The 215,801-nt window shown below is 59.2% G+C and overlaps 3 protein-coding genes and 2 long non-coding RNA genes across 12 annotated transcripts; 3 read left to right on the forward strand and 2 right to left on the reverse strand.

The window, feature by feature from the left end:
• The first annotated feature begins 23,141 nt into the window (after positions 1 to 23,141).
• DNAH17 (dynein axonemal heavy chain 17) lies at positions 23,142 to 114,533 on the forward strand. 7 transcript variants are annotated; one of them, XM_047706478.1, is made up of 81 exons: positions 23,142 to 23,242; positions 23,560 to 24,070; positions 25,072 to 25,265; positions 26,040 to 26,232; positions 26,475 to 26,574; positions 26,750 to 26,835; positions 27,033 to 27,158; positions 28,048 to 28,200; positions 28,307 to 28,393; positions 29,974 to 30,141; positions 30,425 to 30,541; positions 34,199 to 34,464; positions 34,609 to 34,804; positions 36,711 to 36,857; positions 41,591 to 41,699; positions 42,593 to 42,696; positions 43,915 to 44,055; positions 46,165 to 46,308; positions 48,735 to 48,917; positions 51,374 to 51,628; positions 52,776 to 52,945; positions 53,474 to 53,696; positions 54,957 to 55,073; positions 55,167 to 55,253; positions 56,450 to 56,602; positions 58,194 to 58,442; positions 60,308 to 60,430; positions 61,680 to 62,027; positions 62,120 to 62,211; positions 62,498 to 62,624; positions 63,299 to 63,451; positions 64,596 to 64,721; positions 64,823 to 64,930; positions 65,461 to 65,592; positions 65,870 to 66,030; positions 66,285 to 66,441; positions 67,574 to 67,678; positions 69,678 to 69,835; positions 70,251 to 70,389; positions 70,494 to 70,721; positions 71,099 to 71,236; positions 72,297 to 72,429; positions 72,532 to 72,659; positions 73,381 to 73,529; positions 76,104 to 76,386; positions 76,476 to 76,649; positions 76,890 to 77,097; positions 77,605 to 77,770; positions 79,338 to 79,440; positions 80,149 to 80,296; positions 80,676 to 80,767; positions 82,063 to 82,224; positions 82,706 to 82,870; positions 83,053 to 83,244; positions 85,837 to 86,103; positions 87,102 to 87,263; positions 88,701 to 88,934; positions 89,739 to 89,903; positions 90,899 to 90,994; positions 91,171 to 91,388; positions 93,031 to 93,238; positions 93,376 to 93,491; positions 94,920 to 95,112; positions 95,428 to 95,663; positions 96,216 to 96,338; positions 97,886 to 98,090; positions 98,519 to 98,683; positions 98,927 to 99,067; positions 99,182 to 99,352; positions 100,853 to 100,975; positions 101,435 to 101,628; positions 105,065 to 105,213; positions 105,948 to 106,075; positions 106,705 to 106,932; positions 107,903 to 108,094; positions 110,239 to 110,418; positions 110,746 to 110,928; positions 111,857 to 112,039; positions 112,235 to 112,378; positions 112,776 to 113,001; positions 114,069 to 114,533. In XM_047706478.1, the coding sequence occupies exons 2-81, from the start codon at positions 23,726 to 23,728 to the stop codon at positions 114,314 to 114,316; spliced, it is 13,389 nt and encodes a 4,462-aa protein (XP_047562434.1). In that variant the 5' UTR covers positions 23,142 to 23,242; positions 23,560 to 23,725; the 3' UTR covers positions 114,317 to 114,533. The 7 variants fall into 7 exon arrangements, with proteins under 7 accessions (XP_047562434.1, XP_047562435.1, XP_047562438.1 ...); XM_047706479.1 differs by lacking the exon at positions 46,165 to 46,308; XM_047706480.1 differs by lacking the exons at positions 23,142 to 23,242; positions 23,560 to 24,070; positions 25,072 to 25,265; ... (4 more) ...; positions 28,048 to 28,200; positions 28,307 to 28,393 and adding an exon at positions 29,326 to 29,463.
• LOC125086899 (uncharacterized) lies at positions 95,621 to 97,249 on the reverse strand. The gene is made up of 3 exons (XR_007123293.1): positions 97,140 to 97,249; positions 95,888 to 96,594; positions 95,621 to 95,791 (listed from the first exon to the last, which is right to left on the reverse strand). It is a non-coding gene; the product is annotated as an uncharacterized LOC125086899 (long non-coding RNA).
• PGS1 (phosphatidylglycerophosphate synthase 1) lies at positions 113,590 to 149,556 on the reverse strand. Of its 2 annotated transcripts, XM_047706500.1 has the most exons (10): positions 149,399 to 149,556; positions 140,431 to 140,620; positions 137,625 to 137,702; positions 135,893 to 135,992; positions 134,838 to 135,027; positions 133,768 to 133,946; positions 131,155 to 131,676; positions 122,352 to 122,500; positions 118,233 to 118,362; positions 113,590 to 114,161 (listed from the first exon to the last, which is right to left on the reverse strand). In XM_047706500.1, exons 1-9 carry the CDS (start codon positions 149,536 to 149,538, stop codon positions 118,243 to 118,245), a joined length of 1,668 nt encoding a protein of 555 aa, XP_047562456.1. In that variant the 5' UTR covers positions 149,539 to 149,556; the 3' UTR covers positions 113,590 to 114,161; positions 118,233 to 118,242. The 2 variants fall into 2 exon arrangements, with proteins under 2 accessions (XP_047562456.1, XP_047562457.1); XM_047706501.1 differs by lacking the exons at positions 118,233 to 118,362; positions 149,399 to 149,556 and having other exon boundaries at positions 140,431 to 140,563.
• A 12,055-nt stretch (positions 149,557 to 161,611) lies between these two features.
• On the forward strand, positions 161,612 to 165,020 carry SOCS3 (suppressor of cytokine signaling 3). The gene is made up of 2 exons (XM_047706518.1): positions 161,612 to 162,002; positions 162,618 to 165,020. The coding sequence occupies exon 2, from the start codon at positions 162,706 to 162,708 to the stop codon at positions 163,381 to 163,383; it is 678 nt and encodes a 225-aa protein (XP_047562474.1). The 5' UTR covers positions 161,612 to 162,002; positions 162,618 to 162,705; the 3' UTR covers positions 163,384 to 165,020.
• A 20,389-nt stretch (positions 165,021 to 185,409) lies between these two features.
• LOC125086896 (uncharacterized) lies at positions 185,410 to 190,465 on the forward strand. The gene is made up of 3 exons (XR_007123291.1): positions 185,410 to 185,873; positions 186,016 to 186,150; positions 188,228 to 190,465. It is a non-coding gene; the product is annotated as an uncharacterized LOC125086896 (long non-coding RNA).
• The last annotated feature ends 25,336 nt before the right edge of the window (positions 190,466 to 215,801 follow it).

The raw sequence follows: 215,801 nt of genomic DNA on the forward strand, positions 1-215,801 counted from the left end.
AGAACCATCACGTGTGAGCCAGCGTGGACCAGAAAGGAGATCTGTTGTACTAGGACGTAGGAGTGGAAAAGACAGCAGTGGAGTGAGCTAAGGGGCGAGTCGGAGGCAACGAGACGCGTTCACACTCAAGAGAAGTAGACCGGGAGCCTCCAGACTCCGCATTCTCGTGACCAGAGCCAGCAGGTGGGTGGGGAGGCAGGGGGCGGGGACATGCCCGTGCAGGTGCTGGGGCCAGAGCCCCTCCGGCATCAGGAGTCATGATGTGAGGACAGTGAAAGTGTGCCGGGCGGACGACCGAGTGAGGAATTAGAGGGACCAGGGTGGTAACTCGCCGGGAACGAGGGAGCACGGTGCCCCGCCACCCGCCCCATGGAAGCTCCAGGTGGGGGACACATGTGTCTGTGGACCACCATGGGCCTCCTGCCCGCCGTGGGCCTTCCTTGGCCATGCGAGCGCGGCGTGGTCGGGAGGCCGTGTCTGGAGAAGCATCATGCTAGAGCTTCAGACGCTCGGCCGGGGAAGGAACCGGCGGGGCCCCGGCGTTCGGTCTTCCTGTTTGTGGTTCCAGCTACGATCTCGTGCCCAGCGTGGATCCGTCGTGCCAGGCGTTGGCTTGTCTCGCTGATCCTTTCCGACCCCTGGCGGTCGGGGGCGGCGGGTTTCCCTGGGGCGGGGAGAGCGGACACACTCGCGCTTGCGGCTTCACTCGCTCCGTGCCGTGTCCTCTCTGTCCCTGTAGTCCGGCTCGGCGCTCGGCTCGTGCGCTGTGCGTCTTGTCTCGCGGTAGGTGTGAGCTGACGGTTCCCAGCCCGCTGTGTGCAAACGCGCTCTTCTATTTCCAGCCCCGCTCCGACGCGCCTCTGACAGGCCCGTTCCTGCTTGGCAACGAGAAAACTAAATTTAACGCAGCTTAACCTGGTAAAGAGTTCCGCGGGGTGTTTTTCTTCGTCATCGCCGGGTTTAAAGCTTCGTGTTTCTCCGGTAAACACCCGGCCCCTTCAGGTGTGAGGGCCGCAGCCTGCCTTCCGGCCCACGCTGCTTTCCAAACCGCGGCAGCCCGCGGCGGCGGGGGGGACAGCGGCAGCTCTCTGTCCCGGCACGCACCCCTGCGGCCCGTCTGGGAAGCCGGCCGGTGCGGTACCGCCCAGGGACGTCTGTGTCCGTGGCTGGCTGCAGCTGGGGGGCGGTGAGGCCTCTCGTCCGATTCTGGGGTTGCGTGGTGACATCTGGCCACATCTGGTGGTCTTCAGGTACCATCCTCCACTAGCCTCCCAGCTGGGGATCCACCCACACATGTGGACGTATGAAATGGACGCGCTGCCCAGCCCCCCTTCTCTGGGGCAACCCGTCGGCATCGGCAGAGTGGTGTAGCCCGTCTCCGGTCCCTTCTGTGGCCTCTCTGGGTCCACAGGAACCTGAGGAATCCCAGTCCCACCTCAGAGCACGGGTGTGGTGGGAGTTGTCTCGGCCAAGCCCTTCTTCACCCCAGTGTGGACATACCTGCGGGTTTGGTTTGGTTTCTCAACCAGTTTCTGGGGGGAGATGCCTCTGCCGATGCCCAGGGCTCTCCAGACTTCAGGGAGGGTGATGTCACAGCAGATGGGGGGCACTCCTTAACCACCTCTTAACCTTCTTAACCACCTTAACCATCCTCAGCGTCCCAGGGTTGCAGCTGCCCCGTCCATCTCTGTCCCCGTGTCCCGTGGCCTTCTCCCGTGTCCGTTTTCTTCCAAGCACGCTGTCTGGGTTAGGGCCCACCCTAATCCGGGAAGATCTCACCTGCACTAATCATATCGGCAGAGACCCTACTTCTAAATAAGGTCTCCCTCCGGGTTTGGGAGCCCAGGAGGGGACCCCATCTGCAGCCCAGGATTGGGGGGAAGGGGGAATCGGGATACATGCTGACGCGGTCCCTGTCTCGGGATCTGTAGGCTCCTCTGTTGACGGGCAGGCAGGCCCAGGGACAGGTGTCAGGTCTGGGGCTCACGCTCCTTAACCTGTCCTCTGGCCTGAGGCAGAAGGTCCACCACAGCCACGACTGTTTCTCAGGCCAGAACATGGTCTTATGGACCTCACTAATCCTGCTAATCCTCCCTCAGGAGAGACTTCCAGAACTTTCTCCCCGTTTGGTGCTTTCTGGTCACAGTCTGCAGTGGAAAACCAGTCAGTGTCCCCTCACCCACTTTCCAGATCCTTTTCCAGGGAAATGTTCGCAGTCTCTCCCCAGAAGGGCCCATCTTACTCTGGTGTGGAACCTGCAGGGCCCCCATGACTCTAGGGGCTCCGGCCAGTGACCGGAAGGACTGCAGTGACTCTGCACTTGTCCCTTTGGATCTCAGCTGCATCGGATGGACATGTAGAGAGTATCTCGGTTTTAAACCCAGCATTACCCTGTTAATACCAGCAAATGCTGCAGATAAACACCTTTAAACCTTTTCTTTTAAATGTTCGTATTGAGGCAAAACTCACATAGCGTGAAACTAACCATTTTATTATTTAAAAAAAATTTTTTTTAAGATTTTATTTATTCATTTGACAGAGAGAGATCACAAGTAGGTAGACAGGCAGAGAGAGAGAGGAGGAAGCAGGCTCCTGGCCAAGCAGAGAGCCCGATGCAGGACTGGATCCCAGGATGCTGGGTTCATGACCTGAGCCGAAGGCAGCGGCTTTAACCCACTGAGCCACCCAGGCGCCCCGAAACTAACCATTTTAAACTGCTCCCGGGCAATTAGAGCATTCATGCTGTTCTGCCACCAGCACCTCTTCGTGGTTCCGGAACGTTCTCATTACCCGGATGGAAAGCCTGGACCCCGCCGGCTCCGGCTTCCTGTCCTCCCCCCGCCTCTGGCCAACCACCAGCTTTCTGCCTCTACGGATTTGCCTCTTCTGGGTGTTTTATGCCAAAAATGGAGTCCTGTAACGTGCGGCCTTTTGTTTCTGGCTTCTCTCCCCCCGCATGACATTGGCGGGGTCCGTCCGTGTCCTAGCAGGTGTCCCTACTTCTTTCCTTCCCGTGGCCGAGCGCCGCCCCGGCGGAGTGCAGAGGCGCGGCTGGGGTACCCAGGCACTCACGCGCGGGCGCTGGGCAGGTCTCACCTGCGGCCGTGGGGAGACAGGCCCCCGTGAACGTGCCGGCACATCTGCTCGCTTCAGCATCTGTTTTCAGTTCACTGGGGCACGTATCTCGGCGGGGGATTTCTGGGTCTTGTGCTAATATTAGGTTTCGCTTCTTAAAGAGCCGCCAAACCATTTTCCATGGGGACCACAACCATTTTCTGCTCCCACAGCCAGTGCACGAGGGCCCCGTTTCCCGTTAACACCTGCTGTTAGCCGTCTTGATTCTGGCCCTCCCGGGGCAAGGTGGTGTCTCACTGGTGGACGGTCTGGTTCCCGCGACGCCTTCACGCTAGGGTTGGACCCGTTGTGAAAGCTGTTGATGCCACACGGTCCCCTTCCTCCCCGGTTGTGACAGAAGAGAGGTAGGTGTTTCCTGCTTCACTGTCCCCCTCCCCAAGTCACTTGGCTCCACAGTGGAGCGGGCGGAGGGTTGGGTTGGGGAGACTGGCAGGATCCGCTCTCAAGGCACAGAGTCCTTACAAAAGACCAGCCCAGGCAAACCCGACAGCAGAAATCACGAGTCCGTGGACTCAAGGTTCCCCTGATTCCTTAGCTTCAAGCGTGGCCACGTTCCAGGTGGAAAATAACCCACTTTCATCCTGAAGACCCAGCTCGTCTCTCCCCCGGAGTTTCACCAGCACTCGTGTTCTCCCGTCCCTGAAAAAGACTCGCACACACAAACTCAGATCTGGAGGAGTCTCCAGATCCCACAACGAGGCCCAGCACGGTCTGTGGACCAAAGTCCCACTCTACCGTCCCGTTTATCCCTGCTTTCATTTCCAAGAGGCCCCAGCACATCGATGTCATCACTGACCCCCTCTCCCAGGTGGAAAGGCCCAGCCAGTTTCCTGCCGAGAGTCGGTATCCCTTCACCGAGGCTCATTCCTTAGGTTTGGAAAGTTGGGGATTTCCGCTGCATTTCATGGTTTAGGTCAAATATCTGAGCATATTCAAAGCAAATGAATAGCTTCGTCCATTGTGATATTCCTCAAGGTAACTTGAATGATCGGGCTCTTGAGGACTGTGGCTGTTTTCGTAAATGGCTCGAGAGGGGTCGAGGCAGGTTGGAAAATGTTGGGGTGAAGACAGGAGTGGCAGGCGCCCTCCACCACGGTAGGTGGGCCAAGTAGAAGGGGGTGGTGACTTGGTTCCTGGGAGCACACAGTGTGGGCTTTTCCAGCACTGTCTCCCGCGCTGGGCTGGCATCCCATTTCCCTGTGAAAGGGCCCTTCTGGCAATCAGCGGCTTGAAAAACCTTCCAATGGGGCAGACATTCCCAGTGTGTCCCTGACGAAGACAGATCCTGGGTCAGAGTCCAACGTTCGTGCATTTGTGCGTGAGACAGAGAAACAGGGTAAGTGTGTTAGATGAGCTAAAATGGAGCACGGAACAAGGACCCCAGGTTCCCACCCTAGCAAGGCTGGGTCACTACCAGCCCCCATAAATGCAGGGAGACACTCTGGGGCATTTTGCCCAGGCTGAAGAGATCGTGCCCAGGCTGTGCTCTCAGGTCACGTGGTTTTAGAACTCAAGCTTCTTCTTCTTCTTCTTTTTTTTAAAAATATTTTATTTATTTATTTGACAGAGAGAGAGAGATCACAAGTAGGCAGAGAGAGAGGGGGAAGCAGGCTCCCTGCTGAGCAGAGAGCCCGATGCAGGGCTCGATCCCAGGACTCTGAGATCCTGACCTAAGCTGAAGGCAGAGGCTTTAACCCACTGAGCCACCCAGGCACCCCAGAAATCAAGCTTCTTAAATGTTCAGTGATTCCAGAGCGGGAACGGGGCCCGGAAAATGTGAGTGAGATGCCCCAGCTGGACAGGGGTGGTTTGACGCCCAGCGTGGTGTCTCACAGATTGAACCACAGATGCCAGAGGTAGAGGTCGTAGGATCTTAGAGGTCATCCAGTTTATTTTCTAAATGGGGAAACTGAGGTACCAAGTAGCGGGACGCCTCTCCCAAGGGCGCTGAGCTGACCTGTGCGGGCTGGTCCCCTGACTCCAGGCTGGTGCTGGATGTCCTCCCCCACATCGGGGGTGTCGAGAAGGAAAAGAAAAGTCACGGATTCCCTTTCTAACTTTCTTGTGTCTTGGAATCTCTTCTCAGGAGGCTGTCGGTGTCCTGTGGCAGGACCCACGGCCCACGCGGAGCTGGAGTAGAGCTGCCGGCCGCACAGTAGAGCTGGGCTCGGGAGAGACTCCGCGGCCAGGAGCTACGGACTGACAGAGGACGCGCTCTAGGTGCGAACCCGTGACCGCGCTGGGCGGCCAAGCAGTGAGAAACTGGGGATTCAGCTTCTCGTTCCTCAAGCGTCCCCTTGGCAGGTGCAGGAGGATGAGTGGAAGCTAGAAGTTTGGGGGATGTTCTGGCCTTCTGACCACACCAAAACCTGGCCCCAGGTCCTGACACACTCTATGTCCACTGAGGTTCGAGCAGAGAAACAGACCCAGGAGCACGTGTGTGTGTGTGTGTGTGTGTGTACGTGTGTGTGTGTGTGTGTGTGTACGTGTGTGTGTGTGTGTGTGTACATGTGTGTGTGACTCGAGATTTATTGCCAGCAGTGGGCTTGCATGGCCGTGGGGGCTGGCGAGGCACGTCTGACATGGTTGGAACGGCTGCTACGAAGGGCAGACTGGACCTTTTGGGTAACGGCCACAGCCGCTGGCCACAGATGGCTTTCTTCCTTCGCAGGAAAACCCCAGCTCCGCTCTGCAGACTCTCAGCTGATTAGGCGAGGCCCACCCGGACGTCCCAGCACCGTGTCCCCACTCAGAGCCAGCGGCCCCTGCGTCAGTGTTTGAGGGCGTCCCTGGGGACTGTGGCTGCCCCCTGCACACCCCGAAGGCCGACCTTGGCACACTGTCCCTGCAGAATGAGCCCCTTTATATTGGGCGGACCTTGAATCTCGAGTTTGCTAAATCCCCTCAGAGCCGAGGCACAAAAGCCACTGACGTGTTGACAGAGAGGAATTCGGACCCATCCCCAGACCCCGCATTTGAACCCCAGCATGGTAGGAGCTCTGTGTGCAAACGCAGCAGGCCCCATGTATCAGGGCGTGGCCAGCTGTGAGCCAGGGAGGGGAGAGGGACCCGAGCCTCCAAACCCACGGAGGGGCGTGGCCTTGATTCTCAGACGGGGGCTTGGGGTGGGGAGGGGTTCCTCTGGAGCGGCCCCGTCTTTCCAGGCTATAAGCTACAGGAAACCCACTGGTGCTTCTTCAAGCCTGAAGGACGGGGGTGTTTTCTTCACGGGACCTGACGCACACAGGGCAGGTGGGTCTCAGGACCCCTGGGACATTCCAGAATGCTGTCAGGACTGTCTCCATTCTCACTCCTGCTCCGTTCATCTGCTTCTCTGCTCTCCTCCTCGGGCAGGCCACACCCACTGCTGCTGGACCCCCCACGTTGCCATTTCAGCCCCCCCGGAAGAGGGCTGCTCAGCCCTTTCTGAACCCTTGAGGTCAAGACTCAGGGTTGGCTAACCATGACCTTGAAGCCCTGGGGGTGGGTGGTGGAGAGATTGTCCGTCCAGAAAGGGCAGGGGTGGTATGGCCAGCAGACAGGGTGGTCGCCCTGCTGCCTTCCCGCTGGACAGTGTGGTGACCGTCCCACAGTCCCCCAGGCGAGTGGGTGTGGGGTGGGTGGACGGGTTGCAGGCGTCGGCTCTCCGAAATCCCGGCCCTGGCCCCGGCCTCCTGTGTGGTTGTGAGCTCACCCGGCACACAGCATCCCAGGCCCCGGATGTTCCTCGACTCCAGCTCGTACATTAGAAACGGACTTTTCCTGCGTCCCAGGCTTTTAGGCCTCTTTCCTTCACTGGCCTGGTGCTTCTCAAACTACCTATAGCAAAGGACCTGTTTTATTTGTTTTGCTTTTAACTTCCAATCCATCATAGGACTAATGCTTTTAAAAAGTACAAGAAAAATAAACTGTCGGAAAATTGACCATGCCCTTTGATGTCTTGGGAACGTCAACGTGTTCTCAGAGTTTGGGAATGCTAGCTCCCAGCGCTGGGCTCGGTGCGGGCCCAGAACAGTCAGGAGTCGGGCCGCCGCTGAGCGTGGAGCGCGCCTGCCAGACGATGAACCCAAGGATCCTGTGAATGTTGGCGAACACGTACCAACACTGTTTCAGCTGCGACCTTTACCTTTAATGTAGGAAGATGAGCAATAAAGAAACAATAAATAAGGAAATAAAGCAGTGTGTTAGAATGTGGTGTGCCCTGTGGGAGCTCTGAAGCAGAGCAGGGGAGGAGGGGGCTGAGTGGGTTGGGTTTTCCCCGGGGCAGTGGGGGTGGGTGGGAGGGTTGCAGTCTTAAACAGGGGACTCCAGATGGAAGCAAAGAAAGTAAACCGTCCATAGAAGGAGGTGCACGGCTGACCTTATCAGTTCATATATTTGTGGGTTTTAGTTTTCTTTGTTTCTTTGAGAGGGAGAGAGGAGGGGCAGGAAGAAAGAGAGAGAGAATCCCAAGCAGACTCCACGCCCAGCATGGAGCCCAATGCGGGGCTCGATCTCATGACCCTGAGACCATAAACTGAGCCCAGATCATGAGTCAGACGCTTCACTAACGGAGCCGCCCAGACGCCCCTAACAGGGACATTCTTACTCTCCAAGGAACGGGTGCACAGCACGAGAATCGAGATCTGTGCTGACACAGGCGGGGATGTATCAGGAACAGGTGACATCGGAGGCCGGGAAGTCTCTGCACGTGCAGAGGAAGAGTGTGGTAGGCCCGGAGGAAGAGAGCCGCAGAGGGCCGGGGGTGGGTGGCGGGGGAGAGCAAACGCCGACCGTGAAGGCAGACGCTAAGCCGCCAGTCCCCACCACCCGCCATGCTCAGCAGGAGGAAGGAGACCAGTCAGCCAGCGGGGGCGGGCGCAGAAGGAGGCAGGTGAGTCCCAGAGACTTCCCGCGGCGCGGACGACCCTGGACGTCGCCGGTCTTCTTGCCGTTGGTGGTGCTTCGGCAACGGTAATGGGCCCATTAGCAATACCTCCCCTGGACTGAGCGTTCCACCGTGAAAGGAAAGAACAAAATTAAGGAATGTGCGCAAGAGCTCGAAATGGCATCAAAGCTGCCTTGAAATTAGAGATTTCATCGCACTTTGTAGCTTTCAGGGTGAAAAGCCCGGAGAACGTGTGATATGTATGTGGTACGTATGATACATAAAGTGGGGCCGGGTGATGATGAGTGAGACCCGTTCCCCACCCGGGACTGTTCCAAAGCCTCACAGATACTCACCCTTCGTCCCCATGACCTCCCTGTGATGGGGGTGCCGTTATTATCCCCAGTTCAAAGTGAGGTGTCGGGCGGCTTGCTTAACAAGTTGTTGCAAACCCTGGTGATGGGCTCCGTGTCTGGGCTCCTACTCACTCCTGCCAAGGAGAGAAGCGTGGGCTTCTCACTCAGAGCCTGCCACCAGGGGGGCGCCGGCCACGCGTTGGCACAGGGACGGGAGAGCCGGCGGCGGAGGAGAGGGCGTGGGTGTGGGGAAGCCGGCCGTGAGCTAATTAGAAGCAGGACATCCTTTGTGGTTGGTTAGGCGGCATATTTGTGTCTCCCTGGTTGGTCCCGGGTTGAAAGCAAGGGCGAGATGAGGGAAGCTGGTGGTCAAGGACCACATCCTGGTCATTTGGTCTGGTCGCCACAAGGGCTGTGTCAGGGTTCTGCTGTCATGGGTGGCCTGGCTGTCGTATGCTCTGCCTCTCGTGCTCAGTGGGAAAGCCGGCTCCAGCGAATTCTGTAGTACCCTGGCGGGCAGCGTGCCCAGGGCCTGAGGGTCCGCTGTGCTTCTGAGGGACTCGTGGGCCCGGCCGCCGGGCGGCTTTACACCCTGGTGTGGGGCAGAGGGCCATGTCGTGGTCATTTCCCAAGTGCCAACAGATGAGGCCTGTCCCGGTCCTCCCCGGGGAGACCAAGCTAACCCCTCTCCCCCACTTCTCTGTCCATTTCACTCAGGGAAGGGTGGAAGCTTGGGGTTGGTGGTTCAGAGGAAGGAAACCTACTTCATTTGCTTCGTTCTGGCAATCAGGTCTGTCTCCCCTGTGCTGCGCGGCAAGTAGAAGTAAGGAATGTCCCTCTGGGGTGGGCGGCTTGCATGCCCAGTGCTGCCAGTGGATCTGATATGATGGAGAAACCTCCATACCGTCCATGACCTAATTTCACAAGTTTACAAGTACGTCCAAGTGTCCTGTGGTAGGCGATCTTATGCGTCTGCTTGACTGGGCGAAGGGATGCCCAGGCAGCTGGGAAGCTATTTCTGGGCTGGACTGCGAGGGTGTTTCCTAAAGAGATTAGCATTTGAATCCAGGAATTCAGATCTCCGAGCCACCACCAGCTGGTGGGCAGCAGCCCATCAACTGAGGGCCTGCAGAGAACAAAATGGTGGAGGGAAGGCTAAGTCTCTCTCTGTGCTTGAGCCGGGACCACCATCTTCTCCTGCCCATGGGCACGGGTGTTCCTGGTTCTCAGGTCTTTGATTTGGACCAAACCCCATCCCCAGCTGTCTCGTGTGTGCAGCTGGCAGAGGGCAAGTCATGGGGCTCCCCAGCCTCCGTCATTGTGGGAGCCAGCCCCTCGTTCCACGTCTCTGGAGATCTCTGTGCATATCCCATCGGTTCTGTTTCTCTGGACGAATGCACATTCCCTAATTCCTGTCCTAAACCTATTCCTGATGTTATTGAAATGCTTCGTGGACCATATTTTCAGCCAGCTGAAACTCCTTTTGAAGTTAATAGGTCCTTTACGTCTACAGTCTGCTGGGTTCAGGGAGGTGCGGGATTTTCTTTTCTTCTCTGTCTCCCAGCTTCTCTTCCCCACAAGGGCAGGATGCAGGTGGGGCCGGTGGAGGGCTCTGCTTGCGTGCGAAATATAGGGGTTGGGGCAAGCATTGTCTGTATTTGGATTCTTCCTTTTGGCCCTGGTTCCACAGGACTTGGCACTGCACTCTTACTAATCCTGTCTTCACTTAAAGATTGTCATCAATTGTTCATAACGCAGTTGCATTTTCTGAAAAAATTGCATTAAAATGATGTTTATCTTGATTACTGAGCTTTGGGGCCTTCCTTAAATTTTGCACCCGAGGTGCGTTCCTCCCCTCCCTGCGTTCCAGCCTGGTGCTCCAGGCTTGCTGGGAAAGCCCGACGTGCTTGAATAGACCTTTTCGTTGCCGTCAAGTCTTCCTCTTCTCTTTTTGACAATTCATCATTCATTCATTTCCCAAGTGTTTCTTGCGTCAACTCTGATCCAAGGTTGTGCCAGGTGCTGGGAGTTCGAGAGCAAGCAGAACACACGTGGGCTCCGTCCTCGTGAGCTCACAGTGCTTGTGGCAGACAGAACCCGTTTCTTCGCCAGGCCCCCTCCATCCGGATCCCAGGCTGGCTCACTTTCCTCTGTCCGGGTGGAGGGGTGGAGGAGAAGGGCTCTGGAAGAGGGTCCCTGGGTGGGGGCAGCACACGGGTCATGGGGAGCGAGCCAAGACCTGGGGCAGGTGTAGGCTTGGCCAGGGTGGGGCCGGGTCTTCCATCCAGGGGCATCTGTGTCACGGAAGCCACGGAAGCAGCCCTCAGGAGGCCTGCATCGAGGGGCTGCAGACAGAACAGACGGACACAGACAGGAGCAGGCATGGTCTCGCTCTTCTGTAAACACGCGAGCAGGGGAGACACGTTCCAACAGCCCCCAGCACGGGACCTCACAAGATGGGGGCCACCACGCGCCTGCTGGCCAGACAGCCACGAAGGGGCGCAGCAATGAAAATCCCGCCTTCTGCACCCCACGGGGTTGTCTGTTTTGCAGGGGCAGAGGCATAACCCACCTTCGCTTCGCTCTGCTCCTCACTGGGAATAATTCCCATCTGCCTCGGAGGGACACCACCAGGGCGCGGGCCTGAGCCCCCAGATGCCCGTTCTTTCCCTCCTGGGGAGTCAGAAAGTGGGGGTGTCTTTCCGCACCAGCTCCTAATGGGATTGAAATCCCCACCTGAGCCGCACCCCTCGCCTTCTCCACGAGGCCGGCCGACCGCAGAGGTGCCGGGGCGGCGCGGGCTCCGTTTCAGGGTTAGAAGTGCCTCATTTGAGGGGATTAAAAGGCCCAAAGCTCTAATCTGTAACTTTGATTCCCCTCCCACTGAAGCCCTCCCCAGCCCATCCCCCCACGCCCGTCTCTCTGCACCCCTGCTCTTAGCCCTGGCGCGGTCCCCGCCACCACTAGATTCAGACCTGCCGGCTCGCCGTCCGTTTTCCCCATGTCCCGTCTTTCCCCTCGTCCCCTCGTCCCCTTGTCCCTTTTCCTGCTTGCTTTGGGAGTAAGTACCTCTTACGACCCTTTTATCTCCACGACTGCGTCACAGCCGCCGTGGACGGTTTCCCCGTAGTCCGTAGCCCCACGGTGGTGGCCTTGCTTGGAGGTGGGCCTGGGGGGCGGCAGGCAGGGGTAGAGCTGGTCAGCGGGTTGGGGTCTGCGTCCCTGGAAGAGGAGACCCCAGAGCTTTCCCTCTCGGTCTCCCTCTGAGTGAGCGCGTGGTGAGAAGGCTCCGCTGTGGGCGACCGGCCTCCGCAACCACGAGCCGTAACTGAGTGTCAAGCCTGTTGTCTAAGTGACGTTCAAGGGGTTCACAGCCACACCCGTGCCCACGGGGTCTGTGGCTGCTTCCGAATTCCGGTTGGGGGGCGGGGAGCAGTCCCCGGCCCCGCCTGGCCCTCAGACTGTGGACGGTCTGGTCCTGCCAACAAGGCTGCTGACCCCGAAGCCCCCTGAAGCCCTGCTGAGAGGGAGAGGCGGGTGCTCACGGGTCGCGGCTCGGGGAACTCAGTCTTCACGGACTCCCGACCAGACCACGGGGAGCCCCCGGCACCGCGCAGTGATCGTGTTTTCCCTCTTAGGAAACCATTTCACCAGGAGGCCCGTGAGTCATGGGCCGCACCCTTGAAACGGGGAAAGTTATCCCCTTCGGAAAGACAAGGACGGAGACCCATGGAGGGACTGGCCCCTGGCAGAGGCTGGTGGGGCCTCAGGAGGGCCGCGGGGCCGGGTGCTCCAGCTCAGGGGGGTGGAGAGGGAAGCTTCGTGGGCACTGAGCGGCTCAGGGAGCTGGACTAAGCCCAGAATCACAGATTCATCACCTCGAGACCCCAACTTCAGCTGAGGGCAGGGACGTACCGAGGCCTGCTCTGCTCAGTGGTGACAAGGGGCCACACCTGCCAGTGGTCGTCTGTACCCAGGCCCGCAGGCACCTGCTTCACAGGGTGGTGGGAAGCAGTGGAGCCCAGCAGAGCGTCTCCAGGCAGCCTGCCCCACGGTGGGTTCCGGGCCATTCCGGTCAGGTGCTCTTTCCTGGAGAAGCTGGAGCCGACCGTGCTGGGGGAGCCATGTCCTGTCCTTCGAGCCCCGGCCTTCCCTCAGTGAGCTGGACTGTCCCCTCAGGGAGGAGACAGGGAACCCGCACACTCCCGGAGGCTCCGAGCCCCCAGGAGGCACCGCGGACCCAGCCCGGAAACCACGCTCTGATGACTGGCCGAGTGCGGCTGATGATGGAGCTGCCCTGGCCAAGGCCGACTTCGGTTTCACAGTGAGCTCTGAGCGGATTTGTGATCACGGCACAGGATAAACAGGAGCTGTGACTCCCTTTTTCATCCCCAAGTGACTAAGGACCCTGAATGGAGGAGAGCGGGGGCTGGGAGGGGGCTGGCCTTCAGCATCCCGAAGTGAGGAGTCATCTAGGGCCTGGGGGGGTGGTGGGACGTGGTTGAGGGAGCCGGGGAGCAGATGAGCGGGTGAGAGCAGGGAGCGTGGCTGTGCTGGGGGATGGCGGGGGGGTGGGGAGATTAGGGAGGAGTAATGAGGACAGGGCCCTTCGCTTCTGCGGGCCGGTGGCCGGGGCCTTGTTGGGGTCAGAATCACAGCTGTACAGACTGGTACAGAGGGACTGATCTACCCCAGCGATTGTCCCCTAAGCCGGGGAGGGGGCAGCCTGGGACCGGGGTTGGGGGGAGTGGGGGGGGAGGGGCCGGTGGAGGGAGGTCTCCGTGCTCTGTGCCAAGAGTGGGGGTCCTCAGGGGAATTGCCTTGTCTGGGTCACCGTTGACCCCACTGTGGGTAGGTCCCCGTTTGGTGCCGTGTTCTTCACACCCTCACCACAGAGCTGGCTTTTTTTCTCTTCTTTTTTTAAATTATGATATACATGGAACAAAATTTACCCTCTTAGACGTTGTAGAGTGAACCATTCGGAAGCATTTAGGGCACTCACAGTACTAAGCAACCACCACCCCATCGAGCTCCAGAACTTGTCGCCAGCCCACCAGGACCCCCCTGTTAGCGGTCCCCTCCCCTCCCTCCTGCTCCTGCCCCCGCCCCTGGCAACCGCCCGTCAGCCCTCCGTCTCCATGGTTTTACCCATTCTGGACGTTTCATGTAAGTGGATTCCACAGCATGTGGCTGTGACTTTTTAAAAAATATCTCATTTTAAAAGATTTCTCTTCCCAGTTAAACACTGGGCAAAGGACCAAAACAGACACCTCGTCTGGGGAGAAACACAGATAGTGAGTAAGCCCATGGCAAGGGGCTCCGGGTCCCTTCAGTCCCTGGTGAGAGAACTACACGTTCCAGCCGCAGGGACAGACGAGGCGCGGCCGTCAGAGGAGCTCAGGTTCCCGACACGGACCACACCCGGGGCTGGCAGGGACCTGGAGACTCTCACTCTCCACCGGGGTGGGGGGAAGCAGACTGGCCCGGCCACCTTGGAAGACAGCCGGGTGGTTTCTCACGAAACCCAGCGTGCTCCCCCACCGTCTGACCCATCAGCCCCACTCCCTGGTGTGTGCTCCCGCCGCGCGGCTCCCGCCCAAAGGAGCGAAGGGCAACTTCCGCACAGAAATCCGCACGTGGTTGTTCATGGTCACTTTGCTCAGAGCATGAGAACTCGGACGCAGCCAGGATGCCCTTCAGTAGGTGATGTGAGGGAGCGGGTCCATCCAGACAGCAGAATACTGCCCAGTGGTTAGGAGAAGAGCGCCAGCACATCACCAAAAGACATGGGGGAGTCCGACATGTGTGTCACTGGGCCCATCCGAAAAGGCTACCGTGGGGTTCCGGCTGTACGGCATCCGCTGGGAGACAGCGCTGCGGAGACAGCTGGGGTCGGGGACGAGGGGCGACGAGCGGGAGCACAGAGGATGTCAGGGCCGGGAAACCCTCGGCGTGAGGCTGAGGCGGGGGCTCACAGGATCCGCACACATTCATCCAAACCCACGGAGTGCACAGCACCAAGAGGTAACAGTGGCTTTCAGCTGTCAAATAAACAATGTGTCCTGTTAACACCCACGCCCCAGGAATGCAGGGTGGCACCACTAGGGAACTGGGGGGTGCAGAGGGGTGGGGAGGGAGGAGGCGAGAGGCATGGGGGCACTCGAGACTTTACACTCAGTTTTTCTGTAAACCTCAAACTGCTTTAAAAGAACAGTCCGTTTAGGGGCACCTGGGTGACCCAGGTGGTTAAGTGTCCCGACAGCGGGGTCCTGGGATGGAGGCCGGCGTCGGGCTCCATGCTCTGCGTGCAGCCTGCTTCTCCCTCCCCTTCTGCCCCTCCCCTGCTGGTGCTCTGTCTCTCTCTCAAATACATAAATACAATCCTTAGAAAAATAAAATAATTTAAAAAGTCTCTTTAGGGCGCCCTGGGTGGTTCAGTCAGTTAATTATCCAACCCTTGGTGTCAATTCAGGTCATGATCTCGGGGTCCTGAGATCGAGCCTCGCATCAGGCTCTCTGCTCAGCACAGTCTTAGGGTTTCTCTCTCCCTCTGCCCCTGCCCACCGCACTTGATGCTGTCTCTCTCAAATAAATAAATCTTTTTAAAATATAGTCTGTTTAAGAAACGAAAGGGTCTCTTTCTGCCATATATCAGAAATTGATTTGTTTGCCCAATGTTGCCCAAAGACACGTGTAACTGCCCTTCGAACTTGATCAAGCCCTGTCCGGAGTGGAAGAGCTTTCTGGAAACTCGTCTCGCTGGGCGGGCGGCTCCCAGGCAGTGCGCTGTCGTTCTGTGGCTTTGAGTAAGGACAGCGAACACCACATGGCCCGTTTCTGCCTCCTGATCTGCCTCTGGAGCAGGGCTGCCCCCGGTCTGACCGGTTACCTGGGGATAGAACGGCAGGTTCTGGCCGAGCCCCGCGGGGCTGGAGAGGCTTCCTTTCCACCGGAGCCCCAGGTGGTCTGGGACCACCCAAGACTATAAAATAAAGCTTTGCAATTAAAATGGTCCCTTGAGGGGTAAACAGCAGCATTTGGCAACTTAGAAAATCAGATTCTAAACCCGGCTCCACTCCAACGGGTGGTCCTTAGACAGTCCCGCACCTCTCTGAGAACCGCAGTGAATTCTTCCCGATTCCTGGAAGGTTCCCGAGAGATGCCAGCCCCGTCTCTTCTGCAGTCAGCGGGGCACTGGCAACAGTGTGAGGGTCACTAACCAGCCGCAGTGTCCCTGACTCTCCTAGGTCTAGTTCCAGAAGTCCCAGGTCCTGGGAGACCCCCGGCCCCAGCGACCGGGACGATTAGGCTCCTGTGCTAGTGATGTAGGAAAGACGCTAGGGTTCGAAGCCAACAGCCAAGGAAGAATTTGTCTTCAGGATAAAAGGTTGTTGTTGTTTTTTTTAAGATTTTATTTATTTATTTATTGGACAGAGATCACAAGTAGGCAAAGAGGCAGACAGAAAGAACGGGGGAAGCAGGCTCCCCGCTGAGCAGGGAGCCCGATGCGGGGCTCGAACCCAGGACCCTGAGATCATGACCTGAGCCGAAGGCAGAGGCTTTAACCCACTGAGCCACCCAGGCGTCCCAAAAGGTGGTTCTATTAAAGCATGGGGACAGGACCCGTGGGCAGAAGGAGCCAAGCTGGGGTCATGAGCAGTGACCTATGATGTGCTCTCAAGTTGTGGGTGTGGTGAGGGAGATCGTGAGTCTCTGAAGAATTCTGGAAGCAAGGTTTGCAGGACCTTGAGGGGCCAGCTGGTGTTGGGAAAAGGTCATTTATTACCACCTGATAAAACCTGAGTCATGAGACCCTTCAGTTGTGTACCAGAGGGTCATATGCCTGGTATCTCGCGGCGGGGGGGGGGGGGGGGGGGGGTAGGGGTAAAGGGAGTTTCCAAAGGAATTTTTTCTATTAAAGTAGACTCACAGGATCCTGGGGTTCGAGCTAGGACTGCCTTTGGCCCTTAGCAAAGTACCAACATGGAGGCGGCTGCGTCCCTAGAGGAGGGTCACTCTGCCTGTTTCAAGGACCTGTCAGTGGGCTGGAGGCCGTAAGGACATGTAATCACTTTTCTGCTGCCATTGTTCCCCACATCACCAGTGATGCAGTTTTTTGGAAATAGCGATGTTGGGGATCCGGAACCCATGAAGGAATCCGTGAGACGTCTTCAGTACAAAAAGCTGGTTTTATTAAAGCGGGGGCAGGGCCCGTGGCAGAGAGAGCTGCCGTCTGCGACCGTGAGGACCAAGGATTACACACCTCGGGGTTGGAAGAAATAAAGAAAAGGGGAGTTCCGAAAGGACTTTGATCGGCTGAAGACGACTCCCAGGGTCCTGGAGGCCTGTCTACCACCCAGCTAAGGTGGTTTTTCTCTCTAATGAAAGACAGTTAAAGCATGAAGACCTCTGGGAGCTTCCCGGAGGGACATCATACCCTGCCTTGTGCAAGGGTTTGTCGACGGGCTGCAGGTTATTTTATCTGCATTTATCTGGTAATTTTATCTGCATTTCCTTCTGCCTTTGTTTCCCACGATGCTAGCAAAGAGGACAGAAAAGCCAAGGGAGTACTGAGATTTTTAAGTCCCTACTTCTTCAGGGACGGAGGCCAGGATGAGGGAACCCGCCTTGGGGTTGACCAGAGGAGTCTGGAAAGGCGTCCTGGGGGATCGCAGGCTCCTCTCCCTGCAGGAGTCTAGGGCAGGCCCAGACCAGCCCTGTCGCCCTGGAACAGATGTCCTTGGGGTGGATTTCGAGACAGACAGGTGTGAGTCAAACCACAGGCAGGAAATTTCATTTCCAGACCTTTCCTGACTCATTACTTTCAAAGCACATTTAATTTTGCAAACAAAGCCAAGAAGCCCTTCCAGCAGGGGCCCAGCGCCCAGGGCTGCGTGTGTCTTGCTCCCCTGAAATTCAGAGGTGAACTTGAACTCTCCCGCAAGGCAGAACAGGTGATTTTCAGGGGAAAAGCCCAGAGCTTACAGCCTCTGCCGTCGCTCTGACCCTCAGGGGCGACTCCCCGCACTTGATTTGCACCTTGGAGAACTCAGTTTTCCAGTTGAGATACCATAAACCAAGTCATCGAAGAGGAGTTCAACATTTAAAAAAAACAAACAAACAAACACAACGTCTCCAGAGAAAAGGGGTCTTTGTCCTCTTAAGACAGCAGTCTTTGATATTTCCCATTCTCTGGGGGATGCCGAGCTGGGGCGACCAGGGGACTCCAGAAGCCCAGCCTGTCCTTGAGTTCGTCCACCTCCCGAGCCTAGAGTGGGCCGATGGGACCTGACGGATGAGCCGCCAGCATGGAAGGAACGGTCAGATGCTGGGCAGAGGCCTTGAGCCTGGCACCCGCCCCTCCTGGAAGAATCACCGGGGACCTCCGAGGTCTGTCCCGCTAGGGAGAGGGACGGTCAGCGATGAGCCAGCTGCGAGGGCTCTGGGATGAATGTGGCTGCAGACAGGGTAGGGGCAGCGAGACTCACCTCCCAGGGGCCCTGAGACCTCCTGGGGCTGGGACTCCCCACTCAGACCCTCGCGACAGCTTTTAAGACCTGGACATTTGGCCTTGACGCTGGGGTGGCGGGGCCAGGTGCCGTTAGTTCCAGAAGCTTCCCAGGTAAGGCCACGGTGCGGTCACTGGAGAACCACGACATGAGGTGACCGCTGCTCCTCAAGCCACCCACCGCCTGTGCTTGCGGAAGGGAAGGCGGGCTCTGCGGGGGGCAGGGGGTCCTCCTCACGCGCGAGTGACCAGAAAGGACGCACAGGAGGGCTCCTTCGAATGATGTGACTCTAAACAGATTCCAAACTTGTACTCTAAATCAGGGGCTCTCACGCTCTGCTGTGCGGGAGCGTCTCCTGGGGGCTCGCTGCCGTAAGGACTGCTGGGTCCAGCCCCAGATTCCAGACTCCCACCGCTGTGGGGGGCGGGCGCTGAGAACCTGCTCCCTAACTCGCTCCCGGGTGCCGCGGCCAACGCAGGGACCAGACTCCAAGAACTTCTGCTCCAAACCAAGATGAAGCTCGCAGGCGCTCAGCGGGGCTGAGCCCAGGGCCGGGCCCTGGAAGGGCTGGATGGCATTGTCCCCGGCCAGCCCCGATGAACACAGAGACGCTGGCGGGAGGACAGCGTGGGGGTCCCCGTGAGGACTCAAAGGTGTGCGGGACACCGAGATGTGGTGCGGAGACTCCAGGTGCATGACTTCCGTCTTGAATAAGCCCATTGCCGTGCGTGAGACACAGCCGCCGCAAAACCGCCAGATGGGGAACCAGGCCCCCGCCTGCGGTTCCCCTTTTGGACGACGCCGGGCGACCTCACCAACGGGCTGCTTGAGGGACCCGCCTCCGCTCTCCGGAACCCTGACTCCACTCGTATGCCTCAAGGCAGCCAGCGGAGAACCACCCCGCAGCCCCAGACACCCCACCTTTGGGCCCTACTAAAGGGAGAGCCCAGGTTCCCGCGCCCTCCATCCCCTGTGACCCTGCTGCGTGGCCCGGGCACTCCACGCTCCCTCCAGGACTAGCAAGTGATGAACCTTGTCCCTCAAAGTGCCCTGATGCGGTCCAGCCAGAGCCACAGGGTCGGGGGTGGTGTCTTCTATCTGCAGCCCCGTGGATCAACTCTTCTGTTCCCCGAGCTCAGAACCCCTCACGAGGCCGTGACTCTCTTCTTGACCAAACTGAGGTCAGGTCCTGCTGAGCCTTCCCTGGACAGGCTGAGTGTTGGGTCAGGTTCTAAGTCTGCCCAAGCCCGTCTGAGGAAGCATCCTGCTCAGTCACTCCCCTCAGCCCCCTCGGTATCTGAGGACGGTGCTCATCCCCCACCCGTGTTGTCCCAGTCCTTGGCTGCAGCTAGCTAGAACCCCCGTCCCCTGCGGCTGTCTTGCCTGTGTTTGGGTTGGTCCGGTTTCTTCTGCATCATAACAGCACCGATGAGTCGGTCTCTGGTCTGCACTAGTCAGCTCTGTTTCTCTTGGGCCCACCCCCTTGAGGCATGTCTGCCATCCGCCTGCTTCCTCGGGGAGCACCCCACACCGCCCACGTCCCCTTGGGTGGGGAGAGGGAGACGAGACTGTGCAGTGCTCACACTGACCCGCCCTGATCCCAGCCAGGACCGCTTGCAACCCACACCCTTCCGTGCTCCGCTGGGGCCTCAGCCCCAGGGCTTGCCAGGCAGAGAGCACAAAAGCTGGAGAAGGCGCACAGGCCTCCAGCGCCGAGCTTGCTGCGCTCGGTTTGGAAACCTCGCAGGCCCGAGACATCCCTCTGGCCATACTGTCCCCCCAACGAAGGAAGCAGAGTACCCTGCAGGGCCAGCCAGGGTGAACAAGGCTCTGCCCTCCCTTTCCACCCAGCCCCGGGGCAAGGTCGTGTCTGGGCAGCAGGACAAAGGCTGACTGTCCTCCCTGTCCCCTCTGCCAGGAACCGGGCATGAGGACGTGTCAGGGCCAGAGCAGAGAGAGGGAGGCTGTGGGGCGGGGAGGGCTGGCCCGGGCCTCCTGCTGTCGGCAAGTGTCCCCAGCAGGGGGAGATGGTCCTGCATTTGTGCATAGGGATGGGAGACAGTGCACAGGTTTTCCGAGTCATCGGAGCAGGGAGGACGTGCTCCCAGGGGCTGTAAGTAGAGGCTGGGCTTTACACGGCGCGGCCTGTGACTGTCAGGGTGAAGAAAGTGAGGGAATGGCCTGCCTCGCTGGTGGCCCTGCGGGAGGGGAGAGGATTGCCGTTGGCCTCCCTTGCTCTGCTCCAAGGGCACTTGCCAGCCCGGAAGGCCCGCTGTATCCGCTGCAATGTGGACAGTGTGTCCATATCGAGAGCTGGTTGAGCCTCCTAGAAAATGGGTCCTCCTGTGTCTTCTGTGCGTAGGCAGGACCTCAGGTGTGACCCACCAGGAGCTCCAGGTCACCCACAGGTCCCTCCTTCACAGCAGGCACAACACCCACCCTGCAGCCCTAGGGCGGGGGTTCGAGGGTGAGGGGGCAGCTCCCTGAACCCCTTGCACATCCATGATTTCAGTAGGAGACATTTGATCTTTGTGTCTCAGGGACACAGACCCCAGGGACACACAATCATATGGAAGCCAGACCGCCTAGCCCTGGATCTAGCGCTTCACACAAGTGATGGGTCCCCGAGGGAAGAAGGGCGCCGCGAATACTGGGTTGGATGAGGTTCAACAGAGCTCCTTGCAGCGGGACTTCTCAGAGCCTTTGTTCCCTCAGTGATACTTATAGAAGGCCTGCCAGGCCCCAGACACAGGGCCACGTGCTGCAAGGGCAGGGCTCATCCAGAGGGCTGGGTGATGGGAACTCCTGTCTCGACGGCTTCGGTGGCTCCGGGCGCCATACACGAGCTCCTTCCCTGACAGCTAATGATGTATATACCTGTTCATGTGCTTACTGGCCATTTGTGAGACTTGGAGAAAAGTTGATCTATGCCCTTTGCCCATTTCGCATGATATTGTTTGTATTTTTATTATTATTATTATTACTTTTAAAGATTTTATTTATTCAGAGAGAGAGCATGAGCGGGGGTGGGGGACGGGCAGAGGGAGAGGGAGAAGCAGACTTCCCCGCTGAGCAGGGAGCCTGGTGCGGGCTCGATCCCAGGACCCTGAGACCATGAGTCCTGACCTGAGCCAAAGGCAGATACTTAACCAACTGAGCCACCGAGGCGCCCCAGTGTTTCTATACTGTGTCACAAGTTACATATGTATTCTGAGTACCAGTCCCTTATCAGATAGAAGATGTGAAAATACTTGCCCCCATTCTGTGGGTGGTCTTCTCACTTTCTTTATAGTGCCCCTTGAAGCCCCCCAATTTTTAATTTCCATGGCACTTACCCATTGTTTTCTTGATCTCGTGCTTTCCGTGTCCTCTTTTAAGAAACCACTGCTTTGGGGTGCCTGGGGGGCTCAGTCACTACGCATCTGCCTTTGGCTCGGGTCATGATCCCAGGGTCCTGGGATCAAGCCCCACATCGGGCTCTCTGCTCAGCGGGGAGCTGCTTCCCCCTCTCCCACTCCTCCTGCTTGTGCTCCCTCTCTCACTGTGTCTCTCTCTGTCAAGTAATAAATACAATCTTGAAAGAAAGGAAGAAAGAAAGAAAGAAAGAAAGAAAGATAGAAAGAAAGAAAGAAAGAAAGAAAGAAAGAAAGAAAGAAAGAAAGAAAGAAACTGTTGCTTGCTCCAAGGTTGTGGAAATATACTCGTAGGTCTTACTGGAAGGGTTTTCTGGTTGTGGCTCTCACAGGTCTTTGGTCCAGTTTTACTTAATTTTTGTAGGTGGTATGAGGTAGGGGTGAGTGTGGGCATCCGCTTGTCCCAGCGGCATCTCTTGGAAAGCCTACTCCGCCCCCACTGGACCGTCTTGGGACCCCCGTCTCACACCAGCTGCCCATAACTGTGGTGACTCCTGGGCCCTCCGTTCCGGTCCAGGGATCTGGACGTCCAGCCCCGCGCCAGCAGCTCTCCGTCCGGACTACTGCGGTTTGATAGGAGGTGTTGACTTGGGAAGCGTGAGCTCTCCAACCTCGTTCTTCTTCAAGATCGTTTTGGCTCTCCTTGGTCCCTCACGTTTCCTTGCGATAGGGAGGACCGGCATTCCCATTTCTGCAAGAAAGGTGGCTGGGATTTTGGCTGGGATTGCGCTGGATCAGTCACAGATAAGTCTCAGGAGCATCATCTTAACCAGAGGAAGTCATTGGAGCTGTGAACGTGGGATGCCCTTTCACGCTCCCACGTATTTAATTTCTTTCAGTGATGTTTTGTGGTCTTCAGCTTGTAAGTATTGCGCTTCCTTTTAAAATTTAATCCTAAGTAGGGCACCCGGGTGGCTCAGTTGGTTAAGCGACTGCCTTCGGCTCAGGTCATGATCCTGGAGTCCCGGGACTGAGTCCCGCATCGGGCTCCCTGCTCGGCAGGGAGTCTGCTTCTCCCACTGAACCTCTCTCCTCTCGTGTTCTCTCTCCCTCCCTCTCAAATAAATAAATAAAATATTTTTTAAAAAATAAAAATAAAAATAGAAAATAAACTTAAAATTTAATCCTAAGTATTTTATTCTTTCTGATGCTCGTATAAATGAAATTGTGAGCAGAATTGTTTTGATGTTATTGTAAGTGGAAATTGTTTTCTGAATTTCATTACCGGGTTGCCGCGAGTCATTAGTGTGGGGTAAGTCAGGATGCATGTTACGGCGTCTCCGTGCCTGTAAAGGGAAACATAAAAGATGTATGATGACCAAGGTAATGAGAGGGGACGAAATAATAAAAATTGTATAAATCAGAAGCAGACGAGAAAGGAGAACTCGGTAAGATAATAGACGTAAATCCCAGCATGTGTGGGTCACAGGGCCTGGAAGTGGACTGAACACTCCAGTTCAAAGGCAAAAAGATGGTTCAATTGAGTTTAAAAAATATTACAGTCGGGGGCATCTGGGTGGCTCCGTCGGTGAAGTGTCTGCCTTCGGCTCAGGTCGTGGTCCCAGGGTCCTGGATAGAGCCCTGCATCGGGATTCCAGCTCAGCAGAGAATCTGCTTCTCCCTCTGCCTCCCCCCCCCCGCCCCCCCCCCATTCATGCTCACGGGCTCTGGCTCTCTCTCAAATAAATAAATAAAATCTTTGAAAATAATAATAGAATAAAATTTTAAAAAGTGACAGTCCGAGAGCCTCCCCACTGCGGCGGGCCGTGGAGCCTTTGCTTGTATACCACACCCCCACAGGTCCCTCAGGTCCCCAGGGGAAGGTTCTAGAAGTCCCAGGTGCTGAGAGGACAGTTGGCAGTTGGAGCCCCTCCAGGAAAGGGAGCCATTTCCCTTTCTGGTCTGGGAAGGAGCTGCCTGTCCGTTGGCCCTGCTGGCGACTGGAACAGCGTCTACCAGTGGGTGAGCCTTTCCCTGTGGGAGGGGAGCTCCTTCTGGGCTCTGCCCGTACCCGGCGGGTGTGCGCCGCCTTCCCCAGCACCCTTCAACCTGACGCTGCTCTTGTCTGGCCTCTCCCCACGCCTCACCCGCGGACCCCCTGGCTGCGACCGTCTCCTGGCCTCCCTTCTCCCCAGCGCCCCCTCCGCCTTTCCCTGCTCTTAACTTCCCCGTCATCTCTCACGCGAGCACACGCCACCGCCGTGCGGCCCGAGCCCCGGGGCCACGATGGTCCAGCCAGGGCAGACAGCCAGGACCCCCATGTCCCTCCCTGCCCCCAGCCCACGCCCAGCAGAAGAGCAGCCATTCGAAGCGGACCCCGTCGCCTGGCTTGGTCGGGTCAGAGGCTTCGAGCGGCTCCGGAGACGGGCGGGGAGTGAGCTCCCCGGACTCGGGCTGTGTCAGCGTCTCTGGGTGCCGGGCAGCTGACCTCGCTGTAAGGCCACGATGACCATCACGCCGGATGTCAGGCTGGAGTACTTAGAGGGCATCGCGTCCCTCATTCTGAAGTTCAAGCCGGACAGGTGGGGCAAGCTGATCGGGGCCGAGGAGAACATGGCCTTATTCACCGAGTTCTTCGAGAAGCCGGACGTCCTGGTTCTGGTGCTGACGCTCAGTCCCGCCGGCATGATCGTCCCCTGCCTGGGCTTCCCCGCCTCCCTCAAGTCCAAGGGGGTCTACTTCATCAAGAAGGGACGGGAGAACATCAGCAAGAACACCTACAAGGACCGGCTCATCTACGGGGACATAAGCCCCGCGCCCGTGGAACAGCTGATCGCCATCGTGGAGGAGGTGGGTGCCCGGGGGGCGGCCGCGCTGGGGAGCCATCTCTGTTCCTCGCCCTGTCGGTGAGTGGCCTAGAGCCCTGCAGCCCACGGGCAGGCAGCGCTGGGCTCCCTGGGAGCGGGTCAGAGGCCCTGGTGTGCAAACACACCGCATTCGACCGGACCTGCAGGCGATGCTGTGCCCCCGAGGGCTGAGAGGCCCCAGCCAGCACTGAGACTAAGCACAGTCTCCTTAGGAGCTCAGGGGGCCCCGGGCACGGCCCCTGCCCACAGCGTCAGAGGGTGTGGGTTGCTTAGTCCCGGTAGATGGGTTCCCCAGCTCTGAGACTTCGAGTGAGGACTCAGGCCAGCCTGCCCTTGCATTGGGAAGAGGAGCCTGGCCGGCCTGGAGCGGGAGTGCTCGGGCATCCGTGTGAGTCTGCTGGGGCTGCCGCGACTAGGGACCACAGTCCTGGGGGTGGAGGTCCCAGACCCAAGCAAGGGCAGGGTCCATTCCTTCTGTAGCCTTTCTCCTGGGCTTGTAGACGCTGTCTCCTCCCCACGTCCTCACCTTATAACGTCACACCCTCTGTCTGTGTCCACACCTCTCCTTATAAGGACACTGGTCACATGGGGTTTGGGCCCATCCAAGGGACTTCATTTTAACTTAGTCCCCTCTTGAAAGGCTTATCTCTAAAGACAGCCACAGCCGGAGGGGCTGGGGTTGGGGCTTCAACGTGCAAACCTGGGGGGCCCGGCTTGGCCCCTATCAGCCGTCCAAGGCAGCAACGGGCCATCTGCTTTCAGCAAGCCCCGTGAGCCACTGCTCGGAGACCTGGGGCTCCCTTCTCAGAGGTGCTTTGCTGCTGGGCCATCGCCCTGCGTCTGCACGCCCCTCCTGGCCACGCCTCCTTCTGGTGTGGACTCAGTTTCTTCGGGAAGGCTCCAGGCACCGAGGGCTCCGCGTTCCTCCTGGGAGCCACCGGGTCGGAGGAGGCCTGGGCGTGCGTAAGGAGCCCTTCCTTCCAGGTGCTCTACTCTCTGTTAAACCAAAGCGAAAACTTGAGCGGTTGGCCCCGGGTGGTCTCGGAAGACATCGTGAAGCAAGTCCACAAGCTGAAGAACGAGATGTTTGTGATGGGGGGCAAGATCAAAGGGAAGACCCTGCTGCCCATCCCCGAGCACCTGGGGAGTCTGGACGGCACGCTGGAGTCCATGGAGAGGTAGGCAGCCCAGCCCAGGCTCCTGGCTGGCTGGAAGAGTCGCTGACCCGTGACCCCCAGGGAGGAAACACAAGAGGGTAGACGGTACCGTGAGGTTTGGCTGAGTCTGAGGTCAAAGGCACGCGGGCAGGACAGGTGGGGCTACTGGAGCCCCTCCCCCATCGTGTGTGGTGGGTACCAGTCCGGGTGTCACACGCCCTGCAGACAGTGTCACACAGCCAGGAAAGGGGGTATCCAGATTTAGGTCGTGGGTACTGAGGGGCACTGAGGGGTGCAGAAGGGGTTTTCAGCAGGTAGAGACCGTGAATCTAAGTAGTAGTGGTGCCATCCCGGAGGCCCCGGGACGCACAAGGACTCCGCACCCCCTCGTACCTGCCCACCTCCGTTTGCAGCTGGCTGGAGTGTGGGGCTCTTGGAGCAGCTGCCGGGTGGCAGTGTGTTCTGTGTACACACGTCAGGGGGTGACGGCCCCTGGGGGTCTCACTATGCAGGCAGGTCCTTCGCTGGGAGCGGTCCGCGGACCCCCACCCCGCATGTGCCCGTGTGACCCCAGTAAGGACGGCCGGGAGAGCCACCGTGGACGTGGGCTTCGTGCCACACTTGGCCTCCCTGAGCTGGATCTAGGCACTTCTCCAGCCTCGCCGGGGTGGCTGTGAGCAGCGTGGGATGGGGGCGAGACGGGGCCTGCTGTCCCAAGGGCCACTGGGGAGGGCAGCGCTGGCAGAACCCATCCCTGCGGCTGGGAGAGCGTCCTGCCTCTCACCTGCCGTGTAGGATCCCCTCTGCTCTGGACAACTCGCTACTGCACGCCATCGAAACCATCATCATCGACTGGTCGCACCAGATCCGGGACGTGCTGAGCAAGGACTCGGCCCAGGCCCTGCTGGACGGCCTCCACCCCCTGCCCCGAGTGGAGTTTGAGTTCTGGGACGCTCGGCTGATGAATCTCAAATACATCCACGAGCAGGTGACCGTCCCCCCACCTCGTGGCGGTGACCCGGCCTCCGTGACTCGGCAGCCAAGGGCCCACGTGCCGGCCAGGCCTATTCCTAAGCCATGCACCCCTCTGCGCGGGCCCCCAGGACCCCCGAGGGGACCCGGAGAACCCGCGCGGAAGTCCTGGGCTCCAGCAGCCGCGGAGTCAGGTGCCCTTAGCGTGGGGTCTCCGAGTCCCTCTGGAGAGGCTCATGTTCCTGTTTTCTCTGTCAGCTGAACAGGCCCAAAGTGAACAAAATAGTTGAGATCCTGGAAAAAGCCAGGAGCTGCTACTGGCCAGCCCTGCAAAACGTGTACATGAACGTCATGGAAGGTGAGTGGGGGAAGCGGCGGGAGCCTTTGGCGGGGGGCCCCGGCCCCTGCCCACATGTGGCTTCCTCCGGGGAAGGTCCTGGGTCTTGAGGGAGCCGGTGTCCATGCACACGGGGCCACCCGGCCCCATCTCTGACCACTGGAGGTGCGCGAGCCCTGGTCCTTGTTCCGTGCAGGCCTGAAGGAGGCCAGCGACATTGTTCTGCACCTGAAGCCTCTGCGGGTGCTGCTGGAGGAGACGGAGCAGGCCGACTTCACGACGGTGCGCCGGCCGGAGGACGGCCGCTCTCAGGGGCTTGTCTGGCGTCTTAGGGGCGCGGGGGCTGTGGGCTTCCTGGCCGGGAGGGGCTGCATGGTCCTGGGGACTGCCTCCTCCTTCCCCTCTGGGGTCCCCCCCCACCCCCCGCCGACCCGGAGCCGCAGGGGGCGGAGAGTGCACGCCCGTCCGTCTCTCCGCAGCTCCCGACCTTCATCGTGAAGGTTCTCTACACCATCTGCTTCATCTGGGCCACGTCCGAGTACTACAACACGCCCTCCAGGGTCATCGTCCTCCTGCAGGAGTTCTGCAACCAAGTCATCGAGATGGTAACCCGGCCCGCCACACCGCCCTCTCCTCCCGACGGGCGCCTCTCCCTTTCTGCTCGGCTTCCCCCCTGCCGGCGTTCCTGGGCAGTTTTTTGTTTGTTTATTTGTTTAAGATTTATTTTATTTATTTGGGGGGAGAGAGAGAGGGAGAGAGAGCAAGCGAGCGCATGTGCTCGTGAGCAGGGGGAGAAGCGGAGGGACAGAAAGACCAAGCAACCCACCGAGCACAGAACCCGACGCGGGACTCCATTCGAGGACTCTCACCCAACAATGGCACGCGGCGCCCCTCCTGGGCAGTTTAAAGACAGGCAAAGACTTGCCCCCCAGGGCTACAGACGGGGCAGTGTCAGCCCAATCGGCCCCACCCTGGGAGGGAGAAGGAAAGGACTCGGCCAGGGTGGTGGGGTTTATCGGCGGCAACACTGAGCTGCCTCCTGTCTCCCGCAGCACAGACTCCCTGTCCTCCTCCCTTTTCACAAGCACCCGCCTTCGCCAGCCACGAGTGTCTGAGTGTGCACTGCCTGCGTGTGTGGAAATGGTGCCTGCTACCCGGGAAGGCACGGGGGGCAGGATCCTGGTGCCCCAGGCAGGACTGGATTTCCCGGGCTGGGGGGGCTCCAGTCATCTGGGACCAGAATCTGCCTCTGCTGCAGCCGTAGCGGGGGGCTGTGGGGCCAGGCAGGGAGGCAGCCCAGCCTCCTGGGAACAGCCCGGCAGCCGGTGGACCGGTCGGGACATGGACCTCAGGGACAGCTAACGTGTCCAAAGGAGCGGACCGTGGGCCCCGGGTCGGGCTGTTCGTAGTCTGCTGAGCAGCCTGCCGGCGGCCAGCCTAAACATCACCCCAGAGGGCTCGTGTAGACCCCGCGATGTCTTCTCCTCTGCCCAGACGCGCACTTTCCTGAGCCCAGAAGAGGTTCTGAAAGGCTTGCAGGGAGAGACGGAGGAGGTTCTGGGCAACATCTCTCTGTCCGTGAGCGTTCTGAAGGAACTCTACCGCACCTACGACTTCTGCTGCGCAAACATGAAGCTTTTCTTTAAGGTCAGGCCTGGTTTCAGAGCAAGTTCAAGGACACGTGGGCGCCGGTCCTGCAGGCGACTGCGGGAAAGTTTGAGGCCCACACAGCCTCCTCCTGTCTCTCTTGTAGGACAAGAAGCCGGTGCCCTGGGAATTCCCTTCTTCTCTGGCATTTTCCAGGATGAATGACTTCTTCCGTCGCATCCAGACCATTGAGGTAAAGGCGAAGTGTGGTTTAGGCAGACCTCAGCCGAGCTGCGTCTCCCGCCCGTCTCCTGTCCGTGTCCCACGTCCTCTTCTCCCAGTCGGGAGAATGAAATCCACACCCAAGCCTCTGCGTTATGGGGAAACCGAGTCAGGGGCCGGCCTCCTCCATGCCTGGAGTCATCAGCAAAGAACAAAAGTGGCCCATCTGGGGAAGCTTCTCCCCCAACCCATGCCTTGTTGATGACGAATTACACGGGCATCGCCAGGAAGCTGGGTGGCCACGGGCAAGGGTTCGAGGGCTCGGTTAGGACAAGTGCGGGCAGGGCGGGGGGCAGGACCCTGCGGAAGGACTGTCAGATACACGGACGGACACAGAGCAAATGAACATGTTTAACTGGTTCAAGACGACGGCTGAGGAGATGGGGAGGCGCCGCGGCATAAACGCGTGGGCAGGACGAGAGAATTTTGCTTTTTGTTTGTGAGCTTCTGTATGGTTGTTTAACCTTTGCACACAGACTACTCACACCGTTGGAAGGGGAAAATCACCCCGGAATCCTGGAGCACTGGTTTTTCCCGTGGTCTCCGCCCTCTGCAGTGGCTTTGGGCGGGCCTGGCTGGTCTCCACAGCCGCGGGCAGGTGGACTAGGCCCACTTAGGATGGCAAATTCGCATCACAGTGTTCCTCGAGCCCAGAGTTCCCAGGTCCTGAGTCAGGGCGAGCTGGGAAAGGAGGTCGCCTGGCTGTCCCCTCCCTCCTCCAGCAGCATGACCCCGAGCTCAGGGCATGCGACCCTGGGTCTGCTCTGGTGACAGCACTTGGGGACGACGGCCCCCGGCCCAGCGCTGGCTGAGGGGCGTGGTATGAGCACCACGTGAGCATCGCACATGGGGTCTCCAGGGAGCCTTGGGGATCCAGATCGGGAAATGGGAGCCTCACACAGACGCTGGGGATAATGCATGAGGGCACCGGGTGTGATGAAACGCCAGAGGAGGAGCGTGGAGGGTTCCGGAAAGGAAAGCACTGCCGGGGGCCCAGATAGCAGGAGACGTTTCCAGGAGGAGACGAGGCGAAAGCCCCAGGTTGGAGGAAGTAGGACTTGGAGGCGCCTCTGTCAGGCGTCCCCTGCGGGAGGGGGGACCCTTTCCGATCACCGCCGGGGCCGGGTCTGGGTGCCGAGGGCCTTCCAGGATGCAGAGGATTTGGCGCTGAGTCCGACACGAGGAACCTCCCTCGGTTCCGACGGCTTCGTGCCACAGCTGAGGACCGGGGGGCCCCAGGAGAGCGGGTCTGTGTAGAGCTGGCTTTCGGCCAGAGCGGGGTCTGGACGAGAGCCCCACCTCGTCTCTCCCTTCTCCGTGTTCACAGCTTGAGAGGACTTGCGAGGCCCCCGCTTCCGTCCCCTCGCTGTTCCAGAAAGGACTTCAGAGGACAGAAATAAACAGGGTGTCCCCCCCCCCCCCCGCCACCTTGCTGCCAGGTGGCCCGGGTCGGAGACCCATTCTCGCTCCCTGACTCCTCCCCGATGGGGGCAGCGACTGACCTGCCGGGTTGAGTTAAGAAGATTCCTGGGTTCCTTTTCCCTCCACCAGGATCTTTATAAAATAGCTATTGAGTTTCTGAAGCTGGAGAAGATCGAGCTCGGGGGCGTGAGGGGGAGCATCCTCAGCAGCATGGTCACGCAGATTTACGACGAGGTCTTCGAGCTGGTGAAGGTGTTTGCCGAATGCAAATATGACCCCTTGGACCCTGGAGATTCGGTAAGTCGGGGGTGGGGAGGAGGCTTCGCTGGACCTATGTCAGATGCCCCAGGAGTGGGGAGACACGTGGAGGGAGTGTGGGTCACGTTCTGAAGATGTCCCCGAAACCAGCTGCCCGTGGGGGGTCCCCATGACCGTGAACACCCTCAGACGGAGCCCCGAAACCTGCCGGTGGGGGCTGCGGGGGGGGAGGGTCCGAGAAAGCACCCCACCCCTGGCTTTGGGTGCTGACCACCAGGCAAAACAAACAAAAAACTGGTTACCAGTTTTAATTCACTTTCAGAGTTTCGACGAAGATTACGCGGATTTTGAGACCAAAATTCAAGACCTGGACAGGCGGCTGGCCACCATCTTCTGCCAGGCGTTTGACGACTGTAGCTCTATCGAGTCCGGTGCGAAGGTTGGTGTGGGCCGGGGCCTGCAGGCTGCGAGCCGTCATCCGGGGGCCACCCAGGGCGGACTGGGAGGTGCGGCCGTCGTGGGGAGCTCCCTCTGGGTTTGGTGGCTGCCTCGTAGAGTCAGGAAAGGGAATGAGGGTGAGGGGACAGTGGCTTCACTGCTCCTCACTAGTACGGGTGTCCGCTCGTTCTCACTCATCGCTCCCCCGCCGGAAGGGACCAAAGGTCAGAGGCAAAGTTGCCATGAAAACACAGCCCAGACCCTCTTTGACCTGCTGTGTCGCATCTGTACCCTCTTTGACATGTGAGACCCCGCAAGCTGCCCGACACCCTTACTGGGGAGCCGACTCTGGGTGGCCAGGGCTGGCCAGGACTTGTCACCCTTCGTGGGTGCTTTTCTATACTGTCCCAAGTTGCGAGTGTAAAGCATGCGGCACTTTTACTGAGAAAAAGGAAACGATGTTATAGCAGAGATTGTTAAAAAGAGATGGTCAGAACGCACTAGAACTCCTGGAGACCATCAGCTCAAGAGAGAAACACAAATGCCAATACACGAGTACGTGGGAGTTTGACCTCGTGAGCCCTTGGGAAAGCAGCAGCAAGGCGGCAACTGCCACCAGCTGAGCTGGTTAGACCGTGAGGAGCTGGGCAGGCCAGTGTGCCTCAGTCCCCACCGCTCCATACTGTCCCAGCCCCACCCTTCTTCCTGCATTTCTCTGGCCTGCGTTGTCTCGGACAAACCACTGAGGGGGGAATCCCTGGAGACGGATCTACAGGTCATCTGGAGAACAGGGACTGAGCATTTAAATGAGTGACTATATGTATGTACGTGAGTGGCTTTTGTCTATCTGCCTAGTGTTATGCGTGTTTTCCGACCAGGTCGCTCAGTAGGTCTGAGCTGCCTCGTCCCTTCGCTTGGCAAAGCCTCATTGCTGCCGGCAGTTTGGTGCCCGCAGGAGACACCCCATAATTATTACAGGACCTTAGATCCCACACCGTGTGCTAAACTCGTTACCTGCGTTATCCATCCCATTTTTGCCAGCTTGGACAAGTCAAGACGCCTGCCCAGGGCCACACAGTCAGCCGGTTAGTAGGGGAGCCAGGACCCAAGACCATCCCCGAGTTGGCCAGATGGGAAGGCAGTGGCCATGGCCTGGGCGGCTCAGAGTACTGGCCGTCTTTCTGGATCTCCCCAACACAGATGCCAGGACATTCCTTTGTTTTTTAGACGTCGTTTTTTTAAAATGCAAATGGAAGGGAACTTGAGAGTCTGCCTTGTAAGGAGCAATTGGGTTTGAGATAGTGTTGGCGCTCCCAGCGGAGCATCAGTGAGTGAAAACCCACACCGCACCTCAACGCTGTTCCCTCCTCTGGAAGGCCCTTCCCCCCAAGCAGCTGCGCTGGCCACCTCACAAGCAGGCAAGGCCTCCCCCATCCATGCCTACCTGCCGGCCCTCCCCTCCCCAGGTGTGTATCGATCTCTCCGTGTCCGTTGTCTTCGCGACTAGATTATCAACTCCCTGGGGACAGGCACTTGATTTGGACACACAGTAGGTGCTTCCGAGCTTTCCCCGTGGAGGGAACTGACTCCAGCCGTGGGAGGGAAGTTGTACTGGGGTCACAGGGCTCCAAGTCTGCCCGTGTGGAAGGTCCCCAAACACAGGTTTCTAGCCAGGCCTGTAACCTGGAAAGACCCCCCACCTCCCCGCTGTGATGGGGTCTCCGAAACTCAAAGATCGCGTGGGAGCTCGCCGAGGGCGGGCAAGCTGGGCGGATAGCCTGCCCCATCTCCTGTAAGGGGGTAAAGCGGAGAGTGGAGGAGGCAGCACCCCCACACTCCCCACCCGTGGGCTCAACTTGGTGCTGTTGTCTAGTCCAGGCCAAGGATCTGGGCTGTGGGGGCCAAACCAACAAGCCTGTTGCCTTTGTGATCAGGGGTCAGGGCAGCACTCCGAGGGGCGGGGTGGCTGGGAGGAAGCCCCCCCGACCCCCAGGCACCCGCAGGACCATGCCCCACGCCCCATCCACCAGGAGCTAAGCCTGCACCTCGGCCTTCCCAGGGAGCTCATCCCCCCTCCTATTACTGGCCTCAATCCGGCTTCCAAGTGTGTGACTCTCCCTCCCGGACCCGGGCGTGTTTTCCTCTCCCACTTGACACAACCCTGTGCCCTAATGAGGACGGGCCCTGGGGCTCCCTCCCTCCTAGCGCCGCCTCCGTTCCCTGCAAGTTCCCCAGCTGCCCCCATCGGCTTCTCAGTGTCAGGAATTCACACGCAGCCAGGAAAGTTCTAGAGCAATTTTCTGCATGGTCTCCTGGTGGAAAATAAAATTAGCTTTCGTCCCAGGAGTCAGAAGCCAAAAACTATGTAGACGTGAAAAAGAGACGGGAGGGGAGCAGGCAACAAAACGTCAGGAGGGTCACAAACCCGCAAGATGCACATTTTCTCAAAAGAGCACAGGTCGATTTTGCAGGAAGTGGCACCAGCGACCCCAAGCGTCCCCCAGACTCCTGCGGGGAGCTGAGAGCATCTGGGTTCGGTTTCTCCCAGCATCTAGCTGCCCTGCCTGGCTTTTGGGGACCTGCAGATCTCTCATCTTTTTCTGCAGCCATGTCTCCCTCTTGCCCAAAAAGGCCATTTTGGGGACACCGTCCTAGTCTTCACACCAAAAACGGGAGCAAATCCGACACAGGGTCCGGTGCCCTTGGGCACTCAGGGCTGGGTGACTGTGTGGTCTGAGCGCCATTGACTCCCGTTTGCCTCGAGGGCGGCTCTCCTGGCCTGGGTCTGGCTGACCTCGGGCTGGCGGTGGAGCTTCCAGAACTCTCTTTGTCCAGGTTCTAGGAAGACCCCGTCCCCACCCCGTCAGGCCCAGCCCAGGGCCTGCACTGCCCCTTGGCTCCTCCACGCCTTGACCTGGGGTGGTGATCTTTTAGGAAATTCTCCATCTGATTGCAGCCGGCACCGAACGGAAACACCCAGATAAAGTAGCTTCCTTCTTGTACTCAGCTTCTCATTTTGCAAACAACTGCTCCTGTCTAGCAGACCTAGACGGTGACGATGATGAACCCACTATCTGGAGAGGTACTCCGCACGGCTACTGCTTTCAGAACTGTGCCGGGACGCCTCCTGGCCTAATCCAGGTCAGCGGCAACCAGCTGGCAGGTCCACAGGCCCGGCCTTTCCTCTCCCGGAAAGGACACATGACCGGGCACACGGGCTGTCCCTGTTCCTTGGGGACTCTGGGAACCTGGGCTCAAATCCCCAGGGTCATGGCCTCTACATGTCCCCAGGCTCCGTCTGGGACTGCCTCGGGTCCCCGGGGGCCAAGTATCCGGCTTCCCACCCTCGGCCTCCGAGCTCATTTCCTGGGTCCCCACCCCGGCGCCCCCCTCCACCCGGTCAGCCCGACCTCTCCTGGGCCTGCAGTGTTCCCAGACCTCAGACCTACTTCGTGGTGTGGTGGGCAGCCACGTACCTGGGGCCTCAGCAGACACCAACGTGAAAATCACAGAGGCCTAGACGTTCTCTGTCCCGATGGGGCAGGTGTTCTCGCGCCTGAAGTCTGGCCTCGCGCCTTGTGCCGGCCACCGCGAGGTGGGGGCGATGCCGGGGCCGGGGGCGGGGACCCGGGCGACGCGTGTCTCTCGTTCCCCCCAGCTCCTGCACATGTGCGGCGGCCTCCTGGAGCGGCCCCTGATCCTTGCGGAGTTCGTGCCCAGGTACTCGGTCATGCTGGAGCTGTTTGACGCCGAGCTGGACAGCAGCAAGACCTTGTACGATGCGCAGCTCGCGGCCTCTGCGGACGGGCACGTCCCCCAGATCCACAAGAACATGCCCCCCGTGGCCGGGCAGCTCAAGTGGAGCCTGGAGCTGCAGGAGAGGCTGGAGGCACCCAGGCGGGACCTGAAGCACGTAGAGCACCCGTGAGTCGGGGCGCCGGCCGCGGGGCCCCCGTGGGCATCGCGCCCCCCCCGCACCTGTGGGGGAGGGGAGGGGCTCTCCCGGCGTCCCGAGAGCCGGCAGGACCCTGAAGGGGCCCCCTCACCACCTCATCTGGCCGATGGCAGGGTCATGTCCAGCTCGGAGGCCAAGCTCATCTATGAGAAGTATGACGAGATGATGGGGCTGCTGCAGGTCTACCGCGAGAAGACCTACCAGCAGTGGGTGGCCGGCGTGGACCAGGACTGCCACTTCAACCTGGGCCAGCCCCTGATACAGCGCGACCCCGTCACCAGCCTCATCCAGGTCAACTTCAGCAAAGAGGTGGGTGCCGTCCCGCCACGGGGCACAGAAGGCGTCCATGTCAGGGGCACCCTGCGGGTGCCACCGAACTGGGGCCCCTTCTCTGGAAGCACAGACTTGTGGCGGCTGATGCCGGGGACACACTTAGCTGAAGTTTTATTCCTTAAGGATCAGAGCGTGTCCAGGATGTATTTAAGATATGAGACAGGATAGTAGCGTTGCGGAGAGCGGCTTCGGTGACAACACTCCCTCAAAGCTTGTCTGCCTTTCATGGGCTCCCAAGAGGAAACGTCAGTTTGAGGACGGACAGAAACACTCAGAGGGAGGTCTTGGCGGGATCTGAACAATGGGCCTTCGGTTACGCCAGGCCAGGTAGAGAGGACGCGCGTGTGAGCCGCGGGACCTGTGTCGCAGGGCTGAAACCTGGGTGGTGAGCCGAGCCCCAGAGACCGCGGTGGGGTGGCCCGGATTCCTGCAAGGAGGCCCCTGCCCTGCTCCGATCCCCAGCGGTGACATCAGGGAGGCCGATGTGAGGTTCCTTTGAAACCTCCTCTTCCACACAAATTCATTCTTTTTATTTTTTTCTTATTTTTTTTTTTTAAGATTTTTACTTTATTTATTTGACAGACATCACAAATAGGCAGAGAGGCAGGCAGAGAGAGGAAGGGAAGCAGGCTCCCCGCCGAGCAGAGAGCCTGATGTGAGGCTCGATCCCAGGACCCTGGGATCATGACCTGAGCCGAAGGCAGAGGCTTTAACCCACTGAGCCACCCAGGCGCCCCAAATTTCATTCTTTTTAAAGATCAACAAATATTTACCGAGCACCTACGTCGGCTATGCGCTTAGGATAAATTAGTGAACCAGACAGACAAAGGTCTCTGTCCTCCTGAAGCTTACCTCTTACTGGGGGAGGAGGGTGGGGAGAAAGAGAGAGAGAGAGGAAGGGAGGGAGAGAGGGAGAGGGAGCAGGGGAGAGGTGGGAGGGGGCATAAATTAGTGTGTAAGCAGCGGGAGGCAATGCCGGGGGAGGTAGTGGCGAGGAGGGCAGGTGGAAGGGGCTCCAGCAGAGCTGGAGGACGGCGCACAGGCTGGAGTTTCGGATGATGGCAGGAGAAGGGGTGAAGGAGGGGGTCGAGGGAGGAGGGCGGAGGGCGGGGCACTGAGAGCGCCCAGGGCCACGGAGGGGACTCGCATTTCCATTCTTAGTGACGTGGCTGCCATGGCAAGTTTTGGAGCAGAGGTGAGCCCTGATGTGGTCTGTGTCTGTCCAGTCCCCTCCAGGTGCTGGGGGCGGGGGTTGGGCAGGTGTAGGCGTGGGAAGACCAGTTAGGAGCCTTTTGCCATAATCCACGAGACAGACCATGAGAAGGTGGTGGCCCGGACCAGCATGGCCGCGACCAGGGTGTGAGGGGCGACTGGATGTTGCTCATAGAGCCCGTGAGATTGTGAGACTGGGGCTGGGCTGGAAATAGAGTCATTGAGGAGGACAGGACTAGCCCCAGCATTTCTGGGCTGGACTGCTGGGGGGACAGAACTACCACCAGCCAGAGGAGACAAGCAGAGCCGGCTCGCCCCAGAGACGGGGCCACAGCGGGCTGAGCCGTCAGCTGGACATCCGAAGGGAGACGCTGAGTGGGCAGGTGGATACCGGAGCCTGAGAGCAGGAGAGAGGTCTGGGCTGGGGGAGGTCACTGAGCTGGGAACAGACGCAGATGGATGACACCCTGGGACATGCGGGCGTGCACATCTCCAGAGCGTCCGGCGAGCCCGACGGGGGTGACCGGGAGAGTCTGGTGTCCTGAATGCCAAGAGGAGAGCTTGCGCCCGGGGAGGGGAGCGACCGGGAAGTGACCTTCCCTTGTGTTGCTGAGTGCCATCCCCTGGGGCGACGCCCTGACCTCTTCCGTGACCTTCGTTGGCCTGACAGCTGGTGGCAGTCCTGAGAGAGGTCAAGTACTTGGGCTTCCAGCAGCAGAAGGAGATCCCAAGCAGCGCTGAGAGTCTGTTCTCGCAGCGTGAGACCTTCCGGAAGTTTGTGGGCAACTTGGAGCTCATCGTTGGCTGGTACAATGAGGTGAGCTGAGGCAGTTTCATTTCGTTTTATTTGCCCAGTTTGGGGTTTTGTTTAGAAAAAACGCGGGCGTAGGATCCCCCAAGGGCAACAGAGAAAGTGAGCACGTTTTCTGTGTGAGGACGAGGTTCGAGCCCCCCGGGGGCAGCGGTGATGGTGACAGACGCTTCCGCCGGGCTTCGGCTCCTGTTCTGGCTCCTCAACTGCTCCGAGGGGCTTTACCGTCCAAGCTGTATCTGCTCTGGGTCACATCAGAGTCGTCCCATTACATCCAGTAACGTGTGGCGGGTGGGCATCTCCCGGGACCGGCCGGGGTGACAGGTTTGCCAGCGGCACGCGGCGGGGAGGTGGCGTGGGAGAGCTGCCCACTGAGGTACGCTAGATCGGGGCCCGGGGAGGGGGCGGGTGCACGTCAGCTCCGTGGATCGAGAATTCCTTTCAGGGGGTGCCTGGGGGGCTCAGTCTGATGGGCATCTGACTCTTGATCTCGGCTCAGGTCTTGCTCTCAGGGTCGTGAGTTCAAGCCCCCGCTGGGCTCCACCCCTTTCGATCAGAGCTGGGGACCGGGCACAAGGAGTTGTGAAAAGGCTAGCTCTGAATAAAGTAACTGAATGGCCTTGGGGTGCACGCCCTTCGGGAACCAGGGCTGTTTGTTCAGAGCACCTCCTCCGGGCAAGACAGAAGGGGGCCCGGGGAGGCGTGGACTCGGGCCACCGCGGGCCGTGGCAGGCACCTCCCCCCGCCCCGCCGCCCGCAGATCCCTCCTCCGCCATCGGGGCAATGGGACCTTCACTCCCGCCCAAGGCACAGCGGGTTAGGATGCATGTGGCTCTGCGTGACTTTCCTGGGGCCGCTGCCACCATCAACCACAGACCGCGTGGCTTCCGATGGCCCACGTTTGCCGTCTCCCGGTTCCGGAGGTCAGAAGTCCGAGATCTGTTTCCTTCTGCTAAAATCAAAGTGTCGGCTGAGCCCCTTCCTCCCGGAGGCTCCAGTGGGCTCCTCTGCGTCCTTGTCCTTCCCACCTCCTTAAGGTCACTGCCTTCCCCACTCCACCTTCAGAGGACACCCCCCTCCCGCCTCTGCCTCCTTCTTCCCCTCTACCTTCTCCACTCCCTCTTCTAAGGACCTTGTGATTGCATTGCCCACCCCCCACCGCCATAACCCCTGGATAACCCAGGGTGACCTCCCAGCACCAAGGTCTTTAACTGAATCACACCCGAAAATTCTCTTCTGCACGGGCACAGATCCCGGGATTTAGGATGTGGATGTCTCTCGGGAGCCAATGGACCCCCCTGCAGACCCCCCCAATCCGGGAAGGGACCCATAGGATTCCCTCTCTTTGGATCCCTGGGAATTTGGAGGACCAGCCTCTTCACATGGGCGTCCTGGGGAAGCAGGACGTTACTCAGTTTCTGCTTGTGCTCCGTGTCTCAGTCTGTCCTAGAGATGCTTCTGCTCACGGGTTCCTGGCGCGACAGCCCCTTTCCCAGAGCTGCAGGGCCACGCGTCTGTTGCCTTCCCTGGCCTGTTTTGCAGGGGCCCCGTCCGACGCACCCGGGTCCGGCCCGCACGTGGCAGGGGAGCTCCTCCCCCTGCGGTCCTGGAAGGTTCCACTGGAGCTCGCATTCCCCGAGTCCAGCAGGCCCCATACCTTCCCCTACGATAGCAAAGAAACTGCAGCAGGGACTCTGTGAGTCCAAGGGCCTTTCTGGGATCTGGGACTTGCTTACCAAACGTGTGTGGGACGGCGGCCAGAGAATACCGTGTATTTGACCGAGCCCGGGAAGCTGGTGCCCACCTCACGGGCTGACCAAGAGAAGAGTGCAGATGTCACCAGGGGATCATGAACGAGGCTGGGGAGGCCAAGGGAGCCCCCTCCCCTCGGCAGAAGCGACCTCCTTAAAGAACACGCTGGGACAGCCAAAGGCCAATTGAAGCGGGCCAGGTAAGGCCATCACACCGACTTGTCACGGGTCGTCACCGCCTGCCGCCCACACGACCAGCCAAGAATCAGCCACGGTACATGCCTTACTCCAGCCCACGAATCAGGGCCTGGCAGTGACGCCACAAGAATGTGTCCAATAGAAACTAAAAGAAGCTTGATTTCATTCATTTCTTGAGGTAAAATGTTAACGGTCTCACATGTTTGTGCCGCCGGCGACAAACACCAGTATCTGTCGTAAACGCACTTCCCTGCCGTGGCTTTCCCCGGAAGCAGCTGTCTCCAGACTCAGAGACCCTCACCTTCACCGGCCCCGGAGCCCCTCCTAGCCGCGGCGGCGCCAAAAGTGTCTGTGGGCCCTCTTCAGAGCAGAAGACCTCCCATCGCCTCCCGCCGTGATGAACCAGAAGGAAAAAGCCCAACCAAGTTTATTTTGAATTTAAAAAATTGGATCTTGGGGCGCCTGGCTGGCTTCGTCAGAGGAGCGAGCGACTATGGATTGCGGGGCCGTGAGTTCGAGCCCCACGTTGGGTGCGGGCATGACTTAAATGAATAAATATTTTTTAGGTAAAAAATTTTAAGAAGTTTGATCTCGTACGTCTGTATTTCCAAACAAAACCCAGCCACACCCATCTCTGTCCAACCTGGGAAGCGCGTTACTCAGCTACGAGTAGGAACGTTGGACTAAGTGGGGAGGAGGGAAGTCAGGCCCGGGGCTGGGTGCCTGCGGTGACACTTGCTGCTGACACCCGTGCCCCGCTCTGGAGCCCTTCTTCCCAGGCCCTTTGCATCCTTCGCGTGGTTTCTGTTGCCAAGAGACCCCACCAGCCTGCAGACTGCTCGCATCTGTTGAGTGTCCAAGCTGGGGTGCAGTGCGGGGGGGCATAGTGCCTCAAGAGACCACGTGAGTGTGGGGTTTGTCCACATGATGCTTTGGGGACAGTGCCCTAAAGCAGTGCATTTATAGCATAGGCTGCTAAAAAAATACCCAGGACATACCTAGCAGTGCGTGGTTCCTCTCCCCGTGACCTTGGTTTACGCCGGCAATTACAACAGCTCGGGGACATTCAGCTATGTCTCTGGGCTGTTGCTGGGGGGATCAGCGATAAATGAATAGCCTTCCTGAGTCCCCGAGCATCCGTGTGAGTCGTGGGCAGGACGCGGCACCCTGGCTGGGCTGGTCCCGGGTGCTGAGCCCAGGCCGCACCTGCCATCTCTGCCCCATCTTCCGGGACGCAGCGCCTTTTCCCAGCTGGTTCCGTCCTGCAGAAGGGGCTCCCCTCGCCGTCCCCAGGACGTAGTTCCCAGGACGTAGTTCCTAAACCTACCAAAGAAGCGCGTCGTGAAATGATCTCGTGTGGGACATAGACTCAAAGCGAGGCTACCCGTAAAGGGGAGGAGGCCACAGCCCGTGGTAGTTAGTCGGCATCTGACCTCGGACGACTGGAGCCAATACTTCCCGTTCACTCGCTTTGTGAGTTACAGACGCGTTCTCTCGCCGCCGTCCAGTCTCGACTCACAGCGGGTTCTAAGCTTTCTTTCTCTGCCCTGTCGACCCCTGAGAACGCTTGAGGGAGAAGGTCGGGCACCATGGGAACGTACCAGATGTGCGGAAAGTGTTGTTCTGAAGGGCAGGCGGTCAGCCTCTGACGTCGAGTTTTAATTCCATGTGTATCCCTCGCGTTATAAAGTAGGAGTGTCCTTGAAAAGTTAGATAAAATAAAACATGTTGCTAGCTAGAAAGATATTCCAAAACTCACATGGTGCTTGTGATTGAAAGGAATAATTTAGGGGCGCCTGGGTGGCTCAGTTAAGCACCTGCCTTTGGCTCAGGTCATGATCTCAGGGTCCTGGGATCAAGTCCCACGTCAGGCTCTCTGCTCAGCGGGGAGCCTGCTTCTCCCTCTCCCTCTGCCCCTTCCCCCGCTCATGCTCTCTCCCAAATGAATAAATAAAATCTTAAAAAAAAAAAGGAATAATTTATAAAACCTGGATACACCCTCCTTCTCCTTTTTTTCCCCTGGTTTGTGAATTGATGTTTTTTTCAGGCATTAAATTAATTTCTTGGAGCAGGTAGAGCATAGCAAGAACGTGTCTTGTGGCTCCCATCCACTCAGATCCACAGCTAGCACAGCTTCCTTGCCGATCCTGGGTCTCCTTCACATAACCAGATTTCACGTTTGGGATTTCTTTTCTTTTCTTTTCTTTTTAAAAGATTTTTATTTATGTATTTGGCAGAGAGAGAGAGATAGAGATCACAAGCAGGCAGAGAGGCAGGCAGAGGGGTGGGGGAAGCAGTCTCCCTGCCGAGCAGAGAGCCCGATGCGGGGCTCAATCCCAGGACCCTGAGATCATGACCTGAGCCGAAGGCAGCGGCTTAACCCACTGAGCCACCCAGGCACCCCTCACGTTTGGGATTTCTGACCAAGGAGAGGTTCTGAGCCCACATGCTCCCGCATCCTGTGTCTGTTTCTCTGAGTTTATTTTTATGATTCTGAGCCAAGTGAAGACAGGTTAGGATTACACATCCCCACCGTCCCATGATCCCCTTCCATTTCTACCCCACACCATGGGGAACTAAGAGTGAAGTATACGTCTATAACCGCGATAATAAAAATAGTTTGACATGTTGAGATCTCCCGGATTTGATTTATACATGATTCCCAATGAAGTGACACTGACTGTAATTGGTTTGGTTGCTACCGTGTGATAAGACCCTTCCTGTGAGACCATTTGAAAATCTGGTTGGATTGGGAACGGAGGCCCTGAAACCCCAGTCTTTGTGTTTCAGATAAAGACCACGGTGATGGACGTGGAGTTTCCACTCATAGAGTCGGAGCTGAAAGCCATTGACGTCAAGCTGTCGCGCGCCGAAACCACGCTCTTCTGGAATAGCGAAGGTACAAGGTCACGTTCGTCTCACTCTGAGTTCAGCGCGGGCGAGGGGGGGCGGTGTCCAAGCTGCCCAGCGTCTGTCCTAGGACACAGGCGAGGGGCTGGGTGGTCCTCTTTGCCTGCAACAGGGTTATGTTTAAGGCCAAAAGTTGGGTCCCCCTGCTTGTCCTGTCCCAAAGAGACCATTTGCTGTCCCTTACAAAGGAATCAGGCAAAGACCTCCTGGGGACCTCCAAGGGTCACGAAGTTTCCACAGTGGGCTTGTGGGGCCCTGGGGCTCCATGGTGGGTTCCCACGCAGGGGCAGCAGGTGGGCCAAGGGTAGGCATCAGGGAGGCAGCAGTGTGCCCGTGAGACAGAAGACCGCCTCCCTGACCTCCCCCACCGCCTCTGGTGGGCATCTCTCCCCACCGCCCGGCTCTCCCAGCACCTGCGACTAGCCTGGTGCCATCTTCTTAGCCCTCTCTGGCCGTATCCTGCCTCCATCGTGTCAGTGAGAGAGTGGGATGGTCCACCTGCCGGAAACTGGGGTCGGCCCGGACTTCCTATGCAAAGAAGCCTGTGCTTTTTCTTGTCACTGCTGCCCGGGGCTCACTTCCTTCCAGCCACCGCGGCCCAGGACGCTGCAACGAGTCACGTGTCTCCAGCGCTCTGCTGGTGGCTGGAGGGGCAGGGGCGCGTGGGACGCAGGGTCCCCCGGTGGAACTAATGACCCACCTATTTGGGGATGGGGAAGTTCTGCTCCCAGAGAGAAGCCGTGGCATTCCGGGAACTCGGGAGGCGCGGCGGACGTATTTCCAAGAGCCGTCTCAGGACGATGAGCCGTCAGCCGGCCCCAGAGAAGCTCTCCTTTTACTGAACTGTTCGTTTTGTAAGATACCTTTACGTTTACCTTTTAGGTGTGTTAGAATATATTCAAGAGATGCGAGAGATTCTCCATAACTTGCAGAACAGGATACAGAAAGCAAAGCAGAACATAGAAGGGATTTCTCAGGCCATGAAGGTGATTAAACGGCAAGGCACGGAGCCGGGCTGCATTGAAGGCCCAGGAGAGGGTCCTGGGGAAAAGGGGCCACGCAGAGATGCTCACAGAAAGTGCCAAAGGCAGTAGGAACTTGCTGTTGGAGGCTCTGGGGCACACGATGATGTCAAGGTGGCCCCAAGGCTGGGAAGTCCCGGGCCCACAGAATTCAGCTCTGATCTGTTCTGCTGAACTCCGCAAGGGTGTCTGTGGGGTCCCCTCCACACCAGGCCAGCCCTGGGGACAAGGGACAGGAAGGTGCTGGGAGACTCAGCCCCACTCAGTGAAACTCCGAAGTGACTTTCACTGTAGCCCAATCCAGAAAACCGGGGGCGGGGGTGTCCTTCACTAGCCTCCCCATGGTCTCCCCTCGAGGCCCTGATCCGCAGGGGCATCTACAGAGCACAGCCCAAGGGAAGACTGGACTGCCGCCCATTAATGGACGACGTCTACTGTGTAACTGCGTTTCCCCTTTACAACAGTTGTGTTAAAGCTCTATTTCTCCATTGATGTATCAAAGTTAAATAATGCCTGTGCCCCACCAGCTACCGCCCACTATGGGCCCCCCAGGGGACGTCAGGTCACGCGACTTCCCCACCTCCCTCTCCAGCCCGCCAGCCTCTGAGCCGGGAGATCTTCACGTGTTGGACTCGAGCAGTCACTGGGTTCGGATCTCCCTGCGTTTCATTGCCATCTGTGTGTCATTGATGAAAATTTAAAACGAACAAACAAAAGATTTAATTATCGGGTAATAGAGTAAAAGCGAAATCCTAATTACAGATGACAAGTGTCCTTGCGACAGAACTCCCAACTGGAGGAGGCCAGAGGCCCCCACTCCCCACCCTTCCCTGTCCCCACAGCAGGTCAGGAGCCCCCACAAAAGGGGCAAGTCCCCCCTGGGCCTGCTCTTGGGAGCTGTGGACACGCTGCCCAGCTCTGACCATCCACCCCTCGCCCTGGATGCCGGCCCCAGGTTGGGTCCTCTGGGCCTGCTTGGGTGAAGCCTTCCAGGGGTCTCCAGGCCGCCCCACGCCCCTGACTGGTTTTGAGGCCAACAAGGTTCTCTGCTCAACGGTCCCTCCGGGGTCCCCAGGCATCTCCGACGGACAAGAACATTGGAACCAAGGAGCATGAGGGGAAACAACGAGACCACAGGCATTGTCCCCACATGCTTTCCTCACGCCCACCTTTTCCCTGCAGGACTGGTCGGCCAACCCGCTGTTTGAGAGAAAGGACAACAAGAAGGAGGCCCTGCTGGACTTGGACGGAAGGGCGGTCAGCCTCAACAAGCGTTACACGATGATCAAGGAGGCCGGCCTGAAGATCCAAGCCATGGTCGCGGTAAGGACTCGCCCAGAAGGGGCCTCAAGAGGCCGCCCCCACTTCTAGTAGAAGAGGGAGAGCCAGAAACACCCTAAAAATGACTTTGGGGTCACAGATGTCCACTGTCTCAATCTGGGAGTCTCACTTTTAAGCAGCAACTGCCCTAAATGGACCCCGTTAGCCAGCTTCCTCTTGCGATGAGTCTGCCCTCCTCTGCGCTAAGGGGTCAGCAACCCCCCCCGACCCCGCACAAAATCGGTATAGACAAGTGACATCTTTGTGCAAAGTCAACACGTCTCGTTTCCCTGAGCTGCACGGGATGAGGGTGGGCGCTGGGTGCATCCCTGCTGTCCCTCACGGCTCCCCCTCTGGAGCGCGAGTGGGGAACAGAGCAGGTAAATGCATGAGGAACGTGAAACGTGCGTGTGCAGTGTAGACCAGGACGGTGCGATGGCCCCCGTGTCCGGTGCTGCGGAGAGCGTAGGTCATCCCTTTCCTCCAACAGCCTCAACAGCCGTGGGCCACTGTTCCCGCTGGCTCGAGCCGAGGGAGGAGGCCAGACGCTCACTGGCTGCCCCGGAAGCCACGTGCCTGGGTGTCTGCCAGCGGGGGGTCGTGCGTCTTCCTCACTTGGCAGCCGCCGTTGTCCGGCTCGTGCGTTAGCTCATCTCCGAGGCAATGGGCAAGGCAGAGCTCTGGTCGCCCCGAGAAGGAGAAAGTTCTCCCTTGAGCTCCAGATATTTCCAGGGCAGTTTTCTGGGGGCTTCCCCATGCCCGGGTGCAAATCATGAATAAGGATTTCAATGATGACCATCACCCCAGAAAGCCCCTGGGTCCCGCTGGGGGAGGGTCTGTCGCTGTTCGCAGGATCCAGCCTTTGCTGGGAAGGTGACTGCCCCAGCGGAGTGACGTGATTGGACCAAAAAATAGTTCGTCTCGTTTTCAGATCCTCTTCCTTCCCCCTTTGGCACGGTGCCAGCAGGTCCCTTCAAATGAAAACGTTAAACTGCAAACATATGACTTGGAAGAATTAACCAATTAATTTTGTTAACACTCTCAGGTGTGCTGGAAATAGGGCCCAGGCAAGATAAGTTTGGCTGCGGTAAGGGACAGGTTCACAGCACAGCAGTCCAGCGAGAGGACAGGAGAGGAGGCAGGGTGGCAGGGAACAGGAACCTAGAGAAGTAGAGGCCAGCAAGCCACCAAGACAAGGCTTCGTTGTCATATTTGCCAGAGTTTCCTCTGCACATGATCATCATTTGAACCATTTCTTTCCACCTTCTACTGAAGTTATTTAAGCTTGTGTCTGCTTTCTTCTATTAAAAGACAACTGCCTGAGGGGACAGACTGGTTCATCTTCATCTTTGTGTTCCCTGTGGCACTCGGTGTCTTACACACTCATCCATCCTCTCACCCACACATCCATCCTTCCATCCATCCATCAGTCCATCAGTCCATCCACCCACCCATCCATCCTTCCATCTACACATCTACCCACCCAGCCACACATCGATCTACTCATCCATCCATCATCCATCCATCCATCCATCCACCCATCCACCCATCTGTCCACCCATCCACTTATCTACCCATCATCCACCCACTTATCCATCCATCCATCCATCCACCAGCTCCTGCTTTGCCCCAGGCCTCCTGCTGCATGCTGAAGGCAGAGTGGTGGAAGGGACAGTCAACACCTATCCTCATATAGCTTGACATCAAAGGGAGGTACAGACTAGACACAAATAAACACAATCATTCAGAGTTGTCATCTGTGCCACGGTAGGCCCAAATAATGGATTGCTAGAGGGAATACAGGTGAGAGGCAGGACAGAAGCCAAACCTGAGATGAACGGGGGTTGCTGAAGGAGGGCTTTCCTTTGTGAGGAGGTGACACTTGGGCTGAAACCTAGAAGAAGCCAGACCTGGCAAGAATGGGAGGGAGCAGCCTGTGCAAAGACTCTGACATAGGAAAGCGCCTGACACGTTCGAGAAGCAAGAAGTGGCCGTGTGTCTGAAGCAGGTGTGCAGGGACGAGGGCAGCCCAGAGAGTCGCCGAGCGGGTTGGTTAAAGAGAGAGCGAGCGAACCTGTGGTACGGCAGCCAACTGTGTGGTCCTGTTTGCAGGAAAACGCTGAACTGTTCAGAGCAGATACGACGGGCCAGTCCTGGAAGGACTACGTCAACTATGTGGACACCATGGTCCTGGACGAGTTTGACAATTTCATCCGCAAATCTCTGAATTACTTCATAGACAACATGGTCATGGATGTGAGTCATAAACACAAGATATGCATGTATTTGTTGCTATAAATAAGTTGTTACACATATAAGGTCTATCTTGGGTTCTATGGTTGGCTGTTTCCTGACGAATGACCAGGCTAGCACGTTACAAACAAACAGACATTAGAGCCTGCAGAGGATAGACTACGTGCTCTGGCTTTAAAACTGAATGTCCCGTACCCCAGGACCCTCTCTAGTCCCCAGTGCTCGGACCATCTGGTCACCTTCCATCCGCCGCAGCATTGATCGGCTACAGAATACCCAAACGGTCCTGCCTTGTTGCCAGGTGAGGGGAAGCAGCCTCCACTGTCCCCGACTCAGGTGGGTTGGGCAGGGGGTACGCCCCAGTCATCTACATCAGCTACTAACCTGCCCAATGGGGCCCTCAGGGTCCGTGGGGTCCAAGGAAGTGCAAAATAGGTCAGCAAAAAGGTTGTGCTGCTAATTTCATCCTGGCGTCCTCCAGCATTTTCCATGGGGTTGAGCCCTCTCCCTCCCATGTATTTTTCATTACAATAATTCCCAAATGATTTTGAATACTGCCAGCGAGAGAAGATCAAGGTCCCCGTACCAGGCGTAGGCACAGGAAGGATGGCGGGAGGACAGCACGACGTCCTTGTGCTAACCGCGGAGGTTGGGCGAGTCACTCGGAGCCGGGCACGTGTGTCTCACAGGCCAGGTGTCACCGGACACAGACCTGAAATTCTGTCAGTGAAGGTCACCGTCACTACCGGCCGCAAGGCTCACCCAGCAACCCACATAGTGCAAAGTGTCCACAAGTCACAGTCAAAACCATAAGGACAGAATGTCCTTCTCCCCAAATTCCAGGGAGTCCCCCTATTTGCAAGAGGGCAGGCAGCAGGAGCAGACGCCCGGGGGAGGTTTCAGAGCCTGGTCATCCGAGTTTGTGACAACTGACTTTTTGTACCAATTAGCAGTTCACTTGTCCACCAGCAAACACTGTCCGTTGGTCAGAGAGAAGACCAGTGGGTTCTCGAGTCAACCGCCCATGGGGCCTCCATGGGACTGTGTTCGGAAAATTAGCAGCCGTGGAGTGGGTCTCATGGCCTCCTGTGGACCTTGACCTGTACTCCTAGAATCCCTGGTGTGTTGGGCTAACCTCCCTGAGGTCCCCTGACCCGTGAGGCCGGCCCCTCCGCCTCACAGCCTCGCAAGGGGGCTCCAGGAACACACCGGGCTATGGCGCCCACCGGATTTACGGATGGGATCCTCCCGGGCCTTGTCCTTTCTGGAGCACTGCGCGAGCCAGCCTGCCCCCATCCAGACCCAGAGTCTTTTAGGAGCTCGACCAGTTGGTGGCGACACAATTTTGCCATGGAAATAAAAAGTAAATGAGAGACACTAAAAAGATCACAGTGAAACGTGAAGAAAATGACTAATAATAATGAATACCCTCCTTCATGAGGAGAGGCGTCCGTTTTCCAAACACTGGGGCGCAGACGGGCGCCGAGCTGGGACCTGTGCTCCTCCCTGGCATATCGTCTCGCGGACGTCGACGGGTGCCCAGCGTCCCGTGGGAAATAGCGGGAGATGACACTGTCCTGCTTCTGTCGCTGACCTTTGCGGCATCGTGACTGACGCGTTCTCAGTTTCTGGGATAGTCTAGCGTGCGACCGGGCCGTACCCCGTCTTGCTTCACACTCGCAGGGTTCCCCGTGGTGGTTTCGCTCAGCCCGAGATACGCCTGGTTGTGATCCGCTATTGTCCACTCCGCGGCTCGCTGGGGTTCCTGTCACATGATAGAAACGCCGGTGCCTCCCAGAACCTCGTCCTTGGAGATCCGACACCAAGCCGTCGACCAGTTATTTTATCTTTCGCGGCACAATTCTTCTACTGTCCGTTAGTTACGCAGCGACGACACTCACGGCGGACTCCCCAGAACCATGGACGTGAGCCTTGTGCTTTCTGGAGCACGGCAATGCCCGTCCTGCACAGCCGTGACCCCACCGGCGCCAGGAAGGGAACCGGCCACCTCTCCCTCGACTCCGACGTTATGACTTACTTTGTCCTCACAATAACCCCAAGAGATGGGGACAGTTGGTGTCTCTGGTCTATAAAACAATCACCCTCATTTTATGTATCTGGGGAAACTGGGAGGTCAGGCGTGTTGTCCGAGGCCACGGGGCTGGGAAGTAGCAGACGCAAACTTGGCACCAAGGCCATGGGCTCTCCCCAGCCCTTCTGTGGGTGTGCTGACCCCCTCCAGCCTGCACCGGGCCCCGTGGCCATGTTTGTGGTTTCCTCTGGTTCCCTCGAGGGGCCCTAGGGAAGGGTGCTCTCCCAGGTGACCCCAGCCTGCCTCGGTCGGCCCTGGGGTGCCTTGAGAGAACATCGGGGCCTTGGGAGTGGCTCCACCGAGCTCAAGGCCTTGACCCCGGGCTGGCCTGTTGCAGGAGAGTGTGGCACCCCTGTTCGAGGTCCGCATGGAGCTGGATGAGGTCGGGCTGGTCTTCCATCCATCCCTGGAGATGGGCACAGACAACAGCCTACTGACGCTGATCGAGAGCCTGGTCAACGACATCTACAACACGGCCAAGCTCATCCCCAGGCTGGCCAAGGGCCAAATGAGCTACAAGGTCAGTCTGGGCCCGCAAGGCCCGGGCAGTGGCCTCCCCCCTCCCGCTGCCTTCCTCACCCTGTGGTGTCCCGTCACTCACAGTTTGAACGCCCATGGCTCTGAGTGCGAGAAGCAGCCCAGAGGTGTGTCTCAGGTCCCAGGGGGACAAACTGCTTCCCTCCCCACTTTGGAAATCCCGTCCTCCTTCCTGGAGTGGCTTCTCTTCGGTCGGCCAGTTTGCACGCCCACTGCTCACAGGGTGTGCCCCCCCATGTCCTGATGTCTCCCTCGCTTCTCCTAGCGCTGTGGGCCCCTCCGCACGCAGGCGTTTCGACGACCGTGTGCGTCCGGGTTCCGGCAACGCATTAAACCCCTTTAAGCAAAACAGGTCAGACTGTCTGGACACGGAAGGCACGGGAAGTTTTGCTTCCCCGAGGGGAGGTCTGAGGGGGTGTGTGCATCGGGGCATTGTGTGAGAGTCAGACGAAAACTGGAAAAGCCTACGGGCCACCAAACGGGGGAGCTGCTTCAATAGACTCCGGTCCGTCCAGACAAAGGCCCCTGCGCGAGTCGCCGGCACCTGCGGGGCCGGGAAGGTGCCGGTGGCAGGTCACAGCTCAGCGAGGTGTGGGGCAGCGTTTAGGATCTGAGTTCACTCGTTGAGAGAGACAACAATCTGTCTTTCTCTGGATACGCTCCAAACTGTTAGGGGGCTCAGTTCTGGAAACAGGGTGGGGGTACGGAGGGAGAGGGGGGCAGACCCAGGGATGCAAAGAGGTTTTCATTTCGAATACGCCCGCGTTGCTTGAGGTTTTTGATAACAAGAGGCGTGAATTACTTGCAGTAAACATTTCCAAGACGCTCCGTAGTGTCAGGGAAGAAGGTACATGTGCACTTGTATGCGTGTGAGTGCTTGTGTGTGGGCGTGTGTGCGCGGTGAGGAGGGGGTCCAGAGGAAACAGCTCGCAGAGCAAGGACAGCTGTCCAGGGCAGCGGAGGGCACCTCGAGTCTGAAAGGGCGGGAGGGGTCTCCAGACCGACAGCGTCAGGCAAAAGGGAGGTGCCCGGGCCAAGCGCTCCAGGGTCCAGAATAGAGTCTGTCACCAGAGGTCAGCTCAGGTGTGGACGTGGGACCCAGTGTGCTCCGGAGTCTGGTGGGACGCATGTGTGGAGCTCCCGCTCCCTGCTGTGGGGCTCTGGGGGGACCCACCTGCTGATGAAGACTCACGAGGAGGAGGACAGAGCAAGGCAGGGGTCCTGTCTGCTGCCCGGAACACCGCCCAGTCTGCGTTCCCCACGCGTGGGCCCCACTTGTGCCCCTGGGATCTTAATTTGCCGAGGTGGCAGAGTGGGGAGAGGTCAGCGCCATGGAGAGAAAAGTTAATGCTGTTCAGGGTTCCCATAGAAACGAGAGGCCTGGCCAGCGGTGTAGGGCTGCGGGGTCACAGCCCGTGCAGAGGTGGGAGTGAGGGGCAAGCCCGGGCCAGAGCCTTTCCGGAGGTCTCTGCAGGAAAAAGCGAGGCAGCTCGGGAAACCGCTGAGCCGGTTTGCGTGAGTTGGTGGCCCTGGGCTCCGGGGGTCACCTGCAGTGAGCGGGTACCTGACCCTGGGCCACGCAGGGTAGGAGGAGTGTTGGACAAAGCAGGTGGGGGGTGTGGCTCTGGACTCGGGGCTGGTTGGTTTGCGTATGAAGGGTATGTTCCCTTCTGAGTCTTCGTCTCTCTCGGCATTGGCTAGTCCCCAGAAGGGCAGGTCTCCCAGCCAGAAAGAGTTTTTGAGATGTCAAGGCATCTTAAGATACAGAAGATAAAAACCACAGTTAATACACGCCGCCCCGCCTCGAGAGTCTGCCGCTCCACGAGTCAATGAGTTGTCTCGTTGCTTAAACCAACTTGGGTTAGGTTCTCTGTTGCTCGAAACTCAAAAGATTCTGTCCCTATCAGGCCCCCCAGTTCCCCGCTCTAGCCGTCCACGCACGACTTCCTTTAGCTCCTCAGACATCTGCTTCCTCCCAGCACAGGGCCTTTGCACGTGCTTGGCTGCTCCTCTTGCTCTTGGCCTAGCCATCCACGGGTTCTCGAAACAACAGTCACTTCCTCAGGGAACATTCCCTGACGTCCTCCTGCTGCACATTAAAGCAAGGCTCCGAGTCTGTAATTCTCGGAGCGGTGTCTGACCACACCCCCAGCTGCCCAGCGCCCCCCCACCTCATGTGGCACACACAGCAGGTGCCAAGTTACTCTTGCATGAATGAATCGGGAGGTGCGAGCCGTCCTGGGGTCTGCAGGACAAGAGTCCCTTTCACTAGTCTCTCGGGAGGACATGGCCCATTGACAAATGGCTCTGTTTTCCATCTCGGGAGGTTAGCGACACCTCCACCGGCAGAAAGACGCCCTGCCGGGCAGAGAGATCCCATCGAAGCTGTGACCTCCGGCCAAACGCACACTGGTCTGCTCCCCTCCTGCCCCCTTGCAGGCAGACCTGGAAGACATGACAGACCTCATAGAGATGAGGGAGGAGATGTCCAACCTGGTCATCGGCGCCATGAAGGAGGCCGAGGAGTACCAGGACTCCTTCGAGAGGTACGCCTACCTCTGGACGGATGACCCCCGGGAGTTCATGAAAAACTTCCTGATCTACGGGCGTGCGGTCACCCCAGAGGACTTGGACACCCAGGCTGAAGAGACCCTCTCCAAGACGCCGCCCAGCCTCACCCAGTTTCAGCAGCAGGTGTGTGCCCGCTGCCTCACCCCTGTGATTCCTGCCCCCTCCCCAGGGGTCAGGGCTGCTCGCTGGGCTTGGGTCAAACCTTGGATGAAAGGTTTTATTTTTTAAAAACTTATTTTAAAGAGTTTATCTATTTATTTGAGAGAGAGAGAGAGGGAAAGAGAAGGCATGAGCATAGGGGAGAGGGGGAAGCAGACTCCCCACTGAGCAGGGAGCCCGACATGGGGCTCAATCCCAGGACCCCAAGACCATGACCTGAGCTGAAGGCAGACGCTTCACTGACGGAGCCCCCCAGGCGCCCCAGGTGAATGGTTTTTAAATGTGGGTTTTATTATTATTCTGGTTTGGTGTCTCCCAATGGAGCAGGTGCCTGACATGGAAAAGAGCTTGTGACTCACGGGTTCCAGAAGGAGGGGGCACACCCCGCCCCGCAGGGCCATGGAGGAAGCCCCAGGGTCCGTCTGAGGCAGAGGGACAGAGGGGAAGGCGGACCCGCAGCCTGTCTTGTGGTTTTTACGGGAAAGAATGGGCTTGGATGGGCGCGTGGGAGTCCTGCCAGTGGACTGCCGGGTGTACCCTGGAGCGGGTTGTCATCTGGTCCCTGGCCCTGGGGTGATTAGGACAGGGGAATATTGGCCCCGAGTGCAAAGACGGCGGGTGGGGTGTGGGCTCTGGGTTGTTCGTATACGTAAGATGGGCTCCCTGGGGAGTGGTCTGCTCTCGGGTCGTCAGCCCTGGGAGGGGGCAGTGCCCTCAGGGTCTTTCCCTCCCAGGAAAGACAGAACACAAGACCACAGTGACTACGCACACCTTCCCTCTTTCCCAGGCACGGGGGGAGAGAGACGCCTGTGAGCGCAGGGACGCACCCACAGGGGAGATGGGCGGGTGGGGGTCGGCTGGGGGTTCCGAGAGCCCCGAGAGTGCAGAGCGGTGTGGCGAGGGCTGTGGTTCCCGTGACCACATTCACCCCTGAGCTCCCGGCCTGTTCTTCAGAAACCCGGCTGGCCTTGCCCAAGGCCGTCCCCTTCCGACAGGCTTGGGGGCTGCGGGGGTCCCAGGGAGGGCTGGGAGAAGAAGGAGAAGTGACCCGCGGGAAGGGCCGCCCGCCTCCCTGGGCGGCCCGATGGTGAGCCGCGGCCGTGTTTCCCAGATCGACTCCTACGAGAAGCTGTACGAGGAGGTGTCCAGGTGCGAGAACACCAGGGTGTTCAGCGGGTGGCTACAGTGCGACTGCCGCCCCTTCAAGCAGGCCCTGCTGAACGTCATCAGGCGTTGGAGCTTCATGTTCAAGCAGCACCTGACCAACCACGTCATCAGCAGGTGGGCACCCGTCCTGCCGCGTCCCGACCTTGACCACGCCTGGGGACAGCTGGACAGACGCCTTCGTGGTGCTGAGGGCGGAGGGGGCGCTCCTGCCGGGCAGGTGAGGGGGAAGGTCAGCATCGAGGGCGGCAGCCCCCCCACCATCCAGGGTGGGCCCGGTGGACAGGCGCCGCCCGGCGGTGAGTGGACGCCCTGGGCTTCATGGGGCCCGACTCACTGAGCGCCTTCATGTCATGTGGCCGGGGGACCGGTGACTGTGCCGTCACAGGTGGTGGTTGGGGCCGTGGGAGGCCAAGAGGCCGTGCAGGTGGGCTGAGTTCCGTCCTCGAGGCCCGTTGGAGCAGAGCCGGGGGCGCGTAGGTGGGGGTCAAGACCGGGTGTCCCGAGGCGGACAGGAGCCCCCCTCACTCGGCAGGGCCCTGCTGCATGACCGGGAGGCCCCCACTGCCGACCGCCCCCCGCCACAGGCCTCACCAGCCGCCCCATGGAGGGTGGCACCCCTCACGGGGGCCTCTCGTTTGACAGCCTGGCTGACCTGGAAACCTTCATGAAAGTCGTCAGGGCGGGCTTGACCAAGAGCCTCAAGGAGGGGGACTACGACGGTCTCGTGGAGGTGATGGGTCACCTGATGAAGGTCAAGGAGAGGCAGGCGGCCACCGACAACATGTTTGAGCCCCTGAAGCAAACCATTGAGCTGCTCAAGTCCTATGGGGAGGAGATCCCGGAGGAGACGCACACGAAGCTGCAGGTGGACGGGCTGGGGCCACGCCGCGAGGGACAGGGGGCAGGGGGGCGAGGGGCGGGGTGGAACCAGTGCAGGGAAGGTAGGGGGAGCAGCCCCGTGCTGGGGGCCTTGCAACTGGAGTGCAGGCTGTTGTGATGGGGACAAAGCCCCTCACGTGGGACCAGCAGGATGGACCCCCTCCTCTGGGTTCGGGAATTTGGAATATGGAGGTGGGAGAGGGCTCCCCGCAGAGGAAGGGACGGTGAGGTGACCTCCAGGGTGGGGCCGGGGGTTCCTCCGTTGATTGTTGAATTAAAAATGACTTCCTATCCCACCCCTGCCCGCAAGGACGGGTCAACCCCAGATGCAGGGGACGGGGGACAGACAGCAGGGTCCGCGGAGGCCCTGCGGAGGTTAGGGACACGGCCGTGAGGCCGAGGGAGGGCCGGCTGTGGCAGGAGCTCCCTGACCTGGAAGGCCCGTGTGGCATGCGGCTGGCCAAGGCACGGTGGGAGGAGGAGGGCTCCAGGCCGCCCGGGACCGCACTTTGCAGCTAATTTGGAAATGGTCAGAGCAGCTTTGGGTGCCAGCTGGGCTGGGGACGAGGGGAAGGACGAGGGGAAGGGTCCTGAAGCCACAGCCCAGCCACCCCCTGGAGGGTCCCCCCATCCCTTTCTCCACTCCCTGTCCTGCTCTGGATCCACGCCGAAACCCCGCGGCAGAGGGGACAGCAGAAGTGCAGGGCAGGGGTGCGGGAGCCGGTGGGGGGCACTGCCCGGGTTCCTGCTACGGGGCCGGGGCCGCCCCTGCCGCCCCGTCCACAGTCCAGTGGGGCCGGATGTGCAGCGCGTGCGGCCAGGCCTGGGGGCGACTGGTGTGAAACAGGGTTTGAGCCGTACCTCCGCCCACGGAACGCTAGCTCCTCACGAGGCAAGGGAAACCCGTCTCTTTTCCTTGTGGGCGAAGAATTTGTGGGCTGGGATTCTCTTCAAAATATTTTGTGATCCGAAGTCCAATGTTTGTGCAAGTGTGGGGGACTTTGAAAATGCCAAAACCCCTCAGATGGTTAAAGCTGTTCTGGCAAAGTTCTCGAAGTGGGGGACGGGCTGGCCGTCGCACCTGCCCAAGGTGCGGCCTCGGGGGCGCCAGCGGGGGGCGCCAGTGGAGGGAGGCACATGGGGCCCTCTGAGCTACATCGGCAAGTCCCCGGGGGTGCGGGCGATCTCGCGGTGGAGGGCGTGTAGGGGAGCAGGAAAGGAAGGCGCCCGGCCCTCGTGTGCACAGGAGCTGCCAGAGCAGTGGACAAACAGCAAGAAGCTGGCCGTCCAGGTGAAGCAGAACGTGGCGCCCCTGCAGGCCAACGAGGTCAACATCCTGAGGCGAAAGTGCCAGCAGTTCGAGGTAGAGACGCCCGGGCCGGGATGCCCTCTGCGAGGTCGGGCTGCCTCCGGGGACGGTCACCCGGGGACGGTCACCCGGGCGTTTCTCCCGCAGCGCAAGCAGCAGGAGTTCCGAGAGAAGTTCCGGCGAGAAGCCCCGTTCAGCTTCACCGACCCCGACCCCTACAAGTCCCTGAATAAGGTACGTGGGTCAAGGGCCCCCGAGCCCTCCCAGCCTCTCTCCCTGAACACTCATCCCCGGCCGCGGGGGGCCTGGCCTCGGGCCACGTGCGCACAGGTGTCCATGCGCAGCCCGCGTCTGGGGGTGCTGCTCAGAGCTGCGGGAACATCCCCGAGCCCTGCAGTCCAGCCCAGCCGCTCGGCTCCCCTGTACCTCCTTCGTCCCTGGCTCCTCCTCACCCAGCGGCTCCCTGTCACCCGGCCTGGAACCCACCTCTTGTGGCTGCTGTCTTCCCCCCGCCCTCCCTCCCGGGCCACCATGTGCCACCCACGTCCCCTTCTGCTCCCAATGTTAAGTCCACAACCAGCGTCCAATGTGCAAGAGGCACAGGGTTGGGCCTGACAGCCCTCTGGGCTGGGGGGTGAGGAGTAGGGGGTGTGTGAGCACAAAGACCCCAGGATGCCCTGGAGGGTCCCCTGCACCTCCCCCAGCCTCTGCTCTTCTCACACAGCTTCGAGGCCACCATTCCCCGAGATCTCCCCATTCGTCAGGGTCATGTGCTCACATCCCAATCCACGAGCCTGGCAGGGAGGCACATGGTCCCTCCTGGAGCCCCCAGGGCCTGGGCTGGGGCCTGCAGAGATCCAGTGTGACCTTGTTTAGGAATCGGTCCCGTGTGTGTGAAAGGCCTCTTGGAGCCACCACACACACGGGGAGCCCTCCTTCACATCCGTGCACACGTGCCCACACACGCACACTCAGACACTCAACCCCCAACCCTCACTCAACTGGTTTGGTGTGACCCTTGCTTCCCTCGTCTTATCTAGCTTGTTCTCATTTTCCAAGCCATCAAGCATTACCTCCCTCATGTTCACTAGGGTAAAAAACGGCGTGAGAACGGAGCCGTCCTGAGCCTCTCTGGGGGAAAACGGGTGTTCGCGCCTTAGTCACTTCTCCCGCCTGAGCTCCCAGTGCTAGAGCCCTGGCCAGGCGGCCAGAAGCAGGGGGCGTTGGAAGGCGGGAGGGGGTGGGCGCTGCTCTCGCCGGCCAGGTGCACCGCTCCCCCACACCGCCAGTTGGTGCGTGGGGTTCGAACACAGAACCGGGCCGGCGACCTGCAAAGATGCAGAAAAGGTCCCCGGGATGCAGCGGAGGACAAGAGTGAGGCCGGTGCCGAGCGTGAGCCACGCCACTTACCCCTCCCTCGCCGCCCCCAGCAACAAAAGAGCATCGCGTCCATGGAGAGCACCATGGAGGCCCTGTGCAAGTCGGGGAGCCTGTTTGAGGTCCCTGTCCCAGACTACAAGCAGCTCAAAGCTTGTCACAAGGAGGTCCGCCTGCTGAAGGAGCTCTGGGACATGATCGTCATGGTGAGGACGATGGCAGGTCCCTGCATGGGGGAGGGCAGCGCTGCGGGGACCCAGGGCAGGCGTGGGCGGCGAGGGGAGGCACTAGGATGTGGGGCGGCCCTGACGGCGCCCGCTCTGGGAAAGGAGACTAGCACAGGAGCACCTGTCGGCTTCGCCGGCCTCTCCCTCCGGCTTCGCCGGCCTCTCCCTCCCGCTCCCCCGTTTCCAGAAAGATGTTAGCTCTTCCCTCTTACTCTCTCCACCGAACTGCAAATCTCCGTCAAATCCTCCTCTCCCCCGAGAGAAGCCCTTCTGACTTTCTGCAGACCCGGACCTTCTCCATGAGCGGCTCCGGGGACCACCGCCTTCCCGGCCTCACCCTGGGCTCCCCCCGCACAGGAGCGTGCCGTGTCCCTCCGCTTTCTTAGTTCTCAGCACGTCGCAGTCGCGTGCTGACCCGGTCTCCGTTTGGAGCCCGTGGAGCCTCCACAGCCCTTCCGGGGGGGGACCCTCTCCAAGTCACAGGCTTGGTTACAGCCACCCCTGCAGGGAGAGGACAGACCAGAGCCTCTAGATGGTCACTTTCTTATAATGAGCTGAACCCGAGTCTCGCGTGCAGGAGGGACATTCTGGAACAGAGTCGGTAAAGCCAGGGAGGGTGGAGGGTGGGGACTGCCCATGCCCTGGGAAAGCAGCAGTCCGCACGGACTGGAGAAGAAAGCCCACGTCTCCCAGGGGCTAGCAGGAAGCATTTACAGCCAGAATAGGCAAAGGAAAACCCTCCAAGATAGGCTGCCCAGGACACTCTTACGATAACAGGATACGGAAGAAGCTAAAACCTAAAAGAGCCATCCAGTGACTCAGTGCCTGTGGGGGATTAAGGTTTCATGTCTTAGCATCTCCAGGCAGGCCTCCTTAAACCGCTGGGCCCCTTCGTCTTTTGCCACAAGCAGGCCGGTCCAGCCCGGCCCCCGGGGCCACAAGCCCCTGCACCGACAACCTCATTCCGTCCGGCCCAGCTCCATAGCCGTCTCCAGCCCACACCAAACTGAAGACCGCAGGCCTCATGGCCTTCTGTCTCCACTGCTGGTGGGGTCCTTCCCCGGGGAGACTCTGTGTCCCCGAGCTTCTAGTACGCAGTCAAGTGTCAGTGTTAAGCTGGGTCACTGCGCTCACAGCCCCAAGAGGACCTCCCTGTCGTCCGGAAGTACGTCTCTCTTCCCTGCAAAGGCCACACACGGGCTCCATTCAGCCCTCAGGGGCCCTCTTTCTGGGCTGTGTAGCTGCGTGTGTGTCCGTGGCGGCCAAGGGTCCCAGAGCTCCGCGTCGAGCCCCGGGAATTCAGCGCGCTCTGCCCCAGAGGGCCAGGCGTCGCTGTCACGTTTCCCTGGTTGGGGCAGGTCACAGGGCCCCACCCAGGAGCAGGGGACCGGGGGCCCGGGAGCGGCGGCGGCCCGCCCCCAGGGTTCTGCCGAAGGAGAGTCCAGCTGCTGACTTTGGAGCCGCGTCTCTGCACGCGGGCTCTCCCCGCTGGCGTCCGTCCACCGTCCCCCCCCTCGGCTGGCAGCCCCCCACGTCCCGCATCCCCAGCCCTCACTGACCACCCCCCCAGGTGAACAGCAGCATCGACAGCTGGAAGACCACCAAGTGGAAAGACATCAACGTTGAGCAGATGGACATAGACTGTAAGAAGTTTGCCAAAGACGTGCGGTCTCTGGACAAGGAGATGAGGAGCTGGGACGCCTTCGTGGGGCTGGACAACACCGTCAAGAACATGATCACGTCCCTGCGCGCCGTGAGCGAGCTGCAGAACCCGGCCATCCGCGACCGCCACTGGCAACAGCTCATGCAGGCCACCCAGGTACTGCCCCCTGGCGGCCGGCCGGCCTCACTGCGGGACAGGCGGGCCCCGGGTGGACGGAGCTGGGCTCTCGCAGGGCTGGGGCCGGTCCGGTCCCACGGGGCGGGGCGCTCCGAAGGCACCCACGCTGGCTGGAGGGCTCCGCGGTGGCCATCTGGACAGCCTTAATAATTTTCTTTAAGATTTTATATATTTATTTTAGTGCCAGAGAATGACAGAGAGAGAGAGAGAGAGAGAGCAGGGGGAGCAGCAGGCAGAGAGAGGGGAAGCAGGCTCCCCACTGAGCAGGGAGCCTGATGCGGGACTCGATCCCAGGACCCCGAGATCATGACCTGAGCCGAAGGCAGATGCTTCACCGACAGAGCCCTCCTGGCGCCCCGATTCTTAAGAATTTTTAATGAAGGGCCCCGTCATTTTCATTTGGCACAGGGCCTCGCTAATTATGCAGCTGCTTTCGGAGTAGGTGGACTGTCCACAGGGGTTGGGAATTTTGGCTTCCCCGTGCACCCCAGGAGCACAGAGTCCTAGTGCCCAGATGTTCCCGTGGCACCCCCTAGTTGGAGGGTGTGGTTACCGGTGTCGACAACCCCGGGAGGCAGACAGCAACACGTCCCACCATCAGCACATGGAGCCAAACTGTCCTGAAGACCTGCTTGGCAGAGCGGCCCTGCGGAGGCCGATACCGGGGCGGGAAGGGAGCCTCTGCTCTCAGGGAACCTCAGACAAGGACAGCACTGGATGGTCCTGGGTCTAGAGGAGGCGACGCCTGAGAGGAGGGAAGAACAGAAAAGGCTGCAGGAGCCTGTGGGGTGTGGCTGGAGGCTCGGGGGAGCTACATGGGACAGGCGGGAGGGCTGGGCTATCGGGAGGGCTCGAACACAGACCACAGCTTTGCCCCGTCCAGGCGGCCTGGGAGAGACCCCCGGCCAGGGGTCAACAAACAGCTAAAACGTCCCAGTGGAGGACCTAGCGGACCCCGGGCAGACAGATGTCCTCCCAGATGTGACGGGGAGACACTCCGTTCTCTCCGTTAGTTAAACCAGTCTCCACGGGGGCTCAGGACCGGTGCTCGGAAATGGTGTGACAGCGAGGCCGGAGGACAGGACCTGGAAGGGGCGTGAGGGTTGGGAGGCACTGTGCTGGCACTTGCTGCTGTTACTGGGGCAACAGCGCCCGAGACTCGGCCGTGCCTGCTGTTAACAGAGGTCGGTAGCATCAATCCCTGGGCAGGTGCGCCGGCGTCCTGGGGCTACCACAGCAAAGAGCCACAAGCAGGGGTTCAGACCACAGACGTCTAATCCTTCATGGCTCTGGGGCTACGAGTCTGCCGTCGAGGTGTGGGCAGGGCACCTCCCTCTGAAGGCTCCTGGGGACAGTCCTTCCCCATCTCCAGCTGGCGGAGGCCCCGGGCATCCCTTGGCTTGTGGCTGCGTCCCTCCAATCTCAGTGCCTACCACCACGTGGCTTTCTTCCCCATTCCGAATCCCCCTGTCCTTTCTCTTCTAAGAACGCCTGTCATTTAGGTCCTACATGGATAATCCAGGACGATCTCCTCTCAGGATTCCTGGCACCAGCCAAGACCCTATTCCCAAATAAGGTCATATTGTGAGGTCTGGGCAGACAGGAACTTGGGAGAAACACTTCAAAGCGCTACAGGGGGCTCAGCCAATACACGGTGTTATGGGGAGGAAAGGCGAGTCTCGGAGCAGAAGCTCCCCGAAGTCACAGAGCCAGGAAATGGTGACGCAGAGCTTCCAACCCTCCCTCTTACCCCGGATTACTCACCGACCTGCGTCTCCACAAAGGACAAAGACGTCTGTCCGGGACATATGACCTTAGCTGGAACATGCCTATTTTTCCCCCAGGTGAAATTTGAAATGTCAGATGAGACCACGCTGGCGGATTTGCTGCAGCTAGACCTCCACAAGTACGAGGATGAGGTTCGGAACATCGTGGACAAGGCTGTGAAGGAGTCGGGGATGGAGAAGGTATTTTTCTTTTGTCGACGGCAGAACGTGTGCTGTGCGGGACGACGCTAGGCCGGCCCGGCGCCTACGAACATCTTGCTTCTTGTGGGGGTCTGTGGGTCGCTTGACTCAGGAATAAAGTCTGGTGGGCTCTCCCTTAACCAACCCATGATGGAAATCTTGTAAAAAATTTCCAGGATGTATCACTGGAGAAGGGATCCCTTGGTTCTAGCTCCGCGCCCTGTGTGCACTAGTATGTGCACTGAACAACGGCCTGGGCGCTCTCCTCTTGTGCATCAGCCTAGCGACTTGGAGAAGAGGCTGGAGGAGGGAAGGCGGGAGGCCTAGCCATCGGGGTGGGTGACGAGCCACCAGCTGGCACAGTCCCCAGACACAGGGAAACACGACGGGGGGCTCCTTCTGCAATACACATCTCCCTCCTCACCTGCTCTGTGTGAGCCTTCACACTTGGGTTTTCTTCCTATTTTTTTTTTTAAGATTTTATTTATTTAGTTGTCAGAGAGAGATAGTGAGAGAGAGCACAAGTGGGAGGAAGGGGCAGAGGGAGAGGGAGAAGCCGGCTTCCTGCTGAGCAGGGAGCCCAATGCAGGGCTCCATCCCAAGACCCCGGGATCATGACTGAGCCGAAGGCAGAAGCTTGACCCAGTGAGCCACTCAGGCATCCATCTCCTCTTTTTTTAAGAAAACAGCTTTACTGAGCTATCACTGGCATGCTGTACTGTTCACCCACTTAACGTGTACAGTTCAGTGGCTTTTTAGCATAGTCACGGAAGTGGGCAACCGTCACGTGGTAGAATTATTCAATGTTAGAACGTTTTCACCAGCTCAGAAAGAAAGCCGCTCCCTCCAGGAACCCCTATCTTCCCGCACATCCCCGTCCCACCCCCACTGACCCACTTCCTGTCCCCACGGACTCGCCTGTTCTGGACATTTCAAGAGGATGGAATCGCGCAGGACTGGGCCTCGCCTGGCCGGCCTCGTCGACTTGGCGTGATGAAGTCAGGATCCAGCCATGCGGGAACCCGAGGCAGACCCTCATTTCTCCTTAGGGCTGAGCGGCGTTCTGACGCTCTGTCCCACCACACCTGTCCGTCTACGGACGGACGTTTGCGTCATTGCTCCCTTTTGGCGACGGTCAATGTCGTCGGTAGGAAGGTTCCAGATTTCCGGAAGCAGGGCTTCCCTCTGGGTCCTTCTCGGCCCCTCTGGCCAGCCGCCGAGTGATATGTCCCCCCGTGTCCCCCGAAAGGTGCTGAAAGCCCTGGACACCACGTGGTCCAGCATGGAGTTCGGGCACGAGCCGCACCCACGCACGGGCACCGTGATGCTCAAGGCGGACGAGGTGCTGGTGGAGACCTTGGAAGACAACCAGGTGCAGCTGCAGAACCTGATGACTTCCAAGTACCTGTCGCACTTCCTGAAGGAAGTGACGAGCTGGCAGCAGAAACTGTCCACGGCGGACGCGGTCCTCTCCGTCTGGTTCGAGGTGCAGCGGACCTGGAGCCACCTGGAGAGCATCTTTATTGGCTCCGAGGACATCCGCGCACAGCTGCCAGAGGACTCCAGGCGCTTCGACGACATCGACACGGAGTTCAAGGTGAGCATGGCCCTCCGCCTCCCTGCGTACGGTCAGAAGTGGCGACCCCGGAGAGCCCGCGCCGCTCACGCCCCGGGGCCCATCTCCTCCAGGCCCTGATGGAGGAGGCCGTGAAAACGCCCAACGTGATCGAGGCCACCAACAAGCCCGGGCTCTACGACAAACTGGAGAATCTGAAGAAGAAGTAGGTCCCCGAGGCTGGGCGGGGGAGGGGTGTCCTGAGCCAGCAGCCCCCGCCACCAGGACAGGGCAAACTCCTCCCTGGGAGCTGGTGCTCCCGGCCTCGTGGTGCCACGCCGGCCACACGGCATGTCCTCAGTCTCAGAGGGACACCCACACGGCAGGTCGGGTTCCAGGGTCTGAGTCTGACCCGGGGCTGCGAACAGACGGGCATCTCCAGGGCGGTGGTGCCGCGCGGACGGGCTGGGCCTCAGAAGGCCTCCACAGCCCCGTGGCCTCCCTCCTCCCAGCTTGGCTGTGTGCGAAAAGGCCTTGGCAGAATACTTAGAGACGAAAAGACTGGCTTTCCCGAGGTTCTACTTTGTCTCCTCAGCTGACCTCCTGGACATCCTCTCCAACGGAAACGACCCTGTGGAGGTAGGCGGCCCCGTGCTCGCCCCCACGACTGGGTGACCCTGTGTGCACGGAGGTCCCTGGACCACCTCCACGAAGTCACCCATGCCAGAAACCGCTGGGGGCCTGGCCGTGGCCCCTTGCCTCATGTTCCTCGTCTGGAAAGTGGGTTAGATGCCAGGGGCTTAGCGAGATGGTGTTTCTGGGAGACTTGCTCACTAGGTGGCCGCTGGCTCATCCTGACAGATCTGGGCCCCCAGGAGCCAGGAAGATGTGTCCTCGAGGCTCCTCTGAAAAGAGAGGGGGCTTAACTAATTAGGTGAAGGGAAAACCCAATCTTTTATTTGAATCCTAAAATTGCAGGATGCGCCAGAAGGGAGGCACGGGGTGGCCCAAGGAAATGAGCCCAGGGCCTGGGGACAGCCTTGTCAAGGAAAAGCGTCCGGTCACCTTCAGGAACAGACCTTTGTCCCTGAAGCCTGGATCCCGAGACTGGTCTCCGAGTCGCCCCTCAGAGCTGCTGGGCGGGGCCCTTGGATGGCTAAGCGCGTTTTGTTAACACCGAGCAGACACGGGGGGGCAGGGGCATTCCAAAACAGAAAAGACCTTAAAATGCCCCAAGGAGAACCCGGCTGTGCCCGCGCCCCCTCCGAGGCCCTGGGCTCCGTGACCCCGTGTCTGCACCCCCACCCCCGCAGGTGAGCCGCCACCTGGCCAAGCTCTTCGACAGCCTGTGTAAGCTCAAGTTTCGCCTCGACTCCGACGAAAAGCCTCTCAAATTCGGCCTGGGCATGTTCAGCAAGGAGGACGAGTACGTGGACTTTGACCAAGAGTGTGACCTCTCGGGGCAGGTGAGTGCCGGCCGCACATCAGGACGGAGCGGCCGCAGGGCCACCCAGCCCGGGACTGTCCCTTGCCCGGGCAAGTGCTCCAGCGGCTTCCGTGGACAGTCTCCAGCACAGCCTGACCTGCGCAGTCTGGGGTGCATCTCGAGAAAAAACAGAGGGAGGAGGGGAAGGGAGAGGTTTGTGGACGCTGGTGAGCTGTCCTCTGTGAGGCCCCGCACGCCTGAGCCGTTGCGTTCTGACCCCGGAACAGAACGATCGGCTTTAGGGCTTTGGCGTGCCAGAGGAGGTCTCCCCACCGCGGGGGCCCCGTTCCTGTCCCAGCCACCCTCGAGGCGGCCCCCTCCGGCCGACGCCACGCGTCCCCGTATCTCACCGCCCAACTCGGCCACCATATCGACACGACATTTTCCTGAGTGAAATGTAATTTGGAGAGAAATCAGCTTGGGGGGAAAAGAAGAAAATCTCACACAAGAAACAAGAAAACTGGAGCTTCAGAAACGTGGGCCTGGAGCTCCAGTGGGTTTGCTCTGCACAGACGGGCTTGTGGGGGGCCTGGCGAGACCCCGTCATCACAGCGGGCTTGGACGCGCTCCCCGTGCTCAGCTCCTTGTGGACACAACCGTGGCACCGTGTTTACAGTTTAGGAGGCAAACGAAGCCGACGGCCCTGTTTGGATCTTCCCTGCGACTGGCGGTGGCTAGTGGAGGGCTTGTATTTTAAAATACAAAGAAGGCTTGTCTGCAAATAAAGTAGTTTTGTCCTGTGTGACCATCTTGGACCCTGAGACCAGGCCCCCTGAGGAGCAGGCAGAACCCACTGGGGACTTGGGAGGACAGACGTCGCGTCTCCCATCATCAGCAGCACCGCAGGGGCTCGGACGTAGCCTGTCTTCTAGAATTTTCTCTGGATCCCCTCCCTGGTCCGCCTAGCAATAGCGTGTGCACGTGAACGGCCAGTGCAACAAGTCCTCCAGGGGACGGGTGCCCCCGGGCTTCCCAACCGCATCTGTTAAGTGGGTCTTTCTCACTGCTCACCCCCCGGGGTGACAGTTGTGGCAAACGGCCCAGTTCTTCTCTGAACGACAAAGCAAGTGTTTGGAACCCACAGCCCGCAGGGCCTGCCCAGTCAGCGTGTCCCCCGTCCCCAGGTGGAAGTGTGGCTGAACCGAGTTCTGGACCGCATGTGTGCCACCCTGCGGCACGAGATCCCAGAGGCCGTGGTGACCTACGAGGAAAAGCCGAGGGAGCAGTGGATCTTCGATTACCCGGCCCAGGTCCTGGGGAGGGGCTCGGGAGGGGGCGCGGCCCCCCGGCGTTGGCCTCCTCGCCGGCAGGGGCCACTGCACCGGGGGTGTCGCTCACCGTCTGCTTGCAGATCGCGCTCACGTGCACGCAGATCTGGTGGACCACCGAGGTGGGCCTGGCCTTCGCGCGGCTGGAGGAAGGCTACGAGAGCTCCGTCAAGGATTACAGCAAGAAACAGGTGCGGTTGGTCGAAGCCCTGCGCGCGCTGCCGGCCGGTCAAGGTCGGTCAAAAGCGCCAAACCGTGGCCCTCCGCGCCCCGCCTCAGTGGTGCTGCCCAAGGGTAGAAAATGGAAATACACAATTGGAAATTCGCAGTTTTCTTTTCTTTTTTTTCCTTTGGCCTGGAAATCAGCAGCTCAATTTGTGCGCATATCCTGGGCTTACATGGCAATACCGTAGAGACGGTCTGCGCGGCTCTAGAAGCCCCGTTTGTACCTAGTATCCACCATCTCCCCGCGGTGCTGGACTTGCCCCCGCGACGTCCTTCTCAGGGGCTCCGTGGCATCCCAACGCGGCTCACCCCACCCCCCCCAGCTGGGGGACATGCAGAGCTTTTTCTGTGCTTTGTGTTTGTCACTAAGAGGACGGTGGTCTTCCCCCCCGCCCCCCTGCAAGCCGTGAGGCCCCAGGGGACCCACAGGGGCCGGGGCGAGCGCGATGGGCAGGCCACACGCAGTGTCCCAGCCCAGGGGCCTTGGTCCCCACAGATCAGCCAGCTGAACGCACTTATCACCCTGCTCATCGGAAACCTCAGCGCAGGTGACAGGATGAAGGTCATGACCATCTGTACCATCGACGTGCACGCGCGGGACGTGGTTGCCAAAATGATCACAGCCAAGGCACGGGAGCCGGGGAAGGGCCGGGACCGGGTCGGGATCTGGTGTTCGGGGGCTCCAGCCCCCGTTAGCACCTCTTCGCTGGGGAGGTGGCTCTCCTCCTGGCACCAGCCAGCCCTCCCCACTGCCCCTGGGGAGCCGTCAGAGGAGCCATCGGTAGGAGGGGCCACTCCTCCGCAGGACTCGGCTGGGGGCGGCCCTGGGGTGGACGTGCATCCAGGGGAAGGAGCGGGGGCTTCCCCGGGCGGGCCGGGCCCCCACACTCCTGCTCCTCCCGCAGGTGGAGAGCGCCCAGGCCTTCACGTGGCAGTCGCAGCTGCGGCATCGCTGGGACGAGGAGAAGAAGCACTGCTTTGCCAACATCTGTGACGCCCAAATCCAGTACTCCTATGAGTACCTGGGCAACACACCGCGGCTGGTCATCACCCCGCTCACGGACAGGTGGGCGCGCCAGCCGCCTTAGCAGGGGTAGGGGGACCGTGCCTGGACTCACCCCTGCCGCCGGCCAGACAGCCAGCCTCGGGGGCCGTCAGTGCGAGCTGTGCGGTTCCGGGGGAGTTGCTCGACCTCTCTGAGGGCCTGCAAAGTGGGGGTGCCCCCCTGGAGCCGAGTGGGTGTCACCTGGACGAGGTGAGCTGTTTCGACCGTGAAAGGGAAGGGGGCGGCCGGGGGTCAACGCATGTGGTCCGTTGCAGATGCTACATAACCTTGACCCAGTCCCTGCACCTGATCATGGGCGGGGCCCCCGCTGGCCCTGCCGGAACCGGCAAGACAGAGACAACCAAGGATCTGGGCAGGGCCCTGGGCACCATGGTGTACGTCTTCAACTGCTCGGAGCAAATGGACTACAAGGTGGGCTCCAAGCCTGGAGGGGCCAGAGGGCCCGTGGGGACCACACACCGCATCTCTTGGGCCCCACACGCGTTCAAGGTGCCTGGACACTGTGGGCAGAACTGGGGGAGGCGGCACCGGGCTCTCCGTCTGCTGACGGTCCCCGCCCTGAGGTCCAGCTGAGCAGCCCCGTCCCTGCCAGTGGAGCCCTGTGGGGGTGGCAGACATGTCCAGAGGAGGCTCCTAGGATCAACAAACCTAGGCCCAAAGTCCCACCTTGGGAGGTCGCCTCCTCCCAGCCTCCCTTCCAAGCTCTCCCCAGGCAGCTGGGGGGTCCCAACAGAGGGATTGCTTCTGTTGTGGTTCAGCGTGGGGCTTTGGGGTAAAAGCGAGTCCGGGCAGGCTGAGGAGGGGAGCCAGGTGACAGCCAGGGGATAGTGGTCCCTGGAGACTGTGCAGCTCGCTGTCGGATCTCCACGGGCCCCACAGGAGAGCAGAGCCTCCTGGAGGCCCAGCAGGGCCGCCTCTGTGGGAGGGATAGGGTAGGCCTGGCGTCAGGAGCCTGGGCCCACAGGAGTCCCCTCCCCTCCCCACCCGTATTTGAGCCCCAAGGCCAACCCTCCTGAGCTTGAGGCTGCTCTCTCCCAGTCAAGGCCACAGACCACTCCAGTCTCTGGATTTCAGAAAAGCATCCCAGGGGCATTTAACACTCACCTAGAATCCTACATGGAGACCCTGAAGAATCCTCATCACCCAATGAGACCTGGAGAGACACAAACATCTAGAAGGAAATCTGACATGCACGCCCACCTCCCATCTGAGAGAGAAGCCCCCTCCCTTGGGTGCAAGAAAAAACCGCAAGGGCTACATTTTACACAATTGCTCTTATCTGAGCCATCCAGGTGGGGGGCTAGGGAAGCGCCCACCCCAGGGAGGTCACAGGGCAAGGCTGGGCTCTTGCTGGCAGCCAGCCCTCCACGCCTGGACCCCTCCTGAGGAGTGGGTGCTGGCCTGCTGGCCTCCCCCAGGCCCCAGAGCTCCCCGACCTGACCCTTGGTCAGGACTGTGACCCAGAGGAAGGGGCAGGTGGGAGGCTCCTGGCAGTTGGGCGGCCCTCTGAGTCTCTACCTCTCCCCCATCTCCCCCTTCCTAGTCCTGTGGAAACATATATAAGGGCCTGGCTCAGACTGGAGCGTGGGGCTGCTTCGATGAGTTTAACCGGATCTCAGTGGAGGTCTTGTCCGTGATCGCTGTGCAGGTAGGGTCCTGCCCGTGGTCTGCAGGTCATGGCGGAGCTGGGGCTTGTCAGCTCACCTGCTAACCCTCACACCAGACACTCCGCTCGGGCCTATGACCCTCCTTGCCCGTCCCCAATGGGCAGTGCCATGCAGGGGGGTGTGGCCTGGAGGAGGGAGACCCCAGCCCAGTCCTTCAGGGACCTGAAGTCCCGGTGGGCACACAGAAGAATCAGATAGGGCAGCCTAGATGTAACCGGAGACACATGAAGGTATAATTAATTGTGCTCGGAGGATAAGGACAGAGGTTACAGTTGTCCATGAAGGATGCCTTAGACAGCGGTGCTGGGAGAAGGACAGGGAGGAGGAGTGGGGAGAAGGAAGGGAGGGAGGAAATACACCCATGAGCTTCGGGCACAAAGGGTGGGGAGGCTGGGAGGCGGTGGGAGCCGGGTTCTCAGACAGGGGACAGCTCTGTGCCGGCACGGCCCATGTGTCTGGAGGAATGTTCCCAGGTTGTACATGAACCCTCGGATCCTATGTGCACTGGAGGTGAGAGCCACAGGGCTCGCTCAGGGGGCCAAGGCAAAGCGTGAGGTCCAGAATCCACGTGAATATTCCAAAAGGGCCCAGGGGGTGCGGCCAGTGCAGGGGCTGGGACCCTTCGTCCCCCCAGCGCAGTAGACGGAGAAGCAGAGACCAGGTCCCTGCAGCCGGCGCCCCTGACCCACACGGGAGGATGCAGACCAGGGCGGGAGGGGCCGAGCTGAAACCAGCCCCCGCCACGCAGGACCCGCAACTGATGACTCACTGGACTCCCAGCTCCGAGCTTGGCCGTGATTTTGGCCCCTCCCGACCCTGTACGGTGGTTTCACGGACACAAGCTCACGGGCAGGATTGGGCATGTTGTGGGAGGCCAGCGACCACCAGACCGTTAGCCTCCTACCACAGAGCTGTCCCCGAGCCCTGGGCTGGAGGCCAGGGAGGCAGAGAGAGAACCAAGGCCGTGGCCTCGAGGTCCCCCGACCCCCACGAGTATAGCCCCAGAGTGCCCCACCCCCAAAGTCGGTACATGGACCCCACCATGTGACCACCAAGAACCGGGCCAGGATGCTAGGAGAGGCTTTGCACAGAGGGGAGGCAGTGAAGAAGCTAAGGGGTGGCTCCCCCCACTCTGGCCACCAGCCCTGCCCCAGGGGAGCCTGGTGGACCAGCCGGGGAAAGAGGCCAGGCCCCAGGGCAGGAGCTTGGCTGAGAAGGTGGAGACCCTGAATTCAAGGCCTGGGGTTGGAGGGTTTTAACCTCGATCATCTGGCGCCCTCCAGTGGTGGCGCGCAGGCTTGCAGGGGTTCAGCAGGAGCGGAGGGTCCCCTCCCCCACCACCCCCCACACCCCTGGCCAGTGAGCCCGGAGATTTAGGATTCCGCCAGTGCCGGGTTCTCAGACCGTGTGGCACGGGGCTGGCTGCTGAGGAGTGCTCCCAAGGAGTCTGCCAGCGACACCACTCCCCAGGGAGGCCGCCCTGCCGTGGGGCTGGGGGAGGGGCTGCATTCTGCTGGGGGACACGGAAGCCCAGCCCCCATGACGTGCTGCACAGCCCACAGGGCAGCACTCACCAACCAGCAGAGTCAGGAATTTGGAGCAGACCAGTGGTTGCTTGTGGGGGGGTGGTCACGGGGAGGGTGGGGGCAGGGGGAGGTGGGTATGACTACAGAAGGGGACGTGAGGGGTCCTCGCGGGGACGGCAGCGCCCAGGTCCCAGCTGTGACCCTGCCCCGTGGTCGTGCAAGGTGCTCCTGGCGGGGGAACGCCGGGGAGGGGGGCATGGGGGCCCAGGACCGTGTCCCCCTCCCTTAGTTCTTGAAACTGTGTGGGAGTCTACTTGTCTCAAAATTTACCTAAAAAGGAAGCGAGACCAGGAGTGTCCTCTGCAAACATGTTGCCACAGGCTTCAACGCCAGTGAAGATGGGGCCCATGGAAACTGGTCAGCCCCACACTGACACTCTGTGCCAACTGTTTAGGTAAAATGTGTCCAAGATGCAATTCGGGCCAAGAAGAAAATGTTCAATTTCCTGGGAGAGATGATCAGCCTCATCCCCACCGTGGGCATTTTCATCACCATGAACCCAGGGTACGCAGGACGCACCGAGCTGCCCGAGAACCTAAAGGCCTTATTCAGGTGTGTGCGCAGAGGAGGGCAGAGGGGGCCCTAAGCTAGAGCGAGCGGGGAGCGAGGGAGGGAGGCCGGGGGGACGAGGTTCCCGAGTTCAGGGTGTCTAGCAAATGGGGCCTCCTTAAAGTGTGTACAGCGATCTTCGCGCTCTGCCTTCCTGGGGACGGAGGGCCGGTGCCCGTGGAAAGCCGGGTTCAGGGAGGAGTCGGTAGAGCAGGTGTAGGGCCTGGTATCAGCCCACGCAGAGGGTAGAGGGCAGAGGAGGAGCAGGGGAAGGGGAGAGGGGGCAGGGGTGCTGGAAGCCCGGGATCCTGATGCTGTGGGCTTCCTGACATGAGAGGTGTGCGCCCAGCTGATGAGAGGCGGGACTGTGGGAAGAAGCGGGGAGAAGCCTGAGGCAGACCCCGCTGATCTCCCCCAGGCCCTGCGCCATGGTCGTCCCCGACTTTGAACTGATCTGTGAGATCATGCTGGTGGCCGAGGGCTTCCTGGACGCCCGCCTGCTGGCCAGGAAGTTCATCACGCTCTATACCTTGTGCAAAGAGCTCCTGTCGAAGCAGGTGTGTGTCCGGGGCTGCGGGGCAGTGGGGGAGGGGTCTTCGGCGCGCACCCAGTGGCAGGCCGGCTCCGGCCCGAGCCGTCCCTAACCCAGCCCCCTCCCCAGGATCATTACGACTGGGGCTTGCGAGCCATCAAGTCTGTGCTGGTGGTGGCCGGCTCCCTGAAGAGGGGCGACCCCAGTCGGGCCGAGGACCAGGTGCTCATGAGGGCGCTGAGGGACTTCAATATCCCCAAGATCGTGACCGACGACCTGCCTGTGTTCATGGGGCTCATTGGGGACCTTTTCCCTGCCCTGGACGTGCCTCGGAAGCGGGACCTGAATTTTGAAAAGGTAAATGCTGCTGGGCCCTTGGGTCAGGTGGGCTCCTCGGTGGCTGGGGCAGCTCCGGGCAGGTGGCCGCGTCGGGGAGCTGGTGGTAGTCACACGGCGCGGCTCCCCTGCCGGGAGAAACACCCGGAAGCCACAGACCTCCTTCCAGCCCTGGCCAGCACCTCTATGGGTGCTAGGGCGGGGGGCAGGTCTCAGGAGGAACCGGGGGGTGGGGGGCGGGGGGGCTTCGGGCAAACCCATCCCCTGCGCAGACGCAACACAGCCACGCCAGCGGGCCACCGTCCCCACAGAGTCTCCCACGAGCACCGCCCCCGCCCCCAGCAGGACCACTGGTCCTTGCGCCCGTGCCCAGCGCCCCTCCTGCGTGCCCCTCCCAGATCATCAAGCAGAGCATCGTGGAGCTCAGGCTGCAGGCAGAGGACAGCTTCGTGCTGAAGGTCGTGCAGCTCGAGGAGCTGCTCCAAGTGCGCCACTCGGTGTTTGTCATCGGGAACGCGGGCAGCGGCAAATCTCAGGCATGCCCCACTCCTGTCTGCACCCCCGCCCTCCCCGAAGGCCCTGTAGCTGCTGGGGGCTCGGCCTCTGTCACCTGCCCAGGCCCCGGGAGCGGGGGTGGTGAGGAGAAGGCCCTGGTCCCAGGAATGCGGCCCTTCTCCTGGGTTCTTCCCTCTTCCTGCTCCTTCCCCCTGGACAGCAGCCACCTGGCCCTCTACGGCCAGGCCCCCCAACCCGCCCTCCTGTCCCCCCTGCCCCCCGTGTCAGCCCCCCATCCTCCTGTCCGCATCTGCCCCCTGCACCAGACACCTACTCTCCTGTCCCCACCTGCCCCCTGCACCAGCTCCCCATCCTCCTGCTCTCCTGTCCCCACCTGTCCCCCCACGCCAGCACCTCCACCTCCTGTCCCCAGTCCCCTGCCATTACCTGGGCATGAGGAGAAGCAGGGTGGGGGGCCACTACTCCTGTGAGCTGCGACATCGGCAGATTCTAAGGCAGCCGGGGTTGAGCTGGGAGCCCATAGGACGGACCACCGTGTTTCATTCAAGATCATTTCCGAAGACTAATAACACGGGGTTGCTCACAGCACAGAATTTTTTAAAAGGCAGAAACTGTGTGAACCCAATCTTCTAAAAGGAGTATGTCCGTGTGTCTGTATTCTCAGGTCTGTACACACACGTGTGAGCATGAAACCTCTCCAGTGTCCTTAGAAACCCGTTCCTCCAACTCGAGGAATCATGGGTCGCTTCCTTCCCTTCAGGTTTTCTCAGTGGGCACAGATTGCCTTTATCATCCGGAACCTACGGCGAATTTTTCCTGATCTTAGCCTGGTCTCAGGGCACGCAGGGCTCCCCCGTCCACAGACGGCCAGTTGCCATGCACTCCCCTCCCCCGGGCACCTGCCTCAGTCCGTCCGGGGCTCCAAGCTCACCTGTGTGTCGGCGATGCAGAGAGACCCAGAGGAGGGATTCTGCTCAGGCCGCGTACTGTCCTCGGGAGCTGGGGATGCGGCCTCCCCGGGTATGGGCGTGGGAGCTGTAGCCTCCGAGCCCCGGGTGACCAATGCACCCCCATGTCCAGGTCCTCAAGTCTCTTAACAAGACCTATCAGAACATGAAGAAGAAGCCGGTGGCCGTGGACCTGGACCCCAAGGCTGTCACCTGCGATGAGCTGTTCGGCATCATCAACCCGGCCACCAGGGAGTGGAGAGACGGTGACAGGGGCTGTGGCAGGGTGGGCTGAGTGAGGGCAGGTCCCCAACAGGTGTCCCAGGCTCACACCAGCCCTGCTCACACCCAGCCCCGCTCACCCACAGGCCTTTTCTCCACCATAATGCGGGACCTGGCCAACATCAGCCACGATGGCCCCAAGTGGATTGTCCTGGATGGGGACATAGACCCGATGTGGATTGAGTCTCTCAACACCGTCATGGACGACAACAAGGTTCGAGGGGCTCCTGGACTCTAGAACTGAGCCCCAAAGCCGCAGCGATGGTCTGGGGGCCCAGGATGGGGCAGGGGGCTATGGGAAGGGCCGCACATCCCACCCACTACACACAACGGACAGAGACTGGAATCAGAAGGGTGAGGGTCTGCCTGGAACCCTGCATGGGTCATCTACGAGGGAAAGTTCCCAGTCACCAGACATGTTCCTCGTGGGACACAGCTCCCTGTGCATCCCGTCTGAGACGTGTTTGGGAACAGCGTGGGGGAGGACCGCAGATACGGTCCACATGCTTAATTGGCATGTGACATGACATGGCAGGACATCTCATACCTTGGAAGGCAGAAACGGTCTTCAGAAGGATCTAGAAGCAGCTTGAGGAAGTGATTCTCAATTGGCTGAAGAGGGAGCTCAGGAATCCCCGGGAGGGGCGGGATGATGGTTTCAGAAAGCAAACGAGATCCTAGTGACGTCCGACACGGCGCCCACGTCCTACACAGCGCCCACCCCCAGGGAGTGGTGTCCTGGGGTGGGCGGGGGCGGCCAAGGGACTGGGGTCAGGGATGTCTGGGGAAGGCCGGGCCGGGGGGAGCTGGTTGGCGGCGGGCACAGGGGCACGGGTCCCGGCCTTCCTCCTCATCGTTCCGAGACGTCCATGTGGCGACCCATCCGGACGACGCCCGTCCGCCCCTGGGAACCCACAGGCTGCCTCCCTTCCCAGGTCCTCACGCTGGCCAGCAACGAGCGGATCCCCCTGAACCGCACCATGAGGCTGGTGTTCGAGATCAGCCACCTGAGGACGGCCACCCCCGCCACCGTCTCCAGAGCCGGCATTCTTTATATCAACCCCGCGGATCTCGGCTGGAACCCGTGAGTGGGGTTTTCGTCTTCCCGTTCCAAACTGGCGGAGGAGGATGGGGCTGGGGGCATTTTGGAGTCACTCGTGCGGGCTTGCGCTGTTGCCTGGGGAATACCACACGGCTGTCCCTGCGCATCGGGTCCTGGCAGCCAGAGGGTGCGAGACAGCCAGGGGACTGTGTGGCGTGAGGCAGGTGGCGACCGTGTGGCACCGTGCGCTGGGAGCCCGGGGTGGGTGGGGATGGTCCGGGTCCAAGAGGAGGCGGAGTTCGGGCGGACACCTGGCGGGAAAGGGGGTTTTCCAGGAGGATGAAGACTGCGGGGAGTCTGCCAGGCGAGAACCAGCCTGAATGGGGTCGGGGGCACGAGGTGGTGGGTGCAGGGGGCGAGAGCGGGAGGTCGCGGGGTCCGGGCAGCCGTCAGGTGTTCGTGGATGGAGCACGAAGCCTGAAGATGCTGTTGGTGGGAAGGGGCCGGTGCGGACTAGCCTGCGGGGCTGCACAGAGACCCTTTCTGGCGTGAAGAGGACAGTGGCCCATGCCGGACCATGGGTGGCCCCTGGGGGCAGAGGGGAAGGGAAGGTGTGAGAAGTGTTTGAAATCTTAAGAAACTGAAGATGTGGCATTGATTCTGGGGGCCCGAAGTTGACAGTCTGTGGGCAGGGCTGGTTCCTCCCATAGGCCCCGAGGGAGAGCGTGTCCCGGGCCACCCCTGGCTTCAGGTGGCTGCCCCAGTCCTTGCATCCATCTCTGCATGGCCACTTTCCTGTCTCTCGAGGTTTTCCCTCAGTCCCGTCTTCTTGAAGGGACAGTCGTCAGACTGGGGCCCACCCTAATGCGGGACAGTCTCATTTTGAGATCCTTACCTTGACTATGTCTGTCTGCAAAGACCCTTTTCCAAACAAGGTTACATTTCCCGGTCTCAGTGGGCCTGTCCTTTGGGAGCCTCTGTTCTGCCCATGACCCTACACGTGAGGGTTCTTGGGGTGCACAGGCGAGGCAGGAGCTATGGGCACAGGGAGGGAGGAGGGATCATGGGGCGCCTGGGGGGGTCCCCGTGGGACCAGAAGGAGAGAGCGTGGAGGGAAGCCTTGCACCAGGAGCAGCTCTTGGGGGCCCCAGGGGAAGAAGCGAGCAGGCCTTTGGGGACGAGGAGGAGAGAAGTGGAGAGGGTAGGGGATCAGCCAGGGGCCCCCGGGAGATAGGCAGCTCCCCCAGGGGCAGCAGTGACTGGAGGCCTGGAGACTGCGGGGCACATCCCGGAGCGGAAAGTGAAGCGAGGCTGCCTCTGGGGGCCGGGCAGGAGCCAGGCCGGCTGGGCCTCCCACGCGCGTGTGTCTCCCTGGGCCTGCATTTCCCGTCAGAGCCTGCGTGCCCATCTGCACGCGCGGATGACTCTAACCAAGGCAACGTTTCTCACTCGACCTGAACACCTTCAGGAGGGAGGGCAAACACAGCGGCGTGCGCACAGACTCGCAGCCAGGCTCCATTCTGGAGACCTGCTGTCTCCGGAGTCAGGTCCTAACTGTCCGGGCATGGGGTTGCCGCGCTTTGCCTGCGGACGCGAACTGGGGAAAGGGTGGCTCTGTGACTGGAGACCGAGCTGGGTGCAACACGGCAGAGGTTTCAGCTCCGGTTCTCGGTTCTGATCGAGCACGGTAAGGATGGGCCGTCCAAGGCGGGAGCTCGCTCACAGAAAGGCTTTTCCTCGGCGCCGTGGGTGCCAATCCCAGCTTCCTGCTTCTGCTCAGGCCGTACTGGAAGTGACACGCTCGCTGACCCACGAGGCAGACAGACCCTATTTATGCTTTTAGCAGGCACATGCAGCACTCATGGTGGGCCAGGCTCCCTTCTACAGGCTTTTAAAATATCAGCCCAGGTGGTCCTTCGAAATGGGGGTCACTGTTGTCTTTCGCACTTGTAGATGATGTGTTGAGTAACTCGCCCAAGCCACTGTTGGCCACAGTGGAGTGACTCAGACCCAGGCAGCAGGCCCCAGAGTCTGCGCTCTCACCCTTATGGTGGGCCCCTTCTGGGAAGCCCACTCCAGAGGCAGGTGGCCGCCAGACAGTGCGACGTGGCTGCTCACAGACTGCCTGTTGCATTCGTTTGGGCTCTCCCAATGTGGCAAATTCAACTCAAACTAGCTAAAGAAAAAAAAAATTGGTTTAGTTCACCAAGACAACTTCAGGCATGGCTGGATCCAGGAATTCAGATGATGTAATGAGGTCCCTGTTCCTCTCCCTTTCTCTCCCTTTCTTCCCCTTCCCACCCAGATGATGTCATGAGATCTTTCTCTTCCCCTATGTCCAGCTCTGCTCTCCGTATTGACTTCATTTGGGGTAGCAAAGGTTGCTCCCAGTTGTTCTAAGCTTACAACACCCCCATAGCTAGAATGTCAGAAAAAGAGCCCATCCTCTCCAGCCCCACACACTTGTCAGGCTCTCATAAGCTCTACGTCTGGCCCCATCACCAGGCAGGCATGCCAGAACCACATAGAGACACCAGGGGTGTTCGGCCAGGGGAGGGAGGCTGGGCAGACCCAACAGGGTGGTCCCAGCACCCAGCGCCTCCCCGTCTGCCCCAGGGTGGTGAGCAGCTGGATCGAGAGGCGCAAGGTGCAGTCGGAGAAGGCCAACCTGATGATCCTCTTCGACAAGTACCTGCCCACGTGCCTAGACAAGCTGCGGTTCGGGTTCAAGAAGATCACGCCCATTCCTGAGATCACGGTCACCCAGATGATCCTGTACCTGCTCGAGTGCCTCCTCACGGAGAAGAACGCGCCGCCCGACTCCCCCAAGGAGCTGTATGAGCTCTACTTCGTGTTTGCCTGCTTCTGGGCATTCGGGGGGGCCATGTTCCAGGACCAGGTGAGTGGCCAGCTGCGCGGGAGCCCGCCACCCGCGAGAGGTCCCGGCCGCCCTGAGCTGGGCCCTGCTTGGTTCTTGTTCTTCGACAGCTTGTGGATTATCGGGTCGAGTTCAGCAAATGGTGGGTCAACGAATTTAAAACGATCAAGTTCCCCTCGCAGGGGACGATCTTTGACTACTACATCGATCCGGACACGAAAAAGTTCGTGCCGTGGACAGACAAGGTGCCTGCCTTTGAGCTGGACCCAGACATCCCACTGCAGGTAACTTTTCCCGGACAGGTGACAGTTGAAGGACGACTTCGGGGCAGGACTCCTGCTTCGTGACGGGCGACCAAACGCAAACGCTTCCACAACAGGACCTCCCGCATAAACCAGAGACACAACAAACCGGTCGGGTCCCTCAGTGAGTTAGAAGGGGGACATCGGAGGCGCCATGTGTCTGAGGCTCACGGCTCCTCCTTCCCCTGCGGTCCTCCTACCCCCCCCCCCCCCCCCGCCCAGGCCTCTCTGGTGCACACCACAGAGACCATCCGAATCCGCTACTTCATGGACCTGCTCATGGAGAAGTCGTGGCCGTTGATGCTGGTGGGGAACGCGGGCACGGGCAAGTCTGTGCTGATGGGGGACAAGCTGGACAGCCTCAACACCGATGACTACCTGGTGCAGGCCGTGCCCTTCAACTTCTATACCACCTCCGCCATGCTGCAGGGTGGGTGCGCGGCCGGAGCAGGGGTGCAGGGTGGGGTGCAAGGCCCACGGTGGGTTCCTACAGCCCAGCCTGGACACCCCCGATCACGCTCACCCCACGTGGATGACCCCTGGCCCCCACATTCCCCATGACCCCTTCTCACCGAAGACACAGAGACTGGCCGGGGTCCTCTTCCCTTGCCACAGCCCCTCCACTGGCCACGAGCCACAGAGTAGGGGGGAGTAGGAGCTCCTGGGCAGATCTCACAGGAGCCTCTGGCACAACTGGTCTGGGGCGGCCCCGAGGTTGTCCAGCTGGAAGGTGCCTGCTGCCTGGGCCTTGGCCCCTCCACGCCCACAGTTCCTTTGCTCCTGGGGGTGATGGAAGTCGAGGGTCCGCCCCCCCCCCAGTGGCCCCTCCAAGGCCACTCCCTCGGCCACGGCCTCCAGTGCTGGGGACCCTGGGCCCAGCAGGACCTCCCCACAGGATGTATCAGGACGGCGATAGCCAATCGGATCCTTTCTCTAGGGGTTCTTGAGAAGCCACTGGAGAAGAAATCCGGGAGGAACTATGGCCCCCCAGGCACCAAGAAGCTGATCTACTTCATCGACGACATGAACATGCCCGAGGTTGACAAGTACGGGACGGTGGCCCCCCACACACTCATTCGGCAACACATGGACCACGGCCACTGGTGAGTCGGGGGGGGGCCCGGGCGGGGTGCAGGACCGTGACACGGACAATGGGGACGGGGGCGCTCAGGGCTGGAGGGTGTATCAGGTCCCCCCTTCACCCATCAGCTAGGCCCCGGGCTGGTAGGCATGGCCAAGGGCACCCACGGAGGGAGGACAGACAGGTCTCTCCCCATCAAGGGTCCATCCAGCAGAGGAGACAAAGAGGTGCAGTCAGACAGGCAGGGGGAGCTCTGAGGGAGCCCCCCCAGCACGGGCCCAGAGCAGTCCCCCGGTGGGGACAGAGACAGGCCTGGGGAGGCCGCCCTTCTCCCGAGAGCTCGAGGCAACATCAGGACTGGCCGTGGGATGGACTTTGGAGGGACAGCATCCCGGGCAGAGCAAAGGCCACACACAGAGGCCCAGGCGAGGAAGCACGGCCCGAGGAGGACCCAGCGTGGCTGGAGCGTGGAGCCAGAGAGAGAGGACGCTCGGAGCAGCTGCAGCCGGACCTCCCGACTCCTGCCGGCCCCAGAAGCCTTCTCCCACGGGCAGCAGAGAGCCGCGCGTGGCCTTTTTACAGCTGCGGTTCGGAAAGACCAGAACAACATTCAGTTTGGTTAACCTACATGTGTCTTGACACAACGGTCCACTAATGACCTGGCCAGTGGCCCAGGCCAAACCTGGGCGTTTGGGGACCGAAGGACCCACGAACTCCCCTTGGGAATCAGACCATGGAGGCCTGAAGCCCATCCCTTTGCTGCCAAGAACCAGAGGCGGAGAGCGGCTCGCAGGGTCAAGGCCACCTGCCCCTGCCGCTTGCCGCGTCCTGTTCCAGCACACTGAGCTCAGGGGCAGCAGGAAGCTGGGAAGGTCAGCAGTGAGGCAGGGGCAGGGATGTGGGGACAGGGTGTCAAGGCTCCGGACAGCCCAGCCTCCTGAGGCCCCTCACTCACACACGCTCACAAGCCCCCGCACGCACACGTAACGGGGGTAAGAGCAACGGGGAAGAGGACTTGCCGTGTCTGAGACTGATGGTGGGTCGGTGTCCAGAGAGTGCAAGGAATTCCTAGGAGTGGACAAGAACAGGCAACAGCTCCCAACAGAAGAAAACACACAATGGGGGGACCCCCATGGGTCAGAAGTGCAGGGAAAATGCTTTATGATCTTGAAATGCCTCTGAGTCCCTGCACGTGCCATCAAGGAAATACCCAGCCTACGTGATGATCCCGGTCACCCAGGACGTAAGGACAACGGGGCAGACATCTGCTGAGCACTGGCCTTATTCAGGGGTCCTAAGTGTGTCTCGGTGCATTAGCTCGGTCGCTCCTCATCATGACCCAGGGGCCTGGGGCATGGCCGCCTTGCTCGGGGTCCCCCCCGCACAGCTGCAGAGCTGGGATCCGACCTCACGCCTGCACCCTGAGCCGCTACGATGCCTCCTATTTCAAACTTTTCTTGAGACTGTGAAGCAAAATTGGCCATTACACCTCTAAGCGATACGCCAGAGATGACTGGGGTGGGCGGGGGCGCCCGGGGAGGGCTCCCCCAGGCCGGTGGCACGATGCGGCTCCCGCCTCCCCCGCGCAGGTACGACAGGCAGAAGCTGACGCTGAAGGACGTCCATAACTGCCAGTACGTGGCCTGCATGAACCCCACTGCCGGCTCCTTCACCATCGATCCCAGGCTCCAGGTAGGCGGGTATCACGCTGGTTAGCCGGCCGCTCCAGGCTGCAGGCACACTTTGGCCCAAGTAAATGGAAGCATTGATTCGGGGTGCTGTCAGGGCTGCGGGCCGACGCTCTCCAGAGAACCCCTTCCCCTTGCGGCATGCGTGCGTCAGGGGGCTCCCCGGGGCAGCGAGACAGGAGCCAGCACCCCCCCCGCAGGACCCCCCAGAGCTGCCGGAGTTAGCAAGTGCAAGTACGGGCATCCTGTCAAATGTGAATTTCAGATCAACAACAAACACTCGGCTGGGATAAGCACGTCTGGTACGGTGTCCGGGACACCCCGGTACTGAAAACAATGACTTGTTATGCTTCTGAAACTCAGAATTCACAGGATATCCTGGATCGCCTCTGCGACCCCACCCCGGCAGGACCTCCCCGCTAAAGTATCAAGCAGATGGGGACCGAGAATAGAACACCAGGCCTGGGCCCTGCGACGCTCTCGCCTCCGCCAGAACGTGGCCGGAGAGCGTGCTGTGTGGATGTGGCGGTTGGGGACGCGATCGACACTTGACGGGGTTTTAGCACAAGGAGGACACCTGTCCGTTCTGACCACGCCCACACGCCCCTTGGGGCCACGGGTGGGGTCTGTCCCCCCCAACCCCGAGAAGGCCGCCCCAGCCACGAGCTGGGCCCCGCGGGCGGCCTGATGGGGTCTGTCTTGTTCCGGGCAGCGCCACTTCTGCGTGTTTGCCGTGAGCTTCCCGGGCCAGGAGGCCCTCACCACCATCTACAGCACGATCCTGGCCCAGCACCTGACCTTCCGCTCGGTCCCCATGGCCGTTCAGAGGATGAGCAGCCAGCTGGTGTCCTCGGCCCTGGGTGAGCTGGCCAGCCGCAGCCCCCCGCCTGCGGACACAGCCGGCGGCTCTGTGGGCCCGATGGCTTCTTCACACACTTCCCCGGCCGATATTTTATTCATACTTTCAAATCAATACTTTTAAACGAGGCTGTGTCTCAGCAGGAGATCTTGTGAAGTCCGACTGCTTGAGGGGAAGGCAGGGGATAGGAAATTCGGCACACAAAAAGGAGTTACACGTCAACAGAGCAGCAAACCTCCCCCCGAGTCAGCTGCGCAGATTTCTTCCTTGAGTTGTCACTATTTCATAGCACATTTGCTCTAGAGACTGTACCCCAAGCTCTGTACTTCCAGAGGCCATTAAGAGCACCTAAGAATCGACGTATCTCTTTCCTGTAACAGCCCTGCACCAGAAAGTCACGGCAACATTCCTTCCCACGGCCATTAAGTTTCACTATGTCTTCAACCTCAGGGATCTCTCCAATATTTTCCAGGTACTGCTCTTAGAGCCCTGTTACGGCCACATCCCTGATCCACTGGGGCTCTCCTCCTCTGCTGCTCTGGGGAGGGAAAGCAAAGTGATGTGTGGACTGATGACAGTGTTGGTGATGAGGACCGCAGTAGTGATGGCGGTGATGATGACAGTGATGGTGATGACGGTGACAGTGGTGGCCGTGATGATGGTGGTGATGGTGATGGTGGTGATGGTGGTGGTGGTGACAGTGATGGTGCTAGCAGTGATGGTGGTGATGGTGATAGTGATGGTGGTGGTGACAGTGATGGTGGTGGCAGCAATGATGGTGATGATGACAGTGGTGGTGGCTTTGATGGTGATAGTGATGGTGGTGATGGTGGTGATGATGGTGGTGGTGGTGACAGTGATGGTGGTGGTGGTAGTGATGGTGATGATGGTGGTGGTGGTGACAGAGATGGTGGTGGTGATGACGGTGGTGATGATGACGGTGGTGGTGGCTTTGATGGTGATAGTGATGGTGGCGGTGATGGTGATGATGGCGATGACGGCAATGGTGATGGTGATGACAGCAATGATGCTTTCTCTTATTTACTATTTAGTCCGAGCCAGGCACCAGGTTTGGCCACTTATACACCCATATTCTCCTCCAAAATACGTGTCACATGCTCCTACACCCCCATGTTACAGAAGGGGGGTCTAGGACTCCAGGAGGTTGAGGCATGCTCACCTCAAATGTCATGCTGTCTAGAGGCCACTCCTCATCCCTATGCTGTCTCGTCGCCCCAGTTTATGTCCCCCGCAGCCCACGCCCCGCGGCGTAACTACCCTTGCCTGCTTTCTTCTCCCAATAGCACCTAGGCTCCGTGCAGGCAGGTCCTCCCTCGTTGCTGTGAGCCCAAGCCCCAGAGAGGGCCTGGAAAATGGCAGACCCTCCATGAGAACCCACTGAATGTGTCCGGGGCACTTGCTCAGTAAAGGCTGAGCCAGGACTGGACATGGGCAGGCGTCCTGCCGAGCCCCAGCTTGGAACCCACTGAGTCTGGCTCCCTGCCGTGGTCACACTCTCTTGTCCCTTCTCCACTATCCTCCCCCTTAGAGAAGGAAGCCCTTGGTTCTGTCTCATGAGAACCCCCTCCCCCACGCCCTTCCCCCCCAAGACACACCCTCCAGCCTCCAGGATGTGCATGGGCTTGGCCAGCGGTGGCTTCCTTGGCTTGAGAGATCACTGTCTGGGCAAGTGGCCACCCTCTTGAACAGCCCTTGGCTGGCCTTCGTAGCGCAGCTAAAGTCGCTGACCACCTGTGTCTGGGGCAGGGAATCTTGTTCTCCACCCTGGAGATCCTGAGAACGCCGCTGGACCTGGTCCGCCTCTGGCTGCATGAAGCTGAGAGAGTGTACGGAGACAAAATGGTTGACGAGAAAGACCAGGAAACACTGCGCAGGGTCACCATTGCGTCCACCAAGAAGTTCTTTGATGTGAGTCAAGCCACCAAGTCCCTCTGATGAGCCCAGAGAGGCTCCCAGAGGACAGAGTACCTGGGGTCAACGATAAGGCCAGTCCTCTTGGAAGGGCCCCCACGTGAGGACGGGAAGGTCCACCCTGGGTCCCAAGAAATGACTGTCACGTGAGTGTGGGTCTGAGGGAGAAAGGACTGACTCCTCAGTAGGTCAGGATGTGATGGCCTCCATCTGTCCATTTGGGGTAGAGAAAGGGCTGGGTGGGTCCGTGTGCTCTGCTGGTGTGTCCTGGGCTCTCTCGGCAGGTTCCTATCTTTCTCCTGATGCAATGGCATGGGACCATCCCACCTGGGACTGCTGGTAGTAGAGCCCGACCTCCAGTGGCTTGGGCCCATGAAGACTTGGCCCGGCATCCTGGGCCCAAGTGTGCCAGGGCTGCCACAAACGACCTGCATGCCCGTGGCGGCCAGCAACAGGTGCGCCTCCCACTTATCTCTAGGATCTGGGCGACGAGCTCCTTTTTGCCAAACCAAATCTCTTCTGCCACTTTTCTCACGGGATCGGTGAGCCCAAATACCTGCCGGTAACCAACATGGCTCATCTGAACAAGCTCCTGGTGGACGTCCTGGACAGTTACAACGAAGTCAACGCAGCCATGAGCTTGGTGAGTAGTGCTGAGCTGACAGCCCGGCGATGGGCCGGGCGGGACCCAGGTCTCCCGTCCTGTCTCATTAGGAGCACCTTCCTGGCGCTCTGGGTCGCGTGACTCGCCGCCAGCACGGCCCGGGCTGGGAGGAGGGTCTGTGCCACGGGAAGGCAGCCAAGGCTTCTCTCCGGCCTCCGCAGGTGCTGTTCGAAGACGCGGTGGCTCACATCTGCCGGGTCAGCCGCATCCTGGAGCTGCCCCGAGGGAACGCCCTGCTGGTGGGCGTGGGCGGCAGCGGCAAGCAGAGCCTCTCGCGCCTGGCCGCCTATATCAGTGCGCTGGAGGTGTTCCAGATCACCCTCAAGAAGGGCTACGGGATCCCAGACCTCAAGGTGAGCCACACCTTGGACAAGGTGCCCTTGGCTGGGGGGCGGGGAGGGGCGCAGAAATCTCACCGCTCGCGCGTCCCGCACACAGAAAGTGCACATCACTGCGGGGTCCTCATACAAAGGAAGGGCCAGGACACACGTTGGCCAGTGCCCACGCCCAGGTGGCAAAGGCGAGAGGACGTGTGGTGTCCACACCTGCTGGGCACGAGTCTGCAGAGGCAGCCCAGACGACAGCGAAGGCCCCCGTTCCTGCCCCCGGTCCCGGGGCGGTTCCGTGCCATGCCCCGTTGGCCAGATTAAATAATTCAGGGCTGTTACTGGGTCTCTAACATCAAACTTGGATTCAGGAAGGCTGCTTTCTGAATTAATTAAATAAACATTAGCGTAAACAGGTCTTCCGTCCCCCAGGTATACCGCCAAGGCTTTTTATTGATTTTTTTTTCCCGAAAATTTGCTCTGTCAGGGAACTGTGTGCTCGTCAAACATGATTAGCCCAGAACAAATCACCGTAGCATTTCAGATTGGAGCAGGGATTGATTCGACCACATTCCACGGGCCCATCTCTGCATCAGGGCCCAGGCCGCTGCTGCGGCCAGGACGGTGCCCGGGTCGGTGCCCTCCCCATCGTGGGCGGGCAGGTTCGGTGGGGCGATCTGGAGCCCTGCCAGAGCACAGCGTCCCGGGTCCTCTGCCGAGGAGGTGGTCTGCTGGCGGAGGTCCCGGGAAGGACAGTGGGGATGATGGCCTGGCGGCAACCCAGGTGGGCTGAGCCGGGGACCACAGCCTCCAGATCAGCATCTGTCTTCTGGGTGTCATCGTGCCCAGAGGATTCTGCTCTTCCTAACACAGGACTAGCCAATGCGTTTTTTAAGTCCCTGCCTTAAGGGAAAGGTCTCGCTACGTGGGGGTTCTCCCAGACGCTGCCTTCTGGCCGGGATCGGTCCACCTAGCCAACCAGCATCATTCTCACTGGCATCCCGAGGGCACTCCAGGCCAACTAGGATCCTTACACCTGAGCGGTATTGACTCACGGGGTTTTCTCGGCTGGGAAGTTTCTCGTCTACTAACCAGATGGTGTTGGGTTACTGTTACGACTGCGTCCTGTCCTATGCTCTGTCCCTGCGCAGATGCTGTTCCCAGCTCATCACTCTAGGGCCGGTGGTGAGCGTTGCTGAGTCTGAGTGGTGTTATTCCGCTCATAGAATAGCCATGCCGAGGCCTGTCCTCAGTACGCCACGGAGCTGTTTTGTGCTAACCGTTCCCTATCCTTGATGGAGCAGCGGGTGTGGGCTCAGAAGGAAGGAGGGAAGCAGGGTGGGCCAGCAGGCCTTGCACCACGCTGTCAGGGGCGTGACCTTGTTATCCAGTCCACCGCATAAGCCGTGGGCGCCCGCTGGAGGTTAGGGATGCGGCAGGAAGGGGTCAGGAGCCGGCCTCGAGAGACCCTGCGAGCCTCGGGGAAAATCCGGGACTTGGTCCTCAGGAGACGAGGGGCCGTCACGTGGTTGAGCAGAGAGGACCAGGACCTGGGAGATCCCAGAACCAAGTAGAGGGCGGTTTGAGGACCAGTAGGGAGAAGGGGAAAAACCCAGTGAGCCCATGAAGGCTGGGACGGGAGAGTATAGTGAGGGGGCGGGAGAGGCTGGAGTCTAGGGGTGGCCTGAGGGCTCTGCCTGCACAGGAGGGAGTGGGAGGCAGGCTTGGCTGGAGGCCCTGGACCCTGCACTTTCCCCCATCTAATAAGCAGCTCTGGGGACCTCCTGGCCAGAAACAGGAGCTCGTGCCCCGCCCCCATCTCTGCTAACCCCAGACTTGCCCAGATGCCGGTGACCCCTGACCTCTTCCTTCTCAAGTAGGTGCTGTGGGGAGTGGGAAAGGGACCCGCCCGCTGCAGCTGAGCTGACAGTGACCAGCAGGGTGGCGTCCCCTCCAGCCCCGCCAGGTAGGAAACGAGGGTGGGACAGAACCGCTCTGGGGGCCGAGGGCCGCCGGGTCACAAGCGCCAGGAGGAATGTGGGTCACGAACGCTGTGCATACGGGGGTGTCTAGGGAGTCAGGGGGAAAGGAAGGACATGTTAGGGGGTTGGGAGGTGCTGGGAGGTGGGAGGTAGAGACACCGGACGGCCCGCAGCCTAGGAAGGTGGGACGAGGGGGGTGGGCAAGGGGAAAACAAACATGGCCCACGGGGCTTACGGAAAACCAGGCATCCCGGAGAGCAAGTCGTCAAGCCCCGCATAGGTGTGTCACTCGTGGGACGGCCACGCCAGACATTCTGCGTGCAAACCTGCGAGCAGCGCGTGTGCATCCTGGAGAACAGCCACTCTCCGAGCCGCTGTGTGCCGCGCTTCTCTTTTTCCCTTTCTACTGCTCTCCTTCATGTATCCCGTATCCTCCCGGTACGACCATGCAGGCGTCCGTGAGCTGCTTCTTTAAATCCTACTAGGGACAGAACAGGGATCTCGCATAGGGACTGCTCGGAGCAGAGACCTCTTTTAGGATCTCCGAGGCTTTGTGTTTTTTTCCTTCTTCTTTCTTGGTGGTGAAATGGACCTGACGCACGATTTACCTCTGTGACTGTGTCCTGCTTGGGTCCAGGTCGACCTGAGCGCGCAGTACGTGAAGTCTGCGGTGAAGAACGTCCCCTCCGTGTTCCTGATGACAGACTCGCAGGTGGCTGAGGAGCAGTTCCTGGTGCTGATCAATGACCTGCTGGCCTCGGGGGAGATCCTGGGGCTGTTCACAGAGGACGAGGTGGAGAACATCATCTCCTCCATGCGGCCGCAGGTGAAGGCCCTCGGCATGACTGACACGCGGGAGGCGTGCTGGAAATTCTTCATCGAGAAAGTGCGCAAGCAGCTTAAGGTAGGAGTCCCCGTCCTCACGGCGTCTGGGGACCGTCCCCGGGCCCAGCACGGGGCTCGCGTCTGTCCTCCGGGCCGCGGGCTGTCAGAGTGTTTGTACACACACGCCCCGCACACACGAGGTTGAGTAGATGAGCAAGCACACCTTCTCAGGGAAACTGGGTCCAACTACCCCTTCAGGCACCCCACCAGTACCCCCATCAGACTGAGGGCACTCTGGGTCCTTTTCTCCCTTCTCGTCAGGGTCCGGTAGGTGTAGCTGCCCCCGACCAACGGTGCTGCCCCTGGGAGGGTCCACCCCCATAGCTCTTCTAGAACCTGCTGGCTACCATCGCCCCGGCGTGATGCAAACAAAGCAGGCTTCCTCTCCAGCTCCCCCGTCTGGGTTACGCAGTCCCACCAGTGGCTACAGTTCTGGGGCTGAAGGAGACCCTGATGGGTGCGCCCTGTGCCCGGCTCCTCCTCTGGGGCCCAACCCTTTGTCTGTGGAATGGCTGCCTCCAGGGAGCCGGCTTCGCCACCTGGGAAGAAGGGGCTGCAGAACACGGAGGGGCCCTCATGGCCAAGGCTATTACCTGGCCGGCACAAAGGGCCACCTGGGCCGGTGTGCCCTCAGTACCGTCGGCAGACGGGGACCCAGGGAATGAGTCCCAGGCTGTCTGGGGATGAGTCCCCATCTTGGGGGCCTGGAGGAGGCTCTGTGTCCCTGGGAACCGGTCCTGCTGAGGGGACGGTACCCCTCCCTGTCCTCGGGCCTCGTCTGCCCACTCTGTCCTTCCCCCCGCCTTTCTCTTCGCCCGCTGTGGGGCCCATGTCAGAAGGCTTGGCGCCCTCTGCACTCCCCCGTGCCTCGTGAGGGCCGTGGAGTCAGCGGAACATTAACTGGTTGCGATGGAAACCCAGAGCCGGGACGCTCTCTGGAGGGAGCTCCCTGCCCGAGGGAGCCTGACCCTCAGCACCACCGTCCCCACGAGCGGCTCCTCTGTGTCCCGCCTCCAGGTGATCCTGTGTTTCTCCCCCGTGGGCTCCGTCCTGCGTGTGCGGGCAAGGAAATTCCCTGCCATCGTCAACTGCACGGCCATCGACTGGTTCCATGAGTGGCCGGAAGACGCCCTGGTGTCCGTGAGTGCGCGCTTCCTCAAGGAAACCGAGGGCATTCAGGTGAGTCACTCTGCCTGGCCTCAGTGCTCAGTGCTGGGGTTTCCTAGGGGAGGGGAAAGGAGGGGACGGGAGGGTCTCTGCATCCAGGGCCCAGGGGAAGGTGAGCCAGCCTCGTGCAAAATTTAAGAGGGGGAGGGGCAGCTGTGACCTCGGGAACCAAGACCAGTGATGTCTGATGCACTACTGAAAAATCACAATTAATGCTGAGTAATACACAGTGAACAAAACTGTAAACAAAGATAAGCTGCTCGGTGTTGGTTTCACGGCCGGGGACACCCATCTCAACCAGGCGGGTGCCCCGTCCCCGCGGCCACTGCCCAGCCCCATCCCGGCCACGTCAAGAGGGCCGACACCGTGTCCCAACAGATGGAGCACGGCGGGCTTCAAACACAGCCCCTCATCAGGGCTGCTGGGAGCACCAACGTCCTCCTGCCGCGGGCGCCACCTCGGCTCCGCTCCGGACCCCCATCCCCTGCGTCCTGCCCCTGTTATAGGCCAGAACAAGTATGATGGGTACCAGGGGTTTCTTTCATCGGAAGGTGGTGCCCCGTTTGCCGCTGGAGCTCATTGCCGGCCTTGAGATGTCGTTAAACTCTGAGCCAGCCCATGGGACGGATGAGCAGCCCCGAGATACCTCAGACTTGGTTATCGTGTTTTACTTACTGTGAACACGTATGGGTTATGAAGTAGGATTAAAATAAACCCGAAATGAATGTTTCCCCTTAGTTGTAGAGGTGCGTAAAACCCCATGCTTGTCATGGCTGGAGTGCCCACACTCGGGACGGGCCATTCCTGGGAACACTGCCATTCCCACGTTTCACCGGGGGTGGGGCCTGGGCACGGACGTGAGTGTCCAGCTCCCAAGACAGTGGCCTTCTAAGATCAGGGCATGGCCTCACCGCTGGCACCAGGCAGGGCCACAGGGTCAATGCCCAAGAAGAGGCAGGCGCTGGATGAACACGTCCCCAACTCAACTCCAGTTACGGTTGGTGTCACTTGGACAGTTCCTGGGACACAGCCCGCAGGCAGGTGGGGCAGCCCAAATGACCCCGAGGTGGGAAGGGAGCTGCTGAACCCCAGGACACAGCTCAGGAAATGCACGTAAACGCTTGCTGGATGGCTGGGTGGCTCGAACATGCTGTCTGGCCCTGCACTTCCCTAGGGCCGCAAGCGGGTGAGTCAGGGAGAGACGATCACAGGAATAACGCCGTGTCCTGTCCCTGGCGCTTAGCCAGGCACGGGCTGGAGCACGGTCACCAGCGCCCCAGGCTGCCTCTGCGGGCACTGCTGTCTTGGTTTAGCGAGGTCCAGGCAAGGGAGGGAAACCCCGCCTTGCTGAATCGCGGTGGCCAGCAGCCTCCTCCCCACCCCCGACCGGCAGGAGGGGGGTCCTCCCACCAGGGAACAGGGAACGAACGGCCCGTCTCTCCTTTGCAGCCAGAAGTCAAGGCCTCCATCAGCCTCTTCATGGCCTACGTGCACACGACGGTCAACGAGATGTCCAAGACGTACCTGGCCACGGAGAGGCGCTACAACTACACCACACCCAAAACCTTCCTGGAGCAGATCAAACTGTACCAGAACCTGCTGGCCAGGAAGAGAACGGAGCTGGTGGCCAGGATTGAGAGGCTGGAGAACGGCCTGATGAAGCTGCAGAGCACCGCGTCCCAGGTAGGGATGGCAGGGGCACCGCCGGCGCGTCCCAGAACCTCCCCCCAAGCGAGAGAAACAGGACTCCCGCCTCGGAGAAAGTGCCATTCCCAGACCACAGAGAACATGTGGGCTTCACTCTAAAAAAATGGGCTCACCGCGCTTTGGCAATGCTGATGTCATCGTGCTGGGTGCCTTGACGTGGGGGCCCAAGTCCAGGGGGAGCTGCATATCGGGTCAAGGGTGTCCGTGACCACGCGCTCACTGCCAGACGCCTCGCACGCTGTGCTGCTCTGATGGAAAGGCTTTTGGCACCCAGTTTGCTTCCTGGTTTTAGGATCTCTCCCTCGTGCAGCCCCGGCCCCATCACCATCACTGCCCACTGCTGGTGTCCCCAAGGGAGCCTGCAAAACGGACCCCCCCACCCCATGTCCCTGCCCAGGTGTGACCCCGCGCAGCTGGGCCCTCCCCGGCTCTGCCCCCAGGGAGACTGAGCCCGGGAACCACAGCCAGGCCAGTGTGCTCCTGCCGCAGGCAGCGTGGCAAAGGTCAAGTCCACCCCTGTGGGGCGTGCAGTGGGGAGGACAGTAGGGTGTGTCCCAGGAAGACGAAGCTTGGAGGGGCCCAAGCGGGACCACTCCCTCCCAGACAACTCTCTCGGAAAGCAACAGGGAGAAGCCCAGCCAAGCAGGCCGCTGCTTACCCCCGATGAACCTTCCAGACACAGTCCTGTTATGGTGACGGAGGGGCGTCCTTGCGGGAGAAACCATCGAGAATGGGGCGGGATAGCCCACGCCCGCCGTCTCTTGGTGTCCCTCCCCCCAGGTAGATGATTTAAAGGCCACGCTGGCGATTCAGGAGGCCGAACTCAAGCAGAAAAATGAGAATGCGGACAAGCTGATCCACGTGGTGGGCGTGGAAACTGAGAAAGTGAGCAAAGAGAAAGCCATCGCTGACGAGGAAGAGGCCAAGGTGGAGGTCATCAACAAGGTGAGCTGACACGCCCGGCCCCCAGCGCAGCGGCGTGGCTCTGCGGGCCCGGCCTCCCCCACTGGGCGCCCGGCACTGCCTCCAGGCCCGGGACGGTCAGCAGTTGGCCAGTGGCAGGCAGAGGCGGGATCTGAGCCGGGATCTGGGCCGGGACCCACGTCCGCTCCCAGACTGTGACCCCTGCGGCCCCTGAGGCCGCACGCAGCTGTTCACATCTGAGTGCCTGTCTCTCTCCAACCCCTGCTTCCAGAAGTGCCTCCCCTCGGGGGCTGGGGGGGACTCCAGGGAAGAAGTCAGCCGAGTCCCACACCTTCTGGGCCCATTCCTGCAGTCGTGCCCCAAACTGTCCTTAGAGTCGGGGGCTGGATGGACCCTTTACACAGTGCTTTGCAGAGACCCTGTCCCTTCTGTCCTCCCTCCTCTGAGCCCAGCAAAGCCCCCATCACTGAAGCTCTTCTTACTGATAGAACCAACATCGCTTGGGGGCTCAGAAGCTCAGAGGGTCCTTTGGGACCCACGGAGGGCACACACAAAGATGCCCTCACTTCCTACCGGGGAGAGGGAGCTCTACCTCCGAAAAGGTCCATTTTCGGACAGATTGCACAATGAAGGCCTCAGAGCCGGTGGTGCGGGGTCCACATGGCCCCGGGTCTTCCCTCCAATCCCAGAAGCTGGAGCCCATCAGCACCCGTTCCAGAATCCCAAGGCTGCGGCCCCGGCACAGCTTCTTCCAGCCTGAGTGCTGGGGGCAGGGAGGAGGAAGGCAGGGGCGGGGACCACGCAGGCAGGAAGGGGAGCACGGAGCACAGCCCTGCTCCCTCATGGGGGTCACACCTCCGTGCCCGGGCTTCAGGGGGCAGGGGAAGGCCACCCTCCTCACTCCCACCCGTGCTCCATCGCCGCCCCCGAGGGCTCCAGTACACTCACACGCACACGCACACGTGCACACACACTTACCACCCCGCACTGATCTTTCCTGCGTGGCTTCCTTCCAGAATGTCACAGAGAAACAAAAGGCTTGTGAAACAGACCTGGCCAAGGCGGAGCCGGCCCTGCTGGCCGCACAGGAAGCTCTCGACACTCTGAATAAGGTGAGGATCAGAAAAGAAAGAAACGGGACGGGCCCACGGCGGAGCGGGGTGGGGCGGGGGCAGGGAGAACGCCGTGGAGTCCGGGCACGTGGCTGCAGCTTCCCTCAGTCGCCAGGGGGCCTGGGGCCCGGCATGCAGGGCTACATCCCCTCTCAGCGGCCGCCTGTTGTTTCCAGAACAACCTGACAGAGCTGAAGTCCTTCGGGTCCCCGCCGGACGCCGTGGTCAATGTCACGGCCGCCGTCATGATCCTGACTGCGCCTGGGGGCAAGATCCCCAAGGACAAGAGCTGGAAAGCCGCGAAAATCATGATGGGCAAAGTGGACACCTTCCTGGACTCCCTGAAGAAGTTCGACAAAGAGCACATCCCCGAGGCCTGCCTGAAGGCTTTTAAGTGAGTCTGGGCCGGGCCCCGGTGCCGGCTTCAGCTGGCTGCTGGCTCTGCCGGGAGTGCCGGGCATCCAGGTTCCGCACGGTCCCCGGGGCCCCTCCGGCCTGCGCCAGCCGGTGGCCTGTTCCCAAGGGCAGCCGGTGCTCGCCAGGGCTGGCAGGGGAGCAAGGTGGGACCCCAGAGATGGCGGGTGGCGGCAGCCTGGGGAGCTCTGGCCGCCCCAGAGTCCAGGTGTCCAGGTGAAGTGTGGCCCCAGTTCCCCGGGCACCTCTTTGCCCCCTGCATGCCCCACCTGAAGGATCGGGGCGGGCAGGCAGCCCCTTCCCCATCGGGCATAGGGGAGCATCCAGCAACCCCACAAGCAGCCATTAGGACATCAGGAGGTGCGGGCCCAAGGGCGCACGGGAGAGGCCCCCGGGGCCTCCCGAGGGAATGGCAGTTGTGCACAGGGGCTCGCAGGACGCACACACACCCCTGCACACACACAGTGCTGTGCACACACACGCGTGCACACACATGTGCCGTGAGCACCTGCTGGTTCAGGCTCTGTCGGGTGTGGTTTCTTCTTTCCGTTGCTGTCACCGTGAGCGCACCACGTCCGGGAGGACACAGGCGGCCGGTGGGTGGGGCTGCTGTGGGGTGGACATGGGACAAGACTAGACAAAGGTCCCGAGGCCTCCCCCTGAGGGGCCTCCTGGCTGGGTCGGTCTCTGTGCAGCTGAAACGGTACCGTGTGTACACCGTGACTGTCGGGCCGGCATCTGGCTAACCTGGGGGACGAGAACAATGTTGCCTGCACGGTGGACCCTGCCGGCTCCCGGACAGCCACCCCCACGGGTCTGGCACATGTTGAAAGAGGCAAACCCGTTTTGACATCCACCTAAACCAAGTGTGAAGCAACCAGAGGGAGGAGGTGATGGGCCGCGCTCCCGACCCGACTTCAGAACCCTGTTCAATCCCTGTCTTGAATCACTCATTACAAGTTCATTCTGCAGACAGCTCGGTTTGCTGGGCTTAGCGACATTGCTGTCATTTTTAAAAATACTGGTTTCCAGAGGATCGAAAGCGCATCTCCGGGCATGTTTCCTTGGCACACTGGGGCCGTGGCGCCTGGGGGAGCAGAGGCAGCACTGTGGTGGGGGCGGGGATCTCTGGGGTGCGGGCCCCGGGGGCAGGCCAGCCTCTCCAGCTGGGTCATGCTGGGAGACACGCTCGGCCTCTCTGGGTCTGTCACGCCAGAGTGACATGGGGCTGTGAAGCATGCTGCGGCGGGGTGGGCTCCAGGAATCCCATTTGGGAAGCTCTGGGGACAGCACCTGACCCGCGGCCCCGCACAGGAGAACTACCACTTCCTGTCCACGGGACTCGGGGCAAGTTGCCGAGCCCCTCCGAACCCCGGCTTCCTTGCTTACGGGTGGAATTTCTGGAGAATGGAAACTGGGCCGGCTAGACAAACCTCCGGAACAGAGAGGACAAGGAATTCCCTCCTTGGGCCTCATCCCCCCCATACCTCAAATTCCGCTTCTGGGAACAGAATTCTGTGCTTCATTCTTTTCTTCATCTTAAAGATAGCCCCCCCCCCAAAAAAAACCCCGATTCGCAGTGCTCCCCTCGTAATTCCCAGTGCCCGCCGTTCCCTCCGCAGGCCCTACCAAGGCAACCCGACCTTCGACCCCGAGTTCATCCGCTCCAAGTCCACGGCGGCCGCGGGGCTGTGCTCCTGGTGCATCAACATTGTCCGCTTCTACGAGGTGTACTGCGACGTGGCCCCCAAGCGCCAGGCCCTGGAGGAGGCTAACGCCGAGCTGGCAGAGGCACAGGAGAAGCTCTCGCGCATCAAGAACAAGATCGCGGTGAGTGTCCACCCGCCCGCACGGGGACTGCCAGCGCCGCGGGCTACTGGGCAGCCGTGGGCCCTGCTGCGCTTGCTCCCACGGGAGCTAGGACGCCCCACGCCGCCCCATGCCTGGGCCTCTCCGTGTTTTCCCAGGAACTCAATGCCAACCTGAGCAACCTCACGTCGGCCTTTGAGAAGGCCACAGCGGAGAAGATCAAGTGCCAGCAGGAGGCCGACGCCACCAACAGGGTGATCTCGCTGGCCAACAGGTAGCTCGCTCCGCCCCGCGGCACCCTCCTTCTCCTGGGTCCCTTGGAAGGATCGGGCCCGCAGGACAGCCTCTGGAGGAGGAGGAATGGCAGCAGCGCCCCCGCCTGCACAAAGTCATGAGGGCAGACCCGCTATCGGCCAGTGTCTCCACCTCTGGGAGCCGGAAGCCCTCCGTGGTTGTCCCCTGGGCATCCCAGACCCCTGGCTGCACAGAACCCCCCAACCCAGATCTGCCCGGACCTGCCTGGGAGGCGGCGTCCACAGAGGCCCGCTCGGGCAGATTTCCCTCGGGCCCGCGTTCACCACGCCGTGGTGTTGGTGCAGCCTCGAGGGGCCTCTGCTCTCCCGGCCCTCCGTGTCCACCGACGCCCGTGGACTCTGGAGCAGCGCTGCCCCAGCGGGAACGCAGCTCGAGCCGCACCCATCGGTCTGCATCTTCCCGTTGCCCCTGTAGCACCGCCCAAAGATGAAACCGGTCTGGATGATGTATCTTCCTGAACCCCACAGGCGACCCTTTCAACGTGTAATCACTAGAACGATCGCTGAGAGGGCTCGTGCGCGTGTCCACTCTGAGTCCTGCAAATCCCTGTGCCCATGTCAGGTCACACCTTCCAGGCCTTGGGTGTTGACCAGTGGCACAGAGCCGCCAGAGGAGGCGGTCATGGGGCGGCAGGTCTTCTGGTCAAACGTTCTCCCACCCGGTGGGCTGGCAACTGCCGACAGGTTGTCATCAGTGCACACGGGGACCCTGGGAGGTCCCCAGGCCGCAGGAGAATAGCCTCCAGCAGGGTGCGGACATCATCCTGGGTTTGAGGGACTTGACCGTAGCCAAGAAAAGCAAAGCAGTCTTTTGGTCTTTGGGAAGCAAGGGCTCCTTGGGTGACACCAAGGACAGACCTCCATGGACCTAATCAGGCAACCTGTGTTTTCTACGAACATCGCAGACGTGATGTCACGTCTGGGGCCAGGGGCCAGTTCTCAGGCTGGTGGCCCAAGCCACATGAAGCCCACGCTGCAGTCCCCGCTCCACATGGGGCCAGGGCCCCTCTGGATGCCACGTTGTCCCGTGCCCACTGTGGCCGGACTCCACCTCCCCCGAGACCCCCCACTAGCTGAAGCCTGAGCTCAGTGCCATCCCAGCAGCAGTTTTAGTGTTCGAGCAAAACGTTCAGATAAGGTCAGCACTGAGGTGACACCAGCACAGGGGGTCGGGGCAGGGGAGCTCAGGTCCCAGGTGCCCCCGGAAAGCACTTGCTCTGCTTCCCTAAAGCAGTGATTCCCAAAATCTCCCCCAGAGCATTTCCACTGTTGAGGCACGGAGCGAAGGCAGGATGTGCAATGGCAGATGCCCTGCACTGAGGGGTGGAGGTCGTTGGCTGTGCCCCCCGAGTTCCTGTGACCACCCCCGACCACGTGCTCACATTTAGGCTGGTAGGCGGGTTAGCGTCGGAGAACGTGCGCTGGGCTGAATCGGTGAAGAACTTCAAAAGCCAGGGGGTCACCCTGTGCGGGGACGTGCTTCTGATTTCTGCCTTCGTCTCCTACGTGGGCTACTTCACCAAGAAATACCGAAATGAGTTGATGGAGAAGTTCTGGGTCCCTTATATACATCAGCTAAAGGTAAGCGGTTCAGTTACATTCATCAGTCAGGAATTCTGGGGAGGTCCCTGAGTGGGGAGGGGGTCCCCCACACGGACGCTCTGGTCACTGCGGGTTTAAACTGTGACCCAGCTTGGCTGAGGCGGACGCCCTTCCCAGCGGGTCCCAAGGCGCTCCGTCAGGGCGGTGGGAGAGCCGGTCTTCCAGGCCACACGGCTGGTCCGTGGTCTAACTCACCATGGTCCCGCCGTGTTGCCTGGAGAGCCGTTTCCCGTGGAGCCGTAAGTGAGGCCACATCAGCCACCCGGCCTGAGCCCGAGCGCTTCCTCCCGGCAGGTCCCCATCCCCATTACGGAAGGTCTGGACCCCTTGAGCCTGCTGACGGATGACGCAGACGTGGCCACTTGGAACAACCAGGGCCTCCCCAGCGACCGCATGTCCACTGAGAATGCCACGATTCTGTGCAACACGGAGCGCTGGCCCCTCGTCGTGGACGCGCAGCTGCAGGGCGTCAAGTGGATCAGGAACAAGTATGGCAGCGAGCTGAGGGCCATCCGCCTGGGCCAGAAGAGGTGCGGGCCGGCGGCCAGCGCGGGTGGGCTGGGGGCTCGCGGGCTTGTGCACACACCGGAGGGGTTGGATGGCGGGGGGATCGTTACGCACAGATCCTGGCCCGTGCACAGGTTCTCCACTATCTGGTCTTGGGGAACAGAGCCAGCAGGAAAGAATGAGCCTCGGGGCTCCTCTCTGCCCCTCCCCCCACAACCTGCTGCCGCTCCAGGAAGGGGACACTCACCCAGGCTCCAGGCCCACCCAGCCACCTGCCGGCCACAAGGCTTCAGGCAGGCTGTTTTCTCATTTCTCGTCTCCGGTGGGACGCATTTCCTCATCACAGGTGGTCACTAAGGTCACGCCATGTGCCTTTCTGGCGGATGGGGGACCTGGGACCAGACGCAGGTGTGAAAACAGCTGGGGCTTCGCTCCTGTGAGCCCCCAGGGCGGAACAGCCGGCCCCTCGGCCACTTGCCTTCCAGTGTCTTCTCGCTCCAAGGGCTGCCTCCTGGGGCTCCCAGCGGGGCCGTCTCTGGGCCCATGTCCTCACCCAGCCCCACGTCTGCCCACAGCTACCTGGACATCATCGAGCAGGCCATTTCTGAAGGGGACATCTTGCTCATCGAGAACATTGGGGAAACCGTGGACCCTGTGTTGGACCCGCTGCTCGGCAGGAACACCATTAAAAAGGGAAAGTGAGTTTCCGGTTCTGCCTTCGCAGGTCAGCCTGCGTGAACCACGTGACCACGCTCCGTGGCGGTGTGGCCTCTACGCAGGGAGGCGATCCGGGGAACTGCCCTGCTATCCTGGTAGGCAGCAGGGTCTATGACAAACACTGGTCCCCAGAAAGACAGGAAGCTGTGGGACCGCATCCCGGTCAGGAATGGCGACGCCAGCATCTCATCGTGATAGCCTGCGGACGGCCGTCCTTGATGGTCATGCTTCTCCTCCCTAAGATGTTATTTATTTGTTTGAGAGAGAGAAAGAGATACTGACACAGAAAGAGAGAGAGAGAGAGACAGCGCGCACCAGCAGGGAGGAGAGGGAGAAGCAGGCTCCCCAGTGAACGGGGAACCCAAAGCAGGACTTGATCACAAGACCCCGGGATCATGACCTGAGCTGAAGGCGCCACCCAGGCGCCCCACTGGTCAAGCTGTTCTTCTTTTTCACGCGTTTTACAAACCCTGTACCTGCAGTACTATGTTTTTTATTCAGGTGAAATGTACCTTCCATAAAATTAGCCGTTTCACAGTAACCAACACAGTGGCCCTCGGGGCCCTCGCAGGGCTGTGCAGGTCTCGCCTCACGTGGGGGCCCCCTGCTCCCCATGCACCCGCTCCCTACACCCTCCCCGAGCTGCCGGACCCTGGCGCCCACCCACGTGCTCTCACCTCCACAGACCTCCCTGCTCTGGACACGTCCTAGAAGGGAGTCACATGGTGTGTGCCCTCTGCTGTCTGGCCGCCTTCCCTGGGCGCCCCGGGCTCCGGGCTCACCTGTGCAGCGCGTGACAGGACCGTGCTGCTCTTACAGCGGAGCCCGCCGGGTGGGTGTTCCACGTTCCGCTTCTCCGTTCACTGCTAGATGCATTCAGCCTGTATTACTTTTCTAATATAAAGAAAAATTAAATCAACTTAAAAAAAAAAAGGGAAACATCAGAGCAGGTCTGAGCCACCGGTAAAAACAGGGCTGTGTGCTGAAGCCCAGAACAGAGGTAGCCGATAAATGTGCTGATGTCCTAGCCTCTGAGCAGAGCTTGACGTGAGTGGGGATTCCCAAGGGGTGACGTTACAGAGGCCCCCAGAAGTGAGCTTGACCAGAAAGAGCAGGAGCAGAGAGAAGGGGTCCCCCCCCAGTGGACCTGCCGACCCAGCTTCCAGCCCTGGCTGCTCTCTGACGCCCCCCGGGGAGCTTCCAGAATGTAGTAGCATCTCTCTGACGTTCGTGACTCTGGAGTGGGGTCCGGGCGGCGTGTTTCCTCACCGGCTCCCAGGGGAGTATGATGGGCAGTGGGCGCTGAGAGCACCCCCAGGAAGATCTGGATGAACCCGCCAGAGAGAGAGCAGGTGCACCCGCTAGAGGGTCCTGGCCGTAGGCTAGGGGAAGACAAGAGCAAGAAGAGACACGGTCCTCGCCCGGTGACCAGAGGAGGGTTTGTGGCGGCGCAAGGCTGGGGGCACCAGGAGGCTACTCCTGCTGCTGCTGCCGGCGCCCCCTGACCCTTCCCTCCCCCAACGGCCAGGTTCATCAAGATCGGCGACAAGGAGGTGGAGTACCACCCCAAGTTCCGTCTCATCCTGCACACCAAGTACTTCAACCCCCACTACAAGCCTGAGATGCAAGCCCAGTGCACCCTGATCAACTTCCTGGTCACCAGGGACGGGCTCGAGGACCAGCTCTTGGCCGCGGTGGTGGCCAAAGAGCGCCCGGATCTAGAGCTGCTGAAGGTACGGGCGGGGCCTGACGTCACTCGGCACAGGGCGGGCCACCGGGGTCACTGCGAGGTTCCCCTGACGGGGCAGCAGGCGCCCCGATGCGGCTCCCTGAACGAGCCCCAGCCCATCCCACCGCGGGACAGAAGGAGCCGCTCTTCCCCCGCGACCTCCCAGACCTAACTCCAAACCCAGCAGCCGCTTCTCAGACAGAAGAGGCGTCTCTGCAGAGCCCGGACGGCCGTGCACCGAACAGCCATCCCGCGGGCACCATCTCAGCTATGGGCCCCTGCGGCCGCCAGCACACGCGGACTCAGACTGTCCCCACGCCCCGGCCACGTGGCTGCCGGTGGCCCGCTCCCACGTGTCAGCCTCGCAGTGCTCCTCCCGCCCGGCTGCTGCCTCGGCTGAGCTGTGCTCCCGGCGCGCTGTCCCTCCCGCAGGCGAACCTCACCAAGTCCCAGAACGAATTCAAGATTGTTCTGAAGGAGCTGGAGGACTCCCTGCTGGCCCGGCTGTCAGCCGCGTCGGGGAACTTCCTGGGGGACACGGCCTTGGTGGAGAACCTGGAGACCACCAAGCACACGGCCAATGAGATCGAGGAGAAGGTGAGAGGCCGCCTCCCGGGCCGACCCCGTGCTCCCCGCAGGGCACACGGAGGGGCCGCCACCGCACTGCCGGTCGGGCCGCTGGGAGGATAAGCCACGCGGCCGCCCGTGTCCCCCGACCCCGGGAGCCAGGGCCGGAAGCAGGGGCTCAGGCCCCACCCAGCACGAGTCCCTCGCGGGGGAGGCCACTGCACACGGGCGCTGTCCGCCCACTCGTCCCACTCAAGCCCCATTTTTTTTAAGGTGAAAGAGGCAAAAACCACAGAGGTTAAAATCAACGAGGCCAGAGAGAACTACCGGCCGGCCGCGGCGAGAGCGTCCCTGCTGTACTTCATCCTGAATGACCTCAACAAGATCAACCCCATCTATCAGTTCTCGCTCAAGGTACGGCCGCGGCCAGGCTCCGGGGCCAGGGCCCTGGCGTCCACAGAGCCCCGGCAGGTAGCATGGGGCAGGCTCGGGGTCCAGCTGCGCAAGCCTCCATGCTCTCCTCCCCAGGCTTTCAACGTGGTGTTCGAGAAGGCCATCCAGAGGACAGCCCCCGCTGAGGAGGTCAGGCAGCGAGTGGTCAATCTGACGGACGAGATCACCTACTCCGTCTACATGTACACGGCCCGCGGGCTCTTCGAACGGGACAAGCTCATCTTCCTGGCCCAGGTGACCTTCCAGGTGCGTCTGGCCTCCCCGCTCCAAGGGGGGTCTGCAGCCTGCGGCAGCGGCGACACCCAAGGGCTGGTCCCCAGGGCAGTGTTGGCTGCCCTTCCGGTCCCCGCTGCGGGATGTGCCTGGGACTCTGTCTTGTCGACATGAGGCATTGTTTTAAGGGGAGACCCGAGGGCGAGGTCTGTGAAGGAGAATTTTACGAAGAAACATCGTTCTACCACATTCACATGCTGCCCGCGCCGGAGGTTACCCTCCGTGGATGCCAAGTGCCATTTCTTAAGGAAACAGAGACACAAAGGAATAAATATTCCTCCTGTTCATACGGACCTGCTGGGGTGTTTCAGATTTTCGTTGCACTGAATCGATGAAACAGCCTGACTGTCATTTTGTTTACGGCATCTTGTAAGTACAGTGAGAAACACTAGTTTCCTGAGAGCTTCTAGAAGGTTGCTTTCCATCCGAACTCAAACTGTCCGTCGGGGTCCAGCTCGAGAAGGTTTTCTTTTATCTGCGAGTCCCTGAACGGCAAGCCCTCCGTGAGTGAGGCTTCTCCCTGCTGAGAGGAGGGCATGAGGCTCTTTCCTTGGTGCTTTCCCTAATTTTCCAAAGAGATTTTTCTTTCCACCAAAAAAAAAAAAAAAGAAAGCGAGAGCGAGAGAGAGAGAGAGAGCACGTGCGCACAGCAGTCTGATGCAGGCGAAAGTGTTTGGTCTGCAGCGTCCGACAGAAGCCTCGCGGGGCCCTGTGTGTGCAGCGGCCCCGGTTCCCCTGCCGTCCATCTGGGACCCGAGACCCAGCCAACTGGAGGCCCCGAGGAGACCTAGAACATGACCCAGAAAATCCCCCAGAGAGTGTGTGTGCCCCCCAAAACTGATTTGTGTAGGTACGCTCATAGTGGCTCTGCTCACACCCGCCACAAGGTGGACGGAGCCCGGTCTCCATCAAAGGATGAGCTGAGAAGCCAGACGCGCCTTCTCTGCACCCCCAAGCTTGACTGACCCCCGCTACGGCGTGCACAAACCTTGGCAGAAGCCAGAGGGGAAAGGCGCGTTGGCAGGATCCCTGAGACACAGACTGTGCAGAACAGGCAGACCCAGGCAGACGGGGCCCAGAGCCCGGGCACCAGCGGCTGGTGGCGGGTCAGGGGGCACTGCTCAGGGGTTCCTTTCGGGAAGATGGAAAATCTCTGGTTCTAAGTGGCAGTGGTGACTGTACACATGGATTTACTAAAATGTCTTACTTCGATTGGGTTAATATAATAAACGTCATGTGTATTTTGCCATAATTTAAAATCACGACAACAAACCAAGGTGAATGCGAAGTCTCGTCCGGACCCAGGGGCAGGACAGCGCTTCCTCCAGGGGTGAGAACGCCCTGGTGTGTCCCGTGCCCGCACCCATGACCATGACCGTGACCAAGGAGGTCTGCTGCACTCCTGCCAGGGGCCGCTGGCCATCCCTCCACCTGGTTGTGGGCCGACGCTGAGTGGCCCCCACGTCCCCTCAGGTCTTGTCCATGAAGAAAGAGCTGAACCCAGTGGAGCTGGATTTCCTCCTGCGGTTCCCTTTCAAGGCCGGGGTCGTGTCGCCGGTGGACTTCCTTCAGCACCAGGGGTGGGGCGGCATCAAGGTTGGTGTTGGGACCCTCCCTGCTGCTGCGGGTCCCGCTGCTCGCGCTGGGACGGACATCCAGGGACCAGGGGAGGCCCCAGAGTTGGGGCCGAGGTGCAGAGGGCTCCTGCCAGCTGCCAGCTGAGCCACGACGGGCCCCAGGGGGGCCCAGGGCTGCCCCGATACTGCTGCTGCCCCTCAATCCCGGCGGTCCCAGCGTCCAGGCAGTTCCTCTGACCTAGGCCCAAGCACTCAGGGGCCCCCCGTGCCTCGGGTCAGAAGGCCTGAAGGCGGCGGCCCCTGTCCCTCAGCCCCTGGGAGGGGCGGCGGGGGTCGGGTGCCTACGCTAGACCCTCCGTCCGCGTTCCTGGCCCTCGGGGGCGCCGGCTGCTCACTTTCGGGTCTGGCCAGGCGGCCCACCCTCTCCCGGCGCCGGGACGGGGGGCACGGGGGGAGCTGAGAGGCCACCCGCCCCCAGGCCCTGTCGGAGATGGAAGAGTTCAAGAACCTGGACAGCGACATCGAAGGGTCGGCCAAGAGGTGGAAGAAGCTGGTGGAGTCGGAAGCCCCCGAGAAGGAGATCTTCCCCAAGGAGTGGAAGAACAAAACGGCCCTGCAGAAGCTGTGCGTGGTCAGGTGCCTGCGGCCGGACCGCATGACCTACGCAGTCAAGTGAGCGCGGCGCCCCGGGGGCCAGGCGGTGGGGGGGCGCACCGGGACACACACGCACACACGCTCACGCACACGCGCACGTGCACACGGCCGCTCCCCGCCCCTCCCCCTCCCACCAGCCTGAGGGACGAGTGAGGGGAAACAGGGCGACGCCCCAACCCTGAGCCAACACTGTCTTCCAAGTGTGGGCGTCACTGACTGAGGCCACACGAGTCCCTCCGGACGCAGATGAGTGTTGAGTCGCCGTCATCCGGGGACCCACATGCCCTCAGCGGCTACATTTAAAGTTAACTCTCGGGCCAGCTTAGGCTCATTTGCAGAGAGAATTGTTCTGATTTTATGAATAATTTCTCCGCCCCTGGAGCCCCCGCACAATTGGAAAATTAATCACCGTGGCCTTTCGTCCCTGTCCTGTTCACTCTCCATTTGGGCCTGTCATTTCCACAGAAGGACTCCAGGAGCAGCGACCTCACACAACACTGCGCCGGTCCCTACGGGTGACATCTGAGATGTCCCATCTACCCTCTCCTGGAGTGGGGAGGTTTTCCCTCCTCCTGACCCAAGGCTGACCTGAGAGCATGGAGATGCCATAGGAAGGGGGGATGGAGATGCCACAGGAAGGGGACAGAGATGCCATAGAAGGGGGGATAGAGGTGCCACAGGAAGGAGGACCAAGATGCCACAGGAAGGAGGACGGAGATGCCATAGAAGGGGGGATAGAGGTGCCACAGGAAGGAGGACTAAGATGCCACAGGAAGGAGGGAGGAAGGAGACACCACAGGAAGGAGGACGAAGCCGATGAGGGGTCAAGCCCAGCACCCGTTCTCGGGCACATCCGTTCTCGGACACAATACAGTGTCTTTGCCTTTTCGTGGTCCTTGCTGCCCCAAAGCAGATGCCCCGAGAGACACCTTTGTCCCAAACAGAACTCCCTTCTGACAAAGCAGAGGCCCTGCCCGTGCCCGGCTGTTCACAAAGCATGTCTGTTTGGTTCCATTTGGGGGTGGGTGGGCACAGGCAGGACGGCAGGAAGTGGAGGGAGACGAGAAGCCTCACTGCGGAGGCCAGCTGTGCCAGAAGGAGTTTGGACGAAGTTCAGGAAAGGTCGAGGGGAAGGACACCTGGCCGTCACAGCAGGGACATCGGCCAAGGAGCAGAGCGTGGCCAGGTGTCCAGGCCCACGGCCCCTGGCGCATGGTGGCGCGTCACCCAGGTTCGCACGTGTGACAGCCCGAGGACGCCTGGATGGAGGAAGTACCTCAGGCCTTCGTGTGCTTCGCTGGGGCGGGGGCGACCCCAAGCCCCGCTCGGTGACATGTCTGTAGTGTCTGGGAAAGCAGAGTTCCCTGATTCCGTGTGGGCCGTGGGGCTTCCGAGCAAGGACATTCAAGTCCACGGTGAATAACGTAGCGGCCCCGGACACCAGAGGCGGAGTGTGTGCCCGGGGCCAAAGCCTCAGCTGGTTCACACCCGGGCGCCAGGAGGCTCATAGGCCCAGAGACCACAGCGATTGGCCTGGGGCGGGAGGCGGGGACTGGCAAAGTGCCTTTCCCCCCAAAAGTGCAGCTTCTGTGGTGCAGAAGGCCCGGGGCTCCTGGGGAGCGGCTGGGAGCTGGCCCCAGCTCCCCTCTGCCAAGGACTCAATGCCCGGAGTGGCAGAGCCTGCGGGAACCAGGAGCACACTGGGCGGCATCAGTCCCCCCGCAGAGAAGGACCCCGTGGCCTGGCAACATCAGCAGCAACGGGGAATTGGTGGCATTCCCGTCTAGGGCAGGACTTGGGACACCGCAGAAGTCCTTCCTGGATGCTAGCCTCCACGCTCCGGGTTGATCCCCAAGGCCGGAACCGAGCACGGCTGGGGAGGGACTCGGGAGGAGCACCCCCGACGCCCCACCTGGGGCCTGCGTCCGCTCGGGGAGCTGCACAGAAGCCAGTGGAGGCCAGAGCCGGGGGTGAATCCTGAGAAGGGGCTCCCTAGGAAGTCCTGCTGGCCCCGTGGTCCCCACAGAGTCGGAGGGTGTGGGGCGGCCCGTCCGGGAGCCCTTCCCCTCCCACTGTCTGTCAAAGACTGACTTGCTGCTTCTAAGGACACCGAATCTTAGTATTTTGGCGCCAGGAAGGACTCAGAATGTGGGAAGCTGGCCCTCTGTGACGGAGAGGCAGAGAGGGCTCTGCCGGTCACACCACACACACTTCCCCTGAGAGGGGCCCCAACTGACCCCGGACTTGTAAGGGTCAAGAAAGTAAGTCTGGGCTTGGAACACAGCTGCTTCTGTAAAGACAGATTTTTCATCGAAATTCCTGTGATTTTTCTGATGAACCATGTTTTGCGGTCCTTGAACTCACCAAGAACCTTCTTCCTCCTCAAAACCCCAGTTGGGGGAGAGCACCAGGGTGGGCAACAACCATCTGTGTTCGGCTCCTTCCCGCAGCCCTTCCTGGACAGCAGAACGGAGCGTGTGGGAGACAAAATCGCCGAACCTGTCCCCTTCCCCCGAGTACAGCGGGCTCAGAGGGCCCGGGGCCACCTGCTGCTGGGGCGCGCTCACCTGAGATGCCCTGGGCTGTGGCCCCACTGAGGCGTGTGGCCCTGGGATCCTCTGAAGACGGGGCCGCAGGAGACCACCGCTCACTCACCAGCACGAGGGCCACTCCAGGGAACCGCGCGCTGCAAAGCCCACCAGGGACGGAGGTGGGGAAGCACCCATTCCCCTGCCACACCCCCCACAAAGAGGAAAGCCCCTGAAAAGGCTGCCTGCAGGCCTGAGACCTTGCTCTGCTTAAGGAAATCCACCAAAGGGCGCCCGGCTGGCTCGGTCGGAGGAGCACAGACTCTTGATCTCCGGGTCGTGAGTTCAAGCCCCACACGGGGTGTAGAGATTGCCAAAAATAAAATCTTTAAGGGTCGCAGCTGGTTAATCGTCCAGCTCCTGATTTCAGCTCAGGTCATGGTCTCAGGGTCACAAGATCGAGCCCCGTGTCAGACTCCACACTCAGCACTGAGTCTGCTTGAGGTTCTCGCTCTCTCCCCGACTGCGTCTCCCCCACTCGCACACTCTCTCTCTCTCTAAAGAAATCTTTTTAAAAATAGTAAAAAGAGGGACGCCTGGGTAGCTCAGTTGGTTGGACGACTGCTTTCAGCTCAGGTCATGATCCCGGAGTCCCGGGATCGAGTCCTGCATCGGGCTCCCAGCTCCACGGGGAGTCTGCTTCTCCCTCTGACCTTCTCGCTCATGCTCTCTCTCACTGCCTCTCTTTCAAATAAATAAATAAAATCTTAAAAAAAATAAAAATAAAAAAATAAAAATAGTAAAAAGATAAACTCCTTAAAGAAATAAAAGAAAAGAAAGCCCACCAAGGAAAGGGCCCCTCCACCAGGGGTCCCAGCCCACCCTGACCCCTCGCCTGCGGCTCTGACCCAGCACGTCTCCCTCAGGAACTTCGTGGAGGAGAAGATGGGCAGCAAGTTCGTGGAGGGCCGGAGCGTCGAGTTCTCCAAGTCCTACGAGGAGAGCAGCCCCTCTACGGCGATCTTCTTCATCCTTTCCCCGGGCGTCGACCCCCTCAAAGATGTGGAAGCCCTGGGTAAGCTTAGCTGGCCGGGGGGGCCTCAGAGCGGGGCGGCCCCATCCCCCGTCACCCGGGATGCGTGTCAGAGCCACCGCAAGGCGCCCCTGCACCCCCGTGAGGAAACACAGAAATGGACGAGCCTGGGAGGGAGACGAGGCCGTGCGGAGAGCAGGCTGTGAGGTCCTTGGCAGGGGACATACACACGGGCACCATGGGCCCCTGCGACCCCACGGCAGGTGTGCGCCCCGAGAATGAAAACCGGTATGGAAGGGCACACGCCGTAAGGCTGTTCACCCCCAAGGGCGAAAAGGCAGGCAAAAGCCGCCGTCCGTCCACTGCCAAGTGGCTAATCCCAGCACGGTGAAGCCACACGGTGGGACAGAACCGAGCCAGCAAACTTGCAGACGCACCTTGGAAACACTGTGCCGAGAGGAACCCCAGCCGACACCCAGGCCCCCGGCTCCAGGCTTCCGTGTATCAGAAGCATCCGGAATGGGCAGATCCACGGAGACACAGAGCAGCTGAGAGGCTTCCAGAGGCGGGGCGGAGAGCGCCGGGACCTGCCACAGGGCCGCACGACACGGCGAAGGCATTAAATGCCACTGAACCATGTGCTTGACCGTGGGTCTGAAACGGGCCAGTCTGATGTTCTGTGTGTTTTACCACAACGCCACACGGAGGGGGGAGGGCTGGGATTCCCGGCCACCTCCATCCGCGGCCCCACGTGCTTCCTGTTCATCCTCCTTCAGGGAAGAAGCTGGGATTTACCATAGACAACGGGAAACTGCACAACGTGTCCCTGGGGCAGGGACAGGAGGTGGTGGCCGAGGACGCTCTGGACATGGCTGCAGAGATGGGACACTGGGTCATCCTGCAGGTACGGGGCCCCCAGCGGCTCCCACACCACGTCCCCTGTGCCCGGTCCGCGGGGTGGCGGGCCGTGGTGGTGCAAGGATGTGGGCTTTAGGCCAGAGCTTCCCTACAGAGGTGTCCCTTATAAAGCCCAAACTCCAGAGGGGACGAAAGCGCCCCCATCCTCCTCCTCATGTGGGGCAAGTGCTAGGGACCCCGGATGTGTTCTGTCCACATTTTGGGTAACCCCTAGCCCAACCTCCAGCGTGGCCCTTTCCTGAACCCCAGCAAGCACCTGCAGGCCTCCCCGGCCTGCACAGGTGAGCTGACCTCGGTCCACATGGTCTAGCCTGGTCCTGTGTGGAGACCCCCAGCTTCATGCCATTCCTTTTACCCAAACCTCAGAGCAGGGGTGGGGGCCATGTCACGTCAGCCCAACGCCAGGGACGCTAGGGACGCTGGGGAGGCCGGGGAGGACTCGCCAGGAGGCAGGAGGTCTTGAATTCACCGAGTACGAGCACAGACGCCCCAGCCTCAGCAGCTCAGCTGAAGTTGGCCGGTGTGCCTGGGGCCCGTGGAAGGGTGGGATGCGGCCACCGCTCAAGGGAGGAGTGGGAGGGCCGTGAGGGCACTAAGGCCCTGTCCTGGTTACAGAACATCCACCTCGTGGCACGGTGGCTGAGCGCGCTGGACAAGAAGCTGGAGCGCTACAGCGCCAGCAGCCACGAGGACTACCGTGTGTTCATCAGCGCCGAGCCCGCCCCCAGCCCCGAGTCCCACATCATCCCCCAGGGCATCCTGGAAAACGCCATCAAGATCACCAACGAGCCGCCCACGGGCATGTACGCCAACCTGCACAAGGCTTTGGACCTCTTCACTCAGGTGAGGCGGCTTCCCCTCCGGAGCGCGTGCCCCGCAGACAGAGAGGCCGAGGTGGCCTGGAGCCCCGAGGACACCCTACGCTGGTTCTCGCCGCGCCGGGCCACCCCCAGCACGCGCACGCCCACACCTCCGCCGCACGTCAATATACTCCTGGAAGACTGAGTCGAACACACACAGTGCAAAACGCAGTCAAGTTACAGCTTTAAAAAAAAAAACAGGAACACGTATTGTGACCCGCTTCATCGCCTGCGGGTCAGCACAGCTCAACGCAGAGCCGGTGCTGGGTTTGCCGGAGCCCCTCAGAAGGGGCCCAGCCCGGAAGGCAGTGTGCCGGGCTCGGGTGCTTCCCAGGAGACAATCCCCAGCGGGGCCCCCACCCTGCTTCTGTGGGACAGCTCCCGTGGCCCCTCCCTCCACGTCCAAACCTCCCTCCGCCCTCCCCCCGCAGCCCTGCCCCCTTCTACAAGCCCCTAGCATTTTCCTTCACCTCTTGGCACCTGATCTTCCGTTCTGCACCAAAACCTTCTGGAGGTGCACACTTAGCTCCCAAACGGAGTCTAAAACTTTTCTAAGGCCGCCACCCCTGCCGCCTCGGAGCACCTACACATACGCACTCGCAGAGCACATCGTGCGAAGAGCGCACAGCTCACCGCGGTTCCCAATACCGTTCGTGCCCGCCGCGAGGAGGGCTGACCGGGGCCAAAGGACGGTACTTCTCGCTAAAGAAGTCCTGACATGTCCTGCGCCTGCAAGTATCTTATTAGAAAGCAGCCTAATTTGACGCGTAGTCAATACTTAAGTGGTAGAACTGAATTTCTGAAGGAAGTAAAGACGAGAAAGCATGCTCTCCCCTCCAGCCCTGTGGACCAGGGCCTCCCACGGCTGGTCCCCCCGCCCCCACCGCCCCCACCGCCCCTCCCGCCCCCAATGAGGCAGCTGGCAGAGGCAGGACTCGGGTCCTCTCCCGCAGGACACCCTGGAGATGTGCACCAAGGAGATCGAGTTCAAGTGCATCCTCTTTGCCCTGTGCTACTTCCACGCCGTAGTGGCAGAGAGGCGCAAGTTTGGGGCCCAGGGCTGGAACAGGTCGTACCCCTTCAACAACGGGGACCTCACCATCTCCATCAATGTGCTCTACAACTACCTGGAGGCCAACACCAAGGTGAGGGTGTGCCTGGTGCCCCAGGGGTTCTCCGCACCCCGTCCACCGTCCAGGGGTCAGGTGTAGGACGCATCCCACAGCATCCTAAGCTGAACAAAACCTGAAAACCAGAAGTCCGGAGACTCCACCCAGAAAGGAGCCAGGACGACTGCCGCCCTGTCCCTGGCCTCCAGCCCTGCGACACTTGTCAACCGTCTGGCCATTCTTTGCCTTGCTAGCACACTCCACGGGGTCAGGCATCTCTGGGGGGGCAGGGATGAGGAGGGGCCTCCCTGGTGCGCGGTCAACGTCCATGACAGAACCCAGGTCCAGACAGAAAACCAAAACAGTCTCCCTGGAGCACACAGGCACCGCTCTGATTTTCCTGATGATGGAGACACGTGCAAAGTGCGTCCCCTCGGAGGACGGAGAAGCCGCAGACGGAGAGGGGCCTTGCCCAGCACCGCATCGAGCTGAGCCGAACACTGGGAGCTGTCTCCCAGGTCTTGGCAAGAAGCTGATGCCGGGGGCAGCCATGAGGGAGTGGGGAGATTCACGTGGGAGGAACAGTGCTCAAGTTTTTTGAAGACATTTATTCAGACACTTGCCCCGTTGTGTACACACACACACGCACACGCACACACGCACACAGAGCCGAGGTGGGGAGGCGGTGGCACACCGTCAGCTTCAGTCATCTCCAGATAGGAGGAAATGACAGGAACGCGCGTCCCGCCAAGCAGTGACCTGGGTGCACCAGGCCCATGGTGGCGTGACCCCTCCTCTGTCCACGCCACAGCCGCAATGACATTAAGTAACAAAAGGACACAGTCCTGAGCGTTGGTCAAGAGCAGAAACCGACCCACACAGGCTCTCGGGGGGACACCGGGTGCCCTGTCTCTGATGAGCGCTCCGGGGCTCCCCCGGCAAGCGTGGGAACACGGGTGGTGTCCGCCCCTGCTCGTTAGTGCCACAGCCCCGCTCCACAGGGAAGGGCGTCCCTGGGAGGCAGCCCCGGGGCCGGAGGGGCCTGAGGAAGCGAACGGTCCTTGAAGCAACAAGTGGAACGCAGAAACCCAGAAACGCAGCTCCACACGCGCCGAGTAGCCAGGCGGAAGACAATCTTCAAGTCGCAAAAGGACAACTCAGAGAATAGGAACATTCCGAGTGAAATTCACGACACCGAATCAGGCAACTGAGTCCACAAGTTCTTTACTCCATCAGCCGGGTCCGGAGGCCGTCCGCCTGTGCCAAAACGCGGGACGCCCGCAGCTGCCGGCAAAAGCGCGGAGCAGACGAGCGCACAGGACAGCGCATCGTTCGTCGTTCTCACACTGACCGTCTGCCGGAACAATCTTGCTTCCGTGGCCGTTGGCAAACCTGGAATTACATACGTGCCTGCCGTCTGCAGCTCCTGAGACACTCCAGCCGGGTGTGCCGTGCTGGCACCTGGCAGCCAGAGCCCACCCCCACGGCTTCGTGGAGGAGGCGGCGGGGAGCAGCGGTCCGGGCTGAGCGTGAGGTCGGGCGGCCGCGCTCTGGGCGCCGTGCTACCTGTCTAGAGCGCACCGCGGGGCCCGCAGCTGTGCAGAACCGCTGGGAACTCGGAGCCAGCCAAGCTCCGCGGGACCAGAAGGGAGGCCCACCGATGGAGACATCGTGAAGGTGTGACCGATGGGCCCTGTGGCCGAAAGAAATGGTGCCTAAGCGTCGGACCCCCGTCACCGCGGAGTGGAACCGCTCTGGGCAGGTGGCCAGCGTACACAGTCAAGAGTGCCCACATGCTTCCGAGCAGGGGAGACACCAGAGGCCCATGCAAGGGAGGGAATGGGGGCTGCAGGGTTGGCCTGTGGAGCTGGAGGTCCTGGCACACGGCCGGTGGTCACGGTCAGGGCAGAAGCCAGGCCACAGGCGGAGGGGAGTAGCAGGACAGCCCTCACCAAAGGAGCCAAAGGCAGGAGACGGTCAAGGAGGGGCTGGCCGCCGAGTCAGACACTGGAGATCAGGGGGATGGAAGGTGAGCCCTGGACCTGGTGACCCTGCAGAGCGGTGGGCCAGGCGGGAGCTGGGGTGACGGGAGAAGCCAGGCCATGCCCTAACGGCTTACTGCCAAATCTTACAGACTCCAAAGGGGCGGGGTGCTTCTAACCGCTTCCGTCCTTCCTAAGGTGCCCTGGGATGACCTCCGCTACCTGTTTGGAGAAATCATGTACGGCGGCCACATCACAGACGACTGGGACCGGCGGCTGTGCAGGACGTACCTGGCAGAGTACGTGCGGGCGGAGATGCTGGAGGGCGAGGTCCTGCTGGCGCCAGGCTTTCAGATCCCCCCCAACCTGGATTACAAGGTGAGGGAGTGGTGATGCCGGCCCGGCTGGCTCCGGGGCCCGCCTGGCGTCGCAAACAGGGTATCCGTGGTTGAGCCGCGAGAAGCCAGGCAATGAAAATGAGAGCCAGCTCGAAACAGCCTCAGTGGTGGGGGGGGCACATGGAGATGTTCATGTGACTGGGGGGCCGGGGGGGGGGCAGCCAGAAAGGGGGTTAGAGAACCAGGCAGGTTTGCACAGAGGGCAAGGCGTGGGCAGAACCCTGGGTCAGAAATGCTTTGACGGGTGGTGGACACGGGTTCTGGCTAGCACAGCCTCGGCAGCCCGCCCACCCCCACCCCTTCTCAGGGTTACCACGAGTACGTCGATGAGAACCTGCCCCCCGAGAGTCCCTACCTATACGGCCTGCACCCCAACGCAGAGATTGGCTTCTTGACAGTCACGTCAGAGAAGCTGTTCCGCACCGTCCTGGAAATGCAGCCCAAAGAGACCGACTCCGGGGCAGGCACTGGAGTCTCTCGCGAGGAGAAGGCAAGAGGCTTCACGGGCAGGGCCCAGAACCTGGGGTCGAGACGGGCACCCCCAGAAACCGGGGTGGAGCTGCGAGCTGGCTAACAGGCCCAGGGGTGGTGCCCAGGGGCCGTCCCCTCAACCCCAGGCCTGACTCCCCGCAGCCTCTAACTTGGCCCAGCTGGTTTGCGAGCAGCAAGTGGGGGGCTCCTACCCAGATGAAACAGAACAGCCCCTCCCCATGAGTTCAGAAGACCCCAGGGGTCATCCCATTAACACTCGAAGAAACAGAAAAACTTCAGGCAGCTTAAGAGCTTTTAACCTGCTCTCGCTTGTCTGGGTTGCCTCTGCCGCCCGTGAGCAGTTACCACCTTTACGCTGCTCAGTAACTTCTGGACAAGCTGTCAGCAGCGGGCAGAGCATCCGGCTTAACCGGTAACAGCCCGTTCTGGGCCGGAAGACCCTCAGTGCTGTGAGGCCTCATGGCCCTTTCTTGGCCTCACGACCTCTGGCAGCCGAGCTGTACGCAGCCCCGCGTGCGTTCCCTCCTGGAGAAGGTGTGACCAGCAGGCTCCCACAGAAGCCCCCTGGGAGACCTGCAGGTCACAATCCTGTGGGTGGCAGCTGTCTGACCCGGGGTTGGGTTTAGGTGGGGGGCTGTGCACTGGGCAACGCCCGCCGGAACCAGGCTAGGGCGCCCTGCAGCTCCCAGGGGTACGGTCCCATGGCCTTGACGACAGGACCGAATATTCAAAGCCTGTTGGCGGAGATTCCCTCCTCTGGTCAGACGAGCAGCTGCACCTCCGTGACCCTGACCCTTAGGCAACTCCGCCGCCCTTGGCTCCGGGAGCCCTCGCTGTGAACCTCTGGGGCAGGCCCTCTGATGTGGACGCCGGGCGGGGGCTGGCGGGCACAGGCAGTGACGGGCTTGTCGGGGACTGACTTCCAGGTGAAGGCGATCCTGGAGGAGATCCTGGAGAGGGTCCCAGAGATGTTCAACATGGCTGAGATCATGGCGAAGGCGACCGAGAGGACGCCCTACGTGGTGGTGGCCTTCCAGGAATGTGAGAGAATGAACATCCTCACCAACGAGATGCGCCGCTCGCTGAAGGAGCTGAGCCTGGGGCTGAAGGTGACACGGGGCGCCGGGCCCTGGGTGTTGGCACAGCGCTGCTCCCTCTGGGTTCCCTAGTCCGGAGCTGCGGGCCCGCCAGGCTAGGGGGGCGCACATCTTCCCGGGACTTGTGGCACGGACAGGGTGGGAGAAACCAGACGTGGGACTTGCCAGGACCACATGCCCCCAGCACCCCACCCATGTGTCTCTCAGGGGGAACTGACCATCACGACCGACATGGAGGACCTGTCCACAGCACTGTTCTATGACACCGTGCCTGATCCGTGGGTGGCCCGGGCCTACCCCTCCATGATGGGCTTGGCGGCCTGGTATGCCGACCTACTGCTCCGCATCAGGGTGAGGACACTCTCTCCGGGCGTCCCAGCACACCCCCACCCCCGGGGCCAGCAGAACATGGGCTAGGAAGGGGGACCGTGTCCCCGCCAAAGGCCTAGAGGCCCCCCACCGGCCTGGCCTTTGTCGGAGCAGGGCCGGAAGGGCCCGGCCCGCGCCACACAGCGCCCACGATGCAGGCGCCTCCCACAGAAGGGAGGGGACAGCGGCCCGACAGCCCTCTCCGCCAGAGCCCACAGCCCCTGCGGCACCCGTCAGGGGAGCCGTCTCGTCAATGCCCCCTTTGCGACCCCACACTGTCCTCGATTGTGAAGCCCCTCCCCAGACCCTCCTCTTCCCATTCCCTCATGTGAAAGGGAGCTGGCGGGCACCAGGCTCGGCTGAAACCCGTTTCCGCCAGGAGCTCGAGGCCTGGACGACGGACTTCGCCCTGCCCACCACCGTGTGGCTGGCCGGCTTCTTCAACCCCCAGTCCTTCCTCACGGCCATCATGCAGTCCATGGCCAGGAAGAACGAGTGGCCGCTGGACAAGATGTGTCTGTCTGTGGAAGTGACCAAGAAGAACCGGGAGGACATGACGGCACCGCCCCGAGAGGGCTCCTACGTGTACGGGCTCTTCATGGAAGGTAATGAGAGTGCCGGTCTGAGGAAGCTTCCAGAGCCAGTCCCGCTGGGCTGGAGGACAGAGACGAGCAGGGAGGGGCAGGTGGCGGGGGCAGGCAAAAGGGGTGCGTCAGCTCAAGGCATGACTCTGAGCATGCTCAGACAGCATCGGGGGACCAAATCTGCCGCAGAGGGCAGCCGGCCTGGCTCTGTTGGGCCAGAAACGGCAGGTGCGTCCTCAGGAGCGAGCACCTGCTTCAGAGTGGTGAGGAGCGCAGCCCTCCAAGGAGGGCCTAGGGGCAGGGAGCCTGGGGCAGATGGACTTTTGGGGGTGCCAGCGTTCTCACTGCAGTCCCAGCTCCGAAGGGCCTGGCCGAGCAGCAGCACGGAGGGCACCAGCCGCCCCCACCAGCCCGTCCTGAGCTGGCGGAGGCCGCAGGGCTGCCAGGCAGCCTGGTCCCTTAGGCCTGTCGGGCTGAGTGCCAACTTTTTCCACCACAAACTGTCCCACTCAGCGACTGATGCCACCCCCATACCTGTGGGGCGTCAGGGCTTAGCCAGCAAGGGCTCAGGGCTCCCCAGTCCCCACATCAGAGACAAGCACGACAGAGGCCGCTCTCCGTGTTTATTTTGGAATGACAGACAGGAAACACAAACACCATTAACAGGCTGAGTAGAAACGATAGCAGTCTGGTTAAAGGCAAGTCACAGTTGCGCGTGCACTAGGACCGGTGCCTGCGCGTGCACACGCGGACGGGGCGATGTGCATGTGGCCTCCTGGGACTTCCAGGCGGAGCCACCACTTCCTGCCACCGAGGCTGACGAAGCTGACCGACAGGTTCTGAAAACACCACATACGTAAACGGGTGGCCCCGAGAGCTGGAGGCGGTGCCGACCCTCAGAGGCACGTGGCAGGGTCCCCGCAGTCCCCAACACTCTGCCGGGTTCTGTGCTCACAGCCACGTGTCCGGCCATGCCCACGCTGGCCCAGCCCCTAGCGCCCCCCGCGCCCCAGCTCGCTGCCGGCATGCCATGCGGCGCCCAGGCACGGCCTCACGGGCCAGCCTGCGCTCACGGTGCTGTCCTGCAGGAGCTCGCTGGGACACCCAGACCGGAGTCCTCGCCGAGGCCAGGCTGAAGGAGCTGGCGCCAGCCATGCCCGTCATCTTCATCAAGGCCATTCCTGTGGATCGCATGGACACCAAGAACATCTATGAGTGTCCCGTGTACAAAACACGCATCCGGGGCCCCACCTACGTCTGGACCTTTAACCTCAAGACCAAAGAGAAGGCCTCCAAGTGGGTCCTGGCGGCCGTGGCCCTGCTCTTACAGGTCTAGTGGAGCTGGCGCCCTGTGTCCCCAGGCCGGGTCCGAACCCCAACTTCAAGTTGACAATTAGAAACTCAGCCCCGTAACTGTTACTTATTTTTACAGGAATTAATAGTTGCTATTTGTTCTAAGTGACCCTGGCACCTCAGAAGCGTGTCAAGATGGGCAGGCCAGAAGGGGGGTGCACAGAAGAGGGGGGCCAGGCCAGATTAAAACAGTGACATCACTAAGTTGTGCTCGTCTGATTCACTGGCGCTGGGAGCCCCCTGTTTCCACCACTGAGGCAAGCCCCCCAGGAGCCCTGCAGCCCGGAGGTCAGGCACGCGTCCCTGTGCCCACTAGCCGCTCAGAGGTGTGGGCACAGCAGCCACGGCCTCTGGCCCGATGGGCCACGCAAGCACCCTGCCAGCATGGGGCCAGAGCATGCCACACCAACAGGAACCGCCACCTCCACACAGTCCCCAGAGGTGCCGTTCCCTTCTCCCGAGGACAGAGAACCTTTCTTGACTCAGACAAAGCCTCCTCCCTCCCGGGTCCCGGGTGCTGAGACAGGCCAGTCCAGACGTGACTTGGCCCCATCCACCACCCACTTCCTGAGCATGTGCACAGAACACCATGAACTCGATTCCCGGGACCACCTTCAAGTGCATCCTCGGAGGTTACAGGCTCGTCATGTCCGCAGTAACTCCCAGAGGCCATAAGTCCCTTTCCAGGAGGCACAGTGCCTTCCTTTCCTCCCACCCCCGCAGTCCCAACATCCCGGGGAGTCCCCCACCACACCCTGATGGCGGCCAAGATTGCTGAGGCACAGGTAGCGCCAGCAGCAGAGAGCCACTGTTCAGCAGCCGGGGGTCCTGAATTCCCCAGGGGACACGTGCTGCAGCGAGTGCAGGAGCGCCGACAACCCCACCCTCTGCTCCATCCCCCAGCCAATCTGTTCCAGGCCCTGGAACCTGTCCAGGGAGACAGGACTATGGAAAACCACCAGCCCGAGGAGAAGCGCCCCAAGCACTTGACCTACTGCACCCGGGGGCCGGTGCGTGCTGGTCCCGGGGCTACCTTGGGATGACCTGGCTGACGCCTCAGGCCCTGACTTTTCACGGCCATTCCAGCCAAGCGAGCAGGCTGCCATTTGGGGCTGGCCGGGCTGGCAGCATACAGACGAGCAGGGGAGTGATGAGCCGGCACGCCAGGGGCGCAGGAAAGGCAGCTGGCAGGGCCTGCTAACTCTAGGGGAAGCCTGACCTACCACACCCTGATGTTCTCGGGCTCTCATGCAGGGCAAGGGGGGTCCTCCAGGAACAAGTGGCCTCGGGCTAAGTTCAATCTGGTCCTGAAGTTTTGTGACTACTGTTTCCCAAGCAGTGTCACTGGAGCCACAGGAGAGGAGACTCCCCGAGACCTAACTCTGAGGGTAACAATTACAACAGCCCTGGGGCCTGGCAGGGCTCTAAAAAGAGAAGGAAAAACGCCCCTCAAATCCTGGTCAGGGAGCAGGAGGCTGAGGGTCCCACCCCTCTGGGGCAGCACGGCAGGAAGGCGGAGCCCCTGCAGTGGCTGCTGGGTGGCCCCTCTGCTGGCCAGGAGGGGTCACTGCTGCCCTACAGAGCCAGTGGCAACCACTCCTGGGACTAGAGAAAAAACTACCAGTGGCCATCAAGCAACTCATTTTTAATCCCTGGTAATAACCACAAAATGGGAAGGTTTTGCAATTTTGCCTGTAGAGTCTGAAATAAAACAGCCATTTCTTCCGCACATACTGCGGTTAGCAGACAAAACGGCCTCCCAGCTTTCCCAGAGATGATTCACCTTTGGGTTGCAATCCGGTGACAGGGACCCAGGGACTGTGCCTCTATAGTTGCTATGGGCCCTGGAGCCACTGCCTCTGGAGGGTCCGGAGACGGTCCGCAGAGACAAAGGGAGCAGCTGAGCATGGAGGGCAGAGGCCCCGATTGCTCAAGCCGGGCTGTGGCACGATGTTGACTCCAGTCCCACAGAATCTGCAGGATGTGAACGCTGTTTACCGAAAGCCTCTCTCCAAACAGAAACCCAGTGCCCCTGGCTCATTCTTTTGGCTTCTCTAGTTTAATTGTCCCACAGGACAATTTAATAACTAGTTCGAAAGCAAACAGTGTTAAGTGACGTACCGCTGCCCCAGAACAGCATAGCCACAGCCACCGCCACCCCCCGCTCCTGGTTCCCAGCCACGAAAGCCTGCAGTTGCGCCGGCCCGCTGGAGAGAGGCTGCAGATGCTCTGACAAGGTGTTCCTAACACTGGAGCACCTCAGGCACAGCCAGGCTGTGTAGACAGGCCAACCCCCTTTCCAGAGCCCCCCAGGGGGACCACCAGCAGCCGCCAGCCCTCGCCAGCCCTCGGGCAGGGTGGAAAGCTACTGCCCCCGCCCAAGGAAGAGCTGCCACACCTGGGGCCCCCGAAGGCCTTCTGTCAGGAAGGTCTTTCTCTGTGCAAGGTTCGAACACCTGGAGACGCAGAGATTGGGCAACAAAGGTTGTGAAATCTGCTCCTGGAGACACAGGGCAGTTGGGGCGGGTGGACAGCCAGGCCTGGGATGAATCGACGCGCTACATGTTCCGAAGATGCCGTGCTGTGAGAGGACGACCCACACCGCGTTTTAGGCAGATGCAGTAAAAATGAGGTTCACTCTTTCACAAAAAAATCGCAAAGAAAAAAGAAAAATGAGGGGAGCCCACAGCCGAAAAGAGACTTAGGTGATGCATCACCATATTACACAAGGTCTGGACCTTACCCGGAACCTCAAGTCCAACACATGGAAAAATTGTAATAAAAAAATATCAGGCGACTGACACCGTGAAGGTGGCCGGGGTTTCTGCTGACTCTAAGGGATGTTGGCTCACGCTTCAGCCGGAACGCTGGTACAGCGTTTGGGCTGGGGCCGTCTGTGAGACTTCAGATCTGGGGGGCGGCCAGACACACACACTATCCAGTAATACAGAGCGGCACGTAAACCTCAGCAGAAACAGGTGAGAGTCAAAGCGGCTGCTCGGGAGGCAAGCGAGGCGGAAAACCGCTGCACCGTGTCGGACGGCTAGTGGCACATTCCTCTCTAAATCTGCACATTTGATGGGGCGCCTGGGTGGCTGAGTGGGTTAAAGCCGCTGCCCTCGGCTCGGGTCATGATCTCAGAGTCCTGGGATCGAGCCCTGCGTCGGGCTCTCTGCTCAGCGGACAGCCTGCTTCCTCCTCTCTCTCTGCCTGCCTCTCTGCCTACTTGTGATCTCTGTCAAATAAATAAAATCTTTAAAAAAATAAAAAATAAAAAATAAATTTGCACATTTGAATAAAATTAATGAAAATATGGAGGAAAAACTAAATGATGTAATTAAACACAATTTTGTTTTAACGAAAGAAGTCCGGCACCAGCACCCAAGGGAGCCCCTGCCATGCATCTGTGTGTACCCCCTCCCTCCTTGGCTGGTGGCCCAACACCCCGCCCAGAGCCAGGAGTTCCCCTGTGGGGCCGTCTGGGAGGACAGCATCACTCGGGAGAGGCCCCACCTCTACCGGCAGCCATACCCTGCCCGACCTCCCCGCGTCGGCACAGCCAAGCAGCAGCCCGAGTCAGCCTTGCTTGCGTCCCCCTGTGGGCCACAGCCAGTGGCTCTGGGGGCCAAGCAGCAGCCTCCATCCCTAGGGGCAGAGCGTGACCTGTCACCGAGCGTCCCTCCTGCTCCCACCGCCCTGGGCCCCACTTCACGATGCTGGCCCAGGCCGTGGTGCTGGTATGAGGGGAAAGGATCACCCAATCTAGCTTTGGGCCTGGAAAACTTCGATGACACCCATGGTGACCCGCAGGACAGAGCCTTCGAGCCCTAGCGAGACATCCTGGCAACCACCCTGAGACAGAACCCCCGCGACCCACATGCAGCCCCGCGAGGCAGCACCTGTCTGTTCTCAGAAGAAGTTCTTAATCAGCGGAGTCACCATCTTCACCCACAGCTTCACCTGCCGACTCGGCTGCTCAAAGGTGGCGGAGGACACCACACCTGAGCGCAGGTAGAGCTGCTCCTGTTCCTGAGGGGGAAGAACAAACAACCATCAGGGTCTCCTGCAGCTCTGGATGCCACGGCCCCTGGCCCCGACGTCCCGCATGGAGCCGGCTCAGGCGCTGGGGGGCAGGGGGGCTGTGGCGCCAGGCAGGGGAGGCCGCCTGAGAGCCGCTGGAAAAGAGCCTAAATTCACGCTCAATCTGGCTGTGCAACTTAAAGACATGTTCTTGAAATGGGAGGGTCTCTCCTCTCTCAAGCTGGCAGAGTTGCTCTGTGACCGTGGTGCCCGGAGCCGACAGAGGCCGTGCGCGCCGCCACCACAGACGAGTCCCCGCATCTTCCCGGAGAGCAACTTGGCAACAGGTGTCAAAGCCTTAAGAAGCCCCAGTTGCAGGGATTTACCCCAAGGGAGAGCTGCGCACCCGAGATCTCTGCGATCTTGTCGTCTACCCCAGCACCGTTCATGACCGGGAAAAACTGGAAAGCACCTAAATGTCCACCACAACTGATTAAAGATAATAAACCCATATGACAAACCAGCACGCACCACAAGATAATCACGTTCTAGAAGACAACCAAGAATATAATCCTAACTCTGTTAAAAAGACAAGTCATGCCTTTCCACACACACAGAACGAGAGGGAATCCTCGGAGTGACTTCCGTGACGTTTCTGAAAGGAGGGGCAGGCACCTTCCAATCTTTCTGAATTTTTACAATGGACGTTTATTTTATATTTAAAAACAACTTTAAAGACACTCATATAAACCTTCTCTTAAACCTTACAATCTGAGAGGAAACGCTTTCCTAAACGACACACTCCCTAAGTCCCGTGTTCCCATCAATAAGGTATCGGACGAAATGGTCAGGAAGTTATCCCACTGGTTCCCACCACTAGGCGGGGAGAGAGCCATCACTCTCTGGATCTTGGATCCCTTTGTCCAGAACATCCCAACGACGCCACACCACCATGAGGACCTGAGAGAATGGCCCTGAAAACAGGGCCCACTATGGGCCCAGGGCGCCAGAGGGAGCGCTGGGATGCTCAGACCGCCCAGGGAACCGAACGCGCTCTTCCCTGGGGGCAGAGACGCCCCAGCAAGAACGGGGGGTCAGAGGACACGACAGGAAGTGTCCACAGCTTTCCTGTCCGGGGCTGGACAGACCCAGGAGCCCAACTTCATTTCTCCTGCATGGTTTTCAGGCTCACACCCTCGCGTCTCTCTCGAAGCCAGGGTCCATGCACTTCCAAGCTGAGCGGGCTCCTGGGTGCCAGCAGCGAGGGCCCGGTCCCTGGCTGGACGTGCCAGATGGAGGAGCCACCTGCGGCCTGGGGGACAGGCCTGCAGAAGTGTCTACAGACCCGGCTCCAGCTTCATGCTCTCAAATGAATACTCAGCCAAGATTTCAATTAAATCACCAGAGACACTTATGGTTCCTCAGAGACCCCACAACAGGGCCGGAGAAGGAAGTCAGCTGGTCAGAGTTACAATGCTGGCCAGGGGAGTCTTTCTCGGGTCACAAGTGGTAAACCGTGTTCTCCGAACAAAACCAGGAAGCTTTCAGTTTTGATTGTGCGTACTAAGTGAAGGGAGGGGCTTTGGACTCTGATAAAAATACCTTTCCATTCCCAGCGCCCAGTGCGATAGAGTAGGGCCCTTCCCTCTATCTCCCAAAGGAGAACAGGAGAACAAGGACACGGGCAGCCAGGATTCCAGGGACTTTCTGGGCCGTGGGGAGGTTGTGTGGCAGGGCAGTCCCAGGATCAGGCACTGTAGAGCCACTTGGCGGGAGCAGGGGGGCTGCAGGCCCAGCATCCAAGTATACAGGTAGAATGATCTAGAAATGCGTTTCTGCATTTCACAAGCACAGAAATCAGCGTGCCTCTGGAGAAGGAAGGGCCACAGCAGCGTGAACTGCCACCCTCCCACAGCCTGAAGCCCCTGGGACTCAGGTTTGGGAAGAAAAGGAAAATATCCCAAATATGCCATTTGGGAAAACAGCTCCTGACCACAACCCGTCCAGCTTCCCTCCAGATCCAGGATGTGGGTTCAATCCCCTTACTCAGGAGGTCGGGGAGAGGGACCAGAACCAGGCCTGGGGGACTTGCCCCCACAAATCAACCCAAATCCGTGGGGAACTGGTCCTGGCCTGAGGCCCGGTTCACATCCACAAGTGTACTGACCCAGGGCAGGGGCTCCCAGGCCGAGGCCTCTCTGCCACCCATCCAGAAGTCCAGCAGACACCACCGGGGTGCGGCCCTGCCCCTCTCGCACCAGCAACTCTGACTGGAGCCTCAGCTGTGAGGCTTCCTCATTTTCTGGAAACTTCACGGTAGCAAGAAACCTGCTGAGCGGCTGGATTCTGCACTGGCCACCCAGAACACAGCCGCTACCACTTCCTCTGGCCCCCAGTCGTGAAGGCCTTCCCGGCACCCCGGCCCACTGGGCCGCTGACAGGATTCCCACATGGCAAAAGGCAGGTCCCAGAGACAAGGCAGTTATCGTGTCCTCATCCAGCAACAAAGGCTCCCACAGTTTCGCAACAGTCATTCCCAAACACTGGAGAATAAAAGCTTCACAAAGTCAACAGCCAAGGCTTCTGAGGTCGGGCCCACAGCAGCGTTATCTGTGTTCCGGTGACTCACGAGGGAAGCTGGCCCCCTCCATGGAAAGGGATCGCTGGAAAGGTCACTGACCGCGGAGCGCACAGCACCGCCCCGCTCACACACGCACGGCACGGGGCTCCCAAGTACAGGCCACCAAACACACAGTCCCACAAAAGCACTAACGACTTCTCAGCAACTTTCTATTTTTCTCTGGACGGAAAATAAAATACGCGCCCCACAGAAGGAGGGCTGAGGTAGCTGCCGATCCTTTGGGAACCACCTGCATCCCTGCCCCGGTGAGGAAATGGGGCTCTCCCCCCGTTTCTCCAGGCCACGAGCCAGTCAGCAGCACCGGGTTCAGAGTCTCTAACCGCAGCTCGCGAAGGGGCTGCTCTCCCCGCTTCCACGTGGCTGAGAACCGTCCCCGACCTGTGTCTTCCAAGGGCAGCAGGTGGGTCCCAGATCGGCCAGCTGTGCCCCAGGCCAGTGCGCTCCACAGGCTGAGCCAGCCCCCACTCTCAGGAGAATGCTCGCTTCTTCTCCTTACGGACAGGAAGACAGAAGCCTTATGACAACTGTGAGCGTGAGGATAAGAAACTCCAAGACACTGCAACTCCCCAAGGAAAAGGGACCTGCCTTGTCAGCACCGTTGCCTGGCCACAGATAAAGGGCCGAGCTAGCCACAAATCTCGGCCCATCCACACATCACCCACCTCCAGTCTCCGCAAACACCCCCACAGAGAACCCTGCTGCTGGCGGGCACCCCCGCAGGCCCCCCGTGCCATCCTGCAAGCGCCAGAGAGCTACCCCGGGGAGACGTGTGGAGTGCGACAGAATCCAGGGGACAGGGCACACGGATCCTACGGCTCAGAGACGGAGGCACGGAGCTGCCCGCGCCCTTGCAACGGCTCCGTTCTCCACGAAGGCCCTCTGCATGGGACTTGGGCTGCTTCCTGAGGTCCACCTCCTCTGTCTCTACAAGCGGGGACACTGGCACCCTGAGTGCCCGTTCTGCCTTCAGGGCTGGGGGCTCTGGGGCCTGAGTGAGCCTGGCTTCTCCCCCACACTCCCCCTCCGGCTGACCTGCACTGTGACAAGAGCATGGGGTGTCTGGGTGAGAGAAGAGTGCTCTTGCCCGCACGGAGGGAGCACTCAGGGAGGGAGCACTCGGGGCCGTGGGGCCGGAGCAGCTGCAGCGGGGCGGGGGGTGGTTGGGTTAGAGGGCATGCCGCTTCTCGGGGCGGCCCCGCAGCGGGCTTCTCTCAGGGCTGGGCTTCTGAGGACTAGGGTTCTTTCTCACACTGGAGATGGTGGCGGGGGCCGCTCTCAGGGGACCCGGCGACGCGGGCAGGGCTGAGCCCCCGGCCACCCCCCACTCAGCCCGGGAAACCCCGTCGTCCCGACCAACCTGGTGGAGCTGCTGCTGCAGGGCCCGGCTCTCCGTCACTATGGCGATCTGGGCCTCCAGGTCCCGGTGAACCGACCTGTACCCAAAATTAGGAGAGCCAATCAACGTGAGACAGGGCAGGCTGCTCCCTGCCAGGTACAGCCAGAGGCCTGCAGGGAAAAGGAAACGTGCAGACAGGAAATGAGCACAGCATTTGCGGAGCACCTCTCCATGCGTCATTCAACCTAAGAGAAAAGCAGCCCTGCGGGAACGAGCAGTCACGGAGGCCGCGCCGTCCACCCAGGTGCCACGCAGACAGGGACCTGGGGCCGTCCCCGGCCCAAGCACGAGAGAGGCGGGTCCTTCAGGGAGCCCCGGGAGGCCCGTGCTCACGGCCCGCTCTCACCACCCTGTGCTAACCACAGCCCCCACCCCCCCACGCAGAGACCTCGGGGCCTCTGATCCCGCTCTCTGAACCCCCTCGGCCACATCCTGGCCACTGGAACGGAGCCCCTCCTGGCCAGAGGCTCCGTGGTCCTGCCACGAGCACCAAGGGGACAAAATCCATAGGTGCTTCTCGGGAAAGACACCCCTACCGTGCTAAGAAGGTGGCCTAGGGAAGAGCAAACCTCCTACCAAGTCCCCGGGCGTGGGGCTGCTCCATGGGCGTGGGGGCAGGGGGTACACGGCTCTCGGTAAGCCCAGGTCACTCCACTCTGCATCCCTTCCCACCCAGGGACACGCAATTCCCCACCTCAGGCTGCTGACCTACCACACCCAAGGGTACCAGACAAGAGTCCCTGCCAGGGCTCAGGGACATCCAAGCCAGACACGTGAAGTTCACTAGAGGCCAGCGGCGGAGAGCACCCAAGAGGCCCTCTAAGTTTCTGTCCCGCCCCAAAGAGCACCATTTCCCCTTTTCTGCTAGGAAATGAGCCGCCTGACAGCAGAGCCAGACAAAAAGCAGCCGGGGGGTGCATGGGTCCCACCGGTCCCCCAGCATGCTGGTTTCAGGCTGTCTCAGAATCCTAATCCGTCCCCTCAGACAAGCAGGCGGGTCTGCTGTGCTCCCAGCCCCTACACTCCGTCCCCTCCCCCAAGTCCCAAGGCCTGCTTGCCCGGTCCGGTGCCCGTCACAGTTACTTCTCCTGAACAGACCACCCCGGAAACCCGACCTCTGCAGGACATCGGCTGCCCTGGACCCCTTCTCTGAGGGGAGCACAGACTTGGGTCGGGCCGCTGTGTTTCCCGCACCCTCGCTAGCACCAAGAACGCTCAGCCCAGAAAACCCAGCCCGGGAGTCGGCCCGGCTCCCCTGCTCACGGCCGGCCTCCCCATGCCCTCCCACCACGGCTGGTCTCTCCTCTGCCAACATGACCCTCTCAAAGGGCCCACAGGTGCACATGACCATCACGAGCCAATCAACAACGTATGATACACACCAAGGAGCCTAAAATAGAAGACCGTTTCCTAATTCTCTGTCAGAGCAAGAGCGTTTCCCAGAATACCTTGGGTAAGAGACGACGACGCTCCAAGGCCTGTTCCTGTAACGCACTCGACACCCCCCACACCCGGGGGCCACATCAAAGCCTCCTGCCTGACCGTGTGCGTCGCTCACTTAACCGTACCGCCCCACGGGGCTCACCTCATCTCATGTCACCGCGGGGGTGTGCGGGCGAGCCCCTGGCACTGCTCCAGATGCCCAGGGAGGTCTGGGCAGAACGGCGGAGCCTGGACCACGGCAGTGCCGGCTCTCCTCCCGTGCTGGCCTCGGCCCCTCCCGCCCACCTCTGCACGGAGCCTGAGGCTGGGGGGCCAGGGCCAGGGGCTGACCTCCCCCAGCCTCAGAGCTTTCCACCTGCCACGGCCAATCGAACTCTCGTGACGTCACCATCGGAAAGACTCAAAAGCAGTGGGGACGCGTGGGGCTCGTGGCGCAGCCAGCGCTCCAGAGTCCACTCAGACGGGGACAGAGTGCGTAGCAGGAACGCCTGACATACACGTGGCTGACACAGGCTAAAGCTGAGGTGGATCATGTGACCCTCGGGGTGTCCATCCAAGGCTCCTGGACCACAGGGCCTGCCGGGCAAGACTAAAGAACCTGGTCTTGTGGGTATTTTTTATTTCTGAAATCTGCCTGAAGGTACATCTCTTCCTCCCAAGGCAACCTAGGGGCCGGCCACGAGAGGCAGGCAGCCCACGCCAATAGCTCCTCGGCCACGCCACCACCTCCCAGCCTGCTTTCACTAGCGGCCACTGAAGAGCTGCTTCAGACCTGCTTTAGGTCCTGATCGACAGCCCTGATGGAGGGCGCCCGCGTCCCTGTGCTGCACATGTGTGCACCCGGGCTCTCCGCTCAGCGAGACGAGGGCCTCTCCGCACCCGCCCGCCACGACCACCCCACTGGGAAGGCACAACAGACACTGTCTTCCTCCGGCTTTCGTCTCTGGCCCGGGCTGGCCTCGGGAGGGCACATGGGCGTGATGGGCAGCTCGCATATGGAACATACTGGACACCTTCGTGAGGCCGGCAACCACCCCGCCACTTCCCCTGCAGATCCACGTGGACCATGATCTTTCTCCATCCAAAAGGACACAAAGCCCACAGATACTGAGGCCACGTGGTGCCCGTGCCCCAGGAGCTCAAGACGCCACCTCGGGGACAGCCAGCCTTTCTGGGTGCAAGCTCCTAACGTGGGACGCCTGTGCTGCTGGGCTAGACCCGGAGGACCACCAGGAAACTTCCATTCAGGGAGGGCCTCGAGAGGGTGCACACAGGAAGGGTGAGGGGCAGGGCGGGGGCTCTTGCACTTGCCAGCAGGGCTGTTAAGTCTGTTATCAAGCCCAGGGCCTACCTTTGTGCCCAACGCCTTCACCAGTCTAGGACCCGCCAGACTGGGAGAGACCGCGCAGCAAGAGCAGTGGCACAGAAGGGGACTGGCCGCGGGCAGTCCGCAGCCAGAGGGAGCACGCTGAGGATACAGAGATGACTAGACTGAGTCCCAAGACTTCTGCAGGCTCCCAGCTCTGCAACGAGAGCCCTTCCTGCCTGCCCTGGGCAGCCTCTTGAGCTCCACTCCCGTAGGCATAGTCCCTCCTCCACGCGGTCCCAGCGCCGCGCTGCAGGGTAAACTAGGTGGCTCAAGGGGTCCCGCAGGGCTCCCTCACCAGCCCGCTGAGCTCTTCCCACGGCCTGGCCCCCTTCCAGCCTCACTCCCTCCCGACCTGCCCCCCTCACTCCTCTTCATGCCTAGCATGGTCTTGGGACCTCATGATCTTGGGCACCCCTCCTGGACCCCCCAGCCAGGATCTGTGCTCAGTGAGTGTCCCCTTCAGAGAGAGGCCTTCCCAACCCCCCAGTCTAACAGACCCCCATCAGCCCAGACTCCTCCTCCTCCTGCTCTGGTCTTCTACACGCCGTCCCCTACCTGACATTCCATGTGAACAGATTCAGCTGTCTGTACCTGCTTCCCGCTCAAGGAAACCAACACCTAGGGAGGGCAAGGGCTTTGGTCCCCAGCACTGGTTCCCAACACCCTGAATGCTGCCTGGCCCATGAAAGACACAGATGGGACATAAATGCTTGTTCGAACAAAATAAGTGCAACACACGGTGCGTCTTCTAACACGTGATGGAAAATGAAGCACAAAAAGAAGGAGCTTCTAAGCGGGAGCTCACGGCTGTGTCCCTGAGGCTCTCTTCAAGAAAGACGCCAACTCTCCCCTCCCTCCGTCACCTCCGCCATGATATTCTGCAGCCAACTCCGGAGGATTCTCAGACCCTACAGAAATACAAGGGGACAGGAGACACCACAGTCCCGAACTCAGAGAGCAAAGCACTTGCCCGACACTCCAGGCGGCCGTGTCCGTGTCTCTCCTCCCCTCCCCGCCCTCACCCTCACCCCGCAGAGCCCTGGGTGCAGCCCTGCCCCAGCACACACCGGCTGGTGCCCAGGGGAGGCGCGTGGGCCGCACACCCAGGGTGAGGCTGCCCCGGCTCGCACAGCGAGCTCACCTTTGGGCGCCGTGCCAAGCTGCCTGTCGGGAAAGCAGTAAAAATAGTGACAGTTCTCGCAATCATTAACAGATTCCTCTGTCGGCGGGAGCCAGAAATCTCTTACTCCAATGGCCTGCCCCACCCTGGCCACACAGCATGCTGTTAGCATAGGGGACAGCACCTGGATGGAGTCCAAGCTCATTTTCTGATCCTTCCCTGAGAGGTCCCCCAGCGTGGAGGTGGCCCCTGCCCGAAGGGACTGTGGGCCTGTCGCTCCCAGCCAGAAGTCCCGCGGTGGCACCGGGCACAACACAGGCCCATTCTTCTCCGGGAGCAGGAGACGTGAGAACCAGGCCCAACAGACACATCCCTCATCCCCACTCAGGCTCCCCGGGGGCTGCTGCCTTCCCAAGACCTAGAGAGGGTAGTTCGTTGGCACAGGACAGATGCAGGGCTTACAACGGCTGACGCCACTATGCACTGGCCCCCAGACCCCGCTGTCCCCCAGGACCAGGCTTAACAGGGGAATCCCTGCGGCAACTAAGAAGCCCTTCAGTGGACGGACAGATGAGTAAACTGCAGGCTGTCCAGACGAGGCAATGCTCTCCCGCACTGAACGGAAAGAGCGATCGCCACAGAAAGCACTAAGGTTTAAGGACCTGGGTGGCTCAGCAGGTTAAGCGGTGGACCTCTGCTTTCGGCTCAGGTCGTGCTTTGGGATCATGGGACTGAGCCCTGTGTCAGGTTTCACGCTCAGCACAGAATCTGCCTGTCCCTCTCTCTCCCCCTCTGCTCCTCCCCTCTCTCCCTCAGATAAATACAATCTTTAAAAGAGGAAGGAAAAAAAAAAAGAAAAGAAAAGAACCTTAAATGCCCATTACTAGCGTAAGGAGCCAGTCTGAAAAAGGCTACAGATGGTGAGTCCAACCGTATGACATTCTGGGAAAGGTGAAAATCTGGAGACAGTAAAGGGTCAGGGTCGGGGGGAGGCGGGAGGGACGGACATGAAGCAAGGAGGATGTTCAGGGCTGTGAAAGGCTCTTTCTGTGACACCGTGATGACAGATATATGTCCTCACCCGCCTGAACCCATGAATGCACACCACCAAGATGTCCCGGATATAAAGTGTGGCCTCAGGGTGACAGTGTGTCAACGTCGGTTCACCGGTTACCAGTACACTCTCCCCTGCCGGGTGCTGACAGAGGGGCAGGGCATGACCAGGGAGGGGGGTAGGGAAAATCACACCAGCTGCCCCTCAGTTCTGGTCTGAACCCAAACTGCTCTAAAGAAATTAAGTCTCTTAAAAATAAATACATAAGGGGCGCCTGGGTGGCTCAGTCATTAAGCATCTGCCTTTGGCTCAGGTCATGATTTCGGGGTCCTGGGATCGAGCCCCACGTCAGGCTCACTGGTTGGCGGGAAGGTGGCTTTTCCCTCTCCCACTCCCCCTGCTTGTGTTCCTTCTCTTGCTGTGTCTCTATCAAATAAATAAATAAAATCTTTAAAAAAATACATAAATACATAAAATAAATAAATACACATTTTCACTTAAAAGGCTAAACGTGACGACATGAGCTGTGTTCCAGCGCCCACCCCACGGCCCCTGGGACACTTCTCCTCGCCTCTCCGTGACTTCACAGAAACCCCAACAGAATGCACGTCAGGTCACCGTACTCTCCCGAGGGCGAATCGGTGCCATCATTCATCACACAAAGGTTGGACTGGGTCCCCCCATGATTGCCAAAGGGGAATTTGGGCTGACAACTAGGCTTCAAGAATTCAAGTCTAAGGGGCGCCTGGGTGGCTCAGTGGGTTAAGCCTCTGCCTTCAGCTCAGGTCATGATCTCAGGGCCCCGCATCGGGCTCTCTGCTCGGCAGGGAGCCTGCTTCCTCCTCTCTCTCTGCCTACTTGTGATTTCTCTGTCAAATAAATAAAATCTTAATAAAAAAAAAAGTCCAGGTCTGGTGGCCTCTCCAGCACATCGCTCACACCAGGCCTCCTCCAGTGGCCTCTTCAAAAACCCAAAGAAAACCGAACAAACCACGCTGCGCAAGTCTCTAGAGCGAGCGCCTGTAAACAGTGGGAGCTCCTCTGGCGCTGGGAAGCAGCATTGAAATGACAAAGACTCCAGTCCACCGAGGCATCGGCGACACAGGCTGGCGAGACGTGCCTCGACTCTGCAGCCCGCGGAACGGAGATGCCCACGGCCTCCCCACGGGTCACCTCCCACGGTCCTTCCGTGAGGCATCTGGACTGCCACCAGGTGCCCCCGCCCTTCATGAGCCGGACAGGACTGGCCCGCGGACCCCCCGCCCTCGGACAAGCAGCCAGCCACTGGCGCTTGCTGACTGGTGTGGTCACGTCCATGCGATGCCCCCACCCAGCCTGGCAGCTTCCCGCAGGCAGGGCCCACGTAGCGTGTTCCTGCATCACTTCCCTCCACGGGCCACGAGCAGGTTCAACACCGAGTCCCTCCCTGACTGGGGGGACTGGAGCCACCACGTCCAGTGCTGCTGGAGCCACAGGGATGTGGACACCTCGGACAAAGGATCTCAGTTCACTCTCCTCACCAGGGGCTTCCGGGAGCACTGGGGGCCGAGATGAGCCAGACCTGTCCTGCGGGAGCGTGGGTAAGGCCGTCACGGTGTACCAGCCACTCAGCCACCGGCGGGAACAGACACACCACAGGTGCCGAGCACGGGCCTTGCAGGGAGTAGACAGTAAATCCCACCCACCCCAGCCACCACTGGGCTGCCTGCGCCTCTCCCAGATTGCCTTGGGGAGAACGAGCATCCAGGAATAAACCAGGAAAGGGGGCCGACTGAAGGACCCCCCCCCCCACACAACTATCGATCACAATCACGGGAAAGGGCCCTGGCCTCTGACTTCACCACTGACTGACCTCTGACCTCTGACCCATGGCCCCTCTGCTCCTGTACCCCAACCCCCACTCCCCCTCCCTCACATACTCTGACACACACACAGGCACACGTGCCCTGGGATTCCCGGCCATCCCCACTAAGCCAGCGCTCCCGGGGTGCAAGCCCCACCCGGGGCGGGCAGAAGCCTGCCCATCCGGGAATGGGCGAGCCGCACTGGAAGAGCCGGTTGGGTGTTTCTCTTTCAACGGTAACTTGCGGGGTGGGGGGGCGCTGCTCACTTATCAGTACTGCCTGCTTCAGGGAAATAACCCACAGCCCCGTCAGAACCATCGGGCCAGGCTGAGTCGGCCAGGGTGCAGGGGTAGGGGGAGGTGCCCCAGGCTGGATGAGGAGGGAGCACTTTCTGGACGGCCCCGGCACAGCTCCCGGGCACACACATCCCCTCCAAAGAACAAAGCCTCTCCCGGCTTCCAGCGTGGTCTGCAACACCCCACGCCTAGGCACCTTCACTATTCTCGTAAGGAACAAAACCAATCCTGACATATTTTCGCCGTCTCCTCACTGGCTAGCCCGACCCGCCCAGAGGCGTCTGACCCCCGCCTGGCTCAGCGCATGGCACAGTGAGGCAGCTCACTTTCCACACCCAACAGTGCCACCTGCCCAGGCAGTGGGTGTCCCAGCAGGAAGCGGGAGCCACCCAAAAGACCAGAAGCTATGACAGTTCTAAGACCTCAGAAACTCCTAGGGAGTTTTTAAAACACACACACACAAACTCTCACACGCTCACACACACAGTCACACAGTCACACACAGTCTCACACACTCACACAGTCTCACGCACTCTCACACACACAGTCACACTCACACACACTCACACACACACTCAGTCACACACACACACACTCACACACCACGTTGGAATTGTCCTCAGAGAACTGGATTCAAGAGATGGAGGGCAGTCTGGGCTTTAAAACTTCTTTTAACACATCCCCAGGTGAAAACCAGCCGTGTAAGACAAAAAGAAGAGTTCCACCCACGCAGTGATCCCCAAATGACCTCAAATCTAAACAACATGGACAAGGGGCCGGAGCTGTCTACAACCGGGGCTCCCAGGGCCACAGAGCAGAGACCAAGACAACAGCACCCCCTCCCCTATCAGCCCCTCTGCAAGACTCCAGCACCAGCACAGGAGCACAACAGGCCTCAACCACCACCAAGAAGCCAGAAAAACCACGTCTGCCACTCGTGGCCAGGGGCTCTCCACATCGGTACCCTTCTTCAGACACAGGACTAGGCAGCTCGGTGGTGTGGCCCCTAGAGCACTGAAAGGAGGGACTACACTCGAGGCAGGTGCCCCGAAACAGCGAGCGGCAGCGGGCAGAAGCCCTCTGCTCAGCACAAGGTTTTAAAGCCGCTCATCCCCATCTCAGCCCACAGGCCTGCGATTACGCACACGTGGGCTGCCCCAGGAACTCACACCAGTGCCTCTGGGGGCCGGATCCACAGGCGGCTCAGACCAGGCCCCACGTACGGGCAGTGCCATGTGGCTCAGAATGAAAAGACACGGCCTCGACTTCCTCAGCTAAAAAAAGTGGAGGATTCACAGAGAGGAAAAAGAACCACAGTAAGGAGAGAAAAACTAAAAAACCGGGCTGTTTAATAGCAAATAAATCACCTCTGTCCCTGAGAAGGGCACGGCCGAGGCGGGAAGAACCCACAGCGTGACCGGTACAGTGACCACAGTCGCTATTGGAGACGATGGCCTGTGCCTCTCCGCCCCCGGAAGTCCCGCGTGCCTTCTGCAACAGCCACCCCAGCCACCTGCGTCAAGTTCTGGGAGCACAAGGGGGAGAACCCTGCACAGTGGGGACACTCTCAGACGGGAGGGGCGGGCGCACAGCCACCGGGAGGACGGGAGCCGAGGGAGCCAGGCCAGCCCTGCGTACCTTTGGCGTGGAACGTCCAGCCCCTCCGCCAGTACTCCTGCAGCTGGACGCGCTCCTGCTGGCCCAGGCTGCACAGCTCACGGAAGAACTGCCGCTCGATGTGCACGTACGCGGCCGGGATGGCCCCCGCCACCCCCTTGGCCCCGAAGAAGCCGTTCACCTCCGGGGAGGCCAGCAGGATCTGGTACTCAGCCCGCGTGCCCAAGACCAGGTCCATGTAGGCCTGGGTCAGGTTGAAGTAGCCGGTGGTGAGGTAGACCCTAGCGCCTCGCTCAGCCTCTGTCAGCAAGGTCTCGGTGACGATCTCGTCGATCTGGATCTCAAAGGGCTTCATCTGAACCAGTGGGTAAATCCAGGTGTCGGGGGCTGGTCTGCGGTCCCCAGCAGCGGCTGCGTCCTCCTGAGTCAAAAGGGAGTCGCCGTGGAAGGTCTGGGCGTGCAGCACTTGCTGGCGGACCCTGGCGGAGTTGATCACATCCATCACCCTCTTGTTGGCCTCCCTGCAGTACGCAGCCCGGTCACCTGCAGGGACACAAGGGAGGGGAGGGTGAGGGCAGGAAGTGGAGGCTCTGAACCCTTGCCTGCATGGGGACGTGGCACCAGACAGCCAAGCGCAGATGCCCCGACCGACCACCTGCGGACACGCTCCGATGCAGCCCAGGCCCAGGCGAGGCTCCTCCGTGGATACCAACGTCCTAGGCAAGGCCACGAAGAGCCTGCGCGAGGGAACGTGACACGGCCTCTACCAGTCACACTTATAAAAAGGTTTTGTTTTTTTTTTAAAGATTTGATTTTTAAGCTATCTCCACACCCAACGTGGGTCACAACCCCGAGACCAAGAGTCGCATGCTCTACAAACTGAGCCAGCCAGGCGCCCTCTCGAGCTCAAAAACACCCCGTACTACTCAAGGGAGACCCATCAAGGGAGGGGAGCCTGGGATGCAGCGCCCAACGGGCCTCGGAGGGGCTTCCGGGAGCTGCCCACGACACACACGCGTGCGAACTGCACACCCGTAGCTGGTGCTCGGTGTGCTCTTCAGTGAGAAGGTTTAACAATAAAGGCACATGTGAGCATGAGCCACAACACGCAGGCACAACTGCGGGCCGAGTGGGCGCCACACGCCAGGATGGTGGGAGCAGGGCCCCTGAGGCGCAGCGCGAGGACAGGCAGGCTGGCACCCTGCGCGTCTACACAAGACACTGGAGACGGGCAGCCGACCAGACACACTGCACGGATGAGAAGTGACCATAAACGCTATCAGCCGACGACAAGACCGAACACTAACGAGCCAGCATCCAGCCCGAGAAGCGAGGATCAAACCAAAAGCTCAGCGGGAGCAGGGCCGGGTAAAGCACAGAAGTTCAGAGAACGCAGACGACGGGAGAGCGGAGAGCGTCCATGCTGCCCAGAGCTGGCCCTCCGGGACACTGAGGAAACAGCAAGCCTCGGGGAAGCCTGAGCCAGAATCAGAGAGTAATAGGACAGGACACACTCACAGGCCAGGACAGAGCCACACGGGAGGGCCTCTGGGGGTGGGCTCTGGGACGAGGAGAAGGGATGGCTTGTGCAAACCCTCCCTCCCTGACGGCAGCGCCCACAGGGGAGGAGGCAGCCGCCAGCCCCACTATGTCCCAAGCTGTCCTCCTGAGTGTCACGAGTGTCCCCTGCATCCGTTCACTCCTTCTGAGCTGCTCGGGGCCCCTGGGCACAAGTGCACAGGCCCAGACACCCCTACCTGCCCCCTGAGCACGTTGACTCATCCTTCCCAAAACATGGGGTCTACTTCTCCGCACATTCGTGCCTGGCCTATAGAGTCAGACCAGGGATTGGCCAGTGCTTCCTGTACGGACAGGTATTAAGTATATCAGGCTTTGCAAGCCAAAGTGCAAAATTAAGGATAATATGAAGGCACCCATATAATGAGAAAAAGCAAATTTCCACAAATTTTTTATTGATAAAAATTTAAAATATCACAGTAATAACTGAGCGTCCAGGCTGGCAGCAGGCAGAGCAGGCGCCCAGATCATAAGACGGCTCCAGGGCTAGGCTTCCTCTGGCACCCAGGACAGGGGCTCTTCTCCTTATAAGGTCAGGGTCTACCCACCCCACACTGCTGACACTGTTGCAAATTCAGTAGCAGGCCTTCCCAAAGGCCACCAGGAAGCCACAGGAATCACAGGAATGCAAATGCCCCCAGGAACGCCAGGGTTTGCCTGTTTCCAGGGAACAGAGCAAGGGCTCTCCCATTTCACTTTCCAGGCAGGAGGCCACAGACCTCAGCAGAGCTGAGAGCCACAGAGCCTCTGAGCTCCCCCGACTCCATGGCCCTGGGGAGGGCAGGCAGTTAGCAGGCTGCTTCCTGTAAGTGCAGGGCAGGCCCCTGGTTCCCTCCCCCAGGCCCAGGCCAAATCCCACACTCCCACCTTCCCTGGACCCACAGAGCAGGACTGGTGGCCAGTGAGTCACCTCGGTCTGGCCCCAGAGACAAAAGCAAAATGAGCCTCTGTGACCCAAGTCCCGCCAGCACACAGCAAGGCTCCAAGAGGTGCACCCCCTCGGGGCTTCCAGCCGCCCCCTGCAAGCTCGGGAGGCCGGCAGAGCCCACACCCTACCTTTGTAAGGATGCACCATCCCCTCCAACACCTGCACCGTGTTGTCCGCCTGCAGCTGCAGGGACACGTCCCCCACTGCGCCCACCAGCTCCGTGAAGAAGTCCGCGACCTCGGGGCAGTCCTGCAAGAGCACGTAGCGGTCCTGGCGGTTGGTGAAGTATGAGTCGCTCAGGTTCGCGCTGCGGGGAGGAAAGAGGCGGGTGAGGGCTGGGGCCGGAGAGGGCGCGGCAGCGGAGCCGGGGGAACTGGCTCAGGACCCCACGGTGGCAGCCGACCCCGAGCCCGGCCACTCTAATTAAAGATGGGGCTTGAGTGGCATGAGGTGCCACAATGGAGGGAGCCATAGGGGCACCTGGGTTGCTCAGTGGGTTAAGCTTCTGCCTTCAGCTTGGGTTATGATCCCAGGGTGCTGGGATCGAGCCCCACATCGGGCTCTCTGCTCAGTGGGGAGCCTGCTTCCCCCTCTCTCTCTCTGCCTGCCTCTCTGCCTACTTGTGATCTCTCTGTGTCAAATAAATAAATAAATAATCTTAAAAAAAAAAAAAAAAAAAAAAAAGGAGCGAGCCATGGAGCCCCACTCCTGAGGCGACAACCAGTTGGGAGAGGAATGACACTCTCAAAGCTAACTACCCCCCAGGGCTCATCCCCAGGGCCCGGGGTTCAGAATCAGAAGGACCCAGGTGGCCATGGTGGCTCCGTGGTTTGTTTCTTTGGTGTTCCTGGCTCTGCCTGAGGAAGATGTTCACCCTCTCTAGTCTCACACACGAAGTGAGATAAACACTACATGGGTCTCTGCGAGGATGACACACAACAGCACACCCAGGCTCAGAAGAGTGGCTAGCGCCCAGGAAGTGCTCAAGAAGCCGGGGCTCCCTTCTGAGCACCCTGTGGGCTTCCAGTAGCCACAGCAGATGTGGTGTTGTAGAAGACACGGAGGCAGTATGACAACTAGAGACATATGACCACATTCTTGAAGGCCTGAGGAGATGGACGTTCCTTCTCTGTGTTCCGCTAACTTCCACCCCGGACAGTATCCAGGGGAGACCCTTGAGGCAAGGCAGCCTACTCACCCACTCAAGATGACATTGTTGTCAAAGAGGTACACTTTAATGTGCTGCAGGCCGATCGTCTCGTTGAAACGCTCAGGGATCAGGAGCCTGAGAAGCCCGCGCAGGTTAGGCGTGTGGAAGAGAGAGACGCGGACCTGTTCTGGAAACCTCTGCAGCAGCGGGAGCAGCATGGTGCGGGAGTTCTTTCTACCTGAACACAGGGGTGAGCGGCAACAGGCAATTCACACCAGAAAAGTTGGCGAGCCTGGAGGGGAGGAGCCGCCTACCGTAGGCCCACGTCTCCCTGAGCTACCCATCCCAATCAGCCAGAACCCCAGGGACCGCTGCGAGCCGGAGGGCCTCAGACCAAATTCTGCTCTGGACATGGACATGTCTCAGAACAAGCCTGGGGCATTCGGGGCCACAGACAGCTGCCTTATTTTAACACCAGCACCATTCACCCTCCTCCTGGAAACCATACCCCCCGTCCTCCTAGGGGTACCACCCGATTCTACTCTTGGTGTTCCTACTCTGGGTAATAATGGCTCTACCCACCCTGAACCCTTGCCCCAACTCCTCAGGAAGACATCCAGGCCTGGACTGGGCCCATTGGCACACGCAGAGCCCCGGTGCATGGCCCATGGCAGGCCACTCAGGTAGCAGACCGTCTTTCAATGGATAAAATGTCATGGCCAGATGGGCCTGGGGCTCTCAGAGGTCACCACATGGAGCCTGAGAATAAAGCCAGCCCAAAAGAAGGAGGGCCAGCAGATGGGTCTTGGTGACAAGCCAAACCCCCAGATCATGACCCATCACCCAAAGCAGGTCAGTCACAGGAGTCGAAAACAGCCTCTTTTTGTCAAAGTTTTTCTTTGGGCTTCCAGTCACTTGCTACAGAAGGAATGCTGACAGACAGCCAGGCAGTCTAGGCAGTCTTCGAACATCCTGGCTTTTGCGGGGGGTGGGGGTGGGGGGACAGACACAGATAGATGGGGATGGGACAGGACAAGGGCGTAACTCCGAACAAGGGTCTGAAAGAGGAAATGTCAGAGCAGGCGGGAGTGTGACAGACCTACCTCTTGAGCCCCGCGTGAAGTCCAAGAGGATGGACACCTTGAGGTTTGAAGGAAACTTCGCTTGGAGTGACTTTTCCAGAGTGTGTTCCAGGCAATCTACCTGCCAAGGAAAGAACCCCAGAAGAAGAGAAATATGAGATCCAAAAAGATGATTATGTATTAAAAGAACAGACGGAGGGGCGCCTGGGTGGCCCAGTCAGTGAAGCATCTGACTGTTGGTTGTCAGCTCAGGACTCAATCTCAGGATTGTGAAGTTCAAGTTCAAGCCCCACATTGGGCTCCACAGCAGGTGTGGAGCTTACTTTAAAAAAAAAAAAAAAAAGGATCAACTTGCCAGGTAACCCCCCCACACACACACACACGCATCCTCTTGGAACACACAACTGCACCATGAGACTTCTTCGGAGACCAGTAACAGTAACCAGAAGGTGCCACCCAGCTCCCTCGTCCAGCCAGGCCTCTCAGGGAGAGCGCGTCTGTGGGTCAGATACTTTGCCCAAGCAGTCCCGACCTTGCCACTCTGGGAAAGGCTAAGACACGAGCTCTCACACATTTCAACAGACAATCCCCACAGACACACACAGCAAACAGTGCCTACACAGGGACAGCACTCGGTAAATATTTGCTGAACCAGTGAATCCAAGACAAAACCTGCCCCCTGGCCACTCTCCATGGGCTCGACACGATATTCTTCTCCCAGAAGAACAAACAGGCTTCCCAAGCTTGCAGTAAAAGTGTGTCCTGAAGACAGAAGGAGACCTCCCTGCGGGGGCGGGGGGGGGGACGGGACAGGAAAGGACAGAAGTGCTTCTGCTGACCCACCGTCCCATTCCTGCCCCGAGTCCCTGGTATTTCCCAGCTCCTACCTGTGGGTTTCCAGACAAGGAGGAACCCAGAAAAAACACTGTGGGCACCAGGCCCATTTCACAGCCCAGGTGGAAAGCCATCTGAAGATGAGGACAACAGAACGGTCTCACTCCCACTCGCGTGAAGTCAGCCCACAGACGGTGCCTGCACACCAACCGCGTGCTGGACTCCCGCGGCAGGAAGCACGCCCTGAGCTAACCCGTGGTTTCTGCTCCTTCCCATCCTGCCCATCTCCCCACAGGCGACAAGTGTGGTGTAACGTCAAGTCCAGGTGGACCAAGGCAGGCCACAGACCTGGCACCTGACCCCAGCCTGACCTGCGCTTTGGTCCATTTGTCTAGTACAGGGTCAGAAAATCTGCTCTGCGAAGGGCCAGGCAGTAAACACCCTGGGCCTTGGGAACCAGTCTCTGTCACAACTCCTGAGTTCCGCCGCTGCAGCCAGAGAGCGGCTACAGACAGCACGTTTGTGAGCAAGCACAGCTGTGTCCCAGTAAAGCTTCACCTACAAACACAGAAATCTGATTGCACGGGCTTCTCCTATGTCACAATTAATCTACTGCTTTCAAGTTTTTTCCAGTCATCTGAAAATGCAAAGACCATTGTTACCCACAGGCCATACAGAAACGGGCAGCGGGCCGTTGTTCAACGAGTCCGAGACCAGCACACAGAGCAGCCTCGGAACCGTGGTGCAGGGTGCAGAGGACCTGTGGGCGAGGACGAGCCCCCGCCCCACACCAGCCCTCCTGACTGGGCTGACCCCCAGCAGGACAGGGCGGCTCGACCCCAATCCCAGGGCACCGCGCAGCCAGGGGGAGCGGGGCGATGCACTGCTGCCGTGGGACCACCCCCACCTCAAACCTTACCAGTTCCTGTTCCAGAGGACCTGTCCCCAGGTAGAGTGACGCCATCACCACACGTCTCTTGGCCACATTGATCTGACTCTGAAGGAGAAACAAGTCACGGTCATTTCCACAGCTCACAGACGACACCAAACAGGTAAGGCCCCGGGCCCAGCTCTGCCATCTAAAGCGAGCCCCACCTAACAGTAACCACCCAAATAAGGACCCACGATCCTAATTTAAAACACTCCCCCTGAGGGGCCCCCAGGGGACTCATTCCATTCAGCGTCTGCCTTCGGCTCAGGTCATGATCTCACGGGTCCTGGGATCAGCCCTGCGTCGGGCTCCCTGCTCGGGGGGAGCTGCTTCTCCCCCTCCCTCTGCTGCTCCCCTGCTTGTGCTCTATCTGTGTCAAGTAAGTAAAATTTTTTTAAATCTTAAAAGAAAAAAATACTCCCCCTGAGAGACATGACCTAACTATATGAACCATGACATAGCCATCAAAAGAATGAAGGCGGCATGTGACAACGACCTGATGCGATGTCCAACGTACTGCTGGGACGGAAGCCATAGCTGCCCTGGGCGCAAACCACGCCCCATTCACGAGCCCCCACCCCCAGGGGGAGGCAGCGCACGTGGGGCACGTGCAGGGCACCAGAGCACGTCCCTAAGGGGCAGAGGTGGGGAGTGTGGGAGCCAAGGCCCGTGCTGCTCTGCCCCCGTCCACACCTGCAAGGCTGGCCTTCACGGTGAGCACGTACTTCCTCTGAAGCGCCGACGGGTCCCCAGCACAAGGAGAGAACAGACCGGCACTCGAAGATGACTATGTCACCTCAGTCCAAACAGGCCGAGTGATCTCTCTAGACCTGCTCCAGTGTGGGGAACCACGACGCCCTCTGGAGCTCGAAGCACCCTGCCCTGGCGGTGGGGCGGGGGTGGGGGGTTCGCAGAACGATGGGTGGTGTGCCAAAGGTCAGGCTCCGCAAGGAGAGGCAGGAGGGCCGGGCCTCGCAGGAGGAGGGAGGCAGGAAGCAGGGCACACGCCTGCTTTCCCACCCAGGAGCGATGCGGCACCCACAGCCCGCACGGCCGGCACGGGAGGGGCACCGACCACAGAAACACACGAACACACTGGCACGAGGCCTGCAGGCCAGGAAAGCACAAGATAATGTCCCACGTTCGCCGCCTCCTCGGCTCGGTTGTCTGGGAGGCGGATGCCGGCAGGGAACACGGTTACACGGAGCAAACCGTGACTCAAGCGGAGGCACCTCGGCTCAGGAGCTGGGACGAGGGCTCGCAGGCCAGGCAGACCGCAGGCTGCCCTCGCCTCTCAGGGAGCAAGGCCGCTCTGTGGGCCCAGGGAAGACACACACCCCACGCAATCCTGCACCAGAGTCTGCCCAGAACCAGTTCAAAGGGCAAGATCAGGGCTTCCTCGCAGCAGGGCCAAGCCCTGGGGCCCTTCCTGTCCCCCACGGCCCCGCCCAGGCAGGTGCTCAGCCAGGGGACGGCCACGCCAAGACGCAGCCAGTCCTTCAACCCCGAGCTGACTAGAACACAAAGAACAGCCTCTGCAACACCTGTTTCTCCCAGCCGAACAGAACCAAGCAGGAGCAAAGAGCAAAGCACCTTAACATCCCTTCTCCACAAAGATGCCAGGACTGATGAGCAGCGCAGGGAAGCGGTGTGAGCACGTGCACGCACGCACACACACACACACACATGCAGAATGCTCTCTGGAAGGAGCCAGTCAGAAATTAAGCTGAGTGTGGATCTACGGGACAAGAGGCCAAAAGGAAAAAGTACAAGTATCCAAATCAAGCACAGTTTATTCTGTAGGAAAATTAATTTCTACATGTATTTCCTATTATCTACCACCGTTCTACCTGTCTGACCTTAATTCTAACATCACTGCTAATTTGAAGCCAGAGGATTCGTGTTAATAAAAATTAATCAGGGGGACACCTGGGTGGCTCAGTGGGTTAAGCCTCTGCCTTCAGCTCAGGTCATGATCTCAGGGTCCTGGGATCGAGCCCCGCATTGGGCCCTCCGCTCAGCAGGGAGCCTGCTTCCTCCTCTCTCTCTGACTACTTGTGATCTCTGTCAAATAAATAAAATCTTTAAAAATAAATAAATAAAAATTTTTAAAGAATAAAAATTAATCAGCTTCGAACGACTCATTCCAACCTGCAGTTTCACCTGGAGTAGCGAGACGGGCCACGAACAGCTGAGCACTGCGAGCTCCAGCCCCCAAAAGCAAAGGCATCGCTGCCCGGACAGAGGTCCAGACTTCAGACACAGTCCCAGGAAAGAACAGGGATCATAAGGCCTAAAATCAGGTGTCCACATTCTCCAGTGACCGGGAAGTCCAGCCACTTCCTGCACATCAAGTCTCACCCACGAGTCACAGCTGAGTTTTCCCCCCGGCACACCCACCTACCAAGAAGACACCACTGTGTCCTGGGGATGTTTCCAGGGGAAGGGTCTGTCATGCTGTGACATCGTTAGCCAGGGCGCCCACACGCCCTCACTAACCTCCCTTCCGAAGGAACCGATGGAATCAATCTGTCCACAGAATCAAGATCACTGCCCACCCACCCTGAGCTACTCTACCTGAGACGTTAGCCACGCACGGGAGCCTCTGATGATGGCACAACTCAAGCATTTGTGAGCCTGAAAACCTAACAGGGAGAAGAATCCACAGCAAGAAGCCAAGCAGCCGTCAGAAACTTCCAGAACGGAAGGCACTTCTGCTCAGGACTCACTCGTCCTCACGCCTGCAAGCCTCTATCTCAAGCGTCCGTCCCTCTCTCCCGTGAACACAACTTACCTTCATGAGCTCGAAAAACTCGGCCGGGGATGAAAGCACCCTGACGTGGGAACTGGAGACCCCAAACTCTGGGACCAGGTTTCGGATCCACTGGAACCTGTGCACACCCTCTGGACACAGGCAGCAAGGTGGGGAGGTGACCTGGGGGACAGCTGGAGACAGCAAAGGAGCCAAGAGCAGCCATGGCGACCTGGTTAAAGAGACACGGAAAGGGTCACATTTCTCAAACGCTTCCTCGGAAGTCTCTCTCAGCTACGGGGGCCCCACACGTGAGGCGGACGGGAATTTTTTTTTTAACCAATTCCAGATTCTCTAGACCATTTTAAGTGAGCCCAAGTCAAGCTCTGCAAAGGTGCTTTTCCTTCAGCTCCTACTAGCTGAGCAACCTGAGAAGTGCCAATGCCCACAGAGAAAGCCCAACTGGCGGTTGGTTCCAACGGCTCCCAGTCTAGAGTGGCCGTGAGAAACCACCCAGAAACCACCGCGGGGCTGACACCGGGGGGCCTGCCAACCTGGCCTGCAGAAGGCTGCTGGCGACGGCCCGGAGCCTGGGCAAGTCTGGGTGAGGGAGCTCCCTGCAGCCCAGGGCTGTGGAGAGGAACGAGGCTTTTATTTAGGGAAGCACCCAGAAAAACTAAATTTTCTCTTGAATCCTCGACTGTGGAGTGAGGGGCGGAGCAGAAGGAGCCTGGGGGGCCATCTCAGCCGCGGACCACGTCTTCCTCGGGGCTCACAGCACAAGCCGCGCCCCGCCCCCGGCCGGCTGGCCCCCCTCCACCGCGGCAGAGACAGCAGCAACTGAGGGCCTGCCCACGGAAGCACACACCTGCCGCCTGCCACCTGCCGCCTGCTCCCCCCGACGGGGGGCCCGGGGAGGGGACACACCCAGAGCCCCACACAAGCCGGGCCCTATTCTCAAGTCCAGCAAACAGTAGCAGGAACATCCTCTGCGGTGCGTGCCCTTCTACTACCACTCCAAGGGGGCTCTGAGGAAAGGGCGCCGGAACACCCCAAGGCCTGAAGGGTCACAGATTCCAGGAAGATGACTTCATTCACTTGCTTCATGATAAAGCACTGAATCTTCCCAGGGCGCGCAAACAGCCCTACACAGACGCCAGATGGCCCACAGCTGTGCTTCCCAGAAAGCACACTGGTCTGTCCCAGCCGACTCACTGCCAAGAAAACTTCAGTCAACGGGGGGAAGGTAGCAGCTCTGTAGATCCTGGGAAGTCGGGGGCTGGCCTGGGGCCCTCGGTACAGAGTGGGGAGAGCGGCTAAGCTTTCTCGCTGTCTCAGAGAGGGGGTGACGGCACTCGGGGGTACCAGCTTGCTAAGGTCCTCCAGCTTCCAGCTGACGAGCAGCAGCAGGCCAGTGAAAGGCTTAGAAGCAAAATCTAGGGATTGCTGCCTTGATTTCCCCAACCGCAGGCCTTACTCCCACCACGCTCAAAGCTAACTTCCAGGAGGAGAGGGAAAGATCCTTCAGTCCAGTAGAAAACCACGAGACAGTGGGAAAGTCTGCACGACACTCTATCCATCTGAAGCCCCAGAGGGGGCCTAAAGTCTAATTTTCATTAATTAAACATGGTCTGTTTGAGGTGGAAAACCCCACAGCAGCGCCACACCAACGATCTCCCAGCCTCACCGCACTTATCCTCTCTCAGCCCATACCGACAAAGAACCAGGGCGACCGCTAGCACCTCCGCCCCGCCCCGCCCCGCCGTCCGACCGTCCACGCACCCTTCCCCTGGGCCAGGAGACTCCCATCGACTCCCCGAAAGGAAGCTGCGGAGACACACTCCGGCACACGGCCACCCAGAGAGGGCAAATGCGGGCTCGGGCTGCAACCCCAGGCATCCTGTGAGCGCTGTTCCGGCCTATGTGGGGGGCACAAGGGGCAAGCAGCCCAGACGCCACCCCCACGAACCTGGCGGCCTCACAGGCTTCCTGCACACCTGAAACCATCTGAGAACAACACCGGGGGAAAAGGCCACCATGAACTGAAGGTGGAACTGGGCAGCACGCGTGTCTAGAGTGACGGCAAAGGGGAGCTGGTGGTGCTGAGCGCCCGGGGAGGCCGGAGGACACCCTCTCTGCGGAGGGTCAGGCAGGGCGCTCGGAGGGGCTGCTCCAGGCGAGGAGGGGGCTGGGCCAACGTGAGCCGCGGGTGCTGGCAAGCGCCACCACCCACGGGAAAGCCCGGGAGGGTGTCCGCAGCCAGTCCAGAGGACGCAGGCGCCCAGGGCCCCACCGTCAGCCCGGTCCTGGCCTGGAGACACAGCGGGTAGGCTGGGGCGGGCCGGGCTCAGGGCCCTGGGCTGCTGCGGGCAGGCCTCGTCCCTGCCAGGCAGCTGTCCCCGGTGGGGCTCCACCAGGGCCTCCGTCCAAGACGTGCTGAGGGCTTTTTCATGCCGGCTTCCTGTTTAATCTGCGTGCTGGCAGGTGTATTTTTGCTAGAGAGGAGAAGGGGCTGAAAGCCAATCAGGTGCAGGGAGTCGGGGAGGGGGAGACCCAACCCTCAAGCAGCAGTTCCAGACACCCGAAGAGGAAGGCGCTCTGAGAAGGTCCCCGTGGTGAGGGCACCGGGCCCCCACGACGGCTCGGGCATGGTGGAGACCACACCTAGGCGCGGGACACTCGAATCTAACTGGAGCGCCTCCGCCGGGGCAGAAGCAGCGAAGCCCAGGTCCGCTCGGGGCTCATTTTTTCCTTCGCTTCAGCCCGAAGCCCACGGGGGGGTGCGTTCCCGCTTTCCACAACCCAACTCCTGGCAATCTTCCCAGAAAAGGTTGTTCCCAGAGCTAGCAGCACCCCCACCACGCAGTCACCCCAGTCTCCAGGGGCGACCACCTGCACAGGCAAGTCCCCTCACCCCAGCGAGGCTTACTAAGAAACCACAGGTCCCAGGTCAGAAGCCCAAGCCTGAGAGATGAGGAGCTACGGTTCCTTCACCAAAAGAGCAGAGCCGCGTCACACGCGCCATTCAGAGAACTAACCCGGCACACACACAGTTTCCACATCTAGACCCGGACTCCCCTGAATCATCTTTCCAGGACCATCCAGCTCCAGTTTCTAGTTACAAAGAAGAGGTGGGGGGCGGGACCAGATGGAAGAGGAAGGGGGGCGCCAGCTTCTGCTGACTCAGGAATACCATGGAAGTCTGGAGAACAGGGCCAGGGCAAGCACCTAGGGACACTCAGGCAGGCCGGCGGCACAGGCAGCAACAGCAGACAACGCAAACGGGTCCCAGCCGACAGTTCCAACAGTGAAAGGAGCCAGCGGGCTCTGGGAAGGGCAGGCTCCAGCCACCCACGGGACACCTGACTTTGGGTACAGGTTCAGCCTCGGGACTTAAGGCTTCCCGTGAAATCTGCAAAGTGCCTGCCCTGGGCCGCAGGCTGGGTCTAAGTGCTGAAGACCTCTGACCTGGGCCCTCCCCACCCAGAGAGACCTGTGCGGGCGGGGTGAGGGAAGGCTTCAGGGCGACTCTAAAAGGGCACAGGGAGGGGCACCTGGGTGGCTCAGTGGGTTAAGCCGCTGCCTTCGGCTCAGATCATGATCCCAGGGTCCTGGGATTGAGCCCCGCATCGGGCTCTCTGCTCAGCAGGGAGCCTGCTTCCTCCTCTCTCTCTGCCTGCCTCTCCGCCTGCTTGTGATCTCTGTCAAATAAATAAAAATTTAAAAAAAAAAATCTTTAAAAAAAAAATAAATAAAAGGGCACAGGGAGCATGAAGCGAGGGAGGGGCAGAGAGGAGGGGAGTTTCTTCCCACCGTCTCTAAGAGAGAGCCACATCTGAACTGCCAGACTAAGGTGCTCTTGTCCCTGAGCCCCCAGACTGGGGGGTGGGAAGGTGGCCAGCCACTACACGAAGACCGCGGAAGCCTACCCAGCCTAGAGGGCAGTCCTGGGTGCGACAGAGCAGCCCATCCCTCCTGCCGGGCAAGGGACGGCAGTGGGACTTGAGTTCAGGATAATCAGTCACTCAGAAACTGAGCATAAGAGCCCCCGAGACACAACCAAATGCAGCTACTGACACGGGGCCTCAGGGGAGAGAGAGGCGTTTCTCCTTTTTGTGGGGAGATAGTTTTCCATTTCACTGAACATCTTAAAGTTGTGTGTGCTCCATGGAAAAAGACTGGCACACCTTGTACTTTTCCTCTGTCTGGATGTGCAACAATGTGCCTGGAGGTGCAACCGAGTTCCGTGGCCAGTGGCGAGATGCCAGTAGAGCACAGCGGGGCGCCCGGGGGGCTCGATCCGTGAAGCATCTGACCCTTGACTTCAGCTCAGGTCATGATCTCAGGCTGGTGAGCTCAAGGCTCTGTGCTGCGTGTGGAGCCTGCTTCAGATTCTCTCTCTCTCTCCCCGTCTGCCCACTTCCTACCTCCCTCTCTCAACAAAAAACAAAACAACAACAACAACAACAAAAAAGGAAGAAGAACTAGAAAGGCAAATACTGAGAATTACACCCAGGTCTACACTTGACCTTTACATGTCCCCTCCAAGGCCTCTCTGCCTCAGATCTGATCCCCAGGGGCTGCAGACTGTCCCCCACCACCCAGTGGGGGGAAAAAGTAAAAGTAAATCAAGGAAGCTGACCAACCTCTCAGGGTCTTTCCTAAAGGAGGCACCGGAGGCTCTGAACAAGAACGCAGTGATGCGGGAGAACGGAGCACAAATCCCCGAAAGACAGTCCAGAAGTTCTACCCTCTGTCCTGTACCATACTTGGGACATTAACTAAGTGGCCCCCACTACGGGTTCCGATATGCTCTGAGTCCACGAGCTCTTCTGGAACTATAAGATAAGATTCGTGGTACAAGCTCTGTGGCTTGGGTCTCATCCAAATCTGTACAAAATGATGAAAAAAGAAGTTCTTAAAAGAAACAAAGTTCTGTGGACTGCAGTATTTTCAGAAACTACTTTTTAAGAAAAACCCACCCTCCCCCCTCACTCATGCACACTTCAACGTCAGAAAGTGAGCTAAGGAGAAAAGCGCAACAGTCACACACTTCCTGAGAAGCACACAAACTGCGCGAAGGAGCCGTGTATTTCCTGCGTCCCCGCCGGCAGGCGGCCCTTCCCGACTAACGCAACCGCCAAGTCCAAGAAAGGGAAGTGAGTGTGAATTCCCGTAGGTTACAGAAGACCAGCGGCCGCTGCTCTCCCACAAGCCCAGCATGGGAGGCCAGGCTGCCAGCATCTGACTACATGCTGACCAGATGACTGTCCTCTTGACTTGCCCAAAAGGAAGTCGATCACATCCAGCGGCCAGAAAGGGAACATAACCCACGGTACACCTCGGGGTGGTCCAAGCAGCGGGCAAAGCAAAGTGCCTGACGAGAACCAATCACATATTCTACTAACCCAAAGGCTTTGACCAGCTGGACTTCCCAGCAGCCTTGAGAAGAACTCGTTTACATGAATCAGATGACCTGTTTACAAATGGATTATCTACCAGAACACTTTAATCCCAGGCTAACTGCTCTCCCTCTAGGAGCACACAACTGACTGACCCAGCCTAATCATCACGAGCGGCTATGCGTTAATATGAACTCAACAAACTACAGTTTGGGGCGCCTGGGTGCCTCAGTCGCCTAAGCATCTGCCTTCGGCTCAGGTCATGACCAGGACCCTGGGATCCAGTCCCACATCAGGCTCCTTGCTCGACAGGGAGTCTGCTTCTCCCTCTCCCTCTGCCTGCCACTCTCCCTCCGTGTGTGCGCGCGCGCACTCTCCCGCTGTCAAATAAATAAATAAAATCTTAAAAAAGGAAAAATAAAGCTACAATTTAAAAATCCATTGTAGGGACACCTGGGTGGCTCAGTTGGTTAAGCCGCTGCCTTCGGCTCAGGTCACGATCCCAGAGTCCTGGGATCGAGTCCCACATCGGGCTCCTTGCTCAGTGGGGAGCCCGCTTCTCTCTGCCTCTGCCTGCTGCTCTGCCTGCTTGTGTTCTCTCTCTCTCTCTCTGACAAATAAATAAATAAATAAAATCTTAAAAAAATAATAATAAAATAAAATAAAATAAATAAAAATCCATTGTAAATCTTATTCCAGTCCTCTGTGAGATGAGAATCTGAATTATCTGGGGAAATTTATGTTTTGATTTTAAATATCCCCCTCCCACCCACTCTACTACTACAAATAAGCCAGGAGACAGTTCTACTGAACTCTAACGAAGTGTCGTGAAGTTCAAAGAAGTAGCTTCTGGAAATCTGGTGGTCCCTCAGAGTGGAAACTACTAACAAACTGAACTGGGGTACGCCGACCTGCCACTATGACGTCAGACACAACAGTGTTTCTAGACCACTAATTGGAAGTAATTTTAAGTAGCATTCTCTGTCACAGTGGCTGTCTCTGTAACTAACAAAGAAACCACCCTCCCTCCAGCCCTCTTGTTAGCCACGAGGTTTTAACAGGCACTCCAATAGGTGAGTCAGATTGGCAGGCTAAAATCTGACAAGTCTAAGCTCATGACTACACAGAACTATTATCAATGAATTAACAATCAGAGTTACAAGAAACCACACCATTCGGGGAATGAGGAGTTGTGAGATATTTTGGGGAAGAAACGAAAGTCAGCAGCCAATACAGGATGAGAGGCCATACAGACCAGAGAAACCCCAAACACCAAGGCCACAGAGTCGGGAAAATCTGCAAACTGAATAAGGCAAGAGGGAAAAAAAAAAGGTCAGAAAGCTAAAACGTTGTAACAACACTGGTCAAAGCACTTATCTTCAGTCCTAGCAAAGCATTCTAAGGATTATAAAACACAAATTTATTTATTTTTATAAAAGACTTTGTTTTTGAGAGAGAGAGAGAGAGACAGAGCGTGCACAAGCAGGGGAGGGAGGGGTAAAAGGAGAAGCAGACTCCCCACTGAGCAGGGAGCCCTATGTGGGACTCGATCCCAGGACCCTGGGATCATGACCTGAGTTGAAGGCAGACATTTAACTGACTGAGCCACCCAGGCGCCCCCACAAATTTCTTTAGAAAACATAAAACTTGGGGCGCCTCGGTGGCACAGTGGGTTAAAGCCTCTGCCTTTGGCTCAGGTCATGATCCAGGTTCTGAGATAGAGCCCTGCATCGGGCTCTCTGCTCAGCCGGAAGCCTGCTTCTCCCTCTCTCTCTGCCTGCCTCTCTGCCTACTTGTGATCTCTGTCAAATGAATAAATAAAGTATTTAAAAATATATATTAAAAAAAACATAAAACTTGGTGGAGGGGTGAGGGCACTGGATGATGGGCATTAAGGAGGGCACGTGATGTGATGAGCACTGGGTGTTACACGCAACTATCGATGAACACTACATCAAAAACTAATGATTTACTATATGTCGGATAATAGGATTTAAATTAAAAATAACTAAAAAACCCACAAAACTTATGTTTCTTTAAGTGAGTTTCTGGTTTAATTGTTATACAACACTCTCTCAGCTTCATTGAAAAGAAATATGGTGCCACACCTACAGCATCCATTTACAAAAAGGACTTTGGGGACTCAGTCTGGACTACTCCCACTGCCACACTGCTTCTCTCCCCACTAGCACCGGAAAAAGACACTCAAGAGAAACGTCTTTTTCAAAAGAATTTGTGGAGACTGCCCCCAACATCCCTTAGCAGTCAATTTCAACGTTAAACAATGAACAATGAATTGTTTTTCGACTGTTTAAACACAGGGAAATGACAAACTTGCCTGAACACCTCATCTTTGAGGAGAGAACATTTCTTGAAACCTTAAACCAAATTTCCCGGTGGTTTGATGCCAAGACGGAGAAGTCACCTGATCTCACCACCCACTGCAATGGCCAGGTCTTGGCGAAGCACCAACTACAGAAAACGCAGAGGCCACCTCGCCCCCGGCCCCGCCCCCACCGGGGTTCGGCGATGGGAAACTTAAAGCCATTCTGATCAGCAAGCCTCTGAAGGGCTCCAGACTGATGCTATCACCGAAAAGTTACCCTGAACCAAAGCTGAAGTTTGGCTGAAAATCATCCACTGTTACTCCGGATAACGCAAGCTCCTTCCCATAAGCAGAAACAGCACGCATGACTGGACCACAGATCTGCGCGCGGAAGCCAGGACATCCCACCGCACCCAAGCAGCACAGATAAAATCTGAGATAATGCAAACCCTTCTAAAGGACGCACCTCTAATTTTTTTTTTTTTTTTTCCTTTCAAGGGCCAAGTGTAGAGGCGCCTGGGTGGCTCAGTGGGTTAAAGCCTCTGCCTTCGGCTCAGGTCATGATCCCAGGGTCCTGGAATCGAGCCCCGCATCGGGCTCTTTGCTCAGCGGGGAGCTTGCCTCCCCTCTCCCCCGCCTGCCTCTCTGCCTACTTGTGATCCCTGTCTGCCAAATAAATAAAATCTTAAAAAATAAATAAATAAAGGGTCAAGTGTAAGGCTTGAGTCTCTCTGATAAGAGAACCATTTGCACACAAGAGATCTTTTTTCCCTGTAACGTTAGCAATGCCAACAGGCCTCTTAGGTCAGCACGCTCTTGGCCAATGTGGACTCTGAAAGACCACTGCCTGAATAAGCGGCTTCAGAGCCTCCTCCCCCACTTACATAACTCACTTCAGTACTTTTCCAGAACACGGGCCCTTCGGGAAGTGTGAAGGGGGTTCCGAGTGGTTCCTCCGCCCCGGCCCGAGAGCCCCTGACTCGCGATTGCTTCCCAGCCCTCTCCCGCAGGATGCGCGAAGCGCCGCATGCACAGACCCGGGCCGGGCTCATTCACCCCGAGCGGGCCAAGCCGCAGCCGCCACCGCGCAAGACACAGACCCCCTCAGATCTCGAGCGGCGTCTCCCGCGACCAGACCCTCCAACGCCCGCCGCGGGTGGCCACGGGGAGCTCGCGCTCGGTCCCCGCACGCCCCCGGCCCCCGCGTGAGCGCACTCCTGGCGCGGAGGGGAGGCAGGGCTGCGGCCGCGCCCCCGCCGCAGCAGGCCCGGCCGCCTCTCACCTCCTGCGCCGGCGGTCCCGGTTCCTGCCCAGGCGGTCAGACAGGCGCCCCAGGAGCGCGGCCAGCCCGGGGCGGCCAGGCAGCAGGCCCAGTAGCCGCCTCCAGAGCACCGGCCCCGCCGCCGCCGTCGCCGCCGCCATGGAGACTCGGCGCTTCCGCTTCCGGCGCGCAAGAACTTTATTGACAGCGGCGCTCGCGGACACGGGGAGGGGGCGGGGCTGACGCAGGTGAGCGGGCGGCGCGCAGGGCGCAGGCGCAGCGGGCTGAGCAGCCTCTCTCCCTCCCGCCCAGCCCCACCTCGCGCTCCTGAGCGTGCTGGCCTCGCGCCCTCCAGGTCACGCCCAGCACCCAGGCTCGGGGACAGGTGCGCTGGGCCCGCCCCCGAGCGTACGGTTCTGCGACCCGAGAACCGCGCGTCCGTGGAGCCGAGAGCACCTCCTGTAGCTGACCTTCAAAAGGGACACCCTGCAGGATCCTGAAGGGGGAGAGGCGGTGGGGGGAAGATGGGGTCCGAAACACGGCGTTCCTGGGACGACCCACTGGGACAGAGGCTTGGGAACTGGGAGAGCGGTGGGAGATCGTCACATCCTACTTCTCTTGGCCCAGAGAGTGTTGTGAGGGCTCAAGGGTTTGGATACACCCGATGCAGAACCTTCCACATCCCCTGTCCACCCGGGTATCCCAAGGAAGTCGGTTACGTGCTCCCTGCAAGGATGTTCTTGGCCCTGTTCGAAGTATCAGCAATGCGCAAGCCGGGGCGCCGAGTGGCTCAGTCGGGGAGGCGTCTGCCTTCCTCTCTGGTCAGGATCCCAGGGTCCCAGATCCGGTCCCACATGGGGCTCCCTGCTCAACGGGGAACCTGCTTCTCCAGAACTCTGCCCGCCGCTCCCCATCTTTGCTCTCTCTCTCTGACAAATAAATAAAATTCTTTAAAATAAAATTACATCTCAGAGGAATGTTTAATGACATTAAGTGTAAAATCCAAATTTCCAAGAAGTAGTATAGAGCTTATCTCATCAAGGATATGAAAAATTGGAGGGAGTATTGTGTACAGACAGACTGAAAGTAAATACACCAAAATGCTAACATTGGCTGTTTGGTGCTATTCAAGAGTTTCCAAGCTGTTTACAAGTAACGGGCATTTCAGATTGTTTTAATTTTTCCTTTATGTTTAGAGAGCGTTATGAACACAAGGTGGTACTTGATTCAACTCTTCCGAGTTAGAAGTGGTGAATCATCAAATTTCCTAATTTCCAGTAACTAGAATGAGACCAACCATTGCGTGATTCCATTTTTGCCCAGCTCCCGGGACATGAGGTGGTTTCAGAGTCAACTCGCTGAATGCCAGAACCATGATGCTTGATGGTGACCATGAGAGCATCCTACCCATCCCCGAAAAGAGCTAGCAGTTTCTTTTTGCATGTGGTGCTTGCCAGGGGAGGTATTAAGTGAGACCAACAACCACAGAACTGTCCCTTTGGGAATTTCTGATCTACAATAAATTGTACTGGGGCGCCTGGGTGGCTCAGTCGGTTAAGCGTCTGCCTTCTGCTCGGGTCATAATCCTGGAGTCCCTGGATGGAGCCCCCAGTCTTCGCTTGGTCTGTTGGTCAGGCTTCCTGCTCAGCAAGGGGTCTGCTTCTCCATCTCTCTCTGCTCCTCCCCCTGCTCATGTCTCTCTTACTCACTTGCTCTCTAATAAATAAACAAAATATTTTTAAAAATAAAATAAACTGTACTAACACACAGTGATAATACAGCATTGTAAGTTAAACTAGTATTTACATTATATATAAACAGCCTGCGATGACCCAGTCGCTTCTGAAGCCACACAGCTAGAGCCTTTGGCCCTTAAGTCTAGTTTGAAATTGTCAGAGCTACAACCGGAATGAGGCAACCACAACTTTGCCCCAGGACGTGCACATTGGGAAGTTGCAAAAATTTTAGATGATGGTTTTCAGAAATTGAGCAATCTTTTTTCTTTCTTTCTCTCTCTTTTTTCTTTTTTTTTTTTTACACGATGACAGTATAAACACTTTCCACCAGGAGATCTCATCTGGACAGGTTTGTGGGAACAAGCAGAGCAGATAAGACACTCAGGTGACACAGGTGGCCCAGGGAGGAGGCGTGGGAGGGCCCCAAACTGCTTGGGGGGCCAGCGGTCTAGGGCAGACACCACCACTGCTGCTGGGTTCTCCACTCACACCTTGATGACCCTGGACCAGAAGGCACTTGCCCTCTGAGACCCCATGGTGGCTTGAAAGCCCAGCCACTGAGGCTCCCCTCACCCTCCTACCCTCACCCACTGCCTTCTGGTTAATCTCACTGGCCCCTTCCCGAACAGGAGGTGCCCCAGTTAGAATGGCAGAGTTGATGGGACTAATGACAGATATCTGGTCTTCCCAAACGGAAAAGGAAACGCATTCATTGGAAGGAGAGTTGACGTCAGGGAGTGATGGGCTGGTGCCCCTGATAGCAAGGCTACTGTCCCGGGCAGGAAACACCAGGAAATCCTGAGCCAAGGGCCCGGGCCTCACTGTCTGTGATTCACACCCGAACCGAAAATCATGTCAATGAGAGCGGAAGGCCCCTCCTCCCTGAGCCTACTTTGTGCCTAAGGGTCTCTCTCAGCCACAAGGCTACTAGCAAATTCAAGGAAGGGGAGGTGGGTCAGCCCATCTTCTTCCACCGGTGATGAGAAACTCAGTCAGTTTGTTGGGGGGCCTGATTTGCTGCTTCGGAGGGGCTCAGTCTGGTTTAATAGGGAATGTAGCTTAGGGATGAGGACAGAATGAAGCCAGCCTTGGGGGCTCTGCCTCCATTCCTCCACTGAGTCACTGCCCAGCCTCACCAGCCTACCTTTTCTCAATCCTTCAAGTTCCCCCCCACCCCCGCCAACACACACACACACGTTGCCTCCTGGTGATCTCGGCTTAATTGTTCTGTCTGCTCACAACTATATCCCCCCAGCCCCTCTCCTCCATTTGAGTTCGGTGCTCCCCCTACAAACACCTCGTGGCCCCATTTATTCTGCCTATTACCTACTGTGATCTAATCTTATTGATTGGTTTAATGTTTTGTGTGTTTATCAAAGAACAGTTGACACACAAGGTTACATTAGTTGCAGGGAATGATTCGACATCTCCATTATACCTTATGCCCTGCTCTCCACAAGTCTAGATACCACCTGGCACCCTACAACACTATTAAAATACCATCCCCTGTACTCCCTATGCTATGCCTTTCAGCCCCATGACTTACCCATTCCATAACGCGGAGTCTGTATCTCCCACTCCCCTTCACCCATTTTGCCCATCTCCCCACTACCTACCGTGCATCTCGTGCCATAGCCCCTAGCGCCTTGTGTGCTCTGAACATCCCAAACAGGAGGACCTGCCAATAGAAGCAGGCTCGGCCCACCCCGGCTGAATGAACGTACATGACAGGGTGATGTGCGTGGCTCTATTTCCAATAAACCTTTATCAACAAAACCAGTCTGCCGGCCCACGTATCATGGTTTGCCAATTTGTGCTTCAGAAGACATCTTCTCCCGTGGCCAGAGCTGGGGAGCAGGTGGGAGGCCTGCCAGGCCCACAAGGCCCCAAATATGGATGAGATGAGGTCTTCCTGCACTGGAGACCTCAGGTGGCTGGGGCTGGGGCTGGGGGCGGGGCAGGGGCTGGGGAGAGAGGCCCAGAGAAGCTGAAAGTTGTGGAAAACAAATGGGCCAAGCACAGAAGCTCGAACCAGCCACTTCTAGGGTAGGGTGGGGAGCTGGTCAAGGTTCTTGTTATGTATCATTTCAACTTCTCAGTGTCGAAAATCTTGTCATCTGCAAAACAAAACACCTCTTGCTCAACATGCTCCTGGCCTCATGCCCCAGAGAGAGGCCCGGGATCACCTGGCATTTTATGAACAAGAAGCCAGGGCCCAAATTTCTGGAAATGCCTCCTGGGCAGAGGGTGCTGGTTTGTTTCTCTGTCGCTAGCGAGAGATAAACGTAGCCCTCAGTTTCAGGGGAATCTCAGCCTCTTGTGGCGTGGCAAGCAGCCAACGCCACCCCAGCAAGGAGCTGCCCATCTCCTCCCGATGCAGCAGTCCCTCGCGGCGGGAACCACAGAGGCCCGTGGCCAGTTCTGCCCTAGGGAATCCCGGGCTCTCTGGGTCCAGCCTGGGTAGCCAAGGCGAGCTGCAGGGAGCTCCCCGGCAGAACCCCACTCTGCCCTGCTACTCCCTGCCTGGCCCCTGGGGACAAATTGAAACAAGAGGCTAAGTGTGCCCTGGGCCTGGCATGGGAAGCCGGCTCAGGACAGGTCTGGCTTGATGGGAAGCAGGTTTGGGACAGGTCTGGCTTGACGAGATGAGGCTAAATCAGACCAGGCCCAAGCAGGTGAGACTCTCAGGACCAGGCGTGATTTATTTTCAGTGACGTGGAATTTAGGAAAGATACTCAAAGTGAACCCTCCAATGGCCATTGCTCTCATTGCCCTTTAACCCAGAGAGGGGAAGTGGGAAGACTGAGGCCCAGTGGAGTTGCTGCCTTAGTGCCTGGAGCTCCTGGCAGGGAGGGGAGGCCAGTCCTGGGTGTGGCCCTGTACTGAGCTGGAGAGGTCAGGTCCCATCTAAAAGACCAGGAGAGACCTGCCAGAATGTAGACCCAGTGATGCCAGATCATCCAATTTTTCCAAAGAAAGCCCCAAATTCAGATGTGAATGTGAAATTTCCAGATTTTTAAACGTTGTCTCAAAAAAATTTTTTAGGGGCGCCTGGGTGGCTCAGTGGGTTAAGTGCCTACCTTCAGCTCAGGTCATGATCTCAGGGTCCTGGGATCAAGACCCATCTTGGGATTCCCTGCTCAGTGGGGAATCTGCTTCTCCCTCTGCTTTTGCCTCTGCTTGTGCGCGTGTTCTCTCTCTCTCTCAAATAAATTAGTAAATAAATAATCTTTTAAAAAATTGTTTTTAATTCTGTGCAATCCAACCAATGCATGGGGTCGTGTTCAGCCTATAATTTACCACCTCATGTATGTCTTTGGTCTATAAAAAAATGTCCCAGGCACCATGGGAGGACAAAGTAATAGTAGAAGATCACAGTTCAACTGTCTGTACCTTTCGATTGTACTACCTCTTTGCAAAATGCTTTTTAAGTTTCGAAGTTCCAAAATTCAGAGAAGGTCCCTGACCCACTTCTCAGAGGCTCAGGGGAGTGTGATATGGTCGTGCTGTCTGCTTTTAGCTGCCTCAGGTGGCGCTCGGAAGTAGGGAGCCAAAACCTGTAGTAGGTGGGGAGGAGAGAGAGGCAGAAGGCAGCCGCAGAGAAGATGCTCAGCGGCAGAAGCCAGCACGGGTGGTGTGCAGGGTCCCGGGCTCCACTTGCACCTGGCACCCACAAGCTGGGAAACTTGGGCAGGTCAGGTGACCCCTCCAGGCCTCAGCTTCCCATCAGCCTGGATGTGTCACTTCCTCAGGGAATCCCCTCACCTGTCCCCCCCCCCCCCGATAGATTCGGTCTCCCCATCATATGCTCACACAGAACCCACCCCCCGGGACTTCCTTTATAGCACTCGTACAGTCAAAATTAATTAATCATGACATCAGTTGTGGCCAAATCTTGTCCTTCTGGAAAGAATCTAAGCTTCATGAGGACCCAGACTGATAAATTCCGGGCACCCTGCTCAACCTCTGACACGTAGTAGGTGCTCAATAAATTATCCCTTAAAGGAACGAGTGAATAAACGAGTGAGTGGTTTCGTAAAAATAAGTCTTTCCAGACCAAGAAGTGACTCTGGGTAGGCTCATCTACCCAGAAATCTTGACTGCTGCTAGCATTTTGTTTACAAATATAGGGGGCGTATGAAATCCTGGGGAGGGGGCAGTGTATGTACCTAGGTCGAGAACTCTGAACTATGCAGTGTGAAATCACCTGAGTGCAGCAAGAGCAAAGGGACAAGTGGGAAGGAATGACGTCATGCTTTCAACCTCACCTCGTCCCTGATAGGTACCCCACCTCCCACTCCTTCCAACACACTTCTCTGCCCCTGTGGCTGGTTCCAGACCTTGGGAGCCAGAGGGAGGGTGTATCATTTCCCCTTTGAACTGGCCCAAGACTCAGTGCCTGACAAAGTGCCTGCCAGTGCATGCTTCACGATGTGGGGGAGCCAAGGACCTTTCTAGTGCTGTCCCACCCCCGGACGGGGCATTCTGGAGGTCCCCGTGGGGATCTCGCTACTGCAGGGAGCCTAGGACAGGCCATGGGCTCTCAATTCAGATGCTCCACGCATCCGCAAGTGAGTTGGTGAGCAACGCCTGACCCCAGAACCCCATGGGTCAGGGGCTCCTAGCCACCTTGCTCCAGGCGGGGGAGTGGGGGCGGAGAGGGGGGCAGCCACCTGGTTTATTGTAGGCCTTGCACCCAGGAGTCCTCCACCAGCCCTTGGGCGTCTGGGGCCCAGGGCAGCAGCTCCCGGGAGCCAGCCTCACTCCTCACCCCCCTCGCCAGGCTGTACTTCTCCTGGGCACTGCCACTTTAGCTCTGGGCGCTGGGCCAGGCCTCACTTGCGTCGCAGCCCAGATGGTTCACCACGGCCTCTTCCCAGAACTGCCCGCTGCCTGGGTGTCTGTTCCTGAGTGCGGGCGCGGGCACAGCGGCTGCTGCAGGGTCAATGGAGGCGAGTCCCATCCCAGCCCCAGACGGAGCAGGGTTTGTTGGTTTGGGGTCAAGAGAGACAGTCGGCTGGAAGCTAACTGTCCCGCTCTCTGCCCCCAACTCAGAACTTGGAACAGCTGTGGATTCCTCGAAGAGCTGTGGGAAGAAACTTCCCTCCCTGCAAGAGGCACCCCACACCCTTCAGACCCTCTGCGCCCTCCTAAAGTCTCCCCCACTGACCCACCACCCTCCCACGGCCCCTCTGTGGGGGGAAGAATGAGCCCCCCGGGGCAGGGGTTGGAGTTCTGGCCCAGCCCAAGCCCCGGAGGGAACAAGGATTCTGAAAAGGCAGGGTGGGTGAGTGGGCGGGTGGGTTGGCGAAGTGTTTTCTTTCCCCTCCCTCGGCACTTTTTCTGGGAAATGCCAGAGGCCAGCTGGGCCTGGAATGTCAGGCTTGCGGCTCCAGCCCTGAGAGCCCCAAACCTTTTCATTAGCTCTGTTGCCCCTCCCAGCGGGAACAAATGCCACAGGCCATTGTCTTGGTTTCCCTGGCCTGCTCTGGGGATTGTCACAAGCAGCAGAGAGAGGGAGCAGGGTCCACCTGTGGTGAGATTCCCTCGACCTTTCCCCCCTACACCGGAAGGTCACGTCTGCCCTAGCCCTCCTCCAGCAAGGACCACAGGGGCTGCGCTGGGGAGGGAACAAGGTACATCAGGCCACAGCAGGGGACACGGCTTCCAAGAGGTCTGATGAGACAGGTCCCCCACATCCTCTTCAAATTAGCTGAAAAAGTGGCAGTGGGGGGCGGGCGGGCAAGAAGAGGAGAAGCCTTACTGCCTTGTGCCCTCTTAAGTACCAGCGCTGGACTAGAAGCTGCAGAGGGAAGGAACCAGATTCTTTCCCATCCCCAGGCCTAGTCAAGTAACCCGCGCACCGTCAATGCGGAATAAGCAAGACAAAGCCACGGGGTAGGCCAACCCAGGCTGCCCTCCTGTGCCATCGGAAACCCACTGGTCAAAGACAGAGAGAGGCTGAGGGCCTGGGGTTGAGCAACCCTGTGGTCTGAGGCCAGTCTCCTAACCCATGCCTCTGAACAATGGTAGCCTTACAGCCTGTCCCCAGGCCGGCCAGAGGACAAGAGGAGCGTCTAGGCCAGTATGGGACGTTGTGTTCACCAGGCCGGGACATCACGTCCCACGACCACCCCACAGGCGCCAGAGTTCCCATCTACGAGGTTTGGGGAAGAGCTCATCATCTGTCACTCACCATGAGTAAGTGGGGCCCTACAGGCAGCTGAAACCACTGTGTACTTCCCCTCCCTCTTGAGTGAATCTGTATTATCTTTATGACCAAGCACCTTTGCCTGGAAATGGGATCCTGACTTCATAGAAATTCTGCAAAGGAAGAGATTAGAAGGCAGGAGTCTCCTAAATCCCAAAGCCAGGAAGACAGCGGGTGGGGCAGAGGGGCCAGACTGTGGATGAGCTCTTCTCCAGGAAGCTCCCAGCAGGCGGGGGGGGGGGGGGGGGGGGGGGGGGGGACCGGACAACAAGGCCCTGGGATGGCTCTGCTTCGGGTATCTCTCTTGCCTGGAAGAGGGTCTCCCGGGGTGTGCCCTTGTACTGGCCCATTGCCTCCTTTCCCACTTTTCCAGCAAAGCTGGAGTCCTCACTCTGTCTATCTTCAAATTAATGGGCTTATTAGTCCCCACCAAAGGCACGTGGGACGTCCAGATGCTTCCAGAAGCTCCCAAGTCCTGCAGGAAGAAACCAAAAAAGCGACTCTAGAAATAAGCGGTCAGTGGCACCTGAAAATGATGGAAAACAGGAATTAAAACAATCTCTTAAAGATTCATGGAGGGGGTGGAGCACCTGGGTGGCTCAGTGGGTTAAGCCTCTGCCTTTGGCTCGGGTCATGGTCTCAGGGTCCTGGGATCGAGCCCCGCATTGGGTGCTCTGCTCAGCAGTGAACCTGTGTCCTCCTCTCTCTCTGTCTGCTTCTCTGTCTAATTGTGATCTCTCTCTCTCTGTGTCAAATAAATAAATAAAATCTTAAAAAAAAAAAAATTCATGGAGGGGCGCCTGGGTGGCCTGGTTGGTTAAGCATCCAACTCTTGGTTTTGGCTCAGATCATATTATGGAGCCGTGCATGGGGCCCTGTGCTCAGTGGGGAGTCTGATTGAGATTCTCTCTCTCCCTCTGCTCCTCCATCCTCTAAAATAATAAATAAATAAATCTTAAAAAAAAAAAAAAGATTCATCGAGCACTTTCAATCCTCGATGAATAAACCGACCACAGTCTGGTTCTTCAAGGTTCTCACTCACAGGGCATGTTGGTCAACGTGGAAAGGACTCCCCTGGAAGTTTGCACTGAGTCTCTGCCAAGTCTTAAAGGAAAAGTAGAAACCAGCCAAAGTGTAGAAGGCAGTTCCACCCGGAAGGAAATGAACATGCAAAGATCCAGGCCTAGGGAACATTCTGGAGACAGCCTGGGGATCCATGAGAGGTCAGTGGGGTGGTGACCACTGATGGTGGCCTTAGACACACACTGGCTGAGTCTGGATCATCCCAAGGCATTGGAAACGCGGAGATATTAGAAAACCGAAGGGAAACTTGGTAGTTGGCTAATCCGTTTGAAGACAAGTGGCTTCATGGAATGTGTCTTACACAGGAGATAACACAGCTCTCCAAAACAGAAAGACATTCCTGGCCACACCCATCCCCCCAGCAGCCAGGGCTGCCGCCATGCCTCCTCTGTCCAGACAACCCAGTGTTTTTAAAAAAAGTAGCCTTTGCATGGAGCACTGGGTGTGGTGCAAAAACAATGAATACTCTTACTCTGAAAATAAATTTTAAAAAAATTTTTAAAAAGTAGCCAACGTGCACTGAGCATTTAATATGTCCAAGGTATCATCCTAAGCATTTGCACACATTAGCTCATTTAATCCTTACAACAACCAGGTGAGGTAGCTACTATTATCAGCCCATTTTACAAATCAGGAAACTGAGGCATGCCTGGGGAAGTACATTACCAGAAGTCATACAGCTACTGGCTAGTGGAGGCTAGACAGGAGTTCAGTCTCCAGAATCAGTATGTAAGGAGGGCATAGCCCCCACAACTGCTGCTTGCCCTCCCCCACTGCAAGCCCCCCTCACAGCCCCCTCCCCCACTCCCAGCTTGCCGGCAGACATGCAGCCTTTGCTGTGGGTCCTCCGCAGAGCCTAGGCTCATTTGGGGACCATGTTCTTGCTTCAGAGGCAAGAGTGCCTCCAACTAGACTGGAATTCCCAGAGTTCCAGGCGTGTTTCCTCCTCCTTATCTTTCCCCCTTCAACATCCCTTCCCTACAAATGAACTTTTACAGTATCCTAGGGTCCTCGTTACAATCTCCCCTTTCTTTCGGTGTCTTCACTGCAGGGGCGGGGCGGCGGGAGGGGGGGGGGGCATGTCTCTCGCCTGTCTCCTTGCAGGATTCACCCAGTGCTTCTGTCTGCCCAGCACTTTGCTCCGTGCCTGGCAACAGCAGGCACTCAATGAAGGTTTGCGGACTGGATGAATGAACCTGACTTGTGTCAGAGCATTATAATTTACAAAGCACTTTCTCATCCATTAACTCGAGTCTTCTTGTCTTCCACAGGCTCAGGACAGAAGGGTATGGTCATGGTGCAACCTCCTCTTGTCCTTCTCCTGGACAAGAGAAAAAACTGACTCCTGATTCGGGACGGGGGATCCATTTCATTAGCCGGCAAGCATCTTGAGGGCAAAGACCTGGTCTTATTCATCATTATATTTCAATACGTAGCATAATGCCTGGTACACAGAGCCCAGTATTTGAGAAATGCATTGAATAAATCCATTTCCCCCTCTGTGGAAGTAACTAAAAATAACAAGAAGAGTTCCTCCTTACTCCCCTCTCCTAAGAGAAGCTGAGGAAGAACGAGACCCTATCGCTCCCGTTTCTAGCACACTTCCGCGTGCAGAATCTCTTCTGGCTCTGTGATCTCAGCTCTCCGATGGGAAGAGGTTACTGTGATTATTTTACACATGGCAAACGGAGTCCCAGAGAGAGCGCTAAGTGTCCTGCCCAAATCTCACGGAGTCCGGACCGTCGTGAGGGAAAGAGGTGATGGACAGGCCCCCTCCCAGAGAACCAAAGAGCCAGGCCTCCGTGGGCTAGACTCCCACGATGCCTGTTGTCAGCCTCTCTCCCTTCCTTTCCATCTCATTTTCTTCATCAGGGTGGCATCTGGCAAGAGGGCACAGCCCAAAGCCCACGGCGTCCTGTGTACCGAGAGGTGACGATTTCCGTGGAATTTAATCTGGCCCTCAGGGGTCTGTCCCCACTGCCTGCTTGGGGACGGATTGCAAAACTTCCCAACCTTCATCAAGCTGGCCGTGGTTAGCCCAAGCCACCCACATCCACGCCGGCCGGACCAAGAGCAAATCCATCATTCACCGCGCGCACCTCCTCACCCGCCCCCACCCCCGGCCCAGACCCCCACACTCGAGGCAGGGAGGGCGGGGCACATTCTTGGCGGCTCTGGGCCATCTGGAAGTGGGCTGAACTGAAAAGCTGTTTTCTGGAAATCCTCCGCTGCTGGACCTTTAGTCCCAGGTCTAATTCCAGCCGCGAGGAGAACTCTCCTGGGTCCCCCGGGAGGTCCCCCCGCCCCAGCTCCGGAGCCAGCCTCCCCACCGCCCCTCCAGTTTCCATTCCCCTGCCTGGGAGGAGCCGCTCCGCACTCCGCTCTCCAGGAGACCCCGGGGCGCCCTCTAGCGGACGTGGGGCGCGGGGTGGGGCCGGTGCTTGCCCTGGGGCCAGTCCTGCCCGGAGGGAGCACCTGGCCAGACCCACACCGCACCCCGAAAGTTTGGAGACCCAGACGTGTGAGAGCGGTTCTTGTCTGTCGGTCTCTGGTTTTCCGGCGGCGGGAGGCGGCACTCCTGTCCGCGTCGCCAAAGAGCCTGGCAGTGGGCCGAAGGGCTGAGGCCGGACAGCCGCCACGCAGGCTGCGTCCCCTCCATCCCCGGGACTCCCGGCTGCGCTTCGGGGACATGACCCCAGGTCCCCACCCCCACCCCCGCTCCAGCTCCCGGGTCCGGCCCCAGTGTCGCCGACCGGCTTCGGGGTGTCCCCACTTCCCTCGCGGCAGGTCCGGGCCTCCTGGGGCCTCGATCGGGACCTCGGGCGGGCTCGGGTGGGGGCGAGGGGGTGTCCCCGCGAGGTCTGAGAAAAAGGGAAGGGGAGCCGGGAGCCTCTCCCGCTCGGCCTCCTGGAACTGCCCGCGCGCTCCCGGAGCGGGGGCCCCCGCCTCTGCCAGAAACCGGCCTTCTTAGAAGGGAGGGGGAAAGTGTGAATGAGAAGTTGGGGGCGGAGCGCGCGGGGGGGAGGGGCCGCTGCCAGGAACGCGCCGCCGGGGCTGGCGCCGCGCCCGCCGGCCGCCGGGGCCGCCTCGCGCCGCGCTTTGTCTGTGCGCGCGTCTCGGCCGGTCCTGGTCCCGCTCGCGGCCCGCCCTCGGCCGCCCGCGGCCCCTCCTTCGCCCTCCGCGCAGCCTTTCATTGCTGCGAGTAGTGACTAAACATTACAAGAAGGCCGGCCGCGCAGTTCCAGGAATCGGGGGGGCGGGGCGCGGCGGCCGCGTATATACCCGCGAGCGCGGCCTCGGCGGCGGCTCCGACTCACACTCCCGCGCCGCCGCCGCCGCTAGCGCCGCCGCTCCGGCCCAGCTCCCGCCGCGGCCCCTCGCCTCGTCCCCGCCGGCCGGCCCGGGGACGCGCAGGGGGCAGGGCGGGCGCCCCTGCGAAGCCCGAAGGACGCGCGCGCGAGGCCCTTTGTGGACTTCACGGCCGCCAACATCTGGGCGCAGCGCGGGCCACCGCTGGCCGCCGCTCCTCCGCCGCCTCGCCTTGGGGACCGTAGGAGGCGCAGCCCCGAGGCCGGAGACTTCGTTTTGGGACGAGGTAGGAAGGAGGGGAGCGGCGTGGAGCGGGGCAGGAGCGGGGGTTCGGGGTGGGGTGGGGGGACCAGCTAGTCTCGGGAGCTTTTCCCGGTTTCCCCTCCCCTTCCCTGGTCATTCCCGGCAGGGAGGGGAAGAGGTAGGGGCCAGAGCGGATGGAAGCCGGAGATCCCAGGTTCCCGGAAGACCCAGGCTGGGCCCTCGGGCTTCTCCTGTCCCCTCCCCACCCTACCCCCCCCCAATGCCTCAGATTTCTCTCTCCGTCCCCGCCGCCCGGGGCCACCGGACTGAGCGGCGCCCAGAGCGTCCCGGGGGCCCTTCTCCCGCTCCCCTCCACCGCCATGCTCCCGGAGACCCAACTTCCGCGCCCGAGTTTCCCACTCGGCGTTCTCCCAGTGCGCGCCGGGGAGGGGGCTGCCTGGGGCCACCCCGCGGGCGGGGGCGGGGGGCTGGGGCTGGGCGGGCTCCGCGGGGTGCTCGGGTGGGAGGAAGGGCTCAGGAGCGAGGCCCTCCGGGCAGGGGGTGCCCCGGCCGCTCCGCGGAGGCTGGGGAGCCGGGGCGGGCAGGGCGCATTGGAGGGTTCCGGGCACTCACCCGGCGCGCCCCTTCCTCCCCACAGCCCCCCGGGATGCGGTAGCGGCCGCTGTGCGGAGGCCGCCGAGCAGCTGCAGCCGCCGCCGCGCAGATCCACGCTGGCTCCGTGCGCCATGGTCACCCACAGCAAGTTTCCCGCCGCCGGGATGAGCCGCCCCCTGGACACCAGCCTGCGCCTCAAGACCTTCAGCTCCAAGAGCGAGTACCAGCTGGTGGTGAACACAGTCCGCAAGCTGCAGGAGAGCGGCTTCTACTGGAGCGCCGTGACGGGCGGCGAGGCGAACCTGCTGCTCAGCGCCGAGCCCGCCGGCACCTTCCTCATCCGCGACAGCTCGGACCAGCGCCACTTCTTCACGCTCAGCGTCAAGACCCAGTCGGGGACCAAGAACCTGCGCATCCAGTGCGAGGGGGGCAGCTTCTCGCTGCAGAGCGACCCCCGGAGCACGCAGCCGGTGCCCCGCTTCGACTGCGTGCTCAAGCTGGTGCATCACTACATGCCGCCCCCCGGCGCCCCCTCCTTCCCCTCGCCACCGACCGAGCCCTCCTCTGAGGTGCCGGAGCAGCCGCCATCCCAGCCGCTCCCCGGGAATCCCCCCAGGAGAGCCTATTACATCTACTCGGGGGGCGAGAAGATCCCCCTGGTGTTGAGCCGGCCCCTCTCCTCCAACGTGGCCACTCTCCAGCATCTCTGTCGGAAGACGGTCAATGGCCACCTGGACTCCTATGAGAAAGTCACCCAGCTGCCTGGGCCCATTCGGGAATTCCTGGACCAGTACGATGCCCCGCTTTAAAGAGCAAAGGACAGGGGTCGGGGCGAGGAGCCTGGGTCCCCTCTCCTCCGTGGCACACGGCACAAGCACAAGAATCCGGCCAGGAGAGCCCTGCGGCTCTGGGCGAGCCAGCGGAGGGGCGAACTGGCCCCTCCCTTTGGCCCTCCCCCCTGCAGAATGGGGCAGGCGGGACCTGGAATGTGTTTGAGAGAAGGGGGAGTGCCACCTGAGCGCCCCGCCCCCACTCCAGCTTCTCCGGAGGAGCCCGCGGGCCCGATGGGGACAGCGACGACAGCCGTGGATTCTCTTCTCAGCTCTTCGCTTCCTCGACTCCCCCTGCATTTCCAAACAGGGGAAACTGCGGGAGTGTTGAACTAGTGAGAACTGCCGGGGAGTCTTCAAACTTTCCAACGGAACTCGTTTGCTCTTTGATTTGGTTTAAAAGGTAGCTTTAAACCCGAGCAGGTCTCTGGCCTGTAAAAGGATGCGGGAGAGGGCGCCCAGGGCCCCAGGGCTGCAGGCTGGCCGCGGCGTTGGCCGCTCCCACTGCCCACCCCCAAGTGAGGAGGGCGACTTCGTGCTCCTCCCGTGGCTCTGGGGGATAAGGGCAAGCGGTGACCTGAAGGGGTCCGTTCTGTCCCCGTCTCTGCGACAGCCACCAGAAACAGGTCGCAGAGTCCATCTAGTGCCCGGGACCCCAGGGCCTTCCCCCGTTTTAAGGGGGAAGTGGCACTGGGAGCGGAAAGGGTGGGCAGGTCAATTACTCTTTTCCCTACCCCTGCTCTACCTTCTGGCACCTGGGGCGGGTCGAAGATGGAGGAGATGAGCCATCTTTGACCCCAGATTCCGGACAGAGAAGATGAGGGATTCTAGTTTGTGCCTCCTGACTGTCTGGCTAGGAGATTTGCCTTAAATGCTCCCTGTCCCATGGATAGGGACTGGCACACAAGAAGCCACACACTCAGCCAATCCCGACAGAGGCCAAGGGATCCTCGGAGGGCCGGCCGCCGGCGTGGGGGGAGGGGTGGGCGGAGGTGGAAAGGCGGGGGAATCCACGCCTAACAGCCCCGCACTGGAAGAATGCGAGCCCATTCGGTAGTGGCCAGTCACAGGTGCCTCCCGGTGCCCGGGCTCTGGCAGGGCAGAGCCCCCAGGTCCCACGGCCCTCCTCCCCTGGGGGAAGGGCACAGGCAGGAAGTCACGGAGAGACTGGGGCCCCGCCACCCCAGCCGCTCCAGCTCTGTAATAGCACTGATCAGTGAAAATTTAACAGGAATGTAGCAGCGATGGAATTAACCTGGAACTGTTCTTTTTGGGGACAAATGAAACAAACACAAAGTTTTCTGTGTCAGGTGTTGGGCTGGCTGGGGCAGCTGTGTGTTGGGGTGTTTGGTTTAGGTTTTTTGTTTTCTTTTCCTGGTTTTTTTGTTTGTTTTAATAATGTTTACAATCTGCCTCAATCACTCTGTCTTTTATAAAGATCCCACCTCCAGCCCTCTCCCCTCCCCCACCCAGGCCTTCGAGGCTGTTAGGAGATGCTTGAAGACCCCGACAGGATGCCAGTGGAAGTCAATCTTTGCACATATTTATATTTATACTCAAAAAAGAAACATTTCAGTAATTTATAATAAAGAGCACTATTTTTTAATGAAAACCGACTGAAGCCTTTTCCTCCCCGCCCCTTTCCTGCCTTGCTTCCCCCCCCTCACTCCGCACCCAAGGGGTGGGGTGGGGGGAGCCGCAGAGGTGCGGGCTGTCCGAGGCGCCCCTCACCGTGGAGACGGGCTCGGCTTCACCACGTCACTGACAAGCGGAGGCAGCCACCCCGGCTTTACCGAGAGGGGTAATTCCTGCTAGTCTGATTCAGATCTGACCAGAATATGCAAAGCAAGTTCGAAGGAAGCCCTTCAAAGGGTTTGCAGGGAGTAAGCTGAGCTGTGGTCAAAGCTTTTAGAGACTCCAGGCTATTAGAGGCGCTCTGCTGCTTGGCAAGGAGGTGTTCCGAGAAAGCCCAGACTCCCGGGGTCCTGGCGGTGACCCGTGACCTCAGCACAGCCCGGTTCATGGGAGGTGGGGGGAGGGGTGATCCCCACGGGCACTGCCTCCTGGCGCCTCCAGCTTCCCTCCATTCCTGGGACACCCCTCCTGAGCGGTGGCCAGTCACAGGCCTCCTGGTGACAGCACCCATCTATTTGCCTATTTTTAGTGGCTCCCACCCTCTGGGCACTTAGAGGCTATCCGGCTAACCTTCCCAGCCCCACAAGGCAGGTGTGAGCGCCGCCGATTTCTTAGACACAACGGAGCATGGGAGCTGGGGGCTTACGCTGGTCACTTCTGATGCCTAGAACAGTGCTCAGTAAATATTTGTCCCCCGGGGAGGGGGGCAGCCACTCAGGTTCAGGGAGGTTAAGCAACCTACCAGCGGACACACCACTTGGGAATGTGGGAAAAGACACAGAACTAGAACCTGAGAGCATCTGGTTTCCAGAGCCCATGAACTCTCTCTGCCTCCCTAAGCACTAAGTATGTGCCCAGGGCTGCCCCTCTGCACATCTCTCCACAAAGTCAACAGGTGAGGACCCCCACTCTGGGGTTCCAGCATTACAGTTGTGCTCAAAATAAGAAAAATACTTTCTCTGTGACATTTTTCTTCCATGCTTCCTCCCCCCAAACCCCAAACCTGACAGCTGAAGAGATGAGTGTTATCCCCAAGTCAGGGGCCCCCAGGACTTCCCCCAAACAGATGCCTGAAACAAATGCAGGAGGCCTCACCCCCCACCCCCCACTTCCCCACCGCCACCCCCCCGCATAAGCTGCTCCAGGAATCTGTGTCCAAAAGGCAACCAAGAGCAAATAAAATCATGTTTCTTTCCCATTTCCTAGACTTTGGGGGGAAATAATGGAAAGTGACAAGAAAGGGCCAGGCTAGGCATGAGATTAACTGAGTGGACAGAGCATGTAGGAACCACTCGAAAGAGACCACTGTTTCTGGAAATGGGAATGCAGACCCAGGTAAGCTCACCTTCCCAGAGCACAAAGTCAGGTGAGAGGACCCAGTGGGGCCTGGGAAGCTCCAGGCAGCCTCTTCCCTGAGCAGGGGTCTGCCAGCCAGCCAGCCACCATCGGCCTTCAGCAGACAGCTGCACAGCTGCTGGAAGGACAGACTCCCTGGAACCTTGGAACCTAGGTCACACTAAGTCCCAGTCCTTGGCCCAGAACGCTGTTGAGTAAGGATGCCCGGCATTCACAGGGCGCTGATGGAAAGGGCTTGATCTTCTTTGCCCCAGGAGAGAGCCCTTGTCCTGGCCACCCCTGAGGTTAAACTCAGAGGCAGGAAGACCCCAGACTCCTTTCCCTTGATGCCTGCCTCCCATCCTTCTTCCCACACTTTTGTCTCTCCGTTTTCAGACCACAAACTAGACCAGCCTTCTACTTTTGCAGACAAAGAAGCGGAGTCCCAGAGAAGGAAAGCAATTTGCTTACATTCACACAGCAAGATAGTGGCAACACCAAGACAAGAATCTCTCCCTTACATCCCTCTGCTCCCCGGTGTTCCTTCCCGTGTTCCCTCCTCATCCTGCCCTCCTGTTGCAAAAATCTTTCTGTACTTCTCAGTCCTCTTGGGGACAGAGCCCACCCTCTCCCAGGGACCTAAGGGCAGGGGGCTCTCACCTGGCTGCCAGAGGAGTGTGCCTGGTTCCCAGATTTGCTAAGAAGTCTGAGCAGGCACCCACGCCTCAGTGGGGTTAAGAAGAGCACAGCTGGGGGTCCCTGGCCGACCCCCAGAAAGGGGAGTTTGCTGCTTCCAGGCCCTGCAACCCAACCTATTCATGCTGCTTCTGGCTTCTGAATCCGCCCCCAAGAGGCCCTATTCTTTCTCCGGTGGTGCTGTTTTGGGGCAGGCCTCCGGATGAGCTAGAGCCAGGAACGGGAAACCTAAGGCCTGCTCTGCGCGGGGAGGGAGAGAAGGAGGCCACAGCCAGGGGAGCTGGAGATGGAAAATTAGCTTGCACGTTGGGTCCTAGTCTAAGGAACGAGGAAGGAGATTCGGGAGGGGGCACCGCCAGGGTACCAGGAGCAGAGACGGGGAGAGAGTCACAGAGGGAGTCCGAGCATCGACAGAAGTCCGGGGGGTGGTGGACCACCTGCACGAGGCGGATCGGGAAGACCCAAGTCGAGGGTGGGTGGGAAGAGCCAGTCCGGGACGCACCTTCCCGCGCCGGGTCCCGCCCCCTCCCGTGCGGGCTGCCGCCGAGCGGGCGCGTCGCTCCCAAGCCGGCCTCTGCCAGGAAGAGCCACTTCCCGGACGCCGCCGGAGCCCTGGCGGAGCTATGCGAAGAATGTCCGCGCTGAGCCCGGCGGGCGGCACCTCCCGGGCCCGCGCCGCCGCCGCCGCCGCCGCCTTCCAGCGGAGCGTGCGCGCCCAGGGCAGGCCACGCCCCCGCCACGCCCCCGCCACGCCCCCGCCCCGCGGAGCGCGGTCGCCGTGACAACGGGATTACAGGCGCGGAGCGCTGTTTATTCTCAGCCGAGTGCCAGGAAATTCGACGGGGTGGCTGCCAGGCGCACCTCCCTGGGGGGGGGGGGGGGGCGGGAGAGGGAGGAGAGAGGGTGGACCAGCGCGCCCGGGGCTCCTCGGGGAGGGAGGCGGCCCTCCGTCCCCGGGGGTCACTGACTCCTCCGAGGGGAGCTGCTCAGAGAGCACCGACTCCTTCCGGCCAGAAGTGAATCAAGTTTTCTCCCCCCAGGGGAGCCAAACCTCCCTCCAGGCTGGCTCCGGTGGCCCACCCCCACCCCGCCCCCCAGCGTACACCCTTCTCTGTTCGGGAATCCCGTCCTGAGGCCCCCAGCCCCCAGCCCCTCAGTCCCTCATTCGCTCACTCAACAAACAGCTATTGAACACGTCCAGTGTCAGGGGATCGAATGTAGGACAAGACAAGGCCCTGATTGTCCTGCTCTCCTGAGGTTTGCCAGGAGTGACAATGAACTAGTAAATCCATAAATACAATAATTACAGATTGCTATCAGGACCCCAAAGATGCATCTTCAAGTCACATTTCCAGTACGCCCCACATCCACGACCCTGTCCCACCCTGGGGTAGGCTGACCAGCTTGTCCTGGTTTGCCCAGCCCTGTCCCAGTTCACCCTGAAAGTCCAGCAAACCAGGCTAGTTGATAACCCCACCCTCAGGGCAGAATGCACCCATTTCAGAGATGGGGAAACTGAGGCCCAGAATACCAGGGCAGTTCTTCCAAGGTCATGGGGCCCGTTAGAAAGAGAATGGGAGCTGGACGCCCTCCGGCTGAGAAACCAGGACTCCTTCAGCCAAATACCCTTCACACAGACCCTCCTCAGGCCCCCCTGAAGCACGGAAACACCTGCAGCCAGTCCCCAGGGACCAGATGAAATTGCTGACTCCCAGACTGTAAGCTGGGCTCCTTCTGAATCAGAAGCCCTGGGGATCGTCCGGGAATCTGCATACTCAACATCACTCCAGGTGACTCTCAGACCACTGCATGCTGCCTTCGGGGAAGACAAGCCTGGATCCTCCCCTCTTCCTGGGATGGGGAATTTCCTTCTTGAACCTTGACTAAGCCCATCTGGGAAGTCAGCTGGGAGGGAAAGCCTGGGTTCACTGCCCGCACCCCGCCAGGCAAGCGGCAAGCGCAGGCAAGTGCAGCCCTTCCCTCTCCTGGGCTCCAGCCCCTGGGCCCTGGGCCTGAGACCAGGGGGCCCCATACGGGAGGAGTGCGGTACTCCTTCTCCCCCCAACCCCTGGTGCTGAGCCCTCACAGCTGCGCTGTGCTGGGAACAGGCCAGGCATTTGTGAAATCCTTGGGTGAGCCTGACCCACTGTCATGAGGACTGCCTGTGGAAGCTGGTGCAGGGAGGGGGATGGGGGGCTGTTCCCAGAAGCGGGGAGAACTCTGGACTTCCCACTCCTGAGTGCTCTGCATTGCAGCACGGCCTTAAGCAACAGCAGTGGTCTGGAAGTCTGCACTGCAGAGAACCAGAGGCCCCAGGCTCTCTTCTGAAAAGAAACTAGGGCTCTGAATGCTAAAACTTCCACGGGCTCCTCCTTACCCGTTGCTGTTGCCCCTCACAGTGATGACCAGGCCCAGCCTTAGAGAAAGGCTAACTCAAGGCTAGACTTAGAAAAAGAAGAAGAAGGAGAATAAGATAACCAGAATGCTAGTTTGTTATATACATTATACAAGAAACTGTATTTCCTTTTTTTAAAAAAATGATTTTATTTATTCATTTGAGAGAGTGGGAGCACGAGCTAGTTCAGGGGAGCAGACAGAGAGGGAGAAGGGAAGCCCAACACAGGGCTCGATCCCAGGACCCCAGGATCAGGACCAGTGCCGAAGGCAGACGCTTAACCCACTGAGCCACCCAGGCGCCCAAGAAAATGTTTTTCCTTTCACTCCCTGCTCCCCAAATCTCCACTCTTCCTTTGGAACAGAAAACCTTACGTAGTACCTATACCATACAGCATGTTAAAGACACGAAATAGAAAACCTGGTCCTTCAGGAGGCCGCCGTACTGCCCAACCGCAGTTCTGCCCAACCGCACTGTTCACAATATACTCTTTGTGGTTGGGGTCCCAGAAAGTCGCATGGTGGGGGGCTGCTGGGTTTGGGAATTTTAGGGTACATTAGCAGCGCCAGACCCTTGCCTTAACGACGCTCCAGGGCAAACCCAAGGCTGGTAGGAACTATGTTCTGGGTGCTGTGGCCAGGGCTGGAGATCCATGCCAGCCAAGAAGCATTTAGCCTTCGGGACGCTTACAGTCTGAAAGGGGAACCAGACGTGAAAACCAAGAAGTATCCTAAAAAGGAATGGGTGTAAAAATAAAATGTTATACAGCCTACAGCGGGGGGCCCCCAGGAGGAAATGACCTACAGTGGTTTCCCAGAAGAGGGGCCACTGGTGAGCCAAGGCAAAAACAGCGGTTGTCCCCTCCCGCAGGCAGGCGGCGTGGGACACGGGACATCCTAATGATCCGAAACAGGGAAATGGCCCGGAAAAGGGAAAAAAACCTTAGGGAACTTGAAGAACTTTGGTATGTCCCCATCAGGCACATCCATGCCAGACTCATCATCTAAAAATACTGCTTTTGTGACATCACATGCAAGACCCACCCCCGTAGGGGCCACACTGGTTCCTTGGACATTTTCTTCTCAGCCGGGTTCCAGTGCTTGTCAAGCTCTCACCTGAGTGGAAACCCGGCCTCCCCAGCTCCCCACCCCATGCACCCCACGCTGGCAGATACCCTTCCTTCCACCAGGGTGCTCTCCTCATCTGCCCACCACAGGCGTTCCCCACCCCCGTGCTCCCTTGTGAGCCCATGTCCTGTCCTGTTGGGGTTATCCCACCCAAAGGCTTGGCCTGCCCGCCCCCGCCCCCCATCCCTCTCTTTGAGTTCTGTCCCTCTTTCAGGCTGTCTCCTGCCTCCTCCCTGAAGCTCTCCTGGACTCATACAGTTCTGAGACCTCTCTTCCCTTGTAAGGCATCCACGGGACCATTGCTACTTGTTTATCACCTGGTCACATGGTGTTATGGTTTCTTGACTTCTTCCCACCTGGACTGTGAACACTTAGAAGGAAGAAACTCACTCTGGGGATGCCTGGGGGGGGGGGGGCTCAGTCAGTCGGGCATCTGGTTTCGCCTCGTGATCCTGGGGTCCTGGGATTGAATTCTGCATTGGGCTCCCTACTCAACGGGCAGCATGCTTCTCCCTCTCCTTCTGCCTGCCTCTCTCTCTCTCTGTCAAATAAATGAAATCTTAAAAAAAAAAAAAGAACAAAACTCACTCTTGCTCATTCCCTCAATGATTATTTACTGAACGCCTACTCTGTACCAGGCTCTGTATCTGCTCTTTTCTGTTCTTCACAAAACCCACCAGATTAGGAGGCGCTAGTGGAAGCCCACGAGGCACTTGACCTAAAGCTGTACAAAACAAGACTGTCTTTAAATGATGGGGTTTCGGAAGTCGTTAGAGTATTAAGTCATCTACGGCTTTTTACTTTGGGACGCAAACAGGCTTCTTTTATTTTTAGTACCTTATGTTCACATAGATGGCGTTTCTGTGTTTCTCAAAATGCATCCTGATACGTGGTATCATTCCATGCTCCCTATTCGCCTCCGATGCAAGGGAAATAAAATGGATTGCATTTTCCAGGAGAGCAAATCAAGGTGTGGAGGGGGTTTAGACCTGCCGCAAAAACACACGGGTAATTAGTGGTAGAGGCAGACTTGGAACCCTCATCACCTGGCTTCAAGCCTAGCCCCCTCTCCACTACTGCTAACATCTGCACGTGAGAGCACCCACCATCTAGCAGTGGCTGTGAAGGCTCTCCAGGCAGCTGGGGCCACACTGGCCACTCATTAATGAGACCAGCTCAGCCCCGTGAGATGGTCCTAGGGCTCTCGTTCCACCTGTCATCTGTGGAGAGCTTGTGCGGTTGCGGGGGGATGCCAGGATCATCCCACCTCTCAGCAGGAGGGAGCCTTGGATGTTTAGGGCTGGTGCTCCCAACGGGCACAGACTTGCCGAGGAAACTCCAGCAAGACCTCTGGCTAACCCCGATGTGCAGGATTTTGCTTGAAGTCTCAGAGAAGCCCGATGTTGCCCTAAACTATTCTTTCTGGAAGTTGGGGGACAGATGAGATGACCTCCATGTAACTTTTCTGCTACAGAATCCCTATGAAAAGGAGGCTGGAGGGAGAGCAGCCAGCGCCGGGAGGGAGGCAGGCTGATTTCCAGGAGGGTCCTTCAGCTCTTCATTGCCCTTTTCAGTGTCCCTTGGCTCTTGGTGAAAGCAGGCGAGGGGTCTGGCAGGAAAGCCACCCAGAAGATATTCAGAGACCGACTGGCATTGCCCCATGGGGGGAAGAGCAGTCAATGGCTGTGGACTCCTGCCCTACATTGGGGCTTCCCCGCTGGCCTCCTCGGGCCATCACTCCAGGGTTTGGCTGAGAAGTCGGCAAGGACCCTGACCAGACTATGGCCAGAGCCCTGGAGTGGAGGGGAGGAGCCCAGGAGAGCAACCCAGCCCGCTGGCAGGCACACTGCCAGACCTCTCCAGTCTAAGAGAAGGAACTGAGAAGGTCAGCCAAGGGGCCCAGCTGCAGCGAGAAACCTTGTGCCCCACGCCAGGCTGAGGACTGAGCCGCTCATTCTTGAGTGCAGGAGGGGAGAAGCCTGGATGGAGGCAGAGTCGACAGGCCCCGGGGGTGGGGGTGTTCCTGGGCTGGGCTCCGTGGCTGGTAAGGCAGACATCTGGAGAGGGTTAGATGCCCAGTAGAGGCTGCAGACCCCCAGGAGACAGGTTGGGGAAGTGGTCGCAGAGGACCGGAGGGCCTCCTGGTCGTGGGCAGGATGGACACACTGCTGTGCGCATGCGCTGCTCAGCCCATTCTGAGCTACGTCTGTAAACGCAACACGCGGTACCGTGGGCGGGGTGGGCGGGGTGCATTATCTTTCCAGGGCTTGATGCGTGACGGTGAGTCACCCCAGTCTAGGTCCCCCACTGTGACCAACGCTGCTAACCAGGTGTTCCCAGCCTTGGAGTCAGGACTCAAACAACTGAATCAGCCTGCCCTGCGTGTAGGCAGACCTCTGCTGCCTGGTCTCAAGGGCCCTTCTTGCTGGTCTCCCGAGGGCTCCATGGGAAACAGACAAGGACTGCATGAGAATGGTGTTGGCCTTGGTCTCCCCCGGCCTGTGGAGGAAGAACAAGACAGGTTCAGGTTCACCATCCCACAGTTCTCTCCTTGGCCCCAAGCCCAGAGGAAAAGTGCCCCCCACCAGCGTGTTTTATTCATTTCACACTTTCATGGCTGTGCTTCTAGTGTGCCACGCTCTAGTCTAAGCGTTTGAAACATACGAACAGTGGTGCTTTGGGTGGCTTTGTGGGTTAACTGTCTGCCTTCCGCTGGGATCATGATCTCGGGGTCCTGGGATTGAGCCTAGCATCAAGCTTTCTGCTCAGCAAGGGGTCTGGTTCTCTCTCTCCCTCTCCCTCTCTCAAATAAATAAATAAAAATAAATGAAACATATGAACTTATTTAATTCTCCAGCAACCCTATGAATTAGGTCCTATTATCATCCCCAGTTTTTCAGTGAAGATTGCTGCCAAACAGGATGTATTGTGACTTGCCCCAAATCCCACAGTGAACCAGGAACAGAGCTAGGGTCCAAACCCAGGCAGCTGGGCTGCAGTGACCCTGCCCGAGGCCAGCCCCTGCTAACCCCACTGAGGCCCTGGATACTGGCTTTGCAGTCGTAGAGGGCAGAGTGCCAGCTGTGATCCCAGTGATCCCAGATCACTGCTTCTTGGCAAATGACCTTGGGCGGGCACATAACAGCCTTGCCTTGCTTTCTAATCTCTGCAAGGGGGATCTCGAAGCCTGCTTCATGTGTTATAAGGGGGTACAAGACCATGTCACAGGATTATTATTCTTATTAGCAGGAGCTCCCTGGGACCAGCAAGACCTGAACACTTCCCATTCACCCACCATTCAGCCCCACACACTCCTGCTTGGAGGAGAGCTGCAAGGCTTGTCCACAGGTTCCCTGGTTTCCTGTCCCTGAGGGTGAGGAAGACGCTGGGGGAGCACTTCTTCCCGTCTTCTCCTTGGTCCCTTCCAGTTTTTGCTGGGTGTGCATGCTACGTTTCCTTCTTGTTTTCCTCAACTGCCCTCAGCATGACATTTGGTGGTTGTACAAGTGTCCTGGGGCTGCCATGACAGAGGACCACACAAACTGGGGGGTTTAAAACAATAGAAATGGACCTTCTCAAAATTCTGGAAGCCAGAAGTCCAAAATCAAGGTGTCAGTGCGGCTGCACCCCCTCCAAAGCCTTGGGGGCTGGGGGGGAATCTTTCCTTGCTCGTCTCAGCTTTGGTGGCTGACAGCAGTCCTTGGCAATTCTGGTGGGTAGAAGCACCAGTCCCATCTCTGCTTCTGTCTTCACACGGCCTTCTTCTGTGTGTGTCTGTGTCCAAATCTCCTCTTCTTATAAGGACACCAGTTATTGGATTAGGGCCCAAACTAATCCAGTATGACCTCATCTCAACTAATTCTATCTGCAAAGACCCTATTTCCAAATTAGGTCACAGGCACACATGCCATATGCACATGAATTTTGGGGACACTATTCAACCCAGTACCGTTGGCTGATTCTGTAGGCTCTCAGATTAAGAACATTTTCTTTCTTTCCTTGCATCTTTCAGGAAGAGCCTGAGAAATGTGTCCTTCTTTGCTCTTGGACAGAGAGACAAATGGAATGTCCCTTTACGCCCTGTTAAGGACACCTTGAGCAAAAGACAGGCTGAAAAGCACCCAGGGATGGAAGGTAGCCATTGGCCTAGCCAAGGGTTGCACAGCCAAGGTCAATGTCTCTTGAGGAGGGAGCATACAGAGGCCTGTAGCCGGCCTGGCATGGTCTAGTCCTTCACAGACATTGTCTCATTTAGCTGCAAGGATGTTTCCTGCATTTCTCTGGGGCAGAGCTCAGCCTTAGCCACCTCAGATGGCCCCTCACACAAGAAGGAGTGTCCCCCAGAAAGCTTATGCCGAGCTGCCATGGGCGAAAGAGAGAGAGGGAGGTAGAGCCACAGGGCCAGGCGTGGGAAACCTGGCCAGTGCCACGGTTCCTTGGCAATGTTACTCAGGGAAAAGTCCAGGGGAAGTCCAACAGCCAGCTCTTTGCAAAGCCCTGGGTGTCTGGCAGTGAGGTGGACATGGGCACCCAGCAGATGTTCCCATTGAATCCAAACCACCAGGCTGGGGAGAGCTGGAGAGGTGGCGCTAAGAGGACTTCCTCTGCCTCTTCACCATCATCAGAGAGGAGTCGGGATGGAGAAACCCACCAGAAGCCTGCTTGTCCTGTGGTTGGGCTGGCCCGCCCGAGAGGGGCCCTGGTCAAGGGAGAGCTCCCAGTGTGAGAAGTGGGGGCTCCAGAGGCAAAGGCCAAGTGTTCAGGTGAAGCCCTCCTCAGATGGGGCCCGCAGCCCCTTCCCTCTACCTGTTCACCTGCAGCTGGGGACTCTGAGCAGACTCCAGGCTCAGAGAGGCTCTCTGGAGCACCCCGGTCTGACTTCTAGAACCAGGGAAAGGGCACAGGGAGGATGCCAAGAAGGCACAAGACTGTGATCTACCAGGAAGGGGACCGCCCTGCCCCAGCAGCCCTGCAGGTGCTCTTCTAGGGACAGGAAGTCAGCTTAGTACCAAGCAAGAGGTGTGGGGGGAGGGGCTCAGGCATCTGTGCGGGGGAGGGGCTCTGGCACCTGGGCTGTCAGCCGGGCCATCTGCTCTTCCCACATTCATGGAGTGGGGATCAGTAGCCTAAATTTTCATCGTGGTTCAGTTTGCCTCCTCACAGCTGGGACACCTGGGTAGGTCTCTAAACCTGCTTCCCATCTCCCCAGGGTTGTGGTGGCTGGTTCAGTAAGTGAGCACCCCCATGGCCTAGTACGCAAGCAGATGCTCTGTCAACACTGGCTTCTGGATGCTCCTGGAAAGGGCTGAGCCCCTCGACAGACTTGATTTTTTTTTTTTAAGATTTTATTTATTTGACAGAGACAGAGATCACAAGCAGGCAGAGAGGCAGGCTGCAGGGTGGGGGGGGCAGCAGGCTCCCTGCTGAGCAGAAAGCAATGCAATGTGGTGCGATATGGGGCTTGATCCCAGGATCCTGAGACCATGAGCTGAGCCGAAGGCAGAGGCTTAACCCGCTGAGCCACCCCGGCGCCCCCAGACTTGATTTCTTACAAATAAGTGGCCTGACCCGCTGAGGGGAGAAGGGGTGAACTTCTAGGCAGCCCTTCCTGGTCGACTAATCTCCGGGGCGGAGGGTGGGGGGACAGTGACACCCTGCCCCCACTTCTCACACTGGGAGCTCTCCCTACACCAGGGCCCCTCTCGGCCGGCCAGCCCAACCACAGGACAATCAGGCTTCTGGCCAGGCAGTAACCGTAAGTCAGGCCCGCCCTTCCTTACATGGGGCACCGCTGAGCCTCCGTCCAGAACCTGGCTTCCCATAGAGGAGGAGAAGGGGGATAGAGAGGCCCTTCCTTGCCAGGTGCGCTGGGCTGGCTCTTAGCCCCACCCCCAGAGGGTGCTGGTCTTCCCGTGATTTTCAGGGGCGCCTTGTCCTAGCAGCCTCCACCAGGCCCAAGCTGCAAAGGGCAGCTGAAGCAGCAGCTGATGTTCCGAAGGAGAAGCTGACTCACTCCAGCCAGGCTGCGCCCTCCGTGAGCCTTTCTGGACCTCAGCCTGGGATTCCTGCAGGTTCCGACGACAACAAGTTGGACCGTCTTCTTTTTTTTCTTTTTTAAGATTTTATTTATTCGACACAGAGAGACCCAGTGAGGGAGGGAACACAAGCAGAGGGAGTGGGAGAGGGGGGAGCAGGCTTCCCGCTGAGCAGAGAGCCCATGCGGGCTCCATCCCAGGACTCTGGGATCATGACCCGAGCAGAAGGCAGAGGCTTAACCCGCTGAGCCACCCAGCACCCCTGGACCATCTTCTTGTATGAGGTGGGTTCCAAGGTGATCCAGACGGGAAGGGAGGAGAGGGAAGGGCTCTGGCTGGCCCCGGGGGGTTGATGCTCTCTGGCAGGTCCAGGCTAGGGGTGGGGACAGGGACATAGGACAGTAACATGGGAAGGCCTAAAGGATCCCCAGGCCTGAGTGAGGAGGAAGGGGGCGGGGAGGAAGCGAGGACCCCATTTATAGAGCACAGGGCACACATGACATAATTATTCTATTTTAATCAGCGCTACCCTGTATGGTAGATATGACTTATCACTGGTTACTGGCGCAGGAGACTGAGCCTGGGAGCCCGTGAGTGGAGGCTGGGTGAGGGGTGGAGGCTGCCGGAGCAGAGAGAGAGGTCAGGCACCTAGAGCCTCCCCAGGACCCCTTGGCCCGGGGACTGCAGCTGACCTCCACGCTCGCGCTTCAGGGGCCCCGCAGAAGCGCGGTGCAGACCCGCGAGTGGGGGTGGGACAGAGTCCCGGGAGGCCAGCCCTGCTCCCCTCTTCCCCCACCCGCCTCCTGTGCCCCCGCGCCCCGCCGCCACGTCCGTGCCCATGGCAACCACTCCTGGGGAGGTGTGTACAGGGGGAGGGACCGCACGGCCCTCTGACCGCACAGCCGCCCGCCGCGCATTCCTCGGCCCTTCCATCAGCGCGGCGGCCCCCGACGGGCTTCCCCGCAGGCTGTGAGGTCAGCGCCCGCCCCCCCCGCCGCCTCGGGGCAGCCTCCTCCCCGGACCCCGAACCCCGGACCCGGGTCCCCGCGGCCGACCCCGTGCCTCCCGCCCCCCCTTCCCTGCCCCACCTCCCCGGGCCCCGCAGCTGGGATCCTGGCCCCCGCACCCCCTCCCCTGTTACCGCCCGGGGGATCCCGGCCTGCGCCCCTCCTCGGGTCCCCGCAGTCCCGGAGCTGGGCGGCCCCTCGCGCCCTCCAGCCGCTGCGCGCGGGCCTCGGGGCCAAGCCCTATTTCGGGCGCTGGCGCTGCGGGCCCGGGCAGCCCTGCCCGGAAGGGAGGCTATTCTGGGCCGGGCCTGCGGAGCAGCTGTGGCCCCAGGGCTTCCCGGCAGGGTGCGCGCCGGGGACAGAGGGCACGCTAGGGCAGGGCTCCCTTCCCTCCCCACCTTTCTCCCGGGCCGTGCCCAGCTCCCTCCCCTTTTTGGCCAGACCCAGGTCCTTCCCTAGGCCAGGAACATTCTCTGGTGCCAGGTCACCAGCAGAGTGACCACAGCACACCCTCTTCCAGTGCTCCCAGACGGCGCTGCGCCCCGAGCCTCTCCACCTCTCTGTGGGGATGGTTTTCCTCGCACCCTGTGCTTGCCCGGGCCTGGCCTTTGTACCCCTGTGTCCCTTTTGCCGGCCCTCTTGACCGTAACCCTTAACCCACATGCTCATAGGGTTCAATGCCAGATAAATTGCCAGCGTCCCGTACAGGATGGATCCCCCCAAATGGTCACTAAATGAAAGTGGTTGAACTGTCGCATTTAGGACACCAAACTCCAGTCCCCTGGGGTCTTAAAAAGAATGTAAAATATTCTGTTCTGCAAACCTTTTTGATGATCATAGTAGGTCCTTGCTGCCTCCTGGGCCCCTTCCCCCACCAGAGGGAGTGACCACTTCCATGGGGGACCTTGGAGGAAACCTCAGGCATCCGCCTATGTGGCCTGGGTCTCTTTGGGCTTACTCTGACCTTAGGACCAATTGCCAGACTCCTCGGGGCCACATTCTTCCATCTGTGGGCCAGGATAAGAATCTCTGTGGTCTGTCCCACGTCATGGTCATAAGGAGACAGAGGACAGGCAACGTCATCAGAATCCAAGCCACTGTATTTAATCTAACCTAAACCTCTCTCTCCCAAGCAGGTTTCCCAAAGGGAATGTGGGAGGACACTCAGGGAAGGGAAGAGGGGGGAGCTGACATCTGTCCTGCCGGTGCTCCCAGCCCATGAGGTGTTGTAACTACTCCCTGTCATTCAGCCCCACTTTATTTATTTATTTATTTATTTATTTATTTATTTATTTATTTATTTGACAGACAGAGATCACAAGTAGGCAGAGAGGCAGGCAGATAGAGAGGGGGAAGCAGGCTCCCTGCTGACCAGAGAGCCCGATGCGGGGCTCGATCCCAGGACCCTGGGATCATGACCTGAGCCGAAGGCAGAGGCTTTAACCCCCGAGCCACCCAGGCGCCCCCAGCCCCGAGTTTCTTAAACTTGAATGTCAGCATAAACCCCTTGGATCTTGTTAAAATGTGGGCTCTGGTTCCTCAGCCCTCTGGTGGGGACTGAGGTGCTGCATTTCTAACCAGCCCCAGGTGGTCTCCCTCCTGCCAGCCACTCTCCTCTACCCCTGGCAGCAGCAGGAGGGAGGAGGAGAAGGAGAAGGAGGAAGGAGAGTCCTCGATCTCCCACCCAGTGTTCTGAGGACAAGGCTGAGGTGTAGGGAGAGTAAGTGGGCTTGCTTAACACGCGTACGCCCCGCTGGCCACAGAATGTCCCCCTCCCCTCCAGCCTCTGCAGCTGGGGTCCTCCAGATGCTCCAGCTTTGGACCCAGACCCCCACCCCCCCTTTCTTTTTCTCTCTGGTACAATACCTGTGAGTTGCAAAACAAGTACTCGATGTATACTTATCCTCAATAAACACAAATACAAAGTAAGTTATACATGAGTAAAGAATGAAACTTGTCCCCATACCCAAGGCCAAATACCATCTAGAAGTTACTACTGGTTCTTTAACTGATGCCATCTCGTTTTGTTTACACTTTGGGTTAGCCACGGTTAACACTGGAGGATATGGGTAAAAGGCCAGGAAAAAGCCACCAAACAAGGGACCGGCAATCTGGTGAGAGAGAGAGAGAGAGAGAGGAGAAAGTGTGCTTCAAACGGGGGCCCAGGAAGAGGTAGGAATCACTTTCTCCCCGGAGCCCTTCATGTCCATCTTTCAGGGCAAGCTGGAACAATGGAGGGGGAGCCCAGGCCCGTCAACACCCTTTTTCATGAATAACTCAGCCACCCAGAGCTCGGAGGCACTTGTCAACAGGTAGTTTACTTCCAGACCAGAGGCCGGAGCCTTCACACTCATGTGCAAATGGAAGGGTAATCAGTTGGCGGTTAATTAAAAGTGGGAGTCGCTGGGAATGTGGAATTGCTCCATCCGAACCCAGCGGGGAAGGCAGTGTTTCTCAGGGGTGCCTCTGTGTGGAGGCCAGAGCTCACAGAAGTCGGGTTTTGGTTTCCTGAATAGTATCTGCCCGGTCTTGGGGGATGCTTGAAGTTCAGGGGGGCCGGGGTGCTGGGGCCAGAAGACCTGGGAATCTGGCCGACTAGGTCAAGTCCTGGCCCCACCACTCACTGACGGAGCTGTTAAGAGAGGGGGTAACAACCTGCGGAGGGCTCTGGCTTGGGTTTTCCGCTCTGGGGGGCAGGGGGGAAGGGGGTCTGTGGCTGTTCCTTTCCTCCTGTCTCCTGTTCACCAGCCCCACCAGGTGCCCCAAGTCTATTCCTCAATTCTGGGGCTGAAATGAGACAGACAAGTTAATTTCCTTTAAACATGGACATTTTCTCAGACTTGGGTAATTGGGGAAAAACCACCGGCCTCCTTTCTCAGAGGGAAGGACCAGGGCCCACGCGGGGCGTGGGGGAGGGGCGCGCAGGAGGGACTGGGAAATCTCACCGTTCTCACTTCTGCTTTGCGGGATCCCTCTCACCTCATAACTTCCCCTGAAGTGGCCCACTGGCCATTTGCATGCGTCTCGTTGAAATTCCGGATAGGAGGGCCACCCTGTCCCCACACCCCGGCCCCCAGAGGGTAGCTGGAGCATCACTGAGGAACTGAAGGGTGGGGACACGTCGCTGTGGGAGGGCAGAGACTGCCCCAAACCTTCCCCTGACTGATTCACCCTTCTTCAATACATGGGCCATTTTCCTAGAATGTTGCAACAGTGTTATTAGGGTTTTTCCAGAGATTTCCACTCAATGACCCAACCCTGAGCCCCTCAAGTGGAACCCAAGCTAACGCCCACTACGGGGGCTGGACGTTTGCCCTCTGACCTTGGTGTCCCCTCTGTTTCATGCTTTCTCAAGGCACAGAGCTCGGTCTCCCAAGAAGGACCCATTGTAGGGCCAGCTCTGCACGCAGCAGGCTCTTGGTGTGTTTTTCTTCCTTAATACATATTTGTTTTATGGATGGGATGACTGGAAATTACTTATCCTTGATGAAGAAACAGGAAGGCAACAGAGTTTTAAAATCCTTAAAAAAAAAAAAAAATCCATCCCGAGCCTTACCCTCTTCCTCTTTACATCCCTTGACTTTCTGTCACAAACGCTCCCTTTCTAAACCTTAAAGGCTTCCTCCTGAGAGCCGAATGGGGAGACTGAGTCTCACTCCCCTTTCTCTCTGGTCCTGGGTTTATGTCGCAGGGTATGTCGCAGGGTCAAAGCTGCATTGATTTTTGTGAGTTGGGATTCCGTGGCCTCTCTCGACCCCTTACAGGGGCAGACAAGGCACCATGAATTGGTCTTGGGCTGGGATCAGGGACCACCTTTGAGGGGGTGTGTGGTGGTCTTCAGTGCAGTGAGGAGGCTGGTGTTTGAACTCTAGGAAAGGAATGTCACCGTGGGCTCAAGGTCCACACAGGGTGATTCCCCGTGGGCTCACCATAGCAAAGGAAAGAGATATGGGGAATTGTCAGGTGGGTACCCTATTTAGGGGATATTTTTTCAGAAAGTTCAGGGAATTCTGGCCAACAAAAGCTATCCGTTCTAAGAGTGAAAATGGGCCAAGGAAAAATGAGAAACCGGGGGGGAAAAACCAGAGTTTGGACCATCCAGGCACAGAAGGTCTCCCTGAGAAAGGTTAGTGGGTGGACGCAGGGAAGACAGCACTGGGGGCCTTGTAGGGAGGAGCAGAGGAGCGGAGAAGAAGGAGGGAAGGGGGGAGGGCTCTTAACCAGAAGTGAGTGCAAAAGGACAGACCCAGCACCTAGGTGAGAAGACTGGATTGTGTCAAAGAGGAAAGAGAACAGACTGCTTTTATTAAACATCTACTGTATACGGGGCCACTCTCAACGTCTGTCAGTTCTGTCCAAGCCCTTCCTACAGGAGGCCAACTCCAGGTTACCACATCCTTGCCCCTTCTCCAGAAACCTCCCCGGCCACGAAGACCACTCTCAGATTTCCTTGCTTCTCTGTCACACTCAGAAAGAAAGCAAGACAGGGCAAGGCTGAGGGGGAACTGAAATCCCGTGGGGCAGGAATCAGTAAGAAAGGGCTGGACACTCTGAATCAGCTCAAGGGCCCGCCCACGGCTGTCATCCCAGGAGAGGACACAGCTTGCCCCCCGGGCTGGGGTGCAGTGCCTCTTCTGTCACCCCCGAGATTGGGAGAGGGGTGGGAAGATGGGCAAACCAGGCCCCTGGGGAGCATCCCCAGACACGAGAAACTGGAAAGCAGGGAATGGGACAGTAATCGTCTCTGAACCATTAAACAAATTCATTCGTTCATGCCTTTTGTCAACAGATGTTTATGGAATGTCCCTAAGGGCGAGCTACTGTATTAGGCACAGGGGGTGAACTCTTAAATTGGGGTAGACTATTCGCTAAAGGCCTTAGCAGCTACAAGAAGGAGATGATGGTGTGTAATTATTGCAATGGGAAACACTTTTACCAGGGACATACAGATAAAACACTATTGGGACTCCAAAGGCACTTAGAAGAGGCAGACTGGAGTATCCGGACTGATTTCAGAGAAAGAACCAGAAGTGGTCACGATAGGTATAGATATACCAGTGTTTATAAAGGTTAAAAAAAAAATCGGAATTCACTCACATGGGATCTGTTGAACAGGCAACGTCCTTATGACAGGATACTACACAGCCAATAAAAGATTGGTATGTAGCTGTACGTCTATTCATAGGTGAAGATGTTCACAAAATATTAGTGAGAACAGATCACAAAAGACTATTGAGGTCTGATAGCCTTTTTATGTTTTTTTTTGACATATGCATTTCTAGATGTTTTTAGAAACTTGTCAAAGTACATGCTGAAGTGTTTAAAGTGCTTACTTATCTCTGCAGATGGGGGTTTAGAAGGCCATCAGATTCTTTCTCATTTATCTCTATTTTGGAATTTTAACAAAATGAATACTATTCTTTTTCAAGGACAAGGAGAAAAGTTAACAATTTACTATCAGCAACTCAGGCCAATGTGAGTCCTTTCTTCTTTGGTAGGATGCTCAGATGGTAGAGGTGTTATGGAGAGAGAATGTCTTTTTTTTTTTTTTTAAAGATTTCATTTAGTCATTTGACAGAGAGAGAGAGAGAGAGAGATCACAAGCAGGCAGAGAGGCAGGCTGGGGGTGGGTAGGGGAGGCATGAGCGGGGAGCCCGATGTGGGGCTCGATCCCAGGACCCTGAGATCATGATCTGAGTTGAAGGCAGAGGCTTAACCCACTGAGCCACCCAGGTGCCCCAAGAGAGAATGTCTAGATCCCATCAGAACATCTGACTGTCTATGATGATGTTATGGAAGACATGGGAATGTAGCCTAGAAAATAACACAGTGGTAGCAGGTAGCAGTTCCTCAAAACAAACCCAAAGGCAACTGATCAATGAGCAATGACATTGGGAGATGAGTCTCTAGAGATGTGTAAGGCTCTGGCCCAGACCAAGGCCAATTCAATATTTTCATCAATGACATGAATAAGGAGCATGAAGGCCTATGATAAGATTTTCAGATAAAACTGGGGGTAACCCAGCTCGTCTGGATGCAAACCTACAAGAGGCTAGAACAGGAGGTGGAAAGACACAGGATTAGGGCATAGAGTCCTGAATGAGCTGCCCCGGGGGCCCCAGGACTGGAGAGGCTAGGAGGAAAAACACAGAGGCAGAGGCTGATGGCATGTGAGTTCATGCTCGGGTGCCACGGGACACCAGAAAGCCCCCACACCCTGGGTCGTCATCAGGATGGAGTGGTCTCCCGTCCTTTGTGGGCTGCCGTGGGCACCGTGCTGGGCAAACATGTTTAAAGAGCAATGTCACCAGGGCGTCAGGGGGACAGAAAGCTCTGAACACTTACATCCCTGAGGGTCAGGAAATCTCCCTGATAGGGTAGGGTTAGGGATATGTCCCCCCCTCTGTCCCCCCACCCTGAGAGAAGAAAGCAGGACAGGTCTCATCAGCTGGTGGATGATCACAGGGACATCCTTCCCCAGATCAAAAAACAAGGGAAGTTTCTAGGAGGCCGAATTCAACTCAACACAATAAAAGGGGAAAATGCCAGATCCTCAGAGCATCGTCTTGTGCGGGTCTCCCAAGAGCCCATGATGTTGTCCAGGGACAGGGAGGGAGGCAGTGAGTCTGCCTTGGCGGAAGAACTCCAGCACAGGTGGGCTGACCGCCCAGGAGGCCAGACCAGACGACCCCAGGGCCCCCTTCCAAATCATTGGCAGTGCCCGCCCCAGGGCTCTGTGTGCACCCAGGAAGTGGAAAGTAACCCAGATAGACCTGGCCCTCAAAATGGGGGTGGCTCTGGGGGGAAGCCAGCCCTGGCAGACTGGCCATTGGAGGGATGACAGCAGCGTGGTGATAACACAGAGGAGGAGGGGGGTCAAGCGAAGGAGGGGAAGAGAGAACAGAAAGCAAACTCAAGAGAGAGAGAGGAACAAAGAGAAGCACGGAGAGGGAAAGCAGGGAGGGGGGGGGGAGCAGATGGGAAGTGAGAGGCTTGATAGCCCTGGTGGGAGCTCGGAGCTGGCAGCCTGGGAAGGGAGGGGCGGGGTGGGCGGAGACCCACTGCGGGTGGGTGGGAGGGGGCAGGGTTTGCAGCAGAGAGTCCTCCCGGTCCATCCAACACTTGGTCCACCTGTGAGTCATGCCTGAGTGCCTCAAGCTGTCGGGAACTACAGGTGCGAGGAGCCTTCAGAAAACGCAGAGCTATAACCCTGACCATCCCTCCCAGATTCACCCTCGAGCTGGGGAGACCAAGCATGGATCCATGACCAATGAAGGAGCAGCACAGCCCGTCACAAGGCAGGAGAGGGCAGGGTGGACTTTGGAGTCAGGAAGACCTGAGTTCCAATTCAGACGTGGTGCTGTGCAACCTCAGGCAAGTTTCTTAACTTCTCTGAGCCTCCGTTTCCTTCTCTGCTATGAGGGTAAAGAGATCATGGATACATAAGCACAGGGTCCCTTCCCCCAGAGCAGGCCTCAACTTTGAAGTGAGGAACCTCAGCCCTAATCGAGAAGAAAAGCTGGAGAGGTTGGGGAGTCCTGGAGGGACGGCTCAACGTTCATTCATTAACTAGGTGCTGGGTTTGAACCTACCAGTGAGGGAGTAGATAGGTTCCCAGGACTGATAGTCAGGGCAAGAGGGGGATGCTGTGTAGCTGGAGATAAACAGGCTGGAAGTGGCCTGGGCCCCTGGGAGCGGGGCCCCTGGGCATCTGCCCAGCCGCTGAGTGCTAACAAGGCCCTGCTCATGCGAGCAGCTGGGGGCAGCCGGCCGGGTCAGGGGCCTTGGTGGCGGCTGCTGCCTTTGCAGACGGTGGGGAATTCTTAAGGAGTGTCCAGCAAGCAGCGGGAACGTGCCACAGGCTGTGGGCAGAGCTGGCAGAAGGCACATCCAGCCACCCTCCAGAGGGTGAGGAAGGGCCCACCCCAGCCCGGTGCTCCAAGCCCACATCCTCTAGTGCAGCCCTCCCTGGAATTATGACTGTGGGGTGCAGATCCCCCTCTTTGGGGGGTGTCTCTGGCCGGGGACCTCAGCTGCTATCCCGGCCTCCAGGAGGGAGGGTGCAAAGCCACCCCATGAGTCACCGTGCCCACTTCCGGCCACATAGAGCCCTCGGCTGAGTCACCGGCCCCCCAAAGAGAAAGACTGGCCACGAGGCCGGAAAGCTGGAGACCCACGGCGGCAGGAGCAGGGGTGCTGGCGCTGCGGGGCCGCGGGGCTGTTCTCTCCCATGGCCAAGGTGCGTCCGCAGGAGCGGGAGTCCTCCCCGCGGCACCAATCCGGCCGCCAGCAGGACTGGCTCTTTGCTGGTTACCCCCGCCCATACCCTTCAAAACAAAGCAAAACAAGAAAGCCCACTGTTTATTTTGAAATGATTTCAGGCTGATAGAAGAGTCGCAAAAGTACCAGAAACCAGTTCCCAGCGCTCTTCCCCGGAGACCCCGAAGGCAACTTGTTACCAGTTCGCTCGTGTTACTGTTTCTTTCTCTGCGGTCTCCTTCCTGGGCCATTTGAGGGTAAGTTGCAGACATGAGGTCTCTTTCATCCTGAAACGCTTCCGGGTTGTACGTCCCTCCCCCCCCCCCCACCAAAAAAGGGGTTTTCTTGGAGAATCACAGCTCACTCAGCAGCCTTAAGGAGCTTCGTGGGGGCGCCTGGGGGGCTCGGTCGTTAAGCCTCTGCTTTCGGCCCCACATCAGGCTCTCTGCTTGGTGGGAAGCCCGCTATCCTGGTCCTAGTTCCCCTGCTTGTGTTCCCTCTCTCGCTGCGTCTCTCTCTGTCAAATACATAAATAAAATCTTAAAAAAAAAAAAAAAGAAAGAAAGGCCTTCATGTCCGATGATATCCCATCTCAGATGCGTCTGGCCTGTATGGAGAACCGGCCTGCGTGGGGAGGGGTGGTTCACCTGCCCCCAAACCTGGCCAGGGGCCAGCACCCCCAGGTTCTCCCCGCCGGGCCTGGGGTGCTGAAGGACCACCCAGCGTCCTTGTAATCAGGGCTGGTCATTCGCTGGGGAATGAACCTTTGACCAAAGCGGGGATGGGAACGTGTGCGACTTCTTCCTTCCTCCCAGCACTGGGGCTCAGGTGGGTTGTAGTCAGTTTCCTGAAAGATACCCCGGGAGACAGGAGACGCCCCACGTCCTCAGGGACAGGGGGTCACACAGGAGTCCTCTGCTGGGTCTAGTGCCCGGCGGTCACCTTGAAACTCTTGATTATCTTTTTTTCAGTTTGGGTCTTCTAAGTAAGGTCCCCAGGCTAAACCCTGAGCCCCTTGTCAGCATCCCTCCAGTGGGTACCCTTCTGCTCCCCATTCTACAGACGAGATAACTGAGTCTCAGGGAGCTTAACTCACTCGAGGTCAACCAGTAAGTAGTTAAGTTGGACTCAAACCCAGTTCTTCCTGCTCTGAAACCCAACCTGTCCCTCTTGGCTGCTGACGTGGTTGTTTCTGGGGTCTCTCCTTTGATTCCTGAGAAACAGCATCATTGATCTCATTCTGGGCCCCACACTAGAGTTGTGGACACAGAAAAAAGTCAGACCTGGAGCTGGGATTTAGGTTGGCGACCCTGAGGGAGTGACGTTGGCGCTGGGGCCACGTGGGCCCAGGACACGCTCTCCAAGGTGGCCGAGCCAGGGGCTGGGCCTGGGCCAGGGCCAGTCCTGCCTTCTGGCCTATGGTCCAGTTTTCGTTTCTACCAGCCAGGGAAAGCGGGGCTGAGTCACCGGAGTCCCTGTCCCTGACTCCTCGCCCAGACATCATGCATTCCAGTCCCTGGCTCTTGGCAAAACCCCACTAACTTCTTAGCTCGCCCCACCCTCTTCCCTGAAATAAATCAAAGTTTCAAGCTGGGGAGGAGGTCACTCAACCCAAGCCCTTCAGTCTGCAAGCAGAGGCTGTGGGGTTTGGGCAGAGGTCCTATTGGGGGGGAGGGTGTCTAGGTTTGCGTCCTGGGGTGTCCCTGCTGCTGAGTTTCCTTAGAGGTCGGGCCAATTCACCTCTCTGCGTCTCAGCTTCTCCTGAATGGGGCTGGTGATGGTACTGATTCAGTGGAAGGGTCTCTTGGAGCAGGAAATATGAGAGCCTTCTAAAGGGAACTCCCCTGAATGCGCCCCACACCTTGTAAAGATGACCTCATCTTCACTAAGAAACGGGCTCAGAGAGGGTAAGTCACCTGTCTACAGCAACCCAGCCAGCAAAGCCAAGTCCAGTTCTACCAGACGATGGTGCAGAGCAGCCACCCTTCCCACCAGGCACTGGCCCCAGGGAGCAGCGAGCACTGGCTGCCTGCCCACCAGCCCAGGGCTCGCAGAGTCCAGTGTGCAGCCAGCCCGAGAGGAGTGAGGAAGCCGACCCCTCCAGATAAACAAAGCACTTCCTCCCCGCGGCCCAGGCCCAGAAGGAAGAGGTGCTGTGTGCACAACTGTTTATAGAGACAGATGTTTGGGACGGAAAAAGAGAGACAGCCCTCCTCCATCCCCATGGAGACAGAGGAAGTTTGCAGCTTGGGCAGAGGCAACTGGAATTGAAAAAGGAGAAGGGGAAAGGAGGGAACCAGATCTGACCCGCTGAAAACGGTTTGACATTTTCAGATGCTGGTGCCTAACAAAGGATGTCACCCAGGCAACCAGGCCTGCGGGCACGGAGGCTGCCCATCCCGCTGGACCAGGGGCCGGAGCCCATAGGAGGCTCCCGGGGGAGAGCCACGAATGTCACTGCAGAGCAAATCAGTAAACACAGATACACCTAGGGCCCTCTCAGCCCAAGGCCCTCCCAAGGATCCCTGCACAGCGAGGAGGTGATTCATGGCCCCACCTCCTCTCTTCTCTCCCCATCCCTCCTCTCCCCTTCCCTTCCCTTCCCATCTCTTTATTTTCTTCCTTCCCTCAACCCCATTTTCCCTTCCCTCCATCCCTCCCTGTTTCCCAGGTGTTCAATCTTGCCCTCCCCCCAGCCCAGGAACCATGTCCCCACCCTCTCGGTGGCAGGTGGCCTTGGCATGACTGAGACCAGAGGGCTGTTTTTGCATGGAGTGAGCTCCCCTGGGGCCCAGCATAGCCATATCCTCACACTCTCTGGCTGGAGACCCTGGGTCATTTTAGGCAGTGGTTCTATGGAAGGAGGGGGGAGAGGGGAGAGATTTGGGGCCTCTTCTAACGGACCACATCTGCTTCCTTGGAATTTCTCTGCCGGTTTGCCAGCCCCTTTGTCTACACATGGTCCTGGGCAGAGACAGCTGGTATCCTGGGGCTGGGCATGGCTTCCATGAACCTCTGGGCTCTGGTGGTGGGTTGTGTTAGCAGCACCCCCATGGCCGCCACGATGTCCAGCGCAGGATGGACACAGTGGCCACCTGCTCGGATCTGCCCCAAGCCATCACCGGCCAGTGGAGCCTGGCTTTCTTCTCGTCCAGCTCAGCTGCATGACCCTCTCTCTCCTTGCTTCCCTCCTGGGGATGGGAGAGGGGGTGGATGGGGGAACTTCCGATGAACTCTGGCCTGGATGATGAGAATTCCTGAAGCCAGGATGTTCTGTGGGAAAGAGCTAGAAGGGAGAGGCAAGCTGCAGCGGGCATGCTGGCTCTGGGGTCATGACTGCAGGACAGAAGCAGGGAGCTGGCACCTTCCACCCCCGACCGCGGAAAGGCCCTGGGATGCCCCATGGGGGGAAGGCAGACCACAGTCAGACCATGCATTTATCCAGGCTGGCCCGCCCCGCAGTGCACCCCAATTCTCAGCCTGACACTGGGAGTGCCAAAGTCCTCCTCTGACATATGGAGAGATCAACACATGGCCAGAAGGACTGGGTTGGAGGCTGGGGGCAGACCTAGGTCGGGGGCGGCGGGGGACAGGGTGTCCACAGCCAGGGGTCTGGGAGCACAGCTGCCACTGGCTGTGTTGAGTGAAGTGGCAGCTCAGATGGACGGCTGGGAAGGGGCAGGCCGTGACCACAGAATTGGGAGATCCAGCATCACTGGGTCTAGTCCTGAGAAGGCAGAATTCGAGCCCAGAATTGAGGCACAAAGAATATCACACCCCCTCCCCACCGGGGAAAAACAGGAAACTTTGGGAGAACAGAGGATGAGGAGAGCTTTATCAGCGCCCACAATACCAGGGATGAAGGTCGGGGGTAGGGGTGTTCCCTGACCCCCGGAGTAGCCTAGCCACATCCCCAGAGGCTTGCAACTGGGCCCTTGTCCCCCATCTGCCCAGGGAATGGTGTACAGGTTCGACTCCTGCCTCTGCCCCAGCCAGCTGGGTTACCCTGGGCAAGTTACTTAACTTTTCTGGGCCTTGAAACCTCCTCTAGAAAATGGGCATAAGAGCTATGTTTCACTCAGAGGTCGTAAGCATGCAAGGAGACAATATGGGGAACCACGTTTAATTGACACTTACTGAACTCTCAGTGTGTGTCGGGCTCTGAGCCAGGCTGGGTATTAGGAGAGAGGTAGAACGGGGAATCGTGGGTGTGTCCAACGGGAAGCTCTCACCTGGTCCAGGGAGGGGTGAGTCAGCGGCCCTGCTAGTAGAAGTGACCCAAGGGGGCATTGTAGAGCGGGGCGGCCTGTAGTGCGGCCCCGTGGAACAGCACCACAGCCCTGAGGCCAAATCCAGCCCGTGTCTATTCTGGTTCAGCCTGTGAACAAAGAACGGGTTTTACATTTTCAGATGGTCGCAGAACAAAAATTGAGAGAATACTAGTTCCTGGCACATGCGAATGACATGAAGTTCAAGTTCTAATACCCATAAAGTTTTATTAGGACAAAGCCAAAGGCATTTGTTTGCAAATTGTGAGTCGTCTGGGGCTGCTTTTGTGCTGCAGAGGCCGAAAAGTCTTATTATGCAGCCCTTTGCGGGGGCGGGGGGGAGGTTGGGGGGGGACAAAAAACAAAAAATGTTGCTGACTCCTGGCCTAGGAGAAGCATGTTCAAAGACTAAGAGGTTAAGAGAGAGAATGGAACTTTCTAGGCAGGGGGAGAAGCCCACTGTGTCTGGACGGGAGAGATGAGAGCTAACGGGGGAAGGGCGGGGCGGGGGGGAGCCGCAGAGGTGACCCGTTTGCCACAGCCCAACGACCCTGTGGGTCCCACCCAGGAGAGGACAGAAGTCGAGGGTGAGCGGGTCCTCCTCAGCTGCCACCAGCCAGACGCCACCTTGCATGAGCCTCCTGGGGCCCCAAGAGGGCTTGGAAATCAGAACATTTCCGATCTTTTCCAAGGAAACCTCCCTTCTGTGGGGCTCAGCGATGCTTCATTTTCCCCAAGGAACCAAGCTGGGGAGGTTACCAGGGGCTGCTGTCCTGATTCCAGAGGAGCCCAGGAAAGGCCTGTGGGGTGCTCCCTCCTCTCTCCAGCTCCTGCTCAGCCAAAGCCTGAGGAATGCTAATGTAGCAGACTGAGGCCACCCCAGGGGGCCTGGGGCCCGCACACATCTGGCCAGGGGTGCTGGGGTCACAGCTGGGCCCCAAGGCCTTGTGGGAGGGAGAAGGAGGGGGAGGAGGAGTCAGAGGAGGGCAGGAGAGCCTCCTCAAGGCTGCCTCGGGGCTGGGACCACCCTTTGGGGGGGCCCCTGGACAATTCATGGGGCAAACCGTTCCATCTTGTTGGAGGAAGGCGGTGCCCACTGTGGTCCCAGTGTGCTTGTGGGCTGATCCCCAGCAGGAAAGCTATAGGGGCCCACCCCACAGCAGGCTGGGACGGTTCTCCACTGGATGGTACTGGGGCCAGGGCCTTGGCTGGGCCACTGAGGAGAGATGGATCCCTGAGGGACCCTTGCCATTGCACAGGCCCTGGATGGGGTGGTCCTACCCCCCCCCCGCCAAGAAGCCACCTTTGCACGTTTGTCTCTGTGCTGCTCCCTTCCTCGGACCAGCCCCCGATGGTCACAGTCTGGCATGCGTGGGACCAGTTAGAGTGACCTGGGCCTCTCTGGACCCCCCAAAGTTGGAGGGTATGGTGACAGTGTTGTGGGGGGAAGAGGAAAAGAGGAAGGGTCTCCACCTGTCCCTCACCCCCATCTCTTGTGAGCAGGGTGCTCCTGTGCTGGGTGTCCCAGGACAGACAAGCAGGCACAGAGACCCCTCGCAACAGCTTGTCCAGGTCCCAAGTGAATCAGGTGTAGGCTGCGGGGAGGTGAGCGTGGACAGGGGTGCCTCGGGGGGACACGCCATCTGTCCCTGCAACAGGAGGATGGGCTGGAGGAGGAGGTCCAGGCCTGACTTCACAGGCTCCCGTCTTCCCCCTTCGTCCTTCACCACGCAGCTGCAGGGCCAGCGGGGCGGGGGGTGGTGGTGGTGGTGGTGGTGGTGTGTGCACCCGCGACCTCAGGCCCCCACCCCTCCCCCACGCTTGGCACTGCAGTCCCTGCCAGGTACCAGCAGGCCTCCAGCAGCGGGGGCTCCAGGCCTGGTCTCTGCAGCCGGGCTCCTCCGGGCCCATAGCCCTGGGCTCCATCACCTTGGAGCTCCACCTCCCACCATCCTTGGCTCTGGAACCAGGACGTTCAGGCCTCTGGATGTTGCCTCCTCGTCATTGGATCTTCCAGCCAAGGTCCCCACCCTTGCCCTTTCCCAGTGCCCCCGCCGCCGCCTCAACTTCCTGATGCGCCTCCCCTGCCTGCTTGCAAGTCACCCGACTGGGCGCCCGAGCACAGCCCTGCCCAGACCCCTCACCCAGCTCTCCCAGCTCCGAAAACGTTTGAGGACCTGGGGCTCCTGGGCGTCTCCAACAGCAGGCTCGGGGCTGCAAACCCCCGTCCGGTCCCGGCCACACACTCCAGCCACCACTCTGGCACATGAAACACGCACACGCATGTGTACACACACACACACGCACGTGTATATGCATAAGTGTGTACACATCTGTGCGCAATCATGCGTGTGTGTACACACCCACGTGTGCACTCTCACACCGTTCAGTTGGCTTTGCGTCCATGCACCTTCCTCCCAGGCTCCGCCTGCCTCTCCAACACCCACAGGGACCCATCCTCCAGACTTGGGACTCACTAGTTCCCCAAGGCTCTTTCCAGAGTAGCCACCCAACCCCCTCCACACCTGTCGGGACGGCGGTACCTGCCTGCTCCCAAGACTTGCCATCTGATGCTTGGGTATTATTTACGGTCAAGATTAAAACCAAACCAAACCAATCCCCTGCTCCTGTCTGAAATTGGTGAATGATTGGTGGGGAGGGGGGATCCCCACCCATGAGGCTCAGCCTCGCTGGGAAAGGGACTTTCCTTAGAATGAACGAAGGCGTCTTGTATCAGCTCTTAACGATTTGGGAAGGGAAGCAGAAGAGCTCTTTACTGTAATTCGAACAGCTAAATTATTCATCAAGAACAGCAGGCAGAGATTGGACAGTGACCTGAGAGACAGGAGGCCCTGAGCCCAGTCCGTGACCCAGGCCTGGGACCGTCTCCCCCTGCTCCTGAGGGGTCGGCTGAGTTAGAGGGGTCTGGGGAGAGAGTCACACTGAGGGTCCTGCAGAGTAGGAAGAGCATTGTTCCAGCTGGGAGATGGGGGTGGGGGTGGGGGACACTGAATCAAAGGGTTCTGGCCACATAGGGGACCGCAGTGAGAGGTGTCCCTGGTCCCTTGAGGACTTGTCCTGATGCAAGGGTCTCCCCAGCTCTGGCCAGGTGGACCCCAGACCACGGCAGGCTGGCCCTGTCCTGAGACACCAGGTTTTAAGGTGCCTGACTCCCCACGCTGACTCCCTTCTGCAGCCTACAGCTGTCCCTGATGACCTCAGGTGCCTGGGGTGGGAAGGAGGTGGCCAGAGTCCTGTCCAAAGTTCAGGTACACTCCCCCAGATGCTCAGGAGGGGGAGGCACGGGACAGATGGACATCAGAGCTTGTCCCTCAAATGCAAAACACAGGTGGCTCCATGTCCCTTCACCTCTACTCTGGGACAGGGAGAGCTGTGGGGTGAGGGATGCTCACCCCAGCTCTCCTGTCCTACCTGGTCAGTCCCCACGCCCTGTGCTCTGACCCAGAGGGAGGCCGGGACAGAGAGCTCAGAAGTCTTAAGCATTGTCCTTTCTTCCTTCCAGCTCTGCCTGTCCCCAAGGAAGGAGTGACCAGAGGAGCAAGGGGAAGTGGGGGTGGGCCCAGGGCCCAGTTGTGGTGGTTGGGCAACATCTCCCACGTAGGAGTCTCCCTTCCCCATAAGGAAGCCTTCTGGGGGAGAGGTGAGACTCTCTGCCCCACTTCCTCCCGCCCCCAGCACCGGGACCGGCGGGTGCTCTGTGGATGTGAATGAACGCAGGTGATGGACAGATGGATGGAGGAAGGGGTGGACCTGGAGGAAAGGAGTGGGAGGTCCATGAGCACTCGTGGGGACTGAGCCCTGCCAACTGCGCGGTCCGGGAGAGACAAAGAGGAAAAGCAAGAGAAGTAGAACCAAAGGGGGGGTGTCTAGTGGTGGAGAACCCGCTGAGATGGGGGTGAGAGGTCTGTGCTCCTGCTTGGTGCTCCCAAGGGAGGCCCAGGATGGGGTGGGGGGGTAGGAGAAGGAAGGGGTGGAGGAGGGAGGCCCATGAGGAGAGGGAGGAGCAGCAGGAGGAGGGAGGCCCAGGACGGGGTGGGTGGGTAGGAGAAGGAAGGGGTGGAGGAGGGAGGCCCATGAGGAGAGGGAGGAGCAGCAGGAGGAGGGAGGCCCAGGAGGGGGAAGCGGGGCTGGGGGAGAACCTAGCCTTTTGGAAAGTGGAGCCCTGGGGGCAGCACGTGCTGACTCACCCTCCTGCCTTCAATTTTCCCTGTTTCCTGGGGATTCTCATTTTATTTTCGGGAAAGCTGCCTGCTCCGTGACTAATTTGTTCTTAAACAAACCAAACCCAGGCGGTGGGGAGGCCAGGCCGGGCCTGAGTCACTCTCCGCCCAAGGAGACCACACCTCAGCTGTGGGCCTGGGCGCTCTCCAGCTCCTGGGAGACCCTCCCACCCCGGTCTGAGGGTGGCTCGCTGCTCCTCAGGGAAGCAGTGCTGGGGTGGGGGGGGGGGGTGGGTCCCCAGCGGCTGAGGGTGCTCCCTGACCGTCCGCTGCCTACAACAGCCTGGCCTGCAGCCAGAGCTCAGGTCGCATCTGACTGACCCACTGATGACTTGGGTTCCCTCCTTCTCCTCTCCCACCCGCCCTCCTGGAACCCTTCCCTCCCACGGCCCTTCAGTTGGGTGACACACACTTACTAGCAGTTCCCTTCCCCAGGACCACATCCTAAGCCAGACACAATGATAAATGCAATCTCTCTGAGTGTGCATGATTGTCACTCTGTCTGCCCCCCCCAGGGGGGTGTTGGGGGGCTGGTGGGGGGCTATTAATCGCTTTGCCATCGGGGCCGCTCAGACCTGTCCACCTGGTAGCACAGCCTGGTCGGGAAGCAGCCTGCCAACCAGGCACTCTACTAGGCATCGGGGAGACGCTGGCCCCTCCGTTTTACAGAAGAGGAGCCCGAGGCTCGGAGAGGCCCAATGTCACTAAAGAGCAGATGCCGCATTTGAACCCAGACCTTCGAGCACGTCCAGTACCCTAGCCGGCCATGTGCTACCCTCCACCGGAGCTATGAAGGGGGAACAGGCCGGAGGGCAGCTCAGCCATGGGCCTGGTGGTACAGGAAGATAGGGACCAGAGTGGGAGGGGGGGGGGAGGCAGGGGTGTTTTCTCTGGCTCCAGCCCCAGTCCGGATGCCCCCACTAAACCCAGGTCTCCTGGGTGGGACTTGGGCAAGACAGGCCATGGGCATATGGAAGAAACATGTTTCTATTGTTCATCTCGCCCTTTTAAAATTTCAACTTTTGTGGGTACATAACACATGCGCCGAGTAATAAAGTGCCTGCGGTTTGCAGATAAATGGACCGACGCGCTCTGGAACATGGGAGAACACTGCCCCCCAGCCCAGCGGGCTGCACGCAGGGACTCTCGCAGAGCAGGTGCCCAATAAACCCTTCTGTGTCTGAAGGCAAAGGCGAGCCAAGCCCGGTGTCCCTGAGCGGGGGGGCGGCGCCCAGGGAGCGGCTTTCTCCCGGGTCAGGACGCAGACCCCCTTGCCCCAACCGGTCCCCTGCACCCCCACCCCTGGGCAGGACCGGAGGGACTTGGCTGCAGCCGGCCTCCTGTCCCGGGCCACCACCCGTCCCCCCTCACTCCCCTCCCCCCGCGGCGCCACTTTCCCCTGGGTGGCCACGAGGGCCCAGGGAAGGGGGGGCCGCTCCGCGTGGCCTCAGCCGCGTGGCCACAGCTTCCCAGCGTGTCCCCCTCCCGGAGGCCCTGAGCGCCCCTCGCCGCGCCCAGGGGCGGGTGGGCGACCCCGCGCGGCCCCTGGCCAGGCGGGCCCGCTGCGTCCCCAGCTGTGCAGCCCGGAGCGCGTTTCCAGGAAGCGGGAGCCGAGCCGGCCCGAGTTCCCGACAGCCCGGCCGGGCGCGGAGAGCTGCTGCCCGGCCGCCGCCGCGGCTGCGTCCACACCGGCAATCAATGCGCCGCGGCTCCCCTCGGACTCCTCTCCGCCTAGCGCAGCGCCGGCACCAGCGGGGGCACCGCGCCCGCCCTGCCGCGCACGAGTCCTGGGCTCCTGACGGGGCGGCTCCCTTTCTCCCTGGGGAGACGGGTCACTTGACCCGCTTGCCAAATGAGAGCGACGGTTACCCCACCCTCACCCCCACCCCCAGGGCTGCGGGGAGCAAGGACCGGGACCCATCCTGCACACCCCCAGAGTTTTAACAGCCGCTCGGAGGACGCTCGGGCTTGCCGCCAGGCCCGCTGACCAGAGGTTGGAATAGCCAGCAGCTCCCCACTAAGCTAGTACCTTCTCTGCCTACCCGGCCTCTGCTTCTTAAAAGGGGGGTTCCGAAGAACTCCAAAAGAAAGCGCAGGGACTTCCCCAAGCCCAGGGTTGCCCCCCTCCACTCCATCCCCCATCCCCCCGACCATGTGCATCCCTGTGCAGAGGCCAGGAGCCAGGGCGATAGGGGAGAGGAGGCTTCTGGGCCTCTCAGCTCACCTGCCAGCCCCTCCTGGTTTGGGGAGACTGGTGGGGAGAGAGGGATGGAAGGAGAGGACAAAGACTGTGTGGGAGACAGGGAGACTGAGCCTTTGGGAAGGTGCTGGCATAGCTCCCCCAATGTGGGGGAGGTCTGACGGGACAACAGATAGAGAGGGCTGGGGCCCCAGTCCCTTCCTGGAGGCCAAAAGCAAGAAGAGACCCCGGGGCGGGGGGGGGGGGGGCTCCTGGTGTCACTAGGTGGCCTGTGTCAGCCCCCAGTTTCTGTCTTTGCCAGGGAAGCCCCGAAGAGGGGTTCTAATGGGGGGCCTAGCACCAGAGTCAGAACAGGAACCATAAAAGCGTTGCAAGCCCTGAACAGTGTTTCCTTCCCACCCCACCCCCTGCCCCCCCAGGGGTTGGGGCCCTCTGGGATGTGGAAAAGAAGACCAGGTCTGGAAAGAAACCTGGGTCTAAGCCTCCCCCACCCACTCCCTTCCCCCATCTGCCTCTTCAGACTCACTGGCCCAGGGTCCTGCTTCCCCTGGGATGGCAGCATGGAGGGGTGACTCCAGGGGGCCACCCAGGCAGAATCAGAGGCGGGGGCTGGGGGGCTCTGTGGGTGTTTGTGATGGGATGGTGAGTGTTGCTTGTGGACCTCGAATTCACGGCAGGGTGCCTGGAAAAGGCAGCTAGGGGGTTTGAGTCCCTTGGTGCTGTCGGTGGTGGCTGGGCAGTGTTCGTTTGAAGAGGACCCAGGTCTCAGGCAAGGCACGGGGTCTTAGCTTTCAAGGTCCAAGGAAGATAACCTTCCTGCCTGAGTCTCCATGGCCCTCCGGCCCCACCCAGAGTGCGTCCGTTCCTTCGTTCCTTCAGGCTCTTGCCCAGCTTTGCTGAGTGCCCCAGCAGGGCGGGTCTCCCCCTCAACCAGGAGATATGGTGAAGGGGCTCAGGGCTGGTGGAGGGGGGCCCCTGTTACGGGGGCAGCCGTGAGCCCAGGAGAGAAACCCCCAAGCTAGACTCTGGCACCAGAAATCAATTCTTTTAGTTGAAATTTGTATTGATTTTAGTCACATGTAGTTATAAGAAATAATACGGAAAGATCTCATATACACTTTGATCAGCTTCCCCGCATGGTAACATTTTTCAGAACTGTAGCACGATAGCACAGCCTGCGTCTTGGCTTTCCTATAATCTGCCCATCTCATCCGGAGTCTTACTTGTATCCGTTTGGTTTATATAACCCTGTCACCTGTGTTGCTCCCCAGCATTGCCCTTGGTAACCCATCACCCCCCTGCCAGCATCCTGCAGCCTCCAGACCCCAGCAGAAGCTAGTTTTGAGCAGCAGGTAGAAGGTGTTTGCTCCCACATCCCCTCCCAGCCCTGGTGGCCTGTTGGTCACGGCCTCAACCTCCCCTCGAGAGCAGGGGTTGTGTCCCGGCATCTCGCATCCCAGGCTGGGCACACTTCCTGGTCTGAGGGCATGTGTTCGCCAGAGGAGGGGACTGTATGCAAATCTGTGACCGGGAGGACAGATCCTCCCCACCATAGCATGTATGGTGTGCTCTGGTTTGTGGGGGGAAGGAAGAAAGAAAGTGTGTCTGTGGCGTGTTGGCACATGCTTGGATATACACGGAACACATGTGGAAGGATACATTTGAAAACAAATTTCAGCCTTGCTTGCTTCTGTGATGGGGCAGTAGGTAGCTGGGGATGGGATGCGTTCCTTTCCCACGCCTGCTGTAACCAGTTAGTGGCCTTGAACGATAGAAACTTATTATCGTATCGCTCTGGAGACCAGAAGTCTCAAGTGAGTCCATGGAACTGTGTTCCTTCTAAGGGTTCTAGGGGAAAAATCTGTTTCCTTGCCTTTGCTCCTGCTTCTGGAGGCTGCCCGTGGCCCTTGGCTTGTGGCCCCTTTCTTATGGACTCTTTGTTTCTCCTCACCCACGCCTAAGTTGAAGCCCTAACCCCCAACGCCAGGGTGTCTGGAGGTGGGGCCTTTGGGAAGTGGTTAGGGTTAGATGAGGTCATGGTGGTGGAGCCCTAGGAGGGGATTAGTGCCCTTAGAAGAAGAATGACCTGAGAGCTTGCTCCCTGTCCCCCAGGGGAGACACAGTGAGAAGGTGGCCGTCTGCTAGGCAGACAGAGGGCTCTCACCCGAAGCCTCATTGTTTGGACATGACCTTGGACTTCCTGCCTCCAGAACGGTGAGAGATAAATGTCGTCGAAGGCCCACGTCCGTGGTATTTATGATGGCAGCCGAGCTCACCGAGACCCCCATCCGCCATCTGCGGGGCCATCGGGCAGCATCTTCCCGCATCTCTTCCGGCCTCGTGCATCCCTCTTACAAGCACCGTTGTGATCACATTCAGGGCCCACCTGGATGACCCAGGATACTGTCCCAACTCGAGGTCCTTAACTTCATCACATTGGCAAAGTCCCTTTTGTCCAAAGAAGGTGACATCATCGCAGGTCTGGGGGATGGGGTGTGGACGTCTTTGGGGGCCCCCGAGCCAACCACAGAGGGTAACATTTCTCGGTCAACACTTGTCACGTGCCAATTTTGAAACCTATGACTTACCTATTGAGAAACACAATGCCAGTCAAACTAAGGGGAGGTGAGAGGGGTCCGGAGTGTGTGTGCATGTGTGTGTGCGTGTGCGTGTGCGTGTGTGTATGTGTGTGTAAGCTGGCGTTGACCCCTCCCTGGGCCCATGCCTCTCCTCTGAGGGAAAGAGGCAGCAATGGACAGATCCGGGCCTGCGGGACAGGAGCAGCCCGTTGGAGCCCTCGGAGCCTCAACCTTCACCCGGTTCCAGGGGAGGGTGGGATCTCCTTTCCTCCTGGCTCCGCTTGGAGATTAAAACACTGAACATACCCAAGATGCACCCAAAGCGGTAACCTGTGGTGGTAGAAAAATCGTGACAAAGCCACCCATTGGCTTTGTGTCCCTAAGATGTCCTTTCTGCTGTCCTCAGCACAGAGATGGAGCAGCCCCTCCTCCCCCAGGTCCCACTTGTCCTCAAAGGCTCCATGCTTGGTGCCCTTGGGGCGTCTGCTCCCTGTGGCAGCTGCGGGGCAGGGGACCTGGGAGTCAGCACCCTCCGACGGCATCCCAGCCGCACCTGGAATCTCACCTCTGCTCCCTGTCATGGGGTGGCTCAGGAGGCTCCAGGACTGACAGCACGACCCTGGGGTCCGGTGGGAGCGGCTTGGAACACAATTCTTTCCCCAGACTGGCCACCCATTGTCTTGTCTACCAGCACCCCTTTCTCTTCCTTCAGTAAGAGCACCTGGTTTCCGTTCCTTGGCCGTTCTTGGTCTTTGTGGCTCACTGATGGGACAGATGACCCCCAGGGCTCTGGAGCCCAGGGACAACCCAGGATGGCCCAGTCAGGACAGGGTCCCCACACGGCACGGGGACAAGACCCTCGTAGGCCGAGGCCGACCTGCTGTAGCCACCTGTGCTGCCATGAGGGACAGCCTGCCCGGTGGAGGAAGCCAGCAGGGGGGAAGCAGAAGGCAGGGAGGGGCAGAGACCAATTCCAGGTGGCGGTGCTGGTGAATCCGGTTCCAAATGGGCCCAAGGCCTCGTCCTCCTCCTGTGTGTTTTTCATGTGAGCCAGTCCCCTTCCAAAGGCCTTGGCCAGTCGGCGTTGGTCTTGGACAGTCCTGACCAGCAGTTACTGGTGGAGCATGTTGGCCATTTGCCCCACGTGCTCTGTGCCCGAGAAGACAGTCCTGCCTGCCCATGTGGTTGCTGTGATACTAAGAAGAACCAAAGGATCCAGTTAGATCCATGGTCAGCTACAAAGTAACCACTCCGTAGCAGGTGGGTTAGAGCCCTGGTAATCTCAGGGATATGCAGGAATCAAACAAGACCGCTCCAGTTTACAGGAAAAAACCCTAAGACTCCAGCCTTAGCTGGAGTGAGATCAGAACACCCATGTCAGGGTGGGAGAGACCCTCTCCCTGTGGACACAGCATCCTGAGGTGGTCCCAGTGTGTCACACCCTCTATAATTCCCTCTTTGGGAGTGCAGGCGGAAGCTGGGACGGGGGTCTAAGAACAGAAGCTGGCAGAGGGGACAGGATGTCCCTCCATGGTCATCGCTAAGACTCCGTCTTAGCAGACCGATGCAAGAGCGTCCCCTTGCTGAAGGGAGGGGCCAGCTGTGTTGAGGCATCCTGTGGGGTCAGGAGCTGTGGCTTCTAGAACTTGAAGGTGGCCTCTGGCCTCTGGCCAGCAAAACCCTCAGGTCCTCAGTCACGTGGCTACGAGGAAAGGAGTTCTGCCTGTAACTGGAAAGAGCTTGGAAGCGTATCTTCCTCTCGGGGAGGCTTCAGGCGAGGACCCAGTCCAGCCACCGTCTTGACGGCAGCCCTGGGAGATCTTAAGCCGAGGACCCCGCCAAACAGCCCACGGACCTCGGACCTAATGCAACCATCCGCTATTAGGTCCGTGTGTCGTGTGAGCCGCCAAGTGCGGGGTGGTGTGTTCACAGAGTAGAAAACAAGCATGGCCTCCCGCTGAGGTCTGTGGGGTCAGAGAGAGGAGGCACCAGAAGGGACAAAAGGCCACAACTCCCTTCTCACTGGGTTGGGGTGCGATTCCCCAGGGCCCGCTGGTTACTCTGGGCCATTACAAAGCGCCCTTCCCCTGGTTCAGAGCAGCCCTCCCTCCGTGTCGCTCAGTTTCTGAGCGTCGGAACTTGGGAGTGGCTCGGCTGGGCCATCTGGCCTGAGGCCTGTCATGGGGCAGCCGTGCTCTGAAGGCCGGATGGGGCTGGAGGACCCTCTTCCACGGTGGTCTGTCCAATGGCTGCTGGCTGGAGGCCTCCGTTTTCTCCCCATGAGCTTCCCATGGGGCAGTGGGAGTAACCTCCTGGAACGGGGACTGGCTTCCCCCAGGGCCGGAAGACCAAGCTGGAAGAAGCTGCACGAATCAGCTTGGTTCAGTGTGGGAGGGGCCGGACACCAGGAGACAGGTTCCTTGGGGCCATCTTGGAGATGGGCCACCACACAAGGGTGGCAGATGGGGCAGAGGCTGCTGGGGGCTTGGAGATGGCTGTGGAAGGAAGAGCAGGACATTTGGAAAGCTAGGGAATTCTCTGAGCATACCCCAGGGCTCTCAGGTGTGAAGCCTCACACCTCCCCCAGTTCCCTCCTCAGGGAATGATCTGGGAGAAGAAAATCACGGGTCCCAGTCTTGCTTCTCCAAATCGGGCCCTGGACCCCAGAGGTGGGGCCCCGCAGAAAGGGGCCAGGGAAAGGAGGTGTCCCCCATCTGCCACTCGTCCCGGCTGCAGGGCCCCAGCTTCTCTGAGCTCCTGTCTTGGTGCCGGTGAGTTCCACCTGCTCCCTCCATTGAGAGATGGGGGCCTGGGACAGGAGCAAGATGGCGTTAACACGGGACTGGCTGCTGCTATCGGCCAGGCCCCGTGTGGCGTTCCCCCACAGAAACCTTGCATGACTCTCACGTGGGGTGCCGTCCACCTGCATTATTCAGATAAGGAAACTGAGTCTCGGAGGTCCCATAGCAAGTGGGGTAGAAAGGGGGGAAGAAGCCTCCCTGACACATCAGGGGTCCTATCAAGGCCCCCGCACCTAGGGCCTCCCTCCCGGAGCTGAGCAGGGAAGGAGGGGGAACTCTGGGGAGGTCAGTGCTGGGCAGGGGGTGCGGGGCTGGTGGCTGAGCCTGAAAAAGGGCTGAACATCCTGCCCTGAGCCATCTGAGACCCCGGTTCTCTTGCCACGGGCTGGCTTGCTGGCCACCAGCCTTCTCCACACTGACCCGGGGAGTTCGGACTCCCATCCCAGGCGGCACAGGCTTCCTGGAACCATACTGCTGTCTCCTCGGGGGCCAGCCCAACCTGACTACAGTGGGGAAGCTCTCATGTGGGGAGAAGATGGGTGGCAGGCACCCCAGAGCCCCCCGGGTGCTCAGGTCTCCTCTGCCAAATGCCCCGGGCTCTGGGTCCCAGAAAAGGTCCTTGCACTTCAAGGGGAGGTTCTGGTGGGAATGCTGAGGCCACATTCCAGTGGGCAAGAAAGCTCGTGGACCTGGAATTCCAGGCAGGAAGAACAAGATCACATCTGGGTCAGGGAGATCAGGTAGATGGCACCTCACCCCCATGAGAGGATTCGGGGAGGGCCCCTGGAGGGAGATGCAGGAGTGGGAAAACCCAAGTGCTCCCTGCAAAGCCCAGGAAGGGCTGCTTCTGCCCCTCCTCCAAGTTCACTGCCCCCCTGGGTCCCACCTACCAGTCCTCGCCACGGCCCCATGACAGGGCTTATCCCTACCGCTTGTCCACGTCACTCCCCGGACTCAGTGACAGCAGATCCAAAATCCAATAGGTGGGCTGCCGTCTGGGAGGACGGAACAGCTCTCTCTGCACCCCCATGCCCGGCACACCCGCCTATGTATCCTGGAATCCCGGGGCAAATTCAGGTCTGTGACCCCTGGTCTCAGCACAGCACTCACAACGCACACACACGCACACACGGTTCCCCTCGTCTGAGTCACCTGAGCTCCCACAACTGCACAGGGAAAGGTGACCCTTGCTCCCAAAGAGCACAGCTCCCATCCCAGCGTCCGGCCCACCCCACCCCTGCGGCCCGTCTCCGCGGCTGTCCCGGACAACAGCTCGAGTGATCCAAAATGCAGGCATAGTAACACCCAAGCTCAAGGCAGGCCGGGGCTGGGGCCTTGCAGAGCTCGCCTGCGAATAGGAGGCCAAAGAATGCAGTGGGCAGCTTGGCAGAGAGACAGACAGAGCCACCGGGCTTCCAGTAACACGCTGGCCCTGGCCTGACCTCGCCCACCGGCTCAGACACTCAGCCAATAGATGCCTGCTCTGGGCCCGGCCCCCAGCAGCACCCAGCCCAACACAGCTGCTGCAGGGCCCTCCTGGTCACCACCCCTTGCCCCCGGTGACAACAGGACTGGAACTGGATCCCTGTCCTCTCAGGGTTCCAGCCATGCCGGGAAGGGGGTATCTTTAGCTTCCCTTCCTGGAAGCCCACTGGCTCCAGTCCCACCATGGCCCAGCAGCGTCGCCTCCAAGCCAGGCCACCTCCCCCTCGAGCACCGATTCCCCTTGAAAAGGAGCGGCCACTCCAGAGAGGCCTGCATGGCCATTCGATGCCCCGCAGGGGTTAGGACCCCATGTCCAGCTTGAACGTAACGCTGCCCAAGCAGTCCTCCTTGCTCCCTGCTTGAACTCTGCTTGCATTGGGGTATTGGCCCAAAGACACGCCACCCCTCGTCGAATTAGAGGACCTGAAATAGTGACAAGACACGTCCCTTGCCAGAGGAAGAGACTGAGGTCCAGGGGGAAGATGGAAGTGGCCTGGGGGTCCCGGAACGAGTTGTAAACAGGACAGGACCTGGAGCTGTTTCAGACACTCTAGTGTTTTCCTGGCACCAGGCTGTGAATCATGAAATGACACGGGTGGGGAATCCTTAATCGCATGACCTCCTGCTGTCTCCTCTGGGGCCAGCCCAACCTGGCTACAGTGGGGAAGCTCTCATGTGGGGAGAAGATGGGTGGCAGGCACCCCAGAGCCCCCTGGCACAGGGATGGGCAAAGTAGGTGCGGGGCTCTGAGAAAGTGGGATCCGGAGAACTGAGGGGAGGGGAGGGGACGGGCTGGAGTCCTCCCTCAGCAGGGAAGCGCCCACCTGCTGGACCTGTGATAAGGAGCTGAGTTAGCAACACGGCAGGAAAGGCCGTCTGGATCTCACACCACAGGCGGCCCTGAGGCCTCAGGAACTGGGTAAGGGTGCAGTGAGCCCCTGACAGAGGAATGAAAGCAGTCAGGTCAGGCCAGACCTCATTTCCTGGCCAAGAAGACAGTGTGGACTGTTCTACCAAGACTGGGATGGTGGTGGTGGGGAGACTGGGGAAGTCTGCTGTCTGCCCCCCAGGGGCTTGTAGCTTGGTGGGGGGGCGGGTAGAGTAGGCAGGCAAGGAGGGGAACTGTGAGAGCCCAGTCAGCTACACCGCAGCCAGAGTGCAAGGAATGGCAGAAAGGAGGAGGGAAGGAAGGCCCGAGCGAGCGTGCGGAGGTGAGCGCGTCTGTAGCTGGTTGAGGAAAAGCCCAGGGAACCTTCCCACCCTGGGGAAGGACGTGGTCAGGATCCAGCCTGACAGGGTGAATGCAGGGTCAAGCACAGACACAGGGGCCTGGGGTCGGAGGTCGGGGATCGGGGACACCGTGTTTGAAACGGCAGGAAGGCGAGAGGTGGGAAATGACAGAGGTGTGAACGTCCCAGGCCTGGTTTCAGCGGCAAGGGACAAAACAAGACTTAAACCACAAAGACAGCCGTTGTTTATATAACAAAATCCAGAGGTTCAGGGTTCCAGAGCCAGTTGGCAGCTCAGTATCGGCAAGAGCCCAAATCCTCTCTGTTCTTCCAGGCCTCCAGTTTAGGGTGACTAATTATCCTGTTGCCCAGGACATCTCCAGTTTTAGTGCTGAACATCCTGCATCACAGGAAATCCAACCCAGGCTTGTGGTCACCCTGGTACTGGAGATGGTGCTCCTCATGGGCACAAAAGAGCTGCTGCAGCTCCAAGCATCACACCCACACGGGACAGGGCACTGAGCAAGAGGAAATGGGACATAGGCAAAACAGATTTCTCTTTGAGCTTCTCAGAAGCCCTCAGAGACCCTCCCCTCATTTTGTGGGGGGCCTGGGTTGCATGGTCACCCTAGACCAGTCACTGGCAAAAGAGTAGGGGTTGGTGTGACTGGTTCATCCCTGGGCCCCTGGGGGGCACAGGAAAGCACAGGATTTCTCTGGACTAGAGCCGAGAGCACAGGGCTTCAGGGAGGTCTGGATGGTAGGAAGGTGGGGTCATGCGGGGTCTGGAAGAGGGAGGGAGACATTGCTAGCAGAAGAAACGGGGGCATCCTGAGCTGGGGGGGGTGTGCCCAGGAGGCCAGTGAGTCTGGATCCCAGGGAGGAGGGTGGGAAGAGGGGCGGAGGCCCAGTCCCTCCAGGGCCAGGGAGGCCCTGGGGAGGAGCTTGGGTTATTTTCCCCGTGGAACCTGCAGATGTTGGAGCCATGGAGCAGGACAGTCACTAAGTGCATGGCCAAGTTTGTGTTTCAGGAAGCCTGCTTCTGCTGCTGTTGGGCCAGGACCCCGGGAAGTGCAGGAAGGAGCCCCAGGCAGAACATGTTGGTCCTGCAGAGGAGAGTCAGGGGGCGTGAGGAGGGGCAGGTTTCTGGATCTGCTCAGAAGGTGGAACCGGCTTTGCTGCTACAGACTGGGATGCAAGAGGAAGAGAGGACAGGGCGGAGGCGTGGCCGGGGCCGGGGGAACCGGTGGCCTTGTTTATGGGGCCAGGGGGAGGGGGTGGGGATGGATCCATGCATCAGCCTGGCTGGATGCAGACAGATGAACGGACACAAGGACTACGTGCGACTAGTCTCTCCATCACATCTGGGCCAGCCACCGGGCGCACACCCAGTAGAGTGAAGCAGGTTGTGGGGGGGTTAAAAATATTTTAAATTGAGGGGTGCCTGGATGGCTCCATCAGTTAAGTGTCTGACTCTTGGTTTCCACGTGGGTCATAATCCTGGGGTCATGGGATTGAGCCCCCTTCAGGCTGTGTGCTCAGTGGAAACTCTGCTTGGGATTCTCTCTCTCCCTCTCCCTCTGACAGAGAGAGAGAGAGAGAGAGAGAGAACACAAGCATTGGGGAGCAGCAGGCAGAGGCAGAGGGAGAAGCAGGCTCCCAACTGAGCAGGGAGCCCGATGCGGGATTCAATCCCAGGACCCCGGAATCATGGCCTGAGCCAAAGGCAGCCGCTTAAAAAATCCATCCAGGCGCCCCTAAAAAAAACTTTAAAATTGAAATACATAGAGAGAAAAATGCGGAAACCCTGGTGTGTGGCTGTGTCCAGGACAGGACGCAGAACACTTCCAGCCTCCACGAGCCCTCAAGCAGCGCTTCCAAAGTTATTCATAACCGTGCCCTTGACTTCTAACATAGTCCTCATTTTTCCTGTTTTTGCACTTTTTATATGAGGGGAATCATACGGCGTGAACTCTTCTCGGCCTGGCTTCTTCACTCAGTGGCGGCTGAGACCCGCCTGCGCCCGTCGCGCTCGCGTGGTGGAGCTCGCCCAGCTCGGACGTACCCGTTCTTCTCCCGCGCTGGGGATCCGCTGCCCCTGGCGTTGTAGCCGTTCTGTGGGTGGGAGGTGGTATCACATTGAGCATTTACTCTGCGAGCCTTTTCTCTGTTTTGGGACCCCTCAGGCCCTGGGCCCATCTTCCTTTGACGCCCTGTCTTTGTCCTGCTGGTGTTGGGGGTCTGCGCGTATCCCGGATCTAGGTCCTTCGTCAAATCCATGCCTAGCCGTGGGCTTCTCGCCCTCAGTAGCTCGGCCAGGGATGGCTCGGGCTCAGGGGGCCTTAGCACCACTCCCAGATGGGCACCAGGCCTGCCCAAAGATACTCCATCCAAGTGACCCAGAGAATATGTCAGGTAAGCAGCCCAGAGACAGGTCCCAGAGCCCCCGCTCTCCCTGGCTGCTGCATGGGTCACCTTGCGGAACTTTATAGAAATTCTGGCACTGTCCGTCGGTAGCCAAGCAGGCGTGTGTCAGTCTGGAGTACCTCCAAAACAGAAACCGGAGGTGCCTGGGCTCGGATCTGGGCACACACACACACACATACACCCGTGAAAGCTCTGACCACTGTTGTTGTTTTTTTTTTAAGATTTTATTTATTTATTTGACAGACAGAGATCACAAGTACGCAGAGAGGCAGGCAGAGAGAGAGGAGGAAGCAGGCTCCCTGCTGAGCAGAGAGCCCGATGCAGGGCTTGATCCCAGGACCCTGGGATCATGACCTGAGCCAAAGGCAGAGGCTTTAACCCACTGAGCCACCCAGGCGCCCCTCTGATCACTGTTTTGAGGCTGTTTGTCACAGAGTGCCGCGAGGGGACAGGGACTGTCTGGGGTATTCCCAGAGCCAGGGCTTGCTGTCGGCACCCAGAGCCTGGAAGAGGCCTGACTTCTGGAAACTAGGGAGGCAGTGGGGGCTATGCACGGTCAGGCCACTGACTGACAGCCTCCAGGAGCTGGGGCCTGGGCCAGGCATGGCGCTGTCGGCCCCATGGTGACCGGCGGTCTATCCCCAGGACACTCAGCTTTTGTGAAGAGATGTGGGGTGGCCCCCAGGATGGCCTAGGATCCCCACTCCTGGACTGAAAACCAGCGGCACAGGCTGACCCCCCACCATGTGCACCCCCGTCTGTGCCTTCCTCTCATGGGGGTCTCTTCGCGGGCTCTGGCCCAGCCGCTCCCCCCCACTGCAGAGCCAGCCACATGCCCCCCAGCCGCCGCCCTCCCCCCCCCCCCCCCCCCCCCCGCACAGAGCAATTCTCCGTGACAGCAGCTGGCCGTCCCACAATTTAACTCTGTCCTGACCCCCTCTCCCTGGAGACAGATCCCACTGGTCAAGGGCTCCGTCCCCCGAGACTGCCCCTCACAGCAGCTGCAAGTAGGGCATCCCCGGGTAACCCCCAGCTTCTGTCTGATGGGCTCCCTGCTGGGGGTTCCCACGATCCCCTCCTCGGCTTTGAGTGTTTGCGAGAGCAGCTCCTAGAACCCAGGGAAACATCTACGTGTCTGGTTTATTATAAAGTGAAGGATATGCCAGAGGCTATGATGATACGGAGGGTGAGGGCTAGGAGGGTCTGTCCCCGTACAGCTGGGGTGCTTCGCCCTCCTGACACCTGATGTGTTCACCCCCCCCGGAGGCTCTCCAAACACTGTGCTTTTGGGATTTTACGGAAGCTTCCCCCATAGTCACCATCGACCATTCACCCATTTCCAGCCCCTCTCCTCTCCCTGCCGGGTGACATCCAAGCCTCCACAGCTCGGGCTTTCTCGTGGCCAGTCCCCACCCCAGAGCCCAGCCAGAGTCACCTCCTTAGGACAAAAGTCCCTTCTATCACCCAGGAAATTCCAAGGGATTTAGTATCCTGAGTCAGGAACCCGGGGGTCAAAGACGAAATCCAAGAACGAAAGATGCTCCCAGTGCTCTTAGGGAATTGCAAGTGTGTTCAGAGCTGGTGCCAGGACCCGGGGCAGAGCCCAGCCTGCGTCTTCTCCTGCCTCTTCACCTGGGCTCTCCTCTGTCTTTCAAACTCCGTGACGTCGAGCGTAGGAGCAAGAAAAGACCTGCTCTTTGTAAACGGTCGCGAACTACGGCGCCCGGGCGAGCGTCCATGCCGCGGGGCTCTCTGGGGCTTGTCACAAGCTGTTTGCTCAGCCCCGGGGTGAGGATCGCGGTCCAGGACAGCTAACACCTAAGATTATGTGTTGGCGGCATTGGCCTGGGAGCCTGGCCAGGACACACGGGTGGCCTTTTTCCTGGGATATTCTCCCCATTTAACAAATGGATCCCTTCCTGTGGTCTGCCGGAGGCGTGGCAGCAGGACCCAAGGCCGAGATTCGCATACATTTTGCAACCCCGGGAACTTGTGCCCCAGGGGACCTTGACGCACTTCCAAGGGTCCAGCGGCTCACAGTCCCCGCTGTGTCCAGCGGAGAATGACAGGGGCTTATCCAGTCTCCCTTCAGACGGCTCCTCTCCCAGCACCCCAGGGGGACCCTGCTCCCCTCTTTGCTCCTTATGCCCCTGCCTGCCTCCTGGGCCACCGCTGATGGTCACTCACCGACCCCCGGGAGGCCTCCATCCGCGGGGGCTCCCTGAGGACGGCCAACACCCTCCTGGAAACATCATTACTTGTGTTCACCTCACCCCTGCGAGGTGGCCCTGAGGGCCAGGGGAGGGTCAAGCAGGACAAGCTGGCATGTCTCTGAAGGCCCTCTGGAAGGGGGTTCTCTGGAGAGATGCAATAGGGGGTGACCCCCAGCCAGGACTCTGAGCTGGTGTCCCTGATCAGGGACAGCAGAGCATTCCGGGAGTCGGGACTCGGGGCATGCCGGGACCTGAGACCCAGGGCAGAAAGATCAGAGAAGTAAAATGGCAGATGTGGGGCCACTATTAGTCCTCTCCTGAGGCAGAATGTTCCAGAAATCAAGCAAGCTGCCCCATCCAGCAGTGGGCCCCATGGCTGGGCGCTCTTCTCAGGAGTGTGGAGAACTGTCCCACCGGGGCAGTGGAACAGACTAGAGTAAACAAGAGCCAAGCTCAACGCCGCTTAAACATCCGGGAGCACCCATCAGCTCGGGGCTCCCACACATCTCACCCCTCCAGAGCAGCAGCCAAGGAGGGGGCGCCCTGCTTCTGGGGTCTGGCTGGGTCCGCGACAGGCTCTCTGCAGGCTTGCAAGTGCCTGGGGACTCATGTGTCTCGGGGTCCAAGGCCAACAGGAGAAGTGAGTCTCCTCCCGGCGAAGCAGAAGCCCAGGATTGGCATCTGTGGGCCCCCGCTGGCCCGAGCTGTGCGATGTGAGTCCCAAATTACTGTGACCATGGGGGTCACAATCCAGCCTAGCCCTGTGGCTGGAGTTGGGTCAATGGGGAAGGCGAAGGGGGTGGAGGGGAGCAGCAGGTGTCCACGCTGAGGGGTAGAAAGGGGCGAGCCCTGACATTCTGTGGCTGTGGGACATCCACATCATAGTTGTTGATAACTGATTGTTGAGGGGATACATGGAGGGAAGGAAGGAAGGAAAGGAGGGAGGGAGGGAGGAAAGAGGAAGGAAGGAAGAGGGGAGGGAAGAGGGAGGAGGAAGGGAGGGAGGAGGGAGGGATGACTGTAGTCCCCACATCTCTTTGATGTCCGCCTTGAGAACTATGGCAGACCCAGGGTGGGGCGACTTCTCACGTCAGAGAGGGCAAACCAGGGTGAGGGACACAGCCGGACCAGGCTTCAGCGGTGGGGGAGGCCAGGTGGAAAAGACCAGTCCCAGCTCCTTCCTACCCGGTGACCTCAGGTGACCCTTGGATGGTCTGTAACTGGAGAGTGTGCACAGCATCTGGGGCAATCCTGCGGGCCTGGGTGGACCTTGGAGAGACCTCCAGCTTGGCCCCAGCTCTGGCCTCCCTGCTGGCCAGAGCACTACCTATTCCCAGAACACGGCCTGCCCCGAAGGTCGTTCACCCTGGACGGTCAGGCTGGGCCAGAGGGCAGGTCCACAGCCTGGGAGCTGGGGGCCGAGGATGAGCGCTGCCGGCTGAAAGCCCCTGCCTGTGTGCCTCCCCTCGGGCTCCCTGGGGGCACAGATGCTGTGGGTGCTCTGGGATGTGGGTCTGGAGGCGGGTGAATGGTTGGGGCTGGGACAGAGGCTTCGTTTGAAGCAGGAGGATTTCTGGGCCCAGACGGAGCAAAGCTTAGGCTGAGCTCCGCCTGGCTGAGATCCCACCCACCCAAGGGAACTGGAGGTGCTGGGAGGCCTCAGGGGTCCCTGAAAACAACCCAGGGTAGAAGCAGGAATAGAGGAAAGAACTGGGAGCCCTAGCCCAGCTGCAACGAGAGCGGGGCCCGTGCCGAGTGAAAATGCCCGGCCCGGGCCCCAGAAAGTATGGAGAATTCTCTTTTCTTTTTTAAGATTTTATTTATTTATCTGACAGAGATCACAAGTAGGCAGAGAGGCAGGCAGAGAGAGAGGGGAAAGCAGGCACCCCGCTGAGCAGAGAGCCCGATGCGGGGCTCGCTCCCAGGACCCTGAGATCATGCCCTGAGCCGAAGGCAGAGGCTTTAACCCACTGAGCCACCCAGGCGCCCCGTGGTATGGAGAATTTCCCAATGATGACAGCCAAGCATTAAGCCCAGCACAGGATCCTTAGGAGTGTGGGTCCCCTCCTGGGTCTTGCCCTCTGAAGCCAGCCCTGCGGCAGCGGAAGGAGAAAGCAAAGACAAGTCCACGGCCGGGGGGCAAGAGCATTATAATGGGCGTCTTAGATCCACACACGACACATACAAAAGCCCTGTGGCCACACACCAAGGACTCTAACAAGAGCCCCGGAGTCTGCTCCCTTTACGCCCTGTGTCTCAGTTAAACCTCTAAATAGCCCCATGAGAGAAGTGTCCCGAGTCCAGCTTACAGAGGAGGAAGAAGGGCTCAGAGAAGCGTGGGGTCTTGCCCAAGGACACTTGGCTGGCGGGCAGCAGAGCCGGAATCCAAAGCCAGGCACAGTGGATCCCCAAGGGCTATCTTGGACCTCCCTGGCTGTGCCCTGAGATGGCTCCCCGCCTCAGTGCTGTGGGGCCCAAATCCTGGCTCCCCCTCCATGGATTCAAATCCCAGATGGCTCAGTGGGTTAGGCCGCTGCCTTCAGCTCAGGTCATGATCCCAGGGTCCTGGGATCGAGTCCCACATCGGGCTCTCTGCTCAGCAGGTAGTCTTCTTCTCCCTCTACCCCTCCCCCCTGCTTGTGATCTCAATCTCTCTCTCTCTCTCTCCCCCTCGGATAAATAAATAAACCTTTAAAAAAGAAATACGCCCAGAGTGCTGAGAACAGCACTGGGCAAAGAAAAGCGCCAAATACGTGTCCTCCCGCAATGCCAGATCGCTGATTCTAATTTGCTGCCCTCCCTGTCCCAGTGGCACCGCCCACCCTACCCCCAGCTTCTTAGCGTTGCCCACCATCCAGAAAGCAGACCCACAGGAAGCCAGGCCATCCGGCAGTGCACGAGGGGCCTCACTGCCCACGGACCCTCTGGCCCAGGCTGCACATGCACGTGCGTGCGTGCGTGCGCGCACACACACACACACACACACACGCACACACGCACGCACGCACACACTCTCCCTGCTCATTCTCACCAAGGCCCAGCAGGGCCGCTGCTGCTCGCACCAGCCTTGGCATAGTGGGAGGCCAGAAGTAGGCTGTGAAGGTCTCCCTCTAGCGGCCCCAGAAACAGCGGCTACTGCCGCGGCCCGAATTCCCTTTTTTATTTTTAAACAGTATTGTCTCTTATTTTTTATTTAAATTCAATTGGTGAACATAGGGTGTGTTATTAGTTTCAGAGGTGGAGGTCAGTGACTCATCAGTTGTAAGTAACACCCAGTGCTCATCCACCACGGGCCTCCTTAGTGCCCAGCACCCAGTCCCCCCATGCCCCCACCCACCTCCCCTCCAGCAACTCTCAGTTTGTTTCTCTAATGGGGCATCCTGGTGGCTCGGTTGGTGAAGCCTCTGCCTTCGGCTCAGGTCATGACCCCAGGGTCCTGCGATCCAGTCCCACATCAGGCTCCATGCTCAGTGGGGAGCCTGCTTCTCCCTCTGCCTCTGCTGCTCCCCGGCTTGTGCTCTGTCAAGTAAATAGATAAAATCTTGGGGGAAAAAAAAAGAGTCTCTTATGGTTTATGGTTTGTCTCTCTTTCTGATTTCGTCTTGTTTTACTTTTCCCTCCCTTCCCCTAAGCCCCTCTGTTTTGTTCCTTAAATTCCTCATATGAGTGGAATCTTACAGTATTTGTCGGTCTCTGAATTTCTTTCGCTCAGCGTAATACCTCTAGTTCCGTCCACGTCGTTGCAAATGGCAAGGTTTGGTTTTTTGGACAGCTGAGTCATATTCCACTGTACATATGAACCACATCTTCTTTATCCATTCATCTGTCGAAGGACATCTGGGCTCTTTCCGTAAGTTGGTCCAGGATCCCGAGGGGGACCCAGGCTGAGGGACAGTGAAACAAGCCACCATCAGGTGCCGAGAGCCACGCCAGGGTGCAGACCACTCCCAGAGCGGGCAGAGGGAAGGACGAGCACGGCGAGGGAGGGGGTTCCCGTAGCCAGCGATGTCCAGGCAGAAGGAGAGAAGAAAGACAGCCCAGGAGGAGCAGAAGGCCCAGGCAAGGCCTGGAAGCAGGAGGCTGCGTGCAGGACTGGGGCCCCGGGCTGTCGGGCTCGGCTGACCCGTAGGCGCGTGGGCTCAGGGTAGGAAGAGAGCAGGTCCGAGGGTTGAGTCATCGCCGCCCTGAGTGGGTGCCCCGTGAGGCAGGAATGGCTTCAGCACTGTCCCAGCCCCAGGCACCCTGTCTCTCTGAACTTGAACTCCAGACACCACACGTCAGGGAATCCTTTCGTGACTGGTCTCTTGTCCTCCAGGTTCCTCCCACCGCAGCAGGTGCCACGAGTCCCATTCTCTCCCCTTGTGTGAATGGAACACATGGTCCCCTGGGGTCACCTCCCGCTTAGTTCCATCCTCAGGGCTGGTTCCTCTCAACTTTTCCAGCATACCTCTCAACCAGGACCAGGATGAACGGTGACAATGGTGATGATGTCAGCGTAGCGGATGCAATGGAGCCTCCCCCACATACGTCCACCCAGAACCCAAGAATGTGACCTTGTTTGAGAAAAAGGTCTTCGGCGATGCCATTAAGTTAAGGATCTTGAATGAGATTATCCTGGATCAGAATGGGCCCTGACCCAACGACAGGTGCCCTTACAAGAGACCAAGTATCGAGAGCCACAGAGACACAGAGAGAGACCTGAGACCACAGAGGCACGGGCTGGAGGATCCTCGAGGCCACGAGCCAAGAAACACGTGGGCCACCGGACTGGAAGAGGAAGGGTTCTCTGCTGGAGCCTTTGGAGGGAGTACGGTCCTCCCCACACCACGGTTTTGGACTTCTGGTCTCCAAAACCACGACAGCATCGACTTCCGTTGTTTTAAGCCCTCCTCCTCCCCCACTTTGTGGTAGTTCATCCCCGAGGCCCCAGGAAACCACTACGGGGACCATCCAGAGGGAGGTCACCACGTGCTCTCACGGCCAGCCCTTCCGAGCCCGTCTTTCTGTCCCCACTTCCCAGGTTAGGAGGTTCTGACATGTGAACCAACTTCTCCCCAGCCCGCAGAGTCCTCCTGAAGCCAACCCAGCGACCTTGACCTTGAAGGTTGGTCTGGGCTCCTCACCCCCCACCCCCACCTCCCAGCCCCAGCAGGGGAGACACAGAGAGCCCACTTTTTCCGAGAAGGCTGTTTTATGTGTCTTTTTAATGTGTTTTACAGACATTCTGTTATTTCGTTTATTATTTACGGTCAGTTTTAGGGACATCAACTTGCAGCCTTATTGTTGGGAGTAAATTTTATTTCCATGGTTCTAAAACACAAACAAACAAAAATAATAAACCCATTAGTAGCCGAACATTGTCATCATTCTGTGGAATATAAATTTTACTGCAATCGTAGCTGTCAAGTACCGAGAACCCTCCGCAACATAATTATTGGGAATAAACGTCACTGTGCGGTCCCAAACACGGACGACACTTCCACTCTGGCTGCAGAGGGGGTGTGGTACTCGTGGGCGTCCCACGTCAGCGGGACAACTCTGAGGACGGACAGACACGCAGGTGACATTCGCAAGCCGCGGCGGTGTTCCCAGCAATCCGTCCTAGCCCTCTGACCGCGCACGAATAAGGCAAATGATTCCCTTTGTAGCGGAGTTTTTAATCATCAGGCCGACACGAGCTTTTTCCCCCCACTGCCACTATAAAGCTACAAAAATGCCAAAGAAGCAGCCGTTTCAGCTCTGGGAAAGACGGGATGATAAAAAATACAGCTTCGAGGCCAAGAGAAGCTCTGGGGCAGAGGGGGCTCGGGTCGTCAGAGATAATACGAGGGGCGCAGGCAAACGTGAATTTCTGATCCATAAGGAATAATCGTTAGTTTACGTACGCCCCACGCTCCGCACAGATATACTTATCCTAAAGCAACACTCGCCGTTGAAGAACTCGGAATTCAACGAGACGCCTCCTTTCGGTTGTTTCTTTTAGGGAATTTAGTAGCCTCCCCAGGGAGGGACTCAAGAACGAGGATGACCCCCCCACCCCCACCATAAGTGACTTCTTCAAGTCAACTGCCAGACTCTGGGGGAACATTTGCGAGGGGGTGGGGGGGGCAAGAAATGGCTCTTGGTCTCAGTAGGGTTCCACCAAGTCCCCAGGCTTGGACTGAGGACAGGTGAGGGGCGCTCAGAGCGTTAACATAGCCTTGACATTGACTGTTTAGGTACAAAGGTAAAGAATAAGAGAAAAGTGAGACTTGCTTTTTTTTGTTTTGTTTTTTCTGTTTTTGTTTTTCTGGGGGTGGTAAGGATTTACATGTACATTTCAGCGAGGCCTCAGGACTGTGGAGGGATGTGGGGGAATGCCGATCGCCCGTTTCACAAAAGGGGAGCTGAGTAGCTGATGTCCGTCACAAAACTAAACAGGGTTCTGGGTGCTGGGCAGAGCCCCGTGCTTCCCCCTCCGCTGCA

The sequence above is a fragment of the Lutra lutra genome, chromosome 16, assembly GCF_902655055.1.
Source record: "Lutra lutra chromosome 16, mLutLut1.2, whole genome shotgun sequence".
In the NCBI taxonomy this organism is placed as follows: Eukaryota; Metazoa; Chordata; class Mammalia; order Carnivora; family Mustelidae; genus Lutra; species Lutra lutra.

Coding starts and splice junctions, on each gene's coding strand:
- DNAH17 (XM_047706478.1), top strand. CDS start 23,726: ATGACCATCACGCCGGATGTCAGGCTGGAGTACTTAGAGGGCATCGCG. Junction 55,254..56,449: donor CCTACAAGTCCCTGAATAAG/GTACGTGGGTCA, acceptor CGCCGCCCCCAG/CAACAAAAGAGCATCGCGTC. Junction 96,339..97,885: donor AACACCATTAAAAAGGGAAA/GTGAGTTTCCGG, acceptor CCCAACGGCCAG/GTTCATCAAGATCGGCGACA.
- PGS1 (XM_047706500.1), bottom strand. CDS start 149,538: ATGGCGGCGGCGACGGCGGCGGCGGGGCCGGTGCTCTGGAGGCGGCTA. Junction 135,993..137,624: donor GTCCTCTGGAACAGGAACTG/GTAAGGTTTGAG, acceptor TTTCCTTGGCAG/GTAGATTGCCTGGAACACAC. Junction 135,028..135,892: donor CTTCACGCGGGGCTCAAGAG/GTAGGTCTGTCA, acceptor CCCTGTGTTCAG/GTAGAAAGAACTCCCGCACC.
- SOCS3 (XM_047706518.1), top strand. CDS start 162,706: ATGGTCACCCACAGCAAGTTTCCCGCCGCCGGGATGAGCCGCCCCCTG.